Below are 280,605 nucleotides of genomic sequence, written 5' to 3'. Positions count from 1 at the left end.
GTGGCATGATGGTGGAGAGACTGGTTGTTGGAGAGCGACCAGTGGAGAGGCTTAACAGTCCCAGTCCTCCTCCGAAGTCTCTGGCCGGCCCCTCCGTGGACAGAACCCTGGGGCAGATGCAGCTTTGGTCTGATCCAGCATGGCGCTCGAGGTGTGTCCGTTTCCCCGTTGGCCTCCTCGCATTCGGGCTGTCCTTTGGCCTTCGTCCTCCTCTGTGTTGCTGTGGGGGTTGCATCCGTGCAAGACAGAGACTTCCTTCTGAGGCCACGGCCTCTGTGTGTGTGTGTGTGTGTGTGTGTATGTGTGTGTGTAATGCCCCCTGCCTGCTAGCCTTGAGGGCACTAAGCCCTGTTGCCCACTTCTCCACCCCCACCCCCATTGTTCAGAACTGGGGTTTCAAATGCAGGAAAAGAATCAACCCTTAGTTACGGGGCTGGCGAAGCAGCCCATTCTGTTGGATAAATAATACGGGGGCCACAGGGCAAAGGTGCCCCAAGAAGGCTAGGCTGCCTTTGCTGGCAGAGGCACTCACCCCCAGGGGGAGGGGGGAGAGTCAAGCAACCTGAGGGAGACAGGGCCTCCCTCCCTCCAAGCTCCTGGCTGCCTCCTGTTTAGCATCCAGAGCATCTGGACTGGGATGCCAGCGGAGGTCCCTCTCCCTCTGCAGCCTCAGCCTCTCCCCTATCGTTTGCTTCCTGATGCCAAACATTTGCACAGCGACAAGTGTTTCTCTCCTAGGTTTCTGCCTGTGCTAGACAATAAACGACACTCTGTCCTGATAAGTCAGTTGATCCCATTTTTTCCCTTTATTCCACTGATTTCCTCAAATCCCACTCGCTTTAATCTCGTTAGAGGCAGCCTCCGTTCATCTCTGTCAAGCGAGCCCTGTGTCGGCCCCGGCTCTGCATGGCAATTTTACAATGGCAGCTTCATTTTTCTCCTTTGCTAACTTTAGGGCCTCCTCATAAGGAGTCTAAGCTGCAAAGGCTGGCAGGGTGGGGGTGGGGCGGGGGATTACCAGGTTTGAAAGCAGAGGTCCTCTCCCCTGCTTGGGGACCAACGGCAGAAACAGACAAAAATGCAGGTTCACCGGCTTTGTCAATAGAACTGGAGCACCCTTAACGTCCGTTACTCCTGCCCTGGGGTTTGCTGTAGTAATTAGCTCATTGGTCATCAGAAGATAAATGGAGGACTCCTTCGCAAGTGGACTGCTCAGGCAAGAAGGCTGTGCAGCCATGTGCATTGGGAGGGATGATGTTTTATCACTTTCTAATAACAAAGCTGGCACCTTGCTTTTTTTTTTTTTTGCCCAAAGCCAGGTGATGTGATCAGCAGGGCCAAAAGGGTTTTCCCCTCCCATAACAGTTCAAGTGTGTGTGTGTGTGTGTGTGTTGAGGAGTGGGGGTTGTGCATCTTCCCTATAGAGGATACGGGGGGGGGGGGAATAATCGTAGCACAGAGATGAGGAGGCTACTCACCCTGCCTCCTCCCACATTTTTTTGTCTGTACCAACGAGGTTCCAATGCACTATTTAAGGCTCTCAAAACAATCAGAATTCATTTCAGGAGGAGGATGGGTAGGTAAGAAGACATAAGCATAAACAAAGCTGATACACCGAGAAGGAACAACGTTGGAAGGGCATCACGTGCTCAAGAAGGGAAGGAACCAATTTGGAAGGAAGGGCTCTCAGGATAAAAAACAAAACAAAACAAAACAAAACAAAACCCCACCTTCAAATCGAACTCTTCCTGTTTGGGGATTTTCTATTTCTGGTTCTGACAGGGCTTCAGCTTCCTACAGGAACTTCTCAAAAGCCAAAGGTTTTCTCTCAGGAGGTTACAGAGGGGGGGGGTGTGCATGTGCGTGGGGAGCCTGTGGGGAGAAGAGGTGGGCGGTGGGGCCCGAGGGTGAGAAAAGGCCCTTCGCGAAGCGAGCACAGGACCTCCGAGCCCCTCCACCCCCTCGTGAACCAAGAGCCTCGGAGGGGCCCACGTTTAACGGCAGAGCCACCACGGGGCAGACACCACGAGAGAAGGAAAGCTCCCCTCGTGACCTGAGCCAGAAAGGACCGGCGAGGTGGATGATGTGGCCCTTGTTACAAACCAAGAGCGAGGTCCTCACGAAGAAAAGTTCAACCCCCCCCCCCCCCCAAGTCTCACTCCATCCACCCGGAGATCACGTCGCTTGGACGGAGGCGGCTCGCCTAGGAAAGTGTGCTCGAATAGAAACTCAGGCTCTCGGACACAGTTTTGGAGTCCCTCCGGGAGGACCCGTTGGAGGTCATGTCCACAGAGAGGCGCTTGGTTTTGCCCAGTTCCTCCAGTTCCTCCTCCGGGTTGCCCGCCACAGAGGTGACCGTGGTCTCCATCCGGCTGATCTTGTACATACTGCTCTGGGTTTGAAGGTATCTGGTGGACTTCATCTCCAGCCCTTCATACTCGCTGGAACTGATGAAGGGACACCACCGGAACGCCCGCTTGAAGCCAATGCGGAACCTAAGGGGGACCGAGGAGAGCAGCCGTGTTAAAAGGGGGCGGATGCAAACTGCCCTCCGGGAGGCATCGAATGAACCGATCATTTATGCATGCGGCGGCAACCTCATTGACCCAGACCACCCGGGGTCGGTTTTTCAGTGGCCATCTCACTCCCTGCCTCACCAACAGGGTTTGCATGAACATTTCAGGCCCCTGGGACCACGATTTTTTTTTTTTTTAGAGCAGACCCTTTAATTCCACTGCTGAATGGTAAGTTGATACTTAGGTAAATCTCATGGACTCAGTAGATCTACTCTAGCTGACACTGGCTGTTGCCTTGTGTTAGGTACACACTAGCAGCCCCGTCATCTGCTGGGAAACGGTTGCAGTTTTTCAAACACCATGAGTAGAAGGTCTCTCTCTCTCTCTCTCTCTCTCTCTCTCTCTCTCTCTCTCTGTGTGTGTGTGTGTGTGTGTGTGTGTGTGTGTGTGTGTGTGTGTGTGTGTGTGTGTGTGAGAGAGAGAGAGAGAGAGAGAGAGAGAGAGAGAGAGAGTGAAATACGTCCCCACTGTTTTATTTTCTCCGACACCGTATGATTAATTTTATGCTGACCGCCAAGCAAAGACAGAGGTCAACAAAAGACAAGGCAAAGCCCATCCATCTAATCAGTCAGTTCTAGGTGCCACTATCAATAGGATTTATTGTGCACACACACACACATACAGCTGTAAGGGCTGGAGATGGTGACAGGAGGGTCTCAGTGCAAGCTGAGGGTCATAGGGAGCCGAATGTTCTGCTTCTGTGGATCTGCTACATGCAACGGCTCCCTTGATCACAGCTATCTAGCTTTTCACTGGTTTTATAAGCGTTTGACCTCTGCCATAATAGAACGGCAGGTACTTCTTGTGCTTGTCAGTTTCCTCTTCATTGTTCTCCTTTCCTCTTCTCTTGTCCTAATCCAAAAGCTGGCAGGACTAAGATCCCTCAGCGTTGTGTGTGGGCTACTCCGTACTTCAGTGAAATGTAAACAACCAACCCGTACATTTACCCAAGATAAATGATCTGTATTGTCCATCCAGGGAAGCCAGACTCTGCAAAATTCTCCAGATACTTCGACTGGCCAGCAGCATTTGGAACATACATGTTCAAATTTCAGCTTCTGGAATCCAATACTATTATATTTGCAAAATTAACCATGTTTGGCTTCATCCTAAATGTACAGTTTTGCCTTAGCCTCCATGGTTCAAAAATGAGCACAAGCTGAAAACTGCCGCAGTGTCCACACCGTGAAGTCTCACCTGTCATTAAGGCAGCAGTAGATAATTGGGTTGTACATGGTGGAGCTCATGGCCAGCCACAAGACCGCTAAGTAGACTTGCTGGATGTACTTTTTCTGGTACAACTCTTCATTAAAATGCTGCAGGATGAAGTAGATATGGAAAGGCAGCCAGCAGACTGCAAAGGTACACACCACCACGATCATCATCTTGACCACCTGCCAGAGAAGGAGAGCCTCTTAGGGTGGGAGCCACTGGCTTCCCTCTCGGAAGACCGCCAGACAGAGCCCGGCCCCTCACCAGCGAGCATGGCACGTGGCGGGAGGCTGGCTTGGCCTCGATAGGGTCACCTCGCTGAAAAAGGGGGTCACCCATTTCTTGGTATAACATGGATGGTGACCTGCAGTATTTACTTAGTGGAAATGGGTTGGGGTGCAAGATGGGTTGGTCCTTCCCCAACCCCCCAAATGGGATATCTATAAAGAAATGGACCTTCCAGAACTTCAGACATCCTGTATAAAAATATGGCAGTGAAAAGGAATTCTTAATTTATTCTGATGGAGTCTGCCGTACTTTGGAGAAAGAGAGGAGCTCCCAAACCTTTACAAGCTTTTGCTTTTGATACATCTGAGATAAATCTCAGAAGCTGGAACATCTCAGGAGATGGACAACTAAGAGGTTCAAATGTTGGGAACTAGACCTGGCTTCCCCAAACATCCTGATGCAGGCTGGGCTTTCCCTTCTGAGGCTCGGATCAAAATCCTGTCTGAGTGTTCAAGACCACCTACCTTCCGCTTGGCCGACACCTGTTCATGGTAGCGGTCTGAGGAGTCCCCTGGTATCTCACTAGCCCACAGAGTAATGCCGACCACTGTATAGGCATAGCCTATGACGAGGAGTGGGACGACGTAGCTGAGGAGCATCACACTGAGGCGGTATCTGCAACAAATTGATGATGAATAAGGATCGGAACAAAAAGCATCTGGATTTCATCTTCTTGGCTGATGGTGTTTCCAGTGTTTGCAAATCCTGATGCTTGCAAAGAAGGAGGAGGAGGAGGAGGAGGAGGAGGAGGAGGAGGAGGAGGAGGAGGAAAGCAGGATGTGGGCTTTGTTAGGGTCAAGTGCCAACCAGCTACAGCATTTGCTGGCGGTGGCCAAGAGGATGATTCACAAGATCCATCACTCTATGTTTTTGAACTCTGTACTTGGCAACGAGGAGAAAGGTTTTCCAATTCCTGCTGTAAAGATTCCCCCCCCCCCCAATGCTCAGAAAGGCAACCAAATAAAGCTGACAAAATCAACGTGATAGTTGCAGCTTTTCAGAACACCATCTCAAAACCTACGGATGTGTGAGGACAAAGAGGTGTCTTCTCACCATTTAAGCAGATTGCCAGATCTGCTGAGCCAAAGGGTATGGTCTAGCTTCCCTTGCCTTATGTGTCCCCCCCCCCTTCCGCCTCCCGCACCTTCACACAATGAGGGAGGGTGCCCGCAGAGGACCAGCCTGTTGCTGTTTTCAACCTATAGTTCACAAGAACTGGGGGCGAGCATGAATTATTCAGCATAGCTTTGAGCAGACAGCAATTTCCTGGTGTGGGAAATCTGAAAGCTTATTTTGCTCTGACAGCTTGTGTCTGACTTGAGGCGCTGAAACTCTTCCAGAATGAAAAATAAAGTAATTTCTAAGGGCAGGGAAGAAGTCTGGGGAATGGCAGGCCAACGAGACTTCCTGCTGTCAGGTTAGCCTTGCTTAACCGAAGTGGACAGATGTGGAAACACTCCTGGAATCGCTCGCCCGTCTCCCCTTCAACCCCGATGGCAAGGGCGGTGCAACGCCTACCAAGGTCTTGTTTGGGAGCCCTGCCTCGCCCGACTGCACGCACAACATTTATTTATTTATTTAAAACATTTTTAACCGGTCTTTCTCCTTAAAAAGAACCCAAAGCAGCTGACATCCCTGAAAGACAATCTTTAAAGCTGGAAAAAAAATGGCTCTACAATGGTGGTTCACATCATTAAAAGACAACATTTAAAGATAAGAGCAGTGAGTATAAAGAGGCAGTTTGCAACATCAAAAGACAACATTTAAAGTTCATTCAAGAAATGTGCAAATCATTAAAAGGGACAAATAAGCACCACTCTGAGGGATGGTAAACAACCGGCCATCCTTTTTCTCACCAGAGCCAGGAGATGCTGTGAGGGTGAGGAACGAAGTCCTGGATGCAGGAATGGGCTGGACCAAGAGCGCAAAAATGGAAACTGGATGCTGAGAAGATGTGAGCAGATGGTCCCCAGGTATGGCGTTTTGGGCAGGGCTACCCTTTCCCTGGAAAAAGGGGGTTCACCGCCCATGAGGGGAAAGTGAGCTTTGACCCCGTTTCATTGTTAGAGGCCCAGATGAGCCATAATCTCCCTCATTGGGACCACCATCAGAGATGACCCTGGAAGGTTCAACTGGAGTAGAAGACAGCCACCAGCCTTTTGAAAAGCATGGTCAGGTGTAAATATATTATGACAAACGACTTCTTTTTTTAATGGCTTGGCTACCTGCTTCTTCCTGGTCAAGGTTTCAAGCTTGCCTTTGAACCTCTAAAGGAGTACCTCTTCTCGCATCAAGAGACCCACGTGTTCAGACCTTAGACCTGAGGCAGAAGGCGTCTCCTTGATCAGAGGGATCCTGTTTATCAGCAAAGGAGAGAGTCTTCTCTGGGGAAGGCCTCATAGTCAGGACTTGTGGTCTACCACTCTGGCTTAGCACAGTGGAGGAGAGGGGCTAGATGATGCTTCAGTGGGTCCCAGGCCCCCCACTCCCAATTCAAACACCTTGCAGGCTCTGTTAACTGTGAGCACATGACCAAAAAACAAAACAAAACCTTACTATGGAGAGAGCTGAAGCATGATAATAATTTCTGATAATCTATCACGTAAAAAAACCAAAAACCAGCAATTCATGAACGGGTAGGTCTGACTCTCCTTTCCTACAAATCCTATTTTCCCTTCCCAGGAATGGCTTTAAATGAAGAATCCGCAGGAAGAAAGATTACAGTCTTGGAATTCACTCCACCATGGGTGAAGAGAGACAACTGTTCAATGCATTGAAAAATGGTGGTTGTTTTTTTTTTTTAATGGGGATACATAAAGCTTGCAGCGTCATTGAGAATCAAACGGCAGAGAACATTTTAATTGTGGGGTGTGGGTGGGTGGGTGTGCATCAGTCCAAACGTGTCTGCAACGTTCATTGTGCAAATGAAAAGGGAGGAAAACAGGTTAATTGGAGGAAGCTTCAAGCCATGGAAGGCCTTGATTTGCTCGCTGACAGCCCCCCTGATCAGCTAATGAAACTGGTATAGATTGGGCTTCATCTTGAAGAGCAGCAGAGTCAACTTTAAAAGGCAGCAGGACTAAATAACAGCCAAGAGGTTGGCGAGGGAGTTAATCGGAAGTGACAGCAGCAAGCCTGTCTCTGTGGGGTGGGGGGGGAAGAGAGGGAAAGGAGGCAGTTTTTCCAGCCCCTTCCAGCTAGTCCAGGTCCCTTTGCCCGTGGCCTGCCCAGCCAGGGTGCCCCTGCTGCCCAGAGGTCTTCCATAGGAAGTATCCTCCTTCGTTTGAAGTGCTGGTTTAACCATAAAGGATGTCAGAGGTCAGCAGCACCCATAAGCAGAGGCCAGCCGCTCCGCTGGTCTTTCCCACTCAAACAGCATTGCACTGTTGTTCTGCTTAAATTATGAAAACATATCCAATTGTACATATAAATCAGTGCATGCCATTTTATGTAAATCAATGTCCTCTCCTGTGTAGATTTTGGGACTGTGAAAGGGGTCCTCCTGAATTTTTTTCGGATACATCGGCAGTTTTCCTGTTTAATTTTCCTTGTTTACCTGGGGGAAGCAGTCTTAGCAAGCATACTTTTAAAAAGGTTATTTGTTACTGTTACTCATTACAGGGTTTGAAAAGTGACTCATGCTTGTTATATGACACAGTGAGAAAAATTAATGGTATATTGTTTGTTTTCTTGTTTTTTTTAAATAGTTTGACGAAAACATTGTCAAAATAATTCTAAAACTGTTTTAAGAATGAACATTTGAAATGAACTTTTTCACAATAAAGAACTGTTTACATTCCTTTCTAAATGTAACTGTGTTACACCCCCCCAAAAGTAACTAGTTAAAGATAACTGTTACATGTAATTTGCTACTTCAGAACATTATGTTTTGAATAAAACATAGCCAGACTAAAGGCTAAAGTTAAGTTTTCATGGCATCTTCTGATTGTATTTCATTGGAAAGAAATTTATGATTGCTTGAAAACTCTCTCTCTTCCTCCCCCTTTTCCTTTTTTTCTGTTTTACACTTGATCCTACCTTTTCTGCCAGCTGTCATGCATTACAGGGGAGGAGAGCCGGGAGAGGCAAAAAGCAGCATCTATTTCTACTGAGGTGTCTCTGCATTCCCAGCCAGCTGGTTGTCTCCTTTTTATCCACCGCCCTGATGGCCCACTTTGCTGCCTGTGTTCTTTATTCATGAGCGCCTGGAGACAACATAATGAAGCCAACTCGCTTTCTAGAGCCGGGCGAGTGATTAGCCAAAGAAGCCAGCCTTCGCTTGGAGGCCGATCGCAAATCTAACGTGTCCGATCAGGCAGGGGCCTTAATCAGCCCATCAGCGATGGTGGTCTGTATTTACCCCACATGCCCTGGGAGGGAGCTTCCATCTCCAGAAAGACTCGTAACCCTGTCCTCTGTTCAAAGTGGGGAACGTAACAGATATGGGCTTCTCACTGCCGTGGCCAACTCCGGCATTTCTTTCCCAGATTAGCTGCATCTTTAGTCATCTAAAGCGGTGGTCTCCAACCTTGGGCCTCCGGATGTTCTTGGACTTCAACTCCCAGAAATCCTGGCCAGCAGAGGTGGTGGTGAAGGCTTATGGGAGTTGTAGTCCAAGAACATCTGGAGGCCCAAGGTCGGGGGCCACTGATCTAAAGGGCTCACACGCTGCACAGGCCCGCGGCCAGTGACTTGCTGTTTTCATTGTGTTTCAAACTCCGCCTCAAACTGAGGGTCTCAAGGAGGGTCTGTGGGCACCTTCAGCTCATAGCCATCCAGCCCTGAGCCATGCAGGGAGCATGGTTCCTGGCACGAGTCATGGACCAGCTCTGGATGCATTCCAGAGAAGAACCTCTTCTGGCTGAGCCAGGACGGCCATTCGCATTCAAGGCAGGGCTTGCTCACATGGAATTGGGATGATTCCGACCTCCTGAGGCTGCTGAGTGGAAGGAGCCTCTCCTGTCTGTGCTCTGAGGACCACTGGGGGGGGGGCACAAGGGGAATTCAAACCAGGGATGGGGACTCCAACCCAATTGCTTTGACTCAACTTGGAACCCAGCACCCACCCCTCCCTTTTCTTCTGGGGATAAAAGCTTGCTTTTAATAGGGATTCGGGCTCAGGACTTGGGACTCATCACCAAAGACTCAGGCTTGGACTTGAGACTTGCCAACCTCTGTGCTTCAAACTTAAGTGGCCAAGTCTCAAGGCACCTGCAGGATCCCCAGGGAGCTGGTGTCCTTTCCTGGGCCCGGGGGGGGCAGGGAGGCGACCCCTCAGGGTGAGCAGTTCTGCTGGAGGAGCAAAGCCAGGTTTTATTATGCCATGGGCTTCAATGCTTCTCTTTGGCTCAGTGCAAACTCTCTATATGTGTGCTGAGCATATAATATTTGTTTAAGAGGTAGCACAGAAAATCCGTAGGCTGTAGCTGCAACATACAGACATAATTCTCTTATTGCTACTGCTGTGGTTTTAAACTCAGTGCAAACATTGCCAGCTATTTCTATAGACCTGTTCCAGACATTAGGAAGCACGGCTACATAAGTCTTTGCTGCGTATACAGCAATATTTTTGAAACCCATTTTCTACTCTGTCCCTTCGGTAAAGACTCATTCCTGCACTTCACTGCCTGCGCACGTTGCTCCAGTAAATAAAGTTTATGAACCCTCTTCCTCCTTGATGGCGACCACCTGCAATATTTACCACCAGAGCATGCGGCACGCCATCGCCCACAGTGGCACAAAATCCACCCGATATCCAGGTTTACAAAGTAAGCCCTGACATGCTCGGCTCTAGCAGGCCTGACGGGTGGAGGGGAAGAGAAGACGGGTGCTTCTGAGCAGACGCTAAGAAGAGCGAGGAGGCAGTCTCAGATTCCTGGGGGCTCATGTTCTGCTTCCTTTTGTTTTCAGATACTGCTCTGCAGCCTAGGAAGTGTGTTCAATGTCCAGTGGGTAGCACCTCGCAGAAAGGAGACTGTGAAGGTGTTTGGGTTTGTCTAGAGTGGCAAACCCATTCTCAGCAGACACTGCAGACAGGAAATGCTACTGATAATGAAAAGGGTGTGTGTGTGGGGGGGGGAGCGTCATGTTTCCCCTTAACACTCTCAAAGATTCAAAACCAGTTCAGGAGTACATGGCTAGTAGATGTCACCATTACGGTCTTCTAACACAACTCGGTTTGGTAGCAGAAGAGAGAACTAAAAAAATTAAAAAATGTTTACTGATAGATGGGTTGTTCCCTTGAAAGCCTTCTGTGGCTTGTCTTCAGGCTACCTGAAGGACCGTCTCTCGCCAGATGAGCCTTCGTGGCATTTAAGACCCCCCTTTTGAGGAGGCCCTCCTCTCTGTCCCCTTTGCCAGCGCAGGCACAGCGGCTGGGGGGACACGAGGGCGGCCCTTCTCTCTGGCAGCTCCCAGATAGTGGCGTCTCTCCTGGGGAGATGATGCTGCCCCCCCCCCTTTTATCCCATCACCGACAGCTTTTATCCTGTCACCGACAGCTGAAGACCCACTTTTTCAGGCAGACTTTTAACTATCAGGACTGAGTCCCTGAATGCCATTCTTAAAGTTAAAATAGTTTTTAATGTTTTACATGTTTTTAATTATTCAGTGTATTTTAATGAGCTTTAAATTGTTTTTTTTAATGTGTAACTTACTGTGATTTCAACACTATTCTCTTTAATATCATGAGCCACCTTACGTCCCCTTATTGAGAGAAAGGCAGCCTACAAATAAGATAGATATAAATAAATAAAATTAGGTGTGTTGCCAGCAGATGATTACCTCTCGGAGTCATCTTTATCTTTCTGGTATCTGTTCAGTTTTCACAAAAGCTGGGCATAACCTTTCTCTTACTCTTTCGGAGGATGTATTTTTTGCATCAAAGAATAAAACAACTCTAATTATTATTATTATTATTATTATTATTATTATTATTATTATTATTATTATTAGTAGTAGTAGTAGTAGTAGTAGTAGTAGTAGTAGTAGTAGTAGTAGTAGCAGCAGCAGCAGCAGCAGCAGCAGCAGAAGCAGCAGCAGCAGCAGCAGTAGTAGTAGTAGAAGTAATCTATTGGCAAAGAAAATCTTATTTTTAAGAGAGATCATTGACTAGTTATGCTGGAGAATCATGAGCTTTCCGGGTGAAAAGGTTATGTTTGCTTAAGAGCAGAAGCGAGGCACATGTTTGGAATATCATATTTCATTGTTAACAGCACTACTGCAGTGTTTGTTTCCTTATAATAGCTTCACATCACTCTTCTGATATGACTCTAAGGTGATTTACATTAAGAAAGTGCAATTAAACAATCAAAATATAAATGCTAATAGGATTAAGGACTGGAACGGAAAGCCAGTTTCAGCATCTATATAATAATTAGCAAGGCCCTTGTTCTTTCTGTAACGGCAACAATCCGACCACCTATACACTTTTATCTGCAGACTTTATGTATAAATAGAGACCTACAGAGGTTGAAGCGGAGGCTGTCTTACTTTGGGCCCATCCTGAGAAGTCAGGATTCTCTGGAAAAGACAAGAATGCTGGAAAAGGCAGAAGGCAGCGGGAAAAGAGGAAGACCAAATACGAGATGAACTGACTCCCTAAGAGAAGCCACAGGGTTGGGTTTGCAAGAGCTGAGCAGGGCTGTCAGGGACAGGATGTTTGGGAGAGCGCTCCTTCATAGGGGTTGCCGTACATCAGAAGTGACTTGACTGCACATAATCAGAACAAGAACCACGTATATACACACAACAGAGGATTTCATTTCAATAGCTTTTTCTTAGCCCCCTCCCCCCCAGGTGCATTCTTTTTATACGTGTCAGCTTTCAGAACGGCGAATAATTTAGCAAAAAAACATTAGAAACCAATGCAAAATTCACAGCGATGTCTGAAATCCATTTACAGAAAACGAACATCTAAAATGCAGCTGACGGGATCCCTAAAATGTTTAACAAATACTGATAATCAAGTTGATTCCGAGCGCAATATTTGCCAAGCACAGAAAGATGGATCGTGATCGTAATAAATCGGCTGCCTAGGAGAGAAGCCAATTTCTCTTGAGCTGAGCCAAAAAAGGAGGATGCTTTAAAAGGAAAAGAAAGGAGAAGAAAGAAATTCTGTTTCCTTTGATGCGAAAAGAGAGCCTGCCTTCGGGTAACAAAAACCAAGGACTGGCAATGAGGCCATTACTAAATTAGCACAGTCGGATCCTATGGGCAAGCAGGTGGTTTGGGGTGGGGGTGGGGGTGGGGGGGGAGGGAGAAGTTATTTTCCCAAGGGGAGCAAAAAAAAGCTTTCCTGTCCAGGCAATTACACAATATTAGCCCCCTCCCCAAGCACCAGTAAGAACTCTCAAGAACCCCTCTTTAATTCCACCCCTGCAGCCACTGACAATCTTGTCTTCTCTTTATTTCATTCATATCTCACATGGGTCGCCAGCCCTAACCAGTGTGACTCAACCCAGCACTTCTAACTCCCCCCCCCAAAAAAAGTGTGTTTGTGTGCGTGTGTGCCGTTTGAGGACAATACTTTGTACATCTGAGTCGCTGGACGCTGTCTGCTAAGGTTTGTGCCCTAACAGACATGTTTCTCTTTTGAACTGGTGACACAAGACTCTAGTCGTTACAAGAGTTCAGAGTTCATTCTGCCACCCCTAAAACGCTTCCGGTGCATGATGGCCAGCCTACAACACTACCTCTGCTAGGGTAGACCATCTAACATGGATACACTAGATCTACCCAGCAAAATCCTTGTTCAAATCACCCCTTGCTGCAGGAAACTCCCACGGGGAAAGCAAGCCATGAAACTCTCTGCTTGTTAGAAGCAAGGAGACCACAAGAGATGCTGCAAGAAGGCGTTCAACGGACCAGCGTCACTTCCTGCTGGCAAGGACTTCAAAGGATCCCGAAAACGACTTTATAGGACAAGCAGTGACAGACAGGCCCTCTTAGCTGTAGGTGGTGAGGAAGGCTTCCTGAGACACCCAATTTGCGGGATGAGGAAACCAGGGTTGGCAATGACAGTGTCTTTAAAGGGCATCCAAAGAAAGGTCTTGTGATCCACTATGTCAGCAGAAGGAGTCCCTGAGGGGACATAAGATGATAAGATCCCTATCAGCCTCTGGAGCAAAGCCTAGACAGATCTCTCTCTCTCTCTCTATGGCAAGTGACAGTGGGGCTATATATATATATATATAGTGTTCAAGATTGCATTTTGTATTCAATTTCCCATTCTCTTCCCAAAACAAACAATGAAGAGGCAGAACACTGCGCCATCTAATAGCTAACTCTTTTGCGCTGTTAAACACGCTTACCACTTCACAAAATGCATAAACCAAAGAAGCCATATGGCACCAGAAAGACTAGCAGGTTCTCTTTGGCATAAGCCTTCAGTGGAATGTGCGGATAGAGCCAAACCCGTCCAGCCACGGATGGTGCAGCCAAAAGCTCATCTGACTTGTAAGAGAAGGACCCAAATGTGGAGCTCACAGTTACAGACAGGAGAGAGGCCAACCATGGCAGGAGGGAGGGAGGGGGGCGTTGGAGGAACAGCTCAGCAAATTGGGGTTCTGTTCCCTGAAAGTACTGTCAGAAAGGTTCTTCTGTGTTCTCTCCAGTGTTCAGCACTCAGGCAGGCTGGGCAGTAAGGCGAAATCTCTCTTCCCAACTCAAATGGGTTGCACTGTGAAGGAACCCTAATAATACTCACGGTATTTCATACGTTAGGGTTGTGTTTTCTGGCCAATCTACCATACACACCACCCGGCCAGGCAGCTGTGCTGTTGTTGCGTAGTAGCCTTGTGGGAATGATAACAGCAAAGCCAGAACCCAGATGACACAGATGACGATTTTTGTGGCTGTCGCAGACAGTCTTGGTTGCAAAGGACGTATGATGGCCATGTACCTGGAAGCGAGCGAGTGAGAGAAAGAGAGAGACGTTGAGATTTAATACTGTAGCAGGAGAACACACACCAAAAAGAGGGGTTCCCACCCCAGTCCTTGCACTGACAATAAGGTCTTTCTTCATCTCTTGCTTCCTACTGAAATGAGAGCAACAGCCGCATAACAGTTATGTTCAGCACATAATAAATACAACTGGAAAACCCCAAAGCTTTCTGGGGGGCAGGGGTTTCTTCATCCAAAGAGTGCTTGCTGTTTCAATCTGCGATGTCAGAATGGAAAAGGTTAAAAATCAGGGTGATCACTCATGCACCACTAAGCATGGGAACACAAGACTGGCATAAAAATTGTATAGACTAATTGCTATAAATAGATGCAAATTAAGGAATTAAGAACAGAATCTAAGCACCCATGGGTAATTTCATAATTCCTCTTCTCCATTCCAAGGCTCTCCTTAAGCCAGACATGAACTAATGGAAACCTTTCCAACAGAGAACTGTTCTCTCCAAATAGAGCATCCCGGCCACCATAATGGCAAGCTGGCTGGAGTGGAGTGGAGTGCTAGGCTATGACGATGGGCACCCAGTTTAAGATTGGCCATAAAACTCACTGGGTGACTTTGGACCAGACATTCAAGGGTGCTGTAGCGGTGTGCTAAATCTTCTGACACCAATTTCGTTGGCTTGGAAAAAGAAGCAGAGGATGGTTTCCTGGAGGAGAGAGGCTCCTGCATCCATGCAAGCTACTGATGCCATTTTGAACCCTGATGTTCCAGCATTCAACACTGCAGAAACAGCCTCCATGGATGCCAGAGTCTCTCTTCTTCCCACACCCATCCTGGGTGTGGGAAGGGCATTGGCAACGAAGGTGGAAGCATGGGGGAAGAGTTCGCATGCTCTCAAACGTTTGTGCAGATCACATTTAGTACAGTTGAACAGAAGCCTCCTCATAGCTCTGTTCTCGGGTGGAGGCTGGTAGAATTATTTGCTTTTTCCTGTTCAAAAGCAAAGGGAAACGTATTGTTTAGTCCCTTGAGAAATCCATTTAGGATAGTGCAATGGGAAACATTCACCAAACTTATTTAAAGAAGCCCCTGGAACTGGCCCTCGTGTCGGCAGCTCTCTGCACAATGTTGTTCATCCTTCCCACAAATTCACACACGTCTAAAGCACATTTTCTCCCCTAATGCAGCATGCTTCTTCTTGCGATGCATGTCAGGAACCTCAAAAAGACTCTGGTTGTGAGCATTAAATCCAATTACAACCTGTCCCATCTACCAGAAGAGAAGAAACAGAACTTCAGGGCGAGAAAACTGAAAAGAGGGGTTTCCTTATGACTGAGCCACAAGTGAAGTGCGGAGCTGGCTTTTGGAACGCAGAAGGCTCCACTTCAGTCAATGTTTGTCTATATTTTTGTTCTATTTACATGAGTTTTCTTGGTTTGCTATAAAGAGAAACAGATAAAGTTTATGTTCATACACCCAGTAGCACAGCAGGATACTATATACAAGGCTAGTTAATGTTCTATGCAAGGACAGATAATATGCTAAGCAAGAGAGGGATCTTTTGATTTACAGCAAACACTGCAGAAGAATGGCTTAGAAACGGCTGCTGCACAAGCACCTTAGTGTCAACAATTGTAGGATGTTGACAGACAGAAGCTAGTCTTGCAAGTAGATAAGCTCCAGTTTGTTGATAGAAACAAACCATATAAATACTGTGCAGCATATTTCAGACAGGGAGAGGGGGAGAATCGACACCACCCATGGTTTTTCTGGTGGCATCAATCTTTGGGTAACAGAACCTCCTTTTGTGTGTCTAAGGAACAGCTGCTTAAGGCTACACGTTATATTTTAGCAGTATTTTTTAGATTTTTAGAAGGTGGCTGAAATATCCCTTTCTAATTGTACTTTTTAGGATTACAACTTTTCCCCCTTTTTGGAGTGATAGTTTTCTTGTAGATGAAAGACAGATTGAATGAAAATATATAAAATAGCATCAGCTCGGCTGATTCATTTTCCCATTTAGAAGCAGTAGAATAAAAAGACAACATGTCCTGAAGAATGAGATATCACCTACATTTCTCCCTAGAAGAGGGAAAAAGCACTTGCATAAAGCTAGCCAGATGAGTTGTAAAATGCAATCTGCATGTCTGAGTGCCACATAAAAAACAAACTTTCCTTAGTGGAAAGGAAGGTCTCGGGCATTCTTCTGATCTGTCAGCGTTCACATGTCAGCAAAGCAGCACGAAGGAGCAGAGGAAGGGTTTAAAGCAGCATTAGAGCCCACTGGTCACAGCAAGAGGCTGGACTGAATTTCTGCAGTCAATTTAGGAGGAGATTGAGGGCATCTTGCTTCTCTCTTCTCTTCCCCTGTGTTGTCATGATATATCAGCAGGCCTGCTGTAAGGAAGCGCAATGAAAGCAGCTGGTTGCTAAACTCACTTAAAAGTCTGCCTTCCAGAGGCAGAATAATGTGGAGAAAGGTTTCACCTGAAGGCTTTTTATTCCTTTCCCAGTGAAAGGAATGACTTAATTTCTATCCAAATGAAATGTCACATACCTGTATGTGTTGCAGCACCTGAGAGGCATCTCAGTGTTATTTCCTAGCTGCTCATGTGGGTGCAAAATTTAGCATGCATTGTCCTCTATGTGTCCATGATACCAGGGACAGAGACACAATCAAGACTCCCCTGGGGCAGACAAGATGTTGCAGGAGATGCTATTACCTCCTACAGCAAGTGTGGGACTTGAATTCTGCCTTCCCTGATTCTAGCCAGACTCTATAACCTTGGGCTGAGCAATGTCCAAGGATTTGGGGCACCCACATCCTCCCATCGCCCTCAACAGATCAGCTGCCACCAACCATGTTTCCTCCTCCACCACTGGAACTGCAACAGCGCTGTGAGAAAACAAGGTGCACGAGGAGCCGACGTCTTGTTTCCCAGAGGAAACGCATTCCCAGCTGTCTACCAACAGCATGATGCTACAGGGAAACAGTGGCTGCTCTTCCCAGATGGCATGTATCTCAGCAGAATTGTTGGGATTTGGGCAGTGGTGGGATTTGTGGGGTTTGGGGACCAAGGGGGTGAAGAAATACCTGCAAGGGGACAGGCAGCTGCAGGTCACAGGTGGCCCTTTCTTGCTCTAACTGCAACACCAAGCTGTCTCCAAAGGCTAGCACTATTGACCTGAGTGCTCACCTGCTCTTCAACACTCAGCGTATGTATGTTTCTGTGTTCAACAATCCTAGCTCCTCCTCATTTGAAACTTGAGCACATCACTAGGGCTCCAAATTTACCAACAGAAAGACACGAGCCTTTCAGCGGAGAAATGTTAATGCACAGAAATAAATTGACTTCTACACTGTGATCTAAATATGGTAGCAAGCACAAGACCAGCCTCTACTTTTCCCTTTTGTTGTTCTTCTATAGTTGTTAAGTCATGTCTGACTCTTCGTGACCCCATGGACCAGAGCACGCCAGGCCCTCCTGTCTTCCACTGCCTCCCAGCATAGGGTCAAATTCACGGTGGTCGCTTCAATGACCCTGTCCATCCATCTCATCCTCTGTCCGTCCCCTTCTCCTCTTGCCTTCACACTTTCCCAACATCAGGGTCTTTTCCAGGGAGTCTTCTCTTTTCATGAGATGACCAAAGTACTGGAGTCTCAGCTTCAGGATCTGTCCTTCCAGGGAGCACTCAGGGTTTATTTCCTTCAAAATTGATAGGTTTGTTCTCCTTGCAGTCCAGGGGACTATCAAGAGTCTCCTCCAGCACCATGATTGAAAAGCTTCCTGTCCCACATATAAATTTCTCAGGAAATAGATAGGTTGGTCAGGCACTCCCATTTCTTTAAGGACTTGCCATAGTTTGCTGGTCCACACAGTCAAAGCCTTTTGCATAGTCAATGAAGCAGAAGTAGATGTTTTTCTGGAACTCTCTGACTTTCTCCGTAATCCAGCGCATGTTAGCAATTTGGTCTCTAGTTCCTCTGCGCCTTCGTAATCCAGCTTGTACTTCTGGGAGTTCTCGGTCCACATACTGCTGAAGCCTACCTTGTAGTATTTTGAGCATAACCTGCAATTGTACAGTAGCTGGAGCATTGTCTGGCACTGCCCTTCTTTGGGATTGGGATGGAGACTGATCTTTTCCAATCCTCTGTCAATTTTTCTCTAGAAAGCATGAAAGCCACTTTTCTCATGTTTTGTGACTCACAGGCAGACTCAGCCTCAAGGCCCATTTCCATGACGCTACCCAAGAGACCAAAGGAAATCCAGGCAGTTCCATGCCAGGCTTCAGTGACCACCAGACACAGCGGCTCTTCTGTGCCTCCCAACTGCCCTTCAGGATGCTTGTTTACTCCTTCGCATGTCTAACTCTTGCTTATTTCAGCAGAAAGAAGCATCAACCTTCAAACTCAAGGGGTTTCTTCTTTGTGTCTCTGTGCCTCCCTGCTGGCTGTATTAACTCAAAATGCAGTCTTGGAGTTTAGGCTGAACTTTGAAGAAGCTAGCCATGGTCCTGACCCTATTTTGCAGAGAGGTCTCAGCACCATGGAGAGCTCCCATAGATTTCAAAACAATGCCTGGAGCAGACTTCCAGAGTCACTCACCTCCTCTTCTGCTCCTGCATCCCTTCCTTCTCCGGGGGGGGGGGGGGCAAACTCTTCTATGTATGCAAGAGAGGGAGGGAGCTGAGGACAGACTGGAAAGGCTTTGGTCCACCAAATCTCCAGGGAAATGACTTTACTCTTGCATAAAGGGCTACAGGGGATAAGAAATGCAGCTGCTTGAACTGCTAGATTCCCCCCTCTCAAGAAGGCTTTTCTGCAGCCTCTCCAAGGAATTGGCTATGTTGAAAAGATTTGGGGAGGCCACCAGAGATTGTCAAGAAGAGCAAGGAAAAAAAAGGGAGCAAAGTCACTTGGGACTGCAGTTTCACACTGATGCACAAACAGGCTGGAGGAGGGAAAGTGTCCCCACTTTGAAACCAGAGGCACATTTGAAAGTGTGACTCTTTCTATGTCACCAGTTGCCCATTCAACCTCTCACAACCTCCAGGGCTGCTGAAGGTGGGCCCAAATGCTACTTAGTATCCGATGCCTAAGAGCATTGGAGGTCCAGGATCCCCACAAAAACATGAGCAGCAATGCCTTCCCATGCATGTCCCAGCCTTTGTTATTTTGAGTTAGACTACTTCTCAACATGGAGGTTTTCTTTCTCTCTCTCAGAGGCAGGTATCACGAGATTTATATTCTAAGAGCATGTCCAGTCCCTTAGAACATTAGAAAAACTGCACCGGATCTTATTCTCAGCCATCCGGTTTCCAGAGTGGCTGAGAATGGAAAGCTCTGAGACAGAACAGGAGGATAAAACAACCTTCCCAAATGTAGTAGTCGGTGTGTGGAAGGTGGGCAGAGCTGGGGAGGGATGGAGAGCCTGGGGTGAAAGTTGGGATATCTCCATCCACCAAAAAAGAAGCCCCTTTCTGCTTCCCTCTTCTCTCTGTCTCTCTGTCTCTCTGTTTCTGTCTCTCTCTCTCTCTCTCTCCTGTACACAGGAAGGAATGGGGACAAGCAAGCATTTCCATAGCACCAGGGGCACAGGAGGCAAACACAGCAGCAGCCTGGCTGGGGGGAGGCTCATCTGTGGTTGGGCAGTGCCTTGCTTGCCCCAGTGGCAGTGAAGGCTGACAGTGAGGTCAATAAGGTGGTGAAGTCATTCCAAGTTTTCCTCCAAACTTTTGGAGTCCAGGGTTCAGCACCTCGGATAGCTCCTGTAACAGGCAAACTAAAATCCAGGCCAGATTTACCACCTCCATAAGAGTGCAGCCGCCACCTCACACCCACCTGGCAGACCAGCCACTGATGCCTCACCAACTGATCTAAGACCTTCTGCTGGTCCTGAACCTTCTTGGCTCTGAAAAGCCACCCAAGCACAGGCCTCATCATCACGCCTTGCAACAGTTCATTCTGCAGAAGAAGCCCGGCAGGGGAGGAATATCACCCACTTTTTCCATCCCAGCCTGGCACGTAGACTTGCAGGCACTCTGTGATCACCAACAAGCCCAACGGATGGTGTGGACGGCCGTCTCCTCCCTCTGACTCCCTGCCCGAATCACTCATGCCCCAGAAAGCAAAGAGCAACACTCCCCCCTCGCATCAGCTCCCACCGGGAATCCTGCAGCAGCAGCAGCAGCAACGACAGCCTTGTAGCAATTAGCTACTACTCCTCACAATGTCCCCCCAGCAATGCCAAAAGGGCACATATTAGAAAAAGATTGGGGCGGATAACAGGTCTGAATACAGCCAGCCAGCCCAGCAGATGCCAACCAAAACGAAGACAGCGCATCGTGGTTCTTAATGTCTGATTGGCAAGCTGTAATGTTTCCCTGTCCAATTAAGGCAGGTCATGAGCTATGCTCAGAGACCGCTCGGGGCCCTGGAAATAGTAACGGGATGGAAATATATATATATTCAGACACAAGCCTGCACCAGAAACATGATGTGCTTCCTACCCTTCATCAATTGTTCCCAGCTAATCCATCTTGTTAATTATCCATTGTTTTCAGCACCTCAAACAGCTGGGCTCTGGAACTGTCCCCAGGACAGCCTCTGACAGTCTAATAAATCTCCAGACTTCATCCCTATCATATAAAACAGAGAGTTTCCTTCTTGGCTCTGCATTCCCAGATCTGGCATCCCTACTCTGGAGTCAGCCCCTCCCTGAGAGAGGCTTACAGGAGAAATTTCAGTATTTATACTGGCGGGGTACAGCAGTTTGGTGCTGAGCCAGTGACAGCTAACAGGGGTAAACAGTTTGTGGAGTGATAGTTAGGAAAAAGAAACTCTCAGACTTCATAGTCAGTCAGAGATAGAGAAGGATAAAAAAAAATCCCAACTTAGTTACAGAACCACTAAATTAGCTTTCATGCATGTGCGACCAATCATTACGAAGAATCATATTTCCCCCTTAAAAAGGGCATCAGCCACAGAGATCAAGAATGCCAGTGGGGCCACAGTGCATCTTAGATGGTCAAGATTGTCACATTATATACGGCGTCCATCTATGGAATGGCATGTGGCTTCCAATCAACGGTACTGCTGTGGGCATAGGTATGGCACCTCGGCACACTTTTGTGTGACCTGGAACAAGCATCCACAGCTCTTGTACCCCAAAGCCTGTCGTCTGTCTAAGGTACATTGGTGCCATCTTTATGACACAGCCTCGAGAAGTTCTACCAGGCCATCCATGACTTTTGCTCCATCATGGACCAGACCATGCAGCAGGTTCAAGTCATTGACCCCACTGTGCCACATCATATGAGCACTACATTATGTTGAAAGCAACTGATCGCTACCTATCCATATGTGCTTCCATCCAGAAACTATCATGAACTCTGTTGCCCACAGCCAACATCTCCAACTGCATCTACTTAAAGACTCAAAGCTCATAGGTTTGCTGCCAGTATTTCTCAAACTCCAACACTCAGTGATGTGGGGAAAAACCCAAATTTTGCAAGAGGAGTATGAGATACAACAAGGTGACTCCTGGATTAAGCAGAAACCACCATTCTCTTGAATGCAGTGGCCACTGTTTAAATCTCTGCAAGAACAATTCTTAGAAAAGTCAACGTACTTGATGACTCATGCTTTAGTTAACGATCTTGCAGTTGCCAAGATGCTGCTGCTAACCAGCTAAATTTATGGCCTGGCTTAATAATTGTGTTGTCCTTTTCAGTCTTCCATTTCCCTCTGACTCCTAGCCCTACAACGATGCATAAGCCAGCAATAGGCAGATAAATGTATGGCTTCAGCATCGTGCACCATCCGTCCAAAAAACTGAGCCATGTCCACAAACCACCATGCTAAAATAAATCTTTTTGGTTTTAAGGGTGGTGCAAGAATATTTCCTTTTTGGGGACAAGAAGGGGGGAAAAGTCTACGTCTCCTAATCTGTTACAGCAAGAAGAAATGACTTAGTAAAGAAAAAGAAATCAGGGAAGGTCTTGGTTCTGTTTTGGGCACCTCGTGAGAAAGGAGAATTCCCTGGAAAAGAAAAATGAAAGACAACAGGAAAAGAGGGAGGTTGATTGGCTCCAAAAAGGAAGCCACAGGCTGGAGTCTGCAGGAGCTGAGCAGGGCTGTTGAGGACCGGGCATTCTTGAGACTGTGTACTCATCCACCAAGCCGCCATGAGTCAGAGGTGACTTGACAGCACATAACAACATACTGGGTCTACTCTACTAGTTACCTGTCAGCCACAGATGTTCTTGGCCTACAACTCCCAGAAATCCTGGCCAGCACACCTAAGTGGTGAATGAAGGCTTCTGGGAGATTTAGTCCAAGAACACTTGGGTTGCCCAAGGTTAGGAAACGCTGCCATAAAGCTTTGGAAACTGACTTGTAGGGACAACAACCCCAGGCAAGGAGTGTCCCCAAACCCTGGTCGAATCCAAGGTGCACGGAGTGCCTTCCTCCAAGACCCACAAAGACCAGTCTCAGAGTTCACTCTTCCATGTGAGTTGGGAACTGGACAAGAACACGTCAGCACCAAAAAACCCAGTGGCATCAAGTGATGCCAAACTTCCAGATCTGCTGCTCTGGAGGCATCTCTCTGCTTAGAGAGGTCAACAGTTGTTCCCATATTGGGACAGCTTTGGGCTGAATTTAATGCTGAGCTACAAAAGGTAGCAGGCAGTTTGACCGGCCAGACTGAGCAGCTGGATAGCTCAGTGGCTAGGCCACTGGTTCTTAACCTTTGTTACTCAGATGTTTTTGGACTGCAACTCCCAGAAGCCTTCACCATCAGCTCTGCTAGCTGCGGTTTCTGGGAGTTGCAGTCCAAAAACATCTGAGTAACAAAGGTTAAGAACCAGTGGTTTAAAGCATCAGTGGGTTCTCGCTGTCATGCACAAGAAAGAGGCAAATAAGGGTGTGTGTCCTTATCTCAGTCTCTTCCCCTCTTGAAAGGTGTTCAGAAATCTTCATCAGCCTGAACTGACCAGGATGAGGCCTGGAGCAAAGTTTTCTGTACACTCCTTTTCTGAAACAATAAACATCCCATCCAAATGGGTCTGGTGGGTGGGTTCGTTGCCACGAGATAGCTGCAGCCAACAATACGTTGCTGCCTGAAAGCACAACAGCACCTGCGGCCCCTTCTTTGGAAAGGTCAAAGTGCATCATCTCTGCTGCTAGCCAAGGCATGTTGGCCCCTGCAGCCAAACTGCCCACCTGTGCCTCCCCCCCCCCCAGAGGAAGAATGCACGGGCACAATGCATAAAAATAGCTGTTTGCTGGCTTCTTGTGGTGCCCAGATCAGCTGCCGGTGGCCGTTGATCACTTTGAGACAGTCAGCCAGGGCCGCTGCTTATGAAGAACCGCAATGACAAGTGAACCGAGCTATATTTATCTGCAGCTCCAAGCTGAAGGTGGCCGGGTGCCAAGCGCAAAAACTTTTGTGTGCTGGACATTTTCCCCCTGAAGGAGAAGGGCGCCGCACTCCAGTGACACCAGTTTTCCTTCTTTAAATAATTTATCTTGGTTTTCCAGATTTCCATGACAACGAAGGATTCCCTTAAGTGTGATGTACCGCGTCCAGATGACTCCTGATGCAACGGGGAAAAAACCCCTGGAAGCGACAGCGCTGTTTGTTTGGGCCGGGCTGGAGAGACAGAAGAAGGCCCATCCTCCCCCCCCCCCACATACCTCCCCACAGGGGCAGGACAGACAGAGTGGCAAGCCCAGGCGATCAATGACCTCGAGAGGTGGCCAACATTTCAACACTGGAGGCCTTCAAGAGGAACTTAGACCACCACCTGTCAGGTCTGGTTTGATTAGGGCTCTTGCCTTGAGCGGGGGGGGGGTTGGACTTGATGGCCTTAGAGGCCCCTTCACGATTCTAGGATTCTAGGTTGTGTTTGTGAGGCACCACACCCCTCAGGCGCCCCAAACTGCTCCACAAACTGTGCTTCCATGTAGAATCTACATTGCACCTTGGAAGCACAAGGTCTAGATCAGAACTTGGAAGCAACTAGCGCCAAGTTAACAATTTAACTATGTGTGAGTAATTACTTTCTGATAACGAGTCGTGTAAAAGTAAGAGTTATGGGGAAGGAACTGTGGAAGGGCCCCTTGATTTTTCATGCCTGCAGAAGACAGCAAAGTATGGTTATTTTTCAAAGTAAGGACGCCAGGTGGCCTTTAAACCCACTGGGAAGATTTCTGTGGCACAACTCCTGAGTCAGACGATCAACCACACAGGAAGGATCCAAGTAAATGGGGAAAGCCCAGTTCTAAACACACTAAACCTGAAACCTCCCTTGATTACTATGGCACTGACTTCTGAGGAAACGGGCTGAGAATCAGAGCGCAGCACTCTTGGGGCGCATGCCGGGCTGGCTGCGCATCGTTTAATTATTGGCCTGGATGGGTTGTTTCATCTGCTGCCTGAAACATTATCCGTGCATGCCATCATCCAGTCCCCTTGGGCAGAGATGTCCCAGTTCACAGCTGAACCCTGAAGTATTTCTCTCTTCTCTGCCAAACCCTCCCGAACCTCGGCGGGGCTCACCAGCTTGGGCTGGATGTGTCAGCAAAACTCCCTGTTCAGTGGAGAGCAGCACGGATCCTGAGCGTTGCCTGGGACCCCCGGCTTCACTTCCTTTGGCTGCTCTTGTTCTGCTTCTCCTGCAGGGACCCCCTCCTCCATCGTGGATCTCCTCCTGATCCTTCCAAAATATTCCTTAAGTCTTGGCGCTTTCTCTTGGTTATTCTCCCTTCCTCTTCATTTCCTTCCTCCCTTCCTTCCATCAGGAGCTCCTTCCTCCCTCCCTCCCTCCCTTCTACCATGAGCTCCTTCCTTCCTTCCAAATGGACCAGCTTGCCAAGGTGTCCCTCCCCATCCCTGGTCCTCAGCAGACTTTCCTCTGTTGCGTCTCATGTGCTGATGTTAAGGCTTCACCGAGCCAGAAGCCTGCCTTCTGTGCTTCTCTGAGGCACCCTTCCCACAGATGGCACCGTGTTACCAAGGATCCTCCTTGCTGCCATCCGCCTGCCTCCTCTGCCCCACCCCATTCCCTCCTGTATCTTGCCAAGGTTTCCGTCATGAGGCTCTGCATCAGAGAGTCAGAAGGGATCTCCAAAGGTCATCTACACCCCCCTCCTGCCAGTGAGGGAATCCAGAGCTAAGGCATTTTTCCAGCTAGAAGGCAGGGGAAGGACCTTTAAGAGGACTTTTGGGGGAAGCAACCTTATTTTGAACATGATCACATTATCAACGGACAACACAAGAAGCGCACAAAAGTAAGAATTGCCCCTGTGGTAGGCAGGGCTTCAGATATATATCCCGAGGATCACAAAAGATTACTCCCCAGTCCCAAAATGCCTGTTATGCTTTTAATGGGCAGTTTGTGTGTGCGTGTGTGTGTGTGTGTGTGTGTGTGTGTGTGCGCATGTGTGTGTGTGTGTGTGTGTGTGTGTGCGTGCGTGCGTGTGTGTGCATGCATGTGTTTGTGTGCGTGCACACATGCCTAGATATTGCATACGGCCAAATCCTGTGAAGTAGAGACGGTTTCAAGGCACCAGGCAAATGGAGAACAGTCCTGTTCACCAACTTCAAGCACAGCACTTAAATTTTTTTCCAAGTGAAAGGATGCGGATGAGGAAGCCACGCTGTGATTGGGGCACAACCGGAGGCCCTGATCGCGTCCCCCCCCCCCCCGTCATTGTCTGGAGACGGGAGCAGCTTCTTGGGCTGTGAGGTTGGGCTGCTGCCGTCTTGAATTTTCTTTTGTTTCCAGGTGAAAACCATTTTTGCCAGCTGGGATTTTGCACTTGGTGAGGTTTAGATTATGCTGGCAGTATATTATGCTTATATGATTGCCACTCTTAAAAATGCACATTTTATTGCATTTTCCTGATCTGTTGCTGGTTTCCTCCTGCACTGAGAGATTCAGTATGGGCACGTGTAATAAAGGCTTTAAACAAGCAAGCAAGCAAACAAACAACAGCAACAAACCAAAAAACAAGCAGGCCTTTGCACAGATCCAGATTCACCTCAGGAGAACTGGTTCCACACAGGGAGATGGGCTGGAGGAACATGTCGTGGCCGTGAATTTGGGTTGCTGCCGCAGAGTCCCTGGACAAACTAAGCCCGTGCAATCACAGAAAGGGGGTGGGTGAGTTCCTGGCGTGTCAGAATCTTTGAAGCTGTTCCATGCTTGGTGTCTTGGTGATATTAAAAAAGAATAGAGGCAGATTTGAGCCGGGGCGTAGGTAGAAGGAAGGGAAAATGTGGCTCGACCATTCCTATCTCAAAGGGCATTGCATCCTGACGCCTTTCTTTCCCACGCTGGATGCCCACGGTGACTCACATCCGTCTTTCTTTTCTTCTGCTTTGACTCTTGAGGAAACAAGCCAGCTGTGGCTGTATGTCCCTTCCTAACTTCCAGACAAAAGCACAGAGGAATGGCTCCTTAATCCTGTAGGACCCCAACGTTAGCAATGCCGGGGGGGGGGGGATCCAGGAGCTTCTGCCACAGGATCAGTGCAATCAAGAGAAGCAAGCACCAAGTTCATCTCCCCCCACCCCACCCCAACCCCCTGATGCTTCCAAAGCTCGCTAGGCTGGAGCCCCCGGCTGTCAGGTTGTGAGCTTGATTCTCCACCATGTGTTGCAAGGGAAGAGCCAGCTTGTGGGGCCTCTTGGGCAAACTGCAGGGTCCTAGAGGACACCCAGAAAAATGGGGATGGGAAGCCACGTCTGAGCAGTCAATGCCAAGGAAACCCTGGAAAGGATCACCGTATGTTGGAACTGACTTGACAGCATGCAATTACGAAGAACCTTCGTACTCCAGCAGCAGCTCAGCATTCCCGCTCTTGTCCTGCGTTGCAAGGAAATCAGGCGGGGAAGAACGGGGGCCCAATCTCATCCTCATCTCCCCCTCCCAGAGAGCTGTCGGTCCCTCTGCTCTTACCAGTTAGACTTTTAAATGGTACCATTCCTCAGTCACAAATTAATTTAGATAACAGGCTGCCAGGAGACAAAGCCCTCTTTTTGTTTTTATGTAACATTGCTCGATCATGACACTTCCTAAGCACTGCACAAAAATACAGGGTGACCACACACTCATAGCTAATCCTGTCCCTTCTACTAGCTGTTGTGTTTTTTTTTTCATTTCAACCACATCCAACCCTACCAGGGCTTAAAAAAACAAAAATACAAATAGCAGTCCTTGGGGTGGGGTGTGTGACGAGGGTCAGGCTCCCAGCCGCTGTGGGGCTGGGCTGGGGTTAACCTGTTGCTCCTAGCCTGTGATTCTGGAAGAGCCACAGCTCCGAAACGGCTGTGTGCATTGGAAGATAAACTCATGACAGTGCCAGTGAGGATGATTAAGATAGCCAGCCACCCTGGATGCCGTGTCCAAATGATGGAGCAGGAGTGTTCAGGGAATGTGTGGTCCTGCTACCCCTTCCCTTCTCAAAGTCACATCCTATCTGGCAAGGGTATTATTTCAGAGCCTCTGAGAAGCAAGGTTTCCCCGTAGCTGATGTGCCGCCCAGGGAGGAAGCCTGACCTGAGAGCAATTTGCCCCCCCCTTCCAGTGCCGGAAGTGCCCCCAGGCACAAAAGCTCCTAGGAAACAGCCACTGCATGGCCACTCTGAGTTCAGAAAAGCTACTTATTCGAACTACCCTTCTGGGCGCCCATGGCCAGCCATCACAGAGCACTGTGGGGAGTTCTGGGTGTTGCACTTCCAAAAAAAGTAACTTCTTCTGCCAGCACCCGAGGCAGAATGCCCAGCTCTGGAGACTGGGCTGCCATTTTACATCTGTCGTGGGAGATTATTGCCGGCTGCTTGATATTCAAGCCAAGGTCTCATGGGCAGCCGTCTGAGACGTTACATCTGTTCACAGCAGACAAAGCACCTCGCTCTGATGGTATTTGGATGCCCCCGAGGAAATACAAATGTCAGCCCATAATTAGACTCCAGGGACCGGGAAGGGTGGAGTTTTGTTACCTTTTTGGTCCCTGCTCCCCCTTTTCTGAGATGTTTTGCCTCCTGAAGCAGAGACCCAGATGGTGGCCCCCTTCCTGGAGCAGTCTGGAGAAATGGCCCCATTTCTCATTTGCTGTCCAGCGACTCTTTACCCTGCTGGCCTCAGGAATCCTTCCTGTCCTCTCTTTTCTTTCCTAATGCAGGGAAATGGGCCCTGAACTAGCCCCCCCCCCAAGAGGCAATAGCATCTCATCTAGATTGACTCAGAGGCTGGCGGAGTTTTTTCCCTGTGACATGCCTCCGACTCCCCCATCCAACATGGCCCCTGGGAATGGCCAAGCCTGGAACCCCACTGCCTGAACTCAGCCCACTCTTAGGTCTCGCCTCTCATGGCAGTTCCTCTCTCCAAACATGGGTCTGTCTCCTTGGAGGCCAGGCCCTGCTCATAGAATCATAGCACCATGGGGTGGGAAGGGGACCTACAAGGCCATCACATCCAACCTCCTGCTCAAGGCAGGCCACCCAAATCAAAGCAGATCCGACAGAAGGTGGTCCAATTGCTCTGAGTTGCATTGCCATCCATCCCTCCAGACATGAAAGGCCGTGGCTGGTAAAAGTGGCCCCTGAACCATGTGTTTCAAAAGATGATAATATATTTCTATCATTTCTTATTACAATAGGTTTTTAAAAAAGAAAGAAAGAAACTCTAAGAACTGCTATGGGGCAGCTGTCGCGAAGTTGGCCCTTTGCTAACCCAGAAAACAAAATGTTCTTCTGGATGAAACCACATTTCTTTAAGAACACAATCCTCTCCTCTGCCAAGCATGGAGAGCTTTGTTCAGACGTCACTTGGAAAATGTTGGCTTATGAGTATGTTGAAGTTATTCCCTGGGTGAAACAACCCAACAACCTTGGCCTCCCATTAAGGGACCTGTGTTCTTTCATCGCTGTGGTTATTTGGGAGAAAACCACAGGAAACCATTTAGGGAAGATAGGTTTCTAACACATGAAATCACTCAGCTCCTTGGGAAAGGATATTATCTTGGACTGTAGCTAGAACTCTACGAAGTCTGCTGAACAAGAAGGCTGCCACTGTTGACAGAGATGAATCACTTGTACGGGGAGAGCATCACGGACGCTGTTTTGCTCTTCTCCCCACTGAGAATGGGTGGCAAATGCAGTGGTCTTTGATGTGAGGTGAGATTTCTGGAGGAGCTTTTACACAGCTGCCCATCTGAGGTGTTAATCCTCCCAGGCATTTGGGAACATGCTTCTTTCTCTCTTTGATGCAAGAGCTAATTTCAGCTTCGTAAGGTGCAATTTCTGTTCTCTCCCATTTGCTGGACTGTCTCATGAGCACTGGAAGCAGCACCCGCAGTTATGGAATTCCTCCCCGCCCCGACTTCAAAGCAAAGCCAGGGTGGCTGCATTTTTGCTGAGCTCTCAAAAGTCAGGTAAAACCATGCTGGTCTGAAGGGTTTTCAGGCTCTAGGGTGGTTAGCTTTTTTAAAAAAAAGGCTTTAAAGGCATGTTGCCTAAGTCGCAAAATTGCCCAGATCCATCCCAAATCAATTATGGACTGCTCTTGGGATGAAAGCCCCCACAAAAGACAACACCAGGATGGTGGCTGGACTGTGGACCAACGCTAACCATTCAGCACTTGGTTGGAGGATGGAAAGGATTTCACCTTTTCCCATCCTGTGGTACTTCTATAAAGATTTGTGTTCCCCAAGTCTAAAAAGCCAGATGCAAGATAAAGGAGAATGGCGATTGCATAGCACAGTATTCCTCCTGTCTACTTGACCCAAAAACTGCTGCTGAGTGCGCAGGGTGCCTCCCATTGTGGTAACACCTGCAGCTCTGAGGAAGATGGTGTTTAACCCCTCTGTCCTCCACCATTAAATGCATCCCCTCAAAATGCTCACCTGTTATTAGCCCCACTCAGAAGAAACAATCTGGAATGATGGCATGAGGGGGGGGGGATAGTTTAAGATCACACCCCAACCTTACATTGCTCTCATCAGATGACATCTTTCTGCAGGTCAGCTCCACATCTCTATGGAAAGCCATGTAGAGTTTGGAGGTCCCCTAGAAATATATTAGGTCATGTCTTGTTTTAGATCTCAGCCAATGCTCACTTTCTTCCATGCTTTTCTTGTATGTCAAGGAGCAAAACCTCCGGCCAACAGATCCCACCAAATGAACCTACTGATTACTTGAAGAACATCTTCTGTGCACATTGTTGCCACCATTGGCTGCCTTGCATCTTGACCAACTCACCTGCTTGCTGGGCTCCACTATCACATCCCACTCCCACTGTCCCACCTCGACAACAGAAGCATAAAGGTATCAAGTTTAATTCAATCTGCCCAGCGTCCACCTCTGCATTGTACGAGCTGTGATTCTGATACATGCAAGCCAACCCTAAACTATTTTTAAAAAGGGAAGGCTTTGGAGAGAAAACAGTACAGGTGAAGGGAGCCTATTATCTGCTTAGATTTTTATGACTTCCTATGAAATTGCAGGGAAAAGGCACTCCCTTCTCTCCCCGGCCCCTCAGCCCTTGCTTGTCCTGTTCCAGCCGTCTCCTTCCCTCCTTCGGCCTCTTTCCTGGATTCCCTTTCTCTCCGTTCACCAGCCACCTCCCTTCTTTCACCCTCATCTTCATCCCCTGTTCCTTCTGCCTGCTCTGAGTCAGCGTGTGATGATGTTAATCTGCCTCACAGTTGCATCATCACCACTGAGTGGCTGTGACCTCAAGAGACGAAATGTGGGGCCTTCTGAGCATGACGTCACAAACGAGGCCGTCACATTCTCCTTGAAGGCTGGACTTTTTTGTGGTGCTTGATCACGCATTCGGTTTCTGTCGTGAAGTGCAGAAACACCAAAAGATGGATGTGGCTGGTGGAAACCAGCCCGCAGGGGAAGAGTATGTCGGGAACAATCCTTTCTTATATAAATTGGTTTATTAATAATGATTTGCCTGCCAGCCAGCAAGCAAGAAATGAGCAACAAATACATTTTGCTTGGTAGAAATTTTTTTAAAAAAGTATATAGGTGCAAGGGGATTGGTTTTGCAATGAACTCTTTGCTCTGAAAGACATTCCAGAGAGAGTTAACACTGGCCAGGGACCGGAATGACATGCTTTCCTGTGAGCCGTACAGCTATTAACTGACAAGCAAGTCCCCTTTAGTTCAGTGGGATTGATGGCCCTAAAGGTCTGCAATTTGCTTCAGCCTTCATAACCGTTTCTGTCTCAATTGAGGGGGAAATACCACCTCCTGGACCCTTTACAAATGGCTTCCTGCCTTGATTTCTTCTTTCCTCCAGGAGCTGATTCCCCCCCCCCTGTCTTTCTTCCAGCATTCCCTGCCTGCCTCCTTGTCTTAGAGCCGAACATCATTTCCCTTTCGTCTCCCTTCCAAATCCTAGCTAGCCACGGGCCAAGCGAGGCTCTCATGTCACCCTTCACCTCTACGCCATGGCAGGCGGAGTGGCTGCAAGAGAATATGTGGTCAGAAGCCCCCACCCCCACCCGAGCTCCTCAGTGATGGGGTCCTTCAGGAAGGATCTTCAGCTTCACTCAGCCATCCCTCACCTTTTCTGCTGGAGCCATCAGCCTCTTTTCTTTAGCTGAATTCTCAGGGTGTCTTTGGCCCAAAATGTTTTAACCCCACAAATGCCACAGGAAAGATGGGGAGGGAGGTCTACCACCATACAGTCAGCCAGCAGCTGTTTGCTCGGCCTGAAAGGCACCCCAGCGTGACACAAGCAGACCAGAGCACCGCCTGTTTTTGCTCAGCCCTGGAATGGCAAAAGGCGTCCCATTCTCGTGCTCTAACCAGGACCAAACCGATCGTCTGTTCCCTTCGGATGACTTCAAAGTTGGAGACAAAATAAAGTCCCAAGGTCACTGAAGCGCTCCTTGCTTTCAGACCCGGGTTTTCCGGATACAGCTTTTCCTTCCCTCCTTGGAGCCCTGTTGTCTCCTAGCAAACGGCTATAAACGCTGACATTTTAATCCGACATTTTCAGATGGGTGTGCAGATGGCGTATTTCACCCCAAAGTGTTGGGCAACAAGAAGAGCTGGGTCTCCTTGTAGACACACCACGACCCCCCAGGATTTCTCTTCCACTCTGCGATTCGTCTTCCCGTTTTCATTCCTTGACATCCTCAGTTCTGCACTAAAAGCTGTTTGCGCGTACTGCTGCTGGAGGAGAGGGTCGAGCTTTCAGCCTCTGGCTACCGAACCTGCAGCAGTTCTTGTGCTTGCAAAATTCTCCAGATGTTGCTGCCTCCTGGCAAACAAACCTTGGACTTGACACTTGATTGTAAAGGCAAAAACCAAAAGGGCATGCTTGACCAGGGGGGACTTGCCTATGTCCTTCCATTCTTGAGAACTATGCAACACAGAGAATAATCCTTCCAAATACCTGTCATTAGTGGCATGGAGATGACAAGCATGATTACACTTGCCATAGAGCCCTGCATATCAGGGATAATCCTTGCTTGTTTCCTTCTAATGTCAACAGAGATAAGCTTATTTCATCTGTTTATGCCTTCATTTCAATTAACTCTCCAAGCGAGAACGAGTTATCTCTTGGAGTGGATCCGGTGACAATCCAGAAATGTGTCTTTTCTGCAAGAATCCCATACTTTCTGCCTTGGGAATGTTTTAAGGTAGTCAAGGGGGAAAGCGCAGCATTTTCCAATTTAGCTCTGATTGTAAAGGACAGACTACATTCTGTGTTGCTGCTGCTCGGTCTTAACAAATGGCTTTCATTTTGTGGGAAGACAGTATTATAAGACACTCATATGCACACAAACCAGAAACCATGAATCTTACACCATGGAAATATTGACTATTAGATCTGCCTAGCTGTACGCACACAAACATGCATGTTCTCCTTCTCTGCACATATGTATGTGTGCAGGCGTCTGTCTGTAATTCTAAAGGCATAAACAGGCTTGTAATTAATTAACACCAAGCTATGAATTCCCTCGGATGAAAAAGAGATGTTTACCAAGTGTGTATGTTAAACACTCTTCCCTAGGGAGCAAATGAAGGGATTCCTTTTCATTACATTGGCCCCTTCTCATACTTCGCCCGAACAATAATTATTCAAAGGAGAAAAGAGGGAGAGACTTCGGATCGCAGTCCTCCCACTGGCTCTCCCACAGGAAGCTTAATGAAATGTGTGCGGGAGACACTGCTAGATCCCACGAGGGTCTGTCTTCCCCAAATCAGGCAATCCCTTATACCAATCCCATGTCCTCTCCGTTTCTGAAGAACGTGGGAACATGGCACCACGAAGCACCCCGGGACTTTCTGATGAATACACAGAGGATGGTGTCGCAGGGTCTCCCCCCACCCACCCACATGGGCTTATTTGCAAGCAACGCTCATGTGCCAGAGGGGTGTGCTAGATTACAGGGATGAGCTTGGACTCGGGGGGGGGGGAGGATGAGCTTGTCTTGCCCAAGCCACTGACCCTCATCCTAACCTCCCTCACAGAACAGTTGTGCAGAGCAAAAAAGCTGAAACCACACATTGCTTCCTGAGCTCCTTGCCATTTCTCTCGTGTCATTTGTCTTTGCATTAGACCACTGTCTAATTTACAAGCTGCTTCCTGAGCCAGGCAGCACCCGCCTACAGACCCCCCATTATGATGCCCACATGATGGGGCCACTGTGCAAGGGGAGGATCAGGCAGAAGTGGGAGCCTGCTGGCCAGAGATCAGAAGGGAATGGGCTGCCGTCGGCTTCAACCCTTTTAAGCCAACCCACCCTCTGAGAACAAGAGGACTCTTCCCATTTCACAGAGGAAAAAAGCAGCGCCCATCGGCTCCTAATCTGCCTTGTCAGGGGAACGAGTAATATTTGAAACCACAACTCTGCAGTCTAGTAAGACGATGGGCTGGATCATCAAAACAGTGGATGGCTTGGAGCAGAATATTCCAAATTTTTGCCAACATCAGTGCGAAAACAACCAGGTGCCTTCCTCCCTTCCAGCCCAGCGTCTCCCTCTCGCTAAGGGCCAGGGCAGCTTGCTGGAGCAGACCGGAGCCTCTCAGAAGAGCCCACTGTCCGGTCTGGAATAGGAGCTGACAAATGCCTCCAGGAAGCCCACAGCCAAAGCATGGAGGCCACCTTGCCCCATCGCAGGGACGTGGGAGGAACACCATCACCATCAGAGGCAACCCGCCTTGGTATGTGGATGCCCCACCATTATCAACAGCCTCCTGTTTCTTCTGGGAGTTTTCCTGAAGCTGCTTAAAAGCTATCTGAGAAAGATGTCACTTGAACCTTAAACCCGTTGGAATGGACCCTGCTTTCTGGAGTAGCAAGAAGCAAGCCTCCTCCATCGATTCACCTGGCAGCCCATCCAAAATGGGGTACCATCTGTCTTAGCCCCATTCAACCGTTGCTTCTCCAGGCTAAAGACACCAACCTCCCTCCATCATTTTTGCTCCTCATTAGGCTTGCTCTCCCAGCCTTTAACCATCTTGGTCACCCTCTTCTAGTGGTGTAAAAACCAGGCAGAGATTTCTGTCAGGAAGAGATGATCAGATGAGGGTGTGGACTATCTCAGAAGGTTTTTAACTAGGGGTAGGATGGCCAAGAGTTAGAGGTGCTTTAAAGGTGAGTTTTCTGCCTCTGTGGGGGCTCTGAACGCGGAATTCTGCAGCCAGGTGGTTCTAAGTTATATGAAACCACCAGGAGCCCTGAGGACTTCTGACCCTCCTTATCCAGCTTCAACGGAAGGCACCAAGGGGGCAATAATAGGGGGCAATGGCTAGGGAGGTTTGCAAGTCCCGAACTGAAGAAAAGCACCCGTCTTAACAACCGAAGGGGGAATGACCTCCCAGGCTTAATTTCCAGAGAAGGAGATGCTGGGCAATCCCAGCCAGGCCTGGTTAGAAGCCAGCTTCTTGAAGCGCCCCCCCCCGTCCAAAACACCGAGCAGCCCACCTCTATGCCAAGGCGCTCTCCGATCTCAAAGTCTCTCTCCAAACCCCTGACGGGTCCAGCCTCTTACCCCAGCCAACTCATGGGAAAACCTGGAAGAAGTCTGGGAGGAAAGGACCCCTGCACCTGCTCCGAAGCTCACAAACCCTCCAAATTCTTTTTATTTACGGCTTGGGAGGTCCGTGAACCCTGGGCCCTGATCCGGCTCCGTGAGCAGGAGGAAAACCACCCCAGAACACAACCCGGGCAGGAACGGAGCCCGCCCCGTCAGAGCCCCGCCAGCGCCCAGCCGCGCCACCGGCCCTCGGCAGGAGCGCCCCTCGGTTCCCTCCGGCCCTCCCGCGGCTTGCGCCCCGCGTGGCCTCCCGGAGCCGCCAACCCCCCCCCCGACGGGTCCCCACGGGCAAGCCAGCCGGGGCGGCGGCGGCGGCGGCGGCGGCGAGGGAGGCTCACCTGTCCACGGCGATGGCGGTCATGGAGTAGATGCTGGCGAAGACGGAGGCGACGGGGAAGAAGTTCTGGAAGCGGCAGTAGAAGAGGCCGTAGTACCAGACGTTGTGCACGGCGTAGGTGAAGTTGATGAGGGTGTTGAAGGCGGCCATGGCGGCCTCGGAGCAGGCCAGGTTGACCAGGAAATAGTTGGTGACGGTGCGCATCCGCCGGTGGGCCAGGACGATCCAGATCACCACCGCGTTGCCCACCACCGAGACCAGCACGATGGCGGCGTACGCCACGGCCCACAGGGCCACCTGCCAGCCCGGCTGCACGAACGGGTTGTCGTCGTCGTCCTCGCCGCCGCCGCCGCCGCCCTCGGAGGAGGCGTTGAACCAGGAGCCGTTGCCCGCCGGGCGGTCCGCCATCGCCCTCTCAGCCAGCCGTCGGGCGCGGCGGGAGGGGCGGCGGGGGCGGGGGCGGGAGGGGCGGCGGCATGGAGCGCGGCCCCGGACGGAGGGGGAGGACGGGGAGGCCGGCCAGCGGCAGCCTCCCCCGGCCGCGGCAGAGACGGCGCCCCCGCGACGGCGACGGAGTCGAGCCGAGGCGAGCGCAGTTCACGTCGAGGCTGGCGGAGCGGGCGGAGGGGCGCCTGGCTTCGGAGGAGCGCGCTGTCCGCCCAGCCCGGCCCTCCCAGGGAAGCGAGGGCTGCAGGCCGCCACCGGGCAATCCCCTCGGCCCGACGACCGCGATGGCAGACCCGGAGGCTCCCGCCCGCCCAGCCGCGCGAAGCCAAGCCAAGCCAAGCGGCAGCCACACGGCTTTATATAGCCCGGCAGCAGCGGCGGCGGCGGCGGCGCGGCAGCAGAGCGTCAGGGAAGGTGGGCAGCGGAGGCGGCGAGGACACACGCACAGGCACCCCCCGCCCCCACCCACCCACGCGGAGACACGCGCGCGCTCACCCGCGGGGCGCGCAGGCAGAGGATGCCGCGCCGCCTGGACAGACGCCAGGGGCGAACGCAGGTCTTGGGGAGCGCAAGCCGGATCCTCGGTCCCTCGGGCCACCCGGCGGGTCTTTTCCCCAACCCACCGCCCCCGGAATTCACGCAGAAGTACATCCGAGAAATGGCCTTTCTACCACACTTATCGCCCTCACACCAGTAAACAGTGTTTCCAGATTTCAGCCTCTTGCCAAATATTAGCTTTATTTCTGCAAACAGAGAACTGATGGATACGTTCAAGAAAGCAGCCCAAGGAAATGTCCCGGTTTTAGTTATTGTCCCGCTTTTTTGGTCCAGAGAATCTCCGAAGAAATCCCTGCCCAGTTATCTTTCTCTAAAGATCAAAGCTTCTCAGATGTAAAACTTCCTAATGAATTTCCCCAGAGAAGGGAGCTTTTCCCCAAGCCAGCCAGTGACCAAAAAAGAGACCTTTGCGGTGTTCCATCTAGAAACAGATCCAGAGAGCTGCACTTCATTGCCTTTCTTCTGACCCACGCAGATTAGCTTTGAGGCCTTTTGCTACCCAAGACACACAGGAATTCAGCTTAATGTGCCTACAGGGGGTGCTGGTTAATAAAACCTTTGTCTCATTATTGGAAGGTTCCAGAAACACCAACCACCCTGACTCCCTTTAAAAAAAAAAATTCCTGCCAAAAACAGGAGCCAACCCTAAAGCCATCCCATTCAGGCAAAAGTGAAAAAAAAAGGTGAGATGTTCAAAATATATATTATGGTGAGCTGAGTCCAGCTTTTGGTGGTTGTGGGTTTTTCGGGCTCTTTGGCCGTGTTCCGAAGGTTGTTCTTCCTGACATTTCGCCAGTCTCTGTGGCCATGGGCATCTTCAGAGGACAGGAGTAGGAACTCTGTCCATCTGAGTCCAACTTTCTCCAAAGTTTTCTTTTTCTGTGCTCTTGGCTGAGTAGAATATTCCGAGACCCAAATCCAGCCGAGGCCATGGAAATACAATGGAACTTCTGGATTAAATTTGCAATTGTCTCATGGTTCCTGTTGTACTTTTACCACTGCCTTTCTTGTAAGAACCTTAAGTTGACTAATGCTATAGGTTTGTTATCCGCTTATCAGTACAACTGTGTAAAGCAGCTCACGGTGTTAATGACGTGTGAGCTGCGCAGTAAACATTGTAGATGTTCTTTTAAGCAAAAAGGAAAGGAAACTTCTCCCACACCTCTGGACTAGGAGGAAGTGCGTGCTGTTTGCTTCACCTCCCAGCCTTTCCTTCTTATTCCCACAAGGCAAATGAGGAGAGACAGTGGGGGATAAGAGAAGCCCAGCCAGGTGGGCGGGAAGAGCATCTGGTGTTTTTCAGCTACCTCTCAAATTAATGGAAATATCACCATCTGGACAGGGTGCATTACAAAGCACAGGAGAGCCCCCTGCCCCAAGGAGTGTACGGCCTCACAGGGGAGCAGCAGGGAACAAGGGAAATAGAGACGTGGGGGTAAGCCAAGAAAGAATACACGGCCATTGCTTCAGCCACATGTGCATGTGTCAGCTTAGTTACCGCCAGGCTTCCTTCCCCAACTGACGCCCTCTCGATGTCCAGGGTGCAGGATTAGGGGTAGGGTTTGCTAGGGATGAGAGCAGCTCTCCTCAGTCCTAGCCAGTGCACTCCATGCTCAGGAATCCTGGGCTTTACAGTCCAAAGCATCTCAAGTGCACCAGATGGGAGAAGGTTGCCGTTAATTAAGTCTAGCAACTGCGGAAAGTGACTTAAAGGCTTACCTGAAGAAGTCAGGTTTTGAAGAGGGGCTGAAAGGCTGTTGGGAGATGATTGCCCAGAGACAGTCACATGAATAAAGGAGAGGCCCTTCAAAGCAGGCGAAGGCAGTGTTGTGGGGGGGGGGGGAGAATCCTGGATGGAGAAAGAGAGGCCGGAGACAGGCACGCACACACGTCGCTTGGGTCGTGCACACACCCGCATCCTCGGAAAACATTTTGAGAGGATCCGCTTGCTCATCCTTTCGGGGTGAGGCACTTATCATAGCAGTTGGAGCCTCTTGTTATCTCGCACAAAAGCACCTCATCAGGTGGCTGTGGGCTTTTTTTCCTAGCCTGCATCAGCTTCCAGCTTTTGCTGAGAGCTTGATAAAACCACATAGGTGGATTAAGATCCAGCACATTCTCTGGCTGTAACAAAAATCATCCTCCAGAGCTGGGTGTGTAGCACAGGGGCAGGCAATGGGCAGCCCCCCTGCCCACCTTTTTTACTCTACCTGCGCCCTAGGACAGTGATTCTGCTGCAATCACAACCACATTCCCATAGGATGTGGAGAGCATGTGCCATGTATCCTCAGAGATTTGTCTTCCCAGCAGACCATTCCCTGTGCACCATGTTTCCCAGTGGCTTTACCAGTGACAAACATGGCAACAGACCTGTGGAAAACCCAGTGGTTGGATGGGATTTGCCAGCAGGAGAGCGTGGCCCTTGGTGGCCTGCTAGACGTTGTTCGCTCTTGATGTAGACCTCAAAGCCTACCCTAGTGCCCGGAGGTAGAGCGGGGAGGCTAATGGTCTCTGGTTTCTTGAATTTTTGTAAGACCAGCAGATTGGTTAAGCTGACCCAGGTCAAATAAGGACACACACCTGCTGTGGGCCACCCTAGGGTGGTTGTGCATTTCCAGAAGCATGGCAGAAGAAGTCAGGTCTAAAATTCCAGATCCTTTGAAAACTGGAATCCCAGGAGGATAAATGATACTATATAAGTCATACCTTGCAAATTGGCTTGGTCTGCCTGAGTTAATTAGGGAGGTCAAAACTGAACGTGGGAGTTACCAGTGGGTGCATGAGCTGGGACAAAGATCCCCTCTTCCACCGGATCAGGTACAATAGCAGGTTGCCGTATCAGATGTTAATGTGACTTTCTGGTAGGAAGCTTTTTACATTCATAAACATTATCTCCACTTGAGTCTTGGTTCACAGGGAGAGACATGCAATGTATAAAAGGTTAGCTGGAAAATATTGGTTTCTCTTTCTCTCTCTCTCTCTCTCTCTCTCCACTGCCACATCTCTTAGATCTATTCCTGTTTATGTGGCACATATATATATATATATTTCTCCTCTGCACATTGGATGCTAGATGATATTATGCAAAACAATGTACTAAACTGAGATAAATCTAGCAATGAAACCAGAATAAAACAAATACATCACAATGAAATAGAAGCAGAAGGCAAAACTGCATCTGAAATAGAAAGGGATATAAACTTTATACAACTTCAGCACCATGGATTCCTAATTTCTTTCACAGACTTTTCCAGTGTTCTCTCATACTTGTCTAGGTACCAGCAACTTCTCTGGAGGAGCCTTGTTCTGATATGCCGGATGCCCAGAGCCAGACAGTTTCATCTACCTTTAGTCAAGATCTTGACCAGCCTACTCTAATCAACAAAGCACTCCAGGTTCCCATCAAAATGCTGCCATCTTTGGTCTGGTGTTTTTCAAAGTCTCCATCATGGGACCTAATTCTCTGTGAAGGTCTCTTCATATAAACAGAGTTTGGCAGGAGGTTTGGCACCCATTGAACTGATTCTTCCCTCCCCATATGCTATCTATATTCAGGAGACGCTGTCCAGATTTACTAGTTCCTTAGCAAGGAAAAGAAAATACATTATGCAAACACTGGGGCCAGATGGATGTTATCTCCTTAATGCTTTCTGTATACCTCTCAGACTCTGAACAGTGAGTACAGCACGCAAACAATGGAATTGCATTATAGCTAGGGAAAACACCAAAACCAAACCCACCTGCTCTGGTGGAGTTGCAGGAACGGAACGGAACCCATTCCTAGTGGGACACAATCAACACTTCGGACTGGATCCAGGTTGCACTGAGCTCCCACAAACCACAGAGACTTAAGTTGCCCCTGTGGCATGGGTTGCCTGGGACCCTCCCCCCCCCCCCGGACACCCATTTAATCAGATCCAACAGATAGCCTGCAAATGAACGGCTTTTAGACATTCAACGTGAAACACTGAAATATGGAAGCTTACATCCTGATGGAACGGGGCACTAGAAATCCTTGTCCATGATCTGTCGTTAATTCAGGCAAAGCTTGAGGAAAGGCAAACAGTGTCTTCAAACCCTTTGCTCCTAAATTTAACCTGATCTAACTCTTTAGCACAATGAGGAGAAGACGTATTGAATGTTGGCCATCACACAGCGAGTCTGGGCGCCGTCGAACAGAAAGTTGGATTTGAATCCAGATAAGATCAGATGAAAAGCCAGCAATTAACTGCCTGGTTGGCTGTTAAAGAACTTGCTGTCTCCCAGACTCTTGTTTCTTATCCATAAAAGGGCAATACTGTATGAGTGAACTATCTCCCATCATCATTAACGCTGAAAGCACTAGTCTTTGGCATATTTACTTGAAATTAAGACATGCTGAAATCAATGTTTACCCCCAGTTCTAAGGCTGATGATAAGTTTAAATATTTGGTAACAGGGAGGGAAAATTCCCTGTACTCTGCATGGTCTTTGAAATAACCACAATGCACAGTCTTCATAAACTCTAGTGTTCTGTGGAACAGAAGAATCTAATCAAGAATGTCTATGCACAAAAAATGATAAAAGCTTGGATCTCACTGGGAGACCCAACTAGAGGAGGCTGATTGACTCAGTGGGATTTGCATACATGTTGACTCCCTGTCCAGCCTTTGAGTCACTGGGTCCAAGCACTGGGTTAAGACAAGGAGTCTTGTAGCAGGTCATAGACTGAGGTGGCTAAAAAGGCAGCTTCTCCAAACTGCACCCTAATGAAATGCAAGAACATGACAATTTTAGGCATTTTGGTTCTTTTTGTAGCATTGCTATTTGAACTGAAGAAATTAAAAAGGAAAAACAAGCAAGTAGTTAGAGAATTGTACTGATTGTGCAAGTAATGTAATCTTAGTCCTTCTCATGGTGCTAGATTTGAGATGTAATTTCAATGCAGCCTTGTTCTCTGAAAGGGAACAGTGTTAACATATAATTCATCATTTCCATGATTCTAAGACATGCCAGGATAAGCTTGGGATTCTAGGCACACCTCTTCTTCTTGTTGTTGTTGAGTGCCATCAAGCTCTTTCTGGCCTATGGCAATTCTATGAGTTAACGAGCTGGCTGGATAGCCCGCGAGTTGGAGATCATGGAAAGCATTAATCATAGATGCATGAAAGCAACATGGCTGGAAGTATTTGGGATTCAACCAACCTTCCTCTCCAGCCCATCTTATCTGCCAAGGTGGTTTCCACATCCCATAACATTCCTGGCAGCAGGTGGCCCCACGGCAAAGAAACCTGAGGGGAAAGCCACAGAAGGAGGAAATCTCTGCAGAGAAGTTGTCGAAGCAACTGGTAATATAGAAAACCTGTGCTTGAAGTCATCCTTTAAAAAAAAACATAACCAAAACTGGGAGGACATTTCTGGAAGCCATACAATTCCTGACTCAAATCTCATTCAACTCTGTGATTCAAGAAGAGCTCCGAAAATTCTACATGCCCTACGTTGTTATTGCTTTGGGTTTTAGCTTGTTTTCACCTTGTTCTTTTTAGATCTTTGCTTATTTTTAATTATTCTGTTCCATGAAAACTCAGGATGTCAAAATCAGACCAGAAGGTTGCACACCCCCTTGGGAAACCATGTAGTGCTCAGATGGAAGCTACTCCCTCAACAGTAGAGAAAGCTCAGCTCCTGCAAGTTCTACCCACAGAGCAATTGCACGGAGCAGCACAATTTAATCTGCGCACCATTCTGTTAGTAAAGTCTAACACTCTACCTCTCTCTCTCTCTCTCTCTCTTAGACTGGGAGAAACCCTGCTGCAGGAATCCTGCCAAGAAGCTGTAGATACACCTGTGAAATAAACCCTCTATTGATTGGTGCTCATTTGATTATCAACATATTAAAGGTCAAATTGATAACATGCTAGACAGAACACTTTTGGTAAACCCATTTTTTTTTTGCCAGCAGTAATTGTTCTCGTTTACATTTTGAGAGTCCTTGGAATAGGGTAGCTCTGTGGTTGAGGTTTCTACCCAGCTGGCCTTCTTTGGTTGTTTCACCCAGATTTCCTGCAACTTAATAGTCAAGACTTGGAGACCGGTAATAGTGGAGCAGAAGGGAGCCCTCTTGTGTGTTCCTCTTCCAAAACCCAGGTGCCACCTTCTGCCAATGGCAGCCTAGACACTGTCAACCCCCAGGGTCTTTCCAAGTGAGTCAAAGCAGAAACTGAGGTTACTGATAACTTTTCATTAGGAGAGGAAAAGCTGTAAAGGCCAATGGTGAGCTTTGCCCTTGTCATTTATCTTCAGGATTTAAGTGCTGGGACTCCTTTGAAGGCTGGTGTTTCAAGCTCAGAAAGTCTGCCTGAATTACCTCTCTCCAACATGGATGCACTTCCAGCTCTAGTGATGGATTATCTGGAACAGTGGCCCTCAGACTTACGGAAATCCCCACTCTACGTCTGATGCTTGCTACTCAGCAGACCCTGTTCTTTGCCCAGTGGCTTGCACAGCCTCATATGACTCCCATTCCTGCCATCCTTCTCTTTTGCACTTCCACCACGCATGCGCAGGGACCCCCCCTCCCCCCCAGGCTTCCTTCCCACCTTCCCATATTTCGAGAAACATGTTACCTAACATTTAAGTGAACAACATTTTCAGTGCCAGCAGATCAAAAATAATGCCAAGGTCGAGCATCGACCTTGCCAGAAAAAAAGTCATTCATCCTTTCAACCCTTTTGTCCACGTCAGTCTCCCCTTTGCAACATGGCACAGCAACCTCGTCTCAAAAACGTCTGGAAACTAGGCATTGTGTTTGCAGGCAAGCTTCCTGCTATAGCCCTCTAGGCAGGCCCAGCTATTTAAAACGATGGAGCATAAATCTAGGAGAGGAAGTTTTCTGACAGCTTTTTTTTTAAATGCAACACATCAAGAAAGCGTGGATGATGTTTTAGGCCTTGTTTGCAATCTCTAAATCTAGGTGGAATGTCCACACAGAATCTGAAAGGGCAGAAAATCTTGGATTAGAAAAATATTCTCTTTCTCTCTCTCTCTCTCTCTCTGCAAAATACAAACAAAGCAAAAAGCAACGGAATGGCTTTTCCCCAAATTCTCTCAAGACAGTCCAAGACAGTTAAAAACTAGACAATCAAAGGGGTTTTTCATTTTGTCATCTTGCAGTGTGCCCACCAAGGGAAGACATCTTGTGATAGTGGAGGTACGTCTCTCCCCTGTGCCATTTCTAGCCACGTGCATTTCCCAGGTCCCACAAAAGCAAAGATGTGAAATTGTGATGTTAAGGCTTTCTTGATTTAAAGAAAGAAGCAAAGATGGCTCAGTGATGCTGTTCCCATCAAAGGCTGGAATCTGGAGACAGACTTGGGCATATTTCAGAGGAAGAAATAAAAAGATTCAGTGAGCCCATTTGCTAGAGTTGCCAGGTCTACAGGTTCTGGCTGAAGTCCCCACTGACTTCAGAGTGCTGTCCTCTGAAGATGCCGGCCACAGAGACTGGTGAAACAATCTTCAGAACATGGCCAAAGAGCCCAAAAAACCCACAACAACCACTTTATTAGAATAGTTATTAAATGCAGAACCTCCTTGATTGATAAGAGACATCTGAAGGTCTCTAGCACAAGGTCCCTTCCTTTTGCATTTTGCAAATTAAGGTGCTTCTATTTCGTGATTGGGTCATCAGGCAGTAAGCACAGACCCTGTTTGCAAATCAGACTGCGCTTTGAAGAAAGTGTGTGCCTTGAAGAAAAACACCATCATAGCAGATAATATGCTTTTCCCTTAACAGGATTTTTGGGGGATGGGAGGTGGTGTAAAGACAGAGATGGGTCTTGTGACCTTCTAGATGATCTCGGACTGCAGCTCCCATCAGTCCTTTCCAGAATAGCCTATGGCTGGGTGAAGGGAACCGGAGTCCAATTACTTCTTGAGACCCACCAGTTGTCCACTCTGCCTTTAAAGCAATGGCATAAAGGAGGAGTGAATTTAGAGCTGTTAGCTGGGGAGAATGAATGAGTAATTCCCTCCACCAAGCATCCTCCCGTGGTGCTCACTGTTGATGAACCAAGTCTGAATCAACTGGAGTCTGCCCATGACTAATGTTCATTTTGGGTTGAGGAAAACTAAGCAGTTGCGACTCTGAGAAGCAGAACAGAAATTTATCTTTGGGGGCACATTTGAAGCCCAGATATCCTTCTTCACCTCAAGTCAGGGTGACAAATAAATGTGCTGAATCTCCAGCTGGTTTATCCAAAGCAACAGGTTAAATTGATTCAAAATGTGCATGTCACCCCCAAGGGTCCTTCATAAAATCCCTGGCCCTTGTATTTTTAGAAACCTGCTGGCCTTTGTGCTCTGACTGGAGAGGAGCAAACTCCAACCACGGATCAATCCCAACAGCCACAGACAAAGTGAGGGCAGCGCGAGATGAACCAACGTTGGGATTAACAACATGAAAGCCGAGGAGCCATTGCAGGGCGCAGCTGTAGAGATGCTTCTCCCTTTTTGTCTAAGGAAGAAAGAAGGACATCAAGGAGACATTTGTTGCTAAAGACGGAAATAAGCCCTTGGAAAAAAAATATCATTTCCTGGAGTGGCCAGAAGAGGAAATTGAGGTCATATTCATCAAAAGGAGAGGGAAAAGTTTGAAACATGGCTGCAGACATGAAAGGCGGCTCTTTGGGTGCCTCGGTTTTCTGAATTCTGTGCTGCTCAGAGAAAAGGGAACTGGACGCCCTTGATAGGTGTCTGCCTCCCCCTTTTATGAACCAAGCAGTTGTCCTGGTGCTTCAGCACCACCGTGGAGGAGTCAGAACTGCAAGGTCAAGCCGACTGGGGGTGAGGAACTGAGCCTGCCGCTTTACTTTCCGAAAGTACTTTGTTCCCTTTGAGCTAGTGGAGGCTGCCAATGTCAGTTTTGTGGGGAAAGACGCAAGTCTGATCTGGGTTTCAGTCCAAACTACAGGAGCTGTCCAAGGATTCAGCTCTTGTAAAGTTCAGCTCAAAACCCAGAATGGACCACAGTCAGCAGCTTTACCATATTATGAGTTACAGCTGCTGGCAAGTAACCCATTGCTGAAACACTGAAAAAAATCAAGTCATTATATCATCTGTTGCATTCCTTACTCCTTCCCTGTTATATGCTCTGAGGCTTCAATACAAGCAAAGACGTCTTGAAAAATTCCCATCAACATGCCTTTAAAATGTATTTAAACAAAGGAAAAGAAAAATGTCGTAGGATGTTGGGGAACATGAAATATAAAGAACCAGACAGTGCCGACTTTGTTACACCTTGATTATACACCCTCCCACCTCCCCCAGTAACTGGTTATGGGCACCTGTGACCCTTGTTATGTCCAAGCTCGTGATCAGAAGATATCAGGGTACAATATGCTTCTCCGACACCCATGCCACAAACCAGTTGCCCATACTGCTATGCTAGAGCAAGGCTTGAGAGACGGTTAATGTTTGGTCAAGAGACAGTGACTGCTACCAAGCGAGTCAAGGAACTTCATGGGCAGCTCGGGATTCAAACCTGGCTCTCTCAAACCACTCTGTCCTTATGGGTTCACATGGAAGCTCATCAGAGGGACCACCGTATTTGCAGCCTGCCTGAAAGTGTAACAAGAGACGTTGTACAAATGCCGCAATGCCACAAATCACAGCAATGCGGGCTGAGTTCACCTTGATGGTTCAGGCTTTCTGCAGCCTGCCTGTCAAACATCCAGGACTTCTGGCCTTTATAGAAATGTGTGATCTCTGTGCCAAGTTCACTGGCAGCGCTTGGGCTCAAGATGAAGGCTGGTCATCAAATAACAACAGAAATAGACAGGAATGCTTGGTCAGGCGAGAGAATGAAACATGACACAGGCCGAGGGGGTCCTTGCCTGGTGCTGATCAATGGGGCAATGCATCCCCCCCCCCGAGGGAGCAGAGGACAGCAGGGCCAGTTTCGACACCGTCCCTGGGGTCCTATGTGTTTCCTGCTTATCAGCAAACTACAACTTTCTATCAGAACAGCAATAAGTTACGTACTCCGTTCTCTCCTGCTGTTGCTGAAAATGTTCCAGACCGTGATTAGGTTTCTCAATAAATCCAAATGGGTTTATCATGTGAGAGAGTTCAAGTAAACAGCAAAGCCAATTTTAAAATCTCATGGCACCTTAAAGGCTCAGAAATTTTATTTGGTACTAGCTTTTTGGGGGCTCCAGCTCATTTTGGAAGTGCATTTGGTTTGGCTGTGCCAGGCTGGCCATTTGTTCTGCCCTGTTTCACCTCCTTTGTTGTTGTTGTTGCTTGGTGAGGGGTTGTCATTAGATTAACAGGACTTATGTCTTAGCTAGTAATGATCTAGCGCTGAAGTGTTTCAGCGCTGCAGTGCTGTGCTTGCACTTGCCAGTGCCCTGTCCAACTTCCATTGTTATTGATGGGTGCTTCCCTGTCTGTTCTTCGCCTTGGCTTCCTGAATCTTGTGGCCAGTTAGCACTCAGATGCCTGGGAAACACCTGAGCACTAAACTCTGATAGGTTGCATAAAAGCAGTTTGGAGAGAGAGTAGAGGGTGTGGAAACTCAGGAGGGGCAAAGACATAAAACAAAAGAAGAGGAATTTTGTTTGGAATTTGGAGGAAATTACAATAAGGTCAGTCCTTAAGGCAGAATGAATTTGCAGGTGGAAGACTCTTTGCAATAACACAAACATTTTAGTTCTTGAGACTTTTCACTGGTTCTGTTGCAACAGGTGACAGAACAATATGGGCACCCTTCAATCCAACCTGGAAATTAAATTCAACAGCACTGAAAATACAAGTGCTAGCAGGCTTTAAGCTATGCCCCAGTTCCACTGGGAACCTCCTCAATTCCGCCCTTACTCCATGCTAGAAAAACAGAGTATTCCTTCTTTTAAAAATCAGCATCCCAGGCAAGACAACATCTCATTTCTCCTCCTGAACAGGCTGTCTGGAACTGTTCTGCAAATCCCTCTGCTTTTTCTTCCCATTCTGTTTACTTAGCCTTTCCTTTCAAACCGGCCCTTCATCTTGACCTCCCATTTTGATTTATTGCCTAATTTACTCGAGTGTTGGCAGTCGAATCACCCTTTCTGTAATTTCATACCTTTTCCTGGGCAGTTATACAGGAATTGTTTTCGCCTTGATTACTCTAAACGTAACCTAAACCTTGGGCTGCTCCCTGCGTGGGCTAAGCAAGAACTGGAGAAGTCGAAGAATATTCAGAAGGGTCCACTTTGGAGAGACAAAATCAGAAATAGGCCATGTGGTCTCCAAAACAATACAAATGCAGGGGCAGGTGAGCCCTTTATTAGACTACTAAAACACACACACACACAAACACACAGACACACAAAACCACCACAAAAAAGCGGGCAACAGACAGCGAGCTTTCGATGATAATCCATTTTCTTCAGGCTGTTCACCAAGTTCTTCTGGGTAGCCCTGAAAGTTATAAACTTTTATTAAAGTGCCCAAGTCTCATGGCCGTTGTTGGGCCATGAGCTTCTTAGAGGGATATGACAGAAGCAGTCAGCAAAAGGCTTGTAGGGGGAGGATGTGGTTTCAAACTCTTTCTCAGCAAGTAGTTTGCGATTTATCACCCCACTCTTTAAACAAAAGGCCTCCAGTTGCTGCTCTTAAGCCAGAATTAATAATGCAGTCAGAAGACCTTGTGGGAGGTCTTTTACTTTTCCTAAATGACACTGAGAGTTGGTCTCTTTGCATCCTTTCCCTGCAACATGAAAGGGTCCAAATCTGTGATGAAACACAGGAGGCCCATGTTCCAGTTAATCCTATATTTGGTAGGGGCTTGGAATAGGTGAGTCTTCGGGCCCTTTCCAGCTCCTCAGTGCTATGATTTATCTGTAGCTTTTTTTTTCTCAAAATAACTTAGAATGTTTCCTTAGGTGGCCTCCAGGTAGGTGGCAGAGCTTTCCCCCTCTTGCTACTTGTATGTCCTGTGAACTGCTTGGAATGCAGTCTGAGTTATTTTGCTGCTACGGAAACCCTACACAAATCTGGCTTTCCAGCTGTCCACCTGCTCCCCAGGAATCTCTATTGTGTGCTCTGTGTGTGTGTGTATACATGCATGCAACCCTCACAAGGGTCTCAGGGTAAATGAGATCTCTGAGGAGAGGTTTGACCAATTCCATCCCCACCCAATGAGTTTCCATAGCCAGGTGGGGGATCTTAGAACTGCAGAGCTAGGAGGGATGCGGAGGACCATCAGGTCCAGCCCTTGTCAAGGAGTCAAAGGGGTTAACTGAACTCTCAGCCCCTGGCTCTGCAGCCAGCGACCTCAACCACTGAGCTACCCAGCAGAAGGAAAGCCAGGGTCCTGATTCAAGCCATCTAATCCATTATGCTGGGTCATTCCATGGCTGCCCAGCTGGATCTTCCTTGCGACTTGCTTCTAAATGGCCTCCAGTCTTCTCCAGGGTAAGGATCTTGTGGCTCTCTTTTCCAAAACAAAATCCTCATCCAATAACCACCTGTGTGAACTTGGTCAATGACCATTCCTGAAAAGAAATGATGATGATGATGATGTGCTGCCAAGACAAATCCGACTTATGGTGACCTTGCCAGGATTTCCTTCCAGTCGCTTCTTCTGGGATTGCCCCAGGAATGTGCACGTTACCCCAAACCACAAGGCCTGGTTCTTCTCCTACAAGGCAAGGTGAGGAACTGAACTTCCCTAATCCCTGGCTCCACAGTCAAGTGCTCTGACTTTTTGCAAACAAAAAGAAGGAAGGAAGGGAGGAAATGAAAAGTTTTTTTTAAAGGTTGTACTGAACAAAGCAAAACAAAAAGGGAAAGGAGAGAAGAGTTAATCAATTAATGTAATGCAGTAAGCAAACCCACCAGAACAGGCACAAGTGGCTAAGATGGAATCTGTGGGATGAAAATTAGCAATCTGTCCCTGTCTGTTTGTCCACTGCACACGCATGCGCACACACGCATGCGCGCGCACACACACACACACGCGCACACACACACACACACACACACACACACACACACACACACACACACACACACACACACACACACATATGGACCAGTGGTGAGATCTGAGCTGAAAGAGGATGGATCACCAAGCTCACCAAGCTTTTCTGCAAATTCCAACCAAAAACTGACTTCTTGAGATTTGAACTCAGGGCTCCAGGACACCGTTGGAAAATCCATCGCTTTGCCCCTTTGGCACGTTCCTCTCCCTGCCCTACCCCGTTCTCCTCTGGCCTCCCCAAAGCAGAATTCCGAGGAGTTTTTGTTTTAATTCATGGCTTAATGCAGCTGCCCATGGAGGTTCACTTCTAAAATCAATGGACCTTGTTCGTGCTCCGTGTTTCCTACGGACACCTACCTGACTCCAGAGACACTGATCAGGGCTCATTTTGTCTCGTAAAAGGAAGCCTCCCCTTGGGAAGAGAAAAGAAATGAAAAGGACTTGGAAAGGACCCCTTCTCTTCTCTTTCAAAGGCTTTGATGGGTCAAAAAGGTTGATAGAGTAGAGATTTAAAAGAAGAAGAAGAAGAAGAAGAAGAAGAAGAAGAAGAAGAAGAAGAAGAAGAAGAAGAAGAAGAAGAAGAAGAAGAAGAAGAAGAAGAAGAAGAAGAAGAAGGTAGATTTGAAACAAAGCCTTGGCATCTCTGCCTACCTTTAATTAAAGAGAAGGAAATGACAAGGTTCGGAACAGGGTGCGTGAGAAGGAGCCAGATCTTCTGGTAAATTTCCCCACTTGGCAAATTATCAGAAGATCAGCAAAGGACATGTTTGGTAGAAATTTTCTTTCCAAGCAACCGAAAAAAGGGGGTGGGTGGATGAGGATGGAAATTCCCATTACTGCCAGGACCTTGCTTCAGGCTGGTATGTTTAGGAGGGTTATCTTTGCACACTGCAGTCTCCTAGTCCTTAGGCATGGTAACTGTTTTATACATCGGGTGGCTGCCTACTACTACACCCTGAGCGTCGTACACCCAGGTAAGCAGGGTGGGGTCTGGCTAGTATTTGGAGGGGAAGCTGACCAAGGCCATCGAAAAACTCAAGGTAGTGCTAGGCAAGGTCCTCCTTGAAATCCTGGAAGACTGACTAGGCTGATGGGAGTCAAGATTCCTGGACTCAGTCAAAGGCCATTTCCTGCGCTCCCAATTTGGAGCCCAGACACAGGAAAAGAGGGCTCAGAGGGCTGATCCTACAGGGAGCCACCTAACAAGAGTTCAAGGCTCAGGGTCAATTCAAAAGATGAGCAGTTGCAGCACCAAAGTGACTATGAGGCTGTCGTTAGCCAAAAAAAGTTTGGAGACTCTGCCCTTTTGGTGGGTATTCTCTGGAAGCCCACTGCTTGCCAGGAGGCTCTCGGAAGCCAACTGGTCCCATTTAAAGCCACCCATAGACACATGGAGACATTTGTCATGGGAATGGAGCTGATTTCTAGCTTTCCAGACCTGTTTGTTCTTCTTCTTGAACTGCCTGCAAGCTCTCCCGGATCTGCCGTGCTGGCTGGAGACGTCTACCAGCTTTGAAATAAAGAAGGGCAACCAGCCACCCAGGTGCATGTCGTTAACTGAGAGCATTCTTTTCCAGATGGTGGTTCAACTGCCTGGCCTGCCAGTTTCTGATGTTCCCCACCACCACCACCAAGAGAGAGAGAGAGAGAGAGAGAGAGGCATTTAAAAAATGGTTAATCTCCATAAAACCAATCTGCTTCAGTTTCCTCCTGACTGTGATATAATTAAGCACGGACATGGCTTCTCTTCCTGAGAGCAATCCAGGTGACAGGCTCAAGGCAGCAGGTGGCGACAGACACACGGTGTGGGATCTACCTTTTCCTGCCCAAGCATCTGTCTTATGCCATCCCATAGCAGAGGGATAGCAGCCTCTTGCCTAGCCATGCGCAATATGATTTTGCACAGCCGTTGTTACTGAGCATGGCTGTCTAGGCATCAGTTTGGAAGGCCTAAGGTTTGTCCTTCATGGGACATGAATTGCCATTGTTCTTTCTCTCTGCCAGGAGACCTCACATTTTGGAAGATGTAAAGAACAGAAACTGGATGAGAGGCTTGGTACACTATAGGAGAAGACAGACCAGGGTATTTTTTAAAAGCACACTAACATCAAAAGGAGAAAGTCTCTTTGGCCCTGCCCCATCATCCTGAGGCCTGGGTGCTTCACGATGAAGATGAACAGAAGCCCTGCTCAAAAGCAGCTTTAAATCCAGATCAGAACAGGCCAGCTTCCAGGTCCTCCCTCTCTATTATGTCGGCACAGATTGTAGAGCCAGAATAATCCAACTAAGTCTTGGATAATAAAGAAATATCATGGTGATAAAGAATTTCACATGGGCAGAGATCATGAGGGTGGAAGGTCCTGATGACTTGGTGGTCTAGAATCTGACACAGCTCAGATCAGACCAGAAATGTCTTTGAAGTTGTAACGACAAATGGCTTAATCAATACCATTCTTGGTGTATTCGCCCGGGTGCGAAAGATTTGTTTGTTTTCATCATCACCCAGCAGCAGCAGGAGCAAACCTACTTTGTTCAAAGTACTTCTAATGAGCCTGGATATGATCAAAGACAACAGAAGCCTCCAGATCAATCCATTCCTATTTGTGTTGCACAAGGGAAACACCTACCAAAGTTTTATATGTAGGAAGGAGAAACAGGAGGATGTTTTAGAAACCTGCTTATTGTTGATGCCAACAAATCCTGTGGGAGGGTTTGGCCCACAGAATTTGCTGCTTTCTTTTCACCCAGATTGCTGAAATAACTCCTGCCACTCCATCAGAATTGTAATTGTGGGGAGTTGCCAAGTGTTCTGCTCCTCGCTGGGTTTTTATTTCTTGCTGTGTTTGCACTGCTTCTGACTTTAAGTATATTTTGTATTTGAGTTTATCGTGGTGTGCCTTTATTATAAGCCAGCCAAACACCTTCATGGGGATGCATTGGAAAGAAAGAAAGAAAGAAAGAAAGAAAGAAAGAAAGAAAGAAAGAAAGAAAGAAAGAAAGAAAGAAAGAAAGAAAGAAAGAAAGAAAGAAAGAAAGAAAGAAAGAAAGAAAGAAAGAAAGAAAGAGAAATAACTCCGATTGTAATGTGGGAGTAACAGGGTGAGACAAATCTGAACTGATAAGTGCCAAGAACACTTGGATGCTCATAGATTGCATGTTTTCATATCTGAGGCTGAAGCTGAAAGAGTTTGAGACTCTTGCCAAGAATCCTGCAACTGATGGTGGCTTCCTGGCCTTTTATTAACACTCTGGGATCTTTCGGGACCCGGTGTCTCCATCCTAACAAGCACCGCCAAGGAGGGTGAGTCATCAAGAGAAGCTGTGAAAAGGCCGCTTGGGGGACAAGCCAATGACACCCATTCCCTATTTTGGAAGAGCTTTTCTGGGCTGTGCACACAGAAATAGGGCAGATTCTTGTGCGTAGCTGATCTACGGTGGCAGAAAGCCCATCCTTTGAATGGAATCAGGCCCACAAAAGAGAGAGAGAGGAAGGTGTGTAGGAGAAGGTTGCTCTTGTCTCAAAGGCCTTTTTAAACAAAACGGGTGAACAAAGTTTGGAGAAAGTGAATTCCTGAGGCTCAAGCGGGAATAAACGGCAGTGGGGAAAAGACTTGACACTCCCCCCTCCCTTGCACTCAGTGATGCTAAAAGAATACCACGAGGAGACCAAGCTACTCTGTCGGCAGCAATAGGTCCACCACGTTTAGATGAGCAGTGGCAGCTTGTGGGCCAAGCCGGAGCGGGGCTTTCCCTGAAATGTTGAGGTGACGCTCTCCCTGCTCCTCCCACAAAGGTCGTGTGCTGCTTGGGGACCCATCTGAGATCTAGCAGGGTGCAAAGGAATCTCCAGGAAAGGTAAATTTCCCCTTCCTTGCAGGAAAATATCAGTGGGTGAAGGATCCTGTTTTTCCCCCCAACCCCTAAAACTGTCCCTAATCCTGAGCGATACCAACATCCTTTCCTTAATGGGTTGGGAATTTCTCTGTCAGCAGGCAGTGTGGTGGAGAAGGTCTTCCCGGACATAGCCGCCTCTATCCACTTTTGGACCTCAAGCGATCTGAGCACCCACGTGGCTCTCAGCCTAACTTGAAAGCCTTCTGCAAGCTCTTAGTTCAGGGTCTCAGCAAAAGTGATCCGTCACTTCCAGAACACTGAATTTTTTTTTATTTGTGCTTTCATTCATTGTTGGTCGGTCAGTTTTATACATTGATTGCATTTCTGAGCTTCTCAGTAGCTGAAGCACTCTGCGGGGCTCACCAGGGAGAGCTTTCTGACCTTTTCCCCCCTTCCTCCTCCATTGATATATTCACAGATCAGATGTCAGGGTCCTGGGACGTGTGATGTTATGGACAGCTTGGGACAGTAGGCTGTCTGTGCAGGGAAAAACCTGCCAGGTTTTCAAAGCTTGCCAACACCCCAATGAAAACAAATATGTGAGTTCAGTATCAGAGGAAATGATCTTCCTGTCACAGATCATGGGATAATGCGGAACATCTGCCCTGGAGCCGAGATTGCAATAATGTTTAATACACCAAAATGGAGAAAGATAAAATCGGATACTACATGGATAGAGAATGAGACAATTTAGTCAGACACACATCGTAATCAGGTCATCTTGACTGCAAAGAAGTAATTCACTTAAGGTGAAAGATGGGCCTGGATAGTCTCTAGAAAGAGCTCGTGAAATCTTAAGAATCTCTTGGCTCTGCACTCTTAAAGCACTCTCAAGCAGCCCTTGGCCTATGCTATCGACAGATTGGCCAAAGCTCCACCCCCAGTGTATGCTTGCGTAAGGGAAATTGTGTAATTCTTGGCAGTAGTTTGCTGCTCACAAAGGAAAGGCTGTTTGTACTCCCAGGTGTGCATGACTGGACACAAGCCAAGAAGTGTAAGCATCATCTTACTAATGAGTGGGGAGACTTTGACGATTTCTCTTACACAAGTGTGAATTCACAATAGGGTTCTGGTCAATGCACAGGGGCAAACTGCTCTCGTTCCTGGTCATTCTTACCCACCTCCACTGACAGCCAGATACTTGAAGCAGGCATTCTGAAATCTCCCTATCTGTCAAGGTGGACAATAGGCAGGGTGGGGGAGCTGTTGCGGTGGCTGAGGTCAGGTATCTTTCTGGCTCAGGAACTGTGAACCAGAGGGACCCACTGAGGAAAGCCCAGAGCATCTAAAAGCCCATCTAAAACAGATTCTGAGGATGAGACCCAAAGGAAGACCAAGAAAGAGGTCACCTCTTCTTCTTCTACCAAGGTCTGATGGTCTGCATCCCAGAGACAAAGAGTCTAGAAAGGCTGCCGCATCACCACATCAAGACCGTCCACTCCTAGAGGAGGCAACAGGCTCACAGCCAGGCCCTCTGAGGATGCCACAGCTCTCACACACATCTGTACACCAAAACTCTGGCACTGTCAATCAATTGCAGCTTCAGATTGGGGTCGAACTGTGCATTACATGTAGCACATCATGAGAAGAGGGCATCCCTTCAGTGGCAGAAGAGGTCCGCTTGTCTCTGTTCCAGCTTTCTTTCATTCTCTGTCATGTGAATTACCTTGCTTTGGAAACATGGGCTTTGTGTGCACAGTAGATCACTCAGACACACAGCTCAGACAGATTCATGTTGCTGGGACACCAATGGATTTTCAGAGCTTGCAAACAGCACGTTAATTTAATGTGCTAGTGTGAAAACTGTTACATTTATGTCAAACCGGCAGGCAAGTCAATTGATGCATCTCAAGAGTCGTGTTTTACAAGTAGCGTTCCAAAGCTAATGCATGACTTTCAACTCTTTAGTTTCTCAAGACTGGATAGATGAAGGTAAAGGTTCCCCTTCACATTTAGTCCAGTTGTGTCTGACTCTAGGGCGTGGTACTCATCCCCGTTTCTAAGCCATAGAGCCAGCATTTTTCCGAAGACAGTTTCCATGGTCACGTGGCTGGTGCAACTAGAGACGGAACACTGTTACCTTCCAACCAAGGCGGTACCTATCTATCTACTGGCATTTTTACATGCTTTCGAACAGCTAGGTTGGCAGGAGCTGGGACAAGTGACGGGAGCTCCCTCCGTCACGGGGATTCGATCTTACAACTGCTGGTCTTCTGACCTTGCAGCACAGAGGCTTCCTTTAATAGGAAACTAGCAGTTTTACCATGAATGTGCTCTGCTTCTAATAACATGCTATCTGCAATGTTCAGCTCAGCCCTAAAGATCAGGTCTCTATCCATCACCATGTCTGCCCAGGGTGTACTAACAGCTTGGCTGGACACTTCTGATTTCTGATTCAGCACCTGGAGCTGTCCAGGTACTGCAGTTCTTGCTGTGGACTGTAATGGTGTCATCTCTCTAGCCCTTGCGTATGGTGATGCACAGCTCCTGCTCAGCATCCTCCAGCTCTGCTTCTTCTGATTCATGGTCCTCTGTTCTTGGTGCACTGGAGCCCTGGTGTTAAACAAGAGAAAAAAAGCCCTTCCTTTCTTGTTTTCTTCTGGTCCATGGTAGTAGAATAAGGAATCAGATTAAGAGAGAGTCACACCAACAAAATACCAAGGTTCCAGGTGCTCCATTGACATTGGAAGAGTCGCACCTTCTCACCCAAGTATCTAGAATGCCTTTGCTTAACCTGTTATCTGCAGAAGACCAAGCCTGGCAGAAATGTGGAATGGGGGTGTCTCCATGCTGCCCACCTCTGATTAAACTATGAGGACTTCCTCCTGCATCCTGCCCTCTTTTGCTTTCACCTAAGTGGGAAAGGAAGAAGGTTAATAGGAAAAGAGCAGCCAATGACCTTTCCACCCTTTGACTTCTAAAAATGAAAAGCCACCCTCATACTAGCAGCTGGGAGATGGATTCCTGGGATAAAGGATTTAATGAAAAGTTCACAAAGTGAAACACATTAAAGAAACAAAAAGGAAGAAGGGGCCCCTGCTGAGCAGTCAAGGAAGAAAAGAAAACAAGGAAGAAAAGAATCAGGACACAAAGTTTGTGGACATGGATGAAACTGAGCACACTTCTTAAAGCTTTAATATGTTTTTAAGCAGAGATAAGGATAACGTATCAGCCTGTTCTCTCTGAACCATCTTATATAGAACACCTTGATCAAACCTACCACCCCAACCTCCATGAGTGGGAGGAAAGAGCCAGGAGTCTGTAGCTTTTGCAAAAAGAGTCTGGGAGGTAAGATGCTGGCAACTCAGACCCCACCGTTGTATGTGTAAAGCTGGACATTTTTGCTCAGATACCTTCTATACTTCTTTATTCGGAACCACAGCTGCAATTTTAATGAGCTTACCACCCCAAACACAAGAGAACCTGTTGCTTCTGTTTTGTTCCAACTGCAGAAAAGAATTTTTGAGAGCCATCATCAAACCCGACTGTCTTGGAGGTCACTATAAACTCCAGGTCATTGGTGAGTGATTTTAAATGCTGCTCTCTCTCTTCCAGATCCCTGGGGGACCCTGGTGAGAAAGCTACACAACGGCCTCCCAAATTGGCTCCTGGTTCACCCTTTCCAGAAGGGGCCCCCCCTTCTTCTTGGGCCCCTTTTCAGCCATTCCACTTTGACTCCGTTCCTCAACCCCCATCCCAATCTAATTGGGCTTGGATTCAAATCCCCTCTGACGATCATGGGAAATACAGAAATGGCTGTAACATTCGTAGTTTTTTCTTACAGAACGGGTGACATTTGTGGAAGTGAAAGCTATATTTAGTCAAGAGAGAACTATTTTTGTGACTTGTTTTATTGCAAATAGAAAATACGTCAATTAAAACATGTTTTCCTCTTCTGTGAAGGACTGAAAAATAATACATGTTGCCTAGACCACAAGAGTGGCTGACTTATTCGAAGCTCTCCAGCAACTGAGACCTTGATTCTTGCTATTTAAATCCCCTTGGCAACAGAGATACAGATACAGTCTTTAGTATTTTGCCTTATTCCTCTTCTGTAACATAAAAGACACCACAATTGGAAATGGCGAAAACCAAAACATGACCTTTCAGGCCTCGAATAGTCATCCAGTGACCGTCTCTTTATCATGTCTTCTAACCTCAGCTGTCTGTCAGCACCTACACTCTGCATCAGCTCAGTATTCATTGCTATCTGGAGTATTTACTCTTCCTCATCTGAAAACCAGGCAATTTTTCAGGCAGAGAGATGAAGATCCATTGAGATTTTTAGGGCTACTCTGGATTCTCATACAGAAAGAGGAGGGAGAAGAGGAAGATTCTGACAGAGAGAATTTCATGCAAAACCTCTGGTGTCCTTTGAGGGTGGGGGCTCTTTGTCCTCCTCTCCAGAAAATGAAAACTGGGTTTTCAGTTAGTTCACTTTTTTATCCCAAAAAACACGCCCACACCTTCTATTTCAACACAATTCTATTTGATGGTTCCCAAAGCCAAGACAACAAAGTCCTATTCTTTCTCTCTTGTATGGATATTTTTTCTTTCAAGGAACCCTTTCCCCATAAGGTCTACTGAGGACCCTCTGTGCTTGCCAAAGGACCTGCTCTTCTGCCTTCATCCACTTCTGATGCAGAAATCAGACAATAAAACTTCTCAGAGCATGTAAGAATCGAGTGATAGAAAAACCTGAGCTATCCATATTTTATTGTGCTCATGCATAAAACAGCAGGATTTTAATGAAGCGTTGATTGATGTTCAAGATTAAATGCATTTACTTATGAGCTTATTCTGAGCGAGGCTCCACCATGATCTTGTTCTGTAGCATCACACAGCTCGGAATCTCATTCTTATCTAGGGATATGCACTATATTCAGCTGAATCTGGAGCAGTAACCAAACGGGGGTATTTGGGGGGTGGGGGAGCGGAGAGACCACACCGGATGCTCACAGGGCAAAGTGCACCCCCTGATCCCTCAGGTTTATCTGGCATTTGTGGAGTCAAAGGGTTGAAATCAAAAAGACGCAGTCCTGTTAAAAGAGGAGGAAAGGAAATGAGAAGTGTCTGTATTTTATAAGCAGGATGCTGAGCTGGCACCAAAAGGGAAGGAAACTGACAGCTTCCCTTTCCCTTCGTGGCACTCAAAATGCCTCTTGCGCACTCCAGTCTCTGAGATGCTGGGAAGGCTCTCCAGTGGGGGTGTCAGGCTGCAACAGTTGCTTTCTGCCTTCCTAATTAAAAAGGAAGAAAAAAGAAGCTGCAGTGTGGAGTTTTCTTGGTGCACCAGGTTGCCTGGGGTTTGCTTCATTCCCCTTCATGTTTAAAACCTAGATGTGCTATTAAGACTCTGCCTGGGGGTATGCAGACGAATGCCCACCTTCTTCTGGTCAGATCAGAACTCCACTTTTGGATGTCAGGGTTCATCTTTTCCCCCTTTCTTCCACTTTGGTTTCTCTTTTCCACCGCCAAACTTCTGCTTCTTTTCTCCTTCTGTTCTCTGGTCTAGAGATGGACAAAAAGTTCTCCCAGAAATGATCTCAAGGGCGCTGTGTAACTCCCACAGTGGCCCCACGTCACAGGCCTTTGACCTTTCCCCGTTCACACAACTAGACTTTTTCACAGAGATCCAGAAATGCATGAACAGAGCCACAGACATGGAGAGGAAGCAGACCAGAGTATCCTCAAAAGGGCACCGAGTCAGAAGGCCCCTAATTTGCTAACTCTTCTTTGGGCACAGACGAGGTTGGGGAACTAGTGCGCAGCCTTATTCTCACCATCCCAATGCACAGATACCAACTGGAACCTTGGCAGCCCTCCTTGGCCACGTGGACCCAATGTGCTGAAGGGGATTCTGGGAGGTTTTTTAAGGGGGGGTTGCCCCCCAGGGTGCTCTGTCAGTCTGCTTTGTACAGACTGCTGGAGGCCAGCCCATTGAGGTTCCCTGTTTCCCTGGCTGACTCACTCATAGGGTTAGCCCTCAGGGTTTTGCTTCTCTGCAGGGATGAGCGTGGATACCTCCCCGCCAAAGTCCCCCCATCCAGGGCTCTGCTCTAAAGGAGCCTTGTGCAACCTTTCCAAAGAAGGAGGACCAGCCAGGAACCCAGGAAGGGGGCTGTAAAAGGCACCCAGTGTTTCCCCATCAAGACCTTGGAAGTGAGACAAAAAGACAAATATACCCACGTCTCATTACTCTTTGACAATGAGCAGGGTAATTAAATGGGGAAATTGTTCTGCTGATACAATTAATTTGTTAAAAGGAAATGATGAGACTCCTGTCCCACATTTTGCTTGCATCCCAAGTTACTGCAGTGATGTAATTAACACATTGAAATGAACAAGGTTTTATTGAGCCAAGTTGGCTTGTTTCTTGGGGTTGCCAAGGAGCAAGAAAGTCCCCCCCCCCCGGGGAACACCAGAGCAGGAGGTGGCCTGCCAGAGGCAGAGGGAGCTTCTCTGAACAAAGTGGCAGTAAATGGCTTCAGGAGCGAAGCTGTGGGGAAGTAATCACAAGTCAGCACCCCATGGCATGGAGAGGATCGTCCCATTTACCGTTCCACAGCAGGCCACTCAAAACGTGTGCAGAACGCTGGAGCAGCTGCTGGAGAAAGAGCCATGAGAAAACAAAACCGATGGGAGTATGAGAAGCCACGGGGACTTTCCTGCAGGTCCGTTGAGCCTCCAAGAAGTTAACAAAGCGCTCTGTAGTACCTTCACAGACTGACACATTTCCTTCGGCACACACGCTTGTGGGCTCTGTCTCTCTCTAAAGTGGCTCTCATCCATGAAAACTTTTGCCAAATAAACTCCTTAGCCGTTATGGCTCAGTGGCCTGAACCCTATGGCTGCATCCAACTAGATTAGAACCACTGAGACTCATGTAAATGATGGCTTAGGGAACATCCTAACGAGTCAATGGGCCCACTCCTGCAAGGATAAAGCATCGGAGTTAGGGTTTGGTCATTTTTGGGACAACAGATTTACGCAGGTTGCACCCCACTGCCATCTTTCTAAGTTACTCTGCAACCATTTTGTGTTGTTCCCACCCACTGTCTATGCCCTTAGAAAACTAACATCCAAATTACAAACAAGAAGTCTCTAGAGCATAAGTTCCCAAACTGTTTTGCCCCGTAGACCACTTGCTGATTTGTTTGTTTTCCATAGATCCCCTGCCCCCTGCAAAACTTTGATACAAGTCTAAACTTGTATTCCCAATTTTTTTTCTCTCTCTTGCATGGACCCCCTGCAAGTTGAAATCGACCCCTGGGGGGTCCATATAGACCACTTTGGGAACCAACGCTCTAGAGGGTGAAATCACAGAGCCCAGAGACCTGGGTTGGACAGGTCTTCATACCTGAGAATTAAGACTAGCAAAAGAAACCTGTGTCATCACTGGCTAAAGAATGACAGCCTCAAAGCAATACAATAAGCAATACAATCTGCAACTCTGACAATTGGGAGGGGGGGGGAGAGTGTTCCGTAGTTGCAAATACTTTCCACTCTCCAGAAATTTCCCCCTTCTCATGACATGCTTTGGGTAAATATAGTTTGACTCACAGACAACCTGCCATGGAGCAAACACACAGAGGGGATGTTTAGCCTATTACAGAAAGCAGCCTGCCTTCCCTAACGTGGTCTAATCCTTTTCAAAGGGAGCCAAGAGCATTGGGTGCATCCACTTGGACATTCATGTGGGCTCTTGGTGGCCTTCTTAATACTTCTGGGCTGTTCATGGCCATATGCCATGCACCGTGTTAAGGTGCGCTGTTTTCTTCCTGAATCACTAGAGGTAGGAAAATACCCTGTCTGGCTTGGCTAGGAGCTTGCGGGTTGCAGATACCTGAACATCCACCTCTTTCTTTCCTTCCTTCCTTCCTGGCACCCAAGCCTGCATCATATTTATCTGAAGAATTCACATATCAAGGCCCTCGGCTTATTTCAATATGTAGGCTTGGCTGGAGGTGACGCCTGCAAGTCTGAGATATAGATTTGAAGCCTTAAGGTGTTTCCAAAACCCGTTTCAACTGTCCAGTAATTCTAATGGGAAAACAGTAACATCAAATCTTTCCTGTAGAATCACAAGCACTCTTTTTCTGTTTCTTTAAAGATATGTATTTGCAGGGTGGGGTGGGGTGGGGGAAGAGAAAAATCAGTTAACGGTTCCCAGCATGACACACCAACTGAGTAGGAAAACAACCCTTTTCACCACTGGGTCACGGATAAGAATTGTGTCAGGTGTATCAAATCCTCAGGTATCCATCAGGAAATGTTTCTGGCTCCAATGATGATGCTCAGGCTTAGCTTGTCTGGTGGGGGCGGGGGAGGGGGGAGGAAAAGCTGCAGCCAAGCGCCACTGCAGAATCTGAAGAAATCAGTTGTCAGCCAAGGCCTCCTCATGGCTCCTTCCGAATCTGTGAACAGCCTTCTATCAACATAATAGTCAAAGGGGACCTTCAGAAAAATACGTTGCCTGTGCCATTAATCCCATTTCCCCTCCAGTGGCAAGATTTTCTCAGTGATGCACGTCTGGGCAGTTAGACTTCAAGGCATGCCCCTGTTTACTTCCTAGTGACCAGTCACAGGACACTGCCTGCTGGAAGGCAGGACACACAGACCCTGTGGCCAAGGGGTGCCTTCCAGTGCTTTAGAGAGAGAGAGAAAGAGAGAGAGCACCAGGTCTAAATGCTAGGCAAAGTGTGCCACCTTCTGTGGACTACTTTTGTGGACTCTCTTTTTTCTCCTCTCGGTCCTTCTGCCAGGTGACAATGCAACCGAACTAACATCTGTTCAAACTCAGGAATGTTTTCCCAAGGAGGATTGCATAGCACTGATGGTCAGGGGTCCTCTCCAGATGTTTCTGGACTTCATCTCTCATAATGCCTCACCATGGCTAGGGCTGATTGGGATTGTAAGCCAAGGGAACACTAGAGCCAAATCCATTTCTTTGTCCCCACTGGAGTACACCCATTGAATCAACGGGGATTCAGTCAATTTAACTGAGTCCCTGGACCGACTCTAGTTGAGAAGAATTGGATCTAGACTCTGATGGGTGGGGCTGCTGCACAGCATATCCTGAGGTCTGTGGGGACTTCCAGCATCTCTGTGCAAAAGTCACCTTCCTCCCACAGGTCAGCCGTGGCTTCCTTTTTGAAGTAACGTCTGCCACCAGCCAACCGAAAAAGCCTCTTGAGGTGGCTTATCATTTTGTGAAAATCCTGTTCCATCCAAGATATATTTCATTGAAATGTACATGCCAGTCCTTCCTACACCCCAGTGCGAACAAAGAGGGTGCCCCCAAATGGGCCTTTGCCCTGGCATGTGCTGAACACTCAGTGGGGTCGATGGACGCCTCATCAGTTGAAGCCAGGGGTGGGTTTTTCAGGGAGACATTTGGGACTCTGTGTCCAAGGAGACAGGTGTGCTCCAAGATTCGTTTACTAAGTACTGTCAATAGTGCACATTTCATTGGCTCTTGTGTTGATAGATTTTCAGGTCTGGTGATGTTTGACTCAGACCTCCTTTTTATGTGGATCAGAACAAGCACCTAAATGAGTCTGAGATTGAATTTTGGAAAAAAAGATCCTTAAATGAATAGCTGTAGATGGAGTGTACTCAGGAACAAGATGATATTAAAAACCAATTCATTTCACAGATTACAGTAGTAGGGTTACTTGTTCTATTGTTGCTTCTGTTTTTTACTCAGTGATGGTTAACCGTCAAGCCCGGCACAATCTTTCCATTGCACTGTGGCCTGTTTGCCACAAGCAAGAGGTTTCTAGAGGTAGCAAAGAGCAACAGGATGAGTTGGTAGGCTTTCCGTTTCAACCCTCTGTGCCCACTCAGCCCCAAGTAAATATAGACACCCCCAGACAATGTCTCCCAAATCTGAGACTTCTCTGTAAGCAAGTTCAGTGAATGAACTGAAGCACGAAGGACCCAGCAGAAGGAAAGGAGCTTGGAGAGGCAATAATACATGTGTTAGGAGACGGGCGGCTGCCTCGATGAACGTTCCACACGGTAGCCTCCAGTTGTGCCAGCAAAGGCACAGCTGGCACCCACCATCTTGCAACTACGGTGGCCGTGAGGTGGAACGAGGCACTCCAGAAAGAAGGTGGAACGAGGCTCTCTGGAAGACGTCTGGCAGTCATCTCAGGATGGGGGGGCTAGAGCACTCTGAACAGGGATTAAGAGGGCTGGCAAGCAAAAAAGCGATTTTCAGATTTGAGGACTAGTCAGATTTGTTCCAGCAGGAGGCTTGCGTACGAGTAACTGAACGGGGAGGAACAAATGGGAGCGCACCGAGGCCACATGGTGTTTCTGCTTTATTGAGATCCCAATTGCAGAGATTTAGCTGCAATCTGTTGGCCTTGTTTCCAGACCGTAGGGAAGTAAAGGCACCTCTCTGCCCTGCTTTGGAGAGACCTCGCTTGGGATCCTGCCTCAGGTTAAGCATCTTATCAAGAAGCTGAAATGGGTCCAGAGGAGGGAGACCAGGATAGTAAAAGCTTGATGAAAACAAGTCCAATTGGGAAAAGTTCAATGGGAAAAGTTCAGTAAGGAAGAACAACTGAGGGAGTTGGGTATGTTTAGCCTGCAGAAAAGACAACTGAAAGATAGCAAGATCATACACACACACACACACACACACACACACAGAGAGAGAGAGAGAGAGAGAAAGAGAGAGATCTGAAGGTTTATCCCAGGGAAGATGGAGCAAGCTTATTTTCTATGGCTCTAAAAGGACCCAAACCAATGAAGTCAAATCACATGAAAGGAGGTCTTAACTAAACATTAGGAAGGGCTCTTCCTGATAGTTAGAGCCATTAGACTGGGGAATGGATTGTCTTGGAAGGCTGGATGTTGAACCGAGATTCAGCAGGCCTGGGCTCAGACCCCCCCCCACTTCACTGTGAAGCTGACGGGGTATCTTTGGACCTTTCCCGCTGTCTCAGCCTGACCTACTTCACAGGTTTGTTGGGAAGGTAAAATGGGGAGCAGTCTTCATTTTAATCACCTTAGAAGTGCAGAGCTGGAAGGGACCCTAGGGATCATCAAGTCCAACCCTCGTCAGGGAGGCCCCAACGGGGGAATCGAACTCCCAGCCACAGCCAGACACCTAAACCACTGCTACCCAGCAGGAAGGAAGCCAGACTCTTGCTAGGCCGCACCTTCGCCAAAGCAGTTCCTTCCTGCTCTTCCTGGACAGCCTAAATCAACCTGGCCCCCCATGGTCTCCTGCCCGAGCAGTCAGAAGCTGTTCCTGCCAGCAGCCGCAAGCAGAGAGAACCCGGTGCTGCAACAGCCAGATGTTCCTGAGCTAGACCTCTGATGGCCAAACAGCTGGCTTCTTGTGCACCCTCCCCTCAGCAGCTGGTCCCCAGTGCTTCCTTTGCCTTCACCTACCGGGCCTGGCAGGTGGAGCTCAGGGCGGGGAGAGCTTCGGAAGCACCACGACATGCTCCAGAGGAACCCTGGCAATGCCAGGCTCCGGCTTTGGCTTTGCTGTTTCTTGGACTCAGCCTGGGGGTGTGTATTGTGCATCAAGTGCCCACCTCTCCCTCTCCTTGCAGGATGGCACATCTGACGCGACCTTCACCCCTGGTGTTCTTTCCAGTCATTGACGAAAGCCTCTCAGCCTCCCAACGGGCGACGGGTTGTTTTCCACCCTTGCATGCAATCACGTCCCTTGCTTGGAAGTTTCCATTTCTTAAAAGGCGGCAATATCTCAAGATGGCAAATGATCCTCGGCAAATCGGCAATCAAACAACATTGTAGCGGTATGGAAAGGGATCTTGAAAACACACCTGGGCCATCTGTTTCAGGCTCAAAAGGCACAAAGCGAGGGGAGCACCTGAAGCTCGGAGGAACGGTTCATCTTGTCATGGAACAGAATGCGCCTGATTGCGTTGGAGGCTGAAAGGCAGGCAGGGGCATTCAGGCCGATGAAAAGGAGGCTGAGCACCATCCTGCTCCTCCTCCCCACCACGCGACACACGACATACCAAGAGTCCCCCCTTCTGCAGCAAGGAAGGGTGCAGGCAACTCTGAGCTGAGGACAGGAGGCGCGCAGCTTGCTCCTTTCAACCTGTAGCCAGGCAGGCTGGGGATTCTGGGACTTGTAATCCAGCCAGTTTTAGAAAACGTGGCCATCTTAGTCTGTGCAAGCATTTCAGGCCAAATTGAAAGAAATAAAACAAGACAAGAACATGTGGCACCTTAAGGACTATTGTACTGCAATGCGAGATTTCGTGGATTGTGTCCAGTCATGGATCACATCTACTTCTATATGGCTGAAGAAAGGGACATGAATGAACCACAAAAACTCACATTAAAATATCATAGTCTCTAAGGTGCCACATGTTCTTGTCTTGTCTTGTCTGGTTTTATTTCTTTGGATTTTGCCTGCACTCCAGCAAGCTCTGGTGTAGATTTCACTTGAGCAGACGTCCCCAGTATCGACACAGTGAAAGCTGCTCAGCAGTGCAACGGACTCCCCTAGACTCCCTCGGGCTGTCTTTCGCAAGAGGCTTCTCAGGAGAAAGCACAGTGATGCTCCAGCTGTAACTATCCTGCATTGGCAGGAGGTTGGTCTAGATCATTGGTTCTTAACCTTGGATTACTCAGGAGTTTTGGACTGCAACTCCCAGAAGCCTTCACCACCAACTGTGCTGGCTGGGGTTTCTGGGAGTTGCAGTTCAAAAACATCTGAGTAACAAAGGTTAAGAACCACTGGTCTAGATGATTCTTGAGACCCCTTCCAGTTCAACAAATCTCATTCTATTATTCATCCTGCAAGCTTTGGTCATTGCTCTCTCAATGTAGCTGACACATCCATCAGCTTAAAAAATAATAACATTATTATTTGTATGCATCCTCCACTCTGGCCAGTGCCATCCTCTTGCCATTAATTTGCCTGTATTAATTAGTCTAACTTTGCTTAATCATTTTAGCCGGGAGATAGTTAGAGAGGCAAGGTAGTTTCTTTATTTTTAGTGTATAAAATCAGCTTATTAGAAGGAAGCAATCATGAGAGTTAACAACAGAGCAGAGGAAGCGCCGAGCAAATTCAGGACACGACAGTCGATGATGTTCTTTGACCAGCATTTCTGCTAAGAAAATAACAGTCCAGCGCGCTGGAAGGTCTCTGCCAGGCAGCAGAAGGTTTGTGACATTGTAATGGGACAAACTGGAGTGGAAACAACTATTTTTCCTTCAAGGGTTCCATTTCACTCTCTGGCTACTGACTCATTGGCAGGTTTGGAGTTCTCATTTATTTCATTTCCATCAGACGTGCAACTACATTTTACCTGAAATGAGGTTTTGACAGGAATTTGGAGGCCTGCACTTGGGCGTGCACACACACACACACACACATTTTCAAAAGGGTCAGCAAGAGTGATGGGTTCCAGCAAAAGCAGCAGAGAGCTGCGCACGGCCTTCAGAGTCACCAGCAGGGTTGGTGTCTGGAGGGGCAAAAGCCCCCCTCCCCAATCAACAGGCTCCTCCAGAGGGAGGGCATTTGTCCCACGACCTGTACCTGGCTGGCCCCAGAGACCTGCCAGGGTCACATGTTTCTCTTGCAATGCATGGTTTCTTTGAGAACTTGCACGGAGGGAGCAGAGTTTAGCTCTCTGGTGTTTTTCAGATCATTTCCAAAACTGGAGTCAGCTAGACTGTGTACTTCAGTCCTAGTGTGACCCTGCTGGCCTTCCCCCAAATGCAAAGGGGGTGGCCAGCATGTAGCAAATAGTGTTCGGGGCAGAAGCTCTGATCAAAACGGGAGGGAGATAAAAAGAAACAGAAAAGACCAAGATTGCCACTCTTCAGGAAGTTTCCTCTTTCCCATTGCTTAAGGGTGTGTGTGTGTGTGTTTAAAAAGCAAAAGAGATTATTTTATGAAAGCAGAAGACAAAGGGGGCTTTGTTTTTGTTGCACTTTGCCACAGTTGGTACCAGTTTGAGCCTTGCGTCATCTGGACAGTGGTAAAAAATACCAGCATCGTCCATGCTCATAAAGCACAGCAAATGCTCCCTTTGGATCAGCCCCAAGAAGACTCCTTAAGCTGTTTGTACAATAGCAGGGATATCAACTCTCTGTCCAATGGAAAGCCCCCCAGACTGGGAGGGAGCTGGTCTGCCAGGGACAGGACGTGTCCTTTCCTGCTGCAATTTTGTTTGAAAGCAGGCATAAATCAGCCTCCAGCACCAACTATGCATGGGAAAGGTTTAGTCCAGGGGAAGAAATGTCCATCTACCGAGGGCCACTGTTTTGCTTCGGACGATGCCCTGGCAAAGCAGTGCCGGGGACTGGCAGGCGAGAGAGCTTTTGGTCAGGACACTTTGTGAATGCGGCAGTAAGTCACATTATTTTTTTTAAAAAAAACACTCTTAGTAAAATGAGCCATTTAATCCCATCTGCTTGCTTCGAAGTCTCAGGGCTGTCCTTCATAGAGTGCTAATGAAATGATAAATCATGCAGTGTTTTAAAAGAATTGAAAACTCAGCCTTACCCTGCTTTGCCTGTGAACTTGATTTAGATTTTATGATGCTTGGTCACATGGACATAAGTGTTTCCCCCACCCATCATGGAGAGGGGGAAAAGAAAAAGGGCTGGGAAAACAGCAGTGAAGACAGCTGTGCCAGGTCTGCCCAAATGCTGTGAGTGAGGCTGAGGACCACAAGAGTTTGCTCAGCAGGTTGTCTGAAGCAAACGTGCCAAATGGCTGAAAGATGTCCCAGAGCATCGCTGTAATGTAAACACGGGCATTCTTTGGAAGTCTAGGGGGAAGGCGGGGGGGGGAGAGAGAGAAGAACTCTCAGCCTGCCAATGGGAGTTTGAGTGTCACCTCTTCTTTGACCTGGAGTGACTGCTTGGAACAACTTCACCAGGAAATATTCTTACTCCGCTGTCTCTGGAAGCCTCCCTCCACACAAAAGTGGGAAGAGAGGAGAAATATAGAATGATGTGCCTGCACTTCCTCTGACAGTAGATGCTTTGGTGGCTTCTACTGGCATCTCTTCCAAGCATTTAGCTAAGGGATATTAAGGCTCCCTTAAGCAGTGACGCATCCCCCCCCCCATATGAAGCGGTCACTTGGAAAGGAATCCAAGACCAAAAAATAAGAAATAAAAAAAAGCAGCCCAATGCAGTTGGGACCCTTTTGGCTCGAGGGCACCCCTTGCCTTTTCTTCTTTGCAGTCACTGGATTTCGCTCTGATGCAGACAACACCATGTTGATCCTTCAGAAAGAGACACAAGGGCTCCCCTGAGGTGCCTCAGGAGGGTTTCTGTGCCCCACCTGCCGAGTTTCTCGTAAAAACAAAAGGATGGATGTCATGGAGCAGGTGGGCTTTCCAACAGTGGGGTGGAACTGTTATTTGCCAAAGCCCCTTCCCTCAAGCCTGGAAATCTTTTAAATATCCAGGGACATCTTCTGCTTCTGCAGTCCAAAGAGTTTCATCTGAGGAACAGCTTATTTGCACCCGCTGCTCCCCCCCCCCCCCCCAGGATCTCATCAAGATGGGACTCTCGGTTAAAGGAGCTGGACAGGAACCTGTGGATCATCAACCGGAAAGGACTTGTTGATGCAGGAGAACGAGGACATGCCTGACAGAACCCCCCCCCAACACACCTCTGTTTAAAAACCTCCAGTGACAGAGGGTCCAGCACCTTCCAAGGTAGCCCTGAGGAACGTAGAGGGCAACCCTCCAAAGCTCACAGGGAAAGAAAGCTATTAGCCTGAAAGGTGCCAGAACGCTTCTGGTGTTGCTCTTTTATTTTGGTACACTTATCGTCTCTGCTGCCTTTTGACTCGATGGGTCTCCAAAGTCACCCTTGTTTCTACTAATCCTTTCTGATCGCACTCACTCCCACACCCCCTACTCCCACCCCATGCCAAGTACAGCTTAAGTGGGAAGAGGAGTTTATGGCTGAGAGTCCTCAAAGCTCCTAGGGAGCAGTTCCTGTACAGTACTCGGTCAATGGTAAGCTGGTCATTTTCTGCCTTCCTGGGGCCTTGTTTTGCCAGGATTTGCTCTGGGAGACCGGGCTTCCATGTATTTGATGCCACCTGGCCTGTTGGATGGGAACGTTGACTCCTCCATGGTAAGTTCTCTACGCCGGAGCCCCCATGAGGAACTGGCCCCATGGTTTCATCCTACCTGGTTCGAGACCAGAGATGGAAGTGACAGTGCCTGGGCCAGCCGAAGTGGAAACCAGTGCCTGGAAGAAGGCCCTCGGGCTGTCTCCCCACAGACCGCTCAGGAGCAGCTGTGAAGACCACCAGCCGCAGTGTCCTGCTGGACCATTTGGCAAGGAAAGGACCTTGGGGGGGGGTTGGAGACAGTGTCCTGGTGGCTGTGGTCTCAGAGGATGTGCCTTGTCTCTGGGTCTCTCCCCACCCTCACCCAGTGCCGATTCCCCGGCCCATCATGAACTCTCCATCTGCCAACAAAGGCCATCTGCTTCAGGTAAACTTTCAGGCCAGTGGCCAAAAATTAAAGCTGGGGGGGGGAGAGAGAAAGAAAAAAGAAAGGACAGGATGGAATATTGTGGCATTTTAAAGTCTTAACACTTTTATTTCAGTGCAAGCATTTGTGGATGAAATCCTAGTTCCTCAGACACATGCACTTAGAAATAGCCTCTCGAGAGATGCATTTGGATCCCATGACAGCTCGCACTGAAAGAGAGAAGGCGCGAGTCTTTCAAGAGCCACAATATTTTGTTCTTGTTGATTCCTCACCCCCCCACCCCAGCAAACACACACAAAGGTTTCCCCCCTTTGAATGTTGACAACGTGCTCAGGCAGACTAACACAGATGCTTTTTGGGGAATGGTTACAGCTTCAGGCTTGTGAGTTTTAAAGGGAACTGCTTCAGATTGTCAGAAATCACTATTAGATGCTTTTTAGAGTACAGGTTATAGCTTTGTTATTGTTATTAAAAAACACCATCCAGGGTTATGTTATTCTCAATTTTTCATGGTTGTTCACCACCTTAGATTCTGACAAAAGGCAGGATAGGAGAAGTATAATGATAAAACCAAACAATGTATAGCCACTGGCTATCAAATGCCACTCAGTCGGCAACCGCTTCAGCTAGCAAGCCATACAAGAGCGGCAAGAGAAGTCATTTGTTTCTTGAGAAAGAATGTTGGGAAAGAACCGCACTTAGCAGCCCAAACACAATAGGGGCCTTGCATAGCATTACCTCTTTCTAAACGCTGGAGTTCGTATTGCACTGGAGAGCTTATGAAAACTCAATATGCACTATTTAATTCAGACCACTGTTTCTCAGTCTCACCATTTAATACAATAAGCAGTATTTAAATGGATCAGAAGTATTAGATCTAGACTTTTTATAACAAAACTTCATATTATTTCAAACAAAATAGGCCAGCCAATAAAGCTAAAACTTCAGCAATATTTAAATAATATGCCTATGATTGGTATTTTTTTTTCTGTTAAAAATGATATGAAATACCGTTGTACTGGATATTTGTATGCTAAACTCAGTTAGCGTAAAAGTGATAACTCAGTTCTCCCTCTGTGAAATTTCAAGGCAATAAGCATGGGATAACTAAAACCCATTTATTTCAGTACTTGTTGAATCTATCCAGCAAAAACATGAAAATTCAGCTCAAGCCCTCCCTCCCTTACTCTCAAAACATTGACACGCTGATGCACCATCCTGTACTTTAACTTCTGCCCCAACTAAACACTACAATACAATATTATCAGCCAAACCAATCTCTACATATTGAGTCTATAGCAGTGTGAAAGAGGTGAAATGAAACGCAGATTGTGAAATACCTGCCTGTGTAGAATGTTGGCGTACTTCTCAAAGATTTCCTCTGGGTGAACACATTCCAGAGTCCCACATATTCTGCCAAAACTGACTCCTACCCAAGGATGTGTTTGTGTGAGAAATATAGAAGTTTCACTCCAACTTTGCTTCCATATATATTATCCACTTAGGTAATAGGCACAAGCCTTCCGAAAGACTTCAAGCTTCCTGAAGACAGCATGACTGAGATGTAGGCGGACAGCATTAGTGAGTAACAGCCGCAATAAAAAGGTTGACAAAAGAAGTAAAGGACCAATCTCTATTACTTGTTTTTATGGGATGAGAGAACACTCCCCAAGTATAACATCACAGAGGCTGGAGACCCTCTATAATTCACCTATTTAGGGTTCAGTTACTGTTTCCCCCCAAAATAAGACCTCACCTGAAAACAAGCCCTAGTATGATTTTTCAGGATGTTTGTCATATAAGCCCTGCCCCAAAAATAAGCCCCAGTTAAGTGAAACCCTGCCCTCCACCCTTGTGCAGGAACCAGAAGATGACATGATTGTCTTTGAATAAATGTAGAGTGTGGTACATGGGGAAAAAAAATCCCCTGAAAATAAGCCCTACTGTGTTTTTTGGACCAAAAATTAATATAAGACACTGTCTTATTTTCGAGGAAACACGGTACATGGAGGATAAAAGCCAGCCAAGGGGCTATACAATATATCAGCCATTCCATTATGGCAGAGTGATGCCAGACATAACTCCTGCTGTGAAATAAATGCCAATGCCTCGTGTCAGGGATGACGCAGGTGTTGCTGGAGTCAAGGTGTGGCTGGGTCAGGAACACCACGGGGGAAACCCATGTCAACCCACTAAGGATCACCATGGGTACGTCTTCACACCCGCCATGGTGCTGGCGTGATTAAGCTTCTCACCATGAATTCAAGGGAGAGAGAAAGAAGCATATGTAAAACTATCACTTCTGACTATGGCTACCCTACCCATCCTGCTACAGCAGGAATTATGGGCTGAATTCAAAATACTGGTTTTAACCTATAAAGCCCTAAACAGCTTGGACCCAAGCTATCTCCAGGACCACATCTCTCTAGAATGAACAAACAAACAAACAAACAAACAAACAAACAACACACACACACACACACACACACGCACACACACACACAAATGAACAAACATGGAATGTGTAGTAGTGTTGGTTTTTTATTATGGTATTTGATTCTTTTTGTATTTGTATACTCACCATTATTAACTTTAAATACAGTACTGTCTTTTAATGATGCAAGCCAGCTTGTGTCCTTTTTAAGGAGAAAGGCAGGATAAAAATATTTTTCATACATTTTTTAAAAGTACAGGATATGGCACACAAAGAGCTAAGCTACACAGGCATCAGGACCCCGAAATCCATGCTGGATATGCACTCAGGCTCCTGTGGAACTCACATCTGACAAGGCGTGAGTCTGCACCCTATGTCTGCCCCGAACTCACCATCCCTCGGATGCTCTCTCTCTCTCTCTCTCTCTCTCTCTCTCTCTCTCTCTCTCTCTCTCTCTCTCTCTGTGTGTGTGTGTGTGTGTGTGTGTGAAGGCCACACTCGTTGTCCACTGGCATCACAGCAGTGGCAGGTCCACTGACAGTCCCGGTTGCCTTCAGACAGGGACCAGAAACTCCAGCAAACCACCAACTGGAAGGTCCTGTCCAGAAAATCCAGCTTGAATCCATGGCATTTCATACTCAAAGGCCTAAGAGGTTGCCCCTGAATGGAAGGGACACGGCCTCGCCTCTTACGTGCCTCATGGCTGAAGGCCTTGATGACATTCTGATTAAAGGAAAACGGGTTGTGCTCTCTCCCCCCCCCCCCGAAACTCCCTCGGCATCGTCTAAGTAAAAGAAAGGAGCCCGAAAATCGGCCTCCCATTCCTGCAGCCTAACAGACTTCCTCAGGGCAACCAGGGAGAATAACAACTTGTTATTTCCAACAACATCTTTAGTGAGGATCTTATTTCCTTAGCCTGCTCATTTCAGCCAAATGAAGGTTGATTAAAATTGCCTTTTCCTCTCAGGTGGCGTCTCTGGAGCTTTGCAAGGAGTCAGACGATCCGCTAATTCCCACACCAGGCATTCTGCTACATAACTATTCCGAGATCCTTAAGAGCAGCAGAATAAAATATACAGGAAGAAAAGTGGGTTCCCGACTCCCCTTCCCTCTCCTTCCTCCGCGCCTTCTTGGCTACTGCAGCCTTTTAAGGATACAGGTCAGGCCCAAGCTAGACAACCTCGCTGGCACTTTATCGGAAACAGCGTTCTCTTCAGAGGCAAAGGACATCTGATTATCCTCCTGGTTTCTGGTTAATCATGGGGCGGGGGGGGGGGGTTAAACGTCAATGTCCTTGCATATATGAACGCAGGAACAGGTGAAACAAGCACAGGAATAGGCGATACTTTTACTGGACCACTAAAGGTATCCCCTACCCCTGCATTTGTATTGCACATACGCTTGCTCAGGCACGGAGCTTTGAAGGAAGTGTGTGTCTCAAGGGAAAACACCGTAAGAGTGACAAAGACACAGCCCCCCCCCCCCTGCCCGGGGCTCCGCTTTCCCAGCTGCTCTGCAGGTGCGGCTCCCAAAGCGAGCCACACCTGCCGCCTCCGGCCGCCGCCAATCCGCGCCGGGAGAGCCGGCGGATCCGCCTTCCGCTCCGGCGCCCGGACAGGACGGCGGGCACAGCTGGGGGGGGTGGAGCGTTCTTTCCGCGGACTACACCTCCCAGAATCCCCTCCGGCCGGCGGCGGCGGCGGTGGTGGTGGAGATTTGTGGGAGAGGGAGTCCAACCGCCCCCTGCTCTCGCCAGTCCCGCGGCCGGGCTTTCGGGTTCGCCGGGGCGAGCGGGGCGCCCTCGCCGAAGAGCCCGGCCTGGCCCGGCCCGGGCCCAGCCATGGGCGGCGGCGGCGGCGGCGAGCGGGGCGAGGACTCGCTGCTCTCCTACTACTGCATCAAGTTCGCGCTCTCGGCGTACGCCACCCTCTTCTCGGTAGGAAGGAGGGCCGGGCCGCCCCCTCGGAGCGCCGCGCTCCCCCCCCCCGGGCGGCCGGGCGCGCCTGCCTTTGTCTGGCTCCGCGCCCCCCCCCGAACCGCCCCCGAACCGCCCCCCCGGCCCCGGGGGAGGGCGAGGGAGAGGGGGCTGGAGAAGACGGAGAGGGTTCGCCTCCGGCGCGCCAGGGCGCGGAGCAGCGCCCACCCGGACCCCCAGGATGGGTCGGGCTGCGGCCGCCCCGCCGGTGGAGAGGACAGGACGGGACGGGACGGGGGGGGCTCCCCAGGGTGGGCTTCCCGCCTCCCGAAGGGGGTGCAGGGACCCTCCGAGCGGCGAGGCGGCCGAAGCCTTCCGGCCCTGCCCGTGGGGTTTGGGGCAGGGTCACCCCCCCCGCCGCCGCTGTCCCTGGCCCTCAAGGAAGAAGGCGCCCCCGCCCGCAAAGGGAGGCCGGGCGAGGGTCCCCGAGGAAACGGGGAGCCTTTTCAGGACGCAACAAACCGTTGGGCAGAGATCAAGATTAAAACCAAGCTCAAGCATGTCAGAGTTTAGTAAGTACAGCTTGCCTGAAAAGGGACATCTTCGCCTGGCCACCGAAGGAAGGGCCGCAGGGACCTTTGCTCGGGCGGAGGTGTTTCTGTGGCCCTCTTGGAAATGAACCCTTTGGGAGCCCTGGCCAAGGGAAGTCGCCCAGTGGGTTCTGGATCCCAGCACGGGCCCAGTGTTTTCGGTTGCCGGAGCCCCTGGTGTGATTACACGCTAGGTTAATCATCTGCCCGAGGGGCTGGCCAGCCGGGACTTCCAGTGCGGTGCACTGTGTCCAAACGCATTGTTTCTCAACCTGAGCGTGTTTGAGTTAAACAGCTCTCCTGTGCTGGCAATAGGGCTGGCTGCAGACATTTTGGCTCCGGGAGGCTCAGTCAGGACCGTTAGCTGCGGGAGTTGCCCTCGTCCAGGAAGCTGGCTGAGTTATTTTGCATGAGAGGTCAAAGGTCCCTCAAATATTTCTTCCAGTCTCTAACGGTTTGTTGTTTAGTGTGTCTGACTCTTCATGACCCCATGGACCAAAGCATGCCAGGCCCTCCTCTCTTCCACTGCCTCCCGGAGTTGGGTCAATTCATGTTGGTGGCTTCCGTGACACTGTCTGACCATCTTGTCCTCTGTTGTTCCCTTCTCTTCTTGTCTTCACATTTCCCCAACATCAGAATCTTTTCCAGGGAGTCTTCTCTTCTCATGAGATGGCCAAAGTATTGGAGCCTCAGCTTCAAGATCTGTCCTTCCAGTGAGCACTCAGGGCTGATTTCCTTCAAAATGGATAGGTTTGTTCTCCTTGCAGTCCAGGGGACTCTCAAGAGCCTCCTCCAGCACCACAATTCAAAGGCATCAGTTCTTTGGCGGTCAGCCTTCTTTATCGTCCAGCTCTCACTTCCATACATCACTACAGGAAAAACCATAGCTTTGACTGTGCGGACTTTTGTGGGCAAGGTGATGTCTCTGCTTTTTAAGATGCTGTCAAGGTTTGTCATTGCTTTCCTCCCAAGAAGCAGGCGTCTTTTAATTTTGTGGCTGCTGTCACCCTCTGCAGTGATCATGGAGCCCAAGAAAGTAAAATCTGTCACTGCCTCCATCTCTTCCCCTTCTATTTGCCAGGAGGTGATGGGGCCAGTGGCCATGATCATACCTTTTTTGATGTTGAGCTTCAGACTGGTACTGAGTGCAATTGCTGCCTGAGGCAGGGACTTTGCCTCATCCCAGGTCCAGCCATGGAGGAGAACAGGCTGCCAGTTGCATGACTAAGCGGAGGGCAGAGGCATTGCGGTTCACAGTAGGAATTCTCAGTCTGCCACAATTTGCTTGAGAAATAAGTGTGAGTTTCAGATCACAGGGCTTGAGAAATGGGGCTTCTTGCCTCTCTTGAAAGTAGCCCTGCCTGGACTTGCAGGCTGTTTCTCTTTTCAGAAGGATGTCGTTTCTGTCTTGCAGCCAGGTCCCCTGCCTCCTGCGGCTGCCCGGTCCTCGGAGGGCTCCAACCCGGACCCTCTGTTCAACCCCTTTCCCTTCCTCCTTTTCTCTGCTGCTTGTGGTGAGCACGGGTGTGTGCCCTTCTAGGGCTCAGGCTGCCTGAGGACCTCAGAGGCAGGGGCCAGAGAGTCTCCAAGAGAGGAGGCTGGGCCCTGGATTAGTCGCAAGACTGGACAAAGGCATTCCTTAAAGGGCTACAAGGGCTTGATGGTCGCAGCAGGAGTTTGTCAGGCTTGCCACTGTGCGCCCGTCAGCCTCCTTCCACAGGACCATAGGGCTGGAGAGCTGGTAGGCACGGAGCCAAACCCCTTTGTTTTGCTTTGTTGCTGGTCTTCCACTGGGAAGTGGATCTCTGACCTGGTTGTCTGCTCAGACATTCCGTTGCTCTTTGAAATACAGGGGGTTGTTTCAAGGTAGACACATCCGGGACTCATGTGAGCCAAATGACCCTGCATCTCAGGCCTAAATCCATCAACTGGTGGCTTAGAGTGTACTTTTAATTGGGGTGAGCATGTTGGAAATAGGGTTTTTTTTAAAGGTGACTGCATGACATACATGGAAATGTGGATTTTTTTTTTGGCCTGGGAGAAGTGTAGTTTTTGTTATTATTGTTGTTGTTGTTGTTGTTGGAAAGTGGTATTTTATGCAGCTGTGAGCAGGTCATTTATTTTAAATTGCTTGTGAAAGCAATTTTTTTATTATTATTATTTCAGGATATGTGAAGGCCTCTGTCAGTATAAATTGTGTCTGTGGGGTTTGCCACTCACTGGTATGCTTTCCTTGCTCCTTCTCTACCTTGCCTCTGTGCATGGGTGCAGGCATGCACATGACCCCTCCATCACAACCCTAGTCAATGTCTATGGTTAGTTTCCCCTTCTGTCCCTTTGTTTGACTGTGTGTCTTTCTCTCTTTCACAACTCCAGTCAATGTCTGTGGTCAGTTTCAGCCCCAGCCCCCTGTCTCCCTCTCTTTCACTATTATTTTTCTTCCTTTCTTTTTTCTCTCTTTTAATAAGACAGCGTGAATGGCTTGCTGCTGCTCACTGACCTTTACGAAATGGAATTTAAACAGGCATCTGCTGGGCCAAGTGGTATTTCGTCCTTCCCTGTGATGTATCAGGTCAATAATTGCTGACTTGGATGGCTTTGCTGGCTTCTTTGTGGATTAAAAGGGGCAGCTCTGTGCCATCGGCACTGCCCTCCGATTTTCAGTGGTCCAAAGAAAGGTATCACCCCCTCTTCCTTTTGGGTCACCTCTGGGGACCACGCAGCCTTTTCCTTGCCCTCTCGCCAATGGGTGCATCTTTTACACAGCACGGTGTGGTCCATGAGAGGACTCGGCCACCACCCTTGTCTGGTCAGGTGGTTTCTCTCTATAGCCAAGTTTAGATTCTTTTATGGAATACCAGTTTCCTTGGCCTGCCCCTAGAGCCTTCTTATATTTTTGCAAGGCCATTTTTACTGAGGTAGTTGAGTGGCTTGTGGTTTAATTTGAGACTGTGCTAACGGTGTGTGACTAATGATTGGAACTGGGTGCTAGGACTTGCACCCGTCGGTACGAAAACCGCTTGTACTTCCCAAATCTTAGCCTCTCCCTTTATTGTCTCTTTTCACCCTCCACCCCGTCCCATTATTCTGCTGCTCTTGTTTTGCTGCTCGGCCAAGTCAAAAGGCTCCATCCAGCCTGAATGGCCTTGCGGTGGATTCAGAACCGTCTCCCACCCACCCACCCCCATCCCTCTCTAGAAAGCTGCTGCTCCTCTCCTGAAACGTCTCGTGGCTGTTTCCCTCTCTGGTCCGACCCCAGGCCCCCCCATCCTTCTGTTTGCTTCCCAGTCACTCCAAGCCTTCTGGTGCATTGCTCCTGGTACTTTGCCAGGCTGAAGAAAAATGGCATCCAGTGGCAACGGGTGTCTTCTGTGGTTGGCAGGGGAGAAGGCACAGCAGCCAGTGGTGGGTGAAGCCAGAAGTGGCAGCTGAAGCCGGGGGGGGGGGAGCATTCTAGAGAAAGAGATGCAACGTCCAGAGAGTGGCAGGCAAGCGAATGTTCACAGGGACGCAACCAGAGGCGGGCATTTCGCCCTTTCAGACGCTCTTCATTCGCTCCCCCCACGGCTCAGTGCACCCCTTTCCTTTCACCTGGGGACATCCCCACCGACTGTTCCTTCCCCCTCTGCCTCCTCTCAAAGCTGGGCAGGTGTGTTGCTTTCCTCTCATTCATTTTCTTTCTAACCTCCACCCCCCAAAAAAAGCCTCACACCAGAATGTGAGTGATAAGGCTGGGGGGGGGGCTTAGCAGGAGGGGCATACAGGTCCAGAAACCCTCCACGCATGCACTTTGGAAGGAGGCCGGCGACGGTGGGCTGGCTTAGGGTGGCCTGAGACGGAGGCGAGGAAGGGCCCCATCCAACCTAATTGGTGAACCCGCCAGTGATGTGATCCTGCCCCTTTTGACCCTGAAAACATTGCATTTATTTCCCTGGGGAGGGTAACTCCAGGTTGCTTAAAGGGGTTAAAAGGCATTTGAAGCATTGGATTTAAATACTGTAGGTGGCTTCAAACTCTGTAGATTCACATCAAGAGTGTCTGGTTATTCCTAAACAGGGACGAGAGCAGGAGACCGCCTCCAAAGACCCACTTGAGGTCTGTGATCCCAGAAGATCTGGACTCCATTCATTCAGAACCTTTTTCTCCATGGGCATTGATAGCAGCTGGTCTAGACATGTTAAACATGAGCGAGCATGTAAATCATAGCTTCCTGAGTTTCCTTCCGAAGTAGCCGGGGCCCCTCCACTTTCATACGAAACGGCAGCTGAAGTTGTTCACATCTGCCCAATATTTCCCAGATCGCTCTGGATTCAGTTCGAGGGCAGGGGCGGCGGGGGGGGGGGAGTTTGCTGTTTTTTGTTGCACTTCTTTATGTGTATGAGTGAGTGGTGTGAAAAGCTGTCTCTTTGCTTTGAGTTCTCCTCTGTGCTTTAGAACTGCCTCTGCAACTCCAACCCTTCAAATCCTAGACATTAGGAAGCAGGGGTTTCTTTACGGCAGGCAGAATAAACCAGGCAGCTGCGTGTACTGCAGACATTTGAAAATGTTGGAATCAAAATGGGCCGCATGTTGTTTGCAAAGCTGTTGACGGTGCTGAGTGCCAGCCGAAGCCTCCAGAAGCAGGAGAGGCTTTGCCACTTCAAACTGAGCTCTTTCCCCCCCCCTTTTCTTCGAGAGCCTAGATGATTGGGGAGGGGCCGCAGAAGCCAATCTGGGTATGCCAGAGAATGGAGAAAAGGGGGAGGGGGGTGTCGGCTGCCTTGGTCTTTTTGGAAACAAAGTAGCGGAGCTTTGCTCTTCCCATTTTTGCAAAGGCCACTTTGTTACCCTTCTGTTTCCTCTTTCCCTGCATCTTGTTTCCAACCTTGTGGTTACAATGAAACCCCTTTCCTCAGCAGGATCGCATCTCTCTCCATCGGCCTTGTGGATCCATGAATGAAAAGCCAGAACCCAGGAGGCAGATGGAGCAGGGCAGGTGGCTTGGCCGTCATCTCCCTCTGCGACTCTTCTGGGTCGTTCAGGAAATGAAAGCGAGCACATGCTAGATGGGCTTCAAAACGGGCTGAGCCAGCTCAGCTTTTGCTGGAGACCAGCTGCGTGGAGGGGGCCCTGCAAGTCGGATGGGGCTGGCCCCTGCTTGAGTGCCCTCCGCCCTGGGAGGGCCTGGCAGTCTTCCCTTTCCTGGCCGGTGGCTCTGGGAGACAACGTTCCTTTGGAGGGCGGCAAGCCGTCCACGGCCCTTGTGCCGAGGCCTCGATCCGGCTTGCCTTCTGCTAGAAAGTGAGATGTGAGAAGCACCTCGCTTGGCACTAAGAGAACACCTTATTTTTTCCCCCCCCAAAATGCTCATGTTTCTCATTCCACATCCTACTTCCTGGTTGCTGCAGAAATTATGAAGAGAAATTGTAGGACATCTTCACCCGCACCGTTTCCTAATCCCTCTTTTGCTCCTTGTCCTCTCCCTCGCTTGCTTTTTCCTGCCCTGTCCAGTTGAGGGGAAGGACGGTTGAGATGCGCAGATGCAGCTCAATATGCTGTCAAACAGCCTGCAAATGGCCGGCTTTCGAATGGCTTTCGAAACCAGCGTTTCACCAATGTGTGTGTTCTCTTTTCAGGCCTGGTTTCTCCCACAAGCCGTGGGGTCCTCGTTCTCCACCCAAAGACCAAAGGGCAGGTGGAGCCTCTATCAGGCTGCTAAACAACCACAAACAAATGCTAGCTTTTGGCTGAAGGACGGCCTGGATGAGCCAAAAGCTGGCGTGTGTGTGTGTGTGTGTGTGTGTGTGTGTGTGTGTGTATGTGTGTGTGTGTGTGTGTGTGTGTGTGTGTGTGTGTGTGTGTGTGTGTGTGTGTGTTTCAGTGGCTTAATAGAGGATCCACCTACTCCTTGCATCCACACCTTTTAATGGGTGTTTTGCTTCTGCTCTTTTGCAGCTCATTGGCCTTGTGATCTTCTGCGTCGGCATTTACGCTGAAGTGGAAAGACAGAAGCACCGGACCTTGGAGGGGCTGTTCCTTGCTCCAGCCGTGATTCTCCTCCTCCTGGGCTTAACCATGTTTGCTGTTTCCTTTATCGGGATGGTGGGCTCCCTCCGAGACAACCGGAACATGCTCAGAACTGTAAGTTCTGCCATCCGCGCCCAGGCTTCACCTGTTCCTTCTTGGCACAACTTGGTCCAGCTCTGTAAGGTCGCTCTATGTTGGTTCTAAGGCGTCTTGTTTCCTGTCACGCCCCTCTTCAGAAGAGGCTTGGGAGTGGGGGTTTTAAGGGGCTGGGGATGGCTTTGTGTCCTCTTTCCTCTGGTCTCCTCTCTCCGGCAAGCCCTAGAAAGAAAGTGACTAGGCAACCCTGTTTCGCTTTGCAGAATAGGAACGGTGTGGACCAAGAGGCCACCTCACCCTGGCAAGCGTGTGCTGAGCTCACCGTGGATCTGGATTTTCCGGACCAGCCGGGGCTGAGTCTGTTACAGAGAGGAGCTCCCTTGATGGAAGAGCCTCCTCTATTTTTGCTTTCAAAGATGTCCTTGAAAGGAGATGGTAGCTTAGGAGTCAAAGGGTTGACCGTATGGCTATGTCTTGGGTTGGGCACTCAAATCCTTTCCAGGGTTTTCTACCCTAGGATGGAGCAACCCTAACCTTTGCCTGCCCTGAGAAGGGGCCGCAGCTTTCTGCAGTGCAGACCTGGTGTTGCCTGAGTGCAGAAGTGGATGGTTGCCACCCTTCAGACAGAAGGTCTTCTGGAGTGATTTACATCGTTGAGAAGGTGGCCTGGGGGCAGGTTTCCATGGAGTGGTTCCCCTCATGGCGAGGGGAGGCCGTTCCTATGCAGGCCTTCCCACACGCAGTGTGTAAATGAGACACAACCGGTGCCTTCATATCAAAGCACCTGTGCCACTTATGGCCTTGCCTTTGCTGGAAAGGTGAGATCAAGACCTAAACCGTGGGGGAATGTGGGAGCTGACCATGTTTGGCAACGTTCTCCAGGTGCTGGAGAAGTGGGTGAATTTGTCCAGGGGTGGAGGTGCGGTTGCTTCAGGGCGTGGCTGATCTCTGCTCCCCAAATGTGATTGTCCTCTTCCCTTTCCCCACTGAGGTTTTGCTTGTAGATTCAGGGCCTGTCCAGAAGGCAACCCAACCTTCTGAAAAGGGAGGAGATTTTTAACAGAGTGTTAGCTGCTTAGAGGGAAAGTGAACCAACTTCCACCACAAACTTGGCAATACAATAGTCTTCTCCTTGTTTTATCATCTGATGGCTGTTGCACCCAGCCATAAATGGTTCCCCGCCTGTCTGGAGCAGAACGGTTAATCTGCTCTATAGGGTTAGGGAGATGCTACGGAGTGCCTAGTGATTTGGGTCATTTGTCAGACCATTAACCTACTCCACTCATCATCAGGATCTTTGAGTCTTTCTCTTGTAATGGATTCTTCCTTCCTTTCCCAACGACCTCTTTTGTGTTACGGTCTTGTCGTTACTCTTCGCAGAGTGGTAGGAGCCTAGCCAAATGTAAGGAATCGAAATAAGGAGTTCACATTTTTTTATTTGGAAATTCTGCTTCGTTTCAGGTTGATAGCTGCTCCCTTGCAAATATCGGAGCAGAGCAGATGGGCTGTCTTGTTAGGTTTATGTGGTAGAGCGTGGAGCAGGTCAAAGTTGTGATCAAACCCAGCCAGAAACTAAGACAAATTGGCCAATTAGAATTCCTACCTGTCATGAAGAACAGGGGTTGTTAAAAAAAGAAAGAAAGAAAAGGCAGAGGGTGCAAAATCATCAGACTTCCTCTCCTCTGGGGATTAAGGCTGCTGGTAATTTCAAGGTGTCTAAGTTCACACCCCCCAGTAAATTCATTCTCAAGAGGTGGTTGAGTCATTTGGTAGCTCCGGAAGTGGGCAGGTTGATCTGACCTGAATGACAGCAACAAAAGGCTGTTTTGAAGCTGTTTTGACTTCAGGGTCTTAAGGTCCTGATTGCTGGGGCTCAGGAAAACCATGTTGCTTTAGTAAGGCTGCTGATTGTCTGGCAGGATCGAGTGGCAATTTTGGTGGTAGTGACACCTGCGGCTGTGTGTGTCTGACGACAACAATGGCTCTCCTGAACAGGATTCTTTAGCCTTTCTTTATCTGTGTCCCTTCCCTCCTGGGATGACAGAGCAAGGACTTGTGCAGAGATACAGCAGGGCCACTTGCAAGGGACTGGCACAAGAGAAACCCAAGCCATGTCTGTCCTGTGAAAAGCAGCCCGAAGAGGTTGCACATTTGAGGGCAGGGGGTGGTGGGGTGGCCTTTTAGCCTAATTTTCCATCCCAAATCCCTGCTTGCCTGTATCTAGGAATTCACACTAGGGAAGCTGTTAGCGTGGCAGAGCATTTTAAGCATAGGAAAAAGGGGCGAGCAGCCCCTCCACTGGCTAGCACTCTTCCCGGGGTGGCCTCCCAAATGGCTTTGCTGTTCCAAGAGCCACTCCGAAAGGTGGTTCAGTGACCATCGTGCAGAACAGACTCCTTTCAAGTGAACACATGAGTAGGAATGTCAGGGTGGTCTTCATATTGCCTTCAGTGATGGTCTTGGCCATCATCCTGGGCTCAGCAAGAGAAGAGCTAAAGCAAGGAGAAAGCAGCAGAATGGAGCCCAGCGAAACCAGGGGCCCTCCGCCACTGAAGAAGGCTTCCTTCTCTTGCGCCCTGCTGGTTTGTCCATGCACACCACCCATGAGCAGCTCTCCAGGACAAGCTGTACCTGACAGACAAAACGAGCATCACCATTTTGGCTTGAATACAAGAAGGGGAAATTGTTGAGCAGCTGCAGCATCTCCTGTGATCACCTGCTGGGCAAGTGTCAGAGAAAAAAAATGCTCTCGGGTAATGTCAGGCTTCTGCAAACTGTATTTGTTGGATAAAAGTTGTTTGTGGACAGGCAGCGAATCTCATTTTCTGTTGAAAACCCCAAAGGCAAAAAGGGTGACCCCTCTTCGAGTGTTTCAAGCTCACAGAGGCCCTGATCTTGGGAGGTAGCACATCCTTTTCCTTCTGGAAGGGAATGCTCTTGATTGAGCGTCTCTACTCCTTTATTCCCCAGTCGTATGCAGCCCTGTTTGCTCACTTTTCCCCTGATCTTTGCCAGGTCCTTGCAACGTGGTGGTCCCAGAAGGCAGCACCGTTTAGACCTCTCTGGCCAAGAAGACGCGTTCCTTCTCCCCCCCCCCCCCAATCCAACCCATACAAATCTGAAGATTTCACAACTGGCACTTCTCTGGAACTGGGAGGAATCAAATAACTTTATAGACCAGAAATAAGTCCATTTCTCATCTGCTGTTTCTGAGGACTAAGTCTGAGTTACTTTTGGATGACCCCTGGTCACCTTACTTGAACGGGGCCTGGATAATTTTGTGCTGGTTCAATGTTTTGTCTTTCTTTAACAGTCTATAGATCGGTTGCATGTCATCATGTTTTAGGAGAGGTAGCCGTGTTAGTCTGTGTGAGCATATCAGGCAAAATCCAAAGAAACAACCAAATAAAACAAAAGGGCAAGAACATGGGGGAAAACCAAAAACGTACACCCCTCCTCTCTCTTCTCTCTCACCCTCGCATCTTTGTTTAGGCTTGGTGTCTGTTTTCTGTCTCCTGTGGAATTTTTACAACAGAGCCCGAAAACAACAGGAGCCATCAATGACTGCATGTAAATGTTCCATATACCCAAGAGCCAATCAGTATTTAGTATGAAAGTGATATTTCACTCCACATTTCATTCTCTTTCCATACATCTGAGGAAGTGGATGTGTCCATGAAAGCTCACATGACAATAGAATAATTAGTCTTTAAGGGGCCACATGGTTCTGTCTTTGTCTTGCTTTGTTTCTTTGGATTTTGCTTGATTTCACATGTGGATGAGCTGAGAGCATCCAAGGAGCCAAGGAGAAGCTTATGACTTCCTCCTCCTGCTGTTCTTTTTCTCCCCTCCTCCTTCATTTTGAAACTGTTTGGCTACATCGTGAGAGAGGAGAGATTCTCTCTCTCTCAATCTCTCTCTCTCTCTCTCTCTCAATGAGTGAATGGAGTTACAGCTGACGCTCCCCAAGTGAAAGCTGTGTTAGGTTAAGGCTAAATCTACTCATGGTTCAAAACCTCATCAATGAAATGCTGGAGTCTGATTTTGCTGGAGCTGCTTCCAGTTTGTCTCAGTGTTTTTCCAAGATCTCTTCTGACATTACGATGCAAAAAATCGACGTTCCCCATTTGTCATCATTGGGAGAACAATTTGGGCCATCCTGAAACAAATGGAACAGGGAACATTGGTCATGTTCCCTTGAATAATAACTGGATTCCGTGTCTGGCCAGCAAAGCCGCAAAAACTGACATATTTACAGTTTTAGTTTTTAAAATGCTCTGCTTGGATTTGCTTCAGCCAATACTCTCCAGAACAGAGAGATGCTCGAGAGGGAGAAAGGCACACTGATTTCACAGCAGTATTTGTACAATCCAACTCCCAGCTCAAAATAAGAAGGAAGAGAATGCAGTGCAGCTTAGCGGCAGAACAAAGAATGTGTTCAGAGCTAAAGAGTTGGAAGGTTTCTCAGAGGTCAACCCATCCTAACCCTAACGGAGGTGGGAAATTGACAGCTACAGCATCCCTGGCAGATTTCTGTTTGAAAACTTCCAACAAAGCAAAGTTTGCCACTTTCCCAGATCCAAGAACTGCTGGATAGAGCAGTGACTTAGGTCTCTCTGGCTGCGGAGCCAGAGGTTGGGAGTTCGATCCCCCCCCCTCTGGGCCTCCTTGACAGGGGCTGGACTGGATGATCCAGAGGGTCCCTTCCAGCTCTGCACTTCTAAGGTTAGTATTAGTATTAGTATTATTGTAGTAGTAGTAGTATCCATTGCCCTGTCCTTCTTGTTGTCAAGAATTTCCTCTTAATGTTTAGAAGATGAAAGCTCCTGTCTTGTCATCTGAATCCATGGGCCGACCTCTGGTCCTAACCTCTAAAGAAGTAGAAAATAAACTTTCTCTTTTCTTCTACTTAGCAGCACTTTAAATAGTTAAAGGTGGTTATGATGTCCACTCTCCACCTTCCCATCTCTAGGCCGAATATACTAGACTCCCCCACCTGTTCCTCATAGGGCTCCGTTTCCAAACTCTTTGCCATTATTCAGCGGGCACCCTGGTGTCAATTAATTGATGAACGCACGTGGTGTGATAAGAACGCTTTGTGCCTGTTGAAGCCGCAGGAGAGAAAATCGAAGCTCTTAATATGATCAGTTGTTGTCCAGCTGTTGAATGGTTGGGTTTGACTTTGACCACCTGGTGGCCAGAGGGAGCACGGTCTTGGAAAAGAAAGCCTTTTTTCCATGAGTTTGTGGGGAACACAACAGGAAGGGGGGGGAGTGTTGCTGGCAAAGGATGTTATGCCATCACATTAGAAAGGGCCCAGGAACGCTCAGCTGGAGGTTGCAGGTGATGTTATGTGAGGTCATGCAATAGGATTCTTGGGCCTTTCGAGGGTTTGGTGCAGGACCACTGCCCTTAGAACAAGGTGAAGTCAGAAGGAGAAAAGAATTCGAAATGCAGATGGATCCCAGGATGCTTAGAATTTCTTGAATTCTGAGAGGGGGGCACCAGAGGTGGCAAAGGACTGAAGACCAAAAAAACCCTGAAACCATCAAATACAGAAAGCTGGGATGCATCAGAGAAGTGGGAAGTGCAGCTGGTTATAGCTGACCTTTGGTGGTAAAATGGGTGGGAAAGGAAATCAAGGAAGGTGAAAAAGCTCTTTTCTGAAATCTCTCTCAGGTGCAGCACAGCAACCTTGGTTGAAGTGGCTGTGGACGCCTCCACTCTTTGGAGGGAGAAGAACGAGAAGAGGAGGAGGGGGGGAGTATTTCCAGAGAAGTTTGGGGGGGTGTCAAGAACTGGCCCCTGTATTTGCTGCAGGGTCTGGTCTCTGCCTTGGTATCCTCGTCATGAAATGGAGGATATTGGAAGGCAGATGGTGTGACGGGAGGGGCGCCAGTGGGGCCGGCCATTCTTTCTTCCCATTGTGTGTTTGTTACAATCAACCGATTTCATATGCCTGAAAGGAGCCGTTCTTGCCTGTCTTAAAAGCCAGCCCTTGAAGGAGGCAGATGCCAGAGACCAACTTCATGGGCGGGTTTCCAGCGTCTCTTGTAGAGGAGGCCGGACAAGCGGTGGCATCTTATGTCTGTGCCTTGTGCCTCCACATTAGATTTGGATGAGTGCTTGCTGTATGAATAAATCATCCTGATTTATTTAAATAAAATATTGTTTCAGAATATAACAGGCGAGAGACAAGCCAATTAGTAAGCTGATGATGAGAGAGGCTCTCTCCGGCAAACCCCAGCAAACAAATCCCGCTAGATTGTGGCGTGCCACTTGTGCAAAGGAGAAAGTCCTGTTCGTAGCATAAGGAGGCACTCACGTGTTCCCAGAGTTTCCTGGAGGATCTTCGGTTGGAAAGAGCCGTGCACAGACAGTGAAGTCATGGTCCTCCACCCCATGCTAGCATCTCGGGCTCTTCTCGTTCTGGGTAGCCTTCCAAAACCTGGGTGCGAGGATCCTGCCTCACCAACAAAATAGAAAAGACCGGCTACCCCATGCACCTGAAGCTGATGGGGCCAAGCTGCTCTGTCATGTTCAGTTCTCCACGTGCCTCCTGAAGGCACATTGCCAGGCCATTGTGCTGTGCATGATGCTGCAGAATGATTTATGAAAGGGAAAAAAGGAACAGGTGAACGCGCATTATCTCGGAGGCTTGTTCTTCTGTTAACTGAGGTGGGCTCTTCTTTGTGCAAGGTAGTACATTCCTAGACTAATGATACAATGGAAGGACAACGTAATTAATTTAGGGAGAAATAAGTACTATATTTGCTTTTATATTGTAACAGCTCCATTTTCTCCCTTGTTGGGTTTAATGGTTGACTGCTCATTAGACTAGAGATGTAAATCCTATTTCGTTGTTGTTGTTCTTGCAGGCGAGAACAAAAGAATTAAAATTGCAAAGTACCCAGGTTCATGCTAGTCTGGCTGCCCCCCCATCCCCCAAATCAGCCCAACCTCTGGGTCGGTTGGATAATATGACTGGAATCTTGGAGACTCAACTCATATCTGACAGTTAAAAGCAAAGAAAAAAAACACAAAGTGTCCTGCTTACATACTGCCCCATAGGGCTTAAAGCTCTCTCTGGGCAGTTTGCAATTGAATTACGCAGGCTGCACACTGCCTCCTCCCCTCCCCCACAAGCTGAGTGCCCATTTTACTAACTTCAGAAGGATAGAAGGCTGAATCAACCTTGGGACAGCTGCCATAGTCTGCTGGGCTCTTGAGCAGAGTCTTCACAGCAGAACTGCAGTTTAATCCCTGTGCCATGAGGCTCCTTAAATCAGTATAACCCCTTTGTTACCTACTCTGGCAGGCATCAACTTCCACCCCATTGTGTGAACCAATGACGAATTTTGGCACCTTGCAAAATGGAACAAAGCGCCCATGTTTGTGTGTAAACATCTGCAGATAAAAACGTACAAACGGCAGAGGCCTTGAGGAGAATAGATGGCGCTTGTGCTTCCCTCCCTTTTGCCTGGAGGGGGGAGGGCTTAAGCCTTCCTTCCCTTGGTGTCTCGTCAAGTCATGGCAGCCGAAATCTGTGAGGAGAAAAAATTTAGTGCACCCACCTTTTTAGGTCCCTCCCCTTCAGTAAGGATTTTGTTCTTGCAGATGATGACGTGTGCTCTGGTAACCTCTATTTTGTACAGAATGCGGGGGGGGGAGGCATATACGCAAGCCTCTCCTTCCACACACACACCCGCCCCCCCCCTTAATATCATTGCAGATGGAAAAAAATTGCTGCCCTTTTGCTCTCCTGCAGGAGCAAAAAATTATTCCCGAAGGAGTTGCAAGAGTTCCCTTTTTTCCTCCCATCGAACACGTCTGGCTGTGTCAGGACGTCCCGTGTTCTGTCAAAGGGAAGAAAGCGCAGGAGTATTTGTTACCTCCTCGCTCTTGGGCGCTTAGCCCTCAGCGCTCTCGGACGGCTGCCTTTGGTTTGGCTGGATTGGCCGAGATGTGATTTGAGAGATGACTGCATAATAACAAGAGGCAGAAGGTTGTCTCAGGAAAACCATCCGGGAGTAGAAACGATGTTGATCAGATTAAATAAGCCTTGGCTCCGTGTCTCGTTTCCAGCCTCTCCCAGCCATTCCGAAAAGCAGAGCCCATCATGGCCCTGACAGGGAAATCGGGAAATTTGGGGTGTGTTTTTACTCCCTCGTTCAACCTCGGAGACCAGCAATCTTTGCAAAAGGACTTGACTGTCAGACGGGTATTCTGCAAAGTTTTTAGAAGGAGTGTTGGGTTTTTTTGAAAGGTGGGGGCTGTGTTTGAGTAGGTGAAGTATGGAAAAATTACCCTCACCCCATGATCCCTTACAGGACACAAACAGAGAAGAAATAACATCCATTCTTGGGGGAGGGGATAGTTGGGGGATAGCCAGGGGTGCATTTGGGCCCGAGGCTTTGCCCACCCAAAGGAAACTTCCAGGGCTGAGGCAGCCAAGAGAGAAAAACTACTTCAGTTCCTGAGTCCTTCCCAGTTACAAAGAATCTCTCCTGCCAGGTGGAAGTGGCTGTTTTGACTGCAGGTGTGTTTTTGTGAGGGGAGATTGCTTTTATTAAGTATTCATCACAAATGGTGTCTGCCAGGCAGTGTTTTTCATCTGTAAGCTGAAAATCCATCATCTCTCCCAACTAGAAATGACACAGACTTTTATCCTTCAAAGGAAAAGCATAAAACATATGGAGAAAGGGGAGAAGCCTTTTAGGTCCCGACTGACATCCCAGTTTCTGCCATGGAACCAGGAGCATGTAATATTTTTCTGCACCCTGACACTGATGTGAGGCCATCCTCTATCAGAGGGCGGGTGCTGTTCGGCCTCCCTCTGGGTACTGGTGCTCACGGCTGGAGAGTCAGAAGGGACCCAACTTGAGGGCAAGGCTGCTTCTGGGATTCTCTCTGCTGCCTTCAGGAAGGTGATGACTTTAGTTGCTCTCGTTGAGTTTTTGAGTGGTAATTGGTGGGTCCAGCTAGCGAATAAAAATATATAAACAGCAAACATGGAACCTCCAAAGTTTATATAGGGTAAATGTTAAGGCCATCACCATATTCTGATTTGGTGATTCTTGCTCTTGTTACGTGCTGCCAGGTCACTCCCATCTTTTAATGACCTTAAAAGGTCCTGTCCTTCAGGCTTGCTCAGGTCTTGCAAAGTAAAGGCTGTGGTTGCCTTTATTGAGCCAAATCCGTCACATCTTCAGTCTTCCTCTGATTTTTCCTCTGGGGTGTCATGAAAATGTAGGTGCGCCGTGCATTCTGACTTTCTTGCATTGATGAGCTGATTAGTACGTGCTGCTTATATCCCGCCCCATAGCACTTAAAGCACTCTCTGGGCGGTTTGCAATTTAATTATGCAGGCTACACATTAGCACATGCAGTGTGATTAAAAAGCCATTGCTCCTCTTCAAGCCACCGCTGAAACTCTGCATCAGTAAACAGCCACTGTGGGGGAAATGATCATTAACTGTGTCTTTTGCATTTCAGCTCCTCCTGACCCCACTGCGCATGAAATGCAAAGTAGTGGTGACAGAGATCACAGTTACAGGTCTCCTGCACCCCCAGTAACCCCCTCCCCAATAAATTACCCTGTGAAATGAGTGCATACTTGTGGGATGGGGGGTTTCCCACAAACATCTATCAGAGGTGCAGGGTCTCTGGAGCAGACCCTGATGCCAAAATTGTGGCTCTCTTTTCAGACCAAAAGATGCCCTCCGGCTTGCTGGGGATCCTTGAGAGGATTAAATTATCAACAGCACCTGGCAATTACGTCAAATTAAGGAAGATCAAGTTGGCTCAGAGCTAACAGAAGTTTCGGTTCTCGGTTTCTCACATTTTCAAAACGAGGAAGAACAGTGAAAACAAAGCCCTCGGCCCCGATTCAATTAAGTCTTTGCCCCTGTCAGCCCTCCTTCTGAAGTTTGTGAGCTCTAAAAATTGGGCCTCTGTTCTGGCTGTGCGTCCGAGGCCAGATTTAATGGTGGTGGCCCAGAGAGAGAGAGAGAGAGAGAGAGAGAGAGAGAGAGAGAGAGAGCCTGTGACCACCTGCCTTGGATGCTGTCCAACCTGTGTGGCCTCCCCACAGGGGTGAAGCTTTTGGCAAGCAGGAAGGGGCTTGCCATGAACTGTACAGAGTCCTCGCGCCGGACGTGTTGCAAAGCAGGCTTCAGATGTTCAGGGCGGTCTGATGCACTCAGGGAAAGGGGCTAGCAAAAGGGCTATTTTAAAAGTCGGGTGGGATGTCTTCCGGCTCCCAGGTGAGCCTCTTCAACAGCGTGAGCTGGCCTTAGGATCAGGGCAGCCCCGGGCAGGGTTGAAGCAGTGCCAGCAGAGGGAGAAGTCGGAAACTCCTCTGCAGCCTGGACTCTCCTCCTTGCAGGCATGGAATCCTCTCGGACGTAGATCAGTTCTTCCAACTCCTCATGGATCCGGGTAGGGAAGGCAGCATAACTGCATTGAGACAGCATTGTTACATTTTGGTTACTCGCTGTATGAATTGTTTTGCTGCTGTTGTTTTGCTTTCTGATTTCCTCCTTGGAAATGCATTGCTACATTTGGACCTAAACATTTATTTTAAAAGAAACATACAAGTGGAGCGGGAGACCTTCGTGAGAATGTCCCCAAGTCTTCTTGGAACAGGTGCTTTTTGGGGTTGGGGGGGAGCAGGAAGGTTCAGCTCCCTTCAGAAAAAAAAAAAACTAGGACAAGGCCACAGGGTCCTCCAAACAATACCAGTGCTGGAACAGGGGATACCTTTATTGAGCTATTAAGAAAATAAAAAAGTTCAAGTTTATTGTATTAGCTAAAAGCCGTCACAATTATTAAGAAAATAATAGGTGGTGGTGGTGGTGGGGAAATGACAGCTCTGCAAGGGTTTTTTTATACAGGATTTAGACAATGTCTGAGCAAAGCTGGGAAAGTAAGAAAGTGGTTGTAAACTTTTAAAGCGTTTCTTCCCAGTCGTCTCTGAATGAAACATGATGTTTTCTTCTTTTCTCTCTTTGGCCCATTTCTCTCTCTTCCCCCCCCCCTTTCCCCTCCTCCGTGTAGTTCTTCTGTGTTCTGCTGGCCATCTTCCTCATCGAATTGCTGCTGCTGCTTGTGGAAATCATCTTCGAAAGGCAGGTAAGAGTCCCCCGCTCGTCGTGATGTGGTGCAATTTCTTACAGAGGTGCTGGAGATCAGCTTGTTCGAGCAGGCGGTGAGTTTTAAATGGTGCTGGATTTCTTTTTACCCAAATAAATTTTGATGCCATTCATTAACTTAGGGGTTGTGCAACTGACTGAATGGCGAACTCCTTTTTTCTTTGCCTTCATCCTCAAATGTTTGAAATGATAGGAGGCGTCATAAATAGGGTACATTTGTGGGCCTCATAAATGTAGAGGAATCTCATTACACTCATTAAAAGATGCCTAGTAAAGTACCCAGAGTGGAATTGTGGATAAGGTGATGGACTAGAACTCTGGAGGCCTGGGTTCAAATCCTACTTAGCCACAGAAACTCACTGGGGGGAATAGAACTAGTAAAACTACCCCTTAAATATCTCACTTACCGTGAAAGCCCTGTTAGGGTCACTATCAGACTTGAAATGCATAACATTACAAAGAGACATCAAAATCAGTCCAAATCCATACACTTTGAATTCATGTTTTATTTCATTTAAATTTCTCTCATATTTTGGATGTGTGGAAGTATTTTGTTTGAAGTTTGCTGATCGTCGTCTCCATTGGTGTGCACAGATGTTGGGGGAAAGGCTGCATCCCTCAAAATGGGGGGGGGAGATGTCAGCCCCCACCTAGTAAGGACTCTTGGGGTAATTAAGGGCATGTTGCACAATGCCACCCACCCCCCAACACACAAACACATACATACACTGTTTGTAACTGTTGTTGTTCTGTCGTTGCCAAACTGGCCTATAGCAACCCAAATAGGGCTTTCAAGGTAAGTGAGATGTTTAAGGAGTGGTTTGCTCTGAAAACTCTTTATTTTGTGCAAAAAAAAAAAAAAAAAAAAAAACCAACCAAGATTGTTGCTCAAAACACAAGGTTTTCAAGAAAAAGCAAGGTTTGGTGAATGCTGAGAAAAAGGGTGCCAGCCTTTTCAGTCTTGTGTAGGAGGAAAAACCGCTCTCCGCAGTTGCTCTTTTTGTTTGTGTTAACAAGGTGTTTTGAGCGGAGGCACCTTTTTCATGGGGTGCCAAAGCCATTGAATTGGTGACCTCCTTAACGCTGGAAGTTAAAATGGGAGGAGGCTGGTCGCCTGCTCTTTTCACAACGGAGGGCTCTGGACTGATGTTTTAATCCCTTCTGCTCGGGCGTTCATGGGCCCGTGGCCTCTGCCTGGGGCTTTTTAGTGCCATCTCCGTGTTTTCCACCTTGACGGGCCCTTCCCTGCTTGCTGAGCTTGTCTTTAAGATTCTCCTCTTTACACATTCTCCTTTCTTCAGCTTCTCCAAACCTCTGTAATTTTCATGTCAGAATTAATTAGGCAAAGTGTCTGTACCTCTGTGTGTGTGTGTGTGTGTGTGTGTGTGTGTGTGTGTGTGCACACGTGTGTGGGTGTGCATCTCGACATGTGTTTTCAAACCAAAAACTTGAAGCCCTTTGCTTCCTTGATGATTTTCGAGGCTCGTGCCTGACGGAACGGCGCCAGGAGGAGTGGGACCCTTGAGCGCTCTTGGAGGGTGTTTCTCGTTGGCATTAACGCTTCACCTTAGAGGGATGCAGAAAAGCTTCCGAAGCATCCATAAAATGCATCTCAGATTCAATTCTGGCTTAATTTGAAATGGCTGATATGTCAAACTAGCTCCAAGGGTGTGTGCTTTAGGAATTACAGGAAGATCCTTTTGATTGCACCCATATTTTTCCTCCTCGTTTTTCTCACTCAATGTAGCTTGGGCGCATAATTAACTTACATTATCAAAAGCAACAGCTTGAAAATTTAAAAACAATGTTAATGTCTTGCATGGCAAGGCCTTTCCCGCCTCTTGTTCTGCTTCTTCATTAGTATACCTTAAAAAAAAATGCTGAGGGACTTCAGGTTTGGTTCCAGAGCCTGAAATGCAGTAACCGTAACTGCTCAGCTGAGGATGCCTGGTTGAAAGGAGGAGAAGCGTTTTCAGGAACGGGTGCAGGGTGTTCAGTGGCTTATTATAGGACTGCTGGAAACTGCCTCCTCCTGCCTTAGACCGTGAACCTAAGGCAGTTCTAGTGACCCCAAGGCTGCTTCTCCAGACCTAAAGAGATGGGGTTTCAGGCAGGATCCTTTCCAGACTGGCGTTCTTCCAGGATCCATTTCTCAAATCTGCTTCAGAAAGGGAGAGTGCTCTCTTTACCCTTAAAGACTTTGACACCAAGGAGCCTCACGCTGCAGTGATTAAACTGCAGTACTGCAGCCAAAACTCTGCTCACGATGTTCAGTCCCAGGTAGCTAGCTTAAGGTTCACTCAGACTTCTATCCTTCCAAGGTCCATCCTTTTGGGTGCCCAGCTTGCTGGGGGGAGGGTTAAATGAGTACCTGCATAACTAACTTGTAAAATGCCCAGAGAGTGCTTTAAACACTACGGGGTGGCATTGAAGGAGCGTGCTTTTTGCTTTTGCTTCCTGGTTTTGGCATTAAAATGCTCTTTTTGAGCAGAGAGTCGCAAGAACCCAGCTGAATGCAGTAGGATAATTCAAAGCAAAATATACACACCCATCAAGCAAGACGGTAGTGGCAGCGAGCAAGAAGCTGCCACGCTTCTGATAACACTGAAACAGAGAGGCTTGTTGGTACGAGAGATCCGAGACGGATAGGAGCCAAATAGAGCCAGGAGCAGGCCGGACCCCTGAGAGGTGGCAGGAGAGGTGGGGCTGCCAGGCGCGGAAGGCAGAGAGTTGCTTCTTTTGAAAGAGCCAAACCAGTTTCAACCCGTTAGTTAGTTGGGCTGCTCCTTTTGGAGAGAATGAAAAGAGGAGGAAAGGAGCAACTTGGCAATGGCAATAATGTTACGGGACTAAATCATAAAATGAAAACATTTTTCTTTCCTCTTGTGTAGGCCCTGAAGAATGAAACAAAATAACCATTTAGAAAAGTGCATCAGGTTGTTTTAAGGGACTGAATCTGGTCTTGAGACGCCGTCACTCCTTCCACGTGGGGGGGGTACTAGAGAAATGAATCATGGGCTGTGGAAAGTGGGACCTTTCAAAAGCAAAATCTCCTCCAAGTGGGAGGTTTCGCTTTGGGTTTTTTTTTTTTGCCCCCCACCCCCGATGCTTTCAAGGAGAGGGGCTGTTCCAAAGGCCCCCTTGTACGGGGGGGGGGAAGAAAGGCCCCCAAACTCTGCCCTTGTTCCTGTTCTTTGAAAAGCCTTTCTCTCATGAGTGGGATTCTGCTCTTTTCCAGATGAATGCAGTCTTCCACTCTAGCATCCAGGACGGGATCAGACACTATTACGACGACTTAGACTTCAAAAATATTTTGGACTTTGTCCAACAAAAGGTGAGTTTTGTGAAGGCGGGTCTCCTCCTCCTCCTCCTAGTGACTGTCCACCGGGCGCAGGGGGACGGGGCTCTCCGGCTGGTCCCCCTGGGGTGTCGGCACCCTGTTTTTCAAGACACTTTTGAGTGAGGTGCCAAGTGTGATGGTCAAACTGCATTGTAAGAGCCTTAAAGAGGACCTTCCCAGCAGACAGAGTCAGTCTGGGGCCCTCTCTCCGTTTCTGCTGGTTTTCTCCTGGCAGAATGGCTCCAGTTCTAGGGGAGGCTTGTTTCCTAATGACGGGCTCCTCCTTGGTATATCAAAGCCCCCCCCACACACACACACACATTCGGCAGTAGCATCAATTCAAGTGGACTGGCCTTAATAGGCAAGTGGGGGGGGGATGTCTACCTTGAGGTATATTAACTAGAGCCTAGAATTTCAGCTTCTAGTCTTATGTTCCAGAGGCAAAATGCCTTGGCGCCCACTCCGATAGCTCAGTGGAGCCTGGGACTTTTGAGATACCTGTTTTGTATAGTTTTGTATAGTTGAATATACAACTGTACAAAACTGGCATGATCTGTGCAGCGTCTCATTTCCTCCTCTGCAAAACAGAGGCGAACCTGAGATACATGTTTTTGTATAGTTGAATAGTTTCTCCAGTTTTTTTCCCCCCATCAGTTTTCCTGCTGTGGAGGTGACGAATTCAGGGACTGGGATGTGAATCCTTACCACTCGTGCAACAGCAGTGGCCCCCTGGCCTGCGGGGTGCCGTACACATGCTGTATCAAGCAGGTAAGATGGGAAGCCCCTTCGGCTCTTCCTTGCTGGAAGCATGAAAAAGCTACAGATGTGGGCATCTCTGGATGTTCGCTGCCGAGCTGCTGGTTCAGGCTGAACGTTGGGAGGGACTTGCATGAATGAGGGAAGCCCCCCTTGCCTTTCTCTTTTGGGGTTTGAAGATTCCTCATCAAGGAGTCATGACTGCCTGAACCAGCAAGAAGAGAGCATTTGGCACAATGCCTTCACATCTTTAGTGCATGCATGCACAAATAAAAAGAGAGAGGGAGAGAAGCACAAGCATAATAGGTGGTTAGTTCTTGATAGATTTATGTTCAGTTAACCTACACAGGAATTTAATGTCATCAGTACAAACGTTTAAAGGCAGTCCAGTCCTTTTCTGGTTCCAGCATTTCCAATGGAGTTAGTATTGGTTCTTCAACACTTCTAACAGGCTTTAGACTGCTTTACTTATACACATCTTTTTGTGGTTTCATGGAGTGGGTGAGTTCTTTAAGATACACTTCTGCTCCATCTGGCTACACAGAGGTCAAAAAATGTAGCCTGTTGCTTGTTTTTTAAGTGACTGGATCTTAACCATAATTGTTTCCCTCTGGCCCAAGTGTGTGTTTGTTTTTTCCCAAAGGTAAGCCATTTTTTCAGAATGAATTTCAGCAGCCACTTACTGATACGCTGCTACCATACAAAGGTGTATGAAGCTGGGGTGCTGATTAGATTGGAAGGGAAGAATGCATTACTAGACCCTCCTTCCACAAGTCTGCTTGTTTGGAGTTGCAGAGTGCATCATCCCCAACATCCAATGGCACAGTGGTAAATTTGAAAGACAACATCTTAAAAAGCAGAGACATCACCTTGCCCACAAAAGTCCACATACAGTCAAAGCTATGGTTTTTCCAGTAGCGATGTGTGGAAGTGAGAGCTGGACCATAAAGAAAGCTGACTGCCGAAGAATTGATGCCTTTTGAACTGTGGTGCTGGATTGTTCTCTTGACCCAACTCCGGGAGGCAGTGGAAGACAGAGGGCCTGGCGTGCTCTGGTCCATGGGGTCACGAAGGGTCGGACACGACTAAACGACTAAACAACAACAAAAATTGAAAGTACAGGTAATCATCATGACGGTTCCTGTAACTAGCCACCCAAGACTGGAGAAATCAGAAGTTCAGGTAGCTCACTCAGTCCATATCAAACAATCAGCAGCAGGACTTTTGCAAAGCAAATGGCTCTTAACTGCCCATCTGAGACCAAATACTTCACCTTGCCATGAGAATAGCCACGGTGTACTATTCCTGGGGAAATCTCATACTCTGAGGATGGCTACCAGGCTCAGGGAAGCCTGTGTGTGTGTGTGCAGGGGTGGCACAAGATTTCCTAGTCCCTGCTAGTCAGGCAGTCACAGAAGTTTAACCCTGTGAAACCTGGCTCACTGTACTACAGCTGTCATGTGAAATTGGGTGTGCTAACTGGAAGTGACAGGGAAAGCAGGAACTTAGAGCAGACTGCAGGAGGTGACGGAGGGTGCAGATGATGCCTTTGAGATGCCAATGTCCTGCTGGCAGTTTACACCGCTTAGAGATGGATGTTGTTCTGTGTTTGTCTGAGATTCCCTTTCAGTCTTGTTGAAATGATCAGCAAAGCTGTGGTGGCACCTTGGGCTTCCAGTGGATGCTAAACTCCGCAGAGTTTGGCTTACTCATGGGGTGAGCATGAGTAACTGCTTTGACAATGCAGCTTTTCAAAAGGTGCCGTTTCTCACTTTTCTGTGGGAGTCAGCCTAACCCAGCCACCGTTGCTTTTGACTTTCCTTCATTGTTTGCCTCCAAGGTTCATGGGGCCCGGGGGGGGGCGAGCTGATCTGTGGCAGGCGCACAAAAGGAGGCGATGCAGAGGTTTAAGCTCCCAGTGGGAATATAGTCCACTCCCAGCTTAGCAGAGGGAAGGGGGGGTTCCTGCTGAGTGGTGGCCTTTGTCTGTGTGCACGGGCGCACACTGTTTCAGAAGTTTGCTTGAGGATCCAGCTGCTGTATAACTCTGAAGCTGAATGTGGGATGGAAGAGGTGTAGGAGGGGGAAATGCTGCTGCGGGATTTGAGGAGGGCGCTTCCTCCCCCTAAGTGGCCTGTGACCCTCTTGCTGAGCCACAGAGAGGAAGACCACCCCAGGCTGCTTTCGTGGCCTATGAACGGGGCTCTTGCGGTTTCTGCTTTTTCATTCTACTCAGTTATTGGTGATTTCTGAGAATCAGAGAACAGCAGAGTTGGAAGGGGCCCTTTCTCCAGAAAGGACACCTTTCCTCCCTGTGCACTTTGGTTTGGATTGGTGATTGGAAAGGAACAAATGATTTAAAAAAATGGTATCTGCTATCAAGTTGTTTAAAAAATGGTATCTGCTATTAAAAAGTGCTATCAAGTCAGTTCTTTGTAGGGTTTCCCCAGGTAGAGAGTCCTGAGAAGTAGTTCCCCCTTCCTTTCTTCGGGGACTCTGCAGGTGGCTCTTCTGGGAGGCACAGCAGGGAGCTGAACCCCCAAACTCTGGCTCCACAGCCAGAGACCAAGCACCTAACTCACTGAGCTATCCAGGCAACCGACTGGGAGGCAAGGGCATCATTAATTGGCAAGACTGACTGCCGAGGCACGTTCCTCCAAGGAGGAAGTGATTTTTGTGAAAGAAGAAGGGACTAATCAGAGGGAATGCACGTCCCCTTAATTCCTGGCTTGACCCCCTTAGTCATGAGGCATCTGAAGGAAGGGACCCGGCATCTGTTTTCATTACTTAGAAGAGGGGCTGCAGCTCCCGGCCTGTCAACTCATTTGCATGCTGATCCGCCTGCATGAAACATCAGCAATCTGCATCAATAAATCATCAAAGGACAGAACCCAAAGAGGATTGTGGTCCTTCGTTTCAGTTAAGAGGAAGCGTGGAAGACTCTTATCACAACACGAAGCAGAATACTCCGAGGGACAAACGTTACGTCCACCCGTGGTGGAAAGGATGGAAATAGATCACGATCTCAAAAGTTTGCCCTGTTTTGCTCCCAAATCTTGAAAATCTGGCGTGATCTGTGGAGCGTCCCATTTCCTCCTCTCGAAACAGAGGTGAACCTGAAACAGTGAACTATCAAGGCTGGAGGTCTGGAATCCTGGCTGGACTGTCAGTGAAGGAAGGCTTCTTTCGCCTGGCTCAATCAGGAGCATTTAGCATCATCTCTTAGTAAAGGTAAAGGTTCCCCTTGACAATTTTTGTCCAGTCGTGTTCGACTCTAGGGGGCAGCGCTCATCCCCGTTTCCAAGCCACAGAGCCAGCGTTTTGTCCGAAGACAATCTTCCGTGGTCACATGGCCAGTGCGACTTAGACACGGAACGCTGTTACCTTCCCACCGAAGTGGTCCCTATTTATCTACTTGCATTTGCATGCTTTCGAACCGCTAGGTTGGCGGGAGCTGGGACAAGCGACGGGCGCTCACTCCGTCGCGTGGATTCGATCTTACGACTGCTTGGTCTTCTGACCCTGCAGCACAGGCTTCTGCGGTTTAGCCCGCAGCGCCACCACGTCCAGCATCATCTCTTATTTACTTATTTATATTTCTTGATTACTTATACATTAGAAATTGTGGTTGCACCCTATCCCACCTTTCCTTTAGTGAGCTAAAGGCAGCCTTCGTGACTCCCTTCCTCACTGTTCACTACAGACTTACTCACCCCATTGTCTTTGGGGAACCGATGAGGGTCACCATCCTTCTAGATTCTTCCAAGTAAATAAATCATATGGGGCTGAATGGAAAGAGGCATGCTGGACCGAGTGGCTGAAATCTGGCGTCAGCACGAAGGAGGAGTTAAAGCTGGCGATGCTGTTTGTTAATGGAGGCCAAGCAATTAGCGTCCCAAATCAAGCCAAGTGTCGCGTTGTTCCTGAGGGAAGCAGACCAATTTGTTTCCTCTGCGTGACTGAAGTAGATGTATTACATCAAAAGGGTTGCCACTGTTTTATCTGACTGCCTTTCTTTTTGTTCTCAGTTTTTCTAATTTTTTTTAGCCTAGAAGATTGAAGATATGGAATTTTGCACTGCCAGCATATCAAAATAAAATACATAGATAATGAACAATTTTTCAGATACCCAGTTGTGGAGTTTCTGGCCTCCAAACCAGAGCCTATTCCGCTTGTGGCAGGACTTCTCCGTTGGCTTGCTCTTGTGGCTTTTGCTTTATTTAGTTGAGGTAGATCTCTGGACACCCAACAGACTTTATGTCTGTTCCAGCTGTTGAAAGCTGGCACGGTGGTGCATTCCTCTAATCACGACACCCCACCCCTCTTGGGACTGGTGATTATCTGCAGTTTAGGGCCTAACCACACCTGCCAAAAGAACCCCAGTTATACCGATTCTTTCCGTACCTCTGTTGTACCAACACATTTATTTTTGCGGTCACATGGTAGATAATACTGACAGGAACGTTCCCATTGGTTTTAACAATGTCGATTTATTGCTTCCTATTTGAAGTGTTATTGCTGGCTACACCATGGAATTCAATTATTTTCTCTGATGTTTTCTTGGGCAATGCTACTTCTTACTTTTATTTTTTAAAAAAACCCAGCTAATGCATCAATATGATGGAAAGGGATTCCTGTTCGGGAATGTTTGATCTGTGGTGCCTGCAGTTCTGGAAGTCATGCACTGTCCACAATGATCCTGGCCCCTGCCTGCGTCACTCGCTCTGCCGCTTGGCAAGCCGTGGGCTGAGGCACCAAGCAGTAAACAAGACAAATGGCACGCAGAAGTCAATCTGTGCGGCTATTGTGCCTGTAAAGCTGCAGGCCTCAGTTTATCAAGGTCGATAAACTGGCCACAATTTTTTAAAATATATATATATATTGCAGGGCAGCCACACCACAGTCATGGTGGCTGCCTTCCCCAGGAACCAAGGATGGGAAAAGAACTGAGATGAACACATGTTATACCGGTAAGGAATAGATCGATCGATCATCAGTACAACTTAAAACCACCCTCTCGGTGAGGCGAAAGTAAACCCGAAATACACAGCTGGCTGGGAAAATGAGTCCATCTTGGCTGTGCCTCATGTCCTCGGCCATTTATGAAACCGTCTAAAAAATAGCCAGACGGGTATGACTGGGTTTATTTTTGCCAGGCGTGCTTAGGCCAGGAGCTGTCATTTTTCTTAGTGACCTTTTAGCCGCCTCGCACTATTTCTGAGTAGTGATAGTAAAGGGAAACAACGGGATAAGTGAGCCTACCCATGAAGTGAGTCCCACAGGCAATGAGGGCAGACTGTATGAGCCGGACGGTCTTGACCCAACCTTCCCTGCTTTCTCTCCCCCTTCCTGCCCAAAGAATCCGACCTGCCCAGTTAGCGGAGGCCAGTGGGGAGGGGGTCTCTCCTGCCGCCTTCCTTGCCCCTTCCAAAAAGACCATTGAGAGACACACACCCCCAAGTGCCCCCCCATGTACTTGGATTGGCTTTGACACTGCTGTTCTTTGTACCTGAACAGGCTCCAGGAGAAGTGATGAACACGCTGTGTGGATACCGGACTTTAAACAAAGAGGTAACTGCCATTCTTTGGTGCTAAACTAGGCATTGGGGGGGGGGGGCTTTGGCATTTTTCATTAGGGAAGAGGGTGTAGAGTTGTCCTGAGCAAACCTCATGAAATGAATGAGAACCACTCAAGGTGTCTGTGAGGGATGCAGGAGAGATGATGCCAGAAGACTTCCCAGCAGGTCATCAATGCAGTCCTTAAAAGGGGGGGAAGCCCTCCGGTTGATTTGAACTGCAGTTCCCTTGGTCCATTTTCCTTGGCCCTGCGGGGGCACCCCTCCTACACAGACTTTGTTGGAATCCAGCCTGTCCCCCTTGATAGCCCGAGGCTGCTTCTGTATGTTGCCTGAGTCCTAATAGGTGTGTTTGGGGGGGGGGGAGTAGGAGCCTAGCAGATGGTGCCCAACACTCCTGCCCACCTGGGCCATTTCAAATCATTTATTCTCTGCTTTAAAAAAAATGAGACTGAGACAGTTGGAGGATTAAGCTGAGCTAATACTGTGCACGGTAACGGGCTCCATGAAGGCTACTAGGATTCAAAAACCATGTGTTTGTTTTTTGTGTTGTGTTGCGTTGTTTTGAATTGTGCCTGCATCACATTCATTTGGAGATAATTAAGTTGGAAGGCTGCTGGAGATGTTGAGAGACAACGTTAGCCTGTGTCTGCCTTGCCAGCTCCATGTTCAATAAATCAATTCCAAGCCATCCCTTTGATACTGGAGAGGCACACTGGGCTGAATGGAGGAAAGCATGAGGCCTGTTCATCCATAAAGCCACGTTAAACTTATGGCTGGGTGTTGGTGCTCCTTCCGGAGAGCACCGCCCGGGTGAGAGACGGGAAATAGGGTGCGTGAGCCTTCCTTGAAACAGCCGTGGACGCTGAGAAGTTGTCAATTATTACCCATTTGGATTTCTAGCTTGCCTCACCAGGAAGCCCTGATAGATGGCTTTCTAAAAGGATTAGACATTTTAGGAGAGGACAGAGCTGGGAATTCCATGTTAGAGATCATTAGGCACGAGGATTAAAAATAAAACTGTGAATATCAAGCTGCTTTTATTTAAATCTGGTGGCGCAGTAACCCGCAGGTGCAATTCCAGTCCTCTTACGGAGATGGCTGAAATTGTATGCAGGAAAGCATGTGCATTTCTGAGCATTGCCCTTAAAAAGGGCTCTGTCCAAACCCGCTTGACTTCAGGGAAGTGGCTACATCTGTTTCCAGAACAACAACAACAACCACCATCTAGAGCAGTGGTTCTTAACCTTTGTTACTCAGGTGTTTTTGAACTGCAACTCCCAGAAACCTCAGCCAGCAGAGCTGATTGTGAAGGCTTCTGGGAGTTGCAGTCCCAAAACATCTGAGTAACAAAGGTTAAGAACCAGTGACCTAGAGGTCCTAGTAGACCACAAACTAACCATGAATGAACAGGGTGAGGAGATGGCCATAGGAAGTGAATGCAGTGTTTCTTCAGTTGTGTCCGCAGAAGTACAACGTTCAGATCCAGAAAAGCCACGGCACTCCTCCGTTCAGCTTTGTTCAGACCTCACTTGCCGAGCAGTGTGCGTGAAGTGCCCATTAGACCATCTCAGGGATTCATGAATGCAACACGCCACTGATTAGTGCCAGTCACAAAACAATTAAGACAATGGGGTTTTGTAGTCCTCTGAGGTCTTTGTCAGTCTAACGCAGAGGCAGGGAGCTTGTGACACACACGTTGTAAGACAACCTCTAAGAGCATTCCTCTTTATTGGCCCCTCTGGCCAAGGTGGATGGGAATTGAAGTCCAACAATCTCCAGAGGGCCAGGCATTCCCCATCCGGGTCCAACATATTCTGCAAGAAGAGCTCCAGCCCACCCTGAACATATCCCCAAATTTGGATTACACTTGGTCAGCAGGTTTACGAGAAAGCTCCAGGGTTCTCTGGGTGGTGTTGGGAAATGCTTCTGTCTGACACCCTGTAGAGCCATGGCCATCAGTCTTAGGAGAGAAGTACCCCAGTTTGACTAGAGCTCAGACATAGATTAGATTTCCCACCTACAACTTCCAGAATCCACTAGGCAGCCACGAAATACCTTCCAGGCTCTGGGTTTGAATCAGGTGACAGTGGCTTCTCTATTCTTAAGCATCCCAGGAGCTCCAAATTTTCAGTTACTAGTGAGGGGGAGAATCAGACTCAACTGTTTTGCCTTCTGTTTTTAGCGGCTGGAACTGGTGGATATAATTCATGTGCGTGGCTGTATCCATGCAGTGGGCTTGTGGCTGAAAGACAACTTTGAAGCCAGTTTTGGGATTGTTTGCTCTCTGTTGCTTCCTCAGGTAAGCCAATAGTTTTTTTCTCTGAGGTTTACTAGGGTTGTGTGTGGGTGTATGTGTGGGTGTGTGCACGCGCGCAGGTTTTGTGGGGGATGTGAAGGGTTAGAAGCATCACAGAGGGGGTTGTCTGTGTCTTTTTAAACCCTCAGCTAGTATTTTTGTGTTTCCTCGGCAGGCACCTGGCTTGACTTGCTTTGGCTTCTCCAAGGATAAATGAGCTAAAACTACCTGCACAAATTATGGAGGCCTTAATTAGAAAAAAAAGCTGAAGCCAAGGGATCTCCTTGTTCAGTTGCTCTTCTGAGTCAAAACAGCCGAAACTTAGGAGAGCAAAGAGTTTAACATGCATTTTGGAATGAAAATGAGCAGAACCATCTGAATATAGATCAGAAGGAAGTAGGATTCAAGATGCCACCCAGCGGGATTTCTTTCTGAAGAGGAGCTTTAAAAAAGGAAGGGAAAAAGGAAGAGTGCGTGTTGATAAAAATCTTCCTGGGGCAAACAATTCAGATTCCCTTCTCCGTCTCTTCCCCCCACACCCCTTTTTCCCATCCCTTCTCTAGAAAGAGTTCGCATTGGCTCAGAGGCATCCATGAAATATCAATACATCCGCTCCCTTTGTAAGAACATGCCCCGGAGAAGACTTTTATCGAAACATGTCAGGCTTTTTAATATTTTTTGAGGAAGAAATCATTTTTATTTAATAACAGGGTTAGGCTTGTTTCTCTGTTTCTCCCATGCAGCCTTTCTGAAGACTTTGAAATAGTTTGAGAGTCTTTGCTTGCACACCCCAGTCAGTTTCCATCCCCGGCCGTCTCTAGTCCAACCAGGGGGTGCAGGTTTTCTAGTGTGTAGAAAACCTCCCTAGAGCTGGTCATGAGGGCAGCTGTTCGTCCGTGTGGACCAGGGGACTCCCTCCTTTCCTGGCTGTTTTTTGGGAACTGGGGTCAGGGGAGAGCCCACGCCAGCTCGCTCTCGGTTTGCGGTGCCTCCTGTTCTCTGTGGTTCAGCATCAGATGGGTTGATGAGTTGAGTGGCCCCAATCCAATGGCTCATTCCACCTAGAGTAGACCAGTGGAATCCATGAGATGGTGTAAGGGTAGATTTCCTATTCAGCAAGCAGCTAAAGGGATCTAATTCTCGTTGGATTTTGGCTGTTAACGGGCAATGTCACTCTGCTCCAGACCTTTTAGGGTGTTGTGTGTGTGTGTGTCCTGGGAATGCCTAGGGTACTGACTGAGCCATAACATGCTCCGCTTGGCCGACCCCTACAGCCTGCATTGGAATAAGGCAACCGTGGATACACACACAAAGCCTCATGGTTTTCTTGAAGGGTTTCAGCAGTACCCTTCAGGGTTTGCAGGAGAGCCTCTCTGAGAGATAAGGCGGTCTCTTTCCTTCTGTTTCAGTACATGAGCAGCTGGTTGCAGAGCTCCTGCCTCAGGGCAGTTGAGAACTGGGACCTTCGTTAGCGGGTAAATGCAAAGGATCATTCAATCTCATGTTCTGTTATTCCATCTCTGCGGTGTTCTTGTGTTTGGAAAGGCCTCCCTTTGACCCCAGACACATTTGTACTGCAACAGACATCAGTAGAGGAGAAGAGGGACCGGCCAGAATGGCAACAGATTGCTCTCCCTCCACCTTCCCTCCCCTTCCAAAACTCTTCCCAACAAATTTCGCTGCCAAATGTTATGAGCCTCCAATTAACGAATGTTTCTGGGACATAACAGTTTTCAGTTTTCCATTCTGGTCTGAAGAATACCTTGACTGGATCAACTCACAGGCAAGGGGGGCAGGGGTTTTGAATTCTGCAAAAAATATTCTTCGAGTGTAAGTGGCATGAAATGCAGAGGGAGGGGGAGGGGAGAATAGCAAAAAGTCCAAAAAAAATCTCAGAAAATATGATGGCCTTGGTCTTGGAGGCCGGTAGACTTATAAGATGGAGGTTGCAGATTCAGTGAAAAACGGAGATTAAAGATGGGATCACATTGAGGAATGAAGGCGATCACTCCCACTAAAGCAACTCTTTCTGGTGCTGTCAGGGGCATGATTTGCAACTGTCTCATCACACCTGAGATCAAGTGAAATACCAAACAAGGCGATCCATGCCCTGAAACCATATATAGGGTTCTCTAACGTTCCTATTAAGATCACTATAATATCACGTGTAGTCCAAAGTATGCTGGTTGAGGGAATCAGAGGCTTACAGAGGCTACATAGAAGATTATGGATGTTATAGTTAAGTAAAGTTTCCAAGTTCTGGGCTTTTTCATTTTATACTAAATGGCATCAGTGTAAAAGCCTCTGCCCCCTTCCTCAGCCCCGGCTGTACTGCCAGCCTCTCAGATCCTTTTCTTGTCTCTGAAGATGTCTTCCTGACAATCCCAAGAAAGTGGCCAAGTGACAGTGGGACACAGAGCTAGGATGCCTTTTACTAGAACAAAGTGTTTTGAAAGAAGGAAGCGAATACTTTGAAGAGCTCATAAATCGGAACGCTCCCCACTGAGTAAACATAGGCATATTATTCACACTTAGTAAAAAAAAGATGGGGCTTTTGCCAGAATACACAAAGCTGAACTTTTCTCTTCAAAATGTTAACATATCAGCATCAGCAAGATGATTCAGAGGCAGCCGTTGTGAGTACTCCTGCACGAGCCAAGATCTGCAGAGAAGGATATCGGTTGTAAAAGTTGCGGGGTGATAAAAGCTGACTCCAGCTTTTTGATCTTCATGTACTGCTAATTTAGTTCCTAGACAGAGAGCATTCCCAATTGAGTAATGGTAACTGAATGGGAAAAACGAGCAAAATGTTTTAAGAGAAAGCTTTCCTCTCATCTTTCTGTCCATCATAAAAATCCTAAAAGAGGGGAAGGCAGGCAGCTGAATCTGCTGAGAAACGTTCCTACAGGTCTGGCTTGAAGTCGGTTGAAATAAAAGTGCAGGCCCCTTAGGCTGCACGTTTCGTTGATGAATCACTTAGGCGAATCAATTCAAACACTCTGGATTGATTAAAGACATGCTCTTATTAATTAGGCAACTGATCTGTGAAACTGTGTGCACCCCTTGGAAGAGAAGTGCTTTCAACCACCACAGGTGGCAGGATACTTCCCGAAAAGAGGTGCCCACCTCTCCTCCTTCACGACGGAGGGGAAAAGGGTACTTCTCCAAAATGGACCCTGCAGTGTTAACGTTATCTGAAAGCACATAAGAAGTGTGCTTCCTCTGTTTTTCCCAGCAAGCCAAGGCTTTTATTCTTGAACAGAAACATGCAGCATAAGATTAATTAGCAGTGTGTAACAACAGCCCACGTGGCAGCCATGTGCAGCCACGAACAGAGTCTTGAAGGCCTGCACAGTCCGTGGTTCCTCCTTCAGAGGTGACCAAATGCCCTGTTCTTTTGGACAGGCTCACGTTCTGTTCTGCGCCAAAGCAGGCATCGCTCCTGAAGATCTTAAGGAGCCGCTGGTCACCCCTGGAAACTCCGCCCTCCTCAAGGAAACCTCCCTGCTTGGCTTTAGCCTCTGTTCCTAACGGAAGCTCACTTGGGACCATGGATGGTCCCTTTACTTCTACAACCACTTTTAGAGGAGTGTTTTACATAGTGTAAGGAAGCTGTGATAGAATGGGGAGCAGACGATACTAGTTGTGGTCTATCTCAGCCATCATCAAGGATGAGATGATTGAGTCACTCCCAGATAGTCCTATATTGATTCATATGAAGGGGATTCCCATGAAGTGGGGGCTTGACACTCCCGTGGATTTCAGCTGGAGTACCCTAGTTGGGTCTAAGATTTAATCCTATCTTCAGAAAGCATCCTCGTGCTCAGGCAGCATGCCACAAAATAAGAGCAACGACACAAACCCATTAGACGAACCCCAGAGAGGATCGGAGGGAGGATCGGTCCTGAGAGAAGTGGCTTCTTCCCCTGCAGAGACTCACCTGGTGTTTTTCTTCAAGGGTGGGCTTGTGGCTACTCGGGGGGGGGTCACCGTCTCACCTTTCAGGGGTGCCCTGTTGGAATCAGTCTTACAGGTTATCAGAATGAGCTGTTTGATTAGACTAGAGGAGTCACCCCCCCAGGACTAAACTGCTGAGGAAGATCATCTAAAACAGTTCCCCAGATGTTTTTGGATGAAAACTCCCAGGAGCTTTCACCACCAGCTGTGATGGCCAGGATTTCTGGGAGATGTAGTCCAAGAACATCCAGGTCGCCAATAGCTCTCAACCATCTTTTGCTTCTTGGGGTTGCTGCCTTGATGCCACAAATGTCAACATTGCATTGAACAAAGAGTGTAGAGTCCCCAAAACCTGCTTCCAAATCTTCTTTTTTGTTTATTTCCACCTTATCTTAGAAGATGAGGAGGCAAAGATTGACTCAAGCGATAAAGCCTTTAACAGCAGTTGCTGCAGGTGGCAAATATTATTTATGCTGTGATACCTTTTCAGCAGGACATGGATAGTGCTGATTTTAGTAAAAGACAGAGTGTTCTAACAGCACTTTTGGTTTACTGAAATGGTACTGAGCAGGCTGTTTTTCTCCCATGGTGTTACGCTGAGGAAAGGGGAAGAGGGCCTCACAGTATAACAGTAGAGCACCATCACACTCTTTCATTTAAGTGCTAGCTTGCCATAAGTATGCGTTTGGATGCTGCTTAAACCACTGATGTTTTTAAAGGACCCTTAAAATGGTGGTTGTTGTGCAGTTTTTACAGAGTATGCTAAGATAGGATAGGGTCTTCTGACTGAGAGTTTGAAGCCCTTTCAAAATGGCGCCTCTTTAAAATGATGAAAGAAGTGCAGAAGGAGCTGTTCTTCTTGCCTGCAGAGGGGCTTCACGGTGGCATCATCAACAGCGAAGGTCAGGCGTTCTGCAGCAAGACTAATGCTGGAGTCAGCACTGGGAAACACAGGAGGGTGGGAAGACAGAGGAAAACACCACCTTTCCTAAAACCACTAAGGGCCCTGCAACCCAATGCTGTCCAGATGTGTTGAGCAACAGCTGGCTTATCACAACCCTTGGAAGTAAACCAGACAAAGGGATCAACTGGAAACGGACCATCCTTTCAGAGAGGCTCGAAGCCGGTATAACAAGAGGGTGCCCTTGTTTGTTTATTTACTTGGGTCCTTTTAAAGGAAAAGGCAGAGAAGAAATATTTTGAATGAATGAACGTACATTGGGATTCCAGATTTTTAAAAGAAGCACAAAACCCTTGTGTTGCACATTTGGTCACAGTTCCAAGACCTCCCTATCTGTAAAAATGAGTGTGTATTTCACGAGTGATGTTGGTGCAGTTACCAAATGCCCAGCTCTCTCTGAAGAAACATCTGCTCTCCGTGAACATTTCATGGCTGCCGCTGAGTTGGCTGCAGCCCATTCCCCTGCAAAAACGCTGCCATCTGAGTGATGGAGGAGTTAATACAAAAAAGGCAACTTCTCTGATTTTGCCAGCATGCCTGCTGTTTGTGCTGAACACAGGATGGTGTTGATTAATGCTGTCACAATTAGTATTTATCTGCAGCATCTGCTTCTCTCGCTAATGACTTGTATCTGATTATTTGCAGAGAAAATATATTCTTTATCGCCGTGTGTTTTGCTCAGAATTGCTGCACTGAAATTGTTACAGAGGAAAATGGCAAGTGAAGTCAGGAGTTAACAAATAAGTCCATTTTGCAAATGAAGAAGTAGCACCAGTGAACAGGAAATAACGCTGTATTCCTTTCAGTAGGATAAGAATTCAATTTAAAGATCTGTGATTTTTTGACAAGGCTTTTGCTAAAATGTCAGACACTCTTGGATCTTTTCCACCCAGTTACCTTCTTGCAGAAATAGTTACCCAAATAATGGGAATCTGAGGTTAAAATGATCAAATCACACATTAAAAGAAATACCTTTCTCCTGTTATTCCCTTCCTGTTTTCCCTTCAGGCACACAGTTCTTTCAAAGCTTCATGCCTGAGCCATCAGACTTGCAATGAGCCCTGCGTTTACCACCTTAAAACAAAGCAAAAGCAGCTTGCTTCTACTTATCTTTTTTTTTAAGCCAACACTCCGGACACCCCATGTCCCCACTCATCCCAGGAAAACTGAGGCTGTACAGTAGTTCAGTGGATTCTTCCTTGGGACACAACCGAGCTAGCTCTGGGCGAACCTACATAGCTGGTAGGTAGGAGAAAGGAGGAAACTACAGCTGTGTTGAAGAGACTGAGTCACTAACTGAGCAAATCTTGCTAGAAGCTGTTTCAGGGATGCTTTTTCAGTTGAATCTTACATTATAAATTAAGTACTTTTTTGGTAATTATGGGATGACAGTTATTAAATGAAATGAGCTTTGTAATTTTTTTTAATGAGCTCCACCTGCAAGTAGAATTCTTAAGCTCTTTAGGATGATTTTAATGAAATAAACGTGATGGGACCGAAGGACCCTACTCCCCCTCTCTGAAGTAGAAGAATGGATGGCTTTGTCCAGCTGTTGAAGACCAAGAACACGGAACAAGATCATTAAAAGGAACACATTTCTAACCACAACCTTGAGCCACAGAAAATCTGTTAGTCTAACACCCTGCAAAGTCTTCATTAACTGGGCTGGTTAATGAACTATGTGAAATTATTATTATTACAAACTGAATCTCTTTCTACGGAACAGTTAAGTACCAGCATTTTTCCTGGAAATGTGTTCAATGCAAACCCAACAGCTACCAGTGAGGATGTGCTTGGCAGCAACAGAATGTGAGGCGTCAGGGGTTGACCCCTGGTGGAGGAGAGGGGGACTGATGCGGGAGAGAGATTGGTCAGCTATGGGCGAGTGTATCTGTATAGATTCTGCCACCGCTGTGATGATGTTGCAGGATGGCATTGAAGGGTGATTTGTCTAGCAGAAGTGAAAGGCAGAGTAGACCCACCTAAAGAGGACTCTGATACCCACCAGCACTGTGAAAATGAGCTTCTAAACCCCTCCCTCCCCCCTCATCAGCCCTAGAGTCTTTGTCCCCTGGGTATTTTGTTGGATTCTTGAAGATACTCTAGAATGATGGGTTGGTTGCCTCTGGAATTGACATGCATGGTTCTTCTTCCATCTGCATCCAGATCAGATCAGATCAGATCTGCTTGGCTTGTCAGAGACCTCCTGGCACCACTACCTAAGGGAAGTTGTGGCTCTCTCTCTCACACACACACACACACACACACACAGAGAGAGAGAGAGAGAGAGAGAGAGAGAGAGAGAGAGAGAGATTTCTATGGCCACATCCTAAATATAGCTTCTGTGGCCGCCTTTGACCAATCTTTCTTGTCTTCATCTTGTCTTTCAGGTGGTGGGCTTGGTGATGGCTTGGCTCTACTGGCAGAAGCTAAACGAGATTCATTCCAGGCTGGACACGGTAGATTTCAAGCGCCTAGACCTGAGGGACTTTGATTTTGACTCTCTGGACCTCACTGGTGCTGGTTGGTGCTGGTGTTTGCCTCGGGAAGGTGGCTACATCCCGGTCCAGGAGAAAGATGATGATGCCGTGGCAGAAGTGGTGGTGGGCGAAGACGTCTGCCAAAGCAAAGTGTGATGTGGTTGTGTTGGCGTGCACTGACCGCCTCCAAGAGACTGACATGGTGGGTGCCTTTGCCAGATAGTGTGTGTATATGTGTGTGTGTGTGTTGGGCAGGGGTGTGTGTGTCTTTTTGTCTTCCTCCTCCTTAGCCTAGCAAGGAGTAGCTATCACAAAGCGTGGTGTGTTTTGGGAATCCTCAGGAGGATGGGTGTGCCTGTGTGGTGGGTGTCTGTGGTGTTTATAATGTGGGAAGCCTTTATTTTCTATTTTTAGATTTCTGCAAATTTTTTGTATGTGTCTTTTTAAAATAAAATATGGTCTTGTCTTTATCCAGTTTATCAGTTAAGGAATCCTAGAGGTTCAGGAACAGAAAAAATAGGAAGTTGTGCATTTTGGGTCGTCATACAAAAAGTCAACGAGTCTCTCCTTCCCTTCCCCGTGAGTGCATAGCAACGTGGCAGGTTTTAAAGGAGTTCAGAATCACCCTCACCGCTTCCCCAAAACCCCCCAAAATGGGCTCCCTTTATTTCTTCTGTGGGTTTTTGAGGATCTGAGCTCAGCCTGAATTATGGCGCACTTGAGCACCATTTTTAAGGGTGCTTCTTCACAACATAAACTCAAGACTTTCAGAGCAAGGAAAGTTTTAATAGACAAGCAACATGCCATTATTCTTCTCACCTGGAGAGTGTTGGCCTAAAAAGAGAGAGTTCCCGCTCCACATGATCGAGAACCCTGAAAAGCTAAAATTCCTGAGCATATGAAGAGGCTGAATGCATTAAAGGCAGCGCCTGCCTTGTTCACACATGCACTCTCTACACGAGGGGAGCGATGGAGGGGGAGAGGGCAACCTGCTTCTGGCCCTCATCTGCTTAGGTCACCCCAACTTGGGCCCTTCTTACCAACCAGATTTGGTGGTGCAATGTCACTGACAGCAAATGAAGTCGGTCCCTAGATCTCTACAAAGACCAAATTACACAATGCACTTGTGTGTGTGGTATCCTCGAGAGGCAGGTCCGAAAGCCGCCTTCCCACTTGAGTGAACAGGAGGAGAAACAGGCTTGTGATCCAGAATAGTCTTGAGCTGAGTTTGGCCGGAGGCTCTGCTCGGTTATTCAGTTGCATTCCTCACCCTGGACTACCAGAAGGTTTTATCCTGGTCCTTCCGAAGGAGCCGTCACCATCACACACTATTGGGCTTTGGAAAGGCATCTGGTGCCATTACCCTGGTGACTCCCAAGAAGAGTAACAGCAGGATCAGCGCCCAAGAGACAAGGCCTTTTCAGAGGGACTTTGGAGTCACCATGCCCATTATGACAGATTGTCCTGCAGGGTTGTTGTGAGATCCAGCACGACAAAGGCCACAAATCCTGTGGCCCATCCTGATTTTGTAGCTGTAGCTACACAAAGTAGGGATTTTGGAGGCATTCAAGGCATCAGGCATTATTTGGACCTGTCGCCTTCACTCTGCTCTAGCAGCCTTGATTTTCAAAAGAGCCTCATTTTTTATGGATGAGTCTCCGTCAGGTTTTTCCAGAGGGCTTTCTCCCATCAGAACCATCCGCTTTGTTTTTGTGGACAGCTCGGGTGGGGCGGGAGAATACGCTGTGCCTCGCCAGCCTGAAACAGCAGAGGGTTCGCAAAGCTCGGCTGGTGCGTTTGTTCCTGGCACTTCACTCCCTTGGTGTGTAAAGCATGGCTGTGTAGCAGCAGCCACGATTCAGCCCAGGTTTCTTAGGCTGCTGGACTGGAGTCTGGCCAGGAGAGTCATTTCAAGGTGTGCCTTTCAAGCTGAAGCTTCTCACAGGAGGTGGGACAGCCCCCCTCCCCAGACCAGCCAGGCTAGCTAAGCAGCTTGAACCCATGCCCTTTATGTGTGAAACAACTGGGCCGCCTCTGAGGCCTGACCTCGGCTGCGGGACAGGCTGTCTGCATCCAGAAGCTCAACAATTCCATAAACCAATAGGTCAGCAGCGTGCTCAGCAGAAGCCTTTGGGGGAGGCCACCAAGAGCCCGGCTGCAGCCCCAAAAGGTTCTCCCTTCAGGCCCTCCAAGGGGAAGAGAAGGGAAGGGGGACCCGGCCGAGCAGTCCTGGGTCATCAGCAGAAGAAAAAGGCCTCAGGGGCTATTGCAGCCCCTGCAGGAGGAGCGGGGGGGGGGGGGGCTCCCTGGGATCTGTCCGCAGTGCTGAACCTTCTATCTGACCCGGTAGCCTCTCCCAGTCTGCCCTAAACACCACAGGGCTCACGTTAGGGACTGGGATGACTCTGGTTGCCTCGTGGGAAGTTTTTCATCAAAAGAGAGAAACGAAGGAAGTGAAACTTGGACCGTTCTCTTGGAACAAACAGTTGCCCCCCCCCCGACCTGTCCAAGTTGACTGCCTGGCCTGAAGCGACATCTCCTCCCTGGACCTTTGGGTCATTGTTGGTGGCCTGTGTTGCTCTGCTGAGGAGGTGGGCAGGATGCGCGAGAGGGAGAGGGCAACCTGACTAAAATTAATACCATTATATTTTCGGTGCCAGGCAAACAAGACTTCTTTGAGAGTTTTTAAAAATGCATTTTAGATGTTTGTAGAGACCTCTTCAAGTTTAGTGTATGGCTTTTCTTCTTCCTATCTTTTACATTGCTTGTTTAAGCTGCTCTGAGAACCTGGTGTGAAGTGATGATTTACTTGATGATTTAGGCACCTTGAATAAGTAGGTAAATAAGAGGGCAGGCAGTGGAGGCCTATAGTCTAGGGTGCATTTCATGGTGGATCATCTACCTGGCCCATTCGAATAAGAATTGCTTGGGACACTGGCTTTTTCACATCACTGCCTGGGATCAGGGTGGCATCCCCCCACACACCACCATCACCTTTGAGGTACAGTAAAATGCCTAGAAATGTAAGCGCTGGGAGTGGGAGATGGTCGCTTATCACTCTTTCCCTTTCTCATCGTAGAGGAAACAGTGTGAGTTTGGCACCATCTGGTGGTCTGGTGGCCCAAAGGTTACGTTCTGGCGAGTCGGCATCTGGTCTTTTTGAACTCCCTGTGTCTTTCTTGCCCCTGTTTTTCACAAAATCGTTGAAGAGATGTGCAAAAGAGACAGGTCTTGGGGTGCAAAGTTTAGATTTGGGCAGAGAGGGACTCCTCAGCTAAACAACTCCCCTGCCTTGGCTGGAAGTTGTTTTTAATAACCTTAGAATAATAACCTTAGAAATGCAGAGCTGGAAGGGACCTTATGGATCATCAGGTCCAGCCCCTGTCAAGGAGGCCCAGATGGGGGGGGGGAATCGAACTCCCCACCTCTGGCCCTGCAGCCAGAGAGACCTCAGCCCTTGAGCTACCCAGCAGTTCACGAGTGTCCTTCCTTCCCTCGCTCGAGGGCCTTTGGCGCCTCCCATCTCCATAGAAGTGTGATGGTTACCTTATCAGAGAACATCCTTCGTCTTGCATTCCTTCCTCCCTTTCCACCAAGCCCATGCCAAAGGTTGTGTGTTGCGGGGCAGGCATCTTGATCCTATAACAATGAGGGGTGGGGGAAAAAAAATCAAACCTTCCATAGTTAGTCAGTTTGCCTGGTGATTTCTACATGGCGTACACCTGTCGTTTGCATCTATGTATCCTTAATAACATAAAAATAACTCAACACTTTGTTCAGAGTTGGTTGGAGACTTTTAAAAACCCTCACCTCTTGCCAAATCATGATGAAGGAGAATGATGGGCATTGTTGCTCATTTGGCTTCCGGCTATCTCTCTCCTCAGCCGAGTGTCTCTGGCTTCCCCACTCATCCTTTTATGAATGGGGCCGCTGTCGTCCTTGAGCCAGGCCGTGGGGCTTGTGGGTGCTAGCCCAGCTGATCTGAAGGGGCAAGGGGGTGGAGCAGGGTCTCTTGGGTCAGCAGGGGGCCCTCCAGGAGGCAAGGGCTCAGACAGCTCTGCTGGTGCAGGAGCCGAGGCGCCCTTTCAGTGGGTCAGGGCTGGACCTTGTGCAGGGGCCCACCCGTTTCTGGGCAGGGGGTGGCACTTCTGCTCTCGTGTCACGTGTCACCAAGCCACCTGCAATGGGGCCAAGGGATGGATCTCCGCTGAGATCTGTCCCTGTCCTGTGACAGCCTGCCCTCTGTGCTTGGAGAGAATCAATTCCTCTTCCAATAGGGATGCTGCAGGGCCCTGGCACTGGGGGGGGGGGTCGATCATGCCTTTGCGCTCCCTGCTCATTCAGTGTGTGTGTGTGTGTGTGTGTGTGTGTAGACCCAGCCCTGCTATTAGTGCATTTGTGTGTGCGTGTGCTACTGCCACATGGCTGAGGGATGCAGCAAGCTATAGGAAGAAAGAGTTGCCTGCCAGACAGCTGTCTCTTCTGTCCTCCTCCACCTCACCCCTTCCACAAGCTTTGCCTGCTTCCTCCAAGATGGTGCAAGATGCTCTCCCACAGGGAAGGCTGGGCCAGGTGCTTTTGTATCTGAAATCCTGCCCAGCGCATGCTGCCTATCCAGCCATAGGCTCAAAACACCTATTCCCATCCTGTCCATGCCCCCCTTCCTTATTTGAACACTTCCATAGTAGATTGGCAAAAATGTTTGGTCCAAGAAATTGGCTGAGGCACTGAAGAAAGAAATGCTTGGTTGTTTGTTTCATTTGCTCAAGTGCCCAGTCCTTATGGTTGCTTTCAAAGTAGAGGCGCTATTCCTGATGCTGGTGCCAGGGTTGAGCAGGGCTTCCAGCAAGCTCATGGAGAGTTCTTGCCCCCGCCCCCCATCTCCTTCAGCTGTCACTCGCTGCTCCTTCTCCTGGGATGTCACTGAACCCCTCTGTTCATGCCTTCCCTTCAATCCCCTCTTTTCTTCCCTGCTCGGTTGCATTTCTCACCTGGCCGGAGGAGACTCAGGAGGGGTGGTTCTTTCACCACAAAAGCTGGGTAATGGTACAAGAGAGGGGTTAAGTGAGTCCATAGCAGGCACCTTGTTTTTGAAGCAAGCTCTCCATGGCCCATCTGAAGGGGGCTGCAAGGCCCTCATCTTAGGGGTTGCTTTTCACTTGTCCTTTCATTTGGTTGTCGGTGTAGCCTGGCAACTAGGAGGCTGAGCAACGCGTCAGGATGGCTCTGGTTCAGCTCTCACGTCCACCACAAGCGGCCTGGGTGGCCTTAGGCAAAGCGTTCGCTCTCTCTTTCTCTCTCAGCCTCGTTTCCCGCTTCTGCAGTATGTGAATAAATAATATTGACTGTGCTTTACAGGATTGCTGTAAAGCCGTGAACTAGATAACATGTGAAATGCTAGCAAGCAGAACTTTGAAAACTTACTTTGGGCTGTGGTAACTCTCCAAATCGCCCAGCCAGGCAGGCTAGTCTGGATTCCACACACAATGCACCTTTTTTTTTTTTTTTTTGGCCGTCCAAAAATGTAACTCTGTCAAGTTCGGGTGACAACTGGGGCAGGAATGGGATAACCCTTTGCAGTTATTTCTCCAGTACTCGAAGGCAGAGTCTGTCAATTCTTGGAGAATCAACCAAGAATGAGGGCAGGGCCACTTGGGGGGCCTTTCCTCCCCATCCTCCCAAGAGAGACAGACATACAGCTGGTCCAAGAATGAGACGTGAATCCTTTCTGGTGCTTTTATTGCCCGAGGACTGGTTCTCTGAAGTGGGTTGTGATTTATTATTGAAATGCACCAGCTTTTGCCAGCCTGCCCTCTCTGGAGAATGGCCTGTGCCCCGTGATTGACATGTCTGCACTCTGGAAGAATTGATCGGCGTGACCTAAGCATGTTTCAGTGGGCAGGCTGCACCGCCGAGGGCGAAGGGGGTCAATACCGCCCTGGCATCAATAGTTTAGGCTGTCTGTTCCCTCAGTCCAAAGCTGCCACCGTGGAGTTGAGAGACGCCCAGAACCTGCTGCTGACCGGATGCTGTGCATACTTTGAACTTGGTGTTGAGAACTTCCCAGGAGGTTTCACCTGTAAGTACCAGATTTATTGACCTTAAGAGGGTTTCTTTAGTCTGCTGTCACTCCCAGAGGGTAAGACGGAGACAGTGGGCCTTAGTGCTGAAAGAGATAGGTTTGTGGCACTGCAGGTTCTCCCAGATTCAGTGTTTCTTCTGGAAAAAAGGAAAGTAGGGTGTCTAAATATCGATGATACAATGAAGTATCTTTCTTTATCCACTGATCAGCTCACAGTTGAGTCCTATGTACATTTAAACAGGAAGGTCCCGTTGCTTCACTGGGAGTTCCGATTTACTCCAGCAAGCATGTTTTGCACATTGTAGGTTCATGGGGACAGGGCTTAAGGGACCCCCTTACTGAAATTAGGGTCTAGCATTGAACCCTGCTCATGAAGGCAGCTGAGGAACCAGCTGGAGATGGGCCCACTGGATGGGAAGCCCTAACAGGTCTTCCGATGGACAGGTAGAACACCTTGGCCAGCTGAAATGCACCTGGGAGTCTTGCTTGGATTTGGGCCAGAACGTAGTGGTAGCAAGAGGAACGGAGGGCGTCTCCCCTTTGTTTTTACAGCAGAAGTTCAGTCCTGCATTGGTGCTAGTGGCTGGTCCAGTCTCAAAGTGACTTTGGGGGGATTGATTTTTCTGCCAGGAAGAGTAACTGTATCATCCTCAGTGGCCCATGAAGGGCATTGGTGCACATGAAGTAATTAGGAAATAAATATGCAATCATAGGTTTTTTAAAAAAAAAAAACAGCAGCAACAATACAGCCGCCACCACCTAATCCCCTTTGCAAGAACTGCACAGACAGAGGGGATATAGAGCAGAAAGACAGAGTTCTTGACTTATCAGAGTTTCTGAAAAATAAATACCCTGTTGATTTGAGAGTAACAAACTATTAAGGGCTTCCTGAAATAGAACAGGGCTTCCGTCTCCCAGCTGGCAAATTTTGGCCTCGGAGCTGTGCCTATTCTGACTGCAAGCTGGTGGCTCTTACCCCTGAATGATCTTCAGGTGATCCCTTCTCCTCAACCAAGGCAAGAGGAGTGTTGCAGAGGTGGCATTCAACCCATGCTCAGTCTGTGAACATGAGTAGGCTTGTATTTTGTAAATAGTTTTTTCTTTGTTAAAAAAGGATTAAGAAATGATTTATAAAAGCCCTGCTACCCTGCACTTAAATACCTCCTAAGAGGCCCAGTTGGACCTGCACGAGATGGTCTTCTCTGGCAAAATCCCCGAGTTCTGCTTAAACCATTTTAAGTGCAAGCCGTCCTGTTATGTAGAGTGTTACTCATGTTAACCACCCACTAAAAACAAAACATTGCACACATAAACATAATAATGAAAGTTGAGAATATTTGCTGAGCAGGTTTAATATGTGGGCGAAAGAGAGAAAGAAGAGATTGGAGAAAAATTGATTATTATACCACTTACGCCCAATTCAGGTGTTGCAGGGCGACCTGTGCTTAGAGGGGAACACAAACCTTGACCTTTCTATCATAACGATCTTAGAACGGCAAAGCTGGACGGGACCCTCTGTCTCATGGAGTCTGGCCCCTGTCAAGGAGGCCCACTGAGGGAATCGGGGCCCCAACCAAGCCACTGAGCTGTAGTGGCTGTTTTGTTTTTTTTCATGTGATCAGAAATGCTCCCAGAGAGGAGAGGCTCCTGCCCAGGGAGACTCCACACGTTACTAGAATCCACGTTTTTCCACAGTTCTAGCTCACATGTGGAGCCAATGTGGAAACGGCAACCTCTCCTCTTTGGAGAAAGTAGCGGCAGATTTGGGCAAAGGGTCAGTGGGAACTTATTTCCCAGCCAGCCGACTTCAGGTACTGGAGTGCCTCTCTCAGTCGTGGTGTTGGTGTTGCTTAGTCGTTAAGTCGTGTCCGACTCTTCATGACCCCATGGACCAGAGCACGCCAGGCCCTCCTGTCTTCCACTGCCTCCTGGAGGTCTGTCAAATTCATGTTGGTCGTTTCGATGACCCTGTCCATCCATCTCATCCTCTTCACACTTTCCCAACATCAGGGTCTTTTCCAGGGAGTCCTCTCTTCTCGTGAGGTGGCCAAAGTCTTGGAGCCTCAGCTTCAGGATCTCTCCTTCCGGTGAGCACTCAGGGTTAATTTCCTTCAGAATGGATAGGTTTGTTCTCCTTGCATTCCAGGGGACTCTCAAGAGCCTCCTCCAGCACCACGATTCAAAAGCATCAATTCTTTGGCGGTCAGCCTTCTTTATGGCCCAGCTCTCGCTTCCATACATTGCTACTGGAATGTCAGTGTTACTGCATCCATTTTCCTGAATACACTTAGAGGAGAGTAACCCTGATATTGACTTCACAGTACCCGAAGCAGGCTGGCTAGGGAATAAGTCCCGTGGATGAAGGCTGATGAATGGTCACCAGCGCACAAGTGGGCCTTCTGCCCAGGCACAGCTGTACCCTCAAGGCCTCTGTAGGGACAAGGCAGGGATCTCTGCAGGGCTAAATGGGGGGGGCAGAGGCAGGGGACGCGTGGAATCCCCTTCCGCACCCAACAGTAAGACTTGGGCATGTTTAAAGTGACGTTCTGTGACGGAGCCTATTAGCACTTTCAGCCGACGTGCTTCACAGCTGTAACCCACCATTTTGATGCCTGGGACAAACTGCATCACCTCCCAACCACCCAGCTTCCTCAGTTTGGCTGGGACTGAGAGGGGAGGGCAAGAGCTATACCACGGGGCTGCTGATCTCGCTGTCTTCTCCATCTCGGACATGGGGGGCAGGGTGTTCATGCCACAGCTAACCCAGCCCTGGCCATTGGTTTGTAGGGCTGTGGTGTCCCTTCCTTCCTTCCTTCCTTCCTTCCTTCCTTCCTTCCTTCCTTCCTTCCTTCCCTCCCTCCCTCCCTCCCTCCTTCCTTCCTTCCTTCCTTCCTTCCTTCCTTCCTTCCTTCCTTCCTTCCTTCCTTCCTTCCTTCCTTCCTTCCTAGCATATGCCATGATGACACAGTGTTCAAGGGTGGCACTTTATTTCTTGCTTCAAGCAAGAGTAGAGCTCCATTCCAGGGGAGAGAAATCCCCTGAAAGTGAATCAGTTCGGGAGATGCGGCAGCTTGTCTTTCTGGCCCTCTCCAGTCAACATGGCTCTAAACATGGCGCCCTCTGGGTTATGGCCTCCTGAGGGAAAAACGCTGACTGGCTCTGCCTCAGTTACAGCTCTGACCTGTTTTCAGCAAGCCCAGGATCAGGAGCTCAGCCCAAGGCTCCAGGTGTGCTTCCTGGAGTAACTCTGGGACAACATTCCTCTGAGAGAGGGTCAGCCACCCCCCTGGGCAAACCTCTGAGGCCCCTGCGGTCCACTCGGAAGGCCTTCCCAACCCAGCCTCTTCCTATAGACTTCCAGCTGGTCCAATCTTGCAATGGTGGACTTGCAAAGGAGGAGTGGTGAAAAAAAAGTTCTTTAAAATAAATGGGGAAGGCTGATCTCAAACTAATGGCAGATGAATTACATCCTGCATCGTCTTCTCCCCCCCTCCTTTTATAAAGACTTAAAGTTCATGGCTTATTAAATAGTTCCTATTGCTTCTTTTCCCCTCCCTGTTACATATATTCACTTTCATTAGTATTTCAGAATTTCATAGTGCAGGGTGAGTAGCATGCACCAAAAATTAAACCCTTCCTCCACTTGGCTATTGGGCTCTTTCTGATCCCATGTGCCATCTCTTTCTTCTAACTGATCCGTTTCAGCACCTTCTTCTCCTTTTTCCTCTTGGTGTTCTGTGCAGCGCCCCTGCTCTAGCCATGATGGACGATGAGGATGCCATGAGCGAGAGAGGCCTCGGGGCCTCCAGAATGAGGTACGATGATGAAGAAGGTACGTTGGATTCTCGTGCGCTAGATTGACCAGAGTGGTTTCTACTCCTGCCTGTTGCTTTCAGTTTGCAAACAGAATGGGGAAATGTTATTCACTGTGTTGTTCCTTTTGTAATAAGAGCAGATGACTGAAAATATATTTGTGTTAATCCTCAAGAGAGGAAGGGAGGGATGCCCACCGCCAGGGATGGAAGGTCTCTTCCACACGGAGAGGTCCTGCTTCACCCAGCGCCTTCCCACCCCATCCACCTGGTTCTGTGCAAAGCAGCTGCTGTGTCCCTCTTGTGACACATACACACACCTCAGGCCCAGCCGTTCTCAGTTTCCTAAGGCCCTGCATGTACAGGTGCGCGCGCGCGCACACACACACACACACACACACACACACACACACACACACACACACACACACACACACACACACACACACACACACACACACACACCTCTGCTGTTTTGCTTTTCCCCCCACAGGCGACTACCACTCCATCTACATCGGGGTGCCGGTGCCACGAGGCTACAGACGAAAAAGGCGTAGGAGGAGATCCGTGTCCAGCCGGGACAAAAACGAAGACTCCGAAAGGCACTATGAGCGGCAGGATCGGTCCGACACGGATGAAGGAGGGAGGAACGGCGATGAGAATGGAAACGACCACGCCAGCAGGACCAGTGAGTGGACAAGAAAGGGAAAGAGCGAAGACCTCATTGAGATCCTTGAGGTCATTGCGCCGTCAATGCTCAGGGTGTCTGTGAAGGCAAGAGAAAGCAAGGCCCATGGGTCTGTGCCCCAAGGAGCTTACAGTTTACATGTAGGCAGAAGGAATGTGGTAGGAGTATTTATTTATTTTTATTTTTATTAGATTAGATTTATACCGTGCCCATCTAGACCAAAGGTGTACTCTGGGCGGTGGTACAGCAGATTAAATCCCCCTTATGGATCAAGACTGTGCCACAGCAATCATGCACTAAAAAGCAGAAGGGAAAGTGAAATAATCTTTAGGAAATCACAGTCTCATCTCTCCAGCTGGTAATGGGAATAATGAAGCAATTAGAGGGCAAGCCTTAAGCAGAGCTAAACAAGAGGTAGTTTAGAAGCAGGGGAAGTTACGGTATTTGTTTCCAGCCTTTGAAAGAGCCCATTAGCCTTTGGCCAGTTCACTGCCGCATCGCAAGCGAAAGCGTGTTATTACGAACCTGATCTGTAAAAAGCCAGTAAAGCAACACAGACGATGTGGGAATGCAGTGGAGTGACATCCTCAAGGGAGGGAAAGGGTGATTCATTCAGGCCAAACAGTTAGCATGGAGGAAATCTTGGTCATTCTGAAACTGTGGAGAAGTTTCTCTCACTGGATCATGTTTGGCATTTGGCATTTCCAGGAAGTTCCCTGGCAAAAGATCAGCTGGCAGGCAAGATCTGGGTGAACTAAAGTCCTGCCTGGCTCTCTATATTGACCCCTGATCCCCACTGGATCACAGCAACACCAGTGGCCTTTCCATTGCACCCAGTTTGCAAAGACGTTGCGCAGGAAAGGCTGTGGCTTATCTCTCGCTGTGATATTTGTCCAGGGGTCGAGGAGAAAAAAAAATCAGAAGGTGGTTGAGGCTTGTCCTGGCGGTGCGGGAAATGGCAGAAGTTGTTTTAAAGATGGATCTGAATTGGAAACCCTGTAGAGGCCCTGCAGAAAGAGTCGTCTCTGTAGTTTGGAGAGAGGGTTCCACGGAGACACATGGAGTGCTAGAAGAGAAAGGATCTCCAACCCAACACTCCACCTGCCTTACAGATCTTCCACTATTTAGCCTTTACAATCCAAATCATGTCCTTCAAAATCTAGAAAAGGGGGGGGGAGGAAATAGATGCAGATCCCACACTTCTACCATCGTCTGAGTAGCTGGCGTAAAATGGACCTACGAGGGCAGTTCGGGGTCTGAGGGCAGCAGGCAGCTCGGCTGGGTGGATTTGACGTGAGCGCCTTCCTACCCCCAGCTAGCTCAGTAGATGACAGGGACAAAAGGTCTGTTCCAGGGGAGATCGCTGGTGAGAACACAGGGTCTGTTTAAAACAGTGCCACCAACCATCAGACGTGGCCCGGGGAGTGGCTGGGCACAACCGAGTCCACCTACACCGTTGCTGGGGCCAAGACAAAACTGTTCACCTCCATCTATTCCCTGCAGCCCAGTTCTTAAGCTCCTTAGCAAAGCTTAACATTTTGCATACCAAAATAGTTGTCTGCTTTCCATGGTGCTCTCAGTGAGGGGCTTTCATTGAGTTCTGCAAAATCGTTAGCACAATGCCCTTCATCAGGGCTGGTTCGGGTGACTAGGGTAGAAGCCAAGGTGAACCCGAACAAGGACGCTCGGAGCAAGGAGCCACGGAGTCTCAAGCTGGTCGTTACAAAGAGCCTCACAGAAGGCTCAGCACCAAAACATTACCTGCCTCTTGTCTGGTTTTTCACAGCACTTCCAGTTTCCTTTGCAAAATATAAAGGGGAACGGAGGAGAGGGACCCCTTGCCAACCCCACTGGAAGGGGAGATGGGGAAGCCTTGCTCGGGATATTGCAAGGGAGCCCAAAGTGAGAGGGGTAGGATCCTTACACACCCCATTGTGTAACGTGCCAGCTGGGCTGAGAGGAGAGACCGTTGCCCCCCCCCAGGTAAACAAACCCACAGGGCTGTAACATAGAGGAGGGTGTCTAGGGCTTTGCCCCCAGACTCTGACAATCTTGACGCCATCGACATCTGATGAGTGCTAGAAAAGTAAATGGAGATCTCTCCCAACATGCTTTATTTTCTTTTTCTTGAAGCATAAATTTTATCTTTATAAGCAGCACGCTTTGCTTTGCTTTGCTTTTTTGGGGGTGGTGGAGTAAATGTGCATGTCTCTGGGGGAAGGGGGTGGGGGGCGATGGCACTTGCCCCCACAGCCCAAATGGCTAGTTGCAGCTTAACCGACATGGCTGTTTTTATCTGGCAAATTGCTAGAAGTGATGTGTTCATGTTTGAATGGCACAGTACAGTTAGCATGTCCTTAGACACAGAACTCCCTACCCCAGTGAAAGACGTCTTTTTATCCTGGCAGAATCCTGTGTCATCCTGGACTAGGCGAATTAGTTCATATTTATTTAGTGATTAATCTTTGGGAAAATAAATGCGGATTTGTTTTGTGATCCTGCCTGCTTGGGCGTGGAGCTTTGAATGAATGGAGTACCTAAAAGAAAACCTTATAACAGAAGGAAATCATGTTTCTCTTAATGTGTGATTTGACCCTGAGGTTAATTTAAAGCAGGCACCAAACCACTCCAAGTGCGGAACTTGCGGTTCCATAGATACTGACATGCAAGAGCCTTCATCTTTGGGAAATGCACGGAAAAGAGTGTTCCCCCTTCTGGGTAGAAGGAAATTCCTTGCCGTTCCTTCCTGCTGGCTCGAGGTAGCTGGTCCTGCATCAAATTGCACCCATTGGCCCAGTTTAGAATCCCCTGAATCGAGACGTATCTCTGAATGAAATTCTTTCATTCCCTCCAGCTCGGCCCCTGCCCTCCGTGGCGCTTTCAGGGGCCCTTTGGCAGCCTGCTGGGGCTGGACGCGTCGTCATGCGCAGCATTTCTGGTTGTGAAGGGATTATGTATATCTTTTAAGAGGTCCTATTGTTTCCTCCTTCTCTGTCCATCCCTCTGCTCTCCCCTCCACCCTCTTTCTTACACATGCGCAGGCACACACACATACGCGTGCACACAGACTCTCTCTCGCACAACCACTGAGTCGCCCGAATGGCCCACCTCTCACACGGGATTCGTGTTGATTTGGTAACTTCATGTCATGAGAGCTGAGGGCAAATTAAAAAGGTTTCCTATGCCCTATAATCTGCTTATTAAGCGCTGGAGTTTTAACCGGACGGGCTGGGTGGAATAAGTTAGAGCGCATTGTTTTTGTTGCTGTGGTTTTTCTCGGGGTCTCAGGGCTGGGGAAAGTGTGGGGGGGTCTTGACGGGGGTCCTGTGAAGGTTTCCTGAGCCAGCCGGGGAACAGAAATTATGGGGGAAAAACGCCAAACTTTTCCAGGTAGGACACCTATTTTCCACATTCTTTCGGCCTCTTTGAGTCTCAACGGACCTTTGGTTTTCCATCCGAGAGTTTCCGTGGAATGCTTGTGTTCTCGTTGAAGGTGCTGTGAAGCGCAGCCTAGTCTGCGTCTTTGAAGTGAGCGGGGTGCCTTGGCCGTCTGTGCACGAGAGCACCGATTAAGTGAGGCTGATCCTTGCCGATTAACCAAAGATGAGCTGAAGAGGACAACCCTCAGTGGCTGTGGGGTGCAGCCCCTCCGCTCGCTCTTTCCCACTTTTGGGAGCCTAGCTAGAAAATCCAGGGAACGACGGAGGCTGCGTGGACCTGGAATTCAAGAAGGGGCATTTGGTGTGGCCAAAAAGAGGCATCCCCTTCTGTGAGGAGGGCCAGCAGGTGAAATCCTGAAGAGGGAAATGCAGAGGCAGAGGGTTTCACGGGTGAAGGTGACAGAAGGAGGCAGCTTAGTGTAAAGCTGTGTTGAAGCCCAAGCTGTTGAGTTCAGAATTGCGCCGTGACCAGGGATGAATCCAGGAGGCCTTTGCCCGTTGACAGCAGGCCATCCGGTTTTCCCCAGAGGTGCATTTCCTGCATTGTGCATGTGAATTTCCATGTGGGTTTCCAAACTAATCAGATGCTTCCCGGAAAGTGTCCTCTAACACAACCTAGCGATTATGTTTTGTTTTTAACTGAATGTCTCACCTGATCCAAAGTAAAGGAAAAGAGGCAAGTCCCTTCTGGATGGAGAGACGGCGATGAGGCTGCCTGAGCAGGCCTCGAATGATTGATAGTTACAGAAAGGTTAGAGGACCAAGGGGTTGAGTGTCGATTGCCTTCTGTTTGGTACATGGGTCCAGGCCACCAAACACCGCTCCCTGGTAGCCTCCGTCCTTATTAAAACATCGGGTGGGTTTACTGGTGCAGAATATGGATTTGTCTGCAAAATAATGAAATCAGTATGTGATATAAGAACAATTAGGGTTGGTGGCAAACTGTTCTACGTTGTGGGGGAGGCGTCTGAGCTTCGGTCGTGAGGGACCTCTTTTAGGAGACGCAGGCCATGGGCAGCAGGCAGCTGAGTTGGGGAACAAACTCGAGCGAAGTTGCCTTGAGAGCAGAAACAGGAGATGTGGAAGCCGCAGGTGCTCTTGAGCTTATGATGTTTCGGGAGGCAAGGATTTAGGGTGCATCTAGCTGAAGTGCATTCCTGGTGACTGGATTTGTGTTTGTCCGTCTCCGGTTGTTATTGTTTTTTACTGGATCCTGGTGTGGACGCCTCGTAGTCGAACAGTTCCTTGATTGAATCTGTTTGACAGAAGCAAACAGGGTTTCCTCGGGAGCGGCTGCCCGACTCTTTCGCTTCTCTTCCCTTCTCTTCCCAGGTCTATGCCTGAAACACTTCTGCTAGGGATGAACATGAAACATGAAAACTATGAGATACGGAAAATGGAAATCTATCACGAAGACTTGAGTGGTTTGGTGCTCTAGTTGTCAGTCTTTGGGATATTGAGGGCAAATGCTTTAAAGCCCTAATTCACTGGTGTAAATTCTGGGAGGAGAACGCTGGGAAGCAGATCCCTTTTCCCACAGAGAGGCTATTAGGAGGGAGGGAGGGAGTAAGTAATTGACTCAATGTTCCCTTCAAGTTTGCAGAAATTGTGTTGCACAGCATGAAAGGTTGTGGACAGGCCTCCTGACATTTTTAAAAGTTGGATTGTGACTCCTGGGGGCTACCAAGCGTTGTTACTCTCTCTTTTTGATTGGAAAAAGAGGGAGTCGGGGGAGGGCTGGGGTCTGCACAGCAGCCTTGAAGGCTGAACTCGGCCCACCCTCTCATGCGAATGGCTGGGGAGAAAGGTAGCACCACGGGCTTATTTGTGCATCCCACCTTTCAGCACAGGTCATGTACAAACCAGCCATGGTACATAATATAAAGAAAATATGTCAACCATCTACCAAGGAAGGCCTGCTTTAACATGGAAGAGCTTTGTAGGTCTTCTACCAGGTTGTCCAGTATGGATTTCCAGGCTTGCTAATCCCTTTGGTAACAGAATTTAAGTGCCTTTCCCCCTTCCCAGGTGTGTTTCATACCTGGCGAGCCCAGTTAAAGCCCCGTGGCCTTGTCTGTGTGAGTTTCATAGGTGGGAAAAATACCTAGAACTTGCCCTTGCTGTTTCCTTCCTTCCAGGACTCAATTAAGTCTCTCTCTCACACACACATACACAGAGAGAGAGAGAGAGAGAGAGACAGACAGACAGACAGACAGACACGCACGCACGCACTCACGCACACGCACACACACCCCTTTAAAGCCTTTAGCAAGTGACTCTTTGTTTGCAAGGGTGACCCCAGCCTGAGACCCAGTAGGCACAGGTTTCCAGGCAGGTGAGACCTGTGAAATGGCCCTGAAAGCACCCACTCCCTCAGTATTGAAGGATGATGCTTTTTTTTTAAACTGCAGTGGTGGGGTGAAGACAGTTGCCTGCAGGATCCCAGCAAAACCAAAGGCCGCCGCAATTGCACACGGAGCATAGACAGATCGGCTTAGGCCTTAAGCTGGGGGGGGAAGGCAAGCAACGGGGAAGACAGAAAACCCCTTCTTTTCTTCTTAAATATCCCCCTTTGTTTTCTGTTTGCTTCGAGGGCTGGCACTTCCCATGGGTGTTTTTTTGTCTTATTTTTGTTTTTGCAAATGCCCAGTCAAAATAGAAACAGGCAGCGAGTAGGCCTCTTAGCAGGTTAAGCTTCTGAATCCGATGGGTAACCGTGTGTGTGTGTGTGTGTGTGCGCGCGTGTGCATGTGCATGTGTGTGTGCGTGCGTGCGTGCGCACGCACGCGTGCATGGGGAATCCTTGCTCTTTATTTTTCATAGATACATAAATGTTTAATAAACATACTCCCCTATCTTCCTTTATTCCAAAACCTTACACTGTGATGTTGAAAGTTCATTTTAATCGAACGAAAGATGATTAGACCAAAGCATAAGCTAACTGAAAAATTACCAGGAAGATGTTGGTGAATCTTTTTTTTCAAAAAATTAAACACATATACAGTTTACCAATTTTATATAGCTTGCATCTCAGGGTGCAGCTGCTCAGCAGGGAAAATACACTTTGATCCACTGTAATCTGCAGTTTTTCAGATTGGGTCCCTGCAACTTCCAGTGGCTGAAGCTGGTGACAAACACTCCTGTGTTGCAGGAGTCAGCAGGGGCAGAGGCACAGAAATCTATGTTTGCAGGGACTTGCCAACAGCAGAAGCATCCTTTGGTCTGACAAGGTGCTAATTGGCCATTCCCATCTTTTAAGAAAACGTTTACTTTTCTGAAGTGACCTAGCTGACTTGAGATGCTTTTTTAAAAATTATTATTTTAAAGAAGTGCTGGAAACCACAGAAACTGAGTTGAGGGGAACCTTCACCCCCTTAAGTACCCTTTGCCTTTGGATCAGGCAGTCACAAACAGCAGAAAGTGGAGGAAAGTGATGCTAGCCAACTGGAGCGAATTTAGACCTCCCCTGTTGGAAGAACAAAACAAGAGAGAGAGAGAGATGATTCCCCACTGGGCTTCCCCTCATTGAGCTTTACATTGTATAGTTGCCAGCTTTTAATCCAATTTCATCTGTGCCTAATGCATTGCATTAAAGGGCCAATGTTGTCCTCCCCCTTAATCTGTTATGGATGGGGTCCAGATCCCGGTTTTTATCCACTGCTCCAGCCTGCTGCTTTTCACTGTAGGTCCTTCTCTGCTGTATCGTCCTGCATTTCACTTCCAGACTGACTGGCTCTGCCTTCTCCCCACCCCCACCCCCACCTTACTTGGCTTGGCGTTGCAGCCAGCCCTAGTGTGAGCTGCCTGGATAGGGCCTGGAGGCTCCACCTCCTCCAACAGGCCAACCTCCTCTGAAGCCACTTAAAGCTAATCCTCAGAACTAATTCATGTGCACATTTATGCAGGAGCTAATTGATGTATGCATTGAGTTGAGTAGGGGTGTTATCAGGCGGCTGCAAAGGCCTGTGTGCCCCTGATGGCTCCAGAAGGGCTCACTTTGATGGGCACCGTCTCCTTTGAAGCAACCTTTCCATCTGCTAGGGAATCGGCATGGAATTTGCCATGGACCCAAAAAGTAGAAGCCAAAGAGGTCCAGCTTGGGCAGGAATCAGGGCCAGACCAGTGTGTATTCCCTGCTCTGGGGAAACCATGGCATGAACTGTCTATACAGGCTTTTCAGAACAGCTTATTTTCCAAACTAGCAAAAGACCATACAGAGGGCAGAACGGTATTGTTTTCTTTGGCTGCAGAGCTAAGGAACAAGGCGTGAGGACCCAGCAAAACCTGTGGCCTCCCCCCTCCAAGGCCCTTCCCTGGGGTCCACAGTGACCATCGGGGGGCACAGGCCACGTTTGGAAGGAGTGGCCCATTTTACGTTGGAGGGGCTTCAGCGGAAGCTTTCTCCACTGTACGACAAGGACCGGCTTGTTGACTTTTAAGAGGCCCTGGGAGCTTGCTTGCTTTTTAACACTTTAACAGGGGAGTGCAAACTCCAAGAGGTTTTCCTCAGGGTGGCTTGCTGGGAAAGGCAACTCTCACACTCACATCGGTACACACACACACACACACACCACCCAGGACATCATCCCATGTGACTGCACAGGAGAACATCCTGTCTCTGCCCGGCCCTGCAGGCAGACTCCCTCTCAGACGATGGGGACCAAGTGGAGCTTTCCCCACCTGGAGGTGAGGTGAGGTGAGGTGAGGGCACAGCCTTTCCAGCTTAGGATTGTTCTCCCGTCCTCTTAACACCCGCTTCTTAGCTCCAAAGCCCCTCTGGGTGCTTCTGCGATAGACACCCTAAACCAGAAGTACATTTGCCAAGCCTTTGAAGTCCACTAAACACGGGAAGACATGGCCTTAGACCCGGCAAGTTGACTTTAAGGCTCTTAGCCTGGTAATCAGCCTAAGCTCGCATTAGCAAACATCCTATTCTTTTCTGGGGTCTTTGTGAGATTTGCGGGGGGTAGGGAGGGGAGAAAAAATTACATTTACAAACACTGCCCAGATGTTCTTGCACTAAAGCTCCCAGAAGCCTCCACCACTAGCTGAGCTGGCCAGGATTTCTGGGAGTTGTAGTCCAAGAACCTCTGTGGGCCCAAGGCTGGGAACCGCAGCTCTAGAAGATAGTAGCTCAGAGTCTGACCCTGGATCCATAGTGCTGTTTTGTGCCTTGAGTCCGAGGAGGTGTCTTGGCCCCTTTCGCAGGCCGTGGGAACACTGTGCACGGAGGCATGGCTCCAGCTAGAAGCCCCGGGGGAAGAGCTTGGTTGCACAGGAAGACCCCTTAGGAGCAGGGGGTCTTCTTTCGGGAAAGCCCTTCCTCCCAGGGAGACCAGTGGGCCAAATCCTGCATCCACGCTCCTTTCCCAATGTCTGCAGTAGAACTCAGGACGGGGCTCCAGCAGGCCAAGGATGTAACTTTCAGGCTGGGGGGGGGGAGCAGGGTTGAATTATTTGGAGGTCATATCTTTTCTACCTCCAGGCAGTCCTTGCTGTGAATGGAGCTGACTTAGGGGAGAGGGGGAGGGGCATAGATAGAGTTGTGTTTCCTCTTAAAACACTGTGGGAATTCAGGGATTCACACCTGTCTCCCATCATCCATATCCAGAACTCAATTCCGATTACATGACGGTGACTGTTATTCTTGCAGACACTGGCAGGGATGTTGACCAAGTCTTGGGGTCTGACTCCCGACTCCCAAGTCTTTGGGACCAAGTCCCGACTCTCAAGCCCCAAGTCTGAGTCCCTTTTGATAACAATCTTTTTTCCCCCAGAAAAAGTTCTGAGTCGCGAATCTGAGTTGTTGAAAAAAAGGAACTGTCAAGTTCAAGGTGGGTCCCTGGTGTGACTTAAGTCTGATTTGACAGTGCGTTGAGCCCCTGTCCCTGGTCACCGGTCTACTCATATACACACGATACAAGCGATGAACACACCCACACATAGACGGCTGCCAGTGGGGTAACCGTGCTCTGCCCGTCCTTATCCCTGCTGCTTCTGTTACTGCACAAGATCTAAAGATCGTACGCCTTTGAAGGTTTGAGTGAACATCCCACAAGCTTCTTCTAAGAAAGGGAAGCAGTCGTGGAGCAAGCTGGCCGGTCCTTCCCTTCCCTTCCCTTCCCTTCCCCAGTTCCTTCACGTGATTCCAAGAAATGCATGGCCATTGCAGCTGCTCTGTCCACCCCATCCGGACTCTTCTTCGCCCTCCAACTGCAATGCAAAAACGATGGCTCCATTGGGCCAGCCTCCCTCCTGCCTGGCCTGACCCTGCCAGCCCAGGGTCTTGAGACAGTGACCTCTTGAACGGGTAACACCGCTTTAGCCAAGCCTCCCGCATTTCTCCAAGCCCTCTTCATGAAAGGGGGATTCTGCGTGACTCGCTCCTAGCCTTTCTCCTGAATGGGCCCTCATGGCGCTTTGCTTGCTCAAGCAGCTCACAATCCCCCAAGTGGCCTTTGTGTTGGTGGTGCCCAACCAAGGCGTTGCTCTTTCCCGCCCTGTTCTAAAATTATGATTCCCAGCCACTAATGGAGGAAGAAGGCTGAGAAGGCTGAAAGGGCATGCTTTCTAAAGAGCTTCATGTGAACTTCTGGATGGCTCAGGGGTTTAAGGCACTTGGCTGTGGAGTTTGGGGGTTCAATTCCCCGCCAGTGCCTTCTTGGAGGGGAGCTGGACTCCATGGTCCAGAGGGTCCCTTCCAGCTCTGCAGCTCCGAGATGATGATGATGATGATGCAGCTCAGGGGTCAAGGTCTCTGGCTGTGTAGCCAGAGGTAGGGAGTTTGATTCCCCCACTGGGCTTCCTTGAAAGGAGTTGGACTCGATGGTCCATAGGGCCCCTTCCGGCTCTGTTCTAAGATGATGATGGTGATGATTACCATGCTGTTCCAGGTCACAGTCCTTAACTGTCATCCAGAAGGGAATTTCATTTGAGTGCAAATCTGGGGAATTCTGGAGAACGGCATCTGCTCTTCCTGAGCACCCCACTATTCCTGGAGGACGTTTCTTACAAGTCAGGTAGCTCCGTGTCTCTTGTCCCTGGAAAGCCTCTTTCATGGGCTTCCCTTCTCTTATAGGACTCACAGCAGGGAGGGGGAAATGGCTGGCCGAGGCGACCTCTTCGGCTCGCAGGACTCCCCACCGAGCCTTTAGGCTTTTTCACCGGGCCCCATACCCCCCCACGTCCACCACCCTCCAACACTGATGAGGGTTTAAGACCAGGAATATCCCCGGACAAGGCAGGGCGAAAAAAGGCAGATGCTTTTTCTGAGTGCGTTGTTTGGAGCTACATTTTAGAAACATCGTTTTAATACTGGTTTAATCTATTTTCTTTTAATTGCTATAAGCTGCCTTAGGTCCTTTTGAGGAAAATGGCAAGGTAAAAATATTTTAAACAAACAAATAATAATAAACACATTATCTAGATCCATTTCAATTGGGTTTCAGGCCGGGTTATGGGACGGAAACTGCCTTGGTGGCCCTGTTTGAGGACCTTTGCCGGGAGAAAGACAGGGGTAATGCATCCCTGTTGATTCTCCTGGACCTCTCAGCGGCTTTCAACACCATCGACCATGGTGTCCTTCTGGACAGACTGGCTGGGATGGGAATTGGAGGCACTGTTTTACAGTGGTTCCGTTCCTACCTGGCTGATCGAGTCCAGAAGGTGGTGCTGGGGGACAGTAGCTCTGACCCATGGCGGTTGCGTCATGGGGTTCCTCAGGGCTCTATACTGTCCCCCATGCTGTTCAATATCTACATGAAACCGCTGGGGGAGGTCGTTAGGAGGTTTGGGCTGAGGAGTCAGCAATATGCTGACGACACCCAGCTCTACCTCTCATTTTCTACCAATCCAGGTGTGGCAGTCACCGTTCTGAACTCGTGCCTGGACTCGATAATGGTCTGGATGAGGGTCAATAAACTGAGGCTCAATCCAGACAAGTCTGAAGTGCTGCTGGCAGGTGCCCTGCCAGATGGGTTTAAGGGCCATTTCCCTGCCTTAGACGGGATTACACTCTCGCTAAAGGACAGGGTCCGCAGCTTGGGGGTGCTCCTTGACCCCAGTCTGACCTTGGAAGCCCAGGTGGACTCGGTGTCCAGGGGTGCCTTCTTACAGCTGCGGAGAATATATCAACTTCGCCCTTACCTGGATGAGCGGAGCCTGGCAGCAGTCACTCATGCACTGGTAACAACCAGATTGGACTGCTGCAATGCGCTATACGTGGGGCAGCCTTTGAAGACGGTCCGACGACTGCAACTGGCACAGAACCGGGCTGCCCGGCTGGTAAGTGGTGCCGCCGCACTGACTCATATCACGCCGGTTCCGAAAAATTTACACTGGCTGCCGGTTGCTGCTCGGGCCCAATTCAAAGTGCTTACTTTGACATATAAAGCCCTAAACGGCTTAGGACCTGGTTACCTAAAGGACCGCCTTCTTCCATATGTGCCTGCCCGTCCTCTAAGATCAGGCCAGGAGGCCCTTCTGAAGGTGCCATCCCTGAAAGAGGTGAAGGGTATGGCATGTCGGAATAGGGCCTTCTCGGTTGTTGCCCCCCAACTTTGGAACACCCTCCCTAGAGAGATCTGCCTGGCTCCGACACTCTTGGCCTTTCGGCGCCAGGCAAAGACCTTTCTGTTCACCCAGCATTTTAATTAATTAATTTTAATGTTTTAAGAAATATTTTAATATATGCTATTTTATACTGTCTCTTAAAATGTTTTTAATGTTTTTAAGTTTTAATGTTGTACGCCGCCCGGAAGCAATGGTGCGGCTAAAAAATATTGTAAATAAATAAATAAACTGGACCTAGTGTACAGATTGCCTAGCTGAGTGAAATCCCCTTGAGCTGACACTTTGCATCTCTTTCCTGATGTCCCTCAATAAAGGACGAAATGGCTCTTAGCTGCCCGTTTCTCTTCATCAGCCATTCAGAGGACTTAAAAGTCTATAAGGAGAGGAAGCAAGAAAGCAGTGCGGGGTGAAGAAAGGGAAAGTGGGGGGGGGGAGAATAGGAAGGGTTTTAACCCGGTTAACTGTTGTGGGTTCCTGACCAGGAAATCTGGGGTCTATCTTATCTTTCCTGAGTGCACTGACTCTGTGAACCTGAGCAGGTATGAGCCCCTTCCTGGAACTCAAGATGCTTCCATGCCCACGAATGACGTCTGGTTAGGGCGGCTGTTCATCACCTCCAACCTCAGAGGCACACCACTTGTGTCTATCATTCGCTGGGGCACAGGAGAGACAGGATGGAGCTGCCCCCCAAGTCCTCCTGGTGGCTTCCTATTGAAGGAAGTGGTGGGGCTGCCATGGGAAGAGCAGGGCCCCCTTCCATCTGATCCAGCCTCCGGGGTCTTCTTCTTGAAAGCATTTTCCATCGTGTCTTGTGAGGAAGGGGTAGCAGTGGATCAAGTTATAAGTTTGTCGTGCTGATTTATGGCTGCAGGAGTCAAGGGAGGGTCACCATCACAGAGGGTCAGGGTTGTTTTCTCCCCCCAAGCTCCTGTTCTGGGAGATATCTCTCCAAACCTTTGGGGCACCATCAAAAAAATCTTAGGGAAGGGCCCATCATGGGCTGTGTCCTGGAGTTCACTGACAACCCAAATATATTGATTAAGAAGAGTCAGAGAAGAGTCAGAAGAAAGCCTTCCATCGCGAGACCTTGAGAAACCACACCCTTCCTCGGGGCCTCTGAGATGGTTTTCTGGAGCAAGCTGGGTTGAAACGGTGACACCCGGCTTTCCAGTTGTTGACCCTTCTTTCCTTTCTTGGTTCAGTGTCTCCGGCTGCTGAGCGTCTCCGGTACATCCTGGGTGAAGATGACGACCCCCCCAACCCCACCTTGTTCACAGAGATGGACACCCTCCAGCATGACGGAGAAGAACTGGAGTGGAAGGAGTCGGCCAGGTATTCAGAAAGCAGGAGGGTAGCCGGGCGGCTGATTCTCCTTCTCAAGGGGTGCCCGCTTCCTTCTTTGGCTGCGAGGGTTCTCCCAAAGGGGGGAAAGGCCGTTCCGTCTCCTCCAAGTGTCCCGTTCTGTGGTTCCCTGAAGTTCTTGCAGGATTCTGCTGGGAGCTGAGTGAGCATTCATTCCATGTTTGCTATCTATCAGCAGTTGAAAAGTTAACCTTGATTTTTGTTTTTAATTGCAAGCCTGTAAAGGAAACCCTTGAGAAACCTCAACACTGTAATGAAAGTCATAGAGGAAGCATAAGGCATCTTCTCTTTATTGTTAGCTTAAGTTTTTCTTTAAAAAAAAAAAAAAGAAAGGAAAGAACACCTCCAATCCAGATGAGGTTTTCTCTTTCTCTCTGAGATGCCCTGTGCATGGATCAGCTGCTTGTCGCGATGGTTCATTTTTATCGGATCTCACTTTCTGAGTTCAAATGGGGAGGGAAAGAGTCAGGGGCTTGCCTTGCTGAGCTTCTCGGTTGGGAAGAACAAAAGGATTTGTGGGTGTTTGTGGCGTTTCTAAAGGGGATCAATGCCATGAGGTCAGGCAGTTAATAAGATAGATTTTTCATTAACTCGTGGGTCTCTCTGGCCCACGTGCGCTGGTGGCGCTCAGCTTGTGCCACATAATGACCTTGTCTATTGTGCTCTCACCTAGGAGGGGAGGGGGGCTGCCCCGCTCAGGACCGCTGGCGCTTGTGGGGCTGGATTCACACCACCACTGAGGATGATCATCATCAGAAAGGCCCCTGCCATAGAAAATCAAATGAAGGGTGTGGGCGGCAGCAGAAGCATTGACTGCAGGGTGCGTGATTGATGGTGCTGACCTGTTTTACTTGGTTCATCGGTTTTAATACTCTCTAGACACCCTTTTCACAAAAGTCACCCAGCGAGTACACAAAGAAATCAAAAGAGAACTGTAAAATAAAAAGTTAAAAAAAGTATCAAGCCAGTAACCTCTGAAAGCTGCCTAGAGTGGTCATATCGACCAAATAGGCGGGGTATGTATAAATAAATAAATAAATAAATAAATAAATAAATAAATAAATAAATAAATAAATAAATAAATAAATAAATAAATAAATAAATAAATAAATAAATAAATAAATAAAGCAGGCAGTTGGTAGACGGCGAGACTGGGGACAGTACTCTAAAATATTTAAACCCTACATTGTCACAGCTTATGATAGTGTAAACCTTCCCAAGTGTCATCAACATCATCATCACATAATCAGAACTGCTACTTCAGTTGAGAGATGGCTTAGAGGCATGTTTAAACTGATGAGTGAATTCACCAGCAAAAAAGTTAGATCAGTTTGTAAGCTAAAACTCACTCAGCTTTAGAAGAAGAAGAAGAAGAAGAAGAGGGGGGAGCCATCCTTGCATGTCACTGGAAAAATAATGACCGTACAAGGTTGGTGCCAGCTGAACCTTCTTGGAGGTAACACATGGTAGGTGGGCTGGGCACCACCATGACAAGATTCCCCTCCCACCTGCCATTCTGAAAGTATTTTATCAGCATTTTAATCCATAAAGCAGAAGTGGGCACATTTTGCGAGGCTAAGGGACATTTTCCAGTTGGCTGGCTGTTTGAAGGCCACATCTCCAAAAGAAGCATAACCAATATTGAGTGCAGAGGATTTTTTTTTTAAAAAAAATCTAGTGAGTGTGAAGGAGAGACAGGGAGGGAGGGAGGGAGGGAGAAAGTATGTCATTTTAATATATTTGCGGAGGCTTTCACGGCCGGGATCTAATGGTTGTTCTGAGCCCGAAAAACCCAGAACAACCACTATGTCATTTTATTTTATTTCCCTACAAACCTTCTGCCACGTGTTTGAAATTTTAGCTAATTGAAGAATTATTTTAAATCAGCACCGAGAATAGTGGGCTTTCTTTACTGTGGAAATAACAGCAGGAGCAGCTACTGACTGTTTAAACAATGTAGAATGTTTCATGTTTCAGTAACAAAGGCTTGCAATAAGATTTAAATAACAAATACTAGCTTCTTTTTTAAAAAAAAAAACTCTTAAGAGAAGTGCTGAGTAAATGCCAATAATTTTAAATAATTGAGGGTTTCCTCTTTCAGCAAAGATTGGGAGAAAGCCTTGCACAGAGCAAGCAAGTGGGAGATTTGGGAACAACTTGGTTTGGTTTTGTTTTGTTTTTATGGTTGGAAAGTACCTGAGGGCATGTGGGGGCTGTAGAATGGGCTTGGGGGGCGCGAGTGGACGGCGCTCTCCTCAGCCATGGAAGAATGAAGGACAGACAGTCTGTGAACTGCACACACACACACACACACACAAGTCAGACGTGTGAGAGAATGGAAGGAGAGTGGTGACTCACCCAATTCTCTTGGATGGTGGCCACAATCCTGTTACCAATTTGCACCGGCAAAAAGAAAATCAAATAAGTCGCGACGACACATTTACAGTCACCAGTGATGTGCTGGTGTTGTTGCTGGACTTTTGCTGTCAGGGGCACACCCAGGAACACAACATGCGCTGGGCTAGTAAGCAGCAATTTGCCACCAAGACTTACATGATTTCCCTTGTGTAGGTGTAAATCTGCAGTAGGATGCTGGCCTATGGGATCATGAATAATATCTAGTATAAAAATCATAGCAAATACTCCTAGGGTTAATCTTTGTAGTTGATCTTGAGTAAGACGCCTCCTTATTCGTTGTTTGTAGTTTTAAATATCGTCTTTTAATGATGTTAACGGCCATCATAAACTCATTGTTTTCAACTTTATATATTGTCTTTCACAGTTGTAAGATGCCTTGGGTCCCTTTCAAGGAGAAAGGCGGGGTGAAAATGTTTTGCCTAAATGACTGAATGAAATAAATGCTTTTTTTCTGTCAGTGGCAGGCCCATAAGGCTGCCACCTCCTCAGACCTTGTGGAAGGAAAGTGAAGAATGGGAGGTGAGGGAGATCCTTTCAGATTTGGGCTGAGACCCAGGAAGTACTTCTTTCGTACTCGGATGTTGCGCTTTGTTTGAGTTATTGCTAAGTCCAAGCCATCTTTCCATCTTGAAAGAGGGAATGTTGCCAAGAGGGGAAACTTTTCCACCCGGGACCCTCTGCTTTCTGTTCCCCCCAGAAGGCCGGCAGACCCCTGCGCACTCACCCAGAGGTTGCACCCCCACACACACTGAATGCAAGGGGAGCGGTTTCTCGAGCTGATGTGTCTAGAGTTGCATGCCGTGACTACCGTACTTCTACTGACCACCCACCGTTTCCGATTTCTTTCTTCGCTTTAGATGGATAAAGTTTGAAGAGAAAGTGGAAGAAGGAGGGGAGCGATGGAGCAAGCCTCATGTGTCCACTCTGTCCTTGCACAGCCTCTTTGAGCTGCGCACCTGCCTGCAAACGGGCACCGTGATGCTTGACCTGGACGGCTACTCTTTGCCGCAGATCATAGGTAGGCACCTCAGAGGTGGCAGGAAAGACCAGCCCCTGGGAAGGGGGGATATGTTCACAGGACTAGCTACCTGTCCCAGGAGCTCAGGTAGAACCGACTTGCATCGTGACCAAATTACGATCAGGAATAACTTTGCTTTTTTTGGGATGGAAAATTTGGTTACTTTTCTTGGCCCAGATTGGGTCCGGAAAGAAAAGGAACTTATCCAGGTTCTGTTAGAGATCTGTAATTGTCCCTACAGCGCATTGGGAATCTCCTGCACAAATGAATGTAGGGGTGGCAAAAGTCATTTCAAGCAGCTGTGGGGGGGTTGATGACGCCCTTAGTGAGAGCCCACCTAGTCAAGGCGGACATGGAGACCCAGTCAGCTCAAGGTGCAAATGGTTGGGTTTGTTTGTTTATTTATTTATTAAATTTATACCCCGTCCATCTAGACCGACATCTACTCTGGGTTTCATGCAAAGAGAAAAACGGAGGGAGCCGTTTGCTTCTCATCTGGCTTGAAATTATTGTGGGTGGCATGCAGCACGCTTTCAGGGATAGGTCTGGTACCTAATTATTTTTTTCACCTTGAGTAGAGTTGGAGAAGATGACTCAGGGAGTCTCAGTCCTCTGTGAGCCCTGAGGGGAAAAGTCTGATAGGTTTGTGGGAGCCCTTTGGCATGAAATGGCACGCCCATGCCCGTCAGACCATTCCTGGCTGGCCGGCCTGCCTGCCTGTGTGGGTGCTGAAGGGATTCCCCGCTCCCTCAAAAGGAGGCCTCTTGGCCCTTGCTCCAGGTTTGAGGATGGGCTGGAACAAAAAGAGGCAGAAGAGGGACATTCCTGGCCGGTGCCCATGGGCAAGGAGGAAAATGTAAATTGACCACCAGTTGGGGGCCTCTTACTATGTTCTCTTAGTTGTGCTTTTCTTGTTCTCGTGTGTCTCTGAACGTTGTGTTGGTTTTGTGCTGCTTGGTTTCTTTTTTCTTTATTGCTTTTATTCTTTTGTTGTTTATTCTTTTATTTTTTCAACATGGCTCAGTATCCTTAACCACCTTCGATTCTCTTATGGCCGGAAGCAAAAGGCAGCCATTGAAACAGGGGTGCTCAAGGGACATGGTGCAATTAAAATGAACCCTTGAAGAAGGAGGAATGTGGAAAGGGCCAGTTGCATTGGCAAGAGATCTCTCATATTATTATTATTATTGCTGTTGCCTCTGTTAGCTCTTGTGGAGTTCAGCAAGGTGGTGGCTGCCATCTCCCAGAGCCTTGGGGGTTCTCCCAGTTTAAGGAAATGTGAGGAGATCTACCACAATGTAGCACATGGACGCCACTTTGGATGGTCATTTTATGGAAGCCGGGCGCTCAGAGTGGGCCAAGGGACTTCCGAATTGTCTGCTGTAATTCAGAGCATGGCCCCAGAGCTTTCTGGCTGAGAAAGATCTGCAAAACCCGGGATGCCTTCGGGTGCAGCCCTGGCACACCTGATGGTATCCAGCGGCACTCCCTGCGCGACGCAGGGGACCCCCGGGCTGGGTGGCCTTGCCTTCTGGTCACATGTTCTGTCTCTGCTCCAGACGATGTCATTGAGAAGCAGATCGAAGATGGCCTGCTCAAGCCGGAGCTGCGGGAGAAGATAAGCTACGTCCTCCTGAGGAAGCACCGCCACCAGACCAAGAAGCCCATCCACCGGTCCCTGGCCGACATGGGCAAATCGGTCTCGAACACGAGTGAGTGCAAACTGCCCGGCTTGTGCTTTGGGAGGAGCGGAGGTGGGGAGGATGAGGAAGAAAGGGTGGCGAACCGTCTCTTCCTTTGAGCCGGAAAGGATGGGCGGCAACCCGGTGGGGGAACAGCTGAGTTGACCTCCCAAGGTCCCAGCCAGATGCTGCTAGCTGGAAATCTAGCATGCCACCATATTCTGGAGCTTGGCAGTGCCGCTGCTGTGAACTCCATTAACCGTAAGGCAGCCCTTATGTGGCAAAGATGGAGGTTCATCCTGGGTCCATTTGCACCACACTCTTCTCCTGCTGCAGGATCATGTCTGTCATCATTTCAGAAGGGCATAGGATGCTGCAGGTCTCATCTGTAGCCGGCACCCATACCCTAAAAACCAGACAAGGCCTATGCCTTTAATGAAACAGGGCTACGGGTGAATCACGGATCCTCTCAGTACCCCAAAGACATAATTTAGTGAGCATCTCACTAACAAGGAACTGGAGGCTCACTCGCCCGTCCCTACTTTGGAAGACTCAGTGAACCCGTGGAGTTTGCCTTGCCTGTTGATGGCCCATCTGCCCCTGGACTCAACAGGGCCCTCCTGCTTCGAGAGCGGAGACTCATAACGAGGCCCAACACTGGCCCAGACGGGAGCCAGCCGCTCCTCTTGGCATGCTCCTTGTACGTAGGTGGTGGCCGGGAGGCCCCTGGGTCAAGGGCCTTGTGGCCCCAAGGGCATCGTTTTCATACCTCTTGGTCTTCTTAACAGATCGCAGCCCGGTCAGGAGTCCGGCTGCCGGGGCCAGCTTTCACCGCTCCTCCGAAGACCTGCGCATGAGGCAGAGTGCAAGTTACGGGCGATTACGTGAGTTTCCTACCCATCCCCCTTCCTTCACAGGCCAAAGAGGACCGATGTGTCACCTCTTCCCCTTTTGGATAGGCTTGTTTTACATGTGACAGTATCAATGCCGGGCATCTGCAGATGAGCCAGAACCAAGAGCGAAGGCCAATTCACACATTATGCTCCATCTGTGGTGTACACCTTTGATTCCCCCCCCCTTTTTTTTTAATTTCAGCCAAGGGGAAATTAATTCAGTCTGGGAATATCTGCAGAAAGCCCTTCTTCCCCAAGCAGATGGAATACAGTATACTATGTACCCATTTTGCAGAAAGTAAGCTGAGATGGGGACATGGCATTCTCAAGATGCCGGAGCCTCTTCTTCCTGTGGGGAGGGCTGTGCTCCTGGCAAAGAAAGTCATTTCCCGACCTTCTTCTTTTACTTCCTTTATTCACCTACACCTTCTTCCAGCTACCGGGTCCCTCCTTGTGCTTGTCTCCTTCCCCCCCCCCCCAGTTTCTTCCTGCTCTTCCCTTTTAATTAGAGAAGCTAAATGTCCACCTTTTCCCCACTTTAGGCCATGCACAAAGCAGAAGCATGAATGACATCACAGACACGCCAAGCACAGATCAGGTAGGAGGGAAGTTCCTGCAAATTGAGTTGAGAAGTGGGAATGTATCATGGACTTCCCACAGTTGGAGGACCTGAACCACTGGGTATTCTTTCACGGATTCTCCTTGTTATGGCAAACGCCACTGGATACTGTTTACAAAGCTATCAACTGTCCCCCATTTTGTTGTGCTCATTTAACTGGTTGTATCCCTTCAAAGCCTAGTCCTGTTGGCATCTCAAGATGTTTCTCTCAGTACTGTCTTAATGCTTCCCTCCTCTAGTGAGGTGAAGCCATCAGTGTGACGCACAAGCTTAGTAGCCAAGGTGTGCTGTGAATCTTCAGTGTTTCTGAATATCTTGATTTACAGAATATCTTGATTTCCAGCAAAATTTGCAAGGAGATCCCCTTCTTGAGATGCAGGTCACAGTTTTGTCGAGTTTTGGGGATGTTGGAGGGGAACTGACCTTGCTCACAGAGCCCCAGCTCCCCTCCACCGAGGAGTGGTCCCCTAATCTCCAGCTCCTTAAAAATGAAGATCAATAAAACGACTCTCTCTCTCTCTCTCTCTCTCTCTCTCTCTCTCTCTCCGCCCAAGGGAGACGTCTGTTTCCCATGGGAGCCACTGAGCAGCAGTGGAAGGGCTTGTAACTTAATCAGGGCTGTTAAGGCAGGGATTCAACAGGTGCTGGAGAAAACTTGGCCCAAGCACCTGTCTGCCAGTCAGTGAAAGGTGCCAAGGGTCTCTCTCTCTGTGTGCGCGCGCGTGCATGTGCATTGATGCTGTAAAACTGAGGGCAGGTTTCCCAGCGATTGGTCGCCATTGGATCTGACCCAGTTCATTCTTTACGCATGTTTCCCTCCTTTTCAAATCCAAGTGTTACACTTTGGGAGAGGGGCCTGGGGAGAGTTAACGGAAAGGCACGCCAAGTATTTAGTTCCCAAAGAACAAGGAAGGTTTAATCAGTCTCATAGGGCCACGACAAAGAGACTTTTACATGGAGTTTTACATGAAGCTTAAAGGCCGTGCTTAACTCCTGCTCTTGGCGGCTGGACCAAAACCATCCTTGGTCTCCCCTCCCCCCCCCCAGGCCCAGGATTTAAAAGGCTTAGAAGGAAGGGGGGGAAGGGGGAGGAAGAAGAGGAGGAGGAGAGATTTCTGCCTTCACTCACATGTCTCTCCTCATGCCAGCATATAGATTATTATAAAACCCCAGACGGCCGTTTATTGAGCCCTTTCAGGCTAATAATAATGGAACAGCCACAGGGGACTCCCACATTGCTTCCAGTGACTTGTCCCTGAATTGTGTCAGCAGCCACAGAGCTCAATCCAACAGAGAGAAGGGTCCCTGACCTTTGAAACCTGCTCTGTTTTCTCCAGATGAAAAACAAATTCATTAAGAAGATCCCCAAAGATGCGGAAGCTTCTAACGTCCTGGTGGGAGAAGTGGACTTCCTGGACAAGCCGTTCGTGGCTTTCGTCCGGCTCCTGCAGTCAACCATGCTGGGGGGAGTGACGGAAGTGCCTGTCCCAACAAGGTAGGGGAACGGGCCAAGGACGGAGGTCCCCAACCCCCAAGAAAAGCAGAGGGGTTGGGGGGGGGTCAGAAACAGGGCTTTGAGGTGGAAGCCCCAAAGCCGTAAGCCGGAAGAGGCTGGGGGAACGTTGTGACTTTCTACAGAACCTGTACAACCTCCTGCTCTTGCAAAATTGCATGCAAAACATTCCCCGAGGCTGGCCCCATGAATTCTTCATTCCCATTCATTTTCACCGAGTTCTCAATTCTTCACGTTATCCACAAACCCTCAGAATATCCCAAACAAGGACGTGTCATTCTTTGGCCAATGGAAATCCTACCAAATATTGGCATTTGATTGAGAGGAGTGAGGAGATCACCCGCTGGGAACTTTATCCAGTAGAAACTTTCTGCTCCTCTTAAAAAATAAATATCCACTGCCTGGTATGTCTGAATGGCAGCAGAACTATTATCCCATGTTACAGGCAATGGCGGTTTCTGTGTGGCTATAAAGCCTGAGTCACTGTATGTGTAAAACACAAGATGGTTATGATTGTGGTTGTAAATACGCTTATGCAGCAAGAAGTTCCACTGAAATGGTCAGAACTGAATTCTAGACAATGGTCGCCGTTTGGCCAGCCAGATCTATCTGCTGGAGTGGTCGGACATGCCTGGGAGCTGCTGAGAGGCAAATTATTCCAAATTGATTTCCCAAGGGTATTCCCCCCCTCCACAAAGAGAAATCGTTCTCAGCAGGAACTTCTAAAGAAACACTTGGGAGCGGTTTTGATCTTGGAGCAGCAGCATGGTGAGACCGCTTGGGACTCATCCTCTGTGTGCTTCCCCCCCCCCTTTTTTTCCCAGATTCCTGTTTATCCTTTTGGGTCCTGCAGGAAAAGCAAAGTCCTACAATGAAATCGGGAGAGCCATCGCCACCCTCATGGTAGACGACGTAAGTTCATCTCAGAGGTCGGCCTCCAGGCCTCCTTTGGTAGTTTCTTAGCCACTTCCTAAATGGGTTTTACAGTCACCTCCCATCCTTACTGCTGCCGTCTTTCTTATAAATGGAACGATGCAAAACTGGTGCCCTGGATTGTGTTCACTTAGTTTCTTATTTATTGGTACGATTTGCATTCCTTCACTTTGGATAACGAGCACCAACTTTCTCTCAATTACAAACATCCGTATTTCCAAGTCTTCCTGTTTAAAGCTACATCTGAAATATAACAGCAATGAGTGTGAACAGAGATCTCCGAGTTTTCCTCTGAAACTCTTAATTATTTTGTGACCAAGAGAAACTGAAAGAGTGTATGTGTGTGGAAGTTTCCCAATCTCTCTTCTTCTTCTCTCTCTCTCTCTCTCTTTTCATTTTTTGTTTTCTTTTGCTTTCAGCTGTTCAGTGACGTTGCCTACAAAGCGAGAGACAGAGACGACCTGATTGCAGGAATCGATGAGTTTTTGGACGAGGTCATTGTCCTTCCCCCAGGCGAGTGGGATCCCAACATTCGGATAGAACCCCCAAAGAAGGTCCCTTCTGCAGAAAAGAGGTAGAAGAAACCCGTCCATCTCGCGCTCCTTTCCTTGGCGGTTGGGTTTCAGGGGCCCTGATATCTCCGGATACACTGGCAACACTCTCTCCTTAATGTCGTTCCTCATGCTTTTTATGTCTTCTCTTCTTTTGTCTGCTATTGTAACTCATTCCCAAAACGGAGGAAAGGAATATTCAATGATTTGTAGTTACTGAACAAATAAATAACATCTTTCCATTACAAACATATATTGGGTCATTTTTTAAAAATGATAAATAAGAAAATCATTAGCGAGCTTAAATGTTGCTATATGTAAGTAAAATGTAGTGGATATGTTTTTTTTTCAATGCCATAAAATAAATAAAATCTGCTTTTTGTAACATTACACTCACAAATTCATAACCTGAATTTTAAAAAACTACAAAGTGTAAAGAAGCAAAAAAAAAAACCTTTTAGCAAAATATCTCTAGTGTTTGATGTATTTATGATACTGGCTCAGCATCTACTGAGGATTTCCATTGCCTTTAACTTCTGTGCTCCCCCCGTTTTGCACTATTTCCCCATCATTACTGTCTACAGAAGAGTGCAGTATTATGTATATTGCATAGTACAACAGATCGTCCACCGGCTAACCTTGTTCAGCATTTTTGCCGTGAGGTTGAAATACTTGCCAAATACTGACCTATACGATGGCTGGAATATTAGCCAGGCTCATTAGGGAATAAGACTCAAATGGAATGGTTTGTGCTTCTGAACCGACATGCATAGGAAATATATAATGTAGAGGGCTGATGCTTGATACGGGATTCAGTGCATGATTAAGAATTACTTGAACCATCTGTTCTGGATAGTTTGAGGCACGTCCTGTCTTCATGTTATGATTTGAATGATATTTTCAATGCCTATCTGCATGGCATCATTGGACGTTTATTGTAAGAAGAGTTTTGTCTTGGAATGCTTGTTATTTTAACATCAGTTTTCCTTGTCTTTGAGCAAGGGTGGACCTGTCAAAATCACCCCGGAATGCTTGCCTTCGGTTCTTTAGAGTGACTGCTTAATTCTAATTTCCAAAAAAATCCTGACATGTCTCTGATGATGGAAATAAGCTCTTTCCAGCCAGGTCCTTGCAGTTTGCTGAGCAAATCTTGCACCCGACCCCTGGGATAACTGACCACTTTGTGCTGTTTTGCTTCTAGAAAATCTGTCTTCTCGCTAAGCGATGCCGGGCAGATGAATGGCACAGCCGGTGGAGCTGGGGGAGGAGGAGCAGGAGGAGGAGGAGGTGGTGGTGGTGGAGGAGGTGGCAGCGAAGATGAGGAGATGCCAGCCGTACATGAAATTGGAGAGGAGCTCACGTGGACTGGAAGGTAAGCAAAACTTCTCTGCACATGCCCCGAAAAAAGAAGCACTACATAATTTACTTCTGCATCTCACCACATTTCTCAGTGTCCCCCCCCAAGAGTAAAAACTGAGCTATAAGCATCTGAAAAAGTATATAGTACCTGTTCCCTCTTTGCTTAACTGAAGTCCTCACAGTATCTGGAAGAAAAATGGGTTTTTCCCATCCCTGTTGTAATGCAAAGTGTTTGAGAATTATTTGCACTGGAATCTGTAGTTAAGAGCCATGAGCTTTGCAAAAGACCTACTTATCATTTGCAGCCAGTTCACCTGCCTTTATTTTTCAACTCTGTTTATGGGTGGATGGGGCCCCTGTCTCAGGACTGCTGTGAGGAGAACCACCACTTCCAAATTTACCATTGTGCCTCGGTGATTCCATCCATTTGTTAACCAGTCTAGTCATTTGGCAGCTAATCTGTGCAAAACCAAATCTGCACCATTGGTCTGATGTGGCCTTAGAGTGGAACTTGGAAGGCCTGTATTCAAATCCCCTCTTCTGCCAGGAAGCTCCCTAGCTGGCCACCCACCTCACAGGATTCTGGCGAGGGTGGAGGAGGAAAGAGGGAACCCACATCTGCCGTGCTGATCTCGTGGGAGGAAAGGCAGGAGAGCACGATGGAAATGTCAGCGGTCCATTGAACCCCGCAGGGCTCCATGACCGCTCGCATGTGGCTTGGTCGGCAGCCGGCCACCCTTCCTCTGGACCCTGCCCTTTTTGAGAAGGTGACCTGTTCGCAACCTTCTAGTGATCCAGTCCAAGTATTACCCAGCAGTCGGCGGGTGGATCCCTCGGCCACATCTTCCGTTTCTTATTTTGTTCTTTTCAGGTGTTGTACAATGGCTTTTTAAGATTGGTGCAAACGAGAAGCTGTATGTGCATAATAAGATCTCAAATAAATGATCTCTCCAAAGTCATTGGTTTTGTGTAAGAGGTTCCTTCGAAGCCCAGCCCTGGAGCCTTCCAGATCTATCTCATTTTGGCTTGGTTTGAAGCTCAGAACGTGTTCCTTCTGGACAAAATGCAGATAACCTTTTTGGGGAGGGCGCGTGAGCACAGCCTCGTCTGCATCCTCCCTTTCCAGGTTTTGTGGTGGCCTGTATCTCGATGTCAAGCGGAAGCTGCCCTGGTTCCCCAGCGATTTCTACGAGGGCTTTCATATCCAGTCCATCTCGGCCATCCTCTTCATCTACCTGGGCTGCATCACAAACGCCATCACCTTTGGCGGCCTGCTGGGTGATGCGACGGACAACTACCAGGCAAGTGGGGGCCAGGCGAGGGGCGTAAGCGAGTGGCCGCGGCCGTAGAGAGGGGGGCTCGGGCCTGAAAGGCTTCAGGTGCCCCGAAAGGTGAGAAGCAGAGGGGCAACTGCTTCCCTGGGGGTGCACGCATCAACAGGATGCGCTGCCTGGACCTGTTGCCACTGGGTGGCTGTCTTCCATCCAAAACACCTGTGGGGGGGGCCTGCCCTCCCTCTCCAAGGGAAGCTGTGGAGGATGGGATCAAAAGGGGGCCCAAAGAAATTCTCCAGCTGCCACAGGAGCCCAGCTTCTGCCTCGGGCTTTGCAGTCTGAATGACGGAGGTGCCTGCCGGCCCGTGGACACCCTGGTCCGGCTTTCCCTCTGCCCCTCTGCCTTTCTAAAGTGATGGTGGCACAGGAGCCCTGGTAAGGGGACCCAAAGCTCACCCCTTGCCAGCCCCACCCGGTGGCCTCCTCTCCCAGAGTTGTACACTCGGATGGCCACCACACCCACTCCACCAGAAAACCCATTGCAATTGTGTGCCATGCTTTGTGTTCAGAACGGTGCCCCCTTCATTTTTTGCCTGGCACCTAACGCAGACCTTCTTCTCCCCCCAGGGGGTCATGGAGAGCTTCCTCGGGACAGCCATGGCAGGCTCCTTGTTTTGCCTCTTTGCCGGACAGCCTCTCATCATCCTGAGCAGTACAGGCCCGATCCTGATCTTTGAAAAGCTGCTGTACGATTTCAGCAAGTAAGTGAAAGCGAGGCAGCTCAACCGCAGCTCTCCTGCCTAGGCCCACGGGGGCTGTTCTTACGTGCCACCTAAGCCACCTCCGACTTGCAAGGCCCCGGTGGACAAGCCACCTCTGAAAATGCCCGGACCCCCACAGCCCCCTGCTCAGCTCTTGCGAACTCAAAGCAGTGACGTCCTCAGCTAGAGTTAGATTGTTATTGAAATAATTATTCTAGATCAGCAATTATAGATCTGAGAACAACATTTCTTGAAATCCACAATCTTTCAAGGCTGTTTATCTCTAACTTAGAAGAAGTCCCTGTTTGTTGAATTTTTCATGCAGCAAACATGGCCGGCAGCCCAGACAATCATTGGCTGTGTTTGCAAAATAGAAACTCTAATGTATTTTAATGATAATGGTGATGAGAAGAAGAAGAAGAAAGTTTAAATAGTCTATTAGAGAGAGATTTCATCTATCAGCTTCATCACTCAAGTTTGTATTTTCCTTGTCAGGAGCAAGCACATGATTCCCAGCATTTTTCCAAGGCTCGGTTTCTGTCTGTTTCCCATTCCAGAAATAACGGCATTGACTACATGGAGTTCCGCCTCTGGATTGGGTTGCATTCTGCTTTACAGTGCCTTATTCTGGTGGCGACTGACGCCAGCTTCATTATAAAGTACATCACACGCTTCACGGAGGAGGGCTTCTCCACCCTGATTAGCTTCATCTTCATCTACGATGCCATCAAGAAGATGATTGGCGCCTTCAAGTACTACCCCATCAATTCAGACTTCAAACCGGACTACGTGACGATGTACAAATGCGAATGCCTCGCCCCCGACCCAGGTGAGTACAAGCCCGCTCTTGTCCTGATCTGACTCCTGCCCAGGGTTTCCGGCCGGCCCTTGCCAAGAGAGGTGGATGGAAGGGGCCCCTCTTCCAGGGTGTCTCTTCCTCCAGCGGTCTGTTCCCCAGGCCACAGGGCAGAGAGAACCTTAGCGATCCTGGAGAGCCCTCAGAGGTGGGATCGGTAGGGGAAACAGAGCAGAAGCTGAAAGGCAGATGCTTTGAGAAAGAATAGTGTGAGGGGTTGAACTTTTTGAATGCGAATGTTAAGTGTCATTTCAATGAAATGCGCTTTAGGATAATGGCCTAATTGTCTGTTGCTCAGAGCAAAGCTAAAAACATTATCTATCTATCTATCTATCTATCTATCTATCTATCTATCTATCTATCTATCTATCTATCTATCTATCTATCTATCTATCTATCTATCTATCTATCTATCTATCTATCTATCTATCTATCTATCTATCTATCTATCTATCTATCTATCTATCTATCTATCTATCTATCTATCATGAGCTGTAGTTTCTTCTTTTTGCAGACTAGAATAGGACAGCCCCATAAAAGATGAGCCACATAGTTCTCTTCTTTTGAGTTTCAACAGTTTTAAAGGCTTATTAAGCTGCTCTCTGTTCAGCTGAGTTTTGAACAAGTAGAAAGGCTTATGAAGACAGAATGCTCATTTGCACGACCAATGCCTCTCCCACCTGATCTTTTGCATGGACCAAAAAGGAAACAAAAAGCAGGCATTAATAGAAATAGTGAGAGACCCATAGCGGGGGGGGGGAGCTCAGAGAAGTACGGAAGAAGCTTCTGCTGCCACCTAATAATGCGAGTGCTGCCAGGGTCTTTTTGCGGAGAAAAGTCCAGTGTGAATCCAGGAATCAAGCAGGCCCAATACATTGGGAAAGGAAGCTTGCACTGAATAAAATGGGTTCAAGTCCCCTAGAAATGTTGTTGTGTGGTGACGTAAATAGCATTTGAATGTAGAACGAGCAGAGAAAGAGGAATGTTGGTAAAAATTAAGTCTATGTAAGGCAAAGAGAGAATTGTTGCCTTTTAAAAAGGGGGGGTGATGGGACAATAGAAAATGATCAAAACACAAAGAAATGTTGCTAGACTAATGTGACAGGGCCACTCCAGGGCCATCTTAGTAGAAGAGGAATATAAATTTTTTCAAGCCACAAATCAGCCTGTTCCAAAAAAAAGGGGGAAATAGATGCCTGTCTGAGAAGAAAGTTAAGTCCGGGGAGGGGGCTGGGAAGGCAGGCGAAGAAGGAAGGGGCCGCCGGGTGTCGGTTTACAGTCGCCAAAGGCTGACTGTGATTCCCGAAAGGCTTGCCCCCTGGCGGTGGTCAGAGGCCCCCAGCGCCGGCCTTCACTTTAGAGCAGAAGCCCTGGGGAAACATGGCAACCTCCGTTTGCCCTAGTGACTCTACTGCCAGCGGCCGTGTTTTCGGTATTTTGTCCCAGTAGAACTTTGAGAGGGTAACCCATGTGGTGTTGGACAGAGTGATGGACGCGGGACTCTGCAGGCCAGGGTTCAAATCCCCGCTTGGCCATGGAAGCTCCCTGGAGGAGTGGAACTCATAAAGCCACTCCTTTAATATCTCACTTACCTTGAAAATTCTGTTGGGGGGCCCTAGAAGTCAGTTCTGACTTATTTTATTTATTTTATTAGATTTATACCCCACCCATCTAGACAGATAGTCTACTCTGGATGGCAAACAACATGACTCTGTTGCCACATGACTAACTAGAACTTTGAGAAATCCTTAACCCCATTGATAGCTGGCACCATTTATGTGGGAAGGCAGAATAAGGTTACTGACGCCATTCAGTGTTTTTATCCCTGTGGCTTCAGGAACAGGGACCTGGGGTTTCCCCCACGAGCTTCCCCAGCCATTATGAAAGTACATCTTGCACCTAAGAATTATAAACGTGCTGGGGAAGAAAGGGGTTTGGCTGGCTGCTGGCCCCTCGGCTCCCACCCTGAAGCTCTCTTGGCCTCTGGGAGGGTGAAAAAGCAGCAGGACGAGAGAGGTGGGACAGGAGCTCTCCGGGGTGCTGAACTGTCTCCACCAGACAGGTTTAGCAATTTGAACAGCACCAAAAGTAAAGTTCAGGCATAACCCAGAGCATATTAGTTGCTTTTCCACCAGCACCACCAGTAGCCCCCGCCCTCACAGGGAGACCCTGGGTGGAGTCTGCTTCAGGCGACAGGATCCCTTGAGCCCCCTTGTATAGCCTCCATAGCTGAGGAAGCGATGCATTTGCAGTGAAGTTCCTGGCCTTCGAAAATGGAGTCTCCATTCTCAACAAGAAGCTTGGAGGCCATTTTGCACTCATGCGTGCAAACGACCTAACTTATTGCTGGGTCCTGTGAGTCCCTTTTCCTTCTGTGCCTCTCCATAGGCAGGGGTTGTAGTAGGGTGTAAAGAATCCCGCATCCTGAGGATCTCAGCTGCCTGGAGATTTCACAGCAAGTTTCCCCTCTTTATTACTTACCGGTTCTTCAGAATGCAGGTGGTTGTGTTTCTTTGGTGCTGGGTTTCAGATATAATCTTAACGGCTATGTCTGTCTGGATGTACTGTTGGTTCTGTCTGAATTACTCGGAAAGAGAAGACAACTTCATTTGAACTTCCTTTCCAGCAAAGAAAACAAAGTCAAGCATCCGTGTGGGCCAGTGACTCTTTCTTCTCTGACTCGCGTGCTTGAGGAGTGTGTTTGGTTTCAGGCCCACCGAAGCCCGAGTGGAAGGCTAGGGAGTCTGCCCGGCATCTCAGACAAGGCTTGAGCAGCAGGATATCCCAGTGAATCCTACCTGCTGGCTGTGATTCCATGGGAGAATTTTCAAATAGTGATATCAAACAGTTACGACCATTGAAATGCTGGAGCACCTTAATCTTTCCTGCCCATAAAGCTTAGGAGAGCTTCGCCTGTTTTTCTGATCCTCCCCCAGAATGGGTAGATTTTCTGTGGATCTAATTTATGTCTTCAGGAACAATATTCGCATTTGGGTGGAATTTCTTTTTACCATTTTGTGAGGTGTTTCATAACATTGTTGCAAAGAAGAGGCATTTTGAGTATAACACAACCAGAGGATCATTGGGAACAATAAAACTGGATGCTTCTCTCTTGCACTGCTCCACACCCCCTGCAGCCACGGTGTGGCCCTCTCTGTCTGGGCTAATTATTTATTTGGTCCCCTTGAGTTGCCTTCGAGCTGAAATCTGAAGGGCAGCCAACAATTAAAAGAGTTAAACAGCACAACCGCATCTCACAATCAAAGCAGGAGATGAGAAGTAGTCGCAGAAGCTAGCAAAGGCTATCTCAAGCAGTGAACAAGAATGGAAGCCCCTGGCAGGGTGGACAGAGAAACACAAAAGTTTGTCGCTCAGTGAGTGTTCCCGGGGAGGGCAGTCCAAATATGGTGTGCGAAATGCAACCTGCCACATGTGTTGCCTAGTCAAAGCTGGCCATTTCCTTACTTATATGTATTTGTGCAAAATGTGTGAGCAGAGAATGCGAATCCTCACCACCAGGGGCAGATGGAACCAAACAAATTGAAATCCTGCATCATCCTCCCTGCCCAGACTAGCTACAGGTCACGAAATTACTTGTAACTAGTTTTTTCCAAGTATGGCATTCTGGCCAATAGCTCCCCACTAAAAGAAAGGGGCTGGGGTCTCTTCCCACCATTGATCCCGCCCTTGCTTGGCTAGACGATCCACGGCTATCTCAGCTTCCTTTGGACAGAAGCAGGCTGGCTGGGGAGAGCCACTGAATATGGGTCTTTTTATGCTTCTGCTCCAAAATGATGTTCAGTTCAAGCGTACCTCTCCTTTTTTATATATGTTGAGAGTGCATGTTATAATCTCCTCTTGGTCCTCTTAGTATTTTTATTATTATTTTTACTAGTTATGTTTTTTTTTAAATTATTACTGTAACTGATTTGTACCATATTTGTCTCTGCTGCTCACATCTATTTGGCTGCTTTCAATCTCAAGTGAGTATCATTTTATAAATATTAAAATTATTTAATATTTGATACTCTTACTTTTTTTTTTTCTTGGTGTCTCTACTAAGGTCTGCAAAGCCTACCTAAAGTGCTTAATGGCCCTTTTAAAACTTTTTTTTAAAAAACACAGCAACTTAAAAAACACAGCCAGTGTTATGCATTATTTAAGTTGGGTAACTCAACAATCATTTTTGAAATTAATAGAAGGCACAAAGTATGGCTCGGCCTAGGGGGGAAAAAACACCTGATCCTTGTAGAGAGAAACATAGCTGAAAAGAAGTCTCAGAGTAAAGGCATGAAAAGTCTCCGGGGTGTTTCCGAGCTGCTTCCCCTTTTTCCTAGCTGGGGTCTGTCGGTTCAGTAGCAACGAGACAACACAACCTGCGATTCTAACCCAGCAATCACTTCTCCTTCATTATTATTGTTTTTTAACGTTGTCCCTCACTGGAAAAGTTCTTAGAAGACATTTTTCCTCTTCAGAGTGGCTGACAGAATGCCGTGCGCCAGGCGATGCCTGAATGGCACTCAAATAAAAAGTCATGCATAAAACCTTCCACATGGGGGCCTAGGGTGTGATCAGACAGGGAAACCGATGGCCCTTTGGATGGCTTGTGGAGCGGTCCAGTGTGGTCTCTTTTTGGCAATCACATGCCCCGTGGGGGACATGTGCTCCAGCCGGACCCCAGTCCAGGCTGGAGTGGTTTCCTAGCAGAAGGAGATTGCTCCTGTCAGAGTGACCGTTTGCGGTGTAATCGGCTGCACACCCTTGCAGCCACCCCGTTGCAGCCTCATTTGGGCTGGTAAGCCTCATGTTGCCGGTACAGTTTTCCCTTTGCCATTGGTATCATCCCACCACCCTGGAAAGAAGGAAAACTTCAGGATTTATAGTTTCCGAGAGAAGGAGTTGGAGGAGGGAGGGGGCTACTGCATGGTCTTAGCACGGCAACCTGGAGATAATAACGGGCATGTTAAGCTGCCTGGTGGGTGGTCAGGACTGACCAGGGTCTACAGTCTTGGGCCTGGCTAAAGCCAGAGGCATCAAACTGCTGAGACGAGGCTAACTGCAAGCCACCTAGAGAGAATGGGAAGGCATGGGGAGCCTCGTGGCGCAGTGGTTAAACCGCTGTACTGCAGCTCTGCTCACAACCTGGGGTTCAATCCCAGGTAACCGACTCAAGGTTGACTCAGCCTTCTATCCTTCCAAGGTTGGTAAAATAAGTACCCAGCTTGCTGGGCGAGCAATGTGTAGCCTGCAAAATCAACTTGTAAACTGCCCAGAGAGTGCTTGAAGCGCTATGGGGCGGTATATAAGCAGCACGCTTTGCTTTTTTGCTTTGCTTTCTCCTCCTTAGCTACAGTGTGTCCTGGTAAGTCCTCCTGAAAAGAGTGGGTTGGAGCACCTACGGCACCCCTTACACGCTCATCCGTTGTGGCCTTTTAGAACATTAATGAGCGGAGGTACCTCAGTGGGCCTAAATCAGGTTCTAGATTCCAGACTGGGGTGATACCTTTATTGGACTAAACAAGTGTGCAGAGAGACATGTGCAAGCTTTTGAGATTTCCGATCTCTTCACTGGGTGTGTGATGCTGCAAGAGAAGCAAGGTAAGGAAGACATGGCCAAGGCCAGGTGGACCTCCTGAAATGTTTTCAGTGGAAATGACCAAAGTTTGTGCAGACAGCCGGGTGATCTGGAGGCACCCAGAGTAGCCACTGGATGCCTGTCCAGCCATGAAATGTGCCATACCCTGTTTAGAGGCAACGCAAGGGCTCTCAACAAAGGAGATGCTGCTTCCTTCCTCATTTGGAGTTCACAACTCCCTTAGCCAGTCGGAAATCAGCACCACCAGGAAGCCTGTATATTTTGCAAGGCTGGCGATTAATTTATACCCTGAATTAAGGGAAGAATGTCAGAGGCAACCAAGCAGCATCGTTTTGCCTGACTTCAAGTGTTTTCTTGAGCAGGCACACTAAAACTCTGTTGTGCAGCTATGCCTGCAGAAGGCAGACGGTGTGTCTCACAGTAGGTTCTTGCTGTCGTTTCACAAATCTCTGATTGGCTTTTGGGGCACCTGCCAGCTCAGGGCACATGGGAAAATCCAAGTGGAAACTCATGAATTAACAGCAAGAGGCCACAGTAGATTCTGCAGGCGTATCTTAAGTAACAAGACGTTGGGCCAATGTCTGTAAATCAAAGCTACTACAGTATTTGCAAAAGCACATCTTTTGAGATCTTCTGCAGTAAAATTCTGGAGTGGTGTGACAAGGACCAGGATCTTTCACTGATCGTATTCAGTCCTGCTTTTAGTGCATCTCTGTATTTTGGCCAGAAAGCAACCTGATGGCAGTCTTCATGGAAAAGGCGGGAAGGAAGGGGTCAGGCGAGGGTTCTCTTCCTTGCAGGGGGAACTCAAGGGGGCTGGGGAAGAAAAAAAACAGCTAGAGAAGAAACCCTGAGCACAGACAGACGGTGTGTGGCCTGTGTGGCGCGCTTTGCCTTCTTTTATCCACAAAGCGATGGAGGTTCTTGGCCAATCATTTCGAAGCTTGAGAATGTTTTCGAAGAAAACAACTACAGTAAGCTTAATACAAGCCCACATTTTAAAAACATCATCATCGTCATTAGAAAGCATGCCGATGGCCAGCCCTGACTGCGAGGGAGCCTGTGGGCCATTTCTTCCTGGGAAGGGGGAACGTGTTGCGGCCCGCTGACGAGCACCTCTCGACCAGGTGGGTGTCTTCGTGGGGTTTTGAACTGCCGTCTCCTGAACTGGAAGTGCTGCGATTTCGAGTAATCTTGTGAAGAACGAGGGGCAACGGGAGGGCCGCGCGGAATGTGTGTGTTTTAACAGGGTGTGGATTCCATGGAGCTTGGCCACGTAGTTCACTTCCTCGACAACCCCAGTCCTCACCCCCACTTCACGCGTTCTCATGACAGCCCTCTGAGGTAGGTCACTGAGAAGTCCCGCCTGGCCGGAGATGGTCCTGCGAGCTTTCCGGCTGAGGGGAGGCTTGCGTGTTTCACTCCACACCCCTCGCCAGAGGCTGTGGCCACGGCAGCACCAGCCCATCTTTTCGGTTGTGAATGGCTCTGTACTGTGTCTTTGTACTGTTGCGTTGTTATACCTGACTTTTGTTGGCCGCCAGGATGTCTGGAAAAAAAGGAGGGCAGCAGTTCTTTCGTGAGGTGGGCTGAGCAAGTGGTAGTCCTCATTGTGCCGTGTGATCTGAAGCGGAGATGTCCTTACTCGGCCTCAGAGTCTCGGGGGGGGGGGCTCGGTCGCAGTCCGTGAGTCTTGTCACGGTTCCGTTAGAGGAATTCTTTTGAGTTTCCTGCAAAGATCATTTTGACGCCAGCCCCTGGGAGAGACCGGAGAGAGGAGGGCCACGCATTCTTTTGAATTAGGGAGAAGTCTCTGCTGGAGTTAGAACCAGGGCTCTGTTCTCCAGCTTCCGCACAGGCAGGCCCTCCCTTGCGAACCCGCTAGACGAAGGGGGCCATTTTCATACCTTCCTGGTCTTCCTGGCACTCTAAGGATCTCGGGGTCAGCCAAGAGTTAGCAGACCTTTCCGAATGGTGTGCGCTGTGGTGATGCAAATCGTGGTGAAAACTCAAGGGAGAGGATGGCTCCCTTTTGGCCTTTGTAGCTGAATGTGGATTCTGGTCCTTGTAGCGCCCATTTTTCTAAATGTTTCACAAGCCAGTGGAAATAACCGTGGCTTTTAAGAAAGGTTTCATATCTGGAATATGGCTTTTTCTCCATATATTTTTTTAAAAAAATCTTAACTGACTCCTTTTCTGCAGTGAATACAACCTTGTTCAATGCTTCAGTTCTACTGGCACCGAACAACACTAACATTTCTCTGGTAAGTAGCTGGTTCCTTTGCCTGTCTGTCTCCACCTTTCCAGGACTCAAACAGTATTTAAAGAACCCAATGCTTGTATATTTATCTGTATCAGTTTATTCTGCCTGACAGGTCCCAAGAGTGCTTTAGGCAACACAGATCAACTCGTTGGGGATTGGGGCTGCTTTGGGTAGGAAACCCCCCTCCCTCCCATTTTCAAGCCTTTGCTTTCATAGCAAAGTTTTTTCCACCACAAGCCCAACATATAACTTTGAGATCAGCCCGGACCTGCCAGACGAAAACCAGCCTGCTCATGGAAGTGCCCCCCCCCGGTGTGGAAGTCTGCTGAACCGACACAAGAAAGCCATCTTCTGCTCGGTTGGGTGCTATTAAATGTGAGGGTGTTTGCACTGAAGTAGTCACCATCAGTTCCTTCTGATGGTGCAGCAAGAGCAACACGAGAAGATAACTGGCAATCTGGTGCCATCTTAAAGACAAACAGATACGTTTCACGGGGAGCCTCCGTTAGACTTGCTGGGGAGTTGGGCTGTGGCATCCTGGCAAGGAAGGGGACAGATCCAGAAGCAGCGAGAACCTCTGGCTGGCGAGCGGCTGGCTTTCCATTGCCCATAGGACTGCCCCGCCCGCGCCCCCTTGGCCTGCGCATCACCAAGGGTTGTGAGCCGCCCTTGTTATAAGGAACACCCAACTGGCTGAGAACTTGGGGGGGCTCCGAAGGTGGATTTTACCCTAGGGGGCCGACAGAAGGCCCTCAGCCAGAGACCAGCCTTTCTTTCTTCACTGGGGTTTCTGAGCTAAAGGAAAAGGTGGAAGAAGCAGTTCAAAGCCAAGCCAGGGGGGAGTGGAAGCACCTTCGTGCCAGAGGCCAGGTGCGGCTGCAATATGGAAAAGCACCCGTGATTTGTCAAAAGCGGTTCAGCTGAAGCAAAGCCAAAGGGGGGTCTTCGGAGAAGACGGGCGGGGAGTTGGGAGGGAACTCCCTTGACTCTACTTCTCGGCAGTCACGTTAGCCAACCGTGCCTATTATCACCCCAGGGAGATTGGCATGCGAGGGGGCAATGCTGTGCAGAGTCCGGCATCTGCAAGTTGCCTGCCGTCCTCCCTTGGCTTCATAGACCGAAGTGGGATGATTCAAGGACAATTGGGTCTGTCTGTGAGTGTGCCCTTGAGATGATCGCCCACTTGAATCTGGACCACGGTTGCCACCCAGTGGCCATTTGTTTTTTGCACAAACTGAGCTGGCAAATTGTCAGCCCTCATGTATCAGCTGCCTTTACGATTTCGATGCTTGCGTGGGTGGTTTGAGCTGGTTGGTTGGTTTTACCGCTTGGGGTCCTAATAAGTTTCTGGTTATTTCTTTCTCCCCTCCAAGTACAATCCTATTAACGTCACAGCTCTGGACTGGACCCAGCTGAGCAAGAAGGAGTGCCTCAAGTACGGAGGGACCCTGGTGGGCAAATCCTGCAAATTTGTCCCTGACTTGGCCCTCATGTCTTTCATTCTGTTCTTTGGGACTTACTCCATGACTGTGACTCTGAAAAAGTTCAAATTCAGCCGCTACTTCCCAACAAAGGTAAGAGTAACCTCCAGAGGCTTTCACTCCCAGGGCCTGTGAAACCAAAGGACCCCCTTCTGGGGTGACCCTGCCTTCCTGTGGGGTGGAAAGCAACCGAGTCGATCCGACTGTATTCACCCACCCCCCTTAACTTACGTCTTCCTCCCCGTGCCGTCTACTTGTAGGTCAGGGCCCTGATTGCTGATTTTTCCATTGTCTTCTCCATCCTGTTCTTCTGTGGAATCGATGCCTGTTTCGGACTGGATACTCCCAAGTTGCATGTGCCCAGTATTATTAAGGTCTGGATGCCCGTGTGGAGCTTTCTGACCCACGCTTGCCTCCTCGTGTTCCTCTGTCCCCTTCCTTTACCTGCATCTTTCCGTCACTTCTATCATGGACTGTTTTGGGCAGAGCTGGCCGGGAGGTCTAGTGGTGTGAGCAGCCACTGATCATCCAGAGAGAAGGGATTCACAGGCCGATCAGGGTGCAAGCTGAGAGGTGTGCCTCGGGGTCCGCAGTCCTTCCAAGACCCTGGAGGGGCCAACCCTGCAACTCACAGACAAAAGTCTGCATCAGACTGGGAGGACGGTTCCCCGTGTTTCATGGACCTACGCCAGATCCCAACACACTTTTTAAAAATGTTCAGCAAAAATCAGAAATAAGCCATGTGGTCTCCAAAATAATAAAAATGCAGGAGCAGGTGATCACTTTATTAGACTGCTTTAAAAAAGTCAAGCAAACAGCAGACAGCAAGCTTTCAATGATAGTTGGTCTTCTTCAGGCTATGCACCAAGTTCTTGTGAGTAGTTATGTGTTACAGCAACAAGGACTGGCCCCACAGGGCCCTCAGAAGCCCCCATGAGAGGGATCCTCAGCACCAGCAAAACCTCCCCAAGTTGGGGGTAAGGTTTTGGGAATAGCAAAGTCACCACACAGTAATGACTCGGGTCACAGCCTGTTCCTTTACTGGCAGGCAAGCGGGCAGGCACAAGACGAACCAAGGAAAGTGGCCAGCTTCGGCCTGCCCTGTTGGCCTTGCTGGAAGGGATCCTTCTGGAAGCACAGAGATGAGGTAGTGAGTTTTCTGGAGGTCTTGGACTCCCCCTGGATTCCCAACCGTCCCAGCCTGAAAACCAGAGCCTGAGAAAGCTGCAAGCTCTTGCAAGAATCGGGGCAATATTTTTAAGCTGGGCAAAAGGAAGGAACGTGTCATTCACGTATGGATGTGGCGAGTGGAGCTCTAAATTTTAAACGGGCTCTAAAAGGCATGGCACAGATCTGTTAAGAAGAAGGCTCCTTCTCCCCCGGGCATGAGACACGAGGGTCCACAGAAGCTCCACGTTTGGGGTGTTTGGCTCTCCAGCAACTGCAGGGAGAGACTCTTGCTTCAGGACTCCTCCTCCAGAGGAACCCTCCGGCCCTTGCGGGAAGCTGGATCCGAATTCCAAACCCTTGGTCTTGGAAACACTCACTTCCCCAATCTCTGGGTCATCTCTGATTTTAAAAATGGCTGTCGGTAAATAGCCAATCTATATTTGAATGGGATGAGGTTCCAAGCCATTTTCTTAAGCAAAGGGTCCCCCCCCCTCCGGTTCTCTTGAGGAATGCTCTGAAATGTGGCTTTCTTCTTTCTCTCTGCTTTGTGTGTGTGTGTCTTCTCTTTCTTCCTCTCCAGCTTCGTAAACTTATTAGTGACTTCTCTATCTTCATGTCCATACTCATGTTTGTGGGTCTTGATATTCTCTTTGGACTGAATACGCCCAAATTGCAAGTGCCTACTGACTTCAAGGTAAAATAAATGCATGGCTCCCATCGCAGGGGGAAAGGGGACCAGCGGCCAAGGCACCCCGACCCCCCACACAATAGCCCGCAGGCGGCACTGCCCCCACCCACCCCTCAACCTGGTGTGTTGGGAACATAATGAGCCATTGAGTAGCTTTTGCCTTTCCCTCCTCCTTGCCTTTCTGTGGCCAGAATCCCTCTTGCTAATGCCTGCCAGGATCGGTGCCTCAGTCCCAGCAGTGAAAAGTGATGCCAGCAGGCCACCCTGCAAAGTGCTGGCGCTTCTGCAGCCAAGACCCTGTAGGATTGATCCTTCAGGTCTAGGTCAGGTCACTCCCCTCCTCTCAGGGTGCCCTCAGTTTGTGTCTTTTCAGGCTGCCCTCACCCACCCCTCGAAACCACCTTCCCTTTCTGCCTGAGGTGGTGGGCTGGACTCTGGAGGGCAGCTATTTCCTTCTGCCCTCATGGATTCCCCCTCCTGGCACCGCCCAAAAGGAAGTGGCAGCTGAGTCATAATTTGGAGCATGTGAATGCCGGCTCAGGAAAGAAAGGGGGACACACTGCTGGTTTGCGACTCTACGGCTGGCACTAAATAATCCCTAAAGAGTTTGTTGCATTATTAGTTATTATTTGTTTAAAATATTTATACGCAGCCCTTTTCCTATTGGATCTGAGATGACTTATAGTATTAAAATAAAACAAGTTAATAGCTAAATAATAAATTGTTACAATGCTTAAAAAACAATAAACAGGTACCCTGTTTCCCTGAAAATAAGACCTAACCTGAAAATAGTATGATTTTTCAAGATGCTCGTAATATAAGCCTGACCCCAAATATAAGCCCCAGTGAAGTGAAAGCCTGCCCTTCACCCTTGTGCAGCAGCCAGAAGAAGATGACAGGACTGTCTTTGAATCAATGTTAGATGGTTGTACATGAACAAAATAAAACATCCCTCTGAAAATAAGCCATAATGCATTTTTTGAGAGAAACACAGTATATTTTTTTTTTAAAAAACCACAAATGAGGAGTCACTGCTTGTCGTGCGGTGAGGAATCCAGGAAGGGACTCGTTAACTGGCAGCCACTTGCCGTTGGGATTCCCACCCGAGCCCTTCATGCCCTTGTGTGCAAGCCAGAGGATTCTGGCCGCTTTTAGGATAGTGCATCTCGGGACATAGGTAAGGTCTGCCCAGGCCACCTCACTCTCCACTGCTGGCATGTCCGTTGCACGAGTCCCTCAAGCTGTCTGTGCTGCAAACGGGGGGTGTTTCTAGGTTGAGGAGACGTCAGATATCCAGAGTCACAAGCGGGGCCCCTTTCCAGCCTTTTACAAGGGGTTCTTCCGGCTCTCTTTTTTTGGGGGGGGTGTAGCACTTAAGGGTGGCAAAAACTGGGTCTTGGAGAGAAACTGCCTTCTCGACTGGGACAAGCAGGTGCCCGGGATATTTCCTCTGCAGGCAGTGTGGGTTCATTTTCTCTCTTCCGTGAGCTCCTCTCCTGGACTAGAAATAAAATCCTGTAGAACCCTAAAGATAACCCATCAGCCGAGGGCGCCCTCCTGGCTCTCCCTCAGGCAGAGAGAGAGAGAGAGAGAGAGCAGGGAGAGCAGGGAGAGGCTTGGCCTCTTGGCAAGTGCCCTCGAAAGGTCCCGCCAGGGGTGCAGCAGCCTCTCAAGGGAGCCCACGGCCCTGCCTTTTTTGGGGATGAAAATGACCTCCTGTCTCCCAACTGTGTTCCCAGCCCACTCGCCTTGATCGAGGCTGGTTTGTCTTCCCCTTTGGAAAGAATCCCTGGTGGATCTACTTGGCCAGCGCCCTCCCTGCTCTCTTGGTCACCATCCTGATCTTCATGGACCAGCAGATCACGGCCGTCATTGTGAACAGAAAGGAGCACAAACTGCGGGTATGGTTTTCCTTTCCTCCCACCTGACTGTTAACCAACTGGGGATGAAGAGACTGGGATGAGGAGAGGAGGGAAAGGAAGGCAACGCTCTCCTGAGCCCCAACGGCCAAAAGGGCCAGGAGTCCAGAGAATACCTTTTGTTCACCTGCATAAATGCCCTTTGGTATTAATTTTTCATTCCTCCAGTTTTCAGTTCAGAAAAACCGATGCAGTGTTTTTCCGAGACAGAATAGCACCTTTAGTTCACACAGTGACATCCATTCCGTAGACCCCATTCCAGCGGACAGACATACGTATCTGGGTTCACCAGTGATCCGCTTCCGAAGTGCTCGTCCGCCCTGGTGTTAAGGTTCCTGGTACAGCTTGGCCGATTTGGTCCCAGTGGGCAGGATGCCCTCTCCCCGCGTCTAACCGGCGTGCGCTTGCATTTCAGAAAAGTGCTGGCTACCACCTGGACTTGTTTTGGGTGGGCATCCTCATGGCCGTGTGCTCGTTCATGGGGCTGCCGTGGTACGTAGCCGCCACGGTCATTTCCATCGCCCACATTGACAGCTTGAAGATGGAGACGGAGACCAGCGCTCCAGGAGAGCAGCCTCAGTTCCTGGGAGTCAGGTGAGGGTCCCCTTCGAAGCCTGTCCCCCTTCGAAGCCTCTCCCCCTCGTTTGAACTGGGTGTAGGTAAGAAGGTGTGTCTTCCAGTCCATTGGCCTCACCTCCCAGGACTCACCTGGCCTTTTCCTTCTGGGCAAGAATGGCAAAATTGTTCTGCAAATCGTGGGGAACAACTCAGGAGCTGCTTCTGAGTGTGGGCTTCCTTCCCTTGTCTTTTGTTCTTTGACAGGGAGCAAAGAATCACGGGGATAATTGTGTTTGTCCTGACTGGGATTTCCGTCTTCCTGGCTCCAATTCTGAAGGTAAAGCCTCCTCTTTTCACGAAATTGTTTCTTATCATCATTTGCTTTAATGGTTCATAGGTGGAATCCTGAAATTTGAGTTGCAGCTTTAAGCATCTGCATCAGCCTAACTCCAGTGCCATGCCATGAGTGTTTGTTTACCTAGAAATAACCACCACGCCAGGTTTAAACCTTTACCTTTTACTCACAAGAAAGCATGTTACTCATGCTTGTTTATTATTCTATTTGTGGAATGCACTTTTAAGCCTTTTGCAAACCAAAGTTCTCTGGCTGATGCACACGCTGTTAAAAATCTAAAATAATAAAAGTCACAACAATAATACAATATATATGTTGTACAATATGTCTTCAGCTGCCTGTTCTGTTTCTCTCTCTGTAGTATATCCCAATGCCAGTTCTGTACGGCGTCTTTCTTTACATGGGTGTGGCCTCCCTCAATGGCATTCAGGTCAGGACAATAACTTTTCTCCCAACTTTGCACTGATATTTTTTAAATTCTGTTTATTTTACTTAATTATATTATTGCTTGATAGTTTCTCAGCCACCCAGAATAGTGCATTGCACTAGTAGGGCATTATATGGCTTGCTTGCTTAAATACATAAATACATTTCTATGCCCCCTTTCTCCCCATAGGGGACCCAAGGCGGCTTACAATTAAAACCATATCTAGATTTGTGGCTAGAATCCTGCCACAACCCGGGGGGGGGGGGGCTCGCTGAGATGATCGGACAAGGTGTTGGGGTACCTCTCAACTTCACAGCTCATCGTACGCTGGATGGTGGATTCCTGATGCCCCCTGGCCCCTTGTCAATGGGCTGGCATTAGCTGCGGGGAGGGGCACAAACCATACACAAACACCAGCTGGATTCTGTTTTTTTGTCCTCTTGCCTCCTCCTTGGCTTGCTCACCACCCTGTACTCGGATGGCCAGGTGGAATGGTGTGAGCGAGAACTGGGGGGAGGGGGGGTTGTGGCATCCTCAGAAGAAGGGAAACTTTTGAGCGGTGTGTGAGACTTACTGCAAAGCAGAGGAGGAAAAAAAAGGCACACAGCCAATTTTCCATGCGGAAAATGTTCTCTGATTTAAAAACTCAAGAATGTCCCTCACGGGCAGGGAATCCTTCCCTTGCAGCTTCTTAGCACAGTGTGGAGGAGGCCAGCGCCTGGGGTGCTGACTGTGGGTCCAGCTCCAGAGAGTCTGGGGGACTTCTGCCCCAGGTCCCCCCAGCCCTGTCCAAGTGGGGGAAAGGGACCCTCGATTCACTAAATCAACTCTTAGTTTGGGCTTGTTGGCTCGTGGGTGCTTTGAGGACCCAGTGCCCCTTTTCAGGATAAGACCCAGGAGGCATCCCACAGCAGAGAAGAAATGACATCTTTTCACCCACACCTGCATTTTGGCCTAGAGAGCTTCAGGGGGGCAGGCCGAAAGGATACCAGAAGGGCCCTGGGGCCCCATGGAAGTGACCCACACACGCCGACAGGCATGCCCACAACCCCAGGACCGGCCTTAATGCCTTGCTTGTTCCCCCCCCCCAACAGTTTTGGGACCGCTGCAAGCTCTTTCTGATGCCAGCCAAGCACCAGCCCGATTATGTCTACCTCCGGCACGTCCCCCTGCGGCGGATCCACTTGTTCACCCTGGTCCAGATCGTCTGCCTGGCGGTACTCTGGATCCTGAAGTCCACAGTGGCGGCCATCATTTTCCCCGTGATGGTAGGTGACTCTGAGAGAACTGTGGCAGGTCCTTCTCACCCCCAGCCCCGCGGTTCAAAATCCATTCTCTTTAGGGTGGGTTTGCTCTTACATAAAGTAAGAAGAGCTGCCATCTTGAAAGATGAAAGCGGGAGATGATGAGGGGAGCCTGATTTTGTACTTGCTCTGGGATGGGAGGCTGAAAATCTGGAGGATGTTGCGCTGTCCCACACCTCGTAAGAAAAATGGTTTCATCTCAAAAGACAGAAGGTGCCAACCTCACACTCAGCCCACTGTGTGGTTTCGACTTGTAAAGTCACATGCTAGAGCGAAAAGCCTGTCTCCCCGTTCCTTCCACCCATCACAAGAACTGTGGATACCTGGGAGGTTCTGCGGATTCTGGCCAACGGCCGCCAGCATATTCCTTTTTCCAGTTTGGATGCACACAAGAGCTGCTTGTCTTCGTCCTGTTTCTACAGCAACCTACATCTGCCACAAACAGTAGGACCATCATCTCAACGGTATCAGTATCCACTGATTCGTTTATCCATGGTCTGGAAATATTAAAAATATTAAAAGAAAAATTTGAGAAATACAACTGTGAGGTTCCCAGAACAGGCCACTGGAGGGAGCCAGGGACCATGCTATGTGTAGTCTCTGCTATTTAAATTAAGGTTTGCTATAATCCACATTTTCAGCGTCCATGGGGGGCTTGGAACTGATCCCCTGCAGATATGGGGGCCCTATTGTAACTGAGTGGCTCCCTTCTTGTACAAGGCAAACCCTCCTTGCAACCAGCAGCCAGTTGGCCTCCTTCGTGGCATTTGGGGTGAGGTTGGGGGGCATCCGCTGTAGAGCCCCGGTGACCCTTTTCCCCAAACTGATATTTGGAGGTTGCAGGCTGAGCGGTCTGTGATGCAGCAGACCTGTGGATGATGTGGGCTGACAGCTTCTTCTCTTCCTCTCTCCTTTCTCTTCCTTTCTTCTACCTCCTCCTCCTCCACTGTCAGATTTTAGCCTTGATTTTAGTCCGGAAGCTGCTGGACTTTGTCTTTTCCCAACACGATCTAGCGTGGATTGACAACATCATCCCTGAAAAGGACAAGAAGAAGGAGGAGGACAAGAAGAAGAAGAAGCGGAAGAAAGGCACCAAGGGGGAGGAAGACAGCAGTGACGAGGTGGGTCCGTGGCGCTTCGGGGCAGTGCTGGCCTGGCCGGAGGACGGGGGCCCCTCGCTGGCCACACGGTCAGACACCCAGGAACGGGCCTCTGCTTCCCAGCCTCAGGGGCACCTACCTCCTTTCCTTTTTTTTTGGGGGGGGGGAGCAGAGTGATAGGTAGCTGAGATACTTTCAAGTCTACGCCCCAAAGCTGGAGTGAGGTTGAGCCCAAACCCTGCTTGCAGGGGGCTTTCCCCAGCTTTCTGGAAAGCAAGACACTCTCTTGAGCAAAAATGGCCTCTCGGGTCCAGGGAGTGGCAACGTGAAAAATGCCACCCCACTTTCTTGGCTCCTTGGGACTTTTCGCCCCAGAAAAACAGTCCGTTAGGTGCCCACCAGCCTGCGTTGCAAGAAGGGCCCTTTCGGCTGGTCTGTGTGTCAGGAGACAGACCGACTTGCTGCATAGATGGGGCTTTGGCATGCCTGGCATCCCATGCGGGGGGGGGGGGAATTGGTTCCACAGAAGACACTGTGGGGGTGGAGTAGATGCAGGGGAAGGACAGCAGCCAGAGAGACCAGGCAGCCATTGTTAAGGAAGCATCCCCACCAGAAATCGCCAGATACTCTTGCCTGTGGGCAGAACCTGGTTCTCTTCCCATCCATCCATCCGTCCGTCCATCTGGTGTTCCCTTGTTTGTGAAAACAGCATCATCCTGCAATGTTCGTTATGTTGTGTTGTTTGGGGACAAAGCACGTGGGTCGGTTCAGGTTCAAAACCCTGAAGTCTCCAGTGATTGCCATATGTCACCATGGTTACTCTCTGCCATGTGCAGGAGGAATTATAGCCCTCACTCATTTGGAATCAAGCATTTCTTTTTGTCTTGAAAATGTATAGCACTCTAAGAAGTAGCACCCAGTGGGTGTTACTCTCTCTCCAAAAGAGCTCTTTAGTTCTTTACCTACATTATAAACCGCTGCGTTGCTTAACCTGTGCTCTGGCAGTGGACTGCTTACCAAGCAAATGGCTTAAGAATTTGGCCCATTGGAAGGGTTCCTTTTTTAAAAAAAAGTGGCTCAGATATTCAAGCTCGCCCTTGCAGAAGTGTGTTAATTAATAAAGGAAATGACTTGGTAATAATTGACTTAACTCTCAGTCCTGCAATATGGTATGAATCTGAGGCCAGGTGAACAAATGGGTGAGAATAGAACCTGCAGAACCGTATTAAAACGGCCTGTCTTTTTCTGTCCGTCGGAGGGTGGCGCTTACCACCAATTCCTGTGTGTTCACTCTCTCTTTTTGTCCACTTCTTTTCCCCTCAGCCCACGTTCCCAACTCCCTCTGTTATACCAATCCCCATGGAACTTCTCCCATCTGAACCCCAAAACAGTGCCCGTTGCCTTGCCAGTAAGTAGCCCGCTTCGGTCCTGTCGGGTGTTGAATGAGCAGCCAGCTCAACCCGTTTCAGACTTTGGAATGGGATGGTCGAGGAGCGTCATGGTTCCACCGAGGGAACCCTTTGGCAGGGAACTGTGGGAGGGGGGGGTCTGTTCTTGGGCACCAGGTCCTCTCCGTGGGGGGGCTCGCCCAGGTTATCAGCCGCTTTTGTTAATAAACCGCAAACTAATTTGTAGGTGATGCATAACTTGACGTGAAGTGTGGCATGTTTGCAGGAGGGGTGCTCCATCATTCCACAAACAGGTGGAGACCCTGGGGATTTTGAAGATGTTTCCACTCTACACTACCAGCCTCAAAAGAAATGATTCCTTCTTGATTCTTCCAGTTTGCTTTTTTTAAATGATTATTAAAAGTTGTGTAGCTTCCATTAGGTCCTGTATGCTCCTGGCTTTCCAGCAGGTACAGGTATTGTCAGGTCTCGGGGACCAACCGATCTCAGCCAGCAAGGGTAGCACTTCAAGGTGGAGAAGTGGTTTGGTCCTTCTCGCCACCACGTCTCCACTCCACCTTAGACGCCTTGTGTCCCACGCTCACCTGCAAGGATACCTGGTTGGCAGCCTTTGGGGGAGGCTGAAGGGCATCCTTCACTGACCCAACCCTTGCAACCTTCTAGAAAGAGGCAGAGGCCCCGTGAGATGAGCTGAAGCCCATCCACACATGCAAAAGTGAACCTCATAGGGATGATTCAGGAGGAGATGCCTGTTTTCTGTACAGCGCCGGCATCTGACATGCACACTTTGCTCTTTTCCTGCCCGGAGGCTCCCGTTCAGTGGAGTCCTCAGAGGAAGCCCTGCCCTGAGCAAGGTGGGAGGCAGCAGAGCTTGGAGGCTGTGACCTGAGGCAGTGGCAGGGTGGGAGAGGCATAGCTTGGACCCCCCCCCCTTGGCTCAAGAAGGTGCGCCACGCAGTTCTCTTGGCCATTGGTGCAAGATCCATTGAGGTGGGGAAGAGCCGGGGGGGTGTGGCAGCCACAGAGGGAGGGGAGCTCCATTCTCATTCACCTCCACCTGCCTTCCATGACTGAACTCCCCGATGGACCTCCTGTGTACGTGGATGCCTGTGTGTGCCTGAAGCAGGAGCCCCTGGACATCCTGTGCCGAACTGCCGGGGGGTCTCACACTGGCCACCCAGCCAGCAGCCCCCAAGATGCCCTTCTGCTCAAAATATGGAAGGGTGGGAAGGAGGGACATCCTATCCGCGAGAGGTCCCCAAGCCACTGTCTTCAGAAAGCTATGGTGCAGAGAAACAATAGGGCCGAAAGCGGGGAAGTGGGGGAAGTTGGACTTGTGGGTTTTATTTTTCATTCAAGAGCTTCTTCCTCACAAGAAATTGGTCCATGCAAGGCGGAGGGTGCCCTGGCAAAGAATGGGGAATGCCTTTGCAAACAAGCCATTCTTCTTCGTTGGGCATTGCCGCTTGCTCCCTCTTCTCCTCACCCCACCCCCACCCCCACCCTGCTTTTATTACTTATGTTTTATATCTTAGCTGTGCCTTGAAACTGTTTCATAGGGGGTCTCTGCTTCCTTCCAGGAAAGAGGTCCGCCAGCTGGAGCGTTGCATTCTGATTCCTCACCTAACGGTTCAGATCTGGATCGCAGGTAGGCCTCAGACACTTCATTGACCCCCCCCCCTCCCATTTATCTTTTCAAAAACAAAAATAAAACTGCAAGTACATTCAGAAGGGTGTAATTACTGTACTCAGAATAGCAGGAGATGGGCAGGAATGGGATTTTCAGATTTCCCCCTGCCCTTCCCACTACAACTATTCAGCAGGAATTCTCTCCACTAGAATTCGAGTTGCTTTAGCCAAAAAAAAATCCAACTTTCAAAGGAGTTTCAGGATAGGTACACCTCTGCTTTGCCAAGGCTCAATCTGCAGCAGTGGCTGCTAAAGCATGAAGAAGGACCCGGGCGGAGTTTTCCAAGCTCCATGGGAACTGCAGGGCATTAGGGGACAGTAGCCTCTCTGTTCATTAGCCCCTAATACTTTGCATGCAACTTGGAAAGCTCCACCCAGGTCCTCCTTCGGGCTTCCAAAGAGAGAGCCTTGGCCAGGAACAGGGGCAGAAAAATCCTGAACTGCTCCAAGAATCAGGGATTTTGAGGGCTAAAGCAACCTGAATTCTAAGCGGGGAAATTCCTGCAGAATTCTTGTCGTTGTTGTGAAAAAATCCAAGAATCCCATGGCTAGAGATATGTTTCTAAGGTAGTGTTGAGAACAGGGATGTTATTACGACTGTTATAAACTGTTGCTAAATGAAAATCGTGGTTCCTACAAAGTGCTTTGGGGTCTCCATCTCGCTTGCCCTCAGTCATGGCACAGCTTCTGGGAAAAGAATCGAGAGGTAAATACTGGAGGGACCTCCATGGCCAGAGTGATTGTCTCTAATAACTCTCTAAGGTCCCTTGGCTTCTGACGCTCCAAGGCATGAAGCAAGAAGGTTCAGACACCTTTACACTTTGGTAAAGCTGGGCTTTTTAAAAGATACCCATTGCCAGACCTCTTAATTCTTTAAAATGGCATTTTAAGGAAAATAGCCTATTGTTTTCCTGCATAAGCTTAGTGTGTAATTTATTTATTTATTTATTTAATTTATACCCCGCCTTTCCGCCCTCCCCCCAAAAGGCGCTAAGGCGGATGATGGTGATTGGCTGCCCTCAACACATGACTGTGCAAGACTGGAGGCAGGCAAATGTTGATCCCCATCCTCAGAAAGGGCGAGAAAGAAGATTCAGACAACTACCAACCAGTAAGCGTGCCGTTACTGCCTGGAAAATAAGTTCTCTAGAACAGATCACTTAAAGCAGAGAGTCTGGGAGGACCTGGAAAAGAGCAGGGTGATTAGAACCCGTCAGCCCTGGTTTCTCAAGATCGTGCCATGCCAGGCTGAGCTTCTCCTCTTATCTTGGGTGGCTAAAAGGTGCCGGGGTGCCCGGTGGCTTCGCAGCTCCAAGGGGTCTTGAATGACCTCGATTATCAGCTGGTCCATTTCCGACTCCAGTTCCAAGGGCTGGCGATGACCTGCAAAGCCCTCTACGGTTTGGGTCCAGGCGATGCGAAGGACCGCCTCTCCCGGCAGGAGCCTCCCCGGCTCTCTTAAGCCCTTCAAGGGGGGCCCTTCTCTCTCGGTCCCTCTGCCTTTCTGGACGTGGACGGTGGGGATGCCAGGGAAGGGCCGCCTCGGTGGCTGCTTCCAGGCTTCCCTCGGTGGGCGAGGTTGGCTGCCTCCATCTGGTCCTGCCTTTTGGGCCAGGCAAAGAGACCGCACTTTTCAAGACAGGCCTTTAACAAGGAATTAGGCAGTTTCAGTCCTGGTGGCTGAAAGGTTTTGCTTTGTTAAAAATTTTGTGTGCGTTTTTAATGTGCTTCAAAGGTGCTTGCAACAGTTTTAACTGATTGATTTAATACTGCCGTGTGCTTGTTTTTCAGTGTCATCCTTTAGCTGCTTTGCTTTTTAATAACTTGTAGCTGCCTTAATTGGGAGAAAGGCGGCAGAGAACTTTAAATGAGTACAGTATATAAAATAAGCACAGTAACCATGGGCCCACCAGGATATTTTTGCAGGCAGACTGCTGGAAGATGCGCTCGAGTCTCCTCTAGGATGAAGTGGGTTTGTCACCAAACCCAACAAGTGTCCCTCAGGGGCTCCTCATCACACTGTAGAAAAGCGACCCCCCCCCCCCGGAGAGGCCTTTTAGGGACGAGCCCCACGCTATAGCTTGCACGCGGACTGCAGGGGCAAAGTTTGTACAGAGTAGATAAAGGGGAAACGATACCAATTTATGTACGGTGATGATGCCCTCATTTTCCTGCTCTAATCCCACAAGAAGGTGCCTTGGCATCACCTCCTCTTTCTCATGGCAGGGAAGGGAATCCTTTGCCTCGGGGGGGGGGGGGGGGGATCCTAGGCTGGTGTCGGCTTGGCTCCTTGCTCTGATCTGAATTGGCCGTGGCAGTTTTCACTGACTGGGGAATGGAAGTCCCACGTGGTCACACTCCAGGTGGTCACGCTGGGAAAACAGAAGGCCGGTTGCGTTGGGCTTCACCCCCTCGGCCCCGCTTCTGGATTCTCCTGGAACAAAGCCCTTCTGCTATATTTTACAAGACAGCCACTCCTGTCCAGAACAGACTGTGGATCTTAATGGCAAAAGACCAGAGGGAAGCTACCCTGACAAACACTCAGAGGAGTGTGTTTTTCAGAAACAGGAAGGCAGGAGCAGTTCCTTGAAGAGACAAGTGCCATAGCCCATCCGTGCATCCCACAGGCTTTACACAGCCCCCCCCCCCCCGCAAGAAGCCCTACACCATAGCTGGCCCAGAGCTTGCAGGGTTGAAGCCCCAGGATGGCTGCAGGGGGCGCTATGGCACCATCCCGTCTGCCTCCCTCAGACCGCCTTGTCCCTTCTGGTCCGAACATCAATCCTCACAGCAGCTGGGAGAGACACAGATTTTTCCAGGGACAAGAAATCCTTGGAAGCTACCCCTGAGGCCATGCAGAAGCTTTGGTGTTGCTTTGAACTTGAGTGAACAAGTTGGCAGGGCTTCACCTCCGGGCTGGAAGGCCACCGCTGCAAGCCTCTGGAGTCCCGCGTGGCGTCTCACTCCCGTTTCTCTGCTTTTCTTCCAGCATTACCCTTCACCTCAAGATTTCCTGCCCGTCCTCTCCTGCTTTCAATTACTCCCGGAACCCCATCTGTGCTGTGCCCCAGGTGAAGATCGAGATGGAATCCGACTACGAAGACACCGACACGGAGAAACACCCTCGGGACATGGGCAGCGAGACCACCCTATAGTACCCCCCCGTCCCCCCCCCCCCTCCGGTGGCCCTTCTCGTTTTATCTAGTGGCGTTTCTCTCTCTTTCTCTTTCTGTGACAGACTGAGGGCAGGATTGCTCGGCCCAGAGCCCAGCTCTGCCCCTAGAACAAAAATTAGCATTGGGGGGAAAAAAAGACTATTTCTGGACATTCTAGCTTGCCAGGTGCCATGGCAAACACCTCCACTCTGAAGAGCCACCCAAAGGGCCTCTCAGGACCACAGCTTCCCTGGGAACAAAGGGGCGTTGGAGAGCACGGGTGACATCAATGTTGGACGCACGCCGATTAAGCCATAGCAAGGCTGAGGGGAGAACAGAAGAGATGGGAACCTTACACCTGGGAAATCTCCCAAGAACACCTTCAGACGGTACCCACTTTCCTGCAGCACGAGAGGCCCCGCCTGTCCGACCCCAATGTCAGACTGAAGGCACCGCGCCGGAAAAGCACCCATCGCTCTCTCCTCGGCACACAAGAGCTGCGCTTGCTTCTCATCCGTCCTGGAGGCAGCATGCAGAGGGGCACCGTCCCCCTCGGCACCCACTCTAGAATTCCTCATTAGGCTTTTACTATCAGAGCTTGGCAAAGAAGTTGGCATCCACAGCCAGGGCCGGCCAACACCAGCTTGGTTGTGGCATCCGTGGATCGGTGCTGGAGAAAAGAGAACCCGAGTCTTGGGGGCGGCTTCACCAGCCACCCTGCGGCGGTTGGGCTTTTATCCCCACTTGAACAGTTCTCTATATTGGCCTTTTCAACTTTTTAAACCCCCTTCTCCTTCCCCCCCCCCATCCTCAAGCATTTGAACGTTGTCTCTGCAAACCACCTTTTCTTTGCCGGCACAGCGCTTGCATACAGAACCTTTCGGCCTGCGAAACGTTGCGCCTGGTTTACACCTTGCGCCTGAAGCCAACACTGGCTCCTTGTAACTTTGTAAATACTGAGATGAAGCTGCAAGAAGAAGAAAAAAGAAAAGGAAAACTTGAATCTGTTCTCCTATTTATCACGTTATTTGGACCGGGTCCTTGTTAATTGTTGAATGCAAAGAAATTAACTACAACAGTTTTTGGGCTCAGGCAATAACCACTGACTCGTTGTTGTAATCACAATTTGGATTGGAGCATGTACTTTGTATACTTTCCTCGCTTATTTTGTAGCAGAATCATTGGCGGGAATCGCCACAGGTGACCACATTTAGTAGGTCACGTAGTCCACGTAGTCTGTTTGATAATACTGTATAGGAATGAATAGGTAAGCGATGCGAATCACCAGGGCGGGGAGGAGCCCCCGTGTCATCCGTTGGGGGGGCCTGCTCTTTTTATAGACACATGGGAACGGCAGAAGGCAGGCCACTGACCTGCAGCAGGATCATGCACGACCGATTTCAGGTCCACAGCCCTCCTACTCCACTGTATAGTAAGAATGGATATCCTAAAACAGTATAATAAATCGTTGAACCCCTTCTGCCTGTGCTGTGTGCTCCTGGTAGCCCGCTGGAACCACCAGGAGCTCAGCTCAAACAACTTTATGTAAAGCCACTCCGGTCTTCTGTTTGAACTTTGCATTAGAAGAGGCTAAACAATCTCTCTCTCTCTCTCTCTCTCTCACACACACACACACACACACACACACACACACCAAGTACACCTGTGTTGTCTTCCAGCCCATTTCTGGAACTTAGCAAAGGGGGTGCTTGATCTCTGAGATGCAACCCTTTTCTTAGTTGCCTGCAGAGCCTATGAAAAGAACTCAGACACGTACCAGTTATACATAAATTCTGTAATTTTTTAAATTCAGGCACAACCTGCAAGACTCACTCTGTACAGCCTCTGTAAAATAGGAAGCGTGCCTGCAAAGGAATGAACAGCCTCCTCCAGATTTGTCAGGCGATGTCTAAATATTGCTTCACTTGTAAGCGCACAGAATCCTTTAAAAATGTGCAGGATTTGATTATGCAAACAAGATGCAGGTACTACTTTGTTAGGAGCTACTCAAATGTCATATAAATAAGGCTTTGTAGAAAATAAGAAGAGTAACAGCTAAGCTCCAGCAGAGCTGGGGTGTAAGTCATCCTAGCAGAGGAACAGAGTGTCTTCTCAGCCCTGTGGCGGCCGATCAGTGGATGCTGCACCAAATATTGGCTCAGACGTTTTGCGAATGCAGGGGAGCATTTGTGGCCCTCTGTGACACTCTCCTGATGGGTTTAAGAGATAACAAAGTGTCCTAGCTCATTCCCCACCCCCGCGCGCGCGCTGGAAAGGCAGGTGCTGACACAAAAGGAATCATATGTCACACACTGCATTGGGACAAATAAATATTCTGGAACATCTTTCCCATTTGCTTCCGTCCCATAAATAAAAGCTGCCTTGCCGCCAGCCTGCCTTTTGCGATGGCGGGGTGGAGGGGTGGAGGAGGCGCATCTGGAATGTTGCCGTCAGCCACGCGGAGCTGCGTCTCAAGCGCCAAAGGCCCGCAGCTCCTGGGGCCTCAGCATCTTCTTGGCAGCGATGATGGTGTTCTTCATGAGCATGGCTACAGTCATAGGGCCAACCCCACCGGGGACTGGCGTGATGTAGCTGGCTTTCTGCTTTACTCCTAAAGGGAGAAAAAGGGGGAAGAGCCTTACGGAGAGAAGAAGAACGGACAGGTCAACGAACAGCTTTGTGGAGGCTGCTGCTGGCAGCTCATTCTCCCCAAGCCAAGCCAAGGATCAAGGCGGGCAGAGGGGCAGGGGGCCCGTCTTATTCTCAGCAGTGCGATGGGGGGAGCGGGAGGCACATCCTCCAAAACACTGGTATACTGAATCCTAAGCCCAGGGCTTAGTTAGATTCATAGAATTTACAGAGTAACAGAGTTGGAAGGGGCCACTAAGGCCATCAGGGCAAAGGCAGGAATCCAAATCAAAGCAGCTCTGGCAGGGGGTTGCCTAATGGTTTCTTACAGTTTCATGCATGCAGGTAAAGTCTTCCAGGATTTGTTTAGCCCCCCACCCACCCACATGCTCTGTTCTTCAAAAGATGCTCTATTTGTTGCGGGAAATTCTGTGGTAAGAGAACTAAGTGATGGAAAGGGCATGACGAGTAGGGCTAAAGGACCACAGAGGAAGAGAAGGACGGTGGGTGGGTGGATTGCAGCTCTTTTCTCCTCACTGCAGGAAACCAAGCCTTTGATTTCCTCCCAGCGTAGGATGCCAGCCTGCATGTGTGCTTCCCAATGAAGGTCTCCTAAATGCCAAAAATAAGCCCCAAAGTCCACCGGTGCCTGTATTCTTATTTTTCACTCTGAACTCTTTGCTCGGAGAAGATCACCACAGTCCTGAGCCCTGGTTCAGAAGGGCTGATCGTGCTTCCTTGAAGCACCAGCAGCCAAAGGGAAGAGTCAGAAAGCAAATCCCTGGCCAAGTTTCAGCTCTCCCTGTCAAGCGTGGTATCCCAACGGCTCTCTCGCCTAGCCTGCTGGGTCGGCGTGTGCTTACAGTAACAGTAACGCCAAGCTGCACGCAGCTGACGTTCCTGCAACAGCTTTCAGAAACTTGTACTCCTGCCAGGAATAGCTGAACAGAGTTCTCAGGCCAGCCTCCACTTGGAGCGGATGAATGCCAAAGCCACACCCTGGCAGCTGTCTCTTCCGACGCCAGAGGAAAGCGGCAGGGAAGAAACACAGCCTGCCTTTCGTAAGATAGGAGGTGGCAGGAGAGATGCTGGATCAAGCTAATTCGCAGAAGGTGCAGAAGATGCAGTTTCTAAAGGAAAAAGGTGAAACCAGCGTAGCTGCAGTGGGGCTTCCCTCTCTGCTCGATTTGCCAGGGACACCCCAGGTGCTGGAGTTACTCTGCTAAACAACATCCTGATTTTCTCTCCCCCCCCCCCCCTTTAGCATAACCTTCGTATTTTCACCGCTCTGTTTAAAAATACCTGATTTTTTTAAAGAACAAAGGCAGTCAAGGTGGTGTGGGAATTCTCTGGGTCTTCCCTACCTTCAAAATCCACGTCTCCAACAAGTTTGGGCTTGGCTGTAACAGGGTCCTGGACTCTGTTGATGCCAACATCAATCACGGCAGCTCCCTCTTTGATCATATCAGCAGTAATGAGATTAGGGATACCTGCAGTTTAAACAGACAGACATCAGTACAGCTCGCACTCCCCGTGCAGACAGATATTCCAACCCAGAAAACCGAATCTCAGCAGCCAGTTCCTCCGCTCCGGAGCTCCGCAGACGGTGCTTCCTGCCCACCTCTGGTCAGCTGCAGGGAGAAGCCAGGGGGATTCCCGAGGCAGACTCTGGTCGCAAGAGCTCAGGAGGAGCCCCTTGCCAGGATTATTCTCAGCACCTCCACGGGAAGAACTCCTAGGACGTTGTCCAAGAGATTCTGACTCTAGCCTCCTTTTCTCCCAATGAACTATTCAAGAGGCGCTTACCAGCCGCTGCAACCACAATGTCGGCCAGGATCGTGTGCTTCTTTAGCTGCTCCTTTGGAGTGTAGCGGTGAGAGATGGTGACCGTGGCATCCCCTGGAAAGGTCAGGGTGCGGTGAGAACAGGGATCTTGGAGCACAACCGATCTGCTGGAACACCTGAGGGTGATCGGTGGCAGGCGCACAACACACCACCAACCAGAACACGTTTCTCCTCCTGGATTAGCCTTCAGGGAGGAAGACTGGGGCACCTTGAGAGTGGATGTTGTGAGCTCTGCTCCATTCCCGCCTCCGCACGCCTTAATCCTATGCCCACAATCACTGGCTTCTCTTTCTTTCTCCTTCTCCCCATCTCTGCCTGCATAATGGGTCTGTCCAGCACTCAGTTCTCCTTTCCTCCCATCCGTGCAAAAGGGGCGGCCAGGGCCCACCCACCCCCGCTGCACAAACAGAAGCCCCCTCTTCAGTGAGTGGATGCTCTCCAGGTCATGCAGGGGCGGGCCAGAGACAGAGGAGAGCGCATGGGGCAGGTACTTTTAGCGGCTTTTATTCTTTTAGAAGCTCGTAAGCCACTTGAGCACAATATCTTAATGAGATGAGGTATAAATGCAATTCATTAAGTAATTGTAACAATAATCTGCAGAGCAGTTACACTCTGCATTTCGCAACGCGATAGTGGTGGGCGTCCTCCTCGCCAGATCCCGACTGGGGACCTTGGGTTTCTCGTGAGTAACTAAACAGGCTCCCCATCCCTCAGAAAGAGGACCATCCCTTGCCTGAAGCAGAGGCCATGAAAAAGGTCACTGATACCAAATAAGGGAGCAGGGAGTAAACGGTCAGTACGGGGCTTGGTAAGAAGAGGAGAGGCCCCTCGGGCGCTGGAGCTAAATCAGGATTCAGCCAACCCTCTAGCAATTTAACCCCCTGCCCCAAGTGCCAGAGATTCTTCACCTCCGCAGCAGTCCGGGCTTGGCTAGTTCCTCTCTCTGTTCTCATTCAAGAAAAACGCCAAGCTCTTTCTCAAGGAAACCCACTTCGCCTGGAGACCACATATAGCAAGGGTAACTGCCTTCACGGTCTGGAGGACGAGCATGGCACCATTTACAGGGAGAAACACAGAAGCCCATGGGACGACCCCGCCTGCAGGCCTTCCCAGGCACCCATCCATGGGGCCAAGTTACCCCCTGCCAGGCGAGATGAGCACTGCGAGATGAGCCTTACCTCCGGGACGTTCGTGGCGGCCATCTGTATGAAGGAGCATGGCGATGGGCATCCCCACGTTTTTCGAGCGGCCAGCCACGACAACGTTCTTGCCCAGAGTTGGGATTCCTGCAACAGAAGAGGCTCAGGGATGAGGCTCTGCATTCACCCAAACTGTGCTGGAAATCTGCACCCAGAGGGCCCTTCCCCTACCTGTCCTCTTGATGATCTCCCACACGCCCCAGGGAGTTGCTGGGAGCATGGAGTACTGGTCCAGGCACATCCGGCCCACATTCACCACGTGGAAGCCGTCCACGTCCTTTTCTGGGTTCACCGCATTGCAGATCTTCCGCTCGTCTATATGTCCTGGGGCAAAGAAGGGACAAAGTGAACATGGAGGGATCCGCAGGAAGCGGAAGGGATGCGTCGGGGAAAGGCTTGCACATGTTGGTGCCCAGCGAGGCCACTGTTAGTAGCACCCCACTGAACAAGCACAGAGGTTTAATACCAGGTTTATAAGCCATACCGACAGGTTACAGACTGGGATACGGGTTAATCTATTAGTGAATTACTGCCTACCCCACCCGTGGCTAGAACTAGACAACAAAGCTAACAGGGTACCAAGCCAGGCTTCTATCCCTCCTTCCAGCTCAACTGAGAGATAATTCAAAGGCCCCAATGGTCTGGATAAGCCTCACCTAAATCTCTCCACCTACCAGGCAAAGGGAGCTGCACCAGCAAGCCATCGACGTTGGCGTCGTGATTGAGTTTGGCAATCAAATCGAGCAACTCCTCTTCTGTGATGGAGGCCGGCTTCAGGACGGTTTCGCTGCTGATTCCTGGCACAAGCGAAAGCAACACGGGAGCGTTAAAAAGAGTTAAAGCAGGAGGGGGGGAAAAAACCACACAGAAGCACAAGAAGCTCCTGAGTCAGCACCCTGACAGCGTGGCCATTTGTGTCTAGAAGGGAAAGGCGAACCAACCCGGTCCAGCCGCATACATAACTACAAGGATGAGGTGTGTAATTGCAAGGGAGAGAGAGAGCCAGGAAAAGAACAGCCGCACACAGAAACCGGAAAGACCGCTAACCTCTTCTGGAGTGCCAAAGCATTTCTGGAACAATTAAACATTTGGTGGGCAGAGGGCACCAGAAAACAGGGCCTCGGAAGATCAGCCAGCATTAGGGAGAAGATGAGAGAGAAACAGATACAAGTGTGTGTGGGGGGGGGGGGGTGAGGGCTTTTCTCCATTTTAACCTTGAAGGACTTCAGGGGGGAAGGTACTCTCAAGCGTGGTGCTTCCCCAAACCCGCCAGGGAAGTCAGAATATATTTATGCAGGAGGCTGGCTTCAGCTAGATGGCTATTAAGGCTACCTAACAGCCTTGCAGATTTTATTTCCAGTCGGCATGTCTCCATCCTCAGGTATTTAGAAAGCCTGCAAGCCATGCAAGGAACTTGCCGGCATAAATGGGCCCATGCATTCTAGAGTTGCCTGAGGACCCACCCATCTTGCACATGTTTTCTTTAGGATACCAAATGCCGGCTCCCTGTTTGCAACTCTAGTTCTAGGAACGGCTCGTGGAGGTGACCGAAAGCGGGAAATGGCAATCTGACCGCAGCGGCGAGGCCTGGGAGCACCCACTGAGCGTCCAGCGCCCACGATGCTCCTGCCCTCCCCCTCCCCACCCCAGCCATCCCAGCCCAGGGACATACCCACATCAGCAGCCGCTCGAGTTTTGTTCAGCACATAGGAGTGACTTGCAGGGTCTTCCCCGACCAAGACCACGCTGAGGTGGGGTCTTTTGTTACCGGCCGCAACCCACTGCTCCACTTCGTGGCGGGCTTCTTGTCTAATCTGGCGCGCCAGCTTTCTCCCGGAAATGACGACCGCTTCGTTCCTGCAAAGAAAGAGCCGTTGAAGCTTCTGGTCCCCACCGCCAAGTCAAAACGATGCGGCACTTGTTAGCTCCAGCGCATCCGAATCAGGCTCCTTAAGCATCTTGCAGAGGCCTGGGCCAGCTTGCCCAGCCAAGCTAAGGCAGCCGGGACCCCTCCTGGCAAAAACAGCCCAGAGCCGTTTTCCTCCCTCCCGTCATGAGAGGCTGGCACAACAGGGCGAGAGTCCCAACCCAGTAATAACATTCAGCCGCCCGGGCCAATGGCTGCCACGAAGGATTACATAACTGCCTGACACAGCCAAGGCGAGGCGTTCAGAAGCATGACAGACTCTCCTCGCTCTCAGGAGACAGAGGAGGCCGGATTCTGCACACAGCCACTGCCACAACCACACCCCTGAAATGATCCCACAGAGCTCAAACCCATGCCAGGTATTACGTTAGTTCAGACGATAGCATGCAGACTTCCGGGGTCCTGGAGAGCCATTGGTGGGGGGGGGATTTCCCCCCCCCTTCTACATACGGACTTTGTTTAAAACATTTTTCCAAAAATAGGATTTTGTCTTTGTGCAGAATCTGAAGCATTTTGGAGGAAGAGCCATTTTAGTGAGGCAGCAAGAGAGGAGGGTGCCAATTCCTGACGGTTAGCGCTTGGGGGTGCCCCAGAGAACCTCTGCCCATCGGGTCCTGCTGTACAACATTGGCGTGTTTTTCCATCTGAGCATCACACGAGGATCCCCTACACGACAGCGCTGGCATCTGCGTCTTTTGGGACTGGCCCCTGAGGAAGAGCTTTCTGGAAGTTTTCTCTTCCTCAACAGGCTTTCAAGCGGCTCTTAATGGGGCTGTGGCTTAATGATTTGTTTAATTTTTCAAAGTACCCTAACCTATTACATGTTTGCTCTCTCTCCTTTTAAACCCGTCGTGAGCCACCCGGCTGCAGCCCAGCCTTGGGAAAAAGTTAAGCGGTAAATACAACACAACACGCAGTAAGACTTGGGTGCTCATCGATAGTTTACGCCCTCTCAAGCGCTCGCTCGCTTCCTCTTGGGCTGAGAAAAGGGCTGCTGCTTCCAGGTCAGAAAGGTTCTTTCGAGCACAACCAAAGGGGTCGTCGAATCATCCCGTCTGCATTTCACAAAGCAAATTCTGCAAAACACCGGACGGGAAACGGCAACTTGGTTTCCAAAAGGTGGAAGGCTGCCTCGGCCCACCAGCAGCTTTCCTCCAGTGATAAGAAACGGGGAGCGCCGATAAGGCAGGACACGGTGGTGGTGCTGCTGATGATGATGGAGAGGGGGCCCCATTCGCCTCCTGCCTCGGGAAGCTACTTTTAACACTGTGCAGCTTTGTTCTCCATCAAAGCCGCCCCCCCCCCCAAATCCTGGACAAATTCTAATTGTTTGTGACCTTGACCGGACGCTTCCCTGATCGCAACAGAGCTCTGGAGGAGGGACGGAGGGGGGGGGGCGTGAGAAAAGCGAACCGCAAGGAAAGGCAGAGCAAAAACGGTTACGGCATCCATCCGAGTGACTCACTCCGGTTCCCCGAGGCTTCGGTTCTTATCGCACAAACCCAACCGACCTGCGGAAAGTTCCCTCCTTGGGGGGGGGGGGCAGCAGCACCTGCCTTGCCTCCCGAGGCAGCCACGCACACACACAATAAAAAGGCATCGGCGGGGGGGGGGGGCTCGGAGGTGCCCCAAGGCTCTGCCCAGACCCGTCGGGGCGCTTCGGGGTCCCTGGAAATTTCCACGCCCCTCGGTGGGGCTTTCGGGAAAAGGCTGCCTGTCCGTCCGCACCGCGGGTGCACAGCTGAGCTCGTCCGGGTTGGGGCTCTTGTTGGAACAAGGGAGAAGAGTGTGTGTGTGTTTCACTCCCACCCTCGCCCCGCGATGCCTTCTTTTACCACCTTGGCTGGCCAGCAGCCTGTCCGGGGGGGGGGAGTGCAGCCACGGGCATCTTTCAGGGCGGCCCCCTCCCAGCTGGCCAGGGGCAAGACCCGGGCGAGATCCTGTTGGGGCTCGATGGCCTTCCCCCCCCGGCCCGCTCCTCTTGCCCTCCCAGATTCAGAAGGCCACTCAGAAGCCCCCGCTGGCACCCGCACTCGGACGCTTTCCAGAGTTAAGGGCGCCGCTCTTCTAACGGCGGGCCATCTAGAACGTCTCTTCCTTTCCACCCCCCCTCCACACACACGTCCCGCACCACGCAAGCGGCGGCGGCGATTTCATCAGCCTGCAGCGCCCCGAACGGCCGCCAGGGGCGCCCATCCACGCCGGTCCCACGCCGTCGGCCGGCAGTCCCGGGCGCAGATCCCCGCGGGCGGCCTCCCCACCACCCGGGGCGCCAGCCGCCGGACCCCCGTCCCGACCCGTCCCTTCCCTTCCGCATGCCTCCGCGGACAGCCTGCGCCGGGCAAGCAGGCGGGCGGGCCGGCAGACAGGGGCCTCTCGACGGTCGCTCATGCGGAACCCAGTTCCGACGCTGGGGCAGGTAGGCTGCGCCGGGCGCTGGAGGCTCGACGGTGGGCGGATGTGTGCGGGGGTTTCCTGCCGGACAGCCAGTCGGCCGGCCGGCTTGCTTCCCTGCCTTCGCCCTACCTGGGAGCGCTGAGGTGGAGCGGCCGGGCAGGGGCCGGGAGGTGGCGGTGGCAGGAGCAGCAGCGGCGGCCGGAGCTGCCGACCCTCGAGGCGGCCTGGCCCAGCAGCCGGAGCAGCGGCAGCGCGGAGCCCGGGGTTGCCATGGTGACGTCGGGAGCTGGCCCGGCCCAGAAGGGGAACTCGGCGCTTCCCGGCCGGTGCGGCCCCTTATATGGGCTCCGCCGGGCTCTTCCGCCCCGCCCTCCATTGAAGCCGGGCGCCGCCCCATAGGCTGACGGAAAAGGGAGGAGCCAGGGCCGCGAATGACGTCAGCACGGGGGCTCCTCCGTTCTGCCGCGGGAGGCGGTTGGAAGTGTCCGTCCTGCGCTCCGATTGGGGAAGCCGAACGGAAGGCGCGCACTCATTGGTCGGCGCGGAAGGCACTGGCCAAGGAGGGGTGTATCGGGAGGAGGGAATCCCAGGAGCCGAGAAGATACAAGCAGCGAAACAGGAAGGGATTCTCAAGCCCATGCTCCATACAAGGCAGAGTAGGGTTACGGGCAGGTGGGTGAGCCTGCACTCAGCCGAACTCTTTCATGACTGCAACCCCAAAGAAAGTGATTGAAATTATTGCCCTAAAGCAAATTTTAGAAGGGTTTTTAATGACCAACACTACCATGTTTTCTGATGAATCAGGATATTCAATTGAATACTTCAAATGAAAGCCTATACTTCCATCAGAAAACATTGTTTTATTTGGAAAGGTGCTCCTAATTTTCTGATACAGAACAATAGACTTTTATGAGAGTTGTAAATCATAGGTAAAACCAGGCAGTTTAGCAAACATGACTTTTACGAAAGCATACTTTGCATTTTAATACAACAGTGACTCCAAGTTATGTTTTTTGTTTAATAAAAATGTACAATACTGACCAACCTCCCAGAAGAACTACAGTAATAAAGTTAGACTGGAAATAAACTTTTAGGTGGCACTTTTATTTCTCATCTTCAGAGTCCCAACACTTTTGATCAGATGACAGTGACAAACTACGCTTCACCCAAAGGCACATCTTACTTGATGTTTCAGAAAACAAAGAATAATTTTTTAAAAAACAGATGACATAATGTCTTTTGAATAACATACGGGAAAGGTCACAAAAGCTCATCAAATAACAGCTGAGACAGAAAGCTAGACTATGGAACAGCCAGCTTACAGAAAAAGGCACTCTTGAGTACAAGGCAGCTGTATTTTCTTTCCGTCTGGTATTCCTTTTTGAGATCTAGAGTTATAAAATTCCAGTGACAAATGCAACCTCAACATGCATTAGATTTATCCTTGACCTTCCCCTGTTCTGTGACCTACTTCTGCATTAAAATTAAAGCACAAAGGCCATGTCACCTCAGGAGGACTCTCCCTAATTGATAAAAAGTTTCCTGTTTTCTTCTTGGCGCTGGTGCCACAGGTATCTAAAGAGATTCCCACAATCACTTGGTATCATGAGTTCCTGCAAGGGGAAAAGTAGCCAAACCAAAAGGGTGATGGCTACCAGCTCTGAAATCTGACATAAAGGCAGCTGCAACTGCTGCCAGGCCTATGTTTCCTTCTGTACTGCACAACAGCACAATGGTTTATTGGTAAGTGTGAGAGCAGCAGCAGCAGCAACGGTGGTGGTGATGGTCAGTACAAACCTCTTGCATCATCAGTTGCAGACCCTCAAAGTGTTTTCAGTTGAAACTGATGGATCCGATGGGACATCAGCCACTCCTAGCTTCCATCCTTGGGAACAGAAGTGAATATCCGTAGTCCATGCATCGACTTAATTTCTTCACTTAAGGCCTAGAAAAGAAAAGCACTATAAGCACCTAGGCAAAATAAAAAGAATCTGCTGAATTACAAAAAAAGCACACACACAACAAAAAGCTTAAAATAGCTGCTTTGCACTGCTTTTTCACAACATACTCCTTACAAGGTGGCTCTCAACAGCACGGTGTTTGGCCCAAGGCAATGAGACATCGCAAAACCATCCTTGACATTCTTGATCTCATCTGGTGGGCTGGAAGCTAAGCAGGGACTGGCAAGGATCTTCACGTACAGCTTGGAAAAGAATCCTGCCCCAAACCCCACAGAGCCATTGCTATCAGTCACGGCTGATAGGACTTAGCTAGGCAGACCAACAGTCTCAATCAGAAGAAGGCAGTGGCTTCCTCTGTTCTTTCTGCTTGTGTGTTGATAAACCCAACTATTGGAAAGATAAAAGAACACCAGATAAAGCTACTTTTGTCCAATGATAGGATGCTGGTTGGGGGTGGAAAAACTGCTACTCAAGTCAGTCTCTTTTATATATTAGGGACTTAGTCGGAGCACAGAAAATCTTGCTCTCGTTTTTCACAACTCTTCTCAGTTGAGGTCAGAAAGTTTTGACCATTTTGTTCACTCAAGAAAATGAAACAAAAATATGCAACTGAGCTGAGATTGGACTGCTCTGCAAACCCGAACACACGGCACCCCAAATAAAGCAACCATAGCATTAACATGCAAGTACATCAGATCTGGGAAAGGGATTCCCCACCCCAGAAAGTGGCACCTTGCTTACCTGATTGACCATTTGGTGTTGCTGTACTGTTCTCTTTTCTTTAAACTCTTCAGATTCTATATGAATTTCATACATTGCTCCACAGCCACCTTGACAAAATATATTTGATTTTACCACTGAGTTATACATTCGGATGTCAAACCGAGTTTCAGTTTCAGCAAAGCATGATACCTTTACTGATAAGATGATAAAACGGATGGTGCTACAATTAAGTGGATCCCAAACTGGTTGGATAATCATACTCAACAAGTGCTAATTAATGAATCCATATCTGCTGGAGAGAGGCCTCAAACAGATTGCTGCAAGGCTCCCTCTTAGATCCAGTGCTGCTTCATAAATTAGGTGGATGTGTGTGTTTAAGTGACCTGTTTAAGTGACCAAATCTGCATATGACGCAGCACTAAGAAATAAAACCAAAACTATACAAGATACTGTACTGTCAATATGCAAAAGAATATGGAAAAGCTGGAACATTGGTCCCAAACCAATTAGATGACATTCAACAAAGATAAATATAAGTCCTGCATTTAAATTATATATATATATATATATATATATATATATATATATATATATATATATATATATATATATATATATATATATATATATATATATATATATATATATATATATATATATATATATATATATGTAAAAACCCCTGATGACACGCATATGAGGTAAAGCTCATTTTGAAGCAAAACATGAAAAAAGTACCTGCATGTCTTTGTAAATCACAAACTGACCATGATATGGCAGTTAGGTAAGCTAACACAACCTTCAACTGCATAATGTTTAGGTCACATAAAGTTATAGTTTATTAGAGTTTATTTACAGTTTTACATTATAAGTACTTCATTAAGAGTACAGCATCCAGTTCTGGATACCTTGTTTTAAGGATACTGACAAGTAAGCACGTCCACCAAAGAATAACCGGGCTACTGAAGAATCTGTACACTTTGTCCTATAAGGAATAAATGAAAGAACCACGTACATTTAGCCTTGAGGAGAGAATATCAAGGAGAGGCATGCAAACATCTGAGAAGCTGTTGTGGAAAAAATAGAGCTGACTCATTCTGTTTCACCAGAGAGCATGGCCAGAACTGATAAGATAGCACAACAGAGAAAGAGAAGAAACTTTTGAAATATCAACTGAGCAGACAAAAGAATTGTACCCACAGGCTTTATCTGTTTATGACCTGTCTCAGACCAAAGAGGTTGGAGAACTTCTCAGAGGGCAAGTATTCTGACCAAACTTGAAGTGCTGATTACCTGATACATCGACAACTTTAATAGCAGAAGCCTGCGGGAACTTCTCTTTGAGGACTTGTGTCACTCTGACTTCCCCATCTGTCTGCGAAGCAAATCTTCGCACCACATGGTGCAGGAGAAGAAGGGTCTAATGGGAGGTGGAAACATCACAGAGGTAAATATAATGAAACAGGCCAGGGGTCCTAAAAGAAGGCATTCTCTTCATGCCACATCACACTGATGAGCCTTCCCAGCTTCATAGCGCTAATGCACAGTGTGAACATGGCTCTTTGGGGTTTCAGGCAGACAGTTTTCCTCACACCCTGAAGATACAAGGAACTGAACGTGGGATCTCTTGCATGGGGGGGGGGGGATAAAAACCACTCTATCCTTGAGCTAACTATGAACGTGAATCATAAGGACAAAAATACACTGAACCACTCTCCCCTATTCCTCACGATTTATTCTGCAGTCCATGCTGGGACCCAAGCAGGAACACATCATGATGTGCCAATGCGGTTGAAGAGTGGACCGTCCTGGATTCGGAAGATCTGGGTTCAAATCTCCCCATGGGCAATGAGACTCATGGACTGACCTTGGCCCAGTGACTCTCGCTTATTAGCCTGACCTACCCTCATAGGTGGGGCGGGGTGGGGTGGCTGCATACAGCTGCGTGGAACACAACACATAGAAACATCCCCGAGGCGGCCCAAACATAAAAGCAGCGAAGGAAGGTGTGACGACAGGCCTCTCTCCCCCCCCCAATAAAAAAAAACCAAGTTCCTTCCTCAAGGCTCAGCCGAGCCAGGGTGGGGGATGAGGGGGTGGGGGATACTCACTGGGCCAGGTCCCGGCCCTCCCCCTAAAAGAGGGCCCTGCCCGGTTCTCCGCCAGTGCTGGGGGGGGGGCCGAGAAGAGAAAGGGGCCCCTGTGACCCCCTCCCCCCAAACAAGGCCCGGTCCCTTCTGGGCAAAGAGGACCCCCCGCGGGCAGACCCCATCCCACCGGGAAACCCTCTCTCTCCCGCGACTGAGCGCAAGGGAAGCCCCGTGGCTTCGGGCGGGGGGGGCTGGCCAACCGAACCCCCCCCCCACCGGGCCCCGCCGCCCTTCTCCCTTCCCTCTCTTCCCACCCCCCCGCCGCCACCACCGACCTTGCTTCGACCGGGCAACATCCTAGCGACCGCGGCGGCCGTTGCGTCCAAGGAGAACGCGACCCGCGTCGCCCGGTTATGACGTCAGAGGCCCGCGCCGCGAAGGCCCTCGCGTCCTCTGGCGGCCGGCCTTCTCAGACGCATAGAGATAGGAAAAGTGTAGAATCCCCTCGTACGGCGCCTGGCTGGGACGGGGCTTCCGGGTTCGCTTGGGACGCTTGCAACCCGGGCTGCAAAAGCGAAGCGGGATTTTGCGGCCGAGGCGCCGCTTTTCCGAGTGGAAGAAGCGCTGGAGGTTGTTGGTGCTGCCGGTTTTTAAATCGCCTTTTCTCAGACCTTGCAAAGGTTAGTTTTTAGGCCATGCAACTTCCCAGAATGAGTGCACGCCTGCCTGCATAGCCCCTGCTGCGAAGCCTTCGTCTTTCTCTGCCGTCCCGTGAGGTCTACTCAGAAGTAAGAGCCACCGAGTTCAGTGGCCAGGAAAGCCTAGGGTTACTTGCAACCAAGGGAACTTGTTTCAAATCGTTTCGCGTTTTTTAAAACCATTTACTGAATTTTTGTGATCCCTAAGTGAGAACACGAGTGAAAGAAACCCGAGAGAGAACGTGGACCCGATCCCCGAAAGCTCACGCAGAAACGCAACCGCCGTTTTTTAAGGTGCCCCAAAATTTGTTTTTCTTTTTTCTGATCTTCCTAAATTTGAGTGACTCTTTTACAACCTATTTTAAAAATCAAAAATGTATGCACCTTCAATCAGATTTCCTACGTGTGTGTGTGTGTGTGTGTTTATGGATTACTTTCCCCTTATTTCTGTCCTTTAAAAAATCATCCTACACAGAATCACAACATTTCCTTTCCTTCCCAGTGTATTAGTAGTCCATATGTTAAAAGCCCTGCTTCAAGACAGCAAGAGGATTGACCGCCTGCTTCAGATTGATAGGAACCGTTGCTATTATAGCGCTTGAGTATACCAAGTTTTTTTTAAAAATGTCTGGATTCTGTGTCTGTAGCCGGGAGACCACCAGCAAGAAGGACGGGAATGAAAAGCGCACCCTCTCCGCCGGCAAGTGATGTGCACGCCCCACGCAGCCCGTGGCGGTCCTGGGGGTGACACGGATCCCTCTTGATTAGCAGCCACTGGTGCCCCCCCCCCGCGCTCCATAAATGCCTCTGGTCCCTCTTTGAAAGACATCCAAGTAGGGCATCACTACATCTTGTGGCAAGGAATCCCAGAGTCTCCTGCTCCAGCATCATGGCTGGGCTTCTACACAAAGTGTTCCTGTGTTTTTTAAACAAGTGGCTTTTTAAACATGAGAGATACCCAAGCTGCACCTCACACAGATTCCTTTGCTGAATGGGTCCTAAGTAGGAGTGGATCCATGCACGCAGCTCCCCCCCCACACACACACCTCCCTGGAAGGGCACTGAGCATCCACATCAAAACCACAGGTCTTGGGGGGGGGAGGCGGAAGCGTAGCACCAAGGGCACCCTCCTCTCCAGAGGCACCCCACTAGGTATACCAAGAATGGGTTGCCACTTCTGAAGTGGACCCTGAAATACAGCTGCTAGTCTCAAATGGAGTTGTTGTGTTCTGTTATATGCTGAGAGTGAGCGCCCTTTTCTTCCGTCTCAGTTAAGTCCATCCTTTTTCCAGTAAGGAGAAAGATAAAATCTGCACGGGGGGAGGGGGGGGAGAGAGAGAAACAACCAGGGAAGATTTCAAATGGATGCAATTTCAGGCATGCCTTCTCTAAAATACAAGGGTAATGAGGATAATGAGCCTCTACTCCCAAAGCAGTTGCTGAGCCTCTACTCCCAAAGCAGTTGCGGGGGTGGGTGGGAAATCACACACGGAAGTTGAGTGCAAAAAATAAATATAAAATTTATTAAAACACCCACAATAGTTTAAAGATATCAGGAATAATATATTTCACAAACCAGCTGGGTTGTGTAACATAATAAAATACAAATTAAAAAAAAGGAGGAGGATCCATACTTGCAATTTTTAGGCATCCTAAAAAATAAACTCAGCAAGACACTGAAAAGTGTGAAAGGGGGGGGGGGGAAATACAAGGGGAGAAAATTATACAAAATAAAATTATCAGCATAAATTTACTGTACTAAGTATATCTACAGTTTAATACATAAGTCCTATTGCCTTGAGACATTGTAAATCTACTGTTTGTCAACCAACCCCAGATAAAACTTCATTTCAAGTAGCCACAGTCACAAATCAACAAAAGGAATCTTCAAGTGTGGTCCACGGGGACAGTAGGGGGGCTGGGGTGGCCTCCGCCGGAGGTCTTGCTTGCTGGAAGTGAATTCAAGGAGACAAGGAATCGAAGCACGCTGAGAAGTGGCAGCCCCAACGGCGGCGAATGGGCTTGCCAAACTGAACCTGTTATTTCCTCAGTTGAAAAAGCATTCAGATGATAGCTTTACACCTCTAATTTGTTTTACACACAAAAAATGCATGAAAAATAAACAGCAGAAGCCAGCTAGACAATACACATTTTCCAAACAGTTAATCGCAGTAAATAAATCCCAAGCAGTGGGTGCTTTAAAAAAAGGGGGGGGGGGAGAAGTAGCAAACAAAAAACACAAGTCTTTTAAAAAAAACAGATCCCTGATATTGGAACAGAAGACGACCTTGGCCAGTATTTTTTTACTATTCTTGGGCAAAAAAAGGATGTGAGACAGAGAATAGAAAAGCAGATCGGAACAGTGTAATCTCCCATTACACGAGCAAAATTGTCTACTGTCTTCCATAAGGTAACACATCCGGGAATGTGTGAATTTTAAATGATAGAAGTCCCAGATAGTTACATATATTCACATCCGCCAGTCCCCAGAGAGCACCTTTGAAAAGGAAGACCCTTTTTAGCTCCGGGCTTGATGAATAAAGCCCGAAGACCCTGCCTTTCTCAGATCAAATTTATTTCCCCTTAGAGAAACATTCGAGAATCTTACCATTCCAATGCGCTGAAGAGTGGCAGGTTTTTAATCATGCTGGCCAAACAGCTCTTTCAGAAGGTAGCTAGTGTTCCTGTTTCCAAAGTCTCGGGGGGGGGGGGGGAGGAACAAGATACCTGGAGGAACTACAGAAAGCCATGGCTTGCTCGCCAAAACAAAGGGACAGCTTTTCCAATTCACTCAGGTATTGATTTCTGCCCCCCACATATTTATTCCCCGAGATGCCCCGTTATTTTGAATGTGAGAAGTTGCCCAAGAATAGAATTTAAACAGGCCTTACAGCTTGTGAGATGTCAAGTACAGTGTTAAGAGTAATAAAATATATAGCCATATTTGTATCCATTCCATAGCTATAACTGAATCACAGGTTGCCACAATACTCTTGTTTTTTGAGGTATTTTTTCTATGTATTGTGATAACAACAAGCTTATTATATGACAAAACCCTGGCTTCTATACACGTTTATACGACGTTTCGTGAGTATGAGAGAGAAAGAGATGGGAAATAAATAGCACCGAAAGAGTATTTCGTAAAACCTCCAGACGCGTCTACTCACCGAGAGTACTACTATACAAAAAAAAAGCCACCATCAAGTTGCGAAATGAAGCGGGCATTTTAGACTAACAGGTTGGCTTAGCAAATTCTCCGGTGGCCCAGATCCTGGCTCCCTCCTCCCCACCCATTTCTCCCTCTTCCCAACAGCTGAGACCACATGCTCAGCCCTGACTGACATGGACCGAAGAGGCACATCGTTCATCCCAAGATGTCAAGATGCTCCCAATGGGGCTTCTTGGCAGCTAAGGAAAACAGGACAGCAGCCTACCGCTGTTGACGGGGAAAGCAAGCAAGCAAGCAAGCAAGCAAGATCGTACAACAACTACACTGCTTTTACAAATAGCTGCTCTGTCTCGGAGTGACCTCAGAACTTCCAATTCAGCACCTCTTTTTTTTTGCTTCTTTTTTGCATAATAAATAGTTACCAACACGCAGGGCGATGAGACTGTTGCACCATGAGCGCTTACCAAATTGGCACAAGTGTCAGCTCTTCAGTACAGTTTGCTGCTTGTTATTCCTCATTACTGGAAAAAGGCATGTCCCCTTTTTACTCATTTGTGTCCAGTTTTTCATAGCTTGGTCCCCACAGGCTTTTTCGACAGGCGAAAGGAAGAGCTGGCAGGGCAACTGGAATGAGTAAAAAGACAGGCCTCTCTGTTTCAGATCCTGAGCTACCCAGTTTCACTGAAAACAAGCTGAGGATCTCCAGCCTTGAGACACAGAGGTGACTTTTCCAGGGGAGGCCACCTTCCGTTGAATCGACATACATGGAACAGAGCTCAGAATGATGGTGTTACCCCTTTGAGACCCAAAGCATAAATTTTCGAAACTACATTTAAAAGGCTGAAAAGCTTCTACTCTCCATTGCTGGTCTCTTGTTGCACATACACAAACAATAGCACTTCAGCGAGATGGGATCTGGCACTCATCATCATCATCATCATCATCATCATCGTAGTAGTAGTAGTAATAGTAGTAGTAATACTAGTAGTAAATACGTTTAAAGAGCCCACCAAGATAGCACCATTTCATTAGAAGATTTCAATGGCTAAAAATGTCTCCTGGGCTTTATTTTTTAAAAAATCTCATTTTTCAACTGGAGCACCTCAAAAGGATTTGTCCACTCCCTCTCTTAGCTTGTCTGTTTCCAAAATTTTAAAAAGGAGAGGGCTTTGTAAACGTGCTCTAGTGCAGTGATCTTATGCCGCCTTCTCAAAGCTCCCAACCAGACACTAATCACAGAGGAGTATTGCTGAAGGCTACACAACACTCCAGACACAGAAGGAAGCATATCAAAAGCAACTGCAAACCATTTATTGAACTATTTAACTTAGTCTCCTGTTCCCCCCCCCCCGAATTGCTTCAAGAGCCCCTATTTTGCTCCCTCCGTTGTCCTGCTCTTGCATATTTTACTCACAAACAACAATTAACCTGATCGGCTTGAGCTCTCCTTGGTGGATGCAAGAGATTAAGTGCCCCAAAGCCGTTGGCCATATGCTCCAGGGTCATGTAGCCCAGCAAAGCACCACAGCAGAGAAGAAAGGGTTAAAGGAGGAGCCTAGGGCCCCCCACCCACCCAGCCCTTCCTGCCCAGACAGGAAAAGGGGAGCTGGCCACAACCAGAAACGGCAGCAGAATCAGACTCTTGGTCAAGATTTTTCCAGAGATTATGGATTGGTTATTTTAGCACCACATGTTTTGTTTGATGGTTGTTGATTTGTAGCTTCAAATCATTTGCCCCCAAAACACACACACACAAACCAAAAAGCAGCTATAATAAGCAATTCCTGACTATTGATCCATCAAGGCTGATTTGCCTTTGACTCCAAAACAAACAGTTGGAGCAAACACAAAACCCTCCTTTTTGGCAGACAGCAACACAACGTTCAGAGCCCTGGAGGTGTTCTTTCCTGCATGCCATCACCACAATATTCAGTGGGGTATTTAAGCACCAGTCAGAAGTGGAAAAGTGGGCAGTAGCACAGTCACCAGCTCCAAGGGCGAGCACGGTTAAGTCAAGACCCCCCAACAGGGAAACGCAATGGCTGGGGAGCCCGGCAAACACCAGCCCACTGGCTGGAGGAGGTCTGGGATGACACAAAGGAGGAGCCCTTAGGAGACGGGGTCCTGATGCCTCTGGAAAAGGCACCCTCTTTGGCATCACACCCTTGTTTCCTTCACACTCGCCTGCCACAGCACAGCAGCCGAAACGGCCTGGGTGCAAGCAGAAAACGGGCCGTGCCAAAGAAGAACTTAAAACAGACTTTCAGCAGCCAAGCCGGAACAGATTACCTGTGCAAATTTCCCACCTAAGCCTGCCCCGTGCTGTGTTTTGTTTTCTTCCCCACAACTGAGATTCGAGGTAGGTTACAGATGTAGTATGAAGCCATCCCAGACCACAGCCTGCTGGTTCTACATTGAAACCGCAACAGAGCAGGGCTCATGCCAGGATCGTGCGGCTGCTTTTGGCAGGCTTATTTTAAATTAAGCACGTCCCGATCCATATCTGGGGGGGAAGTAGGGTTGGGGTGTCTGTCTCTCTGTATAACCCACTCATTACAGAAACTGGGCGATGCACATTGATAGCATTCACATAGTGTTGCTATAGATTTAATACTGGTATTGCCAAGGTCAGGAGCCTGCAGGACTGCTCTGCATCTATGCCCACCCATCACATTGGCAAATCTGGGAGTGATTAGATGGAGAACAAGATCATTCCTGGGCCAAAGCTCTTAAAACAGCCCATCTCAGGTGGGAATAAATAGGAATGTGGAAGGAGATGTTTTCATTTCAATATAGGCATCTGATTCCAGGTTAAATTAGTCTGGACTTGCACCAGCACGAAGGGAGTAAGGTCCTGAATTATCAGTATAACTGAAACAATGAAAGGATTCAGCCTCTTAATTACCCCTCTCCTTTTCTCTATTCCCACTGTGGAAAGCAATAGAAAGAGACCTGAACTAAATATGGAAATGATCACGAGTCCTGATAGGTTGCCACCTTCTGACTCTGAGACAGCTCCTGGGCTCTTAACAGTCCCAGAATCAGAAATGTGACTTTGCTTCCAGTAGGAAAGGACTCCTCTTCCACAGGCCACCCTTTCCCAGTCGGAAAGTGTTTCATGAACCCCAGGCCCGTAACATGTCCTGATCACAGAACAAAAGCCCTAAACAGAAACTCAAGATCTGGTAAGGTTTCAGCAGGTTGAACATACTGTCCCTCCCCTCCTACATCTATTACAATTTCTTGCTTTTCTAACCTCATCTAAATAAAGCCTTCAAGACACATTCTTCGAAATCTGCCCAAAGAAACTACGGAAGCAAAAAGTAAACTAAACTATTTGGGGGGGAGGAGATTTAGGGCCAAGACTTCCCCATAACTACAGCTGGCTAAGGGGGGGGGGTCAACCTGCCCAGACTAAGCAGCCACTAGTTTGGCTTCTAAAGGACAAGAAGCTGGATCGTATGGCGACGGAAGTGAGTGAGGGGTGCCCTCTGTGTTCACCAAGAGACCTCAAACAATAGTACCACTGCAGATTGCAAGTAGGGGATCACTTCCCTGACCGGGGGGGTGTCCTTTTAAAAAGTCCACCCTCTTTGCATGTAGAAAGGTAGCCCAAGAGGGGGCGGGCAAGCCTCGAAATGTCCCTTCTTGTTGCAAATGTCTACATCCAGCAACCTTTTTAAAAACAAACCAACAAAGAATGGAAAGACTAAACTCAATGTAATTCTCAGCCTTAAGAGATACATGGCAGGCAGGACTGTAGCATACAATTTTGCTCAGCATGCAATTTGGCCCCATGGAAGGGAATGGGTGATTTACATCAGTGAAGGAGCAGGCCCTGATTGGGGGGGTAGATGCCATGATCACCCTCTGATGCTCAGAAGGTTTCCTATCAATCTGACTTTTGGAGTCAGCAATGGTGGTATGCTGATGGGTGCATATACAAAACCAGTTAGGTTTTGTTGATCTTCCTTTCAAAATATAAACAATTTTACAGAATACAATAAACAAAGAAACAAAAATTAAGGACGGAAAAGCATGTTAAATATCTATTTACATTTTTCCTGCAATAATTTGTTTTAAAACATACTGCTCTTCAAGTTATTGGGTAATTTTTCTTCTTCTTTTAAATCTTGGTGAAAGTGCTTTTTTTCTTTTTTTAAAAAATCTTTCTCTATTTACAGTTTTAAAACCAGAACCATGTAAAACGCCCAGGGTGCTGTCTGGATTATCCTGTGTTCCTGTTGCAGTGCATAAGGAGGTACGAGGGCTCCCTAGTAAACACACCTAATTTCAAAACAGGTTTGAATTTGCAAGCTGTTGTTTGTCAAAAGGCACCTGTGCAGTGCAAGAAAGTTGCGGAGGATCCATCCAGACCTCTCACCGGCGGCCCTTTCTGGCCTTCTGCACCTCTAAGAAACCATTCACGCAGGCTTGTTCAAGCCAGAGGGGGGATCTATTCTGCTGAAGGAGTCAGACCTCCCATTTTTCTACAGAAAGACCTGCAATGTTTTTTTAAAAAAAAACCAACAAAGAACTTTTTCTGACATCCCAAGAGCTGCCACAGCTAAGTTCAAAAACAGCACCCTTTGCAGGGTGTGGAAATCTGTCAAAGGTGCTACCTATCAAAAGCAACTGCCTACCCACATTTTCAATCAATACTCAGGCAGCCTAAAACCTCCCCTCCCCCGCCTCACGGCTTTTTCTCATCAAGATCCACAACCAATATGAAGCCGGAAAGATTCCCCACCCCCCATCCCAATGGCCGTTGGTATAGTTTTAAGTGTTAGGAGGAGGCTGAACTGAAATGAATTCCCTTTGCATTTAAGGAGAGCTTCCTTGGGGTATCTCATCCACCCCAGCCTTCTATCAAGGGGAAACCTGGCTTCAGAAGGGCTCCTGCACAGGTGTGAATCTGTCTTCTCAAATGCAGAAGTCCGGCCACCGGGCCTTTTCCTAATTCATTCTGCTCTTCACCAGGCAGCTTGCATGATGGGCTGGCAAAAGGTAGTTTTAAAAAGTTGTGGTCTTTTGTCACCACCTAAGTTTGATTTCCCTCTTTTTAAAAAAACAGCACCAGAAAAGTTCTATCTTGCTTAAAATAGGCTGATTATTTTTGCATTGCAAAGGCCCAGGGCCGGCTGGGGTGGGAGTGGACACTTCCCCTGGGGAAGCACGCGCCGGCGGGACGTGGGGAGCAACTCCCTTTTCTTGGGACTCTGCGAAAGAGGCGGTTAAAAAGAAGACTACATACTTGCACTCCAGAGGCTTTATGTTTCTTGACATATAGTAGCTCAACCTGAGATTTTAAAATTTTCTTAGCACTGTCTGTCTTTCACTGCTTTAGGCCAAAGAGGCGCAGACCATCCAAAACGTTTAGCCTTATCATGCCTCTGGCCCAAAGCAACTGCGACAGGTCGGTCTGTCCTGTAAGCCTGAAAGGAGTGTAAAGGCTCCCACCGAAGGCAAAAGGCAGCTGCTCTACTTCTTTTGCTCCCCTAGGACTGCCGGGCGTTGGGGTGATCCTGCACACAGAGGGAAACAGACTCAAGGCCTGCCTATCGGGGGTTCTTTCCTACAGACCTTATTCTACCCTCTCTTTCAAATCGACCCTCCACCCCATTCTGGCTTTTCCACTTTGTCTCTGAAGCCTTCTTTTTTTCTCGTGTTTTTCTGGCCTCCTTTTGCTGCATGAGCTTGACCAGCTTCAGCCAATTAGTTATCTCAGACCAATGTTGAAATGGTAGAAAGAACTTAAATTTCCCACCTCCTCTTTTTAACTCTGGCTGGTGTCAGGTCCAAAACCTAGCCTTAAAATAGAAATGCAACTGCTTCTGATGCCACGAAGAACGCTGTCGCACTTTCTTTCCTACCAACTTTGAGCAGTGCTTCGAGGTGAATCCAGGGGCTGAGAGCAAAGCTGACTTTCAACAGCTTGCACTGGATGCGTTTTCAGGGGCAGCCCCAACATTGACACATTCAGCATCTGGAGGAGGTCTAGCACAGCTCCAAGATGACACCCCCACACACCCACACCCATTATGTTGGGGGCTGAAATGGGCAGGCAAAGATCACTCTTCTTGCCAACTTTACCCCCAAATCAATCCCTCTCTCCTGTTGGGATTCCCTCCAGACGTAAGAGGCACGTAAGTTATGAGATGCTGCAGGAAGCATTTTAAAAACTAGGCAAGCCCACCTCCCTGTTTCCCTGCAGAGACCGACTGAATCTGTAAGAAACCATCAAGCAGAAAATCATGCACTCCATTTCATTAAAAATAAAATACAGTAAAACTATCCTGGACCGAGAGTAAAAGCTTCTAGGAGGGCTCCAGAATGAGGTTCCTACCAGGCCCACTGAAGTGGATGGTGCAGGTTTTTAAAAAGCTTTAGGGTGGGACAGGTTTTCGTTTTCCTTTGCCACATAATCTGTTTCAGAGCGGTAATCATTTTCATTTAAAATCCAATATACACATATCTTTTAAATGGAATTTAAAATCTCTCCTTTGTGAAAGGACGCTATAAATTTCTCTTGCCGTTACTGTGATGTACAGATTAAAAATGCAGAGATATAAATAGTAGGTTACTGAAAAACATTAACAGCAGTTAAGTTTCTTTAGCTCAGCCTCCACGTGAAGACGTGGAAAGGACACCCTTAGCTCAGCTTTGCATTTCTTTCTGACATGCGCACGGGGGAAAAGCACCACAAATCAGCACTGCGCTCCAGTGCTGCGGACTCTGAGGTAAGATGGCCACAGGGGAGCTCTCTTTGTTGTCGTCGTCGTCGCCGTCATCACCACCACCTTCTCATATCCAGCGGCTGTAGGGCCCGGTCACCTTGGTGTAGGCATAGGAGGACACGGTGACAGCCGAATTGGTGGGCAGGGCCAGGGCCTGCCGGGTGGGGACCGAGTCCTTCCTCTCCTTCAGCTGGGGCTCAGCAGCCAGGCCCCCGCCCCACTTCCGCTTCTTCCCAAAGGGCTTGATGTCCTCCTCCTGGAGGCCGAGCCGGGCGGCCTCCTCCTGCCTGGCCCGGGCCCTCTCCGCCAGCTGCTTCATCTTCGCCTCCCAGAGGGCGAGTCCATGATTGGGCTGGTTCAGATTCTTGTGCTGGTAGAAGACCAGGGAGATGCGCGTGGGGTGGCACCGGTTGGGCTTCTTCAGCGGGGTGGTGGCGTGCAGCTCCCGCCGGGCGCACTCGATAAGGATGGAGCCGTGGGCCGGCGCCACGGCCACCCCGCCGATGGTTTTGTCCAGGAAGTTGTGCTCGCTGTCCGACCACTCTTCCTCCTCCTCCTCGTCCTCCTCCTCGTCCTCCTGCTGCTGCTGGTCTTCCTCCCCCACCTCCTCCTCCTCCTTGACGCTCTTCTCCGGGGTCTCCTCCATGCTGTCGTCCAAACTGAAGGCGTCCCACGGCCTCTCCGGACGGGCTCCTCCCAGCCCCACCGCGTTCCCCTCTGCTTTCAAGGGAGGGAACGGCTTCTCCCCACACAACCCCGAGGCCACCGCCGGCAGCGACCCGTAGGAGGCCCACGGCCTGCTGTGTAATCCCGTGCCCGGCGTCGGGGTCCTCCTCTCCTCCGCTTTGACGGGGGGACCCCAAAGCTCATCGGGAAGCCTCAAGGAACTTCCTTGCGGGGAGTCGAAGCTCAGCTGCCCAAAACTCCAGGGTTTCTCCTGAAGGTCTGGACTGGCCGAGAAGACCAGGGAGCTTTCGTTCCTTTTGCAAGGGCTCCAGGACTTCCCCAGAGCATCGGGGCTGGGTGCCAGGGGCTGCCCTTCGCCAGGAAAGAGGCCCCACTGTTTCTCCATCAGGTGCGACGGCGGCAACCGGGTTGTGGTCGAATGGGAACCCAACAGGCTGGATTTATTCTGTCGGTTTGCGCTGAGCGAGCCGACACCGTCACTGGGCGCAAACCCGTTCCAAGAGGCTTCGGCGCTACTAGTCCTGTTGGAAGGGGGCTCGTTCCTGTGGACTTTGTAAGGGCTCCACTGGGGGCCCGGGCCCCCGTTCTGAGAGGGCCAGGGCAACTCCGCCGGGTTCAGGGGAGGGATCTCAGCCCCGTTGACGGCCGCTGCCCTCTGCATCGCCTCCAGGTGGGGCAGGGAGTCCACGGGCTCTTCTTTGATTGTTCGGCTGTGGAGACAGTTTGTGTTTTGTGCAAAGGGCGGGGCCTCCGAGGGGGCGGAGGGGCACCTCTGGAGCAGGGCCGGGCCCTTCCCCGGGTGCCTGTTGGCCCTCTCGTAGGTGCGCTGGTGGTGGTTCTTGCTCTTCACCGCAGAGGGGCTTTTGTCCAACTGCTCGGGGCTCTTGTACGTGTGGCTCAAACTCTCCTGCAGCAGCTGGACGCTGGGCTTCTTCTCGTAGTCGCCACCGCTCACCCAGGGCGCGCTCCTTCCGTCGTCGTAGTTCAGGAACTGGGAGTGGAACATGTGATTGCTGGAAAATCCGTAGTACCCAAAAGATGGAAGCGAGAACTTGGAATGCAACCCATTCACGGAAGGCAGATTAGGCTGTGCATAGTAGGAATGGTAGGAGTAAACGCTGTTCATGCTGTAGGGGTCCGAGGGCCTGCAGTTGCCAAGGACCGAGTAGCTCTCCACGACGGCATTCCCGCTGTACTTGAACCCGTTGTAAGGGTTCTGAGGCTCCACTTTGAGGGGAGGCTGAGAGAGCCCGTTCTTCAAAGCTGGATCTGGGGGTCCAAAAGGAGAACCCACGTTACTCGTCAGGAACCGCTCAGCTCCCAAGCACAGGCCACCTCGGAAAGGCCGGGCTGCTCCTTCCACTGAGGGCCACGCAGGTCCCAGGAAAAGCTGGATGCCCCTTGCTGGACATCCCGACTACCTTCCACCGGGGGGGGGGGAGCGGACCCATAAGGCTGTATCAGGCATACGGGGGTCACCCTTCCGCCTGTTTCCATCCTTCAAAGAGGCACATGCGGCCCTCCTCCTTACGCCATGGATAAGAAACCTGCCTATTCTACGCTTCTGGTCATCGCAAGGGGCTCCCCTCTAACTCCCACCCAGAGTGGATGGTAAAGGACTTGTACCCGAGGCTACAAAGATCATCCCAAACAGACATACGGCCGTTCCTTTGCAGGAACCTCCCTGCAAGTCCTGTAACAACCACAATAACGCTACTACCCAGCCCCACAAGGAAGGAGAGTAAGTTCTGATGCTTTGCAGAGGCTGCTTTAAAAAGAAAAAGGCGGGGGGGGGGTTGAACGGGAAGGCAGAGGTTGGTGAATGGGCGGAGACCCTTCCTCCCCTGTCCTGTGTTTCTGGCCCGGCTTGAGGACTAGCACCCTCGGTTTGAGGGTCTTGCCCTGGAGAGCAAGGAGGGTCAACTGATTCACAGCCCTGTGAACTCCTTGCCGTCTGTTCTTCACAGAGGTGCCCCCAAAGTGAGCACTTCTAAGGAGGCCCTTCTAAGAGAGGGTCAGTGAGAAAGGCCGGGTGCCGGGACCGCAGTCCGGAGGTCAGATGAGGGTGGACGGACTCTTCCATAAAGCTGCCTAGAGAAGCCGGGGTCTCTCTCACGCATCCCCTAACTATACCTGGGACAATATAATGGGTGAGAAAAAAAGCCTCAGGATGTTCTCACACAGACCCAGTCTGTCAGGCAGATGGAGCCCAGCTCTGGAGTGTTACCTTCCGTCAAGCAGGAAATGCAGAGACTGAAAGAGCCCGGCCAGGGGGGTCCAGCAGGAACCCAAGAACAAGGCCTGAATCTCTGCCGGGCACTTTCAGGACCCGAACAATACAGAAGGTGTCTATGCCACACTTTGACACTGATCTAACCGGCATGGCTGTATTCTGCGGAGGCCCAGGATCCGTGGCCCCTTGGAGGACTCAAGATCCTCTGCCCGAATGCTCCGGTGCACACTCCATGGAGCCCTAGTGGGGACATCAAAGGGTCTTGCCAAATCCCAGATCTCAGGCTTATCTAAGGGGGTACACCATGGGGGCCCAAAGTGCCATAACTGTGTGACACAGAAGCCTTGTAAAAAGGATGCATGTTGCAGGCAGGGGAGGGAACCCGCCACAAGGCCTTCCATCAACTCCCTGAGCCGGAAGCACAGGCCGGCCTTACCTGCAGCTCCTGAACCGGCCTCTGTGGTGCTCACCTGTGTTCTGCTGGAGAGATGGGATGTCAAGGACTTCCTGCTTGATCTTCTCGGGGCTGATCAACTTTTCCTTCTGCATTTTCTTTTTCTCGGCAGCAGCCTTCCGGGCCTCCAGCTGCCTTTGCCTGCAGGACTTGGCCGGTTCGGGAAGCTTCCTCACCTCCCTCGGAAAAGAGGTCAGCACCTGGATCGCCCCGCTGCCCATCTTGGCGGCCTGGTTCTCTTCGCTGCCAAACTCATCTGTGGTGGACATGATGTACAAGGGAAGGACGTGCAGCTGCTCATCCTCAGGGATCTGCCCAGTGGTACGATTGTCTTCTTTCGTCAAGGTGCACACCTGCACGAGACAAACAGGCCGGCCGGAGGGTCACAGCAAGCCCCAGGGAGCTCCCGCCGGGCAGAGACCCAAGGGCAAGACCAGAACACCCAGGGCAACTCTGGATGGGCCCAGAGCCCCGTGGGCCCGTGGCACAATACGGCTCAGAGCAGGCTGCTCTCAGACTGGCACACGGCACTGCCCAAGGAAGGGTGGGCGAGAGAATCCTCCCAGCAGATCCCGAAGGGATGGTTCCGTCCTGGCCCGCCAAGAGCCCAAAGCCCTGTCCTTTGGGGTGCCTGGCGGGCTCGGAGTGGAGGGGAACAGCTCTGAGTTTTTCTGGGCTCAGGAAATGGATCTGCATTTTCCAGAAGGGAGGAGCTGAGCCCGGCGTCTTTCCAGCTCCCAGAGTGACCCTAACCCCACGGCGCCCCTCCCCGGTCAGCCCCACTGGGGCGCCTGCAGGATCTCTCTCGTCCCTCCTCAAGAGACACCTTAGCAAAAGTGGGTCTCTGGCATCCCCTTCTTTCGCCTGCCCACGGTGACTTTTCTAACATCCCGCCGAAGGAGAGGATCAGGGATCTCAAAGGCTGGCCCACTCGGCATCCTTTTTCAGAACTATCGCTATCTGGGGATAAAACTAGAAGGACGAGTTGTGAGGACGGGACTAACAAAAAAAGTTCCATTTTACTTGAACAAATAAAAGTCTGATCCATTCACAGCCCGCTTAGTCTTGGCACCAAACTGACACAGCGTGAGACGTCCCTGAATAGAACTACAGGCCTTTTAAAACACCAACGGCCCTGGTCGATAGACAGGGTGATGGAACCACAGGGCTCATCAAAGAGGGAGGGGCTTCCGCCTTTTTCCTCACGCCATTTCCCCAATGACCCCCACCCCCAGGGTTTGGAAGGGCTGGGGGAGACCTGCCAAGAAGAAGCGCAAACACTACTGCCTAGAAGGTTAGATTTAGGGTATTTGGTGTTTTTTCACCAAATTCAGACCCAGAAGCCCTCTGGGGGGGAAGATCACTTTTGTAGGATGCATGCCTTGGAAAAGTTACTTTTTTCAAACCACTGTTTCCAGGAAGATGTTAACCACTGTGGCCACTACAAAGGGGACTCCCCCAAATTCTGGCCAAGGTGTTGAAGCACCGTCTTTCTCTGGTCTGGGATGATGATGACTGTGAAAGCTTCTGCCAGGAGAGGTTTTTATTTTAAAGGGGCACCAGATTCCCTGCTCATGTTGCTGCAACATAGCCAAGCGATGCATCCAAAACTAATCAGGAGCGTGCCCAGGAAAGAGGGAGCAAGGCCTCGGCTTACCACCGTGCAGCCGTTGTAAAGGTTGTGTTGGTCCTTGTGGGCGTGGGCACAGAAGTCCATGCAGGCAGTCACCCCAGAGAACGGCCTCCCTTCTTTCAGCCCGAGCCGGCAGTCTATTGCTACATCCTCGTTGGTAACCTAATTTGAAAGAACAGAAGCAACTCGAATTACAGCTGTGCGCGGGACATGACAAACCGCTCCTCACAGAACAAAGGGCAGCCACAGCTAGACCGCCGAGGGTGACCCAGAAACGCGCAGCCACCTCTCCTTGTCCAAGGCAGACAGAGCAGCCCCTCCGTCCTTCAAGAGGAGACAGAACAGAAGCCGAGGACCCCGGGAGAAGGGGCACAGAGAATCAGTGACAGGATGGCTGGATGTTATGGATGTTATTAAGCAGCACAGTTGCAGGGAGCTCCCCGTTTCATCAGATCAGAATGCCCGAAGAGAGGGAACTGAAGTGTGGCACGCTTAGGTTTCAGCTTGCACGCTTAGGTTAAAAAAGCACACCCCATCTGCTGCCTTGGGCCCTTGCCCTGGGCAGAAGGTGGAGAGCAAACCGGTCATCAACAAAGATCTCCCTTAAGGAGGGGGCAGGTGGTGAAGCAGGAGAGGCCCAGGGCCGTGAACACACAGGGGAAGGTCACCCGCAACCCGGCCACTCGGCTGCTTCGTCCTCCACCTCCTGGAAATAAAGCCAAGGTGAAAACAGTGGGAGGGTCATGCCAGGCACCTGATTTTGGTAGGCCTGGGGTGCCAGCCTCCTGTAAAGTGGGGCCACCTCTGTAGCCAGGTCCTGGAAACTCCTCCTCAGAACTTCTTCCTGAAAAGAGAGAGAGAGTCAATACTGGCTGGGGCCCCAAACTCTTTCATAGCGGCCCCACACAGCCTCTCAGATTTCCAACAGGCACCAGACTGTCCCCCTGGAGCTTCTGGCAGGGGTCCCTGATTCTGTATTTCCTCAGGTGTGTAGATTTGTCTTTTTGGACTAAAACACCCAGAATTCTGGGAACTGTAGTCCAGAAACACAGATTGGCATACTTCTGTAAAAGACAAATCTACACCACTTAGGCCACTAGGCCTGAGTTTGTAAAAAACGGGCAAGCTCTCCCGGGCCTGGCACTGCCTCTTACGCCAAGGGAACCCGACCGAGCCCAGGCACCCCAAAGCCACCTTCTAAAGGAACGAACTGCGCCAACCGAGATGCAGCAGGTCAGACTCACCTCCCCGGGATTGTCGCCCTGAAGTCGGAATTTCCGGGGCGTTTTGCTGCGGGCATACTTGCACCCGTTGAAGTACATGCTCCAGGAGCAGCCGAAGGAGAAAGAGGCCCCACAGGTGTTCGGGTCCTTCCCTTGACACGCACACGTCCGGCTGCAGCCGAGAAAAAGCCGAGTACCCCAGTTACCCCCAGTGTCGCCTCGCAGAGCCCCATGGGCTTCTGAAGGAAGGCAGCCCCCCTCCCTCCCCCCACTCCTCAAAAGAGAACAACACACACAAACACAAACACACACACAACGAGCCCCCGGGCTCAGGCAAAGGAGGTGGGTCCTACAGAGCAGAGCGGAGGAGAGCAAAGAGAGAGGAAACCCAGAGGGGGGAAAAAAGCGGACAAGCTCCTTCGTCAGATGCCTTCCGGACCCCAGGCAAGGGCAGAAGCCGGGATCTCTGCGGGCCGCCGCCGCCGCCGCCAAGCCCCTGGGGCCCAGCTCCGTCCCTTCAGCGCCTTGTGCCCGGCAGCCGGGGAAGGGCTCAAGGCACTTACTCGTCGTTTAGCCCGCACCGCCGGGTGGTGGGGTTTCCGAATTTCGTGAGGGTGTCGGTGAGCTCCTGGTACAGGGTGTCCCCCAGGGTCCGAGGGATGCCCTCCCAGGCCAGGATCAAGATGATGATGACCGCGTTCTGGCAGTGGTGGCCCGCACGATGCCGCACCAGACACAAGAGCTTCTCTTCCACGTTATGCCTTCGGATGACCTGGAAGTGAGCCGAGCGGTTGGTCGGCAAAGGAAATGACAGCCCCGCCGCCACCCCCCACCCGCCCGCCCTGCCCTCCAGGCCTCCCTCGACAAGGCCAGGGTGGGGAAAGCTCCCCATCCACGGGCCAAGCCACGTAGTGAAGGCCGTCTGTCAGAGGAGGAGGAGAGGAGCCACGCCAGGCGCCGAGGCCTGCCTTGGCATGGCACAGCTCCACCCCTGAAGGCCACTAATCACACAGCCAGACAAATGGGCCGACGCGTCTCCGCACAGCTGCTAAGGCACCCACGAGCCCTGCTGGCCCATCCTTTGACGGGTATCCTGATTCCTACCACCAGGCACCCTTGAGAAACCCACACGAAGGGCATCACCCCTTTCTGCCTCTGAAGCTCTTGGGGCAAGCAGGGATTGCAGCTGGACTGCACCTCACCATGGAGGTTCCCTCTTTTTCCCTTGGTGACTGGTGGAAACGGAGAGACACCTCCCCCCACCCTCTCATCGTTTAGGGGTGGAGGAATCCGGGAACGCTGCAGAGTGGTGGGGAACGGCCACCTATGGAAAGGGCTGTCAGAAGGGGGATCCTGGCACCACACACAAGGAATCAGAGAACGGTCCTCTCCTGCAGAGCAGGTGGCCACTCACCCACTTGGCGATGGGGCAGCCCCGAGAGCTTTTCCCCTCTTTTCCTGTGTAGATGACCTTCTCAATCCGGATGGCTTTCCCCTTCTCACCATACCTGCGGGTAGGAAAAATCCCACCGTTAGCAGGAGGAGAAAAACAGGAGGTCGCTCAATGCAGAAGGCTCCTTTTAGGGAACAACGCAGTTAAAATCCCCCATCCCTGGGAAAGACGACACCAACAGCCGAACGGCGGGGCTTCTGCAGGCTGCCTTCGCTTCTCTTTTACTAAGTGCTTGGGGGTGGTTTCCTATCCCACTTTTTCTTCGACGAGCTCACGGCCAGGGACGTGGCTCTCCTCATCCCCACCAAATCCTTCTTACAGCCCTGCTGGGAGAGGTCAATGGAACTGGGAGAACGTGACTGGCCCAAGGACAGTCAGAGGGCTCCATGCCTGAATGGGGATTTGAACCCAGGGTCTCCCGAGGAGGTTATTCCGCAGTCTCACCCCTGGACCACAGTGGCTTTGACCGTCTGCCTTCCACACAGCTCCTGCTTTCTCTGTTTTCCCCAGCCTATCCCTCTCTTTCTGGGTTGCCATGCTCCCATCTGCCTCTTTTTTGCACAGAAGGGCAACCTGTCGCGAGAACATCGGCCCCCGGGAGCCAGATCTGGCTTGTTTCTTTCCTAGGCTCACTGCTGAAAACTTGGGGCAGGACCTGCTCCTCCCCAAAGGGGCCTGGCCCAGCCCGAGACAGACCAGGAGAGCGGAGGCTGTTCCTCCCTCCCTTTTCCCGGCCTCTTAGGCATCTCCCTGCCTGGTCTCGAGGCCTGCACAGGTAACTCAGCCGCACGGCGTGTCAGGATGACTCGACCTATTCAGGTGTCTATGAGTCAACGGCAGAGGTGTAACCCAATCGGTCGGGACATGTGGCCGCCTGCCTGCATACCGTGTGCGATGCTCGCTTTCTCTGCTCCCTGAGCCAAGCTAGCGGGCGAAGAAGAGGATACGGATTGAGCCAAGCCCATCCGCCATTCTAAGGACTTCCTGGACAAGCCAGGAAAGGCCATCGTTGGGACACCCACTGAGAAAGACGGCAGGCACCCCTTTGCATTCCAAGGAGAGGAGCAACCCAGGCGCCCCCCCCCTTCCAGTTTTGAAACAAGGGCACAGGTCAAGACCGTTCTCTGGAGCAGGGCTGGGACCACAAGTATCCAGGCCACGTCACTTCCACTCTGGGAACACCTCCCCCCCCTGCCCCCCAAAATCCAGATGGATGTCTCACCTTGGTTTGCAAAGCACACCTTGGTCCCGGTTTGCCAACCCTGGCAGTTTACTAACCTACACTTACTGCTAGAAGAAAAGCAAAGGGGACGTTGCAGGGGACAAGGCAGGACCAAGGGTGGCCTTTTTGCTCCTCCCAGGCCCAAATGTCTGAATTAAGAGAAGGTTGTATTTCCACGGATTTCCGCCCCGCCCACCCCGCCCCTGCAAAATTAACATATCGACACCTGCAATTCAAGTGAAACACTGCGCCAGCGCATTAACTCCATGGACAAAACTTTCATTTGCGAATCATGAGCTGTTAAGAGGTCAACCTAGACCCTGATTGGTGCTTCCGAGTCACATGACCAAATGCCTGCACTGACTCCTTGGCTTCAACCACGTCTAGCAGCTGAAGCGAGAGGCGGGCATCGGCACTCCCATCCCCTGCCGTGCCGTTCAATTAACACACCTCGAGCAGGAAGGACCACAGGGACCTGCACCCACCTGGCAGGGGTGTGTTAGGGTGAGCATCCCTCTAAAAAGCAGCAGCAGGTGCCAGGGGCCGTCCCAGTTGGACTTTTGCATGGAAGAAGCAAAATAAGATTCCCACAACAGCCGTTATCCGTGGAGGTGGGCACCACGGACTTGCACGCAAGAAGCAGATTCCCTGTAAGGCTTCAGGGGGGAGACTCCTTTGCTGCCGAGACATTCCAAGTGGCGCTATGGGGAATTTGCCTCCCCCTTTATTCTCCCTGCAAAGAGCCCCTGTTCTGCCGCTCACCGTTCTTCCATGAGTTCCCTGATGGATGCCACAGTGGGTCCAGAGCCCAGGTGGGTATAATATGGCCCTTCATCCTTCTCGACTATTTGTTCTGTGAAAACACAAACACATGCAACCAAATGAGACAATGACTTCATCTCAGAGTAATGGAAGCAAAGTCACCACCAAAACCGGCTGAAGGGAAGAGACACGGAAAGAGGTTCTCAGTGGGGAACTTGATCCATGTTGCTAGGAGAAGTCGCACGGCAATGCAATCCATCAACCAATTCAAATCAATCCTATATAAATACTTAGGGGAGGGTTTAGAACAAAAAGGTGGTTCAGATCCGCCTTATTCCCTTGCTGAAGACAGGCAGCTTTTCCAGGCCATGAATAATAAAAAAAGGGGGAGAAGTCTTGTTTGCCTAAGGTCCAGGATTCAAAGGGGCATTGAAGGGGCAAAGGGAGGAGGGTCAAGCCTAGAAACTGACCCTTAAAATCAACACCTTCAATCCCCTGTTCCGGTTGTGCACCCTCTGATCCCAGAGAGGTGTGACTCTCCCCTCCTGCCTCATCTCATCTTCACCTTTAGTCATTGGCTTGATTTTCTACACTCCCCAAACACCGAAGCTCTCTGGACTGCAGACAAAACAACAGTTAAGAAACAGTAGAATGCAAACAGGCATTAAAAATAATCTGATCTTTAAAACAACTGATGGAATAAAACCAAAATAAAAAGCCACAGAAGAAAGGAGTCACAGTGCAGAGATATAAAAAGCACCAGCCTGTTTTTTTTTAAAACAGAAAGGCTAAAAATGATCTTCAGCCCACAGCCCAGAGGAAACACCCACCCGCAGCAGGATGGGTGCCAGTGGCTCCCGTTCGTTTCCGTGGGGCTCACGCAGGCAGGGAGAGCGCGCCTCGGCGGGGCCCGTGAATCACCCACAGACAGCAGTAACTCCAAACATTACAGGTCAAGCTCAGCTCTCCCAGGTCTTTAAAAACAAACCCCACAAAGTATGGTTTTCTGTTTCTGCTGAAAACGCCAACCATTCAAAACCTCCAAGCCCCAGAAAGAAGGTTGCTTAGGGTCCCTGAAAAGGTCCAGGTTCCCATCTATGGGTCAATTTTAATCGGAGCTTGGAAAATTACAGTACTTTGAAAAGTAATTTGTTATTCCCAGCAGGTAGCCACCATTACAGTTCCATTTGTCAGAAAGAACTAAAACAGCTGCATATAGTTACCCAGGGGTGGGGTGGGGGAAGAATCAGCATACAGGAGCAAAAGCCAGTGCTGAACTGAGTTATCCTCCCCCTCCCAACAAGGGACCACATCTCCCTAACTAGAAAATGTGTCCATTTTGAATGTCAAACTCCAGTTTTAATGAACCCCGCAACAGGCTAGCCAGCAGCAAATGTTAGCCCTCTGCAGCCTCTCTCTCTCTCTCTCTCTCTCTCTCTCTCTCTCTCTCTCTCTCTGCTAGCAGTTTCCCATTATCCCTGCTCAGGGCACCGTTTCCAAAGCACCTCTGCTCCGCAATCTGAGCCCAGCACAGGAGACATCCCGGGAAATCAAATCCCTTCCCCTTTCCCAAACACGAAACGCTGAAAACGGAATGGAGGCTTTGAGACCACTGGTGCAATGGTCCTTCAGGGAGCTAGGAGTTTCCCCAGCCCTCTTGAACCTTTTGGCTTAACTGGATAAAGGAGAAAGCTGTGCAGGGTCTGGGCTGGGATCTATTTAAAGGGTGGAGTGATGCTGCTGGAAGCTCCCAAGAGGAGGAGGAGGAGGAGCTCACTGGTTTGGCTGGAAAAAAGAGGAAGGTGCACAAAAAGGCAGGGAGGTGCAATCCTGCCCCAGAGTTACACATGGCCTCTACCCCAGGCTCCGAAGAACAGGGGCCACCCTCTCCAGGCGATCCTCCCGTACGTGCTGCTGACTTCCTTACGCAGTAGCTGGAGTGTATCTGGGCACAGAGCGCGAAGATGCGAGATGCATTGCGTGGATCAGGGGGCAACCCATGTGGGATTTGCATGAGGCTGTGCACGCATGTTGTTGCATTTTCAGGACGGCGTATTTCATCCTGGAGCACTCCGTCCTTCCCAGCTAGGTTCCGGGAAGGGGGGGGGAAGCCCCACCCCCTCAGCCCGGCCAGCCTCGCAGCAGGTCTCTTTTGCTTTGAAAGACCACCGCTCACGGGATTTGCCCTTTGTGTAAAGGCAGCCGGCCCTTTCCCTGGAGCCCGGCGGACCGACACAGGCGGGCGCTGGCCAGACTACCTTCGGCACCCATGCCAGGAGATTTAAAGGACAAAAGAAATCCACCAGCACAGCAATCCTCTAAACTGGCCCCAAATCTTGGCCCGTTCCAGGGCCGGGGTGGGCGGGAGAGGAATGTTCATGCACTGGCATGGCCTGCTGGCCAGATGGCCTGAGCTGAGCTGCCACCGGCCCACCGGGGGTGGGGCAATGAATCAGCAACATAATAGGAGGGAAAGGGCCTGTTGAAAGCAGTTCTGCAGAACCACCGACAAAAGCCTGGAAAGCCTGGACGTGAAAAACCTGTCACCTGGAAGAAGACAAAGGACCGGGTTGGCCCGCTCCTGGCCACGACCTGCCAATCTGGCCGGCTGCCTCTTTGCCAGCATCCTTAAAAGCTGTGCTGGCAAGGGCTGGATTCTGCCAAGGGAGAGGGCAGATATTCAGCCCACTGAGAGCAATTGAAGTTGGTTTATTGCCCGGAGTAGCTACACTTGAGTTGAACAATAAAAATAACCTCTGCAGAAAGGTCTTGTCTGGCGCTGCCATGGAAGGGGGGGCCTGGGCTGAGTCACAGCCCCTCTTTAAGATGCAAACAAAAACGGCCAGTATCCCTCTCCCAGAACAGCCAGCCAAGATGGCAAGACTGGAATTCTGGGAGTGCCGTCCGACAGACACCTTGACACACCGGTCAATGGGAGAAGAAAGGCCACAACGGGAAGGAAGGCTCTGAGGCAGAGCGAGGCCTAGCTGGGCCACCTGGAGGTAAAAAACACATGTGTGTTTTCTTCCAAAAAAAAAAAAACCTTTTAAGAAAAAAAAATGGCCCAAGAGTTACTTTCATGATTAACAACCCCCCCCCAAAAAAAGTTCTAAGATGTGAAAAATGCACAGAAATATTGTCATCTTACACAGATGTAAAAACCTGTACCAGAAAGCAGGTGAGAAAGGTCTCCAAGATAGTTGCCATTTTGTATGCAGTGCTTTAAGCAATACCATCACACACACACACAGACACACACAGACACAGACACACACAGACACACACAAAACCTGTGAGTAACCGGGTGACTCAGCAGAATGAACTGGGAAGGGCACACGCTTGTCTAGATGTCAGGATGTTTCCTGCCCTCGTGTTCATTTGGGTTTTCAAGGAACACCAAAGTGGGGGCCAGTTATTATTATTATTAGTTTTAGTTATATGATGCGCATCTCCCAACAAGGGACCCAAAGCATCTCAGAAAATTAAAATTATCACACATTTAAAAACACAGTAAGTTAAATATTAAAAGACAAATTAAGCAATACACGTTTAAAATTAAGTTAGAAGATTAAAACATTACAACATGGAAAAGATTAAAATTATCTGCTAAAACGGGGTTCAGGGATTCAGTTGTGATTGTTCAACACCTGCCTAAAGAGATGGGTCTTCAGCTTTTTTTCGGATAGGATTTTCAGAACGAGGAGAGCACACACCACTGGTCCCTACCACTGGCCAGGTGGCCAAGCCTCCAGCCGGGCAGAGGCGAGTTCTGCCCGCTGAGACGGAGGCCCCTCTGCCAGCCTCGGCAGACCTGGCCCACCTTCTCTAGCTACCTGCCTGCACACAAAAGGCCAATGTCCCTCTGCTACTGTAAGCCCTACTCCAGGGGCATGACTTGGGACGGGATTTTTGGATTTCTTGGACCACAGATCCCATCATTCTCCATTCTGGGAGTTCCACCTGACAGACACTTCAGTGTGGCTCACCTGAGAGAAAAGCCTCGGCTGGAATGCTCTGAGGCTGAGCTAGGCCTAGCTCCGCTTAGCTTCCTGTTCAGAAGGAAAGCTCCCAGCTAGCACTGGGGCAGGAACACAGGGAGCTTGAGCCTCTGCTAGGCCTAGCTCAGCCTCAGAGCCTTCCAGCTGTGCTCTTTCTCCCAAGTGAGCTACATTGTCAGGTGTCTGTCGGGTCGAACTCCCAAAATGCTGAGTTATGGGAACGGTAAAGCAAGAAATCAAAAAAAAAACACACTCAGACATGGCTACACGCCAGTTCCCATGATCTCCCACCATGAGCTATGCTGGCTGGGGCAGACAAGACCTGACGGCCCTCCCGATGGCCCCCCTCTCGGGAAGACCTCCTTCTCCAATTCACCCAGCGTGGAAGGAGAAGGCGCACGACTCACCTACACAGTCGCAAGTCGGGAACTCAGCCTGAGCCCGCTTGGCAGGGGTGTCCAGCAAGCTTTTGGTGGGGGTGTCCAGGTATTTCAAGGGAGATTCCAAAAATCCACTGAGAGTAGGCGTAAGTGGCACTTGATCCTTGGTTGGAGTCCCTTCCGCGGAAGCCGTATCGGTGTTTTGGTTTTCATCAGAGTAAAAGCACGTGGTGGAAACCACCGTGATAGCACCAGAAGATTCGATTTTTATCTGCTTGGGGGACCGAGCTGCAAAAGGGTTTTCAAAAGGCTGGCTGGCCCCCGGTTGGAGGGGGAAAGGTTTAGGGCCCAGGTTGGGCGCACCCGCCGGAGGCGTGAGATCCCCGGTGGCCGGCGGCTGGGCGGCTGCCTCCGAGCACCCTGGCAGCTCAGGAGAGCGGCTCAGAGAAGACAGCTCTGGCTGCGCAGGCGAGGAGGGCTGGGCAGGCAGGGCCCCCTCCGGGGGAAGCAGGGAAGCCGGAAGCTCAGAATTCGGAAAGCTGAAATGGTCTCCAAACTCCGCCTCGAACTGCTTGATCAGTTCCTCCAGCTTGTCATCCACCGGGATGGGATTCTGGGCACCAAGAGGCTGGTCCGTCGAGTCCGTCAACCTGCAGAAGGCTTCCTGGTGCCCGTGGCTGCTGCAGGCGGCAGTGGCGGCAGCGGAGGAGGAGGGGGCAAAGGTAGACACCGGGGGGCTCAGCTCAGAAGCAGGCTTGCACACAGAATTCTCCGGGTAGGAGCCACGGCTTTCCTCCTGGCGAGGCTGGCAGGTTTCCTGAGTGTTGGGGGCCAGGATTCTGGTTTCAAGTAGCTTCTGCAACGGAGACGGCTCGGCAGGGCGGGGCGCCAGCGGAAGAAGAGGCCAGAGCTTGGCCGGGCTGCTGGCGAGGAGCTGCTCCGAAAGCACCTCTCTGCTCGGGCGCTCCGGGGTGATGGCGGAGCGGAAGCCCTCCAAGCTGATCTGTCTCGCGGGCAGGAAGAGGGGCTGAGCATCCTTCTGCTTCGGCTTCTTGATCTGGGCTTGCTTCCGGAGTGGCTTGACGGCCCCGTTCTTATCTGACTGGACCTTCCTCCTCCTCTCCTTGATGGGCTTCTCAGGCGGCTTGGGGGGCGGCTGGGCGGGCGCGCTGGGAGGCCACCAGCTGGGCAGCGGCTCCGGTGTGGCCCCTCCTCCCCCCCGAGGGACGTTCTGGTCCAGGAAGAGGCTCCGCTTGTGGTGGAGGTGTTGCTGCAGAGCCCTTTGGGCCTTCTGGTGGGCGCTGGTCTCTTGCAAGAGCTGCGACAACTGGGGGCTGGAGGCGGCAGCTTTGCGAGGACCCAGAGCCTCCTCCTTCTGGGCCGCCGGCTCCTGCTTCGGCTTGACTACCCTCGCTTTGCCCGGCATTGCCTCCGGCCGCTTGAACACGGACTTGATGCAATCCGTGGCACTGCCCAGCAGCTGCTCCAGCTCGGCCATGGGATCGCTGACCAACGAGGATGGCGGGGTGCTGGCGCTCAGCCCCCACGGGCTGTTTTGCAACCTGGCCTCTTCGCTCCACTGCTCGGGGAAGGCAGCCTTTTGCGGGGTGGAGCTGGCGCCGGGGAAGAGGGCCGAAGGCTCCAGGCAGCCGCCGTGGTGGTCAAGGCAACAGGAGGAGGAGGAGGAGGAGGACGCCAGATCCTGAGCAAGTTGCCCTTCCTGCTGCCAGGAGGAGGGGGCTGACGAAACTGGGGCCAGGTGGCGATTGTGGCCCATGTACCCTTCTTTCGAGGCCTGGCCCTGGTAGAGCTCAGCCCTCGAGACGGCTAGCACCGAACTGGCGGGGTTGTCTGGCAGGAAGAGGGAAGGCTGGGCCAGTTGGGCCTTGGAGGCAAAAGCCATGGCTTGCAGGGGGCTGCGGACAGGGGAGGGCGGCGCCTCCAGGGCTGGCTCGGGAAGCACCGAGGAGAGCTGCGTCAGGGCTTCAATGGCGATGGCCGTCTGGAGGCTGATGTTCTTCTCCTTTGCAATGTTCAGTGCACTTTGGGAAAAGGGGAGGGCCTCCGAGGGGCACGGCGGGGGCTTCTCGTCCACAGCAGGCACCTGCTGATGATTAGCACCATTGTCCGAGGGGGGTGGCGGGGCCTGGAGGCGGGGGCCCGGGCTGCCGCTCTGGCCCTCCCCGCCCGTGACCGACCTGATCTTCTTCTCCAGCCATTCCAGGTAATCCGGGCACTCGGGCCCATCACAGTTGCAGTTGGGGGGCTTCCGGCCGTCCTTCGCCAAGGCCAGGGCGGCCTTCAGAGCTTTCAGGTCGGCAAAGGTGAGGCAGCTACTGGAAGGAGAGCCGGAGGCTTCCTCGCCTGCCCCGCCCTGGTTCATCTCTGCATTGAACCGTTCGTACAGCTGCATGCTCAGCAAGGAAGGGGAGGCCAGAGGGCCCCGCCCGCGCGAGGACAGGGCGGCCTCGGCCGCTGCCGAGAAAGCCACCAGGTTCTGGGCGTCCTCCAGGTTGGCGTTGGCAGAGGATCCTCCTTGGCTGGGGGCATCAGCCATCCTCTCCCAACGGGGATCCGGCTCGGTGCGTGGGCTGCCGGGCCACGTGCTGGCCTCCATGGGCACGACCCCTCCATTGGCCCAACCGGACACGTGGCCCTCCTTCAGCCTTCTTTCTTCCGGGTGGCTAAATGGCCCTCCTTCCATTTGGCCTGTTTTGGGTCCATCAACTGAACTGCCCTCCAAACCAGCCTGAAAAGAGAAAAAGGAAACAGAAAGGATGAGTTCCTCTCCTGGGCTGGGTGGGTGGAGTTTCTAGAAAAGAGACCTGCTTTGCATCTTAGGGCCTGGGAGGGCCCAGAAAGATCTCTGGGTGGGCAATTCACACAGGGTTATCCCTGAAGGCCCACTCAGTCAAGAGAAAACGCCACCCTCGGCCAGAACGACAAGACACCCCGAGACACACAGTGGGAGGGATGGCAGCGTGGCCACCCCCAACTTGGAGGCGTTACTTAGAGGCACCTTCAGAGCCCACTTCCTGCCTGCCACTATGAGGATGGGAACGAAACCTGGACCCCCAAAGTTTGTCCGGGGCAGAAGGAGAACCCCAAGAAGCCCCCCCCAAAATCCTCCCCTGAGGAATCTTCGCCTACACCTTTGGCCCTTCTCTTTTCCCAGGTGCAAGATGCAGCCTGGAGCTCTTCCTACACGTTAGCACCAAAAGATCTGGCACAGGGATCCCAAATGCTGGTGAGTGGACACGCTTATCATCACAGGCCCAAAACTCCTGCTTCATGATGGCCGGCGGATAGCAAGAGGACATGCCCACTTCTGGGTCCCCTTCCTTCAAATTAGACCTGAGGAAGATGAAAGTGGTGCTTTAAGCCACTGGTTCTTAACCTTGGGTTACTCAGGAGTTTTGGACTGCAACTCCCAGAAGCCTTCACCACCAGCTGTCCTGACTGGGGTTTCTGGGAGTTGCAGTTCAAAAGCATCCGAGTAACAAAGGTTAAGAACCACTGCTTTAAGCAAACAGCCCATAACTTTGAGCTGTGTTAGGAGTCTCTCTCTCTCTCTCTCTCTCTCTCTCTCTCTCTCTCTCTCTCTCTCTCTCTCTCTCTCTCCTCCTCCTCCTCCTCCTCCTCTTCCTACTCCCCACCCCCAGTTTATGGTTCTGGGCAAATCCACTGCTATCCATATGGCACATTCTTTAACATGTATTTGTTTCCTTAAATAGACTTGCTTTTGAAAATTCCTCCCTGTTAGCAGATAGGACAGGATGCTGTTAGGACCGTTAAAATGCTCACAACTGGAAGCAAAACCAAACAGCCCCCCCTTATTATCCCTTGGGCACGGGCCTTTCTGGACTGGGCAAATGGAATTCTTCCCTTCCTCACCCCAGGGGACTGGTGGCCAAAGGAGTCCACTTCTCTCCCACTCAGACAGCTCCGCACGCCAAGACAGGCTTCACGTTTTCCTCTGTCACCATTAACAAGAACTGAGTTTTCAAACAAACATTAGGAGAAACGTCACAGGGGGCAGAAGCCAGGAAGCCAGGGGACAGGCTGCCTGAGAAGCTGGTGGCGTCACCCTCACCGGGTGTTTTCAAATATACCTCCTGAAGATATTTCAAAGTGGTGGATTCCCGCAGAGTCAGAGGGCTCGCCTAAAACACCCCGGCAATCCATTGCAACTCTACAATCCTACAATCTCCCCGAGGACAAAGCTTGGGAAAGGCAAGGTCTTCACACTGTGCCCAGATGTCGTCCAGATGTTGATGATTACTGGTGTGGGCTTAACATGCCCGAGAGTGTCTCGAACCAAAACGAACAATGGGCCAGCCACCACCACATTACATCTGACAAGAAAAACATCTGGGAGGACAACGGGACGTCCGCAGGATGAAAGCTTCACCTCTAAGCACCTCCACCTTGGCCATAACAGGGGAGGTAACTGAAAACATGGAGACGCCCCTGTCACGCACGCTGGGGGAAGGGGTCTGCCGATGACGTTGGTCTGTTTTTGTTTGCAGGACAGGCCCCGACCCCTCCCTCCTCCCTATTCCATTTGTGGACAGGTCGCCCCCATCAGGCCCAGACAAGCCAGTCTGTGTGGGCCAGGAATGTGGAGCAGCCATGGGGGGGGGGAGGGCCAGGCAGCGGCTGCCTCCCTGACCCTGACCCACTTGGACCAGACGCAAGCCACTGCTTCCAGTGCAGCTGCCCCCTCCCTCCCTCCCTCCCACCTCCTTCTCCTCCTCCTCCTCTGGCAGTGAGGACCAGCCTCACCTTGGCAGGAACCTGAGCGGGGGGGGGGGGGGAGACGGACAGTGCACAGTCCTGTGGGTGGATATTGGCAGAGGACAGCTCGTCAATGGATGCCCTCGTAAGGATATACAGAGGGGACCTCACTTGGGGCTGATCGGCACAGGGCACAACAGTCAGGCTCAGGGGCTTCGGTGTTGGAGAGAAGCACAAACGGGGAAGCCAGCCAAACGCTCTTAGAAGGACTGAAGACTTTCTAAGGCCCGTGGGTCCAGCACGAGGCGGTCAAGCCCAAGCCAAGAGGCCGGATGGATCTCTACTCATACTCCAAAGGCCACGTAAGGGGGAGGAGGGGGAGGGTCAGCTCAGGTCCCGCATTTCACGCCAAGGGAGGGGAGGTTTTCTCTCCCGGATGCATTCCTGGGAGGACAGGGCAAAGCCACTGCAAAGCCAAGCCTGCTCCCAGACCACCCTCCCGTATCTCGTGGCACCAGAATCCACGGAAAGAGAGCAACCAGATGCTCCACTTCTGTTCATCGACACTGTAGATAATCACAGCCGTGGGACTGCCTGGGGGCTCTGAATCACGGCATCACTCCCTTGGCAAGAAATGTCATCCAGATATGCACAAAAAGACACCCACGCACCTGCACCCCGACACACACACACACACACACACGTTAGGGCCGGGCCGGCTCTTGCTCCTTTTCATTTGACCAATATGTAAATTTATGTCCCATTTTTATAGTATCAATATCCCTCCCAACAAAGCAACAATATATATTCCTACTTTCCCCCCCATACTATATATATTTCCCCATATGGGGAAATATATACAGCATGGGAAAAAGTGCTCCCAGAGAACATGAACTTTCCAGAGTAAAGTAGGAATCAAGAAATGGTCCCATCCTTCCCCTCTGTTTTCCGGCTTCAGTCATTACCCGTTCTTCGGTCCTAAATCCTGGCAAGGAGCCAGCTTGCCCTTTAGTCTGTCCTTTAAAGCTTCTTTCCGGGAGGATCAGATGGAAATGGGTGTCTTGCCACCCACCGCAAGGATGCTGTCCCGAGACGCTTTGGCTGCCCCAAGGTGCCTCCACAGGCATCGCCCAAACAGCAAGGGCCTCATCCTTGGTTCATCCACAAGGAGATTTCTGAACACAGGGACTGCTTGGCCAAAACTTTGTGGACAGGCCACCGAAAAGGGGAAACTCTGGAGGAAACTGTTGTGAGAGCCCGAAAACGCCGCCTTGACCCAAGAGGGGTGCTGTTTTGTTTTACCTGCAAAGCTAGCCTGCAGAGAGGATTGGCAGGGGTGGGTGGGGTTCCGAATGTTGCAGGATGAGGTCCTCCAGAAGAAGGGGAAGGGGGCTCACTGCTTCTCCCTATGAATTCCCTACCAGTGGCCCACCTGTGACTTTGCCAAGCGACCCATGGTGGAAACGCAGGGCTGCCGGGGGGGGGGGGAGCCAGAACACCCAAGAAAGGGGGGGGGGAGAACCAAGGGCAAAGCCAGCAACAAGCAGGAGGCTTGCACTTTTTATGGACCAGGGAGAACCACTGTTTTTGGGTGTGGAAGCAAGCAAAGGAGAGAGAGAGAGAGAGAGAGAGAGACTAGCTAACTGTTTTCACAAACCAGCAGGAAGAGAAAGGGACTTTGGTGCCAGAAAGGAGAGCGTCTCGCCCCTAGAAAGGAACCACAATACAAAGGCTCCTGAGGGTGCCCAGGGGAAACCCTCCTAAAATTAGAATAAAACAATATTTCCCACTCAAACTACAACAAGACAATGGTTGGAAAGCTTGTTATCAAGACAGAGCAGAGTCCCTAATGAAGTATGTGTGCTGCTACAGCTAAAAAAAAAAGCCAAACAAAGCAATGCGTGGGGACTTAAAAGAGTCCTCTGCTGCAATTAGGCAGCAAAAAACTAAAAAACGGTTGTGCACTGAGTGTTGCAGCTATGCTTATTTCATGCATGCATGTGTTTTGTGTTCACTTCTTTGGATAACTGCCTTCCAACGGGATAAACTCCATAGAAAACGTACAAGGCAGGGACTAGACTACAACAGGCACAGACAGCTTTAAAAAATGAATAAATCCCCCTAACAACACAGGCTGCAGGGGCAACAGTCTGTTCAGTTACCACAAGATATGTCACCTGAACCATCTGCCATGCCTGAGACTTCAGGACGTTAATAAAAGCATTTAATTTTGGAACTACCTACCAGAACTTGGTGCACAGCCTGAAGGAGATGAATTATCATCGAAAGCTTGCTGGTGTTTTTATGGTTATGATTATGATTAGTAATAGGCCAATAAAGGTATCATCTGTCCCTACATTTGTAATATTTCTAACCGGTGAGACATGCATGTAACTCAGGTTAGGGTGTAACCAATAAAATGGCATTAAGAGAGACTAATGCAATTTCACTATTTCAAAACAATCCGGAGCACTTTAAAATGGCTTAATAGTTAAGACAAAAAAAAATCGACTGAAAGGTTGAAGCGCAAGTCCATCCCCAAAGGCAAACAGCAAGGTGTTGAAAGAAAGGCAATGTGGGTGCCCGTCGGGTCTCCCAAGGGACAGCACACCAGAAATGGGGCGACACATCGAAGAAAGCCCGCTAGCACTGGAACACGGTGGCAGGGAGCAATCACAAGCGATGCACAGCTGAGCACTGGGGGGTGTGTGTGTGTGTGTGTGTGTGTGTGTGTGTGTGTGTGTGTGTGTGTCTGTGTCTGTGTCTGTGTGTGTCTGTGTGTCTGTGTGTGTGTGTGTGTACACACACTAAAACAAGGAGTTATGATTCCGATTCTGCCAAATACTGAATTGAATCAGGCTGGTTAGAATGATCTAGGAGCTGTTTAGATTGAATGGGGCTCCCCCCAAAGCAAACTCAGTCTGGCCCTAAGTGTTATCTGTGGTTCAGAACCACAGGGACAATGGGAATGCCATATTTTTTTTGGTTATCTTTACAGCTGCTGCTTCCAGTCACAATAACCAGTGCTTTTGGGGCAGGACACTGATCTCATAAGGTACCCAAAGTAGTGAGGTGGACATAGTGACAGACTCGGAAACCAAGAGATCTGAGTTCGAATCCCCGCTTGGCCATTGGAGGAGTGGAACTGGTAAAAACACTCTTTAAGTATCTCATCCTGAAAACTCTGTTAGAGGCACAATACCTCAACTGACAGCCACAGAAGGCCGATGTGAAACACTGCAAGACTGCTTCTGTGTTCAATAGTTCTCCATCCCAGAGACAAGAATTTTGAAAGAATTTGGCAGATTTTGTGTGTCCTATTTCGAGCACAGCGGGGGCAGGCGGGGGGGGGGAGATTTGGTGCCGGACTGAAAAACAGAATGTCACCCTCCAAGTTCTCCTTTTGCCTCAATTGTTTTTATGTTGTCTTTTTCAGTGTAACTCATTGACACATTTATTTGATTTTTTTTACATTGTTACTATATTTTTGTGGTTATTATTTAATGTGTTATTGTTTTCTATTTTGCTATGAACCGCCCAGAGTGGCCTTGGTAGCCAGATGGGGTGAAACACAAATTAAATAAACAAACAAACAGATAAAAATTTGCAACAGTATCACCTGCCCTGTCTGGCTGCACCTTCTGGGACTTCTACACTGCTTGAACAGAATACAGAAACACAGACTCAGAAAAAACTCTTTGGTTTTCATTTATTGTAACTCCCTCCCTAAGCTGTCCTTCTGAACTTCAGGACGGTGGAGAGTGGCCTTTCACAAAACTTTTGACACCCCGTCTTCTGAAACAGAGACCAGAGGCAGCCCCCCCCCCGATATTTCATAAAGTTTCTGCCAGAGACCAAAAACTGATAGGCCATCAACCCTTCTGCCCCTTTAAAAAACGAAAAGAGAGCGAGAGAGAGAGAGATGCCTAACACAAACTTTCTAGCATCCGCTCGTCTGCCATGGGGTAGGCCTGAAATCCCATCCTTCGGGGCTTCTATGCTTCCCCATAGAAATGTTTGCTATCTGTGCCACAAAATAAAAAACGGGGTGGGTGTTCAGGGATTTCCACCCCCCCCCAGGCTGTGCATTTGGATCTTATTGGTGAGTGTGGGGGGGGGAGATCCAGTGCAGCTCCCTCTCCTCAGGGCACATCCCAAGCTGTCTTTCTGGGTGATGCTGCCATGTGACACCACGTGAGGAACCACGGAGGACAGGCAGCCGCAGACCTTCTCCGACCAGGGCTTCAAAGTTCCCACTCACAGGCTCTGTGAAGATCCCGGGAGCCGGTCCCACAATGGCCGAATCCCGGGAACAGAACTAAACTGAACCGGCAGAGGTTGGGCGATACTGGAGACCCAGGGGGGTGTTTGCAATTTCGCTCGCCCTTCAGTGCTCCAGAACGCTTCTGGCTGAGCAGGGAACCCGGGCGGTGGGAGAGCCTGAGCTGTCCTTTCGGGGGGGGGACCCCAAACCCTCCAAGCGTAATGCGATGTCAGAGAAAAGAGTCAACTTCCCACACCTTTTCGTTTCCGTCAGGAACCAGACCCACGTTGTGAATCTCTGCAGCAAGACGACCCAGCCCCCTGCTCACCCCCCAAATGCACCTCTTCCAAACTCAGCCAGGAGCTCCCAGAAAGAGCGGGGGGGGGGGGAGTGTTTCTCAAATCCATCTGGAAGGGGGCCGGCATGACTCATGGGCACATTGGTGTCACTGGGGATCCCAAGGTGAGGAAACCTGGACTTTGCCCCTGAGCGGAGGAAGCCCCCCCTTCCCCAGCACAGAAAGGAACAGGGCAGCCCCCTTGTGCCCAGGTAACCCCCCCTCCACCAACCCGCCCATCCCAGGAAACTTGCAGTTTTGAACCCCCGTCTCACTTTCAGGCTAGGGTTTTCTCTTCTGGGAGTGGGAGCCTCCAAAGAGGCACATCTGGGAAAACCACCGGTTAGGAAAACTAAATTCTTCAGCTGATGTATTTGGGGGGGGGGGGAATGCTTAGCCTTTTGTTTTGTTTCTTCATGACCGAGGCACCCAGCCAACATCAAAACGTGCAAACTGGGAGACATGTCCAGCCACAAAAGTGAGCTCGGGGCAGCTTCTGTGTCCCAAAAATGGCACGGTCACCCAGGCTGGCCATCCCTTTGTGGTCACGGCTGATCTTTATTTTATTTTGAACCGTGTGTGCCTATCAAATCCGTCCGTCTCTTTCAGCCCAGCCCTAGACATCCGTGATCAGCTTCTTTGTTCCCTCCCAGCAAAGGCGGTGGAAGAGGAGGAGGAGGAGGAGGAGGAGGAGGCAGCCACAGCAGGGCCCAGCCCAGCCTTTTGTGCCTTCTCCTGCCTGCCTCCCGCCCGGCCCACCCCCTGGCAGAAAACTCCATGATCAGCACAAATCCTCTAGCTTCCTCCTCGCTGTCTCCACACACAAAAGATCCACCGGCACGTGGATCCCAGAGCAAGACTCCTCGAGGATCAACGCCCCTACCCCCTCCCCATGATCACAGGGAATGGGATCACTCGCAGGCAAACGCCATCCTCCAGTTTTTGGATAAAACGCCTTCCTCCCCTATCTCTAGGCTTCCTACGTGAAGGAGGAGAAAATAAATTTACAAGAGGGAATGACATTCTTTCCCCGTCATCATTAGAACTATACAATCCTCTCATTTTTTTTTTTAAAAAAGAAGAATTGAAGAGCGGCAGGACTAAAAGAAAAATTTTCTCTAGGATTTTGGCACAAGTTCCAAATTCAACTCGGAGGCTTTTAAAAGTTAGCAGCCGTTTGTGGCTTAAGGTAATCACAAGAGAACTCTGCAAGACTTCGAAAGAAAGAGAAGGAATCACAGAACGGCAGAGGAACCTTCCCACCCACAAAAAAAGCTCTCTCTCTCTCTCTCTCTCTCTCTCTCTCTCTGGTTTTAGCACAATTCGCTCTTTGGGCTTCAGCCCTGCAGCTCTTCCTGCTTCCACCAGCCGTGCCGAGGGCTGCTCGGAGAAACCCCAACGGGCCACCTTTCCCTGGGCTTCCAGAGCAGCGGCCTCGGCCTCCTCTCTCCCCCTGCAAGGGCCCCCATTTTCTCCTCCCGTTCAGGGCCAGCGCTGCTACAAATTCCCCTTTTTAAAAAAGGGGGGAAAGGGAGAGAGCTTGCGTTCAGGCCACTGCCTCCCACACCAGCTCCGTGAACTCCCCAGACGCAGCCCAGACGCCACTCCTGTCGGCACAAAAGAGCTGCATTGGTCCAAAGGCCGGACCCCGAACGTACACGGCTTCTCCAGCAACACAAAGGGGGAGGGAGGGAGGGAGGGAAGGAGGGAGGCAGACATGCAGTCAGACAGACAGACATCTTGGGGAAAAGGCTAGAGGGAAAGGGGAAGGCGGGGGGGGGGGAGGAAGAGATACAGAAACCCTTGCCAGGAAGCCACTTACGGTTGCAGAGTCTGCCAAGAGACAGCCAGATACCGAGAGGCAACAGGAAAAGGAAGCATGGAGGAATCAGGAGGAAACCGTGAGGCACCATAACCACCACCACCACCACCGACGGGGCTGGTCGCCGAGGAGGTAACGCTGATCTAGTTACTCAGCCGACACAGACCTCCCCCTCCCCTCTCCGAACAGCTGTGGGGGCCATTATCCCTCCCGCGCACGGCACGTACATTCCCAGGATGGCCGCAGCAGCAGCAGCAGTAGCAGCGCATGGGGAGCCAGAGAAGATGGGGCTGCAGCCGCAGCAGCAGCAGCAGCAGCCGCCTCAAGAGCCAAGAAGACTCTGGGGGAAGCAGTGAACTGGATCGGGATGCGGGGGGGGCAGGATGCCCCCCCCCCTGCAAGCAGGCTCAGAGGAGGAAGGCCTTTGCCTCCCCGAAGGTCTTCAGAAATTGCCAAAATAAGACATGATTTTTTTTAAAAAAAAATAAGAATCTGTTTCTCAGCAACCACACACACAAGACACACGTACGCCAGTTCAGGGGTCTGCAAAGGTGGTGGTGTTTTTCCCTGCGGTGGGGGGGTCTACAGGACTACCTCAGATGACCCACCACAATGTTCCGTTCAAAGAACGGGTTACGCTGACAGCAACACAAGCGCAGCAACCTGGCGGTGGCCGCCGATAACATCCCTTCCTTCCTTCCTTCTCTTTCTCTCGCTCGCTCGCTCGCTGGCTGCACTACTGTTTTCGGCAATCAGAGTATCGCCTCCCTCTGCGAAGCGCCCTTCGAAGGTACGCCCGGGACAACATCAAGAGGGAACATGAAAACGCCAGCCCCTCCATGATGACCTGGCTCCTTCTGAGGCCACAGGGAAGCCCTCCCGTGGCAGGGCCTGGCCACGGTGGTCCCCCCTCCCTGGCCGCGTATTTCACGAGGCGCCACGTGACTCAAGGCTCCTTGGCTGAGGCGGTTGGCGGGAAGACTCAAAGCAAGCCTCTCTAGAGCAAGGAAAAGCCCGCGTCAGCCAGGATGTGGGCCCAGCGCATGTCCCCACTGGATCCAAACAGGAGCGGTTTTTCACTGGGACAAAGAGTCGCCCTGTTATCCCTCCAAGGATGTGCGCGCATCGCGGTCCTTTTCGGTCAACGACTCTTTTAATTCCCTGCGTAATGTATGAGTCAAGGAGAGTTGTCAGGACAGGCGCGCTGTCCCAGCTGGTACGACTCCTGGGGCACCCGCCCTCCCCCCCCGTCCTGAGCTGGCTTTCCTTGCCTGCCCCCACTAAACGGGTGGGAACCGCCACGCGCTAGAAGCCCACTGCTCTTCCTACGCCCTCTGGACCAGGACAACAACATAGGCAGGGTTCTCACCCATCACAAAGGGCCCAACCGTTTTGAAAAACCCCGTTGGCCAAGGCGCAAGGCTGAGATGTTCTGGCATTTGGCAGGGGACGGCCAGGACGGGCTACTCAAAGCCCAGATTCTCATCCCCACCTCCATGACTAACACAAGCGCGCACCACCTCCTGCGAAAGACCTGGTGCTCAGCATGGCATTTCTTAGGGATTCTGTATTCAACGATTCCACTCACTGCTAGTTCCACTGATTTATTCCAACGTTTATGATTCTTGGTCCTCTTTTCTCACACAACAGCCCTCCAGATACCTGGAGATGGCCATCATCCCACCTATCAGCCTTTTCTTCTCCAAGTTACACACCACCACCTCCCAAAACGCTCAACCTTTCTGAGCAGGCCTCTGGGCCATCCTGGTCAACTTCCTTGGGACACCAAGATCCAGCTCCTTCTTCAACCCTGTATCGTCATCGCACATGGTTGAACTTTGACCTGTGCCCATGAGAAACCCCCTAGAGATTTGACTTCTAGAGGCCCTGCTAATGGGGGATTGAGGGGGGGGGAAGCAAACTCGTAGCAACCAGAGTTTCTAGCAGGGCAATGACAGCAGTCGCCTGGCGCGCTGGTGCCTGTCAAGAGTGTGGTGCAATGGCATACTGCTCCTCTCGGTGGAAGCTCCACTTAACGACGAGAGCTGCCAGCACCAAGAGCTGGAAAAAAGATCAAACCACCTTTCAGAAGCTAACACACTTGGTGTGTCTTATGGGAGAAAATTCTGTCCACTCATTACGTTATCGTACAGAGGAGGACCCAGTATTGGCACATAACGTTTGCCTGTCATGTTCAAAGTGTTTCACGTGTAGGATCCGCCTGCAAGCCTTGTGATCTTCATCACTGCTGATGTCGCGGCTGACACAGTTATACCTCCTGCCTGTCTTCCAACAGCCTCCTCAAAACCCTCCTCCAGCCCCTGAGATTCTCACCACAGGCTGGGAAAACAGGGCTGGTTGTAAGAGCATCCCTGAGTGGGGCGCTGAACCCAGATCTCCCGAACACCAGCCCAATGTTCACACACACCCCCGCTGCACTCCTGACAACCATCAATCACCCTGCCAGGTCAGGTCAGGTCAGGTCAGGGGTGTTCTTCCCCTGCCCTGTTGGTGAAGCAGAGAGGAAGCAGTTTTGCCCCGGCGGGCCACTGGGTTTGTTGGCCAGCAGGCACAAAGGGCACCCACTCCCTGGTTTGCAGATCAGTCGCTATGCCAGTCAGGAGGACCCCGCAGAAACCTTGGCAGAAAAACTCAGACAGCTTCCTTGCACAAGCCAGTCCACCTCTACGTGGTCAAGGTGCACAATCAACCAGAACCAGGAGGCCTTCTGAGCTCCTGCTCCTTTATACTTGGGGGGAAAAAACCTCCAGTTGCCTCTCTTGTTGGCTTGGCTTGAAACAGGGAAGGAGGCAGTTCCCAAAACGCATCCGCAACTTCTGCCAGCCCAAGGCTGCACATCCCAGCAAGATGCCCTGGCCTCGGATCCAGCGGCTCCGAGGAGCAAACCCACTCCAGTCTCCTGGCTTCCTCAGTCACTCAACTCTTCTCTCCCCCAATCCCAAACGTCTTGCCCCATGGATCTGCCTGGAGGGACCCCTTGCAATGATGAGCACACTTGGCCTGTCCTTCCTTACACTTTCCTTTTCTGTAGCCACAAAGGAATTCAGGGCCACCCATTCTAAAGCTTGCTTCGAAGCCTCCAGAGACAGGGAGGTGGCCGCCTGCTCTTTCCCGCCTGTTCGCTTGCCCTTCCAGACCACAGTTATGAGAATGGCCAGCAGCGCTCCATGGCTCAAATAAGGGGTCATGCCAATTTCCATTGCTGCTCCCCGCAAACCTCATTCTTGATACATACAACATGGGCAGCAGGAACCTAAATGAAGGTGCTTGATTTGCACACTCAGCAAGAATGTGATTTTGGGAAAGTGTGGCAGGACAACGCAGATTCCCCAGATGGAGCCAGAAGCAGAAGAGGGTCAAGTCATTTCGCAGCTCTTTGCCTTCCCTCCCGGATCAGGTCCTGTGCAATCATTACAGAAGCATGAAACCCGAGTTATTTTTAAAGAATTCACAAGATCTTGCACAAGGCAGCCGGCGTGCGCTACATGCTGTGCGTCCCACCCACGAGGAATCCCAGACTCCAGCCAGCGCAATCCCGTCGTGGAGTCAGCCGGCAAGGGGCACCCAGTCCAAGAAGCAGCAAGGTGGGCAGGCCGGCTTGCCTCCTTCAACCGAGGAGGTGGCAATTCTGAACAGACACAGAGCTGGGCGTCCCCTCTTGCCTCACCCACACGCTTGCGGGCTGACCTCTGGCTGGCTGGCCACAGCCCTGCCAGCTCCAGCCACTCTCTCTGACCCCTGGAGGGGGCCGGCCGGCCGGCCGGCTGTCAGGGAGAAAGACAAGCCACATACCAGCTATGCAGGTGGCCCCCTTGCTGTTCTCCTTCAGGTAATCCACGGCAATCACGTTTTGTTATGATGATTATTAACACTAGCCTATCCTTCATCCTTCATGAACAACCACCTATTTTTGTCAGATCCCTCTTTCTAAATTATTTATCTACTTAATTACTTATTTGCAACATCTGTATCCCTCCTTTCTCCTTAAAAAGGATCCAGGGCATTAAGGGTGCAACCTTTTAAGGACCTCACCTCAGAAGACAATGTCTGAAGCTAAAAATAGTAAGTGTACAAATACTTTTTTAAAAAAATCACACAAATGCCACTCTAAGAAACAGTAAACAAAATCGACACCAAAAAAACAGATTCAAAGCAACAAGGCACCACCAGCCATTTAAGAACCCCACTCAGGCAGGCAGTCATGCTGCCGGGAGAGTTTGCCTGAAGGGAAAGGTCTTCACCTTCAGGATCACTATTATCTCTGAGCACAGGGGTGGGGACCGGCGGTGGGGGGGGGGGCGCCAAGCATACGTTGGGTGCATTTAGGGGACATTTTAGCAGCATCCCTGTCTGGACCAACCGCTCCTGCCACTGCAACCCTCTGAAGTGTCCTGGCGCCCAACCCAACTCCTTCCCAAGCAGCTGCTCCTCTTACTAAGGCTCTCAAAGATCCTTCGCCCAGGTCAACGTCTTCGGCACTTCTCCTTTACAAAGGAACAAGGACAGCCCATTCTTCTAGAGCAGGGGTTCCCCGTCCCGGAACCCCAGATGACCTTGGACTGCAACTCTCAGAAATCCTGGCCAGCACAGCGAGTGGCGGAGGCTTCTGGGAGTTGTAGTCCAAAAACACTTAAGGACTCAAGGTTCTAGGAGCACATCGGTAGCAGAAGAGCCAAGATGAGATAGAGGACCTCTCCTTCCCCTTTTCAAACTCATCCTTCGCTGGCCTCAAGGAGGTCCGATTCCATCTAAACCCACCGTCACTCATAAGCATACCGGGCAATGTTACAGACTTGTCCTCACGTAAGCCAACTTCAGTTATTGGCGGACTGCAACTCCTACAGACCCCTGGCTCTGTTGTCTAGACCTGGCAAGCCTCTGCAGATCAACAAAATCTGGAGGGGGGCCTGGTTTCCCTGTCCCAATTGCAAAGATTACTGAGGTAAGAGTGCACATGAAATACTTTGAAAGTCTGACATCATTAGAGCCACAGCCCATACATCACTAACTCTACAGAAAAAGAAAGCATAAGCAAAGTATTCTCCATGAGTGGAGAATAATTGGCAGGAAGGTAAAGGAGAACCCGCCCCCCCCCCAGTGTCTCCTACAGAAGGGGCTAAGTTCACAATCTATGAGGAAAGGACAGGGCGCCGGTCCAGCCCGTTCCTTTCAGAGAGACTTGGAAACGGGTGGATTGTGCCCAATAAGAGCAGCTGGGGCAGGGCAAGCAGAAACCAGCCGGGGTGGGGGGTGGGGGGGTGGGAATCAAAGAAACACAGAGGGAGCTTTCGTCAGTGCTTTCCCTTTTCTGCAGATCAAGGGGCAGCCCCACCACTCTTTCAAAAGACAACAACCACCAACCCAGGGGGTATCACAGTGACAGGCTGCAAAGACGGTCTATCCAGCCCTCTCGGCTTTCAAGGGTCTCCCTGAGAGGCGCCAGAGGACAAACCTTCCCCCTGCTCTTCCTTGGCTTTGTTATTTTTCATCATTCTAAGGAACACCTTAGCTTCTCTTTCCAGATATCATTTATAATAAACGCTTCACCATGGCCTGCTACAACGTACTGTGGTGGTGGTGGTGGGGTGTTCATCCCTATGGCACTTCAGCAACAAATCAAAACTGGTTACTCTTTACCTTCCACACACCAAAAACTCTGGAAACGCATCTACCCACTTTCCTGGTGGGTCCCTGGAAAGATTAGAGAGAGTTGCATCTAAAAGTCTTTGGACACACCAGGCCCCTGTGTGAGAGGCATCACCCACCACACCCAATAACCACACGGGCCAGACGGTTATTTTGGGGGAAACTGGCAGCATTTTGCAGAGGATCACAGGAGTGGGAAACAGGTTCGTCCAGGCATCCAAACGTTTAACAAAGATCGGAAGCAGACCATTTCAGGGAACTGGCAGCCGTTGTTCGGGGAGAAAGTTTCCACCTTCCATGAAGAAGAGCTCTACACCCATTTTGCGTTTGTTCCACTGCCAGCTTCAGTCAAACAGGTTTTCGAAACCACACGAACACGAAAAACCTGTTCCAGAGAGGCCGAGCGGGACAAGCGTGCACATGCTGTTCCTCAGCCCTCAGCCACGCTCAGGGTGGGGTGGAGAGGGCACGCATTTTCACGCCCAGCTTACCCGCCAGCCTTCCGCAGAGAGAGTTTGAGAAGCGGCCACACAAAAACCAGCCTGGGAACTTTGGAACTCTGGAGAGGGCTCCTCGGCTTGTGTAGTAAACAAAGGGGCCGGGAGGCAGCCGGGACAGCGTTCCCTCCCTCTCTGCACGCTTTTCTCAGCGGGGGCAACCTTGGGATCGTAGCTCTGAGGATGGATGCAGCCTGTTAATTGCTCACTTATTAGCATTATTTCCTGGCAAATGCAAACACAAGAACATGGGGAAGAGCGAGAAGGAGCCCAAGAGCACTTACAGCTGTCTCAGCAGGTTCTCAGCCTTTAAAGAGCATTTCTGCCAACTCCCCAAAAGAAAACAAAGGGAAATTGAACATTATAATGGGCTGGGCCTGCTCCAGCCGGTTTTGACATTCCACTCCCTACAAGCAGCCAGCCAGCCAGCCAGCGAGAGCGACTTGGCGTCAGGGTTAGAGACCTGGACTTCTCTAGAGTAAATGGGATACTACACAGTCAAGTTGCTCCAACTACCATACAATTGCACTCATTTCACATGCCAGAAAGGTTATGTTCAAAATCCACCAAGGTAGGCTTCAGCAGTATGTGGACCAAGAACTCCCAGAGGTACAAACTGGATTTCGAAGGGGGAAAAAAACTATAGATCAAAGTGCTAACAGCAAACTATGGCAAGTCCTTCAAGAAATGGGACTGCCTGACCACCTTATCTATCTCCTGAGAAATCTATATGTGCGACAGGAAACCAACAGTTAGAACTGGATATGGAACAACTGATTGGTTCAAAATTGGGAAAGGAGTACGACAAGGCTGCATATTGTCTCCCTGCTTATTTAATTTATATGCAGAATACATTATGCAAAAAGCAGGACTGAAGGAATCCCAGGCCGGAATTAAGACTGCCGGAAAAAATATCAACAACCTCCGATATGCAGATTATACCGCTCTGATGGCAGAAAGTGAGGAGGAATTGAAGAACCTCTTACTGAGGGTGAAAGAGAAGAACGCAAAAAAAGTCTGAAGCTCAAAAAAACTAAGATCATGGCCACTGGTCCCATCACCTCCTGGCAAACAGAAAGGGAAGATATGGAGGCGGTGACAGATTTTATTTCTTAGGCTCCATGATCACTGCAGATGGTGACAGCAGCCACAAAATTAAAAGACACCTGCTTCTTGGGAGGAAAGCGATGACAAACCTAGACAGCATCTTTCTTAAAAAGCAGAGACATCACCTTCCCGATAAAGGTCTGCATAGTCAAAGCTATGGTTTTTCCAGTAGCGATGTGTGGAAGTGAGAGCTGGACCATAAAGAAAGCTGACTGCCGAAGAATTGATGCTTTTGAACTGTGGTGCTGGAGGAGGCAAGGGTGAAGGAGAACAAACCTATCCATTCTAAAGGAAATCAACCCTGAGTGCTCCCTGGAAGGACAGATCCTGAAGCTGAGGCTCCAATACTTTGGCCATCTCATGAGAAGAGAAAACTCCCTGGAAAAGACCTTGATGTTGGGAAAGTGTGAGGGCAAGAGGAGAAGGGGACGAGAGAGAACGAGATGGATGGACAGGGTCACCGAAGCAACCAACATGAATTTGACCAATTCTGGGAGGCAGCGGAAGACAGGAGGGCCTGGCATGCTCTGGTCCATGGGGTCACAAAGGGTCGGACACGACTGAACGACTAAACCACAACAACAACCTGCTTCTTTTGATTTCATTAAACTGTTTGGTTTTGTTTGTATGCAAAAAAAGGAAAAGAAAAAAACACCTTGCTTTAACCCTTGTTTGGATTAACGAAAACAAAATAATCCACAAGGAAAAGATTATCCAGGAAGGAGCTCTTTTATTGTATCTGGTCTATTTCTGTACTGGAAACACGGTCCCAGTTCTGAGTAGAAGGAAGAACAGCTTTAGCTTTCCCCTTCTGGTGGTTCTTCACTCAAAGCATCAAAGTACCCGGAACGCTTGCTCCTCTGTCTTCCAGGTGACGACACAAGAAGCCGAGTTGTAGCTTCTCTCCCAAAGAATCTGGAGATCCCTGGGGGGGGGGGGGAACCTCCATGGCATCCCGGTCCACACAAAGGGTGCTAATGCCTGCTGTTTTCATTCCTCTGGGTGAAAAGCAAACATTTCAAAAGTCTTCTGACAGCTGGGCAAGATGACAGACACTTTGTTGCATTAGCTATGTTTCCCCACTTTTCCAGCTAATTTTTGTACAGAAAATCCTCATATTCGGTGTGAAAAAAACTGCCATTTGTTCAAACTATCTGGGTCTCCTATGGAGAGAAAGGTGGCATATATGTAAATATTTCAGATAAATAAATATTTTAATGCAAAATGCTAATGATCGGGGGGGGGAGTCCTGGACATTCTGCTCTTTTGTAGGAGTGCACTGATATGTGGAGAAACCCCGGCTTTGTCAGGGCCAAGAAAATCTATCAGAACTCTTTACATCCTTACTCCACAGAAGAGTCATGACGTGTGTCAGATACATTCATTCCTCATGAATTAGACCCAACAGCGTGGCAGATCTCTACCTGCGCACTACAGTTTCCAAGCAATGAAGGAGGTACAGGATGGAGGCATGTAAACAGATGCACAGTGCAGAAAAAGGAAGATAGAGGGAAACTTTTCCCCCACCTCCCCAGGAGCCCACCCTCAGAAAAATTGGCCTGCAAGAGAAAAGCCAGCCAAGTCCAAAGAGTTTTCAGTGGATACCAAGCAAGGGATCCTACTCACGAAGAAAGCCCTAACGAGGCCATCTGCCAAGAGCTGGATGGTACTGATAAAACGGGGCCGGATCCACAAACCCTTCTGGCACAGCAGGGAAGAGGCTTCTCCCTTTTCCCCTCCTGCACAGCCGCCTGGAACGAACAGCGTCAGGGTTCGGGTTGTGAGAACGGCTTCCGGGGAAAGGAAGGACCTTTCCAAGAACACGGTCACTTGTGCCGGCGTCCAGACTGTAACCTGAACTCGCCTGCGTCACGTCCACAACAGAAGCCAGCGTGGTGTCCAAGGGAAGCCCAACTGGCAGGCGGCAGCGGCTTGGTCGTGACTCCATGGAGGAGCACGTTCCAAAGGAATGAAAAGGACGGGGAGCCAGCTCGATCGCTCGCTTCCAGCCGGGCTCGCTCTCGCTCTCCCAAGAGCAGCAGAGGCACGGCTGGCCTCTGCTCTTGCCATGCAAGACCGCCGTGGGAGGAGAGCAGGGAGGGGAAAAGGTTAATAACAGACCGTCAAGGAAAGGGATTTCCCCGGCTGGCTGGGTGAGCCTTTCGGGAGGCTGGCTTGGCCAAGCAGCCGCCCGCTTTGCAAAGAAAGCCACAAGAGAAACGGTGGTCATTGGGATTTGGGACACTCCAGAAAGAATGGGCAAGGCCTTCCGACTTGATCAACTCTACGGCTGTGACTTTTGGGTAGAGGGAAGGGGCTGACAGGTTCCCCAGGGAGGGGATGCTGTTCCTTGGATGGCTCCACAGACTTCCTCGTCCCAGCACAAGAGGGAAGGAAGAGAAGTGGAGAAGAGAGACACAAGCTGGGGTGTCTGGACCCAATGCCCACGCTCTGCATTAGACCAGGGGAACTCACCGGAAGCCAAACATCAGGTCTGGCTCTCTCTCTGTGCTCAAAGGCAGCGCGTGACATTTCGACTCAGTTCCCAAACAGTCTTCAAGGACAGGCCCACAGATGCAGCAGCAACTTTTCAAAGCTGCCTCAGGGTGGTGCTTAAGGCACTTTAGAGTCTTTTTAACAGATGTTTCCCCCGTCATCCCTTGGAGAATCCTGTGGGCGAGGGAGCCACGTACCTACTCCTAAGGGCGGGAAGAAGACGGGCACCAGATCGGAGCAAAACCAGGAACGGTCCAGAAAGATGTCTTGGGGGCTACCCCAGCCCACAATGGGACCGTGGGAGACGTATGCCAGGGCTGGAAAGTGGTGGACGAGCAGAGGAAATTCCAGCTTCCTTCAGAGCCAGGCTGAAGAAAGCAACCCCAAAAACCTCCACTTGGGTGCGATTAAATCAACGAAATACGTTACACGCCATCTCTTCTGTCAATTCCATGCTTTCTAATGATTTCACATGACAGCAGCCAGGGTGGATTTGATTTAATATCAAGTAGATTTCAATCACGATTTCGATTACTAGTCAGTAAGACTCAATTTAAGTCATGATTTTAAAATGTAAAGACTCATCCTTGCTGATAGTTGTAATTTTAATATTTGCAACTGGATGAAGATTTCATATTGAGAATAATAACCTGTCAGATGAGTAAAGCAGGTAGATCAGAACAGATTTTAGTTTAATAGGTAAATCATACAATATTTGGAGAACGACTTAAATTGTTTTATTTAACTAAAACAATAACATTATATAGCACACATAATCTTGCATTTGCTTAAACATCAGTGTGTTCATTGTTTTTACACAAATCTGCAGAACAACAATAGGATTAAGGTCTTTTTCCTGAACTTGTTCATTTTATTCCATTTTTCTTGTGAAAAACTGCATGTCTTCTCAGATTGGATAACTTTGATTAATTGAATTAGTTTATCAAAAATGTAAATATTGCATGAATATAAAGTTTCATGCCACATAACTAAGTTCTATTTCATGACGAATAACCTTTGAACTATAATGTATCTTAAATAGAAAACTATCCTCAGATAGATTTTTCCTTCAAAAGCATTTCATTAAAATAAATTTGATTTAAATTTTAAAAATCCAATTAATTTTTTTAAAATCTGTTGGGGTTTTTTTTTCCCCTAATCCACCCTGACAGGAGCTGCACATGTAGTAAATATTCCTCTCCCAACATTAACAAATGTGGGAGAGAGGGGGGTCCCCCTCACCTGTTTTCTGTTGTTCTATGCCATCTAATTGCTTCTGACGTAATGGCGAAAAATCTCCTGCCCTCAGCCGCCCTGCTTAGCTCTTGCAAACTCTAGGAGGGCATGGCTTCTTTCATGGAGCCAGTCCATCTCCTCTTTAGTCTTCCTCTTCTCCTGCTGTATCCAACTTTTCCCAGCCTTCTTGCCTTTGTCTCCCAGCCATGCACCTGCCAAATACACCAAGCCTCTTTTCCAAATGTTCTGGTCGCTCCCAATGCCTCCCTTTCTCCCAAAGCCAAGCCTTGGAATGTCTTCCAGCCTTTTGCAAATGAGAAACAAGCCAAAAGGAATCTTTGCCTCTCGCAGCTCAGACGTAAATCCCAGACTGGGCTGAGAGTTTCAGGGTGGGGTGGGGGGGTCTCCCCAGCAAATCAGCATCACAGGCTGGGCAAGTGCCAGAACAAGCTGCCTGTCTCAGTTGACTTGATGTGAACCAGACCCCTTTCCTTGCTCTGCCGTAAAGCTCCCACCACCACCACCACCAGACCAGTAGGAAACGTGTCCCTAAAGCTAAAAAGAGGGGTGAGCTCAGGGACCCCACCTTCAGCATCTTTACAGAGGGCCTTCAAACATGCAGATACACCTGCTTGTCTTTCGGGGGGGGCACTGTACTTTTGGTTTAACGTTTGCCTTGTTTTGTTTACACAGGGACACGGCAGGGAACTCTTCTGCCCCCCTTCGCTGCCGTGGCGGCCCCATTAAGGCCCGCACACAGTCCTCCAGCCGCCCAGGGATTCTCACAAGCCGTGCTAGCTGAGAGAGGCCGAGGGTCGTAGGGGGTCCCCTCCCAGCTCCACCCCGAAGTGCGTCTCCCCCAAATCCTCCTCCTGTCCTTCGATGCACCGCAGCAACCAACCAAGAGCTGCGAGGGAGATCTCGCTCACGTACAAGACAGATGGCGTCACTTTTTTCGCCATTCATGCCTGGAGACGGGGGCTAAAAATAGCTCTGATGGAAAAGGCACTCTTCCAACGTGGCAGCCGCCGCCTCCGTAGCCCCGTAGCGGAGGGGGAGAAAAGGGGGGAAAGGGAAGGCTGGGCTCGTTCCTAGCTGCCGAAGGTGGGGAGGGGGGCAGAGCGGGCGGCCGCAAGGAGAGCACCACGCAGAAGGCGGCAAGGGTCCCGCTCCTCCGGCTCCATCTTCTCTCCTAGCCAGAGTCTCCTTCCTGGCTTGGCGGGAGAGTCGGCTCCTGGCCACCCTCTTTGCCAAGCGGTCCAGCCGGAGGGTTGAACAGACCCTCCCCGGGATCGCACCTTCCCGGCATTCCAAGGAAGTCTCAGACCAAAAGAGCTTTCAAGTCCTCCAGAATTCTTCATGGATCATATAAAATCATTCATGTTAGCAAACAGATCAAGATCTCCCAAGTCCAGAACACTGTTCAGCTCGACGGTACCCAAAAGCAGAGCGAGAGGCAGGCGGCAGACGCAGCACAAGAACCAGTTCAGAGATCAATGTGGTTGATTAAGGAAAGGGTTGCTTCCAAGGAAGAGCGACCAGCTGTCCTCCAACCCAAACCAAAGCACGCACGAAAGAGCGGACTCTCGGCGCAGGGGAAGGGAGGATCCCAGGGACAGACTTGGGTCAAGTGATCAGGAGCAAGGAAGAGAGAAGGTGGCACAGGGGGCTTTGGCGAGACCCATAGCGCCCCAGAAGCTGTTCCAGGCTGGGCCCCCACATCCTCCTTTCAGATCCCAAAGGGGTCTATGGGCCTGAAAGAGTCGGGGTTTCCGGCTGGAGGAGCCACACTCCTCAGGATGTTCTGCTCCGCTCAACTGATCGCGATCCTTCCTCTGCTTTCTTCCGCGCACCCTCCCTTTCTCATTTCCTACACCCCTTTTGCACCAACTCTAAAAGCAACAAACTAAAACACAGCCAGAGCCAATTAAATTCCGTATTAAGTATCCCCCCTCCCTCCCACAACAACAACAACAACAAATGCCACCTTCTTCAACACTACAACAAACATCGGTTGCATTTTTTAGTAATCGAGTAACGTCAAGAGAACAGGGTACGAGGGCCACGCTTCTCCAGTCCGCAGGGATATTGGGTTTGTCCAGAGTTACCTCTCCTCCCTCTTACCTGTTCCAAGTGTGAGATTCAAAATACGTATTTCTGGCAGACAGACGGCTCCCAGAGAGCTCCCCATGGAAGAAGCAAAGGAGGGAAACGTCCTTCCTCCGAGGCTCCCCTCTGCCACGGGAAGACATGCCGGCTGGGCAGGAGCAGCCGCCTTCCTCCCACATCCCCGGAGCAACCCTATGGATTTGGCCCCAAAGCCCACTGTCATCGAGGAATAGTCTGGGCATCATCCGGCATCCGCCATGGAGGGGGCCGGGTGGGAAAAGGAGGAGCGGGGAGGGTGGATCCATTGGCCGGCCTGCTCCCCGCCAGGAATCAGACGGTTCAAGGCCTGCGCTGGCATCTGCTGACTCATAGAGAGGCGTCGGCACAGCCTGCAATGTTTGTAAACCTAAAAAGCCACGTGCAGGCGGGAGGGCGAGCAGGCGGGCAGCAGGAACCAGTTGGGAGTTCTGGCTGCCGACCGACCGCAACAGAAAGCCACATCTCCAGGTCAGCGGGAGGAGGAGGAGGAGGAGGAGGAGAAGCTACTGTTCCTTTGCCCGGGGATTTGGCCAGCTCTGTGGCCTGGTGGAGGCATCAAGAGAGGCAGAGCCAAGGCAGAAGTGGGAAACCGCTCCTGTCAAACCCGACACGGTCTTCTGTGCGGAAAAAATCATCCAGAGAAACAACCACTCTTCCCTCGTTTGTTTCTATTTTTTAAATAATCCGATTTCAAGTTGCCACTTAAGTAAGTTTGAAAAACGTGAACAGAGAACTGGGTCAATTCTACGCACTTTGCACCTCCAGGAGGTGGAAGAATTTTACAGTGTCCCACTTCAGACTTGTGGGATAAGGAATCCGGTAATACTTCTAACGCTCCCCTGATCACCCTCAACTTTAAACTGTCCTTGGATGAAAGAGAGCAAGCATATCAGACGGAGAGATGGACAGGAGGAGAACCTCTCTCTCTTTTTTTAACATTCTACAAGAGAGGCTCCCAAGAGAAAAATGGCAGCGCTCCTCTGACAGCCACCCACTGCTTCCGAATGGGGTTACTCACGCAGACCATCAATGATCCACAGCCCCTTCTGGACAACAAGGTTTGCCCCCAAGACCCTGCAGCAAACGTAGATGCCAACTGTGTAGACTCTGGTGCCACCATTGCGGGGCCCAGCAAGGCCACCCACAACAGCAGTGGGTCGTTTGCGTGTTCGGCTACTAATTGGATCTGGCGGCATCCTCGTCAACACTGCCCCCTGCCTTGTCTCCAACACAAATGGACAATCTCTGCACAAGGGAATAAATGGGTACAAATCCGACTGCAGCTAGTACTGTAGTTTCAAAGCACTTCCATCTCCCGAAACATTCTATTACTGATCCAGAAGTTAGGTTTTTCAGAGAAAAGGAATAACACGGGTAACCTGGAGAGGAAGACAGTGGAGGGGAGCTACAAACACCAGTTCCAGAGAGCCTCTGAAGTCTTGCATACAGATTAAGGAATAGCTTGTCACATAAACGAATAAACCATTTTCTTTGCATTCTTGTGCATGGACTGTGATCCTAAAAACAGAAGCTGATTCAGGAAAAGAAAGAGCTGCTTCCTGGTTCCATGTCTTTATACTTCAATAGCCAGCTGATGCTCACCTGATAGCCAGACAATTGCTTAACAGTGACCATGACATCTATGTAATTGCCACTTCCTGCATTCATCATTTGTGTTAACAATGCTCTTGTTGTGCTGAAATTTTATTTTCAATACCTGTACGCATCCTTACTTGATCCCAACCCCACAAACTTCTTTATAAACCTATGATTAAATATTTTATTGCACTTTAATTAGGAAACAGCCTATTCTCCACAAAAGCTCACATTGAAATAATATTTTAAGACCTCCTCTTTCTGTCCCATGGCTTCCACGGCTTGCACACACTGAAACTGAGTGAGCTGGAGAACCCATTCTAATTCTAATGCATTTTGGAAAAGGCACTTCATTTCGTGCACTTAAAAACCAGCAAGAGTATTTCAAAACCCTTGGCCAAGAAATGGTGTGTGGTATAACCTGGATTAGCTGTTTAAGCTAAAAGAAACTGTATCTTTTATCCTACTTCTCCTCATCAGGAGAAAAGCATCAGCCACCAAGATACACATGCATGCATGCATGCATGCACACAAACACACACCCATCTTCCCTTGCACATGCGCACACACAAAACGTGGTTCCAAAATGCCACTAAGTCTTGCCAACATTTTCTAGCCTGGGTGACCGAGGGAGACTGAGATGCTGCTTGCTTTGAAACAAAACAAATGAAAAACAAAGGTCTTCAGGAAGCTGGTTTCCATTTCCAGCGTTCCGTTTTGTCCTTTGGAAGGCTGGTAGTGCAGGCCAAGCCCCAGCCCTTGAAGGTCTGTCTCCAGGGCACAAGCAGTTGCACAATTCCCTCTCACACAGCCCTCTGATTTGTCCTTGGTGAAGAATCCTAGGGGCTGCTGTTCCTGACAGCAGATGACTGCTGGCTTCCTATAACATGCTTTGCTTGCTCTCAGCCAGATCACAAGACGGGAAGTTCCTTCAACCAAAGAATTAATGGCCCGATTGCAACAGACACACACACAGAGAGACACACACACACACACACACAGAGAGAGAGAGAGAAGGCTTTGATCTGGAAGCATGCGTGTGCTCCTGTTCCTCTTTCCTGCCCCCCGCCCCTCTGCCACAGCATCACCTGGGCCTCCCCAGATAATCTCCCCCTCCGTTGAGCCATTCCCCTCTGGAAGCTTTTCCTAATCTTCCCTCAGAAGTTCTGAGCGGGGGGGGTGGGCTCCATGGCCTTATAGGCCCCTTCCAACTCAATGATTCTACCAAAGACCTCCAGAGCCACAGGACACAAGCTAGCTCCACCCTCCCATTCAGACCTGAGAAAGCAGCGATCCTATCAGGAAGAAGGGTGTGTGTTGATTCGTAACAGCAAAAATGAACTAGCGGGCAGGAGTCGTGGGATGCGGAGGGAAATTCAAACTCTGAGCCCCTGGCTCAGCATCCAGGCCCTCCAACCCACTGAAGCGCCACCAGGACTGATACAGAAATCTACCGGCAGAAAAACCAGGGAGCTGGCCAGCCTCCCAGCAACATATTACCCTGCACCAGTCCTTTGCCGGAGAAAAATTCCTACAGGAAAGTCACTTTATCCAGGAGGAGCCTTATCGCACAGGGGAATTGGTAACAGTAGGTGCCGCTTTTGAGAACGAAGCAGGAAAAGAATGCACTGCCCAGGCTAGGTCAAATGGAACAAGACGACCCCAGCAAATGAATTGGCCACAGAAAAAAGAAACGGTGAAGCAATCCATCAGCCAGGTAGGACACTTCATTGTCCACACACGGGAACTTCAACCGACCCAACCCAGAAGTCAGAACAAACAATCCTGCAACGGAGGTACAACAAGGTAGTGTACAAGAATCCCCAAGGCCATACAACAAACTCCAGAATCTGCAGGCAGGCAGCTTTATTTTATTTTATCTTTTTTTAAGGAACTACCATTGCAGAACAACACGTCGTATTTTGAGTTCTCTCGAAGTCTTCCCTGCTTCTCCCTCCTAGCCCATGGCATTTTTTCGCCACCTAGTCTCTCCAAAACGTGAAAACTCGCATGATATCCTCTAATAATAGTTTACCAAAAGTCTTGTTCTACCAACAATGAGGAACAACATAACTGTTTTTTAAAACAGTTTTGCTTTTTCAGCCACTCTTCTGCACTATTTTAAAATAGGTTTCACTTCTCTCTCTCTCTCTCTCTCTCCCTCTCCCTCTCTTATATATATATTAAGAGTTGGCTCCTGTTTTGTAGAATAATATCTAAACTGAAAGGTTAGTTTTGAGGCCCTTGGTTTTACCTTTTGCAAAGATAAAAACCACTCCCAATCAAGAGCTCCATGAATCACATCTCCCCGCCCCTGCCAGCGTCTCCAGCCTCCCCTTTGCTCAGACAATCTGCCTTCCCAATTCACACGTCTCCCTGCTTCACCAGCTCTCCGATCTGAGTGTAAAAGGAAGCCAGGTTAACCTGTGCACAAAGGGATTAAATGGTGGGCTGCAATCAACCGCCACCTCCTCGTCTCTGTTGTTCCTGCACCCACCCCTTGAAGCCCGACTTCCGTCTCTCCCGTTCATCCTTCCTGGACGGTCTCCTTCTGTCGCCCCGTCACTTTCGAGCTTCCCTCGGCTTCTCCCACCTGTCACGTCTTATGGCTCCTCCCTGCCTCTTGAGTGAAAGCAGCTTAGCCAATGGCATGCCAAGATCCTCCGCCTTCCCTGCTCCTCTGTGACATCAGGGCAGTTCAGCCAATCAGAAGCCAGAGGCTTCCTCAAAACCTGCAAATCTTTCAAGGTCTTGCAGGGCAAGATGAAAGGAGCGTGCTACTGCCATTACACGGTCACACGAAGGGATGACTCTGGGCGCCGCTCGTGCACTGGTGTCGACATTTCTTGCTTCCTTTTGTATTCTCCCACAGAGAACTCTACCTGGCCACTGAAAACAAGCTGTCCGTTGTGTGCACCTTTGCGACGTTATTTCCAGAGTTGGGCCAGGAGGCACCAGCCACCCTCTGGAACAAAGGTGGGCACACAGCGGCTCCCCAGGACACTGCTGGACTGCAAGCGCCACTCGCCCCCTGGGCAACAGAGCGGCACCAGAGAGGGCCACCTCCTGCCCAGCCTGCCTGTCAAAAGTCCTAGGATCCCTCCAACCCCTCAGGGGATGGGTGAGCGAGGCAGCCAAGCCCCTCCGGCGGGTCCCACCTTTTCCGAGTCTGTTACAGGCACACCTTGACAACACAGGTGCCTCGATCTCCGCCAAGTCCAAGTCTGACGGTCGGGACGTGTGTCTGTGAGGGCTGGGAAGTATCCTGCTCCTTCCACAACTCACCTCAGCTAGCTAATAGAAATAATAATCCTCCCATTACTGCACGGCCGCCATAAGGCTCACTGATGAGACGATGTATGCCAAGCACTTTGCACTCCTAATATGCAGTATTATCAGCTCTCTGTGCTGTGATTGCAAATGGGTTCCAGCCAACTTGGAAGACCTGCTAGACGAGAGCCCCACCTTGCAGAAGAGGAAAGGTCCAGGCGATTCCCTGGATATCTTACAAGTGGAGGCCCCTCCCCTCCCCTCCCCTCCCCCCCATCCCTGCTTTGGAAAGCTAAAGGCTCAAAGGGCACACGTCCCAAGGGGCACTCTGAGCCCTACTCCCTGGAGGGGTTCCCCTACCGCCCCAAAAGAGGGGGCAGCCCTTAGTGCCCAAGACAGGGCAGAGGGGCTGCGGGAACGTCACCCCTCTGTGTGGTGAACGGAGGGGGGGGGAAAGCCTTCCATTTTACTACGCCCTGCCGGTTTTGGTCTGCTCTGGCTTAAAAGAAGTTTCCCATCACCAGCAGCCAAAACCCACAGCCTTCAGAGCCCCTCCCCTCTATTAGCTGCTTTTTCCACTATGCAGACCATTCCACATTTCGAAAAGAGAAAGCGGTTTCTCCTGCTACATCCTATTCTTCTTCTGTCCCTTTCACCACAGTGACACCAAATGTGTTTTATTCAAGCAGATTATTCGATACCAAAGCTGAACTTCTGTCTATCAGAGTTGCGAATGTTTTTTTCTCAAGACCTAGGATAACAATGTTCACCTTGGCTATGGCCGTGGCTTCAGTGTTTTGACTTTTTAAATGGCGTTCAAATCCATTTTTAAACAGAAAATTCTCCATCCATCTCCCAATCATTTTAAAACACGAAGGAGCCATCAGGTAGGTGGGTGTTTTGTGGTTTGTTTTTTTTTAAATGACAGAGAAATAGCTGAACTCTCTAGTACAGGGAAGACTTTATTAACGACCAACCGAAGTGTCACAAAACAGGAAAATAGTTTTTTTTTATCTCATTGATTCTTCAGCAGACAAGAGAAGACGTGTGTGTGTGTGTGTGTTTTCTCAGTAATTCAACCCTCCAGAAATTAGAAGATGCTTTTATGTCAACTTGCAATGTGCTCCAGTTTATCTGCTACTGACATTTTGGGTGGGGCAACCCCGAAAACGCACTGAACTGAATGGAAAGAGAACCTTCCTCGCTGCGTGTGGGATTTTGTCTGCTGCCCCTCCAGGCACCTGCATGCTCTGACCATGATAAGAGGCTGTCATGGTTGCCCAGAGAGAAAAAATGTTCCATTATTCCCCCGAACACACACACACCCAGGAAAGGAAGCTTCGGTGTTTCAGGTCAGTGCCAAATTCTGGAGTACAGATGCGAGAGAGCAAGAGAGAGAGCACGATCCGCCTGTTGTTTGCAGGATTTCAGCGTTGGCTTTGCCGTTTCTGCACAGCACGCTTCCAGACTCACCACAAACATCATCTTTGCCATCTCATTTCCCCTTCCCAGTACACGTATTTACCCAGAACACCCAACCGCCGCAAGCTGCAACGCTGCATCTGACGTTTCATCATCGCCCTCACAACTCCCTCCTTCAAGGGTTTTTCCCACAGAGTCACTCTGAGAACTGGAGGAGCAGCCCAGGAGAACAGATCCTGCCAGGCAGACATGGCGTAAAGTAACCCCTTCAGTGGTCCAGTTCCTCTCCGCATTAGAAAAACCACCAGCTGCCCTCTGGTCTTGAACTGAATGCATGGCTACGCAGGGCGAACGTCAAAAATCTTCCTTTCGGACAGGTGGCCGCGCTCACCGCCAGGCGTCACAGAACGGCTGTGACAGTCACCGGGGTTACATCAGAATGATGTCACGCCTGCTTAAGGGGTCTCCTTCTCTCCAACTCCATAGGGCTGGCGGCAGTGGAAAGAGAGAGGAGAACAGAACCCACAGACTGTCTGACAGTCTAATGTTTTGGGGTGGAGAATGCGAGGGGGGGGAGCTCGCCTTTAAGCATGGGGGGGGGCGGACAGAAGCAGCACATTCTTCCTGGGATGCTTTCCAGACCCCAAACCAACTCAGAAACAGACAACATTCATCAAATAGCAGAGGACACCAAAAAAACAAACTCAGAAAATGGGACAGGTTTTGGAAACACGGAAAAACAGGCACCAAAGCTCTTCTCTCGCCACTCACTCCTTCTTCTCCCCCCCCTCTCTCTCCCACTCCAAATTCTAGCCAGACCTTTTGTCTTTGAAAAGAATGAGAAGAAGAAAGGGTACCTCTGCTGCTGCTGCTGCTGCTGCTGCCGCTGCCACCTGCCCCCAGCCGCCTCCAAGGCCTTCCTTAGCGTCCTTTATTTCCACCTGCAAAAGAGAAAAAAAGGAAGGAAGAGAAAGAAAAGGAAGCTTAAAACATGTATGTACGAGACCCAAATGTGAACAAGAGCTGAAGCAATCACATGAACGCACACACACGCACACGCACGCATGCACAAAGCAAGGACGGAGGAAGTCCTAACAGCTCCCTGTGCAAGGCCTGGGGGAGGTGGATTTAAATGCCCAATCAATCCTCCCTTTGGAGGGATTCCCGGAGCAGGAGGAGGAGGAGGAGGAAGGCAAGAGAGCCCTTGCACCCAAAGGCAGGTCTTTGGGCCCCCAACGTGGTGAGAAAGCTGCTCCGCTTGGAGATGGGTTACCTCTCCAAGGCTATCCTCCTCCTCCTCCTCCTCCTCCTCCTCCTCCTCCGCGCCTTCCCTCTGGCTCTTCCACGGCCCGGCCAGCTCCCCCTGCTCCCCAGCCCGGCTCAGTCCCCCCCCCGCCAGCCTCCAGCTCCGCCGCTGGGGCTACCAAGCAGCAGCAACAGCCCCCGCGGCCCCCGCCACCACCACCGCCGCCGCAGCCATCTTGCCTCGTTCTCCTCGGAGCCCTGAGAGAGCGAGAGCAGCAGCAGCAGCTGCCGCCACCGTGGTGCAATCGGGGGCTGCTTTTCTCCTCCTGCCAGACGTGAGAGTCATTATCATACCCAGCTCCCAGCCCTCTTCCCCCTCCCCAAGAAACAAACAGGGTGGACGTGACAGGCATGCCCAGCCTCCTGCCTGCCTGCCTGCCTGCCTGCCTGCCGGAGGCAGAGGGAGGGAGGGTGGGAGGGAGGGAGAGAAAGCCAACCCTCTTAGCCCCGAGGAGGAGGAGGAGGAGGAGGAGGAGGAGGAGGGATGGCTGGCAGCTACACACAAACACACACACAGAGAGGGGGGGCACACTCCCTCCTCACCTGCCAGAGAGACACCCAGAGCTCAAGCAAGCCTGGCCATTGCTCTCTCTCTTTCTCTCCCCCCCCCCCCCCCGTGGGACCCAGCATCCCATCCTGCCCAGCCGGGTGAAGCTCAGGGGAGCAGGAAGGGAGACTCTGGCCAGGGTGGGGAGGTTCTCCTGCATGCCCACCTTCAGGAAAGCCAGAGCAAATGGAGGTGCGTGGGTGTGTGTGTGTTGGAGAAAATGAATGGCCGGGGGGGGGGCCACGGAAGGGCATAAGAACTCATGTTTCAGAACTTCTGCAGGCTGCTTCTCACTTTGCAGAAAAAGCGAGACCGGTTGACGAGCGCAGGGGGGGGCTCGGGGCACCGTGAAGCATCCTGGCACAGGTCGGCCCGTCCAATGACATTCCCCATGTTTCAGGTTCCTTAAAAAAGAGATCCCTGTCATGATCCCAGACACACAGAGATTTGGGGCGAGGCGGGGATAGGATTCATGATCTTTCAATTTTTCTTCTCCAGGTCTGGAAACAAATTAGTTCTTTGCACTTCGGGATGAGAACGGAGAGAGAATGATCTCCCCCACCTACGACCACATTCCCATCAGCTGGTCAAAGAGAAAAAGCAGAAAGCCTGCAAGTTATTCCATCGTGTTATTGACCACCAAAGAAATGAAGGCTTGGAGGGTGAGGCTTAAGTCCGTAACTTCTGTTTGAGCCCCTAAGGTTGAGTGCCTGTGCCACGCACAACGGGAAAGCTCGCATGGCAACAGAAAAGTTAGCCTTTAAAGCGGCACATATTTTTGTCTTGCTTTGCTTCTTCAGATTTTTGCCCAATGTGCTGGCAGAGACTAGCACGGCTGCCTCTTCCAAAACTACAACCTGGAATGGGGGCACCCCAGGTGGGATTCTACCCAGCACTCAACAAGCAACATGGCTGTTTTTCATCCAAACCTCTTCCAAAGTTTTGAGAGAGAGAGAGAGGGAGAGAGAGAGAGCCCACGATTCGCCCGCTGTTTGCAGGATTTCAGCTTTGACTTCAGGGGTTACTCGTGGTGCTACAGAGGACTGTGTTCTAGCTACCAGACTGCTATCTGAATTCTGACCTCTTCTGTTGATGGGATTCCAAATTCAGACAACTCCCGTGGTCTCCTGGCTCCAAGACCACAGAGAGGAAAACGTGGGTGGGATCAGAAGGAGGAAAGCGTTGGGGCTCCGGCATGTCCTCAAGGACACCTCGTCTTCAAGTCAAATGGAGCACATTTTGTAGACAATCAAGGCAGGGGCAGAAACGAACCACCATCTCATCAATGAGACAAAAAAAATCAGCTCGGTGTTGCAACAGAGAGCCACACAGCAAACAGGGCAGGGTGTCAAAGCCACCCCCCCCAGCTGACTGGCTGGCCAGCCGGCCGCCCTTCCCAAGGTGGCATCGGCAAGAACCTCTAGCCCGAGAGGGAGGCAAAGGCACACCCACAGAGATGCAAAAAGGCATGGGAATGCCTTCTTAAAGGGGAAAAGGCCCCGCCCGCCCCATCCTGCCCCATAAGAGTTGCTCAGGCTTGCCCCAATCCTACCCCAGTAGAAACTCCTCCCAAGAGTGAAACCAGAAGAACTCCCAGGCCTGCCGCCAGCGCCGGCTGGGGCCGCGCGAGCTGTCAACCCGGCTGCAGAACCTGTTCCCGAGCGCCGGCCGGGCCGGCCCACCCTTCGGATGGAAAGGCCGCCAGGAGAAGCCCAGCCTCTGCTTTGCCCTGGGCTCCAGTCCCGGCCAGCGCTCCGCGTGAGCGTGCCCGAAGGAGAGAGAAGAGGAACCCAGAGGGAGCCTTCCGGTCAGAGTCCTCGATCGGCCTGTGGCGTGGGTCTCTGCCGTCCCCTTGGGTGCAAAACGAGAACGTGGGGCTGCACAGGTATCTTTATGCCTGGCCACGGGGGGTGGGCGGGACATTCTCTCTTCCACACAACGACAAGAGACCTGTGAGCAGACACGGGCAGAGTGGGGGCCCTTTTCTGAAAATCTCCACTTGCCCCCCGGGGAAGGGGTGAGCACACTGTGGGGCAGGACTTCTAAGCCGTTTCTAGCTAGCTAGCATAAACATAGCAGGCTTTAAGGTGTCACCAGACTCTGTGCGGCTGCAGGTTCCCATGCCAGAAACTTTTTTACGCTGATGAAATCTCGAAAGAGGTGCTCAGTGGAGGGGTTCCCAGCCATCAGGAGGCAAAAGCAGGCTTTGTTGCCCGAAGGGAGGCCCATTGCTCTCCATCAGTAGGACCAGTAGACACAGAATAAATTAAGCCAATTAACTATACCAACAAAGCACCTTCATTTGCATTCATGCATATGAGCTGAAAAGTTCTGCTTGTCTTGCCCTCCTTCACTTATTTCAGCCCAGATTCCTCACAGAGGCCCCATCGAACTGGTGGGACCAGAGAATACCAGCAGTGCAGGTAAAAAGACAGGAGGAGAAAGGAGGAGAGACAGCACCCAGGGAGTGCAAAATCCTACTCATTTCTCAGAGGGTGGATAAACACGGGATCGGGGCCTGAGTGTTCAGCGTTTGTTGATTCAGGACAGTCATTTGCCTGCTTGATTTTTAAAAAAATATAATAACCATGTTTTAGTTTTTTATTACATTTTTCTCCTGTTCTTCTTTCAAGCAGCTCATGTAAGATATTCTGCAGACTTCGAGTGGCTTTCACAGCCAGCTTTTTTTTTGGGGGGGGGCTGTTAATCTTTAGTGCTCCCCTCCTCAAATCCATCGTACTCAAAATTAAGTCTTATTGCATTCAATGGCGCTTACTCCCTGGGAAATCAGAGCACCCTGCATGGTTACTTGGTTCTCTCTTCTGAGCTCTGAAACCAGGATCCTCTGGCTGGGGGTCCCCAGGAGGCACCCTCACCCTCTGATAAGCCCATCCGAGTTTCAGGGACAAGTGGGGATCCGAACCTGGGTCTCCTTGGACCTCGCAGCCATCGGATCATGGGAGGGCCTTGCAACAGGCCAACAAGCTATCACTCTGTTCTCTTGCAAAACCAAAGAAGGAAAGAACAAATGGGAAGGAAGGAAGGAAGGAAGGAAGGAAGGAAGGAAGGAAGGAAGGAAGGAAGGAAGGAAGGAAGGAAGGAAGGAAGGAAGGAAGGAAGGAAGGAAGGAAGGAAGGAAGGAAGGAAGGAAGGAAGGAAGGAAGGAAGGAGACTTCAATTGGACATGATGACAGGGGATAATGGGACTTGTATTCCAGTGTGTCTGGAAAGTGGAGGAAAACACTGAGAAGTCTCAGCTTTGCTCTTATGCAAACAGGCAAGGTCTGTCATGGAAAACCACATATGGCACTCAGAATCCCACCGTCTGATGAGTCCAAAGGCTGCTGGCAAATTAACCGGTCACATAGAAAAAAGACATAACTGAGTCCTGCACAACTCCAACATTAAAAGCAGTCACAGACACACACACTACATGAGGCACCCCTATGAGTGACTCACCCAGTAAAAACCCAGAAAAATGGGTTAGATTAGGTTTTGAAACTACACCTCCCCCCACAAAACCGACCACACTTTGGGGCAGCTGGCACTGTGCCTTCATGGATCCTGTGTCCCCCACCACCAGCCTGTTTCCGCCCTGGTCAAACACAAACACACACACACACACACCGCCATGTTATTAAGGCAGCCCCGGCCCCCACCCCATGCCACCAGGCTAGCAGCTGAGATTTAAATGAGGGAGTGCAAAGGGCGAGGGAGTAGAGGACTGGTCTTCACGGGTCAGCGGGCCCTCTCCTCTCCGGCCAAAGGCCTCCCCTCCCCCCCACGGAGACCCTTTAAAAAAAAGATAAAGGCCGGGCAGTCCACCTTCCCCCCCCCCCGCTGCCCTCCACCTCCAGGACAAGAACAGCCCAAGCTCCTTTTTTGTGGCAGAAAAACCCCAAAGCCAGCCGAACCTCTTTCTTCCACTCTCGGCCCTCTCCCCGCCCAGCACATTTAAACAACTCGCACAGCAGCCCTGCTGAAAGAGACACACGGTTTTATTTTTAAAGGTGGTGCCATTGCCCCAGCCCAACACCCTTGATAAAGCCTATGGCCCCATATTTTAAAAAAAGAAAGAAAGAAAGAAAAAGAAGACACAGCCCACCCATGTCAGAAAGCGGGGGGGGGGGGGAGGAATGCCTCATGATCACACACAGAAGCCTTTGGCAGGGAAAGCCGTAAAACATGCCCAGAGGCTCCTGTTTTGGGTCCTCAGAGGGGAGGGTCTGTTGACAGGTGTAGAGAAAACAAAACACAAAATAAAAACCAAGCAAAAATAGAAAAAAACATCTTTCGACCCCGAAAGACTAATAAGGTTTATTTGGTATTGAGCTGTCAGGGTCTTCCATTAACTTCCTCAACGCAAGGGGGCGGGAATATTTAGCCACCGGTTTGCATAGGACTTACGTAAACACACCCCCGGGAAAGATGTCCAGATGTTCTTACTTCACAAGTACACGCTGTGGGTGGGTGGGTGGGTTGGGGGGAGACCCTCTGAAGATGGAAACCGGCACAGAAAACAGTCACATTATTTACACAGGTGATGGATTTTTGGAAAGTGCTGATTGCGCCAACGCTTGCTTTTCCGAGCTGAGGCCAATCCATGGTGTCCCCCCCCAGTTCCCCCCCGGCGTGTCACATGCAGCCGTCATTTCTACAGTCCAGCACCCCACTTTTTTACTTGGCGCTCCCTGTCATGCGTGCACAGGAAACACACACTCAGCTCCCTCATCCTTCTCCCCTTGCCCTGCCTGGATCTCTCCATCTCCTTTCTGGGCATCCGTGGCTTTATCCTCTCATTCCTGAAATAAACTAGGACGAAGGATATCGTGACACCAGCCAGCCTCCACACCAATGGAAGTTTGGCAAAAAGCAATTTTAGCCTCTATGAAAATAACATCGCAGTTGTCGGCATGGCAACGGCAACATTTTACGCTTTCCCACTCTCTCTGGGCCAGGGGGCAGCCGGTGATACAGCAGCAGGGGAGGGTTCGGGGGGTGGGTGGGTGGGTGGGGAGTCAGGCGGTGGGTCTCTGCAGCAAAGAACCAGGGGAGACGGAGCCTTCCGGTGCTCCACCGAGGCAAAGGGGCCACCGACGGGCTGTAGCAGGGAGGCTCTGTGGGCCCAAGAGTTTGCCCAACTTTGGAAGAGTCAAAGGCAAGAGGAAACGCAGTCACTTTGGCAAGGCTGCCCGGCTCTTTCCCTTTCTCAGCTGCAGAAGGCCAAAGGACACTGGGATCTGTCATCAGCACCCCAGCGGGCTGCTCAGACCCAAGAAGGGCCCTTGACCAGCTCAGCATCCCATTTCCAACGGTGGGCAACCCAAAACCCCTTGGGAAGCAGACCCGTGGGCCACAAAAGGTCTAGCCAGCCAAACCACTGGTCCTCAGGGGCAAAGAGCCAGATTTCAGGGGCCGAGGGGACACCAGCCTGCCCTTCAAAGAGAAACACGAGCTGGAGGCCACGACTGCTCTCTGGTTTTTAAAAGGGTAGATTTTAAAATTAAGCTTTTATAGAAATTAATTAAAGAAGGCTGGCCGCCGAAGAACTGATGCTTTTGAATTGTGGTGCTGGAGGAGACTCTTGAGACTCCCCTGGACTGCAAGGAGAACAAACCTATCCATTTTGAAGGAAATCAACCCTGAGTGCTCCCTGGAAGGACAGATCCTGAAGCTGAGGCTCCAATACTTTGGCCATCTCATGAGAAGAGAAGACTCCCTGGAAAAGACCCTGATGTTGGGAAAGAGTGAGGGCAAGAGGAGAAGGGGACGACAAAGGACGAGATGGCTGGACAGTGTCATCAAAATGACCAACATGGATTTGACCCAACTCTCCGGGAGGCAGTGGAAGGCAGGAGGGCCTGGCATGCTCTGGTCCATGGGGATCACGAAGAGTCAGACATGACTTAACGACTAAATAAACAAGAAGAAGAAATGAAATCCTTCTTGGCACCAACAAAGCCAGCCTTTCCTCGTTTTGTGCCTCCTAAATAAATGTTTATGACTTTGATACAAAACGGTGCTATCCTGCAGCAGCCACTTCCCTTAATCTTCCGTCAAGTGGTCTGAGATAGATACGGCGACACTAAAAACGCCACTTCCTCTGCCAGGAAGCCAGCACGGATCTCAAAGAAAACCAGGGGCTCCAGATGGGAAGGAAACCCAAACAGGGACGCCAAGGGGGAACGGAGCAGACATGGGCACTTATCGGGTCCTACGTTTCGCGTGTCCAGAGAGATGAACGTCTCAGCCACTCTCTTGGGACAGGCCTGCAACGCAGACCAGTGTTCTCCCTATAAGGCTCTCCTCCTCCATGCTGAGCAGGGAGGACCTGTGGTCTGAGATGATGCCTTGCCAGCTTTCACCTGACCCATCGGCAGCTAGTTTTGCATGCCAATATGTTTGGGGCATTAGCCCCAGTGTTTGCACAACCAAATAAGCAGGGAGGGGGGTGTGCGTGCGTGCACGCAGGTGCTTGGTTACAATTCTACCAGAAGCAGAGCGGTATGCTGCAGAAACAATAACAGAGAGAAGAAGGACATACAAGAACAGCCAGAGGCCTCGCCATCTGTTTCTCCCCTAACAGGCCCAAACCCCATACAAACAGGTCTCCTCGCCCTCCACCGTAAAAACAATAAAATACAAATTCTGGATGGCTTAACAAGGTCTCGGCACACATGGCTTTTTCCCCCAGTTATCTGGAAGGAAAATCATTTCTTTTATACTGCTTTCAAACTTGTTTAAACTTTGAAAATGTGCCTCTCCTGAGATCTGAAAGTCTGGCGAGATGGTTTGGAACTAGCAGAAGGACCTTAACGAGGGCTCCCTCCTTCCCTCACGCAAGCCCTGGCATCAAGATTTCATGAGCCTTCCGAAATCGGCAAAGCGAGTCCCCTCTCAAAGCAAAGGGGGACACAGGGCAAATCTCCCTCTGCTCGCCAGTCCGCAGGAGGATCGCATCCCGGCAACTCTATGCAGTCCTGACCTCTCGGTGGAGCGGGACGTCAGAGAAGGGCCTCGGACTCCACCTGCCTGCCTGCCCGTCCGTCCGTCCGCCTGCCCACCCACTCGCTCGCTCGCTCGCCAGCCACCTGGTGCCACAAGGCTGAGTCGCAGGGACCAGCGATCGCTCGTCCGTCACCCAGAAGAGAGGAAAGAGGCCGGAAACCGACCGCGGAAGAATGTGAGATGTGAGATGCGGTCACCTCCAGAGCAAGGGATTTGCAGCCAGGGAAGACCACGCCAAAGGGCAAACCGAGGCAAGCCTCCCGGAGGGACCCAGAGCTGCCAGACCACCAAGAGTCACAGGAGTCCGGCAACTGGCGCACTGGGGGGGGGCACTCACCACGGCTCGCTAGAGTTTATCCTAACAAGGAGGGGAGACACCAGGCAATCCCGGGGATCGCACACGTGGGCGTAAAACCTGCGCTCCGACCCTGAGCGACTGCTCTCTGCCATGATTAGCCCAGAACTGCATCTCAAAATAAAGGCATTCTCCTTTTAGATTTAGATTTTAATTCCAAGGCAACCCAGACCGACTCTGGCTGGAAAAAGGAAAGACAGAAGTCAAAAAGAAAGTGAAATCTGGGGTTTTGGGGGGGTGGGGGGCAGTGTAAGAGGAAAGAGAAAGGGAGGCTCCCGGCGGCTCTGCCTTTCGTCACCAGCCGGCTTTAAAGGCAAGCGCCAACCTGCTGGCGTGTGGGCGGACTCGGTAATGGAGTGTGTAGGAGGTGATCTAAGCTTATTCCTGAGGACAGCAGCGGAGATGCTTAGTAAGTCGGGGATGATGCGTCATCAGCAGTGCTCTGAAATCACGTGCTTCATTTCATAGCCCCCTGCTTAAAAAAACGTACACACCACCACAACAACACAACAACTTTCCCCACCCACCCCCATGTGAAACAGCCCTGGTCAGCAACCAGATTCCTGGGCGGAGGAGGAGGCAGCGCCATTCTGACTCACCCTGAAACTTGTGGGGTGCTAGAATGGGTCGAGGCTCCCCTGGGAGGGGGCCGCAGCACTCATCGCCCTGCGCTCCATGTGGGGGAGAGCAAAGCGTGCCCAGGCTTTAAGGCTGGGAAATTCAGGCTTAGGCTTTGGAAGCTTGGGGGGGGGGGGGCAGATGTACTTCCACCTTCCAAACCCCGGCGGGACGTTTTTCAAATCCTCAAAGCTTTAGCAGCCTACCTGGCTGAAGGACTGCCCCTGTGACGCCGTGAGCCTGCTTTGGCAACACAAGGTCAAACAGGAGCCAGAGGGTCAGTGACGGCACTGAAACAGGCCAATGCAGCCTGCCCGACCCCTCCAGCTCTGTGGAGTAGACTGGGTGGCAAGCCCCAAGAACAACGTTGCCTCACAGCCTGGAAGAGCAAGAGCACCTGTAGTAGACCAGCCCACGGCTTTTCTCCACACCCCCACCACCAACCGGGGCTTGGCTGATGGCAGCTTTGCCCCAAAGACTGGCTTTCTCTGGGGCAGCCCCCCTCCCAGCCCTCCAAGGGTGCCCCCTCCCAACTGCAAGGGCATTGACGCCCCTCCTGCCTCACCAGCTGCTCCTGAGGAGGCGAACCGTGCGAGTCAGCCAACGCTTGCCCACCTGCCTGCCATTGCTCTCCTTGGGCGACACGAGCGCCGCCTGCAGAAACTGGAAAATTGGTCACCAACAGACAGGAACGACGCCTCGGGCGGCTCACAAGCGAGAAAGGGCTCACAAGGGGGTTCCCTCACTTCGAGAAAGCCAAGCGCGAAATGCCGAAGAGCGGAGAGGGAGCACCCGCCGTTCTGCTTTGAGCTTTCTCTCCGCTGACGTTTCCTTTCTTGCCTGCCCGCCTGCCCCCCCTTTACCACGTTAGAATATACGATGCTAGGAAGCAGCAACCTGTAAGATTCTGTCTCTAGTCAAGGCGCATTCCGTACTTTCCAGACGAGCGCCGTGCGTCTCCTCCCTTGACAAGCGGGCAGAGACACACAGCCCTTGCCAAAAGGCCTAGCTGGGCCTGGACTTGCCTCTGGACCTCTAGAGGCCTCCTCAGTCCTAGGAGTAAAGGTTCCCCCCCCCCCCCCGCGTCCACTCCTCTGGCCAACAGTTAAGTTTCCCAGGAGGGTGATTTCTTTTATTTCAAAAAAGGGGCATCATTGCCTGAGTCCATCGCCAGGGAACAGGCCCTTTCTCCCACAGCTGAGTGTGGGAACTCTCCTTCTGAGCATGGATCAGGCCCAAGGGTGCCTCCCTGACCTCTCTTCTGCTTCTTGGCCGTTGACTGGGGCAGACCGGACCCCTCGGGGTTGCCGACACCTCCTCCCCAGTTCTGGCAATACCAGTGGCAAGAAGCACCCAAAGCTGTTTAGAGGCAACTTCTGCCCCCTCTCTACCGAACTCTCACATCTGCCCCAGACTTCCCAAAGGGGCACTCGGGCCCACCGGCTTTCGAGAGCCAACTTCCTCAGGCCAGGAAGGAGGCCGGCTCCTTCCACGTTCTCTTGGCCCCTTACGCACCTGTCCCAAGGGACGGCTTTAAAGCCTGACACGAGGGATAGCCTGGCCCACGCTGGAAGGCGCACCCTGGGACCTCGCAGCACAGCGCACCCCGCACAGCAGCGGCTCTCCCTCCGCCTTAACACCGTTCCCCTGCAGAGCACTCTGGTGGCAGACCTGCCCCTTTGCAGGCTCCCTCAGGCAGCTCCGTGGCTCAAAGGATCCGCGCGGACCCCTCATCTACCCCTCTGCCTGCCTCCCTTCCGTCCCTCAAAGCCTCCACAGGCAGAGACGGAGACCTGCGTTTTCAGGGTGAACCAGGAGTCTACAGGGGGCCCCCCTCCGCGTCAATCCTAAGGGCAAAGGACCTGATGAGAACGGCGCTCCAGCAGAAGCCGAAGGGCCACCAACTCACTCCTTGGTGAACATGGAAACGCGGCGCTTGTGTCCTCCACTAGCGCGAGCAGCACCAGCAGCTCCCCTGAGAGACCGCGGGTTCTCCCCCGCTGTCTGCATCGCGGCTCCAAAACCCCACCCCAAAATACGTCACGGACACCGCTGGACCCTGAAGCTCAACACAGGGATCAAGCAAGGTACTGTACAAAACTCCGCCTCAGCCGGGAATTATGCGCCAGGCAGCATCTCCGGACACCGTGAGACCACTGCAAGGGTAGGCGATACCTTTAGAGACCGGTTTTTAAAAAAATCAAACCAATCACCATACAGCCTGTTAGCTTTTGTGGATCAGGACCGCTTCGTCAACTGTGCAGCCACTCAACGAATGGGAAGAAGTTCCTGCTGGCTAACATGTGTCAAAGGCTCCTCCTGGGATGGGGGGGTCTTCCCATATGAAGGCGAGGGGGGCGCGTACCTCTCTCGGGTGCTCCTCGCCGGTCACTGCTGCCGCGGCCACCTCCTCCTCCTCCTCCTTGTTCTCCTTCTTCTTCTTCTTCTTCAGGGCTTCGCACCTCCTCATCTTGCAGACCTGGTGGCTGGTCCTTTGGTTCAAGCAGGGGGTGCAGCTGCCACAGGCCTCCTTCCTCAGGCAAGGGCCACAGAGTCCGCAGCGCCTCCGCTTTGTCCGGGGCCGGGGGGCCCCTTCCTCGCCGCTCTGGCCGGCCACTGGGAAGCCCCGGCCACCGGCCCCACTCAGCATCTCCGGGGGTCCCGGCCGCGCACAGGACCCTTCGGACCGGCTGCCCAGCAACACCGAGGCCGGTGCCAGCCACGGGACGTTCGTCATGGCGCAGCGCCAGGAAGACAGGCTGCGGGGAGGGGGGATGCCCTGGAGATGCTCTCCAGGGCCCTGGAAGACACCTGGGCGCCACTCCCCGGGGGGGGGGGGGAACCAGCCGGGTCCAGGGCAAAAAGGAGAGCCTCCCCGCACACCTGCAAGGCACCTGGGCCTGGGTTTCACCTGCTCTCCTTCCCCAATATTTCGAGGGGGCTCCCCTCCCACCAAGAGGGCTCTCTGGGAGGAGGGGGGCCAGAGAAGCCCCGAAAGGGAACCATGCTGGAGGGGGGAGGCAGGAGCAGGATGGAAGGGGGGCGCTCCCACACACACACCCCGAAACCCTTCCTCTCTCTTCTTGCCTTTGCCTGCGGGGGGGGGGGGACAGGGGGGAGGGACCAAAACCCAGCCGGCCCTTAATCTCAGCAGCCTCTCCGGCTCCACCAGCTCCGGGGCCCGATCCACCAGGCGGGGAGGGAAAGCGCGCTCCCTCCCCGACGAAAACTTTTGGACTTTTCTGCACCAGCCACGCGGGGCGGGGCGGGAGGGTTGTGTTGGGTGGGGGGGGGCGATTCTGAGGGCCACCGCTTTCCCGGGGTAGGGGCAAAAAGGGGGGGGGGGGTGAGAAAAAGCAAAACAACCCCGCCGCCGCCGCCGCCGGCTCCCCAAAAACTCTGCCTCCCGGAGAAAAACTCTCCTCCCTCCCTCTCTTCACAAAGGCGCGCCCGGGGCGGGGGGGGAGAGAGAAGAGAGTTGCTTGGTCGTGGATTTCCTCGGGGCGCCGGAAGAGGGGCCGAGACGGCGAGGGGGGGGAAGGAGAGAAGGAGAGGGGGGGGCCCGTTCCCCTTCCCGTCCAGCCCCGTCCGCGCCCGGGGGTGGCTAGCAGGCGACCGGGCTCCCCGCGAGGGGCTCTTGTCCCGCCGCCCCGCCCAGGAGCCCCCCGAGCACGAGCCGCCGCCCCCCCCCCGGCAGGAGGGAGGGAGGGGAGGGGGACGGGCCGGCCGCGGGCGGATCGGGAGGGAAGCGCTCGGGGGTCGGGCGGGGGCGCGCGTGCCCGACGCCGCCGCTTCTTTGTTCCGGCGGGGCCGCCTCCGAGGGCGCGGGCGGGCGAGCGGGCGGTGGGCTGGGCTAGGAGGCAGAGGACACGGATCTCCCCCCACACACACACACACACCCCTTCCGACGTGCACCGGGGCCCGCCGGCGCAGCGGCACTCCTCGGGAAGGCGCCTCCCTTCCCCTCACCTGGCCTGGCTCCGGGCTGCACGTGCGCGCTCGCGCCCCCGCCCCGCCCTCTTGAGTGCCCGCGGAGATTACCGGGAGCCCCCCCCTCGCGGTCTCGGAGGGGGGGGAGAGACGTGGGGGCGGCGGGACGGGAATCCCTGGCAGGCTGCAGACGCGCGCCTCGACGGTGCCCGGAACCCCGGACTCCCTGCCCTTCGGCTCTGGGTTCAAAGTGTCCTTTGACTCTTCCCCCCCCCACACACACACACACGCACTCCCGCCGCCCCCGCCCGCCTTGAGAGGCGGCGCCGCTCCTGCAGGCTGATCAAGCAGCAGCCAGGAGCAGGCGTTTTGCAAAGCTATGGGCTCCTGATTGCCCGCCGGAGACCCAGTCGCCTTCAGATGCTGCCAGCCAGCTCCTGCAAGCAAATCAAGCTGGGAGGCAAGAGGGAAGCCCGGGAAGGGAATGGGTGATGATGATGATGATGATGATGCCACAGTTCTTGACACTTTTCAAATGCAGAATGCCCTTAGGCCAGGCTCCCTCCTTTTTCTGGTCCTGGGGGGTTATTACATTTTGACAGGCATCGATAAACACCCTTCTTAAGGAGCTAGGGTGGTCGGTTTCAGGCAAAACATCAACTAAAACATCTCAGCATCTTTTAACACACACCCTCTTCCCCCCCCCCAAAAAAAAGCCCACCAAGGACTCCCACCCACTTCTTCAGGTGCAGGTGGTGAATTATACGCCACGGAAGCTCACGCTGAAATTGGCTGCCTTGGGGTCCTTTTGGGGAGAAAAGCAGGCTAAAAATCTTTTAAATAAAGAATAATAAACTGATGTGTCACATGTGAGAATTTCCCATGTTCCTTCTTGCAACAACACCCAGGGGTGTCTGTGTTCTGCTTTTCCTTTTACACCTTTTTTTTTTCCTCCTCTGCAGGCGTTAAGTGGCTTGGGGGACCTTTAGGAGGGGAGACGCCAACCTCTGACTTAGCTGGGCTCTGCCAGCATCTGCGGCAGCCACGGAGTCCCCCCCTCTTCCTGCACACCGCTTCCTAGAGGCCCCTGGGGACCCCCCAGGGGAGGTGGTGGAAGCCTTGCTGGCCTCAGGTTGCCCACACACACACACACACACAGAGAGAGAGAGAGAGAGACGCGCGACGCCTGCCCTTCTTTCCGCCACCTGTCCCACAGGGCCCACTTGCTGGCAGCAGTCCACCCCAAGCATCATTCCACCCAAGCGAAGGAACGGCATGGGTTGGCGACCCCCCCCCGAGGCCTCCCCCGGCCCGCCAGGAGTCCGTGCATCCTTGGTAGAACCGCACCGTGTTTTTGGCAAAGTCCCCAAGTCGCTTCAACTTGGAGCCTTTCATGGAACTTTTTGCTGCCTGGCGAGAGAGCCACCTAGCGTGCAGCCAGGGCTGCCAAGCCGAAGCGCCTCCGCCCGACCGACCGACCGACCGCCGGGTTCCTCTGCAAACTCCTTTCCCCGGGGTAAAGGCAGCCTGCGCTTTGCTCCTGGCAGAGCCCAAGGGCCTCCAGGAAGCAGTGTGCAGGGCCTCGCTCTAATCCAGGGCCTCGCTCGGGTGGTCAGTCCTTCGAGCCCAGAAATAATGTGGACCAGGGGATTATGGGAACCGTAGTCTGAGAAGAAAAGATTGGTTTTCCATAAGCGCCATCCATTCAGCCACCCCATCCGCCTTCAAGGGGCAACCCACCCACCCCCACGTTGTGCCTGGCTCAGGGCCGTCTGGGAAGAGGACACACCTGTGTGGCTCCGCTCAGAAACAAGGCGCGCGCACACCAGCTGACCGTGAGAAACAATGTTGACCCGCAAGCGAACAAGGGTCAGGCCTTCAAACCGCCTGGGCTCTCTCTCTGAAGCGCGGCCACCCTGCCCACCAAAGGTCAATTCTGCTCGCCGTTTCCACCCTCCTCTGCCATTCTTTCACCAGAAAGCCCTGGAAAACGATCTCCTCAAGGGACAGATTTTATTAACTTAAATCACAGCACATCATAAGGAGGGCTATGCGGCTCGTTCTTATTCATTCCAGGGTATCTTCCAGGCTGCAAAGCACTTCCAGTCTCGTGGCTGGTGCCCGAGCTGCCTGCAGCGCCACTGATTTCTGAAGTGATCACTTAACAAGGGGGGGGGGGGGAGGGAGCGCTAAAGATGTGAAAGAGCGGGACACTCTTTAACCGCCTTCCGCCATTTAGGGGAGCCGGATGTTCCCGTCCGAAAGGGGCAGGAGGGGGTCCCTCTTCTTCCAGGATGCGGGAGGGAAGGGCAGGACCGTGACCTTCGCTGACAGAAACACCCCCAGCTGACGGCCACAACCTTGAGGGACGCAGGCATGGGGGGGGGCGTGCCTGATCAGAACTGGCCACGAGGAGAAACCGCCACCTCCTACAGCTTGACCAGGCTGGGCTCGGGACCCTTTTGCCAACGGCACGGCGAGAGCCTGGGCTCACGGCTCTCGTGCAGCACGACCGGTGGCGCCGAATTCCCAGGAGGAGTGAGCCCCTTCCGGCTCAGCTCTTCCCTCCAGAGGGTCTCCACCATCGCGGCTCGTGAGGGGCTTGGCCGTTGGAACCACGTCCTCCGCTAGGAAGCAGCGGCCGAGGCAGACGGGAAAGCTTCTGGGGAAAGGCTCTCCACGAACCTTTTCACCTGCAGAAAAACGAAAGGCCTCTTCAGCCCGCCTCCCAGGAAGGGCGCAGGCGGAGCCGCTCCCCGGCTACGGTCCAAGGAACAAAGCAGACGAGACAAGGCCTGTCCACAACTTCCACCCTGACCCAAGAAGACCATCCCCGTTTCCCTGCAATACCCAAGGGGGCCGGTTTTACCTGGCTCAAAAGCTTCCCTTGCTCGCTCGGATCATTTTCAAAGTCCTTTGAGACATCGAGAAGCAGGACTGGAGTGGCTCTTAAGCGTTCCGAGTGGATCCTGTGGGGCCAAAAAAGGACAGAGTCTGCTTTATTCTTTGACAGCGTGGACGGGCTCACTTTCCTGAGCCCTCTTTTTTTTTCATATGTGTTTGGATTCCTTTCACAGATCCATTTCATTTCCATTCTGGGGCAAGACAGGATTACATTCTAGATTTGCTGTGAGCCCCACCCTCATCACTGCAAAGCGCACGGCTGCCCAAAAAGCACATCTCTGTTGACTTTTAGAGGGGGAGGTCGGGCTCCGGGGAGCGACCTGTCTTCCCCCACCCCAGCAGATCTAGGACCGGGTTCAAAACAGAGAAGACCCAGCACCGCATCAGGAGCAGGGGACAGGAGGCGGCTGCGAGGGGTGGGGGGGACGCCTCTGCTCCCGCCAGGCCCGGCCTCGTGTCCCGAGAGAGACGCTTCCCCTACTCACGGGGTCGTCTTCGTCACCAGCCAGCTTTCGTGCTGGGCGTGGAGCTGCTCCAGGTAGTGCAGCGGGACCTCCCTCTCCTCCGGCCTTCCTCGGTGGCGCATCCTCTCCAAACAGACCTAGAGAGGAGGACAGGACGGCTGAGGACCAGGCCAGGGGGCTCCCCTTGTGGGTCAGCAGCAACCCAGAGGTTTCCACATCAGGAAAGGAGGAGCTGAGGTTTCGATGGGACCAAAGAAGAGCTGGAGGTGTCCGAGCGTCCTTCTCTCCATCAAGGGCCTTTCCAGGCCTGGCTCAGGAGGGCTTCTGTTGGCCCCTTCTCCCCAAGGGGGCTGGCACAAAGACCAGCCACAGCAGGGAGGGGGAGGGAGGACCTCCCAAGAAGGAGCACACAGAGCCATTTCGAAAGACCCTTTTTGGTGGGGGGGGGAGAGAGAAAGGCCAGCCATGAGTGCAGGTGATTCCCTGACCCGCGGAAAGGGCGCTCCCTTGTCCGTTACCTCTGGAGGCGCCCGGAGATACAGGAAGCCATGGAGGTCCAGCCGGTCCTCAAAGGCTCGCAGGAGGAAGGTGTGCCAGTCCTGGTAGATGACCCACTCAATGTCCGCCAGGTGGCCGATCTCGAAGAGGTTTTTTGCAAAGACGTACCTGGGGTGAGGTGGGGAGCCGCCATGAAGGGAGGGCTGTTCAGGGTGAGCATCAGGGAGACCTCAAACCCAACCCAACCCCTTTTTTGGGTGGGGAGCAGGATGGAAGACCTCCTCCGAGGGCTTTTGGGGGAGGGGGCATCAGAGCCTTCCGGCACCCTACCTGTCGCTGTACACAGACCGCTCAAAGACCTGGACAAAGTCCTGCCCCTCTGGAGGCTTCGCTGGGGGAGGCTCCAGCTGGGCCTTGAGCCGGCTCAGGCAGGAGTAAGTCTGGAAGGTGTAGGACCACCGGGAAGGCTCCTGATAGATCATCTGCAGCAGGTTCCCAAAGCCCGGGGAATGAGAGGAGGCCTGGAGGAGGAAGAGGAGGGCGAAGGCTGCCGTTGCAGAATAAAATGGAAGGGGAAGCACCCGAAAAAAGGGGGTTGCTTTGCCATTGGGGGGGGAGTGGGGTTGCTTGGGGAGAGAAGACGTATCCACAACAGGCCTACACGGCAAGGGTGGCTGCTGATCCCCCCCACACTGGGAGTGGATGACCGCTTTTCCCTCCAAGCCTCCCTTGGGCACGGGGGCCGGTCACCAGAGTGGGCTTCAGCAGGTCAGCGACGCAGGGACAAACCAGGAATGAGGTGTTGCTGCGCACTGTTCTGGGCAGGAGGTCCAGAGCCACAAGAGACCCCTCTCAAATCAGCGGTCTGCAAAATGTGGGTCCCGGCTGCTCTTGGGATACATCTTAACAGAAGGCTAACTAGACCCGCTGACGGTTTCCAGGAGCTACAGCTCAAGAACAAAACGGACGGAAGCCCCGACAGGAAGGGTTTCTGGCTCGCCCTGTGAAATGCTGCGCACCGGAGGTCACGGAGGTGCGCGAAGGACAGCTGCCTTCTAGCAGAAGGAAAGGAAACGGAAAGGGGGACTTTGGTCCCTGTCCCTAAATGACGTTGCTGACTCACAGACCCACGACGGAACCGTGGCCGTTCTCCCGATTAATTTTTGAAACATTTACGGCTGCAGCTCCCGAGAGGAAAGTCAGCACGCGATAACGCAGCAAGGAGGCCCAATTGCGCGGCAGAGTTCAAGGGTCCCGCGGCGACTAGCTTGGAGAGGTTCTGCACTCAGAAGGCGTTACCTTACCTGACGGGGCCCGTCGCCCTGGACCTTCTGCCACCTGGAGACCGGCTCTGGGGTCAGGTGCCACGCGGGAAACGCTTTTCGGAGGAGCCTCACAAAAGTGGACTTCCCCACCGCTGTAGGACGTGAAAAACAAACACACCAGAAGAGCCGTGAGCGCCGTCCGGCTGGGTGGAAAGCCTGGCCTTGTCTCCTCTTCGCGCCCACACAAAATGTGGCCACCCTGGAGGGAGGGGGGGCTCCTGCCACTTGGGCACCCCCCTGGACGGGGACAGGTGGCCTCTTCCCACCCAGAAGCAGGTCTCCCGGCTGGCTGATGACTCGGTGTCCGTGGGGCTCGGTGCCCCCCCCCCCGGGGCCAGTCCACTTCCTCGGCCCCCCACCCCCACCACCCCCCCCCTTCTTCCCGGGGCATCACCCTCTTCCTCCTCCTCCTCCTCCTCCTCCTCGGCCTGCCTGCCTGCTTCCACGCGGGCACCGCACCGCACGGCCGGCCTTCCCCACAGAAGGGATGGGATTTCAATCCATCAATCAATCAATCAATCAATCAATCAATCAATCAATCAATCAATCAATCAATCAATCAATCCTTTAAAATCGGTTTTAGCCCCCACCCCCACCCCCGATTTCAATCCATTCGATTTAAAAAAAGAACATTGATATTTTTTAACCCACCCTGCGTATACAGCTGTTGCAAAAAATAGAGGCTGCGGGCGACGGCATCATCCCCATCATCTCCCTCCCCCCCCTTTGCAGGCCACGACCCCCCCCTCCACCCCTCGCCCTGCCTTCGCCTCCCCGGGTCTCGTTCCCTCGGCGTCGCAGCGCCCGCAGCCCGTGGGCCCCCGGGATCAAAAGCCTCTCTTTTTCTGGGGGTGGGGGTTTTGCAATCCCAGGCCCTCCGCTCCGCCGGGGGTGGGGGGTGGGGGGCGCAAGCGTGCCTCGGGGCGCGTGCAGAGTGCATCCCCGCCATCCTCACCCTCCTTGCCCCCTCCGGCCCGCTTACCGATGTTGCCCTCCACTGAAAGCCTCTTGCCCGCCTCCCAACACAAGCTCCGCGCCCCCGCCCCCGCCATCATCACCATCATCATCCGCAACGCCGCCAAGGATACAGCCCGGCGCCCGGCACGCCGAGCCTCCTGAGCCGCACTGCGCGTGCGCAGAAAAGTCCTGGAACGAAGCCACTCGTGATCTTCCGGCGCCCCAAGGGCTCACGGCCTTTGGGTCTCTCCGTAGAGTTCCGGCCCTCAAGCGCCGCCCCTGCCGCCGCCATTGGCGGGGTCGGAGGTGCTTTTCCGCCCCGTCCCAAAAGAGAAGCCTCGCGGAAAGCGGAGTACAATGGGGGTTCCTCCTGCTCCCTCCCCGGGGGGGGGGGGGGAAGCGCGGGATTCTGGGAGTTGTAGTCCAGAAAAAAATGCAAAGGGAGGTGATGCCCAGAAAGTAACGGATACCCTCTCTGGCCAGGCTGGGGACGCAGCAGCTGCAATTCGCCCCCTTCGTCTGCTAGGGAGGAGAAGGAGGGGGAGCACCTGGGCTGGCTCGCCTGCGTGCTTTCCTTCTCAGCATGACAGACAAGGGTGCTCCTGAGCATGTCTGAAGGACCAAAGCCTTTAGAAGGGGCAGACCCCCCCTCCCTGTTCGCAGGGTTCTCGGGGTGCAGGCGGGCCTGGTTCCTGCAAGCAGCCCATGCATTTGCCATCACTTGGCTGCCCGCTGGTCCTTCACTCGGCTCTTTCCCCCTCCCTGGTCGCTCTGGCGGGACATCCCTCCCAGTTTGCCTTTCCGCTGGATTTGCTGCCTTTGCAAGGGGCCAAGAAGGCGGCCGCCCGCCCGCCCAGCCCCCGAAGCCTGCCTCCTTTTGCCGCCTTCCTCTTCTTCGTGCTCAGGTTCTGCCGCCTGGCGCATGAAAGGAAGGAGGCACCTCCAGGGGAAGGAGCTTCCAGGACCAGTGGCCTTCCCTCCCTCCTTCCCTCCCTCCCTTTGGGCTCAGCTGAAATGGGCCCGATTAAAAAGTGGTAGTAGAGAAGGTTGTCTGGTTCGGCTGCGCCTTCCAGCCCACCTCAGGCCCGGCAGTGGGAGCCCTGGGGATGCCCTTTCTAAACCTGCAGGACTGCCCTTGCTCCCTCCGAGTGCCCTCTCTCCCCCCCCCCGAACCCTGAGCCAGAACAGCAAACAGGGCTCGGGGCGCCTGAAAGGCTGAGAGGGCCACCACCACCACCCCGTGTGTGTGTGTGTGTTTCCACAGCCGCTTGTGCCTTCACAGAGGTCGAGCCACCTTTACAAGTCAGTCAAGGCCTTGCCTTGTGCTTCTCCTGCCACAGACCTCACCGGTTCCCCTTTTGCAAGAGAGGTTTCTTTGATGGGACACCCATTTCCCCACCACCACCACCACCACCAGCCCCCGCTTCCACTTTCTCTGACCACCCCCTTCAGAGAAATCCATTCCTGCCGTGGCACTTCCAGTAAAGTCAGAGAGGAGCTAGGCTGGAGGGTTAAAAACCAAGGCACAAAAGGGCCGCAGAGCAGGCTGGCTTGAAAAATGTTTTTAATGCTTATTGAAGGATGAGAAAGAAATGCAGAGAGAGAAGAAGGACGAGGTGCTCCGTGCGGCGCGAGAGGCCAGCCAGGCTCTTTAGAAGCACTTCCGGTGCACAATCGACGGGCCGGCTTCGTCGTACTCTGGCTTGCTGATCCACATCTGCTGGAAGGTGGAGAGGGAGGCCAGGATGGAGCCTCCGATCCAGACGGAGTATTTGCGCTCGGGAGGAGCAATGATCTGCCAAAACATTTGCCAAAGAGAGTCAGCCGTTGGAAGGGAGATACACACACACACACACACAAACACACACACACACACACACACACACACACACACACACACACATGCCCTTTGCCCACATCCTTCCTGGCCACTCACTCCCAGGGAAGACCCTAATCATCCTTTGCCCACATCCTTCCTGGCCACTCACTCCCAGGGAAGACCTTAATCATCCTAACACTGCCTGTGGGGGGGGGGGGGAATGGTGCTGCCGCCAGGGCATCCTCAGCCAGTCTCTGGCAGAAGGCTTGAGTCAGAGGTGGAGGTGGGCTTTGAAAGGACAGCTTGATCCGTGAACTTCTGCCATAATAATGCCACCGAGTGCAGCTTCCCCCTCCCCCCCCCCCCCGAAAGCCCAATAAGACTTGCTTGCCTTCAGGGTGCTACAGAAAGGCTCTTTGTTATAGGAGCTGAAATGCTAACAACTGCTCCATTCGTATGATCTGAGTGGCTGCGTCTGGAAGTTATTAAAATAAACCACTTCCAGAGTTCATACCAAAGGGGCATGATCCAGGAAATCATAAGCTCAAAAGCTGTTCTGTTGCTGGGTTTTCGGAAGAGGGATCATCCCCTCTACCCATGGACTATCTCCTCCCCTCCCTCTCCACCCCCCCAAGCAGGCTGCGGGTGCCCCCATGTTCTCACAAGGGCCTTCCACTCCCAACGTTTTCTGTGGCACCAGGTGGCAGCTGGGCTCAGAGGAGGGCTGCCCGCCCCAGATGGACCAGACTTGCCTTTATTTTCATGGTGCTGGGCGCCAAGGCGGTGATTTCCTTCTGCATCCTGTCCGCAATGCCCGGGTACATGGTGGTTCCTCCGGAAAGGACGTTGTTGGCATAGAGGTCTTTCCGGATGTCGATGTCGCACTTCATGATGGAGTTGTACGTGGTCTCGTGGATGCCGGCGGATTCCATGCCTGCGGGAAATGGCACAAGCTCAGTGGGGGGGGGGACCCTTTCAGCGAATCCTCTCCAATTTAGATCCCTGCATCTACCGGTCCACAGTCTTCCCTCCTTGACAAGATTCTTTTGCAAAGAGGAAAAACAAATCAAATCTGGAAAGCCACGGGGAGAGGCTGCAGAAGGGCTTCCACCACATGGAGGATTTCCCAGGTCTGGACCCCACCCAGGAGATCCAATCCATGAGGGAGGGGAAAGGAGGTCCTGACCATAGCCTTGGCCAGATCCAGCCTTCCTCAGAGCCCCTTGCCGGTTCTGCCTCTCCTGGGGGGGGGGGGCTTCCCGTGTTTGTTCGACAGCAAGCAGGAAAGCCCAGCGAGGATGGACCAAAGCAGTTGCCCTTGGCCTTCGGGGCTTGTTATGGGTTTTTTTTAAGCTAGCTGAAGAGCTAGCCCCATTTCAGGATTTAATTTAAAATTTGCCTTGATCCTCTCTCCTCTCCTTGTGTGGAACCATCTCACAGAAGGGTGGTCGCTGCCTCCCTTCCATGAGTTCCCAGGTTGGATTCATGAGCATCAGGTTGTGTCAGGGTTGAATCGTGAGCCTCCAAAAGGAAAACGTTCCCTCGGGATGGGACAGGAGAGCTCCTTGAGGGACCCTCCAGGCTCCCAGACCCCCCCGGATCCCCCGGCACCCAGCCCTCCCCGCAGGAGCCGAGGACTCACCGATGAAGGAGGGCTGGAAGAGGGTCTCCGGGCAGCGGAAGCGCTCGTTGCCGATGGTGATGACCTGGCCGTCGGGCAGCTCGTAGCTCTTTTCCAGGGAGGAGGAAGAGGCGGCCGTGGCCATCTCGTTCTCAAAGTCCAGAGCCACGTAGCACAGCTTCTCCTTGATGTCCCGCACAATTTCTCGCTCCGCTGTGGGCGACAGAGGCGGGGGTCACCGCAGGCAGCCTCCCGGGTGGGTGGGAGAGAAGGGGGCAGAAGTGGCAGGTGTGTGTGTGGGGGGAGAGAATCAAGAGTCTGTAGGTAGGAAGAGGGAGGGAGGGAGGGAAGGAGACCCCTGGGCCAGGAAGCTCTCTTGAAACTAGCATGGGGGGGGGGCTATCGTTTCAACAAGGCATGCATGAAAGGACCTCTCGTGTCCCTTGTTAATTTGGGAGGAAGCCTCAGCCCCTTCCCTGACACTATGGGACAAGTAAAAGGGGCTGCTCTTCCCCAGCGGCCTGAGGGTCCCAGTCCTTCCTTACCGGTAGTGACAAAGGAGTAGCCCCTCTCTGTCAGAATCTTCATGAGGTAGTCCGTGAGGTCACGGCCGGCCAGGTCAAGGCGCATGATGGCGTGGGGCAGGGCGTAACCTTCGTAGATGGGCACGTTGTGAGTGACGCCGTCCCCGGAGTCCAGAACAATACCTAGGGAGACAAGAGGGACATATTCTGTTGGGTGAGGAGGGGTTCGATCCAAGAGAGCTGCCCTCCCCCTATCCTGTCCTCGGAAAAACTGCCACCCACTGCCGACAGCAGCGTCTCCCGCAAAACACGGCGTTCTGTGCCAGCTGAAAGCCGACAGTCACAGGCACTTCTGCAAGACTCTGGATGAGCGATAGCTCTGGTTTCATCCTGTTGTAACTGTCCAAGAGCTTCTGCTCAAGAGTCCCAGGAAGCGTCGTGCAGTGGAAAAGGGAAGACCGTGTCTCACCACGTTGAGACGAGACACATGCAAAGCACGGAGAGCAGATTCTGCAGCCCCCTTGAGGATGGGCCAAGAAAGCTGGCCAAGAGGGGAACAAGCGCTTGCTGCATGGTGTGTGTGTGTGTGTGTGTGTGTGTGTGTGTGTGTGTGTGTGTGTGTGTGTGTGTGTGTGTGTGTGTGTGTGTGTGTGTGTGTGTGTGTGTGTGTGTGTGTGTGTGTGTGTGTGTGTGTGTGTGTGTGTGTGTGTGTGTGTGTCTCTCTCTCTCTCTCTCTTTATACAATGGGCAGAACACATAGACAGGCTCTTGAGTGACAGCTAGCTTTCCCTCCTTCCTAAGATTAGTGAGCCGAAGGGAAGGAGCAGGCGATATTCCTGCAGGAGGTGTGCAGCACAGAGGCGCCCCATGAGCCAGGTGGCACAGCTGCTTTCCGAACGGTCTCCCCAGAGAGAATGGCTACCATTTGGCACCTCCGGTGGGCCAGGGGTGGCCTTTCTTCCTAAAGAGCAAGGGTAGTCAAGCACTCACCGGTGGTACGGCCGGAGGCATAGAGGGATAACACCGCTTGGATAGCAACGTACATGGCAGGGACGTTGAAGGTTTCAAACATGATCTAGGAGGGGGAAAGAGAGAGAGGCGCAGGGTGTAAAATGCTGCAGCCTTCTCTAAAACGATTTTCCTGAAGCTGGACAAGCAACCTTTTTTTCCCACAAGACAGAAAGCCCACAAGACACCACTCAAAACAGCAAAAGTGTGTCACTAATATGTTGCCCCCACTTAAAGCACCCTCTGAATAGTTTACATTTTAATTATGCACAAGCCACACATTGCTGCCCCTCATCCATGTGGGCGCTCAATTGCACAAAACTCAAGCCAGCTACCTGAACCTGTAGGGATCAAACTCAGGTTGTGAGCAGAGTCTTCACTGGAGTACTGCAGTTTAATCACGGTGTCCCAAGGCTTTTCCGACACAGGGCACAGCGCTCAGGGACTTATTCCCACTCCAGCCTCATCAAAGTGAAAAACTGCCACACAATAACACGGTACTGCCCTGGCCTTGAGTGAAGAAACAGGCAGCTCCCTCTGAGTGGTATATACAGTACATCTTTTTTGTCTTGGATGCCCCCTGAAACTCCTCAATTGAAGCCAGGGCTGCCTGTACATGTCCACGGGTACAGCCTTCCTCCCACCCCGGCCGACTGCTCCAGGCTGGCGCCCCAAAGCATCCAGCACTTTTTTGCAGTGGGCAGCCAAGGTCCCCTCAGCCATGCTCTCCCAGGTCTTGCTGAACACCAAGGTGTGCCTCCCTGATGGCCTTAGCGGTTTCCCCGATGCCTCCAAGTGCACAGGGGTCCACGCTGGTCCCCAGGCGTCAAAACTGAGGGGCAGCCTCTTTGCTAGGGCAGCAGGTAGGAGCGACTCCTCCTTCTCTCAGCAGCAGCAGCAGCAGCAGAATCTGGACGGGCCGGCTTACCTGCGTCATCTTCTCCCGGTTCGCCTTGGGGTTCAGGGGGGCCTCTGTCAGAAGGGTGGGGTGTTCCTCGGGAGCCACTCGCAACTCGTTGTAGAAAGAATGGTGCCATATCTGGAAGGAAGAAGCCCAAGAGGGTTGGCAGTGAGGCTCCCGGGTTTTGCCTGAACCCCCCTTCCTTCTCAGCTCAGGTGAGCGGCAGAACTAAAATGCTCTGTGCTCCAGAGTCTCCCCCGTTCCACCGATACAGTATTTGGGGTTAGTGTTTTCAGACAAGCACCCAAGACCCCACTGCAGCCTCCCACTGAGACAGAATCCCCTCTCACCGCACCTTCTCCATATCATCCCAGTTGGTGATGATGCCGTGCTCTATGGGGTACTTGAGGGTCAGGATGCCTCTCTTGCTCTGGGCTTCATCCCCGACGTAGCTGTCCTTCTGGCCCATCCCCACCATCACGCCCTGGAGAACGGAGGAGGAGGAGGAGGATATAAGCAACAACCACAACAACAGCTGCAACCTCCGGCTGCAGGAAAGCCAGCAAAGGGTTTTGGGACAATTGAGCAAATTTGGAAGAAAGGCAAGACCGAAATGTAAAAATGAATCATTTATAGGAAACATCCCTCCCTTTCCTTCCACGGCCACTTTAGGACCTGGCCTGTTCCTCATTGCCTTGAAATCTATGAGCGCAGGAAGGGGACAATGTTTCTAAATTAATTTATTTAAGTGCCTTTCCAGACCCTTTTAAAAAATATTCAGACCGGCATACCTCAGAAGCAGAAAGGTGTGTGGGCAATGCACACCTCCAGAGGAGAACCACAGAGAGAGAGAGAGAGAGAGAGAGAGAGAGAGAGAAAGACTTCCAATCTCACCCATGGCTATGAAGTCACCAAGAAACTGAGCCGGGACGTCATTCGGTGACCAAGCAAAATGCCTGCCTTTATGTGAGGGCAGAGGGTGGCATGAAGAGCCATTTATGCCCTGGACCTGCCCAGCGTTTCTGCCCCATCAGTGCCCCCCCCCGGAGATCTCCCAGCAGAATTAGAATGGTCTGGGAGCCAAGCTGCCCCCCCACCTCCCCGCACACACTCCCCCCCCCCCACATATCCTGGACGAGCAAAGAGACCAGCTGAGCCCGTCGGCCGTCATCACCTTGAACCCAGCAACACATCTCCAGCATCCTTCCCACAGACAGTCACAACACGCATTCATGCCAACACATCACACCCATGGGGACTGGGAGATGTGGCTGGTCCAGCCGCAAGCTGGAAGCCAGACCGGGGGGGGGGGGGGGTAATGCAGTCAGCCTGTCATTGGAAGCAGAGCTCCCCGAAGAAGAGGTAGGGAGGTACGGGACATCCCTGTAGCTCAAGGAAACTTCCCTTGCCCCCCCCCCCCCGCCTTGCAGGTGAGCTGGCTTTCCTGGGGGGAGGGGGTCATCAGGAAGCCGAGCCCAGGCTCCCTCTGCATCTCTGACGGGCTCGGAGCCAGAGCTGTGGGGGAAAACTCCGGAAGGAAAGTGTAAGGCCAGGACGTGTGTGTTGGGCCCCCACCCTGGGCTTTGATCCTCAGCCAGTTCCTCCTGCTCAGATCCACAGGGGGGGGGATGTTCCCAGAAGGCTTAAGTGCACACACGCTCTCTTGTGTCACCAAGAGATTTTCCAATATGTACCAAACCCACTTCTCCTGACTGTCTAAATTCTGCAGCGGATCTTTTCCCCAAATGACTTCTGCAAAGCGGCCGACTGGCGAGTCCCTTTGCTCCTGTGGGGCTGGCCCCAATCCCCGGAAGGAAGCAAGGAGGGCCTTTCAAACCTACCCCTGTTCTCAGTGGGGATGAAACTGACTCCACATTGGCCAATTTCAGGGCTCATTTTCTTTAGTCGGTGGAAACTGGCATTCTTTTTTTCTTGCAGTGTCTTGTGTAAGAAACAATGTATTTCTTTCTGTTATCCAGCTTGAACAGGACAAACCGGTGTAACACTTGTTTCAAAACAGTGAGCTTTGGAACATTTTATTTCCATGTAACCATTTTCTGCTTGCTTCTCCTTTCCTGCGTTTACTGGTAACGAATTGTAACCCTTTCTTTAAAAAAAAACAACCAAATGTCTGGTTTTCTATCTCATGTTTCTTTGGGCTGGTTGTTTTGGCAAGTTCCTGCCTAAAATCATAATACTGTACTGTATCCTTTTAAACATCAACACCAGTGTTTCCTGAATGCGCCTCTGCCTCCAGCCGGGAGAGCCTCTCCAGACTCGCCTGCCCACCTCGGGGCCTCGACCGAGCCGTCTGCCGTCTGGGCTTCTGGTGCCCTTCCTTTGCGTTGGATCGGGATGCCTGCCCTGCGTTTGTCTACATCCCCCCCCTCCCCGCCCAACAAGCACCCCGGAGGGACCTGCGATACAAACCTGGTGGCGTGGGCGACCCACGATGGAGGGGAACACAGCCCGGGGAGCGTCATCACCAGCAAACCCGGCCTTACAGAGCCCGGAGCCATTGTCACACACGAGAGCGGTGGTCTCCTCTTCACACATGCTGAGACAGGAGGTTGTGCCAGGAGGCGAGGGATCTGGAAGACGGGAGGCCAGAAAGGGCAGGGCCGTTCAGCCATCAGGACAGAGAAGGGAAGGCTCCCCCCCCCCCCCGCTGCATCGCCACACACCCTTAACCCTCCAAACCCTCCCCTATGTGCGAGGGGGGGGAAGGAGCCTGGGCCATCATAGAAAGGAAAATGCTCTCTCCCCCCCCCCCCGCTCCATGGCTCCTCCGCTGAGCCCTGAAACTGACTTGGGGGGGGGGGAACGACCGACACAGTCTCGCCCTGATCTACCCCACAGCTGGAGGGGGAGGAAGGCCATGCCCACCCCCTTCTGCTCACCAGAAGAAAAGCAGGTTCAAAACATAAGAGATAGACAGCTATAAACATAGACAGAGCCCCCCCCCCCCGTGCGCAAAGCCAGCCTGTCTCTGAATACCAGATACCGACTGGAATAGGCAGGAGCAGGAGAGGGGGCCCCCCACGGCACGCTTCCCCGTGGCATCTCCGTGGCCTTTGCTGGAAACCGGCTGTGGGTCTGACCCTGCCTGGCCTGACTGTGTGATCTGACCGGCTCTGTCCGGTATAAAAATTCTTCCCAGGCTGGCACTTGCCAGCCCAATACCACGTATTTCCCCTTTTCAAATCCCATGCCAAGGTGGCGATCCCAAAGCGTTTCCCTTGGGGCCCCATCCCTCACCCAGCCTGTGGCTTGGTCCAACAGGCTTCATGGATAATTGCTGGTCTAAACCGTGTCCCCAATCAAGGTTTGACATTTGAGGTTTTAATTTTAATTTTTTTTAAGAAAAAGCTACTGCATACTCTGGGATCCTAGACTTTAGCACAAGCTACTGCAGAAAAGGTGGAAGAGAACACGAAGAGCTTTCTGACTCAACAAAGTACTAAAGTGAATTAACAAAGGTGAAGAAACCATAGCACACATAAACATTTCTTGAAGGAAGCAAGATGACTTGGCCAGGACGTGAGAAAGGAAAAGTACAGGCTGTTACAGCTGATCATTCCAGGTTAAAAAAAATCAGTGTGAGAGGGAACAACCAATCGGCTGCAAAATGTGGTTTTGATGCAGCAAAATGTCAATCTGTAGAGCAGTCGTGTTCACAGTTACAACAGCTACCATGAAACTACCCCCCCATGCACACACACACACACACAACACACACACACCCAGATAGGAAAAAATATTTCAAAATGAATCGTTTCACCCAGAAATGATCTGTTCTGATTTCAATCCCAGTTGGATTTAAACCTTTTATGGAGGCCAGACATAAAACTGTATCTGAAGAGGCCGTACCAGCAATACCATTTCAAATCATCTGCGGATTTCCAGACGATGATGTTCTAAATCTTTACTGGAGGAAGGAGGCTATATTTGCTTGTCATGCACGGCGTAATTTGCACCCGGGCTCCCACTGGCTCAGCGTCTTCCCCAGAGGCCAAGACTTGATTTTGACACAAGAAAAGCAGGTCCGGACGGAGGCAGAATGGATTCTGTTTAATGCTGAACCACAGAGAGATTTCATGCCTCAGAAAGGAAAGGAAAGGCTTCTGGATCAGAGGAGGATGCTTCCAGACAGATTTTAGCCCTAGCACCTCTTTGCCTAAAATGAAGTACTGTACTCTCTGGGTGGAACAGCAGAAACACAGCAGGATCAAAATCATTCTGGACGTCCCTCCGGTCTGATTCTAATCCCCCTTCATGTAAGAGGCAACTTTCGGTTTTTCCTTTTTTTCCTTCCCGCCCCCTTCCTGTTAACACAAAATTCCCCTGATCTGCCCTCTGGAAAATTTAAATCTCTCAGCGGGTACATCAGCAACACACACCCTAGAGCCAAACCAAAAACTGCAGGCGTGAATCAGAGCCTCCGTCTGGCGTGCGTCTCCAGAATGGGTGAGAGTAAACAGGAACATGAGGTACAACCCAGACTTTGGCCAAAAATGGAAGTAATCTTCCCGGCCCCTGCCTCCCCAAGGCCCCTCCCCACATTTTTCCTGCACATCTCAGCACACTGGGCTGCTTCGCGCAGCATTAAGATACAGGAAGGCGAGCAGCCCTTCAGAACGGGCGGCTGCTGATTTCAGCAGGCACAGTGGTGTCAGGACATCGGGAGGGAGGAGGACGATGGCCAGTTCCTCTCCCATTGTTTTCCCTCCATGGGAAGAGCAACAAAGCTTAAGCCTGTGCATCTGTGCACCATCATACCATAAATCTAGACAAGAAAGGCACCATGTTCCCATTCATTAGAAACAGGGAGACACGCATAGGTGGGGCACGCCTCACGCCACTTGGAGCTAATACCTGTACACTACAACAGCGCGCGCGCGCGCACACACACACACACACACACACACACACACACACACACACACACACACACACACACACACACACACACACACACACACACACACACACACACACACACACAGCGCAGAAAATGCAAACAAGAAAACAGAAGAAGAAGCAAGCGCTGTAATTAAATGGCCGGGCTTATAGGTGGATCTCCCAGAGATTTCCTCCAAGTATCATTTGCAGAAGGAAATTTAAGGCAAACACAGAACATCGCGGATCCTTTCTCAGTCTCTAGAAGTCCACTCCCCAGGAAGACTCATCTAAGGAGCAATTTAGAGATGCAACCTAAACCTGGCTAAACAGCGAGATGCTGCTAAGCCTCTTCACTGCTGCCTCTGGGGCCATCCCTCTGATTGTCCTCAGACAGGGTGGCCTCCTTCCCACTCCTACAAGGGTTAATGCAAGCAAACATCCTTGTGTGGTTACTCACCAAATGCACTCGAGAACTCCTTTCCACGGGGACTCTGTGCTGGTGGTGCCTTTGGTATAAATACCAGTGAGACTATAAAACCTCAGAGGCGGATCTCCCCAAACCGAGACCCTAAAAAGGCTAACGGATAGTATGTTAGCCATATAAGGTGTTTTATTTCATTATATTGACCTTGGGCTGGTGGTAGAACAGAGCTTTGTGAATTATGATTGTAAGAAAAATGTATGCAGGAAAAAAAGTTGGAAAGCCCTGCCTCAGTTTGTGGATCCGTTCCTTTTATGTTTTACTTTCATAAACAAGACAGGGGCAAGTCCTTATAAGCTGCATCGGGAGAGGAAGTACCGGCAGCTACAATCCAGGAGGCGAGAAAGTTACCAAGAATGGCCAGCACTGGACTGAGAACCCACTGGCTTCCCAGAGAGGAAATCCGGAAAGCCTCCCTCTTGCCACTGCCGGTTATGATGGAGAAGAGGAAGACCAAACACGAGATGGACTCGCTCCCTCAAGGAAGCCACAGGCTTGGGTTTACAAGTGCTGTTAAGGACAGGGCATCCCGGGGATCGGGTCACCCATAGGGTCGCCCTAAGCTGGGGGCAACTTGACAGCACCCTGGAAGATCCATCCATGACCTTCTAGTGAAAATGAAGGAGGCTTTAAAAAAATTCTCTTGCACCTTTCCTGTTGGCTTCCATGGGGTGGGTAGAGAACCCCACAGGGGATCGGGCCCTATGAGTCAACCCTGTCTCCTCCTCCTCACTCTAACACACTGCTTGTAATGGCACCCAAAGTAACTCTCACACCCTTTAGAAATATTGTGGCTTTTAGTGACATTTGGATGAGATACAAGTTCAAACCCTCTGCTTCTAGAACCACAACCTCTTAAATGAGGCCAGAAGGGAATGGGAGGGACAAGGGAAAAACAAAGGGAGAAAGGTGGTGGAGGGTGGGAGAAAAGGGGACCCCGGAAAGGGCAGGAAGGAGCATTCCATCCTCTCCCCCCCCCCCCGCAACTGGTGGCAGTGCTGTTCAGACCAGAAGACCACACGAGGCATCCAGGCTGCAGGTTAGAAATCACAAGAACTCTCCCAAAAAGTTTGATTTGCTGTTTTGTTCTTCTTACACACTTCAAAACCTGGTGGTGTTTTTCTTACACACGCTGCAGAAGAGGCTAGCGCTCCTGCGTCTTTGAAAAGGACATGATGGCTTCTACCTATGGTTTGATTTTAGGGGCAAATGTTCAAACCCACACCAGTTTCCAGTGCTGAAGGACAGCTGGTTGTTTCTTGTATGCGGGAACTTTTTCATAAGCTGAAGATCCTCAGATATTTATCCATTATCTTGCAAAGTTCTGTTTCACGCTTCAGTATTATTATTCCCAGTATGAAAGACAATCAAGAACCAGAACCACAAAGCAATAAAGCAATCCAACCCTGGCACAGAGGTTGAGCAGCAGCATGCAAACCACCTTGGTAGAAAGAGGAGGGTGGGAGGACCTCGAGAGACTAAAAAAGCTCTCTCTCTAATCAGCGCCTCCCTTCCCCACAAGGTGCTGTGCCTTGTCTCCCCACGTGTAAGGCCTTGGGGAGCCCCAAATGACAAAGCAGCAAGGGGCAAGGGGTGGGATATCCCGGAATGACCTGGAGGTATAAGTAGGTCTCTGGTGGAGAAAGCACATCCTCCAGCCCAGCGGATACGAAGCCCTGGAAGGCCCTCCAGAGAAGCAGAAGCACCAGCCGCCAGGGATGTGTGGCCACGGACTGAGAGCCAGGCAGGATTGGTCCAGTCCTCACAAGAGAGCCTCCCATTAGCTGGTCTCTTGTGAGCCGCCTGAGGGCCCTCTTTTGAACGGCAGCCCCCACAGGACATGTTACAGTAGTCAACTCAAGGGAATACATTCCCTCAACCATCAGCCACTCTGGGCTGTCCTGGCTCCCAGGCCACCTTCTCTTGACGGCCACTGCTGATGGGGGGCTTGGGGCTAATTCACAAAAGGAGAAGAATTTGGCCACAAGGCTGCGCCTTTCCACGGCGGCCCCAAGCAACGCACTTCACTGGAACCGTGGCTCGGGCAGGCTGAAGCACTTCCTCCTCCTCCTCCTCCCCCTCCCCCTCCCCAGGCATCTCAACGTGCAGCCCCTCGCCTGCAACTGAAACAGGACAGTGGCAGGAACACCTCCATGGCCCACCGGGTTGCAGGCATCAAGGGAACCACAAAGGAAAATGAAACAGACCTGTGTCGGAGACAAAGTGCAGTGTTTTTGACCAGACAGAGTCTCTGGGCCGCAATCGTGCAGAGCGTGTGTCCGCAGAGGTGCCACACAAACTGCATTCGGAAGTTAGAATCTGTTGCAAACGGTGCTCTGAACGGCCCTAAGCCCGACCCTGGACTTCCTCGCAACCTCTTTGAGGCCCGAGAGCGCGTCCGCAGGGAACGCGTGACGGCTGGCAAACAGGCCACACCGTTGTGTGAAGTGTGTGACCAGAGGGTGGGGTTAGGGTTTGGCTGTGTGTGTCTGCACAGTTCTATCCCACACCATGGGGCTGACATGGGCGACTCTTTCTGAAGAGTAGCCAACGCAACAAATATTTAAATATAGAATATTGTCTGTTAACCAAATGTGCCATAGACTGGTTTGTCATTCTCTTACTGCAAGGACATCCCGGTTTCGTGAGATGGGACCTTTGGCATTCTCACTGAACTAGGTGTCCCAGAGTGGTTTGAGGGAAACCTTGCCATTCACATGCACACGCATGTCACGGGAGGTGGAGGGCACTCTAGGCCAGAGGTAGATCAAGGATTAAAGGGGAGGCGGGGAGAAACTCTGGCTGATTTGCATTCACTTGTATGCCATGCGGTCAACAGAAAGCAATGTGAATCTGGCCACCCCAATCGGGGAGAATTTCCTGCCTTATTTGTCACTAAAGCTGCCGCCTCAGTCTCTCTTCACTGGAGAGGGCTTTCCTCAAGACACACCCACAGCCCGCAATGCATTCTGATGCAGGAGTGGCCGGTCTTCTTTCCTCTTGGCCATCAGGCAAGAGGGACCCTCCGCTCCCCGATTCAGCCTCTCCTTGCCGACTGATGTCTCTGGCTCAACTTGGGAACGGCCTTTCCCAAGATGTTGGACCAGTTGTCCACGAGGGTTCCTGTTAAATGCCTGGAGCCTTGGTTTTCCACCAACTTGATGTGCAGGAAAGCACAGACCAGACTCCACACGGCCCTTCATCTATTAGGGTCTTATCCGGCACCAGTCGTCACACCAAGATCCTTCTGGGCGGTCACGTTCACTCAGAAGTTATCAACCCCCTGGAACGCAGCTCGCCCGCTGCCCGCATGAGAGGTTGTCTCCTTCTAGCCTCTCCTGATTTCTTCTGTGTCACTTGGACGTTGGTGATTCATTGCCCCTCTATTATTTTTAGTTTATTTTTAATTGCACAATAAATGCTACATTTTATAAGGAAAGCTCCAATGACTCTTTGGTGTTTCTGACGGCCCTTTAAGTCATTTTCATGTCTTTTGACTGGAGCGGTGCGTCACAATGTTCACTGTTTCTAGTATGTACTGTTACTAGGAAGGAAGGAAGGAAGGAAGGAAGGAAGGAAGGAAGGAAGGAAGGAAGGAAGGAAGGAAGGTCTTGCAGAAGGCCCTCAGCGCCCGTTTGGGCTTCCCTTCTGGCTCAGGCGTGGGGACGGAGGGTGGCCGAGGCGTCAGAGCCCTCTTTCCAAGTGTGGGGCCCCACCCAGAATCGTGCCGCCTGATGGCAGGGCTCCTTCTTAGGAGGGTCCTCTCTTTTTTTCGGTGAACTGCTGCCACAGCCTTTTCTCAAGCACAGCAGCTTCTTCTCCACCAGCTGCGATGATGACCGCAATCCTTCGCAGCCTAAGAATGAACAGCAGTTGCCTCTGAGGACCCAACCAGAGGCTGAGAAACTCCCCGTTGCCTTTTTAAGGGAAATCAGCCGTACACAATCACAAGGCAGGGGCTCCTCTGAGGGAGCAGCAGCAAGGAAGGAAGAGGGAGGCTGAAGCTGGCAGCGTTGGGAATGGGAGAGGGTCGGGGGGGGGCTGTCCTTTAATTCTGTGCCTTTAATTCTGAAGGGTTAAAAAAAAAACAGGTGATTTCCATTACATGCCAAGAGCCGGTCAGTACACCTCTGAGCAAACCACCCTCTTTCATTCTGCACCCTGGAGATTGATTCCAGTCCCCAGCAGAATCGGGCTCCCCAGGGCCACAAGGTCTGCCGTTCAACTATGGCCACCTCATTGGACACACAGACCAGTTGCAAAAAAGAGGGGATTAAAAGCGAAAAGAGCAGAGGTTCCCTCACTTCACCCTCTTGTGCCTCCAAATAAAAAGTCCTCTGACTCATCCGGGTGCTTTTAAAGGCTCCCACCAAGCCTGTGGCTCTCTTCCTCGCGCTCTCTGCCAAAAAAGAAGTTATGGATTGAACGAAGAACAACGGAAGCCTGACCAATGGCATTTATTTATTAAATCATAAAAACTGATGGGAGTTTTTTCCTGTCCGTTGCTTCAGTTTTGAAACTCGACACTCCGTTGACTCAACGAAATGCACAAAGAGGCAACAAGCCTGCTGAGGATTCCTCTGCCTCTCCTCGAGCGCTCCGTGGTCTTTCATTGTGCAGCCCTCTGCCATCTCCCGAATGAAGAGCAGAGCAGGATTTCTCCTTTATGGCTCCAGATCAACGAGAGCCATGGGATTGCCCTGTGTTACGAGGGCAGCCCCAAAATGAACCTCATCGGCTGCAGGGCCTGGAAACCGCGAGTCCCGCCTGCAGCTGCCCATGGCGTTTCTATAAGCTCTCCATAGGGGGGCTTTCGCTTCCATTAAAAAAGGCCAAGGGGTGAAGGACCAGACCACCCTCACCACCTACGAGCCCCCGCCAGTCTTACAAAGCGCCCTTGCATCTCCTTTCTCCCAAGGGCCCAAATTTATCCAAAAGACAAAAGAGTCTGTCATGCGTCGCCAAGTCAGAACCATCGTACAGTGACCCTAACAGGGCTTTCTTGGAAAGTGAGATCTTTAAGGAGTGGTTTTACCCGTCCCACTCCCCCAGTCAGCTTCCACGGGCAAGTGGGGATGGCAACTCTCTTCTCCAGAGTCCGAGTCCATCGCTTCACTCACGATCCCACACTGGGTACCAAAAGGCAAAACAGCAGGGACTGTCTCTCACAAGACAAGGGCCGTTGAGGGAAACAGAAGAGGAGCCGAACACGGTCACTGGCCAAGGACTAAGGGGGCACCTGTCCTGCACAGCCGGATCCCAAACGCAGACCAACACGCCGGCCGGCGCCCTGTGCCGGGGAGGCCTGGTCTTCGACTCAGCCCAGCCCGCTACCCGCTCTCTTTCACACGCTCCAGACTAAATCCAGAGAAGAACTTCCCTCTTCTCTCTGGGCTGAAGCTTTGCTGCAAAGATTTTCCCTTGGCAGAGCCCTAGAAATGCATCTGTCACAACGGGCGCAAACGGAGTCCAAGAATGAGGTCACCAGAGAGGAAAGAGTGGCCATATATGACGGTGGAGGTGGAGAGGAGGCGCGCCACCCAGGCACACACGAGAGACAGAGAGGGCGGCTGCTGGTGGGGAAACAGGCTGTGGCCAAATCCTGGTTTTCACTAAAAGGCAGCACCCATGGGGATCTTTAATAGCAGGCTGGTAGCAGAAGCAGGCCCTGGTTCAGGGGAAAAGGCTCTGAGCTGGTCTCCCCTGGTCCCCAAGGAGCCGCAGCCTGCGCAGCAGGCACACGCCAGTAAACCCCGCCACAGGCAAGACTCACCCAGAGGAGGGCCTGGCCCTTGGTGATTTATGGGGCATAAATATCCCAGCGGGCGGAGACTGGCAGGGACGAAGAGCTGGCGCCATCTTCCCCTGACCCACAAGATTCTGGACAAGGAGACTCATCAGGCAACTACTGGCCACTGAGGACTTAAAACCACCTCTGGACCCCACCGGAGGTGGGCGGGAGCAGCAACATCAGTACCAGCCAGAAGCCGAAGGTCATGGGCCCTGTTTTCCGTGGGGAGAACTGCAGGCGTGACCCTCGTTCGTCCGGTCTGCCGCAGGGCTGAGGCATGGAAGGCAACAGAAGCCTGGAACTTGCCATGTGTGGATCAGGCGGGGGAAATCCCGCACCACAGCAGGAGAAATGACACGGATGAACATGATTCAGACCTTTGGAGAAAAGCAAGTTCCTTGGCCAGGGGCACAAAACAGAGACCGAGTAGACATGGTCTAGAGGGGCGGGGTAAAAATCAAATAAATAAACAAATAAATAAATAAATAAATAGAAGTGTCCGATTCTTCCCCAAGGGATGAGGCTCCTAATGCCTGTTTTGGGGCACTGGATCCTCTTGGCTTCTGACAAGGGATCACCTGTGACAAATATGAAGTGAAACGCATTTTGTGTGGGATGGGGGCACCCTCAGCAACATGGAGGCCCCCCCCCCTGGCCCAAAAGCCACCCCGAGGCACAGGCTCTGAATGAAAGGGACCTCCTGCCGAGGGCTGAGCAGGGAAGGAGGCCCGAGGAGGAGCGGCCATGGGGCCACCCTCCCATACTTCCCGGGCCCTCCCACTGCCAGTGGCACAGCCTAATAAGGAAGCCCTGGGCCCAGGCAACCAATGGGGCGCCCAGCCCCACTGCCAGCCCATAGAGCATCTCCCTCGGCTGCCAGAATGGAATGCTGCTACCCCTTGACACAGAACAGGCCCAGAGGAGGAGGAGCGTCAGCCGAGGCATCCCAGGCAGCTCCTGGCACAGCCAGCCAGCAGCCTTCCTGGACGGGGCCTTTTCCTCTCCTAGCCACCCCACACATACACACACAGAGGAGAGAGAGAGAGGAGCACACCCATTGTGCAGAAGCAGCCGAGGGAGTCAGCTGCTGCGCAAAGGACCCAGGACAGCTGCAGGCAATGCCTGTCCTCCTTCCAGGGGGACGACCACTGGCCGAAGCCTTCCCCTGCATCCCAAGGAAGTCCGGCTCTCCTCTGTGGAGAGGAGCGCTGGACCCGACAGGCCCGAAGGGTGTGTCTGCGCAACCGCCGCTGGGCCCGACTGCAAGGGCCCGAGCCATGGAATCCTGGGATCTGTAGTTTGGCGAGGGGCCAAACGGTCCGTTGCCTTCTCCACCCTGGCCAGGTTCAGGGCGG

The 280,605-nt window shown here is 50.6% G+C and overlaps 8 protein-coding genes and 1 long non-coding RNA gene across 19 annotated transcripts; 3 read left to right on the top strand and 6 right to left on the bottom strand.

Moving 5' to 3' along the window:
* Positions 1–2,013: 2,013 nt before the first annotated feature.
* Positions 2,014–35,895, bottom strand: TACR1 (tachykinin receptor 1). The gene is made up of 5 exons (XM_072978898.2): positions 35,393–35,895; positions 13,783–13,977; positions 4,541–4,691; positions 3,774–3,970; positions 2,014–2,495 (listed from the first exon to the last, which is right to left on the bottom strand). Exons 1-5 carry the CDS (start codon positions 35,797–35,799, stop codon positions 2,204–2,206), a joined length of 1,242 nt encoding a protein of 413 aa, XP_072834999.2. The 5' UTR covers positions 35,800–35,895; the 3' UTR covers positions 2,014–2,203.
* A 38,000-nt stretch (positions 35,896–73,895) lies between these two features.
* On the top strand, positions 73,896–111,798 carry LOC110072207 (tetraspanin-15). 4 transcript variants are annotated; one of them, XM_072978805.2, is made up of 9 exons: positions 73,896–74,135; positions 80,639–80,824; positions 91,865–91,939; positions 95,198–95,293; positions 95,954–96,067; positions 101,573–101,626; positions 103,817–103,933; positions 105,340–105,405; positions 111,239–111,798. In XM_072978805.2, the coding sequence occupies exons 1-8, from the start codon at positions 74,040–74,042 to the stop codon at positions 105,400–105,402; spliced, it is 801 nt and encodes a 266-aa protein (XP_072834906.2). In that variant the 5' UTR covers positions 73,896–74,039; the 3' UTR covers positions 105,403–105,405; positions 111,239–111,798. The 4 variants fall into 4 exon arrangements, with proteins under 4 accessions (XP_072834906.2, XP_072834904.2, XP_072834905.2 ...); XM_072978803.2 differs by lacking the exon at positions 105,340–105,405; XM_072978804.2 differs by lacking the exons at positions 105,340–105,405; positions 111,239–111,798 and adding an exon at positions 105,661–106,214.
* A 4,900-nt stretch (positions 111,799–116,698) lies between these two features.
* SLC4A5 (solute carrier family 4 member 5) lies at positions 116,699–173,752 on the top strand. 6 transcript variants are annotated; one of them, XR_012080822.2, is made up of 28 exons: positions 116,702–117,407; positions 121,154–121,242; positions 121,716–121,910; positions 135,124–135,253; positions 138,559–138,719; positions 140,279–140,431; positions 141,190–141,285; positions 141,837–141,892; positions 143,251–143,408; positions 144,251–144,338; positions 144,779–144,933; positions 146,112–146,282; positions 147,396–147,570; positions 148,171–148,304; positions 148,862–149,133; positions 156,959–157,020; positions 158,393–158,593; positions 158,761–158,874; positions 162,098–162,259; positions 162,693–162,871; positions 163,100–163,172; positions 163,552–163,620; positions 164,712–164,885; positions 165,875–166,042; positions 167,345–167,429; positions 169,011–169,078; positions 170,107–170,230; positions 172,109–172,243. XR_012080822.2 is itself a non-coding variant. In XM_020780128.3 (27 exons), exons 2-26 carry the CDS (start codon positions 121,170–121,172, stop codon positions 169,043–169,045), a joined length of 3,339 nt encoding a protein of 1,112 aa, XP_020635787.2. In that variant the 5' UTR covers positions 116,703–117,407; positions 121,154–121,169; the 3' UTR covers positions 169,046–169,078; positions 172,109–173,752. The 6 variants fall into 6 exon arrangements, 4 of the variants coding, with proteins under 4 accessions (XP_072835013.2, XP_072835012.2, XP_020635787.2 ...); XR_012080823.2 differs by lacking the exon at positions 167,345–167,429 and having other exon boundaries at positions 116,699–117,407; XM_020780128.3 differs by lacking the exon at positions 170,107–170,230 and having other exon boundaries at positions 116,703–117,407; positions 172,109–173,752.
* A 302-nt stretch (positions 173,753–174,054) lies between these two features.
* MTHFD2 (methylenetetrahydrofolate dehydrogenase (NADP+ dependent) 2, methenyltetrahydrofolate cyclohydrolase) lies at positions 174,055–182,594 on the bottom strand. The gene is made up of 8 exons (XM_072978914.2): positions 182,400–182,594; positions 179,619–179,803; positions 178,621–178,743; positions 178,118–178,270; positions 177,926–178,033; positions 176,709–176,801; positions 176,267–176,392; positions 174,055–174,885 (listed from the first exon to the last, which is right to left on the bottom strand). The coding sequence occupies exons 1-8, from the start codon at positions 182,540–182,542 to the stop codon at positions 174,746–174,748; spliced, it is 1,071 nt and encodes a 356-aa protein (XP_072835015.2). The 5' UTR covers positions 182,543–182,594; the 3' UTR covers positions 174,055–174,745.
* A 619-nt stretch (positions 182,595–183,213) lies between these two features.
* BOLA3 (bolA family member 3) lies at positions 183,214–187,535 on the bottom strand. Its single transcript, XM_072978915.2, has 4 exons — positions 187,380–187,535; positions 186,248–186,374; positions 184,973–185,061; positions 183,214–184,215 (listed from the first exon to the last, which is right to left on the bottom strand). Exons 1-4 carry the CDS (start codon positions 187,398–187,400, stop codon positions 184,144–184,146), a joined length of 309 nt encoding a protein of 102 aa, XP_072835016.1. The 5' UTR covers positions 187,401–187,535; the 3' UTR covers positions 183,214–184,143.
* A 1,702-nt stretch (positions 187,536–189,237) lies between these two features.
* On the bottom strand, positions 189,238–255,007 carry TET3 (tet methylcytosine dioxygenase 3). 3 transcript variants are annotated; one of them, XM_072978909.2, is made up of 11 exons: positions 254,491–255,007; positions 243,150–243,233; positions 211,721–214,442; positions 207,316–207,406; positions 205,293–205,386; positions 204,442–204,650; positions 203,900–204,050; positions 203,410–203,499; positions 202,680–202,817; positions 201,039–201,375; positions 189,238–199,604 (listed from the first exon to the last, which is right to left on the bottom strand). In XM_072978909.2, exons 1-11 carry the CDS (start codon positions 254,860–254,862, stop codon positions 197,716–197,718), a joined length of 6,177 nt encoding a protein of 2,058 aa, XP_072835010.2. In that variant the 5' UTR covers positions 254,863–255,007; the 3' UTR covers positions 189,238–197,715. The 3 variants fall into 3 exon arrangements, with proteins under 3 accessions (XP_072835010.2, XP_072835011.2, XP_020635782.3); XM_072978910.2 differs by lacking the exon at positions 254,491–255,007 and adding an exon at positions 243,778–244,002; XM_020780123.3 differs by lacking the exons at positions 243,150–243,233; positions 254,491–255,007 and adding an exon at positions 222,854–223,009.
* LOC140701843 (uncharacterized) lies at positions 243,744–246,751 on the top strand. The gene is made up of 2 exons (XR_012080825.2): positions 243,744–243,872; positions 244,643–246,751. It is a non-coding gene; the product is annotated as an uncharacterized LOC140701843 (long non-coding RNA).
* Positions 255,008–258,051: 3,044 nt separating the features above from the next.
* On the bottom strand, positions 258,052–262,563 carry DGUOK (deoxyguanosine kinase). The gene is made up of 7 exons (XM_072978907.2): positions 262,229–262,563; positions 261,226–261,338; positions 260,252–260,442; positions 259,942–260,089; positions 259,445–259,560; positions 258,925–259,024; positions 258,052–258,748 (listed from the first exon to the last, which is right to left on the bottom strand). Exons 1-7 carry the CDS (start codon positions 262,311–262,313, stop codon positions 258,683–258,685), a joined length of 819 nt encoding a protein of 272 aa, XP_072835008.2. The 5' UTR covers positions 262,314–262,563; the 3' UTR covers positions 258,052–258,682.
* A 1,187-nt stretch (positions 262,564–263,750) lies between these two features.
* On the bottom strand, positions 263,751–273,555 carry ACTG2 (actin gamma 2, smooth muscle). The gene is made up of 9 exons (XM_020780121.3): positions 273,436–273,555; positions 270,507–270,667; positions 268,432–268,560; positions 268,104–268,214; positions 267,158–267,242; positions 266,189–266,350; positions 265,665–265,856; positions 264,775–264,956; positions 263,751–263,998 (listed from the first exon to the last, which is right to left on the bottom strand). The coding sequence occupies exons 2-9, from the start codon at positions 270,630–270,632 to the stop codon at positions 263,855–263,857; spliced, it is 1,131 nt and encodes a 376-aa protein (XP_020635780.1). The 5' UTR covers positions 270,633–270,667; positions 273,436–273,555; the 3' UTR covers positions 263,751–263,854.
* Positions 273,556–280,605: the final 7,050 nt, after the last annotated feature.

Source organism: Pogona vitticeps, chromosome 8, assembly GCF_051106095.1.
Source record: "Pogona vitticeps strain Pit_001003342236 chromosome 8, PviZW2.1, whole genome shotgun sequence".
Lineage (NCBI taxonomy): Eukaryota > Metazoa > Chordata > Lepidosauria > Squamata > Agamidae > Pogona > Pogona vitticeps.
This window is presented reverse-complemented; position numbering and strand designations above follow the sequence as displayed.

Excerpts from the sequence above, each read along its gene's own strand:
- TACR1 (XM_072978898.2), bottom strand. The coding sequence starts at position 35,799 with ATGGCGGACCGCCCGGCGGGCAACGGCTCCTGGTTCAACGCCTCCTCC. Across the intron at positions 13,978-35,392 it reads ACCGCCATCGCCGTGGACAG|GTACATGGCCATCATACGTC; the intron begins GTGAGCCTCCCT and ends GCTCGCTTCCAG. Across the intron at positions 4,692-13,782 it reads ACCCTAACGTATGAAATACC|ATACCGCCTCAGTGTGATGC; the intron begins GTGAGTATTATT and ends AATTTGTTGCAG.
- LOC110072207 (XM_072978803.2), top strand. The coding sequence starts at position 74,040 with ATGGGCGGCGGCGGCGGCGGCGAGCGGGGCGAGGACTCGCTGCTCTCC. Across the intron at positions 96,068-101,572 it reads ACACATGCTGTATCAAGCAG|GCTCCAGGAGAAGTGATGAA; the intron begins GTAAGATGGGAA and ends GTACCTGAACAG. Across the intron at positions 101,627-103,816 it reads ACCGGACTTTAAACAAAGAG|CGGCTGGAACTGGTGGATAT; the intron begins GTAACTGCCATT and ends TTCTGTTTTTAG.
- SLC4A5 (XM_072978912.2), top strand. The coding sequence starts at position 121,170 with ATGATGGACGATGAGGATGCCATGAGCGAGAGAGGCCTCGGGGCCTCC. Across the intron at positions 141,286-141,836 it reads TGCAAGTTACGGGCGATTAC|GCCATGCACAAAGCAGAAGC; the intron begins GTGAGTTTCCTA and ends TCCCCACTTTAG. Across the intron at positions 143,409-144,250 it reads GAAGTGCCTGTCCCAACAAG|ATTCCTGTTTATCCTTTTGG; the intron begins GTAGGGGAACGG and ends TTTTTTTCCCAG.
- MTHFD2 (XM_072978914.2), bottom strand. The coding sequence starts at position 182,542 with ATGGCAACCCCGGGCTCCGCGCTGCCGCTGCTCCGGCTGCTGGGCCAG. Across the intron at positions 179,804-182,399 it reads CTCCACCTCAGCGCTCCCAG|GAACGAAGCGGTCGTCATTT; the intron begins GTAGGGCGAAGG and ends CTTTCTTTGCAG. Across the intron at positions 176,802-177,925 it reads CCGCCACGAACGTCCCGGAG|GGGATGCCACGGTCACCATC; the intron begins GTAAGGCTCATC and ends TGACCTTTCCAG.
- BOLA3 (XM_072978915.2), bottom strand. The coding sequence starts at position 187,400 with ATGTTGCCCGGTCGAAGCAAG. Across the intron at positions 185,062-186,247 it reads TAAAGTTGTCGATGTATCAG|GTGGCTGTGGAGCAATGTAT; the intron begins GTAATCAGCACT and ends TATTTTGTCAAG. Across the intron at positions 184,216-184,972 it reads AACACCAAATGGTCAATCAG|GCCTTAAGTGAAGAAATTAA; the intron begins GTAAGCAAGGTG and ends TTTCTTTTCTAG.
- TET3 (XM_072978909.2), bottom strand. The coding sequence starts at position 254,862 with ATGACGAACGTCCCGTGGCTGGCACCGGCCTCGGTGTTGCTGGGCAGC. Across the intron at positions 202,818-203,409 it reads CCCAGGCCTACCAAAATCAG|GTTACCAACGAGGATGTAGC; the intron begins GTGCCTGGCATG and ends CTTTCAAATTAG. Across the intron at positions 201,376-202,679 it reads TTTACAACGGCTGCACGGTG|GTGTGCACCTTGACGAAAGA; the intron begins GTAAGCCGAGGC and ends TGTCTCGTGCAG.
- DGUOK (XM_072978907.2), bottom strand. The coding sequence starts at position 262,313 with ATGATGATGGTGATGATGGCGGGGGCGGGGGCGCGGAGCTTGTGTTGG. Across the intron at positions 261,339-262,228 it reads TTCAGTGGAGGGCAACATCG|CGGTGGGGAAGTCCACTTTT; the intron begins GTAAGCGGGCCG and ends CACGTCCTACAG. Across the intron at positions 259,561-259,941 it reads ATCTCCGGGCGCCTCCAGAG|GTCTGTTTGGAGAGGATGCG; the intron begins GTAACGGACAAG and ends CCTCCTCTCTAG.
- ACTG2 (XM_020780121.3), bottom strand. The coding sequence starts at position 270,632 with ATGTGTGAAGAGGAGACCACCGCTCTCGTGTGTGACAATGGCTCCGGG. Across the intron at positions 267,243-268,103 it reads ACCGGGAGAAGATGACGCAG|ATCATGTTTGAAACCTTCAA; the intron begins GTAAGCCGGCCC and ends TCCCCCTCCTAG. Across the intron at positions 265,857-266,188 it reads CTACTCCTTTGTCACTACCG|CGGAGCGAGAAATTGTGCGG; the intron begins GTAAGGAAGGAC and ends TGTCGCCCACAG.